Genomic DNA, 288358 nt, shown 5'->3' with positions numbered 1-288358 from the left:
GTTAGAACTCTTAGCCTTAATTTTTAGGTGTCATGTAAATAATGAACATTTCTCAGATTAGTAATACATTCAAAATTTTTAAGAGACACAGAAATTTCACTAGTTATACATATTTAAGCAATAAGGACAGATCAATTTACAGAAACCAGTTTCTACCTGAAATAATCGTACTTTAGAAATTGGATTACTGCTATCAGTTCCTTTTAAAGACTTTGCCATAACCTTTAATTGTCTTTAGTTTAAGGAAAGCAGGGTTTTCTAGATTTGAGATTAGCTTAAAAATAAATCCGAGAAGCAAGCACACTTGCAGCCCCATAAAACTCCGCCTTAAAGCTCCACCCCTGACTAAATCAGAGGGAGGGGCCTTTGCTGTTTCAAGATGGCGGCCCCCAGGGGAGCGGCAACCCATGCGGCCAACATGGCGGCTGCCAAGTCACACAGCTCAGAGTGGCTGTCTAAACTGTTCTCTGACGGAAAAGGTGATTCTTTATTCTCACAATAAACAAGGGAAGAGCAAACCAAAATCCCTAAAAGATACATGGCCAACATTATATTGTAGACAAACAGAAATTCATTAACTGTTTATACCTTTTACAATTATCTTAAAGAATATTAATTAAATTTAAACTGGTTTTTGTACTAAAAATTCAGTTGAGATGTTAAAATTTATCCTCTTTTTAATCAGACCAATGAGTACAAAAACAAGTTATACTGGCAGAAAGGTGATTTCAAAGGAGCCACCTTTTGGCCGCTTGACCTTTTCTGGGAAGGTTGGCTAGCAAAAGGTGTAGCCATTGAAATGCAAATTAACATTTCTAAAGATGGCTGCTGGCGGGAACCGGACCACCTGCATGCTAGGGGAAGGGCGTGTCTACCCTGCCCTCCACCAAAAGAGGGTGTAGCTTCAGACTTCCCAACGGTGAGAGAAAAAAGACCTTAAACTTTTAGCTGGCAAGTTAAATATTCAGCATTTGTCAATATTCAACCAATAGATTTAATTTTGTTCTTTAGATTTTTCATGAGGCAAATTAGAATAAACTACTTTTTTTACTTCCAAGCGGCTTTGGAAAACCACATTTGAGCCCTGAAACAGGTTCTGGCCTACCTGGTCTTTTCAGTTGTAAATTGACCACATTCTTTAAGATTTTGCTGCAGGCAGGAGGAGACTATCTCCTTCCTCCATTAAGAAAAGCTTTCTTAATTAAACAAGGGACCATCCTTTTTTCCCTTGGAAAAACTGTTGTCATGGAAATGCCAATCCTGCTGCTAGAATTTAGCTAGCATCTTTTTCTGTACATTTGCAAGGAGCTTCCAGCTTAAAATTCTATCCAAAATCGGATGGTGCACACATTAGTTCTAAGCCAGCTTTTCTTCTCACAGGTGCACAGAAATTTCAGACGCATTTACCTGGGGAGGGTGTGACCTGTTTTCATAGGACCTTACTCAGTTGCCCACCAGACCGAAATCCTGTAGCCACACAAAGGAGGGGAGAAGGCAGGCCCCCTCTCTCCACACTCACATACTTTCACCAGATATTCATTCAGAGTTTAAATAATCCATTCAATTTCTAACAACTTCCCAATTCCTGAGGGAGCTCTAAAGCCTCCCGCAATTTCCTTGAAATGATCAATCACAATACCCAAAGGAGCAGTCTGAGTTCATTCCATAACGTCCGTCCAGTAAGTTCACAGAAAGAAACATATAAACACAGAAAACTAAATGGGCCCGAAAATACAGCCTTCCAACTCCATGGAAGCGAAACCAAAACAATCTTCCAACTCCATGGAAGCAACTAGACGATGGCATTACGCCAAACCGGCGGGAGCGACCTACCTCATCTCAGATTGGGGTTTCTACAGACCTTCCGACTCCGAGGAAGCAAAATTACACCCCTACAGATGGAGGGCCGAGGCGTCCCCTGACTCCTCCCGCCCTTGATCCCCGTGCTTGCGTCCACTTAAGATCAATGAGGGCGAATACAGATTTCAGAAGTGAGCTCACACAGCACAGAAACAAACAGATACAAACATAAACGACACATACTGCGGTCAGCCAAGTCCTCCGAGCTGGGGATCCCTGGATGGGGTTTGAGGATCTCGGACGAGCCCCCAAATGTTATGCCCAGATTCCAAGATCCCCAAAGACCACACTAGGAGCCAGCCAGTTCGATGCAAAAGCAGAAGGTCCTTTTATTGGGGGCTAGCCAACCCGACTCCACTCCCGGCCAGCAGAGCGACCCGAAGCAGAGTGCCCCCGCCTGGGAAAAACCAGGTTTTAATAGGTGGGTAGAGCGAGGGGATTGTGGGCCCTGCTGATTGGCCAGGCACAAGCCAGGTCTTGTTACACAGGATGTGGTCATATCTACGACATGCACTTCCCTTGATTGTCATTGGTTAGTAAAATCCCGGGCGTGGCCAGCAGAGGCCTGGGCTTCTGGGAAGAAGGCCGCACGTGGCAACTGCCCCAACATGGAGGATACAGGCAAGATGGAGGGCATAGCCCTCGCCTTTTCAAAGAGAAGAAATATTTTATTTTATATTTATTCACTTAATATTTATGTATGTACATATGTATGTATGTATATATTTTTCCATTACCATTTATCCCCCATACATTTTTCCCAACTCCACTTCCCTACCAAGAGAATAAATCTTCAATGTTCTCACCACAAGAAATAAATGGTAATTATGTGATGTGTTGGAGATGGTAGCTAATGCTTTGGTGGTAATCATTTTGAAATATATAAATGTATCAAATCAACACGTTAAACACCTTAAACTTACACAATGTATATGTCAGTTATATCTGAATAAATGCGGGAGAAAAATACCATACTCAAACCCGAAAATTGGTTAGGCCTCATCAGTTTTCCCTTCAGACACGTGGGGAAAAAAATTGCACAGAAAAAATGACAAGCCTGGCTGATGTTGCTCAGTGGTTGAGTGTGTTGACCCATGAATCAAGAGATCACAGTTCGATTCCCCATCATGTGCCTGGGTTGTGGGCTGGATCCTCAGTGTGGAGTGTGCACCATTGATGTTTCTTTCTCTCTCTTCCTCTCCTGTCTTCTCTCTGAAATCAATAAAGACATATTTTAAAAAAAGGAAGGTGAAGAAGAAGAAAGGGAAGAGGAGAAGTGGGTAGGAGAGGAAAAGCGATATCCTGAGTCATTGGATAATTTGTAGAAATCAAATACAATTATGGGCCTAGATCAGTGCCTCTCAAATTTTTTTTTATAGAAGGTTTTTATTGTTGAGGTTTTATTTATTTATTTCATTTTTAATTGTTTTATTGCTTAAAGTATTACAAAGAGCATTACATATGTCTCCTCCTCCCCCCCCCCCCCCCCCGCCCTTGACAATCCCCTGAGTGCCTCTCAAATTTTTTTTTTAATTTTGCAATATTGGGGGACCAGGCAGGCAAGTCCCGAAGGACTTCCACCCATGCTCAGCCTGCTCCAATCTTTTATTGATTTGGAGTAGCCCTTAAGGTAAGGAGGTTTCAATGACACAAAGATCAGCAGATAATTTCCAGGAATAGACAAAGTATCTGATTAGCTCATCAATAGATAATTTCCAGGAATAGGCAGAGTATCTGATCAACAATAATCAACAAGGATCTACATAAGTAAGGAATTAAGTGAACTAAGGTGGGGATGATGCTTCAACTATTATTACCTAAATTAACTGGGTGGTTCCTAGATTAACTGGGTGGTGCACAGTTCTGACCTTTGCTAGGACTTCAAAGGTTACTAGCTTTTGGGGGTCTCTGTCTAAACCAGGGGTGGGCAAACTTTTTGACTCGAGGGCCTCAATGGGTTCTTAAACTGGACCAGAGGGCTGGAACAAAAGCATGGATGGAGTGTTTGTGTGAACTAATATAAATTCAAAGTAAACATCATTACATAAAAGGGTAAGGTCTTTTTTTTTTTTAGTTTTATTCATTTCAAACTGGCCGGATCCGGCCCGCAGGCCGTAGTTTGCCCACGGCTGGTCTAAACTCAGCTAGTGAAGACAATGAATGGACTCCGGCATCTCCCCCTTATTTTTTCTTTAAAAAAATCAAGTATCTGTAAACTAGAAATATAAAAACAAGTCCCAATTTCAATGTCCAACAGTTCTGATGTGCTAGGGTGAGGGACTGCGGCATGGAAGGGTTACAGAAGGTTACAGAATGTGCTAAGGGGAGGAAATAGGACATGAGAAATTGAATGTGCTCGGAGGAAGGGGGATGTATGAGGAAGAATTGTGTTGCCAGGATATGAGGATTGTGTATGTGCTGGGAGGAGGGACTGATGTATGGAGGGGGGTTGCAGGGTTAGGAACCATGAAAGAAAAATTGCTAGATTGTCTTAGACCAGTCAGGTGTGACTCTGTTTAACCCCCCCCCCCCCCCCCCCCGCCTTTGTGCTTATGAACTTTCTGTGAGCTTCTAAGGTAACACTGTTTTGCTATAAAAATCATAATGCACACTTGCTCTTTGCCACATGCTCCGAATCTCCCAGAAGGGGAGATAGGTGCTGTGGTCAGCTGGCCAGCTTAATAAAAGGCTTTCAAATTTAAATTCTGAGTCGGTGGTCTATCTCGTTGAGCCAACCCATAACACTGAGCCCAAGTTTCAATGTCTGACAGTTCATGTGTACATGCCAGCAATGAAATGTTGGTTCTGGATGGTGGAAAATGCAGGTCCGGTCCTTTCTGGTCTGGTCCTGGGCACCCTGCAGGGACGCACAGCTGCTGACGGCTAGCATGGCAAGGTGTCTTCACCATCTCCATCTCTGAACTGTCTCTTCTGTCTTTGTGGCTGGCTCTCTGGGATCCGTTGTTTCAGGAATCCACATGGTCTTGTAGCTGTTCTCTGAAATAATTGTTACCATATTTCACTTTACCATGCCCCAGATGGTCTCTTGGCTATTGTCTGGTTTGTGTCCTTCCTGCTCCTCATCTTCAGTGGACTGCTTGGAATCGCTGCTCTCTGTGGAAACCCCGGCTTCTGTAGTTGATCCTGGGCATCGTGCCTCTCAAATTTTAAGTTATCCTTACATTAGGAGGGGATTTGTTAAAGGGCAAATTTTGATTCAGCAGGTTTAGGATGCTGATGCTACCCCAGCCTCTTAAGTAGCAAGTACTTTCTGAGTAGCAAGGCTCACCACAGGCCACAGGGGAACAGTGCTCAAGGAGTAGGTCGTTCTGTAGGCCTTTAGCATCCATCTCTTCTCTGGGGCTATTGGGTTAGTCAGTGGTCGGCAAACTGCGGCTCGTGAGTCACATGCAGCTCTTTGGCCCCTTGAGTGTGGCTCTTCCACAAAATACCATGTGCAGGCGCACACGTACAGTGCGATTGAAACTTCGTGGCCCACGCACAGAAGTCGGTATTAGAAATCGGGGGAGGATGGGGGTTAATGGGGGGGATAAGGACACATTTGTAATACCTTAACTAATAAAGAATAAAAAAATAATATAAGTAGCCATGAGCAATGGCCCAGACATTTTTCCAACCTGTCTACACAAATAAAATTATTTCATTCTCTTAACAACAACAACAAAATAGCCGTAGTTACTGCACATGACTGAAAGGGCGAGGGCTAGGCCCTCCACCTTGCCCCAGGGTAAAGGCTACACCCTCCATCTTGCCCCAGGGTAAGGGCTACGTCCTCCATCTTACCTTGGCCACGTGCTTGGCAAGAAGGTTCTTCCCGGAAGTCTAAGACTCTGCTAGCCACACCCAGGAACAAGACATCGACTTGCGCCTGGCCAATCGGCAGAGCACAGTCCTTTCTCCTCCCCTTACTCCAACCCCCCCTTTAAAACCCGTCTCTAGGCGGGGTTCTGTTTCTCGGCCACTTGGTTTGCCGTTGTGTTGGTGAGTCTGGTGGACAGGGAGCTCAAGCTAGCTTGAAATACAGATTCTTATGCTTTTGCATCGGATTGGCTGGCTCCCTGATGTGGTTTCTTGGGAATCTTGAAATCTGGGCATAACAATGACCTGTTGCTGCAATCTTGGGTCTAAATTGCCTCCCCAGCAGGCAGAGACCAGCTGATAATCCACACCTTGCAGTTGTACAATTGCTTTTACGTAATGACTCATGAAAGCAAACCAAAAGTGAAGAAATATTTGCATAGAAGGTGAATGTCCAACATCAAGACTATATTCAACATTGGTTCCAATTGCATTTATCTTTTCCCACATCATATCTGTGGAGACCTGAGATAAATCACCTAGCTACGTATGCTATTGCGACAACTAGAAAGCAGAGAAAATCATATTTACAACCCTCCAAAGATATTGTGTAAAAGTGGGTTGGGTAATCTCGTTCCAAAAAAAAACATTTTTCTGTAAAAGCTGGATGCAGCAGTCACAAATACAGAGATAAAGCTACAGATTTCCCAAGTCAAGTAGAAGTTAGGCTGAACTAAATGATACCATGCCATTTTCACTTACACAAATGTTTCTTTTGAGCTTGCAGATCCCATACAACTTGTTCATTTGGGAAAAATGTCCTCCCATTTCCAATTTCAGTTGCTAAAAGGATAGTTATTTATATTAAATATGTATAATTATAGCTTAGAATTTAAACAATTGCAGTGTGAGGTATGTATTTGAAAATGTTATTGAGCAAACAAATGAAAAGACAATTAGGTGAAAGTTTATTTAAACAGTTCAAAACTTATAAAAATTCATTTTATTTAATAAGGATTTTACCTTCCAAAAATATTTATCTGCATTGTACTTGTTGCTATAAATATCTACCCATTTAATTTCAAGATGCAATCCTTTTAATAATAAGAGGATTGAAAGCTACTAACAAGAATCCCTATAGAAAAGACATATTGGTCCCTCTTTATTTTTTTTAAAATATGTTTTATTGATTTTAGAGAGGAAGGGAGAAGGAGAGAGATAGAAACATCAACAATGAAAGAGAATCATCAATCAGCTGCCTCTTCCTGCACGAACGGAGCGCTCCTGCAACCTGGGCATGTGCCCCGGAAATCAAACCGTGATCTTGTTGTAATGTACCCCGCGAATCACAGAAGGACGCTTCAAGAAGTCGAATTAAAGAGTCACATTTATTGCAATCTGGGACTATGAGGGGCCATTCCCCAAATCTCATAGTAATAAGATTTATATAGGCAAAAATCACAAAGGTATTGATTACATCCCAGGGTTTGGAATGAGGATTTGGGAAAATTCTGGTTTGCAAAAAGCAGTTAACAGAAGCAGAATTAAGCATGTTAATTACAGTTTTGGATCTCCAGATCACTGAGTTGACAGAAACACATTATCTGGGACCGCTGGGTTGACAGGAACACATTATCTAGAGCCCTTGGGTCTTGAGACCACTGAGTTGCCAGGAATTCATTATCTAGAGCCATCGAGGCAATTTAGAGTGATTGTGCTGTCCTGGTCTTGGGACCACTGAGTCAACTGGAACGCATTATCTGTGGCCACTAAGACAATTTAGGATAATTGTGCTGTCCTGTTTCCCAGGTACAGAAGAATGTGCTTTCTAAAACCAGTGAGATAACAATCAATGGGATAGTCATTCAATCGAATGGGATGATTTATACAATTCAAAGAATCAAAATAACTTTTCTATTGTTAAGCCAAACAACAGGATTGGAGTTAAACTACAGTTTCTACCTGAGATGGTTGCTATCATACTTCAATCTCCTGATTCATATAGGTCCACACTCAACCACTGAGTCATGCCGGTCAGGTCATATTGGTCTCTCTTTAAATGACAAAAACCACAATCCAAAACCCAGCTTTATAGGCGTATTCCTGTGTGCGTATTCCCCATCCACACCCAGTCAACACAGTCATGGGATGAAATCTTAGGCTCTATCTGTTTTTATTTTTCTCACTTTTGTTTTGCAAAATTGCAGCTACTTACCAGCCAGAATGGCTTCAGGCCTGTTTCAGTGGTTTGGAAGTGGTTGTTGTGGAGTTTGTAATATATCAAAAAATGTTGACCTGGCTTTTATAGATGCACCAGGCAATAAGCCTCACACTTTGTTCTCCAAGTAGAACAGCCTCAAAATGGGTGGTACATCCCATAGCACACCCCACACGGGAGATCGAGCCCACAATCCGGGCATATTCCCTGACCAGGAATCAAATTGTGATCTCCTAGTTCATAGGTGGATGCTCAACCGCTGAGCCATGTTGACAAGGCACTTAATGACTCTCTTAATGGCAGGCCCCTGTTTTCTGAAAATAAATTCCCTTATTTTTTTTTTTTAAATATATTTTTATTGCTATAGAGCAGCGGTTCTCAACCTGTGTGTCGTGACCCCTTTGGTGGTCGAACGACCCTTTCACAGGGGTCACCTAAAACCATCCTGCATATCAGATATTTACATTACGATTTATAACAGTAGCAACATTACAGTTATGAAGTAGCAACGAAAATAATTTTATGGTTGAGTCACAACATGAGGAACTGTATTTAAAGGGCCAGAAGGTTGAAAATCACTGCTATAGAAGAAGGGAGAGGAAGAGAGAGAAACATCAATGATGAGAGAGAATCATTGCTCGGCTATCTCCTGCATGACCCCTACTGGGGATTGAGCCTGCAACCTGGGCATGTGCCCTTGACTGGAATCAAACCCAGGACCTTTCAGTCCGCAGGCTGACACTCTATCCACTGAGCCAAACCAGCTAGCGCAAATTCCCTTATTCTTGACTAGTTAGTAGAAACCATTCACTTGATAAGCCTAAGGACAATCAGTTCTAAACCCCCTTCTCTAATTTCTTAAATGCCATCTTCTTGTCAACCTGAGGCTCATATTCATTAATCATCCTGCTTTTTCCTACCTCACTGGGAATAAGCATTTTTATTATGAAATGGTATACTTAACATTTGAATCTGAAGTATTTGCCATTGGAAGTCTTCACCAAAGTCAAGAGCTACCCCAAGAGCGAGGAGGTTGACCTGACAAACGAGAGTCATCAAAACGACCAAAGACAGTGATGGGAGGCATATTTCAGGTGGTTTTGGAAGCTTCCAGCTCTCTCTTTCAAGAAAACGTTAACAATTAGAGGATGTTGATGTTTCTTCTGTGGATGAAAATGAGAGAATCATTGATTGGCTGCCTCCTGTAGGCCCTACACTGGGGATCGAGCCTACAACCCGGGCACATGCCCTGACAAGGATGGACACCATGACCTCGTGGTGCATAGGTCATAGGGGTAGAAAGTCTTGAGAGCAGATAGTCCCTCACACATCTTGCCCAGGATAGGAGGTGAAGCAGAAGCGAGAATAATACAGACCAATTCCTCTTCTTTCAAAGTTATTCTTACACTCACAATAGAAACCCAGCTGCTCCTGACTTTAGAAGGTCATTTTCAATTTTTGGCTGAACTATAAGGGGAATATTTCTCCTGGATAAGTAATTGGTTTTATGAACATGGAAAGATATTTTCAGCTTCTAAGAAGAAATCAGGGTCACCTAAATGATATCTTTGTTCAGCAAGGACACAGGCTTTCAGGAAGTTTACTTTTGTCAATGTAATTAGTAGTTACTTTACAGGACAATAACGTCCAGGTTTCATGCTAGGATGAAAGGAGGTGATTTTCCGGTTAGTGCTAATTGAAAATTAAAGCAAAGAGAACTTTGCAATCAAAACAGGAAGGGAAACCAGACAGTAATATGACAAGACCTTAGGGTTTTGTTCTTTTACAGCAAGTAGGAAAGCAAAGTTTTTTAACCACTTTCATCAGAGCCAAATTACTTGGAAGAATGTTGTCTACATGCTGTCTCTACTTCTTCATCCCTCCCATGCCCCTTTCCCTCTGGCCTGGCTTTGCCCCCACCATTTCATCAAACCTGCTTTCATCATGGTTAACAACGACTTCCTTGTTGCCCAATCAGATGGACACTTTTTTGTTTTGTTTTTGTATTTGCTGATTTCTAAGCAGCACTGACCCAGTTGATTGCCCTATAAAATTTCTGGAAATATGCTCCTGATTTCTGAGATACCATTTTCTTTTCGTTTGCCATCTCTTTACCATTTATGTGAGTTCTTTCTCCACTATTCAACCTCTAAATGTTGGGGAATTCTGAGCAATTTATTTCATCTTTCTATGCTCTTTCTCATGATCTTATCCAATCCCATGGCTTTGATTCCATCTAGATGCCAACAATGTCAATATTAATATCATCATCCTTGATATCTTTCTGGACCTTAAGATTCCAACTACCTACTTGATATTCCCACTAAGGAATTTCACAATGTGTCTCCTGGTACATTTGGTTCCTCACCTCCCAAACCTGTTGCTCCACCCTTATTTGTCTTATAAATGGTACCACCTCTCTTTAGTTGCCCTGGTGAGAAATTCATTGTATCTTGATCATCCTTTCTCTCACTCCCTATATCCAATTCATCAGACATGCTGGTGATTTTATCTCGAAAGCCCATTTGAAACATGGCCTTACTACTCGATCACCTTGCCTTATCCAACCCATTCTCTACATAGAAAAGAGGTTGATCTTAGAATAAAAATCAGATGATGCCACAACCTACTTAATATCATGTAATGGCTTTCTACTATACTTAGAATTAAACATAAATTTTCAGTCCCTCTAAGCTACTGCAGGACCTATACATCTCCCTAAGCTCATTTTATACCACTCTCTCTTTGGCTTGCTATATCAGTCCTGTCCAGCCTCAAGGCCTTGGCACATCTGTTTCTTCTTCATAGACCCTCTTCCCATACTCTTGTTATGTGGGTTCATCCTTTTTCTTTGGATCTTAGCTTAATTATTGTTCACTCGAGAGGTATCTTCTGGCAAGTCCATCTGAAGTAATCCTCTTTGCTCCCCTTATTCTCTTCTTAGCTCCTTTCCATCATCAAGATTATTCCCATAGTTAAAATGCCAGCCCAATTTTTCCACAAATGAAGACATTGGGAGGCTTTTAAGAAACTTATTAGATTTGAAACAAATCAAAGGCAACAGACACAATGAACTACTTCTCTTCTAATTGGGGATTTTGATCTTACTGGGTGTGCCCAATCACACCCAATAGCATCCATATCTAAAAATAAAGACATTCTTTATATATATATTGATTTCAGAGAGGGAGAGAGAGAGAGATAGAACATCAATGATGAGAAAGAATCATTGATCAGTTGCCTCCTGCACACCCCCCCTCTGGGGATTGAGCCCGCAACCTGGGCATGCGCCCTTGGCCAGAATCAAACCCAGGACCCTTCAGTCCTCAGGCTGATGCTCTATCCACTGAACCAAACTGTCTAGGGCTAAAGACATTCTTGAGACCCCATCAGTGAAAAATGTTTAGCTAACCAGTTCCTGTTTTTCTGCGGTCTTGGCCTTTAATGACACAGCTACATTCAACTTAACATGCAGAGCCTGGAAGAACTTTCTCACAAGTCTCATTTCCTGTGTTTCTCATTGGGGTTTATTGTTGCTCTCTTTTTTTCCTCCTCTAAGACCAAAGTCCTGTGAGATAGACATTGTCTTGATAAAATAAGAGAAGAAGGTTTGAACTCAAATAGTTTTGTATGAATGAAACTCCAGATTAGATTCTGGTTTCTTAAAATTCACACACTGATAGAAAATAGCATTGAAAAAGTTATACCCTTTAAAGTCTAACTTTTCACTTTTGTGTTTATGGCAAGACTGTGTCATATACACTGAACTGACCACAAATGTCCTAATAATTTTGCACTTGAAGTTGTCATTTACTTGGTTAAAACATACTCAGGAATTTGAATTATGTTCTAATATATTAAACAGCTTCTCTCATGTTTTGTCAATAAATCACAGAATATTGGGTAAAATCACTAGCAAGTTTTCAATGGAATGTAACCCACTTTCTAACATTCATAAAAGCTATAAATCTCCTTTGTTGAGTTACAGATCCTGAAATCCTAGATCACAAAGCAGCCTAGGTTCTGTTAGGTGAATTAAATCAAATGCCCCCCTCCCCCCAACAAAAAATGTTTCAAGTGCTTCAAAATAAATCATAAAACAATTAGTGGATGCATAGAATTCTCTGGGGGGTGGGGGTGGGAGGGGGGATTCTATTTTGAAGGGAATAGGCCTGTATTAATAAATCCTCTTCAGACAACTAAAATGACTTTTGCACATAGAAAGTGAGTCACCAGATGCCACAAGGTCAAAGATCCCAGGCTCATTCGTCTCTGAGGAAACTTTGAGGAGGAAATGTGCCCAGTTGTTCACACTGGTTTCTGTGAGGAGGAAAGCTTATCTCAGGCTAAAATGCTTTTCTATTTTCTCCCGCCACTTTAACACAATCGTTGATCAGGATACAAATAAAAATTTAAAATGATACGGAGAGAAACATTTTTGCTTTGTTTTTTTGAACGCTAAGGATCAGATGCTTGAGCTAAGAGATTGTTCTAAACCATCTAAGCATGCTGTTTCTGTTAAGACCATTTTCTTGGCTGCTTCTAAAGGGAGTTGTTTATACTGAGTCCTGCACTGAGTTGCCCAGTTTAACTTCTATGTAGAAAGTTACATTACTTTGATCTCTAATTCACAGTGTCTGCTGAACCTCTGGAGGAAATTATAAGATGCCATGAGTTACAAAACACACAGCTCTCCTTTTATTTCTCAACAAATGCAGATAAGGTGTATTTCTGCTTTCAATGAATCAGCAAAATTGGTGCCTTCTGCCTTAATTGGGTCCTATGGGCCTCCTTCAGACACTCCACCCTCAGGAATTGAGGCATGACACACACTCAAAATATTACAAAACTGGAAAAGAGACCTAGGGATTATCTTCTCCAATGCTCTAATCTTTAAAAAAAAAATTTGTTCATCCTCACCTGAGGACATATTTTCCATTTATTTTTAGAGAGAGTGGAAGGGAGATAGGGAGAGAGAGAGGGAGAGAGAGAGAGAGAGAGAAACATTGATGTGAGAGAGACACATTGATTGGTTGGTTGCCTCCTGCACACACCTCATCCAGGGGGCTGGGATGGAGCCTGCAATGGAGGTACATGCCCTTGACTGTAATTGAACATGGGACCCTTCAGTCCGCAGGCTGACACTCTATCCACTGAACCAAACTGATGAGGGCTCTAATTTTTTTTCATCATTGACTAATCTTTGATTTTGGAGTTGATAAAACAGGGTAGAACTTTCTTACACTCTCAATATATAAATGAATTAATTTGAAAATAATCACAAGACATACATTTGAGAAAGGAGATCTGAAAGAAAGGAATTAGTTTTCCTACTCAGAGGTATACCTGTCAATCATACCACCACCCAGGGAGAAACTCAGGATGATGCTTTTTGTATTCTGGGAGTTCAATCAGCACTGCTAGTGGTTGTTTATAGTAAACCTTGACTCTTACTGTGGTGACACGTGTACAGATTCTACCACTCTCCTCCCTTGACAAGTGACATTGTGTCGCCTCCCCTTTCCATGCTCCTTAGCCACGTCCGTGGCCCCTTCCAGTCCTCCCATCAAAGCCTGTTCTTGAATAAATTCACTTTAGCACAAATGCCTGATTATGGTTTCTGACAACACTCTTGGATGAATGTGTATTTTAGCAGGAGGAAACACTTTAGGCCGAAAGAATGAACCTCTAATTGTGGGATTGGCGAACCTCTCACTTTAAAGAAGAGAGACTGAGACTATAAGAAGCCAAGGAGAAAGGCCTGCTGGCTAGTGGTGGGTTGAAACTGGAGCTCTTGGCTTCTCATCCCACACCAATCTCCTTTCCTGCTACCGGGATATCTTGCTATCAGACTTGATCTTGGGTCCGCATCATGTCCCTCCTTGAGTGGTACATGACTCTGAAGCTCTTTTTTTTTGTGGCCTGGATCAACACCTTGGGGGGTGTGGGTGTCAGGACACTTCTTGAAGGTTTTAGAATTTCAAATCCCTTCAAAGAGTCCAATGTGGACATGGATCCCTAAGTCCTAATCTTGAACTCCAAACCTCCCTACCAGTATAGTTGCAGATATAATTTTTAATGTCCTATTGCCCATCAGGGAACTGAAGACTCCTACACACACAAACACACACAGCCTCCCAAGCATAGAGATTAATTCTCAGACTGTGCTGGGGGAAGGAAAACACTTTCCTAACACACCCTATAATTTGCACAGTTATCTCTCCCCACTGAATATAAGTTTTTACATTTCTGTATAAGGTAGTATTCATGTCTTCCCTTACTCTGCCTTGCTCTCCCCTTTCCCTTTCAAGTTGTTTTCTCAGGCCTGTTTGGAATATGAAGAAGGTCTGTGACTGAGCTGCAGCCTTTCTCAACAACTGCTCTCAGCACAGAAAGACCAGCCAAAGCTCTGAAACAAATGTATTTGTGTGTGTGTGTGTGTGTGTGTGTGTGTGTGTGTGATTACGTTAGGCTAGTTGCAGTAACTATATTCTATTTCCTACTTAAAACACAAGTCTTGTGAGCCAAAAGTGCATTCAAAATATCCATTATCCACAGTAAATAAAGAGTCAAAATTGTCAATTTCCACATGGGATTCTCTGTATCCTGGTGAATGCATTGGAGAGGTTTCACAGAAACTATAATAGAGATAATAATAGTGCTTACCTCACATGGTGGTTGGGAGGTTTCAGTGAATTCACATATAACACAAGCACACACATATCTATAATAATAAAAGTGTAATATACTAATTAGACCAGATGTCCTTCTGGAACCATCCATATGAAGCCAGGGCTGCGAGGGAAGCCCGGGTCCTGGGTGCCAGAGGGAAGCTGGTGCTGGCAGCCGGGGGAAGGAAGGCCTACTTTTGCATGAATTTCGTGCATCAGGCCTCTAGTAACCTATAAGTAAAATGTTAAGCCTGGTACCTGGCATATAGCCATTGCCCTGAACATTTTTTATTATTATTATGAATACACACATCTTTGATTTTCACATAAAATTTCAGTTTTTAAAAATGCCACTGCTTAAATATTGATGATCTCCACTCTGGACTAAGCTTCATACTATGAATAGAAGGAAAGTCTAAGATGTTGTCCAATAAGGACCTCTGTACCTCTGAGGAACCCTGCTTGAAAGAAACGCATGGCCTTTCATTATATAAACCAGCCACAGGGGCCCTGGCCCTTGTGGATCAATTGGTTGGGCATTGTCCCATGCACTGAAACGTTTTGGGTTCGAGTCCCAGTCAGGTCACATGCCTGGGTTTTGGGCTCGATCCCCAGTGGGGGGCATGCAGAAGGTAGCCAATTGATGTTGATGTTTCTGTCTCATCGATATTTGTCTCTCTCTTTCTCTCTCCCTCTCCCTTCCTCTCTCTAAAAATCAATAAAAATATTTACAAAATAAATAAACAAATCAGCCATGAGGTTTGAAAACCACATGAATTGCTAACATCTGCAGGACACTTCCAATATGCTGGAAGAACTGATCATTTATTCTCCAAGACAGCCCATTGCAGGTTCCAGTATCACCAGTGCCATTGTACAGTTGAAGATCTTGCAGTTGACTTAGAAATTAAAGCGAATTTATTGGTTCACAGGTTGAGAAATCCAGAGGCAGGCTGGCTTCAGATGTGACTGGTACAGGTGTAGTTTGAGCCAGTGGCTCAAGCCAGTGGCTTCTCACCTCCACTTTCCTGTATTTGTTATAATTTCAGCAAACTTCTCTCATCATCTTACGGTGTCTGTCAACTACTCAAAGGCCACGTGATTCCTTGTTCACATCCAATGACAGAGAACATCTCTCTGGTTCATCTTTTGGAAAACTGGGAAAGCTTCTTTTTTCAGAACCTTCATCAGACCTCCTCTCATTGTCTCATTGCCCTAAATCCAAAATCACTGTGGCCTGGGGATGAAGGAGAGGATGGATTTGTCCAAATGCCACAAGCCTGAGGCTGAGTACAGAATAAATCACCCCCAAACTGCATTGCAAAAATAGGGGAGGCAACTTCTCAAAGCAAGTTCAGGGTTGTTGCAGATTTGTATCCTGGGAAGCAGATTCTGAGATGAGCATGCATGTACAGGTGTATTAGGGAGTGCCCTGTGAGCAGCACCCGTGGGAACGAGGGGGAAAGCAGCAAGGCTGAGCAGAGGGAGAAGCTAGACTGAAAAAAAGTCTCAACAAGCATTTGGCAACTCTGCAGGGGCCTCTGTGGGATGACCCTTCAGAGGTATCTTGAGTTGGAGTAAGATGGGTGGGTGGGAGTGAGGAGGCTGAGCCTTCATATCCTCCCTGCCCAAGAACTAGATAAGAGGCATGTGGTCCGGAGGGAGCTGCCTCTTTTATTTATTTATTTTAAGTATGTTTTTATTGATTTAGAAAGAGGAAAGGAGAGGGAGAGAGAGAGATAGAAACATCAATGAGAAACATCAACATTGATTGGCTGCCTCCTGCACGGCCTGTACTGGGGATTGAGCCTGCAACCCAAGCATATATCCTGACCTGGAATTGAACCAGTGACCTTTTGGTTCAACCACTGAGCCACACCAGATGGGCAAGCTGCCTCTTTATTTTATTTATTTTATTTAAAAAAATATATCTTTATTGATTTTTTTTTACAGAGAGGAAGGGAAAGGGATAGAGAGTTAGAAACATCGATGAGAGAGAAACATTAATCAGCTGGGTCCTGCACACCTCCTACTGGGGATGTGCCCTCAACCAAGGTACATGCACTTGGCTGGAATCGAACCTGGGACGCTCTATCCACTGAGCCAAACCGGTTAGGGCCAGCTGCCTCTTTTTAGAAGACAATTCCTAGAAAGGCAATGGGCTCTCCGCTGACAGAACTTTCAGCAGCTGGGAGACAAAGACCTTCTGGACGGAAGAGGAATCTGGGCCGTGCATCCCAGGAATCATGAAGCAGTCGTGGGAAAGAAAACGAGTCACCCAGCTTCTAAGAAGCAAAGCCCAGGTCTGCATGCAGGCCTTTAGATGGCATTGCCCCTCGTTGTCTACTGCTCAGTGTGTGCCAATTTCTACACACTGGCCACTGTAGAGAGTTTCTGGAAAGAATCCCAGACACACAATATCTCAGTGTCAGCTGCCCATCCCGTGTGTCGGGTGAATAACTAGAGGCTGAACGTGAGGAGGGAACCAGTGACGTTACCCTTCACTGAGTGGTTAGGGAGACAAAATGTCTGGCCAGACTCTAACCAGAGAACCGCCAGTTTCAACAAATGAGGAATAATGAAACACTTGGAAAGGTTACAAAGAAGTCACCACCATGATGAATGTTGTTCTGAATCAGCACAGTCAGGAAAGAGAAAAGACGGCAAACCGGGCTTTGGTGATTTCACAAAGTGAGATGATCCCTTCTACATTGGAATGCAAACTTCAGCGTGCACACACAAAAAAGTTATAGTTACAGCCTCCTTGGGGCAAGTATGCCAAATCATTTCATTCCTGACAAAATAGTCAAAATCCTACAAATATCAGGTTCGTGTTAGCCATTTTATCTCAGATTTTTTGGGTTTTCAGAGATAGTGAAATTAAAAACACACCTATGGGAAGAAAACATCCTGGCTGCGTTAGAACACCTGGCGTGAGGGTGAAGCCCTGACCTAGCTTTAGAATGTCAGTCCATGAAAGCTGCATTCAATACACTACTTGCTCATGTCTGGTTCCCATGGCAACAGCCACGGAAGCAGCTTCAGTGAATAAGAGTGAATGTGATCAACTGCCAACAGGGAAATATAAATCCTCCCCTATTCGGTTTTTCAGCATTTCTCTCTCCGACATGTTCTGTATTACAAAGCAGGACTTAGAATGCTGCCCGTATCCCCCTTCTCCTACACTCACAAATTTCACTGGCAAAGCCCCCCTCCACTGTGTTTTCAGTGTAGAACCCAGCAATGGGGGAGGGGACACTGCGCACCTTCTAAAAGACGAGGAAAGTAATTTCAGATAGTTCCCTACCCATCCATATCCCTCACTAAGAGCACCGGGTTTTTTGTGTTTTTTTTTTTCTTTCAGATGGTAATATCTTTTTTTTGTTGGAGTGAAATCAAAGCATATGGGTGTTTAGGAGCAAGACAGATTTCCTAAGTAACACAGAAGCTATTTTTAGAAGATCTCAGGAGGGGGAAGATCTTGGAATCCATCTAAGCTTAGATGTAGCTTTGGTACAGTATGTCTCACAGGGTGCGTGTGTCCTAACACTTTACTTAACTGATTATAGGCTTCCTCAGATGCCCTCAGCCGCTGTGCTGGATGGAGCCTGGGGCTGCCAATTGAGCATCACACATTCTCCCTCTTATTTTCCTTTAAAGCCCTTGGAGAATTCTACAGTGAGGTCAGCTTGTGCTGAAAATAACCAAATTGGTGGTATATATGGGCTGCCTATCAATACATTTGGTTGAGTTCTCATTGAGGGGACAATGTCAGTAGCAGCTTGCATCCCAAGTTTGTGGTCTGGGGTAAAAAGGGCAGACAAATGCTCTGTGGTCCAATCAGTGTGGTAAGGGATGTGCAGTGGGTAAATATTAAGTATAATAATACAGTGGACAATTTTAAGTAATGTTTTATAAAGTATGAACTCTGGATCTTGATTCAAACAAATAAACTCTTAAAATTATTTGGGGGATGATTAGAGAAATTTCACTACTGATGGAATATTTGATGATATCCCATCATCAACAAAGTTGAGTGGTGGGTGCATGGGGGTTCATGATATCTTCTCTCTACCAAGGCCTATACTGAACATGAAAGGCACATAACCAGCCCTGGTGGGGGTAATCTGAGGTTTTCTGGAGCAAGTGTCCTCTCAGCTGAGACCTGAAGGATGAGAGGAGCTAGCAGGCACAAAGCAAGGGTGAGAGAATGAAATGTAAGATGTTGGGTAGATAAGCCTTCCGGGTAGAAGGAACCACCTGGGCACAGGCCTGAAAGTGAAGGAGAGTCCTTCCTCTTTCTGCGCTGTAGATTCCATTATCCTTACCAGTTATTACTGCTTCATGAATTGCAGGTTATATGCTGGCTAAATTGAAAGTTCCATGAGACAAAGGAGGGGCTGCTTACTGTTTACTATGGATTGTGTCCCCCACAAATTCATATGTTGAAGCCCTAACTCCGAATGTGACTGCATTTGGAAATGGGGCTTTTAGGAGATGATCAAGGTTAAGTGAGGTCATAAGGACAGAGTCCTGATGTCAGAGACTCAGTGACTTTATAGGAAGAGGAAGGGAGCGAGATTGCTCTCTCCACACACAAGTACAGAGGAAAGGCCAGGTGAGCATACAGTGAGAAGGCAGCCATCTGCACGTCAGGAAGAGAGTTCTCACCAAAACCCAACCATGATGGTGTCCTGATCTCAGACTTCAAGAACTGTGCGAAACTAAACTTCTGTTGTTTAAGCCACTGAGTCTATGGTATTTTGTTATGGCAGCCCTAGTAGATTAAGACATTCTTCCAAGTTCCTCTCCATCGAGGTAAATCCTGAGCGGGGACAAATCTTAGACCTTTAAAAGCTCTTAATTGATTAATCATTAAAGATCATCAACATTATACTCCCATAAATAATCACAGCTTCATATTTACCTATAGAAATGTTTTTCTCAACTACCATGAAGCCAAGCTACTGTGTAAGGAGCTGGTTCTATTTCAGCAATAATTATGTATGATAATTCGATGTTGACATAATAATGGATCTCTCCAGTTTACCCTGATGGATAGGTTTGTGGGGTTTTCCCTTCCTGAAAACTCTGAGTTATTGTACCAACAAGCTATTCTAACTCCCAAGGTTGGGTGAGCTGCACATGATATTGAGGGCACATGTTTACAAGAAGATAGCCTTCATTTATATTGATGCAATACATGTTATCTTCCACAGACTGCCTTTCATAGAGAAGGCAACTATTCAAAACAAATTGCCTGGCAAATGATGGTCTTTGAAAATTTGAACGTGATGTTAAAGTTGATCTTGTCAGTGTCCTACATGACAGACTAGTGGCGTATGTTTCTAAGCCTTTAAGGCCAAGTAATTGAGCCTTTTTAAAAAAAAATATGTTTTATTGATTTTCTACAGAGAGGAAGGGATCAGGATAGAGAGTTAGGAACATCGATCAGCTGCCTCCTGCACGCCCCCCACTGGGGATGTGCCCGCAACGAAGGTACATGCCCGTGACCGGAATCAAACTTGGGACCCTTGAGTCTGCAGCCAACGCTCTATCCACCGAGCCAAACCGGTTCTGGCAGTAATTGAGCCTTTTAAAGAAACAGGGTTAGAAGCACCAGCCTCTCTGGTAAGGTCCCAGGGGAGCTAAGAGCCTGGTTGTTGTCGAAGAGTTTCCCCATCCCCGTTCTTGGTACCAAAACCACCTCCAGTTGTCCTTTCCTCTGGATATTACATCTTCTATAACAGCCCTCTATTAACATGATTTTACGTTCGTATATATAAATCTGTTCCATGAAAATCAAACCCAAGGACTGTCAACTTCCTATATATTCTTAAATGAAACTAAATTTGGTCCAACCTCTATTGGCTTTAGTAGTAGAGGAATCCAACCTTAGACTTTTGATGAAGAGTTTCCTCTCCACTCACTTAGATTTGTACCTTCACCCAGGGCTTACTCAGTCCACATATTTTGCCCTCTATTCCGTTGGAAGAAGTGGAGTTCCACAACCCCCCTCCATGGCCTCCACCCCTCAAGTTCAGGTAGGGGCTCTTTGCCAAGTCTCCTGAGAAGCATCTAGGGTCCCAAACCCTATTCATACTTGCAGCCAGCCTATTCGGAGGCCCTATCTCTGCAGATCTGCAAACATTCCTAGTCTTCAGGAAGACTAACACCCTCCAACCACACTATATCTTTCATCCTTGGACATCTAGTAGATGTAACTCTATCCTTCAACAAAAAGTTGCATTGCCACCACAATTAAGATAGGGAACATTTTCACCACCGCAAAATATTCGGACATGTCCTCTACCCCAACCCCAGGCCTCAATCAATCACTGACTGGTTTTATGTCTATACTGATTTGCCTTTTCTAGAATTTATAATAAATGGATTAATACTGTGTATACCCTATTACGTCTGGGCTTATTCCTAAAAGGCAACATGCATTTCCCCGCCACTTGATTTGATTTCAGCCATGTAACTTGGTAAGGACCTCCCGCAACCTGAGACTTGCTTTGGCTGAATGGAAGTGATGGCAGGACAGTTTTAAGCCTCGGCTTCAAGCAGCCTTGCAAGTTTCCACTTGCTGTCTCGCCTCTCTGCCGTCATCCTGAGAACTTGCCCAGACGAGCTCACTGGAGGCTGAGAAGCACAGGAGCAGAGCTGACCCGCTTCAGTCAACCAACCAGCTGGCCCCAGACATGGATAGGAAGCCCCTTAGGGGATCCCCAGTTAATCCCAGATGCATCATTGCTGAATGCCACTGAGGTTTTGTGGTTGTTTCTTAGGCATTCTCATGACGATGGATAACTGAGATAGGGAACAAGTTGGACGCAGGCAAATGTGGTAAGAGGTTATTACAGTAATTCAGGCAAGACATGAGGATAGCAGGAAGGTGGTGAGAAGTGGTAAGATGCTGGACATATCTTAAAGGTATAACTGACTGGATTTCCTCTCATATTGGATACAAAGTAGAGAAAAAGAGAGGCGTGAAGAAGGGTTTTGGCCTGAGCAGCTGGAAGGATGGGATTGCTGTTAGCTGAGATAGGAAGAAACTGTAGAGGAATAGGTTTGGGAGGATATCAGAGGACCAATTGGGGCATTTGGGATTCTTGGGAGAATTGACATATGTCTCCTATAACTTGGGGGTGCTCTTGAACTTAGAGATCAGCAGTGCTTTTTTAAAAAATATATATATATATTTTATTGATTTTTTACAGAGAGGAAGGGAGAGGGATAGAGAGTTAGAAACATCCATGAGAGAGAAACATCCATCAGCTGACTCCTGCACACCCCCTCCTGGGGATGTGCCCGCAACCAAGGTACGTGCCCTTGACCGGAATTGAACCTGGGACTCTTCAGTCCACAGGTCGACGCTCTAGCCACTGAGCCAAACTGGTCAGGGCAGCAGTGCTTTTTGAGTAAAAAATTCTGAAACAGGGAACCTGATGAAGCAGCCTGTACTAGATGAGCGTGCCCCAAGAGGAGAGGGTGGGCGAGCTTTTCCCTCACCCTGTTTCCTTAGGCAGATGGCATGAAAGAGAACCTCAAAAGATCCCCAGACTCCTTATGAAGGAGCAGAGAGTAAAGTACGGGCTGACAAGGAGTTGCACACGTTGTCCAGCAAGGAGATGGGCCTGGGGGCCTGGAGGCTGGCACAGCTGAGGGCAGACATGACTGCCCCTGCCTGAGGGGGTCTTCAGCAGAGCCCACCAACTCTGTGGGGACCACCAGCAGCAGGGCCAGCCTGAGGGAGCTCTCCTAGAAAGCCATTCACAGGAGGAGGTCAGAGGGGGAGAGTCTGGAGCATAAATTTCCAGAGTGTGTTTATTAACATTGTGAAGATCTTCTGTGTTAACCCATTGTTTGGTAGAATGTAACGTTATTTAAGCTAGTTTGAGAGAAAAGGGGAAGTTTATTACACCTATATTGGCATAACTCACAGACCAGGAAGCAGATGTTGGAGGGCTTCAGGAAGGGAGGGAGCCTACAACAGGAAGCCGTCTCTCAAGGTCTGATTCTTTCTCTCTCTCTCTCTCTCTCTCTCTCTCTCTCTCTATCTCTCGCTCTCTCTCTCTCTCATCTTCAGACTGGCTTTCTCTGCTTCTCCTACACATGTGATACATTATGACCTTGCAAAACCCCCAAGTTCAAGCCCTTGTCTCCTGCAGAAACTGACCAACATTCTGTCTGTTCCAATATGAAAATCTTGGAGAAAGAATCCAATTGGCATGTCCAGGTGCCCACACAGCTTGAGCAGTCCTGGGATGCTGAGATTGAACTGTATGAGCATTGTTTCAGGTTTCCCAAGAAGTAGAGCTTAAGACAAGGATGTGTATATAAGTGGTTTAAGAGATGATCCAAGGAAGTGCCTTCAGGGGAGTAGAGAAGCAACATAGGAAACGGAAGGAAGCCATGGATATGTTAGTAAAAAATGGGCAATTGGGTCAATCCCACTGCGACCTCTGGGAGAGTATGAGCACACCTCAGAATAGTCCTACCTGAGGAGTCAGGTACCTCGGCTATTTATCACCAATTCTCCTCAGTCATTGGTCGAGGGCTGCTCCCAGAGCTGTTATTTCTCCACTTGCCTTAGAGTTAGCTCAGGTGGGAATTCAAACACTTGCATTAAGAAGCATTTGGTGTGAATGCTGAGAACCAGATGGTCCAATGGCGTCTGCTATAGGTATCATTCAGAAACGGGAATGCTAGAAAGAGCATGGCTGAAAGTGTGATTAGAGAAAACAGAAATTTTAATACCCCTCTGCCTTAGACATCCCAATTAATTGACATACATGAATTAGACTGTGGGGGGCTCAATAGCTGGAGAGAGATCACGCGTGTAGACAGAAATGAACATACGCGGGTTGTAGCAGAAGTGCTTGTCACACATCAGTGACATTCATTAGGAGAGAATCTGCCTGTATTTTGATTCACTTTAGGTGAGAGGAAAGAAATTTAGCTGTTCTTTTACCTGCTTCTGTTGGAAGGCATTAAAAATGTGAAAACAGGTTATAATGGAGCAGCAAGTGATTGTGTTCATTCCTTCTATGTCAGCGGTTCTCAACCTGTGGGTCGCGACCCCTTTGGGGGTCGAACGACCTTTTCACAGGGGTCGCCTAAGACCATCGGAAAACACATATATAATTACATATTGTTTTGTGATTAATCACTATGCTTTAATTATGTTCAATTTGTAACAATGAAATTGGGGGTCACCACAACATGAGGAACTGTATTAAAGGGTCGCGGCATTAGGAAGGTTGAGAACCACTGTTCTATGTTATTATGATGGTGTTTGTGTAGTGATTGAACTTGAGAACTAAACATTAATGCTCCTAAAGTGGATTATTTTATTCCCACTGAAAAATTCCTCCATCTTTAAATTTAGGGTTTCGAAATCATATATGCTGGAGTCCATTCATTGTCTTCACTAGCTAAGTTTAGACAGAGACCCCCAAAAGCTAGTAACCTTTGAAGTCCTAGCAAAGGTCAGAACTGTGCACCACCCAGTTAATCTAGGAACCACCCAGTTAATTTAGGTAATAATAGTTGAAGCATCCCCACCTTAGTTCCCTTAATTCCTTAGATACTTATGTAGATCCTTGTTGATTATTGTTGATCAGATACTCTGCCTATTCCTGGAAATCTATCTATTGATGAGCTAATCAGATACTTTGTCTATTCCTGGAAATTGTCTGCTAATCCGTGTGTCATTGAAACCTCCTTACCCTAAGGGCTACTCCAGATCAATAAAAGATTGGAGTGGCCTGAGCATCGGTGGAAGTCCTTCAGGACTTGCCTGCCTGGTCCCCCAATATTGCAAAATTATCTCGTGTCTCTTTCTCTCATTTGTTGTTCGGCTCCTCTTTCAGATACCGAACCCTACTCCACGCAGAACGTGGAGGAAACACACTCGACAATATATTTTTCTTTCTTTTTAAAATACTCACCCTAGGATATTTTTCCATTGATTTTTAGATAGTGAAAGGAGGGTGGGGGTGGGGCAAGAGGAGAGAGAGAGAGAGAAAGAGAGAAGCATTTATGTGTGAGAGAGAGACACACATCAATCGAACCTGTAGACCAGGACCAGGGATCAAGCCTGAAACCATGTTACGTACATGCCCTTGACTGGGATCAAACCCAGAACCCTTCAGTCTGCGGGCTGATCGATCCTCTATCCATTAGCCAAACCAGCCTGGGCCATGTATTTTTCTAACAACCTCAGGAGCACTGTGAGTGCTAATCCCCTTTGAAAACAATGGAAACTTTGTGCCCAGCCTCTTTAGTGCCTGGAGCAAGACAACAAATGAGACCCATGAGAATTTGGAGCTCAGACAAAGTTCCAGATAACATTTGGGGGTTAAGTGCTCAGACGAGGGGGGGGGGCAGGGGGGCTGTGAAAAAGTCGGGGGGTGGGGGGGCGGAGAATTAGAGTCCAAGGTTATGGATTTACAACACAAGGAGTAACCGGAGTAGCCTGGGAGTAGAGAGTCCTAATTGGGGCAGAGGCATCGCCCTAACAAATGGGTCTGCCTGTGCTCTCTGGTACCTTCGTTGCACCTTGGAATCGAAGAGCAGAGACTACAACCTCTTGGAAATGTCCCCTTTACATTTCTCCAGCCCAAATGTGTCAGGACCCAGTGCTTTCCTTGGTATATGGTAATTACCCCACAGTCTTAGTGTCTTAGAATAGTACACTAGACTTTACATCAGATCTTTTAAAAAACTGACTCTTTTTCTTTTTTTAAAAAAGTAACTACAATTAACCCTTGAACAGCTTGGGTTTGAAATGCATAAGTCCAGTTATACATGAATTTTTTTCAATAAATACTATAAATGTATTTTTTCTTCCTTATGATTTTCTTAATATTTTATTTTCTCTAGTTTATTGTAAAAATAGAGTGTATAATACATATACAAAATATATATTAATCAACTGTTTATGATATCAGTAAGGCTTCTGGTCAACAGTAGACTATTAGTAGTTAAGTTTGTTTTTTTTAGAGTCAAACATTATATGTAAATTTTCAACTGTGGGGAGTGGTGGTCAGTGTCCCTAATCCCCACATTGTTGAAGGGAAAAATATATATGTGTTCTTATGTTTAAAATATTAAGAATAGCCCTGGCTGGTGGGCACAGTTGGTTGAGCGGTATCAGGTCACATGCCCCAGCTTCGGGTTCTATCCCAGGAAGGGGGGTCCATGCAGGAGGCAGCCAATTGATGTTCTGCTCTACATCAATGCTTCTCTTCCTTTCCCCTTCTCCCTTCCTTTTTCTTTAAAAATCAATAAAACTATATGTTAAAAAAACATTCAATACCTGACTATAATGTCAGGGGCACTGACCTCTTTAAAACAAGAAATCAAATGAAATGTTAAGAATAAATACCCAAAATATTAAGAATAAATTACCCCAAAGTAAGAATAAATACACAATTTTTGTTTGTATCTGGGGGATAGGATTGTGTCAACTTTTACTTTTAATTTTTATTTATTTGTAGTGCCTATGTTTTATATAATAACCATGTATTATATGCTTTTTATTTTTAAAAGTGAGGGATGAGAAAGATTCAACCTCAGAAACCAAAAAGAAGACTGATGAACTTGTCTTTATAAATATTAAATTCTTCTTGAGTCAAAGAAACCAAAAATAAACTTAAAAGAAAAGGGGTAGACTGAGAAAAAATAATTGCAATATGTAGAGTGGAAAAAGAAGTTTAATCATTATATACATACATCATACAAATCAATAAGAAAAACAATCCAATAAAAATTGGATCAAGGTAACAGCAATTTATGGAAGTTTAAATAATAATGTCCAATTAAGACTGGCTGGCATGGTTCTGTGGTTGAGCGTCGACCTTTGAACCAGAAGATCACAGTTTGATTCTTGGTAGGGCACATGCCCAGGTTGCAGGCTCGGTCTCCAGTGTAGGGCATGCATGAGGCAGCCAATCAATATTTCTGTCTCATCATTGATGTTTCTATCTCTCTCTCCCTCTCCTTTCCTCTCTGAAATCAATAAAAATATATTTAAAAAAATAATGTCCAATAAACATAAACAAATCTCAACCTTATTAAAAAAAACAAACAAACAAGGAAATAGAAGTTACAAGCAGTGATGAAAATTTTTTTTGCTTATCAGCTTAGGAAACATTTTCAAAAATGTTAATATATAAAGTTTGTGCAGTTGTGAATTCTCTTCACAAATGTAAAAGGCTAATAGTACCCAGTGTTTATGGGAACATGTACTATTGAAAATTGGGCAGAGCCCTTTCTAAGAATAATTTAGTAGTATAGGTCAACACTCTTAAATGTATATACCCTGCATTCCAATTTTAGGTATCTAGTCCAAACAAATAGTTACCCAAGTGCATGAAGGAATATGTATGAGAAGAGGCATGAGTCATGGTTATGTAAACTGTAGTTCATCCATTCTATTGAAAACCAGCCTGGACAGCATGGCTCAGTGGTTGAGCACCAACCTATGAACCAGGAGGTCACAGTCAGGGCACATGCTCAAGTTACTGGCTCAAACTCCAGTGTGGAGCGTGCAGGAGGCAGCCGGTCAATGATTCTCTCTCATCACTGATGTTTCTGTCTCTCTCCTTTCTCTTCGAAATCAATAAAAATATATTTTAAAAAAGAAAACCTGCAGCATCTAAAAAAATCTAGGAAGACTATATGTAGTGACATGACAAAGTCTTAAAGACAAGAATAATATAACACAGGAGGAACCAATGAGGGCTCTAGCACCAGCCTGTATGGATTCCAATCCTGGTGCTGGTACTTTCTGGCCATCCATGCTCAGATAAGCTTTCTATGCTTCTGCTTTCCCATTTTTAAAATGGGGTAAATAATAGTATGTACTTCCTAGGGTTTTCTTAATGAGTAATAATTTCACCTTCTCATAGAAAGGTATCAAGCATTGCTAGAGCACATATTAGACTAGAGGCCCGGTGCACAAAAATTTGTGCACTCGGGAGGTCCCTCAGCCCGGCCTGTGCCCTCTCGCAGTCTGGGGCCCCTCGGAGGATGTCCACCTGCTGGCTTAGGCCCGCTCCCCAGGGGATAGGGCCTAAGGTGGCAGTCAGACATCCCTCCTGCAGCCCGGGAGCCCTCAGGGGATGTCCACTTGCCAGTGGGGAGCAGGCCTAAGCTGCAGTCGGACCTCCTTAGTGCTGCTGAGGAGGCGGGAGAGGCTCTGCCCCCTGGTGGTCAGTGTGTGTCATAGTGACCAGTCATTCCCAGTCGTTCTGCTGTTAGGGTCAATTTACATATTATCCTTTTATTATATAGGATGAGAAAAGTAAGTTGTAGAACACCAAGAAGAGTATCAAAGCTTTAATATATATATATATTGTTGTTGTTGTTGTTGAGAATATTATGTATGTCCCCTTTTTTCCCCCATTGACCCTCTCAAGCCCACCTCCACTCCCTGCCCCAGGCCTTCAGCACCCGGTTGTCTGTGTCTATGGGTTATGCTTATATGCATACAAGGTCTCAAAGCTTTAATATTAAAGATAATATTCCCATATGCACATACCCACACAAGCATAGAAAATGGTCCAGGAGAACACACCTCATTAATAACAGTATTTACGTATTTCTGGGGAAGGAAGGAACTGGAACAGCCAAGGGGACTTGTCCTGGTAACTTTATACTTCGTACTGATTACTCGGCTGCTGAAATAAATGTAACTTGTGTAAATACCAGTGAAAGCAAAAAAATATTTAAAAACCTTAAACCCACAACCTCATGTACATGTGGACACACACACTGCTATACCTAAGGCAAGGCAATACAGGCTTTGATTCTAAGCTCCAAGATTTAGCGTAACACATGTTTCTCTCAAGCAAGTTGAATGACTGTGCAATTTTTGATCCTGGTTTGTGACACAAGCAGCTTCCTCAGTAACATGGAAACAAATGAGTTGAAGCCTTGGTTAACAATAATCTGTTCTGTTTATAGGCTGGCTGTCACCTACCATTGTGCCTCCCAGAATTGACGGGGGCCAGTTTTACCTCGCTTTCCTCAGGTGTCATAGTTCTAATTGCACTTCTGCATTTCCACACAACTTCCAAGTAAAGAAGGTGGAACGCCTCACCCAATTGTGCAGAAATACCTCAGGTCTTTGGAAGAAATTCTGGTGAAGAAAGGATCAGGGTGAGGGAGAAGCACTTTCATCAGATGCAATGTGTCTAGGGCTTCATGTGACACTCTTGTGTCATCCTGAATGAGGAGGAAATTCACTTTCTAAAGCTTGTTATTATAAGAAAATATTTCAAGAAATATTTCAACCCAAGCATTATACAACATCCATTATTAACCACCAGGTTTAATTGATTTAAACATTTTTACATAATAGCTTCTGTGATTTCAAAACTTTTATTTGAAAAACTTCTGCCCTAGCCTGTTTGGCTCAGTGGATAGAGCATCGGTCTGAGAACCGAAGAGTCCAGGGTTCAATTCCAGTCGAGGGCATGTACCTTGGTTGCAGGCTCCTCCCCGGCCCAGGCTCTGGTCAGGGCTCATACAGAAGGCAACCAATTGATATATTTCTCTCACATTGATGTTTCTTTCTATCTTTCTCTCTCTCTTTCACTCTCCCTAAAAAAATCAATGGAAAAAATATCCTCTGGTGAGGATTAACAAAAAATAAAATAAAAATAAAATAAAGAACCGTTGCAAATATAGCCAAAGCCTTCTCCTCCTCCTTCACCCCATCTGCAATTCTACTTCCTTTCACAATGATAACCAGTCTCCTGAACTGAGTGTATAACATTAGCAGACATAGTTTTAAACCTCCCCACATAAATATGTGCATCATTCAGAACCTTGGCAGGTAATTGAGGTCATTTATTAGAGGTTCTATTTGCAAAGGTGTAGACTGTGATAATGGAGCCCAGCAAGGGATGGTGAAGCGCCTGGGAGGTAGAAACTGAAGGGAACCATGGAGGGACACAGGGAAGTAATCGCTACAGACCCAGAAGGACCAGCCACCATAGGTGCAGGCTACCTGGCAGCAGCTATGGCCTTCAGTGAACAAACGCAGCCTCTGCAGGGGGTGGGGGTATGATACCCAGTTTCCCTCTCTCCGCCCCTCAGACTCCTACTGGTGCCTCCTATTAGATGAACCCAACTAAAGCCAGAGGGAAGAGAGTTGGAAGATGAAGTCCATAAAGTCCCCCAGGGCTAGAGTGGCATAGAGAAGGCTGGCAGGTGGAGCTGACCATTGGAAAATAAAACAAAGCATTGTTTGTATGTTTTACAAACGTACTTACTAAATGGTGTCGTATTTTTACATGTGCTTTTGCAGCTTGCTTTTGTTCATTTACCATTGTATTTTTGATATTTATCTATGCTGAAAAAAATGTAGCTCTAATTCATACATTTATTTTATGGCCCTGTAGTAGTCCATTTTACTATCATAGGAAATGCTGCATTGAACAAGCTTTGGTACACATGGCCGACTCATGTGCAAGAACCTTGCTTGGGTACGTAACATGGAAGTGTGCTTGCTGAGTTGAGATTATGTACATCTTAACTTTACTAAGTATTGCAAAATTGCTATCTGTTGTAATTATTCCAATTTTTCCTCCCACAGACCAAGTATGACAGATAGCAGTGAGTCTGTGCTGTGGTTCTCCACTCTCACCACAGGTGATGTTATCAGAATTTAAAACTCTGCTAAACTAATGGCTCTGAAATCATAGCTCATTGTTATCTGAATGTGCTAAAGAGTGCCCCTTTCTATGCCTCATAATCCCAAAGTGACACTGAAGCCATGAAACTGATTATTGTCATGAGGCACATGTTAATGCTGTTAATGTTCATGGTCAATGGCCATCACAACCTAGATCTTCAGCTGGTTTCTCACCATCTTGTATTGAGTTTCCAATACACATAGTTCATGAATGCCAGAGCACATGTTGGGTGCTTTCATAAGGACTGCTTGTTAATTTATTTTGCTAGTAAACAGTTCAAAACAATCTCGGTTTCCCATGTCACTTTAGAGGGATCCTGTTGAAAAGCAAATCACTTATAAAATGAGCTCTAAGATTTTTTCCACATGAAAAAGACAAGATGTGAAACAACAGATGTTAGAAAGTTGGCATTTGTTTAAAAAATTCAAAGGCCCCGCTGGCGTGGCTCAGTGGTTGAGCATCAACCTTATGAACCAGGAGGTCCTGGTTCGATTCCCGTTCAGGGTACATGCCAGGGTTGCAGGCTCAATCCTCAGTGTGGGGCGAGTGTAGGAGGCAACCAATCAATGTCTCTCTCACATCAATGTTTCTCTCTCTTTCTGTCTCCCCTTCCCTTCCACTATCTCTAAACATCAATGGAATAATATCCTCGGATGAGTATTAACAACAACAAAAAATTCAAATATATGAAAGGCTTAAGTATGCATGGACTGTTTTAGGGACAATAGTCTAGAAACAAGGAATGGTTGCCGTTGGGGAGGAAACTGAAAATTTCAGGCTTTGAGTGAGAAATAGATCCAGTTTCCATTATAGCACTATTGATATTCTTCGCTTTTCTTTGTTTTGCCTCCTCCACACCAACCAACCAGAGAATCTGATCTGATTAAAGTACAAATTTATGACTTTTTTTCATCACAAATAATTTTGTTTTCACCTGCTATTAAATGAATAATGAAATACAGAGCTAAATGAAAGGGAAGTTAACTCTCTAAAATTGTGAAACAGAAATGTCAACACTTTGACATATTTCTTCTTCACCATCAGAGATTTCCTTTTTCCTACAAACAATCCACATTATTTTTTCAGTTTAAAAGTTAGCCATGGATGGAGGCCAGTTTTTAACAGCCTGGAAAAGAACGGCAAACAGCTGTCAAGGTGTTGCAAAACTGCGTAGAAAACCTTAAGCCAATTTCATGTTTCCATTTCAGGAAAGCTGTGCAATTTACTTTTCCATCTAGCAGACAGATAGCAGTGAGTCTGTGCTATGGTTGAAACCTATTTCTATTTAAGAAAAAAATTCGTGGAACATTCCTTCCATATCTCTGACATGTTTACCTGCGTAGACAGCAGGTTGCCTTGTCAACCTGAGTATCTTCACTCCTGACTACTTTATCCTCTGCTGCTGTCCCAGCAGGACCCCCTCCCTGGTGGTGCTATTAGTGCTCGGCTCTGGGGGAGCCCTGGTGTCTGGAGAAGAGACATGCTTTCTGGATGAGTGACATTTTCCTTGGAGCAAAGCAACTATCCAGATCAATCAAATCTCAAATAAAGAATTCCTATATTCTGGCCTGGCCAGTGTGGCTGGGTGATTGATTGGGTTTGATTCCCAGTTGGGGCACATGCTCCGCTTGCAGGCTCAATCCCCAAGCGGGGGGTGTGCAGGAGGCAGCCTATCAACAATGCTCTCTCATCATTGATGTTTCTATCTCTCTACCTCTGTTTGTCTCTGAAATCAATAAAAATCTTTAAAACAAAACAACAACAAAAGATTTCCTGAGTTCTGAGTATTTTTAAAAATATTTTTTGATTAGTCAATACCTAAAGAAGTTGTTTTGTTTTGGGGGTAAGTTGTATGTTAGCTTGTTGGGTTTTTTTTTTTGGGGGGGGGTGATGTAAAAGGAATTATAACAGTAGATATGCTAATGATGATTACTTTATATACCATTTTAATATACATATAGACATAAATATTTAATATACTTATAGACATAAATATGCAGTTTTTAAATTTTAAAAGCAGTTTCATAGACTGCATAACAAGATCTTTTGGACTTTCAAGGATAATATTAAAAACAAAATCATGCAGAAAATGCTATTCATTTGCTCATTCTTTCATCTAATCATTTACTCAATGGTGAATATTGAGTGTACCCTGTGTGTTAGGCACCGGTTAGGTAATGAGAATAGAAAGAGCAAAAAGAAAAAAAACCTCATTACCTGCCCAATGGAATTTCACAATACAATAGAAGAGATATAGCCTAGTGCAATAAGCACTATAGGAGCTGTGAGAGTCAGCTGCATCCAACAGAGTGCCAGTTTGCTATTACTGTGTAACAAACAGCCCCAAACTCTCCATAGTATACAACACTAATTATTTATTTTGCTCATGAGTCTGAGAGTTGTCTCAGTGTCAGTTGATCTAGGCTGGCTCAGCTGGGGTGACTGTACTCTGCTCCACATATCTCTCATCCTCCTCTGGAATGAATAGGCCAGTCTGCACATTTTTTTTCTCATTCTGATGGCATAGAAACAAGCAAGAATTCACATGGCTTAAAGCCTAGACACAAATTGGCCACTGTCACTCTTCCCATATTCCATTGGCCAAAGTAAATCATGTGGCTGAACCCAAATTAAAGAGTTGAAAAATAGACTCCATCCATTTGTAGGGAAGAACTACAAATTTACTCAGGAAAAAATGATATGAATAAGGGAGGCATAGAATATTTGGGCTATTAATATAATCTATCAGAGAGGGGTACAGAGAGAAATAATTGGCTGTGATTCAAGCAAGAGACATGCAGAAAAGAGGTGAGGATCTATTTTTTGTTTTACCATCATGTATCTTATTTCATCAATTGTATTTTGATCTGTTGACATAGATTGTAAGTTATTTGTGAACAGGGCTATGTTCTGCATGTCTTCTGTGAACTCTGCCATGCTTTGGCTCATATTAGTTAGTTAACAAATTAACTGATTGTAATAATGGACTCAGGCTTGGCCATGGTGGCTCAGTGGTTGAGCATTGACCTATGAACCAGCAAGTCACAGTTTGATTTCCAGTCAGGGCATATGCCTGGGTTGCAGGCTTGATCCCCAGTGGGAGGTGTGCAGGAGGCAGCCAATCAAAGATTCTCTCTCATCATTGATGTTTCTATTTCTCCTTCTCCCTTCCTCTCTAAAATCAATAAAAAAATACTTTAAAAAATAATGGACTCAGGGAATAAGAACTATAAATAAGGTATGATACCATTCCTTTCAGAAATATCTGCTGCCTTCTATAATCACAGCAGGTAAAAACACGATCCCTAAGAAATAGTTGAAATTTGCCTGAAATAAGCTCCTCTTGATGTGTGGATTTATACTGTATTACAATTTTTATTCCCAATATCACTGTTTCTCTTACTGGTATTTCATGAATTCTAAGATGATGTGATTTGTGTGCTTTTAAAAAATATATATATATTATTGATTTCAGATAGGAAGGGAAAGGGAGAAAGAGAGAGAAACATCAGTGTTGATAGAAAATCATTGATCATCTTCCTCCTGCACGCCCCACACTGGTAATCAAGCCTGCAACCCGGGCATGCACCCTGATCAGGAATTGAACCGTGACCATAGGTCGCCGCTCAACCACTGAGCCATGCCAGCTGGGTGTGATTTGTTTTAGTTATTTCTCAAGAAGAAATAACTCAATGTCTGCATTGCCAAATATTGGGCTCTGCATCAAACTGAAAAATATTTCCTGAAACCAAAAAATAGTTACAGCATTAAATTAAAATTTCCTGAGAAGCTCATTGAAGACCTATGGTAAATATCCTCACGTGTGTGAACATCTTACCAAACTGCAGGGCTTTGGTGGCAATAAAAATAAATTTCCTACTTTCAGAAAGAAGAGTTAAAATCATGAGTTTTTATTTCTACGTTTCTACTGATCACATCTGTGAGGCTAATTGTCTCAAAACTGCTCCTCCCTTTTTTTTTTTTTTGCACATACATACATATTGGTTGATATGGGCTGAATTATGCTGTGGTTAAAACCCCAGAACCATTGTTTGAAACACCATGTCCATCATAGGTCAGCCAGGGGTCCATGCCACATCCTGTCAGCCTTCCTCCAGAACCCAGGCCAATGGGGCACCCACCAGCCGGTCATCATGATGGAGAGAAAAGAGCTCAGGAAGTGGCCCAGTGGCCTTTGCTTTACTCACTGGCCAGCATGAGTCACTCAGTTCACGTTTATTTGAGGACCTGAGCCTCAGCTTCCTCAACTGTAAAATAAAGATAATAGTAGAACCCGCCTTCCAGGGGTTGTGATGATTGAATAAGATGCACACGGAAGGACAGCATCGTCCAGGAGATTGTTCTGAGGTGATGGAAATGTTCTATATCTAACAGATAGGGTAGCCACTAGCCGCAGGTGGCAACTGAGTCCTTGGAATATAACTAGTGCGACTGAGGAACGGAATTATTAATTTTGTTTCATTGTAATTCATTTTCATTTACATAGCCCCATGTGGCTAGTAGCTATTGCATCAGACAATGCAGATTTAGAAAATCGTATACAAACTGCTCAGTTGTTTGGAGCATCATCCTGATATGCCAGGATTGTCGGTTCAATCCCTGGTCAGGGCACATACAAGAATCAACCAATGAATGCATAAATAAGTGGAACAAGAAATCAATGTCTGTCTGTCTCCCTTTGTTTGTCTCTGTAAAAAGTCAACCAATAAATAAAAAAAATGCATAACACATAGTAAACACCCAACAAGGGTTAGTTCTAGGTGTCAAATCATTATAGCCAAGTAGAGGAAAGGAGAATGAGCCCCAGGAATCAGGGAAAAAGAGAAAAGGCTTGGACTAGAGGGAATGTTCTCCATTAGAGAAATGTCCCTTCACTTTACCTTTGGGTAATGGCTTCATAGAGAAGATCTACAATCATTTAAAGGAGAAATTGGGAACCACAATTCTTTTTGTCACCTTTGCCTGGGTATAAAAGGTCATTCCTTACATAGAGACAACCACTTAGGCAACAGCCCATCAAGGAAGGCGTGTGAGCGAGCATTCACCTCAGCTTCCAGTCCTCTGTGACTCAGGATTTAAAAATAATTTTTTTTTTTTTAGCCCTAGCCAGTTTGGCTCAGCAGATAGAGCATCAGCCTGCAGACCAAAGGGTCCCGGATTTGATTCCAGTCAAGGGCATGTACTTTGGTTGCAGGCTCTTCCCTGGCCCAGGCCCTGGTTAGGGTTCATGCAGAAGGCAACCAATTGATGTGTTTCTCTCACATCGATATTTCTCTCTGTCTTTCCCTCTCTCTTCCACTCTCTCTAAAAATCAATGGCACCCTATCCAGTTTGGCTCAGTGGATAGAGCATCAGCCTGTGGAATGAAGGGTCCCAGGTTCGATTCTGGCCAAGGGCACATGCACGGGTTGCGGGCTTGATCCCCAGTAGAGGGGCTTGCAGGAGGCAGCCAATCAATGATTCTCTCTCATCATTGATGTTTCTATCTCTCTCTCCCTCTCCCTTCCTCTTTGAAATATATATATATATATATATATATATATATATATATATATATATATATAGTGTTTAAAAAATCAATGGAAAAATATCTTCCAGTTAATATTAACAAAAACAAAAAACAAAAAAAAATTTTTTTTAGCTTTAGCCAGTTTGTCTCAGTGGATAGAGCATTGGCCATGGCACTGAAGGGTCTTAGGTTTGATTCTGGTCAAGAGCACATACCTCAGTGGCAGGCTCACCAGGGCGTGTGTAGGAGGCAACATCACATCAATGTTTCTCTCTCTCTGTCTTTCCTTCTCACTTCCACGTTCTCTAAAACTCAATGGGGGAAAACATCCTCAGAGAGGAGTAACAAAAAAATAAATACAGTTTAAATTGATTTTTAGAGAGAAGAAGGTGGGGAGGGGAGAGGGGAGAGAGAGAGAGGGGGGAGAGAGGGAGAGAGAGAGAGAGAGAGAGAGAGGAGAAACATCTATCAGCTGCTTCCGGAAACCTAGGTATGTGCCCTGACTGGGAATCAAACCCACAAGTTTCTAGTGCACAGGGATGACGATCCAACCAACTTGAGTTACACCAGCCAGGGCTGTGACTCAGCATTTGTTCCCTTTTCATCCCTAGTTGCCCACTGTCCTTGTTCTGACATATCCTTGTCCTGCCTGGGGCTTGGTCCTCCCTTCCTACCAGATCTGTGTGCAGTCAATCACTGCATTAGCTTCCTAGGGCTGCTGTCATAGTCCCTTTGGGCAGCTATAACAAAATACCACAGACTGGCTGGCTTACAAACAATATATATATATATATATATATATATATATATATATATATATATTTCAGAGAGGAAGGGAGAGGGAGAGAGAGAGAGAGAGAGAGAGAGAGAGAGAGAAACATCAATGATGAGAGAGAATCCTTGATCAGCTGCTCCTGCACACCCCCTAGATTGAACCTGCAACCTGGGCATGTGCCCTGACCAGGAATGGAACCACGAGCTCCTGGTTCATAGGTCAATGCTCAACCACTGGGTCACACTGGGTGGGCACAAACAAACTTTATTTCTCATAGTTCTGGAGGCTGGCAAGTCTGAGATCAAGGTGCCAGCAGATTGGGTGTCTGGTGAGGGCCCTCTTTCTGGTTCATAGATGACTATCTTTTCTGTCCTCACATGGCAGAAAGGGCCAGGGAGCTTCCTCAGGCCTCTTTTATAAGGGCACCAATTGCATTCATGAGGGCTCCATCCTCATGACCTAATCACTTCCCAAGGCCTTCCTTCCATTACCTTGGGGTTAGAACTTCAATATATAAACTCTTGGGGGACACAAACATTCAGAGCAAAACTGCTGCCATAACAAAATATGACAATCTGTGTGAGATAAGCATTTGTTCTGTCATAGCTCTAAGGCTAGAAGTCCAACATCAAGATGTCAGCAGCGCCATGCTGTCTCTGAAACTCTAAGGGATAATCTGCTCCATGCCTTCCTTTCAGCTTCTGGAGTTGCCAGCAATCCTCGGAGGTCCTCGGTTTGTAGATGCATGGCTCCAACGTCTGTCTCCATCATTCTATGGCAGTGGTTCTCAAGCTTCTGGCCCTTTAAATACAGTTCCTCATGTTGTGACCCAACCATAAAATTATTTTCGTTGCTACTGTTATGAATCATAATGTAAATATCTGATATGCAGGATGGTCTTAGGCGACCCCTGTGAAAGGGTCGTTTGACCGCCAAAGGGGTCGCGACCCACAGGTTGAGAACCTCTGTTCTATGGCATTTCCCTGTGTGTCTGACTCCTCTCTTTCTAAAAGGACACCAGCCATGTTGAATGAGGCTCATCCTAATCCAGCATGACTTCATCTTAAATGGATCATATTTGCAAAGATCCTATTTCCAAATAAGTTCACAATTTAACACACAAGAGTCACATTCCCTCAGGGTCCTATGTTCTGCTGGGTGGCAGCTACTTTGTCACAGTATTGAGGAGGACATTTGTTCATCTTTGTGCTCAGCATCCCTCCCTTCTTCTGGGGATAGCTAGGTTGCTGCTAGCATATAAGTTGTTTTAGTGCAAAGTTTTTAAAAGGCATCTCATCTAGGTGGGCTAATTGCAAGATTTGTGCTCACTCTATGGATGAATTGCAATAAGTTTGCACTCTGCCCTACCTTCACAAGGAAGTGACATCCCCCCCCCCCCAATTCCCACTTTTGTAACTACATTGATTGGAGTTGGATTTTGTCACTTGCAACCAAAGAGTACTTACTGACATAGATATTACTGGGTGTCATGAACTAATGTGCTGCTTCCACATACAATTTCCTGGAGGTAATGTTAACCTAAATGAAGTTTCGCCAGGTGGTAAGTTGGGGCCCTGTGACCTCCAGAGTATGCTTATGGTTTTGGTACTTAGGGATCTAGATGCCCCTCAAAGTTCACAATTTCGTTTCCGTCCTATTACACCTGTGGTAGATGCTGTTGCTACTCACCCACATCCTCTCAATCTGACCCTTTATTTTTTTTAAAAAAATATTTTTTTATTGATATTTTACAGAGAGGAAGGGAGAGGGATAGAGAGTTAGAAACATCGATGAGAGAGAAACATCGACCAGCTGCCTCCTGCACACCTCCTACTGGGGATGTGCCTGCAACCAAGGTATATGCCCTTGACCGGTATCGAACCTGGGACCCTTGAGTCCGCAGGCCGACGCTCTATCCTCCGAGCCAAACCGGTTTTGGCTCAATCTGACTCTTTAGTGGGCAGGACCCACTTCTAGCTGCCAGGGCTTCCTCTTGCTGCCAGAGCCCACTTTGCCCAAACATGTGACAGGCCAGAGTGCTCAGGAATTGTCACCACCCTGGGAGTGGTCCTTGATGTCTGACAGGAGGTGGCATATTCAACACCCCAGCTCCCTCTCCCTGAAGTGGGGTGCTGTGAGGTGTGTTCTGCCATGGCTCCCAGGGGTTTCTGTGGACACAGATCCCTTTCTCTGAGTGGTAGCTCACTTGATAATTCACCTCTCTCTTCTCACGTCTCCACCTGCCAGCCTTCCTCCCACTGGTGTTTTCTTGGGATCATCGCCCACATTAGCTATGACTCTGAGTCAGCTTCTGTGGGTTTCCACATTAAGATGAGACTGATATGTAGGGTCACCCCAGGAATTGGTAGCTCTAGGAATTGGTGGCCTAGAGCCATACCATTAAATAACCTGATGGCCTCAGATAACCACTCTGGACCTCAGTTTATATCTGGAAAGGAGATAATTGGATAATTACTTTTAAAAAATAAACTCATTTTTATCTGACTATAAAAGTAAAACATGGTCATTATACAGTTTTGAAAACGATAGAAAAGTAGACAGAAAATTATTTAATTACCCATAATTCCACATCTCAAGAATATTTTCTTTGAAAGAATTGTGTGTGTTTTTTTTCCTCTTTTTTAAAAATTTTTTTTGTGTGTGTTTTTTCAATCCTTGTAATGAGAACTCTTAGGATCTGCTCTCTTAACTTTTATACTATATATACCATGCACTAGTGTTAACTATTGCCACTATGTTGTATACTACATGCCCGATACTTATAACTGGAAGTTTGTACCTTTTGACCGCCTTCATCCCCATCTCCCACTCTGGTAACCACAAATCTAATCTTTTTCTTTTTGATTCTTGGCTCCACTGATAAGTGAGAACATTCTGTATTTAGACACTAGCTATGCAGAAGGACTATGATCCTAAGATTTCTGCAATTATCCTATGCTGTCTATACGTGCAGCCCAATATAAACTGCTTGTACAGCACGAGGAGGAAACGTGACTGCTGGACCTTATGTAACAGATTCAGAGACTAAATGTAAACAGGACTTTCTTTGTCAAGGAACGGAAATTGGTTACCAACCAGTGCTTTTAAGTTCAGAGCAGGAGTTTAGGGGGAAAAATAGGAAGTTACAGAATGTAGTAGAGAAATGAGGAAATGAAAATCTATAGCCTCAGCATGAAGTTTATCCAGATAATTGGACTATTTTTCTCAAACTGTGAGGAAATAAAGGACTGGAGCAAGACAAATCTACTGGGAAAAATTGATTTCAGATCATAGGAAGACCTGGAGTGTGGACCAGCAAGTGAGGTGGAAGTGGGGTCTGGTTGTATTTTTAATAATAGTAGGAAACATTTTGCAAAGCTAACATACATTCAGATAGATTGGGACCACATAGAAACACCATAAGAAGACAATCCTAAAAATTAAATAATAATAACAAGGGAAATGTTAGATCTTTGATGGTAACAGCCTTCTGATAAAGACTTGGGTTCAAGCCCTTTCTTTGGGAGGCGATTACAGAAAGCCAGAGTGAGGAGGTGGGGAGGGTGAGACAGGGGAGAAGAGAGGGAAGCTTTCAGGCCTGGTTTTCTGTTGTAGGCAACTGAGGTTTGGTTCCTCTGGTGCCTCCAGCAGAAGGAATGCCAAGCTGAGCCCAGTCCCTACTGTGGAATCCTGAGGACACAAAAAGGTTGTTGGTTTAAGCCATTAAATTTTGGGGGTGTTTTCTTTACAAAGAAATAGGTAACTGATACAGTGGGGAAGATGAATGGTGTAAGCAAAATGGTCCCCAAAGATGTTCATTTCTCTTTTAAAAAATATTTTTATTGATTCCAGAGAGAAAGGGAGAGGAAGAGAGATAGAAACATCAATGATGAGAAAGAATTATTGATTGGCTACTTGTTACATGCCCCCTACTGGGGATCGATCCTGCAACCTGGGCATGTGCCTGACTGGGAATCAAACAGTGACCTCCTGGTTCATAGGTCGACGCTCAACCACTGAGCCACACCAGCCAGGTAAGATGTTTAGTTCTTAATCCCTGGAATCTGTAAGTATGTCATATTACATGATAAAAGGGGCTTTGCAAGTGGAATTAAGGTTAAGAACCTCAAAATAGGGAGATTATCCTGGATTATCTGGGCCCAATCTAATTACATAAGCCTTTATAAGCAGAAAACTTTTTCCAACTGGACCTGCTAGTGCTGGAGGGGGCCACTTGGAAAGCATGCGAAGTAGTGCAGGAAGTCTCGAAGGACTGGCCCTTGGTGGACAACCAAAAAATAAACCGAGACCTCAGTCCTACAACCACAGGAAGCTGAATTCAGCTGACAACCTAGATGGGCTTGGCAGCTGATCCATTCTCAGGCCCTCCAGAAAGGAGCAAAGCCTTGCCGTCACCTTGACTACAGCCTCATGAGACCTTAAGCAGAGCACTCAGCTCAACCAGGCTGTACCTGGACTTCTGACCCACAGAACTGTGAGATAATAAATGGGTGTTGTTTTAAGCTACCATGTGATAATTTGTTAGAAAACCTAACACCGACTTGTAAACTGACCCCTGCAAGGCAATGTCAGCCCATGTGATCTTCAAGGAGTGTGCCCAGCGATGAGCAGAGGATGAAAGTGGAAAAGACTTCCCGGAAAAGGAGTTTGAGCTGGGTGTGAAGGAGCAGTGTCTTAGGTCAGATTCCCCCAGAAGACAACCCCAAGACAAGAATTTGAAAGCAAGTAGTTAGTTGTTTTAGGTGGAAATCCCAGTAGGGGAGTGAGAAAGAGAGACAGGGAAAGGAAAGAAGTCAACATGAATGAATTATCAAGCAAGTTAACAATTATAAACAAATAGAGCTTAATCCTAGTGAGGGATGCTGGGAAACAGTGTAGACCATGCCTCAGAACTATCATATTCAAGGGACAAGAGTACAGGGGGATGACCACTCCTATCATCATTGGTTGAAAGTATCTCCTGGGGGGCATTAATTTTCTGGCACTTCTGGCCTGTCACATGTGCAGAGCAGGCACCAGCACTTCAGAAAGCTCTCAGGCAAAAAGTTGCAGGTGCTGGCGGTTGGAAGTCTGGCTGGCATGAACTAAACTGGTGGGGGCCAACAGGATATGGGTGGAACACCTACAGCACCTGCTGCAAGCGGTGAGGGTTTACCAGGCAGCGGAAAACAGGTGTCACACAGAGGCACAAAAATCATGAAAAGAATGTTGTGAAGGGGTTAGTGGAGTCAGATCTGCAGTCAGACAAACAGGGGTTTGAATCCTGATTTCACCTCCTCACTAGTTGTGTGTTTTTTTTGGCAAGTAACTTCAATGCTCCTTGTGTTATCGGTACATTGGGAGTTACATGTACCTACCGTACTGGGTTGTCACAGGATTAAATTAGATAATGTTTTAAAAGGTGGTGGACCCTTACCTAACACCAATACAAAAATTAACTCAAAATGAATAGAAGATCTAAACATAAGAGCTAAAACCACAACACTCTTCAAAGAAAACATAGAGCAAAAGCCTCATGACACTAGATTTGAGAATTATTTCTTGAAAGTGACACCAAAGGCATAGAAAACAAAAGCAAAAATAGACATATTGAACTCCATAAAAATTAAAAAATTTTGTGCATCTAGAACACTATCAACAAAGTAAAAGACAGCCTATGTAATGGGAGAAAATATTTGCAAATCATACATTTGATAAGGGATTAATATATAGAATGTATAAAGAGCTTTTAAACTTCAACAACAACAACAAACTATTCAAAAATGGGCACAGGATTTGAATAGACATTTCTCAAAGAATGGCCAACAAGCACATGAAAAGATGCTAATCACTAATCATCAGAGAAATGCAAATCAACACCGTAATGAGATGCCACTTCATGCCCACCCTGGCTGGTGTGGCTCAGTTGGTTGGGCATTGTTCTGTGCACCGAAAGGTTGCCAGTTCGATACCTGAGTCAGGGCACATGCCTGGGTTACAGGCTAGATCCCTGGTAGGCGGCATGCAGGAGGCAGCCAACCGATGTCTCACTCGCATCGGCGTTTCTCTCCTTTTCCCTTCCTCTGTCTCTAAAAAAAAAACAATAAAAAATATTAAGAAAGAAAAAGCTACAAGGTGGATGGTGGTGATGGTTGCACAATAATATGAATGTGCTTAATACCACTGAACTGAGCTTTTGTGAGCCAGAGCCAGGCTTCCTTGGAAACAGATTTCTATCTGGGGGGGCCAGGCTTCCTTGGAAACAGATTTCTATCTGGGGGGGCCAGGCTTCCTTGGAAACAGATTTCTATCTGGGGGGGGTGCATGTATGGGTGGAAAAAAGCCCCTCAGGGTTTCTGATAGTTGGCTTCCCTTCTTTCTTTCTTTTCTTTTTTTGTTTTTAAATATATTTTATTGATTTTTAACAGAGAGGAAGGGCGAGGGATAGAGAGCTAGAAACATTGATGAGAGAGAAACATCGATCAGCTGCCTCCTGCACACCCCCTACTGGGGATGTGCCCGCAACCAAGGTACATGCCCTTGACCGGAATCGAACCTGGGACCCTTCAGTCCGCAGGCCGACGCTCTATCCACTGAACCAAACCGGTTAGGGCGGCTTCCCTTCTTTCTATCTCAATAAACACTGGGAAACAAAAATATTGATATGCAATACTCTAAGGTCTAGGAGCTCAAGAGAAGGTGGTCATCATTTTTCACCTAAGTCCACACATACTTCTAGAAGAACATGACTTGTTATAAAGGATTAACAAAGAAAAAAGAAGAGAAGGTGGTCATCATGTGCTCTTTTTGTAAAAGTAGAATTTGAGCAGCGTTTTAACAAGTGATTTAAATAAGTGATTATGTTCATGGTGAATCTATTGGCGTGGATATAAATTCCAGTTAGATTAAAAAGGGAAGAATTTCACAGCCAAGCTTATGAGGCTGAAATGCCCAGCTGTTCTTGAAATCCTTTTCTTCCTCCTCCTGGGAACTATAAACCACATTTCCCAGCTGCCTTGAGTTGGGCAGAGCCAGGGGACTGGGTTCTGGTTAATGAAAGGTTAGTGGATAGGAAGTGTGTCACTTCCAGGTGAGGCCTTTGAAAACTCCCCACTTTCAAACCCAGTAACATCTAATTTATGCTGTCACCCTCCTGGTTCAAGTTTTTCTGTCTCCCTCTTGCACTTATGAGGGCCCTGATTACATTGGGCCCACCAGATAATCTAGGATAATCTCTCACATCAAGGTCATATGACCGATGATCTTAATTCCTTCTGAAAACTTAACTCCCCTTTGCCATGTAATGTGACATATTTTACAGGTTCTGGGTATTGTGGCATCTTTGGGGGGCTATATTATTTAGCACACCACATAGAACAAACACAATTATAGTGAGATGAGAATAATTGTGTTTCCACAAAGGAAGTCATGTTGGGAAGACAAAAAACATGTCCTCTACAATAATTTAAGATTTAAGAGGGTGTGTGCATCCATTTAGGTGCCTTTTATTTATATTTTAGTCAGCAGGCAGTTCGCACACTTTACCAGCATCCTTCATAAAGCACACATGGAAACAGCTCTCTGCTTTCTCTAAGGCAGCAGAAGATACCTTAACCAAATTCATGTAACTTGAAAGTAAAAGGGGCCCTGGCCGGGTAGCTCAGTTGCTTAAAGCGTTGTCCCTAAATGCCAAGGTTATAGGTTCAGTCCCCTGTCAGGGCACATACAAGAATCAATCAATGAATGAATAAATAAGTGGAACAACAAGTTGATTTTTCTCTCTTTCAACGCAATTAATAAAAAAATAAACGCTTATTATTAACACTAGAGGCTCGGTGCACGAATTCGTGCACAGGTGGGGCCCGAAGGGGGGGCAGGGCCCCACAGTGGTTGGCAGGCTGGCCCTGCCCCCTGGTCTAACTTGGTGGAACTCCCGGTCTAGGGGACATTTTGCATATTACCCTTTTATTATATAGGATTTTCTTTATAAAAAAACAGAAAAAGAAAGAAAGAAGGAAGGAAGGAAGGAAGGAAGGAAGGAAGGAAGGAAGGAAGGGCAAGGAAGTTAACACCCCCAGGAAGCGATATTCATCTAATGGGGGATGGGATCAGTGGTAAAATGCCCCAATCACCATCCTCTGGTGGAACACTTCTAATGTGCTTTCTCCATGGTTCTTCAGATTGTCCCAGCGGGATTGAGCCTCAGTTGCCTGCAGTGGTAACCAGCTCATTAGCATACCAGTGATGTCTTTTCTCTTCCATTCCCTCCCTTCTGCCTCCTGGGATCACCTACCAAATAGACTACCTGCACCCATGTCCTTCTCCCAGATTTTGCTTTTGAGGGGACCCAACTAAAACAGCACTTACCACTGATATTTTATGGCAAGTTAATGCTGCAGGTCCCTGCAGAGTAGAACTCTACCAGTACAGACCCATACAGCTTGTTCACAGGCATCTGCGCTGATTGGCTGGCAACCATTTGGTTGGTTGGTGCCCATGCCACACAGGTCATCTGCCACTAATGAAGTCTGTCAGCACCGAACAGAAATGGCTATCCCTGACATGTTCTTCTTGCTTGGTTACAAGGTTCTAGCTCAAGATATGTGGAAGAGAATATAAATATCTTAAGATGCAATCCCAGTGGGCCATGTGCTAAAAAGGTCTGTGTACCTAAAATGAAGAAAAAAGGTTATTTGAGGTTGTCCTTTTTTTTTTTTCCTTCAGTTCAGGCTGAGGTCAGGGTTGTTTATTTGAATTCTGGCAATAACCCTGGGAATTCATTTAGGTGCCAAGGGAAACATGAGGACAGTGGACTCCAGAAGAATGTGCTCCAAGGTACACACAACAGCAGGCGTGAACCCAAAGGAAGACACCAGGGCCTTGTTGTAGACCACAAATGTCTGGTGACTTTTGAGAGGGGTCATACATTGTTTGTCAGCCAATACGGACATCATTTAATCTATGTATTAGAGCAGTGGTTCTCAACCTTCCTAATGCCGCGACCCTTTAATACAGTTCCTCATGTTGTGGTGACCCCCAATCTCTTTGTTACAAATTGAACATAATTAAAGCATAGTGATTAATCACAAAAACAATATGTAATTATATATGTGTTTTTTGATGGTCTTAGGCAACCCCGGTGAAAGGGTCATGACCCACAGGTTGGGAACAGCTGCTTTAAGGCAAAAACACTAACCATAAACTAAAAATGGAGCTCCCATTTGACCCAGTGATCCCATTTCTAGGACTATATCTCAAGAAACTAGAAACACCAATCAGAAAGGACATATGCACCCCTATGTTCATAGCAGCACAATTTACCATAGCTACTGGTAAGATTTGGAAACAGCCTAAGTGCCCATCAGCAGAGGAGTGGATGAAAAAACTGTGGTACATCTACACAATGGAATACTACATTGCTGTAAAAAGGAAGGAACTCCTACCATTTGCAATAGCATGGATGGACCTGGAGAGCATTATGCTAAGCGAAATAAATCAGATGGAAAAAAGAAATATCACATGATCTCACTCATTTGTGGAATATAATGAACAACATAAACTGATGAACAAAAACAGATCCAGAGACAGAGAAGCATCAATCAGACCGTCAAAGCTCAGAGGGAAGGCAGGGGAGGGTGAGGAGAAAGGGGAGAGATCAACTAAAGGACTTGTATGCATGCATATAAGCCTAACCAATGGACACAGACAACAGGGGGGTGAGAGCATGAGTGGGGAGGTGGGGGGGGGGGCAATGGGGGCATAAGGTCATATATGTAATACCTTAATCAATAATAAAAATATATAAATATAAAGTAAAAAAAACTACAATGAGACAATAAAAAATCTCCAAAACAAACAAACAAAAAACACTGACCATAAAACTCTTAATTAAGCCTGGGCTGGTGTAGCTCAGCGGAGAAAGCATCGGCCCATGAACCGAAGGGTCATGGGTTTGATTCCCAGTCAAGGGCACATACCTAGATTGCAGGTGTGTTCCAGAGGCAACCAATTGATGTCTCTCTTTCACATGGATGTTTCTCTCTCGCTTGCTCTCTCTCTCTTTCTCCCCCTCCCTCCTTCCCTTCTACTTTCTCTGAAAGACCACTGGAAAAAACATCCTCAGGTGAGGATTAACAATAAATAAATACATAAACAAACAAGTAAATAATAAGAAGTTCAGATATAAACTTCAGACTGGCATGAGGTCTGGCAATTATGTCAGCCTGTGTTGTCCCTAAGAAATAGTTGTATTAGACCAGCCGTTCTGTCTTGGCAATGTCCCTGGGTATCAGTGCCACAGCCACCGCAGACACCCACAGCTTGGTCGCCAGAGTCCCCAACCTCATATTTCTTTTTAATCCACTGCATCAGGTCCTGGCATGACCCACCAGCTAGAAGAAGTTGTAGAGGAGCCAGAGAATGGGAGACACACCCCTGCTAATGTGATTGCTGACAAGGCAAACCGGGAGCAGGAGGCTGACCACCGGCAGAGGAAGAGGAAGAAGGTGATGGTGAGGGAGAGGATGGAGATAAAGGTGAGGAGGCTGAAACAGCTACAGGCAAACAGGATGATGTTATTTTCATTGCTGAGGATGACTCGGCAGCAGAAAAGGAAAAGTTGAGAGAGAGAGAGAGAGAGAGAGAGAGAGAGAGAAAGGCCACTTTGACCTACCTACCTATTCACCTTTCACTTGCGTCTCAGAATCTAAAGGTAGTCATCTTGGTGTAGATTCCCTCCTATCTGCCCACTGTGGGCAGGGCCCCACAGGTGACACTCGCTCTCTACCACCTAGTCAAAATCACAATGTGAATTTGCACCTATGGAAATAAAAAGAACCAAACGTTTCAAGGCCCTGCTTTTTTCCCCCTGAAAAGTACTTGGAAAAAGATGTGAGGGTTTTTCTGGTATTTGTTTTGTTAATCCTCACCCAAGAATATTTTTCTATTGATTTTTTTTTTTTTAAGAGAGAGTGGAAGGGAGAGGGAGAGACACAGAGAAAGAAACATCGATGTGAGATAGAAACATCAATTGGTTGCCTTCCGCTTAGCCCCAACAAGGGTTGGGGGATCGAGCCTGCAATGTTCCCTTGACCAGAATCAAACTTGGGACTCTTTAATCCATGGGCTGATGCTCTATCCACTGAGCCAAACCAGCTAGGGCTTTTCTGGTATTTTTTACACTTTATGTTTTTGATAGTCTTGCTTAATGATTTCGGGTGACCAAATATACCGTCAGAGCATTCTCTCTGCTACTTCTGACTTTACGTGTGTTGTGATCATGTTCCTTATAATCTCAAAAAAAAAAAAAAAATAGGGAAAAACCTTATAAAAATAAAAGCAAAAACAACAAATTTTATTCCAAGCATTCATTAACTCTGTGTGTGTTTGTGTGTGTACATTGTGGGGATCCACTTGGAATGCCTGAATTAGCATAAAGATGATTTTAAGCTGAAGGCATTTGAGACTCAACAGATACAGAAAAAAGCCTCCTCAGGCTTCCCTTATCTGAATAAAAGCAGCAACTTCTGAGACCTTGAATAAATCTTTGCCGTTTTAAATTCTAGCGAAGCCTCCTGATTCACTGATGCTCAGTCAACAATTTATTTATCCTCACAACTCTGTAATGTATGTAGGGGCAAAAATAGAGGTAAAGTAACTCAGCCAAGGCCACCAAGCCAGGAAGCACCTGCATGGCCCCCTGGGAAATTATGACTTTATCTAGAAGCAGCTTAGAATTAGCTCCAATGATGTTAGCCCTGGATTCTAACACTCAAGAAGCCCCTTCTCTTTTCATTGTGATCTTCCCAAATCACAGGTGGACAATCCTTTCTGTAGTTCCGGTTTTTTAAAAAAACATTTTCTAACTCTGGATTTAAGAAGAAAGCCCGTGTTCTCTTTCCTTTTCAATTCCAGGTTAATCCCTTGCTCTATAGAATTTTCTCACTTTCAGATGTCCTCATTCCTTGTTTTGCTCTTCTGTCTTTGTTTCTTTGTTATGCCTGTATCTCTTGCTCTAAGAGAGTTTTTGAGAGCAGCAATGCCTGAAGTGGGCCAGGGCACAGCTGCAGTGTCACTAGCTGGTTGGAGTTGAACTATTTTGTGCAGGTTGTAAACTGAACTGCATAAAGATGTGGGCATTGCTATATTTTTCTTTAACGTCTCCATCAAAGCACACGAGCTCAGCTGGCGTGGCTAAGGGGTTGAGCTTCAACCTATGGATCAGGAGGTCACAATTTGATTGGTTGTGGGCTGTATTCCCAATGCAGGGCATGCAGGAGGCAGCCAATCAATGATTCTCTCTCATCATTGATGTTTCTATCGCTCTCTCTCTCTCCCTTCCTCTCTGAAATCAATAAAAATACATTTTCCAAAAAGCACAGGAAATAAATCTTGTTGAATTGCACTGCAATGACTAAGCATGTGGGGAATGAAGTCACCAAAGCAGGGCTGGCTGTGGAGAGGCCTGGAGAAGCAGGTGTTAGGGCTCAGGTAGGGTAAGGCTCAGGTTTCACAGCTCTACCTTCATTGACATTCAGCAAGTGATCACTGAGCTCACTCAGGCTCTGCACTGGGCATTCAGCTACAACCTGGACTGATTCAAGAAAGATAAAGTATAAGCCTTATTTACTCAAGTACAGCTGTATCAAGTCAGTCAACTGGTCATTCCATTCAGTAAGCACGAAATACATTCTTTGTACCTGGAAGCACCTGGGATTTGGAGAAACAAAAATCAGTAAAGTTGGGGGCTTTACAGACAAAGAAGAAGAAGAAGAAGAAGAAGAAGAAGAAGAAGAAGAAGAAGAAGGAGGAGGAGGAGGAGGAGGAGGAGGAGGAGGAGGAGGAGGAGGAGGAGGAAGGTAAAGTAGCAGGTAGGAAGCGGATGCAATAATCCACATGAGAAATACCAAGAGCCTGAATCTTTTACAAGATCCAGGGAAGATTCAAAGTTAAATAAACCTTTATCCCCTCCTTTAAAGTGTTGACAATCTGTAGCTAGAAGTCTTGGCTAAGTGGCTGTGGGCATGTGAGTCGCCTCATACGCTCAGAGTGAAAAGGCAAAGGGAGGGAAAGAGTTGAAGCCACCTGTCCTAACACTGTGGAGGGAAGCTCTGGAAGCCTTGGGAACTGGAGAATTCTACTCTCTTATGTGGCGGAGCTACAAGAGTAACTCACTCTTTTCTTTACCGCAGTTACTCCCAGTCAGGTGATCGTTGCCTGGAATCAACTTAGTAGATTGAAAAAGGAAATGTGCAATCATTTTTAACTATAGCAGGTGCAAATTTGGGGGACGCTAGCATGTGTGGTGCATTGGTTGGTGCATAGCTGCCTTTCCCAAAACCAGAGGGGTCTTTTTGGCTTTTCTACTATATGCTGTAGGTGTCCTTTTGACAGTCTGTCCCATGGATGGAGCAGATAAATCAACAGGCCTGCTGTAAGCAAACCAATTATTCGATTCTGTATTAGCAAAAGAATGCAAGTCATTCAAGGTTAGCTTAAAATAGAGCACCCTAGTAATGTGATCAGCATGGAACAAAGACTCTGCATCAGAGAGGGGAGGACAGAGAGAAGAAGATACCGTTGGCTGGCAACCCTGCGGAGACTTCCAGGAATAAGCAAGCAGCTGGCTCAGAATGGCACTGAGAGCTGGTGTCAGCTCTCCCCAAAGGGCCAGCATGGCCTGTGACTTCTCTCCAGCATTCCACAGCTATCTCCTTTGTGATTGGTCTACACAAATAGTGGGGGTGGCAGCAAATAATGTTTTCAACTGCTTGAATGTTATGATCCTTCTCTCTTCTAGAGACATATGGGAATGGGTTTTTTTTATGAAGCCTAGCAAAATAACTGGGGGCCCAATGCAGAGATAAAAATACAGGAACCCTAGAATAGTACACATGACTTTTCTTTTTCTCTGATCCCCCCTCTTCTGGAAGTGGGCAGGGGTAACTTAGGTTAGCTCACAAACATAGGTACCATGTAGTATATACTCTCCCCCCCCTCCCCCAACTCCACCCTCATTGTGGTTTCCTGGGCTTTAATCTGCTCCAAAGCCTTTGATGCTTTGAAACTACTTCTGCTCCCTCTGTTGCTGCTGCTATTGTTGCCATGGCTAACACTAAGATCAAGTGATACCTGGAATACATTATACTTAAGGGAATTTCCTTCCTGCCCCAGCCAGGCCAAAGACACTACAACCTTTGAAGTTGCTGGTGCATTCATGCCCTTGGTGAAGAATTGATTTATGAGCCGAGGTTGCCAATACAGCAGGAAAACTTCCTTTCCCCCACCTTTGTCTTACTCTATTACACCTATTCAAGAGAAGTTTACAAATGAAAATCACAATGAGACACCCTGTCTACCTATTAGGCTGGCAAGATCAAAACGTCTGATAAATGTGTCAGAAAGAGAAACAGCCATTGCAGGTGAAATGCAAATTGATATAATCCTTTAGGAGAACCATTTGGTCATATCTATCATGATTTACATGCCCATCCCATTCGATTGATGCTTATCCCTAGTTGATGCTTCAACATGTCCAAAATGGCATTTGTACGACGATAGTCAATGCAGGAGTGTTTTTTGTAAGATGGGAAATAATGGCATCGCAGACACTGTAGAGATTTGCCAGATTCCCTTTGCTCACCTCTGAGTTCACCTGCAGGCAAGATGGAAAGTTCTGTATGTACTGGCACAGCTTCCCACCTCCAGCCACCTGCAATGCCCTCGAGGGCAATACTCAGTTACTGAGAATGAACTATAGTGAATAACTTAGCCTGCTTGGACTGTCAAAACAAAACACCACAGAAGGTATAGCTTAAAAAAAAACACAGAAAATAATTTTCTCACAATTCTGCATGCTAAAGTCCAAGAGCAAGGTTCTGGACGATTCAGTTTTTGGTTAGGGCTCTTTCTGACTTGCAGGTGGCTGCCTTTTCCATATGTCCTCACATGGCCTTTCTGAGGAAGTGTGCACAGAGGGAGAAGGAGAGAGAGTGTGACAGTGAGCTCCGATGTCTCTGCTTATAATGACACTAATCCTATCAAATCGGGGCCCCATCCTTATGACCTCATCTAGCCTTAATTACTTCCTTAAAGGCCCCATCTCCAAACACAGTCACACTCAGGATTTGGGCTTCAACATATGAACTGGGGGTAGAAGGGGGAGGGAGGGCACAGACTTTCAGTCCATAACAGTGCATAATGCCCCCAGCTTCCCCATCCCTCAGAGTGTTTCTGAGACAGTTTCTACACAGTTGCTCAGAGGGTGCCCAGTGTGACTGAGCCCAAGTTGCCCTAAATTGTGACTTGCTTATTAATCTATCTTATCATGGCTTTTCTCCATCCCCTCTCATGGAGCTTCCTGGAGCCACCTCCCAAATATATAACCTGCACCCTAGACTTTGTTTCAGGGTCTGCTTTGGGAGAACTCAAACTGAGACAATATTTTGAATAATCAGTGATTTGAACCTAAAGTTATGCCCACAGGTATTCAGACCTGCACGTTGTCCTTTATTCTTAGTACTATGGTAGCAGTTGTTATGTTCTGCTTCCTGGTTGTGCCAGTTCATACTGTGGCATGTGGTAAACTAGAGTTGGAGAGATCCTGGAAATTAGTTTTGCCCTAGAGAGGAGGCGAGGCAGGGAACAGAGGACAGACCCCTATCTGCAAGTCCCAGGAGTCCCAGAGGGAATACCATGTTCACCAAGCAGATCAGAGACAACAGGCAAGACTCCAGTCTCCCGTGGACCTCAGAGTGTCCCCATAGGTGAGTTGAATACAGTTGCTTTAAAGTCTTTGAAACAAGGCAGAGTTTGAAATTTCAAAGTATGTTCTCCCTGGTAAATTATTGGAAAGTTAGTGTTTGAGAGTTACAACCAAGGCTATTATAATTTTTATCAGCATTGATTAATTGTTCCTGTTCTTAAATTTTATATAAATGAAATAATTCTGTATATTGTATCATCATTTTGTACATGGCTTTTTTTGCTCAATATGATGCTTGTAAGATATACCCATGTTATTGCTGTCCTATGCATTGTAGGGTGTTTAGCAACAACCCATCCAGTTTTAACAACCAAAAATGTCTCCAGACCTCTAGACTTTTTTGATTGTCCCCTGAGAGCAAAACCACCTCTGGTTAAGAACCACTGCATTCATTTATTTAAGAAGTATTTAAGGAGCGTTCATCATGTGCAGATAACATGCCTTGGGGCATGTGAGATACCATGTGCCAATGGGATGTGGTACTTGCTTTCTCAAACCTGCTAGTCTGGTGAGGGAGGCCAACATTAAGCATGCAATTACATAATAGCTCACTCTTTTGGGAAAGTTACATTTCACAGAATATCTGAATGACCTTTCCAAGCAACTGCCAGTTCTAGAATAAAACCCGTAGACATGGAAATACCAGGCTGTCAGGAGAATTATTTTTATTAGCCTTTGACATTTTTTAAGTTTAGATTTTCTTATTCTTTGAATCTCCAAATATGACATGCTGAGAAACTGAAATTTGAATAACATCTGTAAAAATCAGAAAGTTATACTGGTAGGGTAAAATGGCTGTACTTTCTTTGCCACTCTTATAATCAAGAAGTTGAGTCTCAGCGGCTTGTATGGCTCAGTGGTTGAGTGTCGACCCATGAACCAAGAGATCACAGTCCGATTCCCAGTCAGGGCACATGCCCAGGTTGCGGGCTTGATCCCCATCAGGAGGCAGCTGATCTCTCTCTCTCTCTCTCTCTCTCTCTCTCTCTCCCTCTCTCTTTAAAAGTCAATAAAAACAGCCCTAACCGGTTTGGCTCAGTGGATAGAGCGTCGGCGTGCGGACTTAGAGGTCCCAGGTTCGATTCCGGTGAAGGGCATGTACCTTGGTTGCGGGCACATCCCCAGCAGGGCGGCGTGCAGGAGGCAGCTGATCAATGTTTCTCTCTCATTGATGTTTCTAACTCTCTATCCCTTTCCCTTCCTCTCTGTAAAAAATCAATAAAAAAAATATATTTAAAAAAATAAATAAATAAAAAAATAAAAGTCAATAAAAACATATTTAAAAAAAAAAGAAGTTGAGTCTCATTGCCTCTCCTAGATACTGGAATGACCTTGAGTCTGGCTTGCTCAAGAGAATGCAGAAAAAGTGATACTATAGGGTTTCCAAGCCTGAGTCATAAAGAGATGTAATCTCTGAGAACACGCTCATGGGAGCCCTGAGCCACCATATACGCCATCCTGTTAGAAAGAGAGGAACTATGGACAGGCCCTGGATGAGAAACTACCTTGTGGAGATAAAGGCCACGTGGAAGAGCCCTGAGATGCCAAATATGTCAGTAAAGAAGCCATTTTGGATGTTCCAGATAATTGAGCCTTTAGATGACTCTGCCCAGCCACCATCTGACTATAGTCACCTGGGAGTCCCCAAAGGAAACCAGCAGAAGAACCACTCAGCTTATTTAAGTTAACCAACAGATCCATGAGAGATAATAAAATGGTTGTTGCTTTCAGCAGCTAATTTTGGCATGATTTGTTTTATAACAATAGATAACCAAAATAGATTATGTCCTACTGAACATAAGAATAGAAATAGCAGTGATCTGTTTATTATATAAATAATAGTTATGTATACAAGTATTAATCAGGATTCTTTTGGGAGCTAGTGATAGAAACCTAACTCAAACTGCTTAGAGAAAGTGTGGACATTTTTGGCTCATGAAACCCTAGGAAGAGTTAACTCATCTAACTGTGGGAGTATCAGGGATGGGCCTCCATAGTCTTGCTTGTACCAATCATAGCTGACTGTACCCAAGTTGCACCCATCAGATTCTCTTTCTCTGGAATCTTGTATTAGAATAGAGAGGATGTTGATCAGAATGGTCATGTATATCAATGTATAGGAGAAGCCCAGAAAGCCAGTCTGAAGAACTGTGTGGGAGGATGGCGAGGAGACAGAGAGACACAGAGAGAGAGGCAGAGGAGAGGAGGTTGGGCCACAGAACCAGAGAAGAGAGATGGCCTCCTGTTCCAGGCTCCCTCCCTTCCTAAAGCCCTCCTACATCTGGCTCCTGGTCTGTGAAATATGCCAATATAGGTATAATATAGGTATACATTTCCCCTAATCCCTCAAGCTAGCTCAAGTAACTTCTATAACACACTATTAAAGAGTCAATTAATCCAGAAAAGCATAAAATTACACTCACACTCTCAAAAAGTTCTGCTCCACTACACTCCCTGTGAGAATTTCCTTCTCACAGCCCTAAAAGCACAATGATGATTTCCCCACAGGTGAATGAGCAAGTCTTCAGCTACCCCACGGCATTCACAGAACTTGGCCCGAGGACCTGGCTGTTACACAGAGCAATGTGTTTGTGGCCCAAGATAACCTGAAACGAACAATTTAATCCCTAATGACTCTAGCTGGAGTAGTGCAAGCTCACCAAACCGCCCCAGATTTAGAGATATGTGGCAGGAGGAGGGAGTCAGAGGAAGTCAAATATGCATGAGCAGGAACGGACTGTGACACCAATTCTGCAAGCTCCCCAACTCCTACTTGCTGCCTGCCAGGGTTCTGAATTCTCAGCTTCCCTGTCTATACTATTGGGCCACCGGAATGTGTGGGTGTTCATAGGCAGCTTCTCACGCAATGCTGTTGCACCCTGACCAAAAGTACCCTCTTTCTACCAGCCTGTCAAAATCCATAAAATTCTCATTATAGAGTTGTGCTTTTGGTTAAGATATAATTTCCAGAATCTAATGTTTTCTCCAACCTAATTCTGTTTATTGCTGGAATTCGAATTTGATCCAGAGATCCTCACTTTCCTATCATGCAAAGTCTTAATTACTTAGAATGGCTCCCAATGGTTTCTTGATCTGGCCCCTACTTGCCTCCCCATGATTCAGGAGGTCTAGGATGAGACTCAGAAAGTTGTATTTCTAATAAGCTCTCTGATGATGCTGATGCTCCCAACAGTGGGCAAAACCATGCTTTGAATAACATTGGTTCTTTTCCTTCAGAGCATTTGTCTCAGTTTGTAATGATAGATTTTTTCATTGCTTCATTTAGTGGTTCTCAAGCATTAGTCTGCATCAGAATCTTTTGGCGGGCTTGTTCACACACAGACGATGGCAGAGCCCAGTCAGTAATGACTGCTTCCAGTCTTTTTTCTGTACTTTTATAGCACATCTGTGCTTTAGCAGTGACATTTTGGAAATTATAGCTTAACCAAAAGCATAACTCAATAATGAGAATTTTATTATTTTTTCTTCTCCTTTTTTTTCCTCATTGATTTCAGAGAGGAAGTGAGAGGGAGAGAGAGAGAAACATCAATGATGAGAGAATCGTGGATCAACTGTCTCCTGCACCCCAGGCATGTGCCCTTGACTGGAATCAAATCCGGGACCCTCCAGTCCACAGGTCGATGCTCTATCCACTGAGCCAAACCGGCAAGGGCTCTTTTTTTTTTTTTTTAAATATGGAATACTTCATGAATTTACATGTCATCCTTGCACAGGGAGCATGCTAATCTTCTCTGTATCATTCCAAGTTTAGTATATGTGCTGCCGAAGTGAGCACAATAATCAGGATTTTATGAATTTAAGTACGCTGGTAGAAAGAGGATACTTTTGGCCAGAGTACTGCTGCTCCCCAATAACAGAGGCAGCAGGAATAGAATGAAGGAAGTACAGGTGAGAAAACCTTGAGAGAAACAGCATTTAGTATGTGATGGTTGATTGGCTTAGTGAATGAATATGTGTCAGAAATTCTTTTGACTGAAGTAATCAAAAAAAAAAAATCACAATTTAGAGTGGCTTAGACAAACAGTTTATTTTTCTTCGATAACAAGAAGTTTAATCTGAAACAACTGCTACCTTTGGTTCAGTGATTCAGCAATATCAAAGTTGATGTGTGTCTCTGTGATTCTCTTGGCCTTTACTTAAAATTTGTTACCTCAAGGTCACAAGATGGTTTGTGATCCTCCAGATATCTTGTTCAGGGACAGAAGGAAGAAACAAGAACACAGGGTCTATTCCTTTTAATAAGAAAGCAAACATTTTTGCTAAACCACTTAACAGACCTCTACTTATTGGCCAAAACTGTGTCACATGACTACTTATACAAAGTAGCGTGAGAAAGTACTTAGCATCAACATCTCCATAGTAGAGAAAGAGGTTGGGAATTGGTATTAAGCCTTCTAACTTGCAGTATCTGCAGGTGAGGAAGGAGCAAACTAGAATGACTCTGGCTTGAGTGAATGGGGGACACTGGCACCATTCCCTAAGTCAGAAAAGACATGAGAAGAAACAAGTGTGAATTGAGAAGAACGTTGTGGTAGGTTGTCTACTGCAATAATACCATCCATCATTGTATACATGCCTCTTTGCTGTGTGACTCTGCTGCTTCTGTCATCAAGCAATAGAATTAATTCCTCCACCCTTTGAATTGGGACTTGGCTCTGTGACTTCCTTTGGCCAGTGAGCTATTAGCAAGGGTGTCCCAGGGCAGAGCCCTGAAAAGCACTAACACACTTGAGGCTTGCTCTCTTTTGGCCAGAGTTGGAACACTGGAACAATGGTGTGCATAAGCCTGATGAGCTATACAAAGGAGGACTGTAGTGCCCCAGCCAAGAGCCAGCACCACCCATTAGATATGTGAGTGAGGCCATTTTAAACCGCTGAGCATCAGATGAGGCAGCAGGTGGCTGCAGCTGCAGGAGTGAACTACAGTGAGATCAGCAGAACTACCCACCTGAGTCCAGCCCAAATTGCTCCTCACAGAATTGTGAGCAAATCAACATCCTGGTGGAAATGTCCAGAAGCTAACTGATTTTTTTTTTTTATCTGAAGCTGGAGATAGAGATTTTGGAATTATTAGCACACAGGGAGTATTTGAAGTTGTGAAAAGGGACAAGATTGCCCCCGGGCAAGTTCAGGAACACCAATGAGGGGTAGAAAGTAAAATGAAAAGGAATAGGCATACAGCTCATCAGAATTTGCAGAAGAAGAAATCAACAGTGTCATGTGCTACGGAAGTGTTAGGAAAGATGGAGATGAAAAAGAGAACATTGGGTTTGGCAATTAGTAGGTCATCAGGGATCTGGCCAGAGCAATTTCAGTAGACAATGGGGGCCACAAGTCAGGATGCAATAGGATTGCAACGAGTTGAAGAGTAAGAGGAGGTAGGGAAGTATAACATTTTACCTAGAAGTTTGGGCTATTAGGCAAATATTGAGAGGAGGGTGGTAGCTAAATAAAAGCACATGGCCAAGGAGGAGCTGAACCTTCTTTTTCTTATGTATGTATGTATGTATGTAGGTATGTAGGTATGTATGTATATATGTGTTTATTAATTTTAGAGAGAGGAAGGAATTGGGATAGAGAGATAGAAACATCAATGAGAGAGAAACATCGATCGACTGCCTCCTGCACACCCCACACTGGGGATCGAGCCCACAACCCAAGCATGTGCCCTGACTGGGAATCAAACTGGGCACCTCTTGGCTCATGGGTTGACGCTCAACCACTGAACCACACCAACCTGGCTTCTATTTTTCTTTTAGGTGGGGGGAGGGTGGGGGGCTTGAAAATATTTAGAACATGTTGGGATAGAGCAGATATAGAAGTCATAATAATCATTGAGTCTTGGTTCCTGAAAAGCAGGATTTATCTTAACCAGGAGAAAGGGCTCCATAACACAAACAAATAAAACAAGCAACAACAAAATTGAGGATAGGTGTTGTGGGGGTAAATGATAGGGGAAAAAAAGCCCTGTAGATATTGGGATGGAAAGTTGAGGTACCTGTGCTTGAAACTGTCCATCTCTTCTGGGGTGTCAGAGGTCAGGGAGGCAGGAGGACTGTGGCTATAGAATAATGGTGAAGGTTTGGAACAGCCTCTATGGGAGTGGAGGAGGGAGCTGACCAGGCACCAGTGTGGATTAACTGGGGTGCTAAGGTCCACCCGAGGCTTGATGGTCACTCATTTGGCCACTACCTGTGCAGTGGCGTAGTGCCCAGCAGTCTGTGTGTAGGAATTAGAAATGTGAAAACTGGCTCAATCCACGATTTTCTCCAAATTTCATTCCCTGCAACACAAACTCCTTTCTCAATTCTTCTGACTAAATGGTAGGACAAAGACAGTAATTTGACCCCTGTTATTCATTCTCCATAACTTTTAAAAAATATATATATTTTATTGATTTTTTACAGAGAGGAAGGGAGAGAGATAGAGTTAGAAACATGGATGAGAGAGAAACATTGATCAGCTGGCCCCTGCACATCTCCCACTGGGGATGCGCCCGCAACCCAGGTACATGCCCTTGACTGGAATGGAACCTGGGACCCTTCAGTCCGCAGGCCGACGCTCTATCCACCAGCTCCGGCATTCTCCATGACTTTTAACTGGACATGTGGCTTCCCTAAGCAAAGATTACATTCCCAAGTTTCCCTTGCAGTTAGATGTGGCAATGGGACTAAGTTCTGACCAATGGCATATGAGTGCCAGTAAATGTTCTTAAAGGACTGGGTATGGCCATCTTTCTCTGTTCCTGCTTCTCCCTGGCTGGAATGCAGATACAATGGCTTGAACCTAAGCAATTATTTTAGATCATGAGAAAAAAGCCACACATTTCATTGTCAAAGCAACAAGGTCGAAGGTATCTTGGTTTCAGATGATCACGGAGCCAATATATCAACACTAGACCAGCTGCTTCTGGACTTTATTTACATAAAGAAAAACCTTCTATTATGTTTAAGTAAATTTTTTGTTATATCTAACTGAAGTTAATTCTAAAATTTCTGTACCCAATGCTGTCTTAGAGAGCCTTACCTGATTGATATGCTGTCGATTCCAGATGCCTAAGCCTTCCTTAACTGCCTGTTTACCGGTAAGCATTCTCTCACCTCTTTCTGAGCAACTATCTCATGGTTTGTCTGACATCAGCTCTGCTTGTTTATATCTCTGACAAAAGCCTTATCATATTTGGGCTACTTCTGCTTATATTATATTTCTGATTAAATAGCAGTAAAAAAATCCCCTCAATTCTTCCTCAACTATTTTTAATATTGCATTATTTTCACAGTGGCTAATAACTATACCATCATGTGTTACACATTTATTTGACATTGATTGAATTCCTTCTATGTACTTTGAAGTGGTGGACACCATGGAGACACAGAAGTCAGTAAAACATGGGGTATTCCATAAAAAATTTGACAATTCAGTGGAAAAGAGGAATACGAAAGCAACTATGATAATAAAAATAGAAGCAAGGCAGCTAAATTTTGCATGCTTGGGGAAGTATGCAATATTTAAAGCCTTTTTCTCAATTCACCACTGTTAATTTTTTTTACAGTAGTGATTTTTATTTATTTTTTAAAATAATTCTTTATTGTTGAAAGTATGACATGCATCCCCCTTTATCCCCCATTGACCCCCCTCCAGACCACCTCTGTCCCCCTGCCCCACCACTATAATTTTTAAGACTGGAATTAGAACTAAACTTTCCTGATTCCCAATATTCTAGTCATGATATCAGATTTTATACTTGGTTGCTATCCCATGTTTCATAAGCACATCTTCTTGAGAAACAAAATTGTATTTATTTGAAAGTTTAAAGTATAGAAAATTAGGACTTTGAAAGAAGAAGGAGATGATTTAAGTTTACTCATTTATTTACTTACTAGAGGCCTGGTGCATGAAATTCGTGCATGGGTAGGGTCCCTAGGCCTGGCCAGCTATCAGGGCTGATCAGGTTTTCTGCCTCCCCACCTCCCTGCCTTCTCCTTCCCTCGCTTCTTCAGTGTCCAGCAGCCACCACTGGTCACCCACCATGTTCCATGCCGCTCCCTGGTGGTCAGTGCACATCATAGTGATCAAACTGTTGTTCTCCCAGTGAAATTCCCAAGGGAACACTTTGCATATTACCCTTTTATGTATATAGATGTCATGCCCAGAGGCACATGTTGGGATAAATGGAAACAAATGACTGACATGGCCCTGTCCTTATAGATATTAAAAATAAATCTCCCATGTAACCCATGTAAATGCTAAATAAAATGCTAACTATGATTTTTAAATTTCCAAGGAGTGGTACATAGTACCCAGAGAGGATATAATGGGAACATTATTCCTAGTTAGAGAGAGCATGGATGGGGCTGGGCTGGGGGAGGAAAAAAGGGGGTAGCCTAGTAATAGGGGAGAATACCAGCGTCGCTCCAGGAACCAGGAGGTCACAGGATCCAATTCTGATCAGGGCACATGCCCAGATTGCAGGCTTGAGCCCCAGTAGGGGGCGTGCAGGAGGCAGCTGATTGATGATTCTCTCTTACCCTTGATGTTTATATATCTCCCTCCCTCTCCTTTCCTCTCTGAAATCAATAAAAATATATTTTTTAAAAAAACCTTCTGAGGGAACACATAGATGAGGCCTGAAAACTGCCCATGGCAATGACTCAAGCTCAAAATATTTTGATGGAATAATCAGAGTGAAAACCACATTGAAGGAAATTGAAGAGTAAATGGTAAGAAAATGGAAGCACAGAGTATATAGAACTCTTTTTGAAAAGTTGTGTAGGAGAGGGGAGAGTTAGAGCAAATGCTAGAAAAACATGTAGGATTTGATGGAGGGTTTTTTTTTTTAATGACAGACACACAAATAGAGCAAACAGGAAGTCCATAAATACATTCAACTACACATGGAAATTTAGAACATGATAAAGGTGGCACCTCAAATCTCTGGGGCTAAGACTTTTTAATAAGTGGTATTGAGATGCCTTACATAGCCATGGAGAAATTATGAAATTGGATTCATATCTCACATTATGTAAAAGAATAAATTCCAAGTGGATTGGATATCTAAATGTGAAAATGAAACCATATAAGTTCTATAAGAAAACAAGTGTGGATTCCTTTACTTCTTGAGGGTAGGAAAAGGTATTTCTAACGGAAAACCTAGATGCAATAAAAGATTGCATAAATGTGATTGTTTAAAAAGAAGAAACTTTTGCATGGCTAAAAACACAACAAGCAAACAAACAAACAAAAAAGTATAAACAAGGTTAAAAGTAAAATGACAAATTTGCAACATGTATTTTATTTTATTTTTAAAATATATTTTTATTGATTTCGGACAGGAAGGGAGAGGGAGAGATAGAAACATCGATGATGAGAAAGAATCATTGATTGGCTGCCTCCTGCATGCTCCCATGGGAATCGAGACTGCAACCAGGGCAGCATGTGTCCTTGACCAGAACTGAACCTGGACCCTTCAGTCTGCAGGTTGATGCTCTATCCACTGAGCCAAACTGGCTAGGTTTGTAACATGTATTTTGTATATTATTAGAGGCCTGTTGCACGAAGAGATTCGTGTAATAGGCCTTCCCTTCCCCTGGCTGCTGGCACCGGTTTTCCTCCGGCACCTGGGACTCAGGCCTTCGCTCTGGCTGGGGCCTTCATTCTTCACAGCTCCGGATGGAGCCTTCAGTCTTCTCTCCGCCGCTTCGTCCCTACGTATGCAAATTAACTGCCATCTTTGTTGGGTTAATGTGCATGCTCTCCTGATTGGCTGGTGAGTGTAGCGGAGGGACGGTTAATTTACATGTTTGTCTATTATTAGCTAAGATGTGTATAATAAGTAAGGACACGGACATATGGATGTAGATGTAAAGAACCAGTTGTGAGGGAACAATTAGCTGGAGAAGGGAAGGAAAGATCAATAGTGTGAGTGTTCTGTGAATGTGCTGGGACAGAGGACAGGGCATGGACAGGCACAGGAACTGTCAGCAACTTCTGTGTGAAATGGAGGGAAAGAGGCTCAGGTGGCCGGAATCTGGATGGGGTTGGATATTTGATAGCATTAGGAAGCAAGTGAGCTGCCAAGAGGGAGAGGAGGAAATGTGAAATAACCTTGATGGAGGAGAAAAGCTTGCACAGAGAAATGCCACTGAAAGACCAGAGCCTGTTGAGTGAGTGTAGTTGGTGAGGGTGAATTTACAAAGGAGCCATTGTGGCTCCATGGGTGACTTTTCCCTGGCAGTCCTTGAAAACTGAGTTACTTGACTTTCTATTGTCTTCTAATTTGACTCTATCTTTGTGGGAATCTTTTTCCTACGGATCTAAGAGGAGGGAGTAAATGAAGGAATGGTCAGCAAGAAGCAGTTGAATTTATATTAAAAATATTCTGTCCAACTCATTAAGTGTGTCAAGTAAAACAGTGGGCAATGTAAGGCACTGAATGAGACAAAGAAACTCAGATGATTTTGAGGAATTTTAGGAATAACTGTTAGAACAGCGGTTCTCAACCTGTGAGTCGCGACCCCTTTGGGGGTCGAATGACCCTTTCAGAGGAGTCGCTAAGACCATCGGAAAACACATATATAATTACATATTGTTTTTGTGATTAATCACTATGCTTTAATTATGTTCAATTTGTAACAATGAAAATACATCCTGCATATCAGATATTTACATTACGATTCATAACAGTAGCAAAATTACAGTTATGAAGTAGCAACGAAAATAATTTTATGGTTGGGGGTCACCACAACATGAGGAACTGTATTAAAGGGTCGTGGCATTAGGAAGGTTGAGAACCACTGTGTTAGAAGGCTAGCATGCCCTAACCAGTTTGGCTCAGTGGATAGAGCGTCGGCCTGCGGACTGAAAGGTCCCAGGTTCGATTCCGGTCAAGGGCATGTACCTTGGTTGGGGGCACATCCCCAGTGGGGAGTGTGCAGGAGGCAGCTTAATCGATGTTTCTCATCAATGTTTCTAGCTCTCTATCCCTCTCCCTTCCTCTCTGTGAAAAATCAATAAAATATATTTTTTTAAAAAGGAGGCTAGCATTACATTTATCTAATCACCTTAATTCAAAGCATACTCTCACTGCCTTTTGTAACCTGGTTGGGTGAGTAAACCCTTGCTCCAAGTTCAAAGTCCTACTGCTTCTGAATGCTATTAATCTCTGAGATGATTCTCTGAAGGCTGATAAATGGGTGTGTCTGCCTCTCAACTGATTGACTGTGGGTGTGTTAGACATCTAAGCATTTGCAATTTGCTGGTTCCTTCCTTGCCCTTCACCCTCTGCCCCATGCAGTTTGTAGATTAAATGTACATTAACAATTTTCTATTTGGAAACCTCTTAGTGTGCAGGGCTGATGGGAATGGCCCTTAGTTAGATGTTGGAGCATAGAGTACCATTGGAGCTTAGGTTACATGCTAAGAGAAAGAATGTGGATGTAGTGACTTATTTTCTCAAAGGGAAAAAGTGATTAGGACCTTGGGATCCTTAATCAGAGCAGAATACTGACTCATTCCCCATGGGAAAGGTTAGATAGTCTGTAATGACAAACTAATTTCAAAGAAAAAGCAAAAAAAGCCAGTCTTCTGGAGTTCAGATGAAGAAAAAGTCTCCTCGGTGAGGTGCCTGGAAAGCTCATGTCTGCATCTAAGTATCACCAGAGCCCAGCTGTGTGGGTCCATAGGGCCTCAAGCAAGAAGAGAGAAATGTTGCCCCGCAAGCTTTCAGTACACGGGACTGAAACCAGACAACCAATCGGTCCGGGCTGCCTGTCACTACTTGAGCCAATTCAGCTGAGACAGGATTGAATCATAGATGAGCGTTTATTCCAATAATGCCAGCAGTATGGAAGAGCAGCAGGTCATCCACTAAAACCTGCTCTTCAGCCCCCCATAAGACAACTGCTTATATAGGGTAGGACAAGGATTACATGGGGAAGCAGGGATTACGATTCCCAGATCCCAGATCCTGTGGAAATACAACTCTCGGTCAGGTTAGAATGTCCTTTCTTTAACCAACACAAGGCAATCATGGTTAACAGAGCATGATTACTACTTCTCATAACCATATCTAGTCCCCAATGTTCTATTTTTGCCCCTAACAGGACGATGTCCAACCAACTAAACCACACTGGCCAGGGCTGTAAAGAATTTTAATGAGTTTATTTGAGTTAAACAGAAGATACACCTGGAAGCAAGATCTCAGCAGACCAAGCAAAACGCTTCCCCAGAAATGACAGTTTGGAGTTTCTTTTGTCATTGGAATTAAGGAGGGGATGTAAGGAAGATTACATGACGGTGGGAGAAAGCAAGGCAGTGACTGGATTATGGGATAGTTAACAAGATTATGTGTTCTCTTGAGAGTGGTCAGCTTTAGAAGAGGGGGTCTGAAAAGGTGTGTTAATCCTGATGCACAAAAATGGTGGACAAGACTTGCTTACGGCAAAGATAAGCCTTTTACTAAATAAGTTATATGCCTGGGGAGGGATTATCCACCATGACCTGCCCAGTTAGGAATTTATTACCAGTAACCTTTCTATAGAACCCCATTTCCATCCACAAGAGGGAATTCAGCCAAAGCTTGAGGTTTCCTTGCAATTGGAAAGTAGGCTGTCAGCCTGGTTCTGTTTATGTGGGACATATTAACCAGGAAGTTCTAGAGCCCTCAGAGTCCTAGGATGGTCTGTGTCTCTCCTGGGCAATCCATTCACACCCCCTGACTCAAGGTGGATGGGGGTGTGCAGGCAGGGGCTTCTAAGCATTATTCCCAATGACCCAACTTTGAATTCACTGTACATATGGAAAGCGGATGTGAAGGTATTTTCATTCTGAAAGAAGACTCTAGTAAGGAGTGCATTTCTAATGGTGGAACTTCAAGTACTAAGCTTGACGAAGATCCCATTGTTGTAATGTACCCCGCAAATCACAAAAGGATGCCTCAAGAAGTCGAATTAAAGAGTCACATTTATTGCAATCCGGGACTATGAGGAGCCATTTCCCAAATCTCATAGTGATAAGTTGGTGGCAAAACCAGACTTATATAGGCAAAGATCACAAAGGTATTGATTACATCTCAAGGTTTGGAATGAGGAACCTGGTTTGCAAAAAAGTAGTTTACAGAAGCAGAAGCAGCATGTTAATTATAGTTTTTGGTCTCGGGGTCACTGAATTGACAGAAATACATTATCTAGAGCCCTCAGGTCTGGAATGAGGAACCTGGTTTGCAAAAAGCAGTTTACAGAAGCAGAAACAGCATGTTATAAACACATTATCTAGAGCCCTTGGGTAACCTGGGTTAAACTTAGGCATGTTATCTAAATGACAGTTTGGGGTCTAGAGCCCTTGGGTAGCCTGGGTTAAACTTAGGCATGTTATCTAAATTACAGTTTTGGGTCTAGAGTCCTCTGACCTTGGGATAACTGTGCTGTCCTTCCCAGGTGAAGGAAAAATGTGCTTTCTAAGACCAGTATGACCACAACCCATGGGATATTCACATTACAATCAACAAGGCATTTAATCGAATGGGATGATTTATATAATTCATAAAATCAAAATAACCTGTCTATTGTTAAACAAAGCAAATAAGTACATAAGCCTGTTATGCCCAGATTTCAGGATCCCCAAGAAACCACATCAGGGAGCCAGCCATGTCCGATGCAAAAGCATAAGAGTCTTTATTCGAGCTAGCTCGGCTCCCCCACCTTGCCGACACAGCAGCAGGAAGCAGAGAGAGAGATAACTCTGTGTGGAGATGGGTTTTATAGTGGGGGTTGGAGTAAGGGGAGGAGAAAGGACTGTGCTCTGCCGATTGGCCAGGAGCAAGTCGGTGTCTTGTTCCTGGGTGTGGCTAGCAGAGGCTTAGACTTCCGGGAAGAAGCTCCTTGCCAAGCACGTAGCCAAGGTAAGATGGAGCACTTACCCTGGGGCAAGGTGGAGGGCCTAGCCCTTACCCTGGGGCAAGGTGGAGGGCCTAGCCCTCGCCCTTTCAAAGCCAAACAGCAGGGTTAAAGTTAAACTATAATTTCTACCTTAGATGGTTGCTACCATATTTCACCATGGGGCAGGATGTTCTACCTTCTGTCATTCAAATGACCTAATAGGTAGCCTCCCACTTCACTGTCCTGAGAGGTTGGCTCTGCCCTTTGGATCTTCAGAAACATCTGGCTCATTGTTGTCCTTGGATCTCTTATGGATTTCAGTCAGCTCCAAGGACTTACTGATAATGGGTACTTATAACTTGACTTTATCAGTGGACCGTAGGCAATTGCTTCTCTCAGAGAACAGGGAGTGAGCTATGATAGTCACTGTGATAGCAAAGGCAAAGTATGTTCACACATGCTCGGGTGCTTGCGGGAGATGAGTTTTATTACCTCCTTTTTATAAAACAAGAACAGCAGGAAATGTGAGGCTGCTGACTCCTGGAGTGTCACCGCAGACATGCAGTGAGCACTCTACCTTCCTAATGAGTCTGTCAGGCCATCCACAACAAAGGAGGGAGCCGAATGGAAAATAATAAGCCCAATGAGAGGCATGTCTTCACATTTTCATTTTCTACATCAATCAGTTTGGAGCATTGGAGCTTTGTAGTTACACATTTCTCTTCGTGTATGCTTTTGTTAATAACTTTTCCCTCTCTAGGCCTTTAAACAAGCCACTTTAGCAACGAGGCACTCTGATGTGGAGTTTTTATGGCACACAGGAAGGATGCTTCTAAAACACAGAGAGTTGGGTCACAGATATCGAGTACAGGGCTGTGTCTGTTCTATTTTAATAATATTAAAAAAAAATAACTTATGACTTCAACGTTTTAAAATTAAAACTTATTTTCAATTTTTTAAAATTAAAACTTACCTTCAAATTATTTTCTAGTGCTAAGACTGTAACCAGATGGCGCCCAGGCCTGGAATGGGTCTGCCTTGGGCCCGGCAGCAGTGTGTGGGTTCTTGACTCTGTGCAGGAAAGATTTCAACACAAGTCCAGGTGATTTTGAGAGTACGTTTACTATAGCTGGGGACAATGAAATGAGGGAAGGGCTTAGAATAGAAAAATCAGCAGGAGACAGCTTAGGTGGGGCTGCTTTAGCTTTTTTAAAATGTTATAGGAAAGAAGTGGGCCACGTGGGCTGCATGAACTCACTGAGAAGTAATATCACAGCGACAGAAGTGAGCCAAGACGGGACTGCGGCTAGCTCACTTCAAAGTCAGAGAAAAAGGGCCCTGGGAGACAGGTTCAGGGGGTTAACCCAGGCTGAACTGCTACTGCTCACCGCTCCCCTGGTTGCAAGTCTTGTGTGTCCCTTAGAGTTTAGGAGAAAGAGAGCAGAGATACATGCCTAAAGGAGAAAGACGTGGGTGTGCTCTAGAAAGAGAGCCCCTGCCTCCTTTGTCTTGAGGATCTTTCTTTCATTAGCCAGTTGAAATCCTAGGGGAGGCCTCAAGGGAGGGTCTTAACAGAATATTCATTAGTTTTCCAGGTGTGTCCTTCAATATGTTGATTAATGTAAATGTGCATAAAGAGGGGTCAGGATTCTTTACTGGTTAGTTTTGTGTGTTTTTTAGAAACAGGAGCAATCAGGGTGTTGCAATGGTTAGTTTCATTTTTATTTTATTTACTTATTTACTTTAAATATGTTTTTATTGATTTTTAGAGAAAGAAGAAGGAGGGAGAGAGAGAGAGAGCGAGAGAGAGAAAGAGAGAAACATTAATATACCCCCTCCTTATGTGCACCCCAGGTATGTGCCCTGACCAGGAATCCAACCAGCGACCTTTCAGTGCATGGGGCGATGCTCAACCAACTGAGCCACACCTGCCAGGACTGGTTAGTTTCTTTCTTTCTTTTTTTAAAAAATATATTGTTATTGATTTTAGAGAGGAAGGGAGAAAGAGAGAAACATCAATGATGAGAGAGAATCATTGATCAGCTGCCTCCTGCACACCTCCTACTGGGGATGTGACTGCAACCAAAGTACATGCCCTTGACTGGAATTGAACCTGGGACCTTTCAGTCCACAGGCTAACGCTCTATCCACTGAGCCAAATTGGCTAGGGCAGTGGTCAGCAAACTGTGGCTCGGCAAACTGTGGCTCGCAAGTCACATGCGACTCTTTGGCCCCTTGAGTGTGGCTCTTCCACAAAATATCAGCTCTTCCACAAAATACCGACTTCTGCGCATGGGCCATGAAGTTTCAATCGCACTGTACGTGTGCACCCGCACGTGGTGTTTTGTGGAAGAGCCACACTCAAGGGGCCAAAGAACCGCATGTGGCTCGCGAGCCGCGGTTTGCCGACCACAGGGCTAGGGCAACAATTGATTTTTACATTTTTAAAAATATGTTTTTTAAAAGAAGAATAAGTGACAAAGACTGGATGTGGCCCACAAAGCTTAAAAAAATTTACTACCTGATCTTTTACAGAAATAAAGTTGCCACGCCAGCTCTGAGGAATCTAGGCACCTGCTATAAGGACATGCATATAGCCCTGTGGAGAGGCCAATATGGAGAGGAACTGAGGCCTCCCACCCACAGCCAACACAAACTTGCTAGCCAAGAGTGTGTCACTTTGAAAGTAGTCTCCCAACTCCCACCCAAGTCACCAGAGGATTGCAGCCTCAGCCAATATTAGCCTGTCTCCTCATGAAAGACACTGAGCCAGAACCATCCATCTAGCCAAGCCACTGCCCAATAACTGACCCACAGAAACTACAAAAGATAATGACTGACCCACAGATACAAAAAGATTATTGTTGTTTTAATAATTCTTCAAAGCAGTAGAATATCCTATATAATAAAAGGGTAATATGCAAATAGACTGAATGGCAGAACAAACTGAACAACCAATCAAAGCATAATATGCTAATGATATGCTAAGGCTGCTTAACCACTTGCTATGACTTGCACTGACCACCAGGGTTAGCTTGCTGCTGGGGTCTGGCCAATTGGGACTGAGCAAGATGGGCCAGATACGCTCTGGAGCCCTCTCTCAATCCCTCCCTGGCCAGATCGTGCACCAGTGGGGTCTCTCAGCCTGGCCTGAGCCCTCTCGAAATCTGGGACCTCTCAGGGGATGTCGGATAGTTGGTTTCAGCCCCATCCCGCAGGCCACTCCCTTTGGGAGGGTGCAAGACATAGGGCTCATGGCTGGCGAGCGCTGCTGTGGCAGTGCGAGCCTCTCAGATCAGGACAGATTGGGCATTAGCCCACAGCAGGCACAGTGGGGCCAGGATGAGAGGAAGTGGCAGGCAGGAGCTGCAGGTGGCCTTGGACTGCGGGTTTTGGCCTGACTCCTACAGGCCACCCAGAGGGACCCCACCCATGCACCAATTCGTGCACTGGACCTCTAGTAAGTATATAAAACTCTTCATTACCATATTGTACCTGCTGATTTCTAAGCTTTGTAGTAGTTCCCAGAAGATTCGAGGCATCACATTCCAATAAATTGGTAATAATCAAATGATTTTTTTAGTATTCAGAAGCATTATCAGTGTCTGTAGCTAGAGTCTTCACGTTGCATTTGTTTGCTGCTGACATGGAATACTTTCATTAAATCTAACATTCACATCCTAAATTTGTGAGAGAAGTGATTTTATGATTGCTGGCCACCAATCCATCACTTATTCCATCAAGCAGGGTTTTTTTAAGTAGTCCTGGAAGGCATTTATTGTTCCCTTTTTACAGATGAAAAAAATAAGGCTCACAGAGGTTAAAAGGCTACTCTCATAAAATTGATTAGTAAGAGAGCTGGGATTAAAGCTCACTCTCCTAACTCCATATTCAGAGCTGTTTGTTGATCCACCGTTGAGTACAGACAATCCAGAGTGGTTCTTAGTGACAAGTCAGGTATTCATCATATCATGAAAATAAGCTGGAGATACAGAAAATGGATGTTTTTCCCTAGTATTGAGGGATGTCCATCAAACCGTTTTTTGAAGGTCTTCACCATTTGCCTACCATTGTGCAAGTGTTGATTTCAGATACTAAGGTCCAAGTTTATGTTCATTATAAATACTCTGTATGAAAATATAATTAATCTAACCAAAAGTAACCTCACAAGATGATCTGATCATAAATTCCTAACTGGGCAAGTCAGGGTGGGTGGTCATACTCAGGCCTGTGAAAGGATTGTCTTCAGTTTAAGGAAGCCCTGTCCATTGTTTCTATGCATCTAAGTCAACACACCTTAGAAATGCCTCTTTCAGATCCATCCGAAGGGTAACCACCCTTGAGAGAGCACATAATCTTGTTAATTGTCCTGTAATCCAATCCCTGCCATGCTTGGGTGAGGTTTAAAAAAAACCAACATGTTAAACTATTTTCATTCTTTGTTAATTTCTCTCTACTTTAGTTTTTTAGTGCAGACATTCACATTTTTAAAATTTTTAAACAGTTTTTCTGTTCTCTGTAGTGTCCACCAAGCGCATTTTATTAATAAACCTTCTGTAGAAATTGCCCAAACTGGCCATGCGCCGCGGAAAGTTTGGGCGAATGCCCTTAGCCAAGATGGCCGCAGCTACCTTCCATTGCCCTTGCTTGCCCTCAGCAAAGATGGCCCCAGAGACTTCCTTTTAAACTCACTTTTCCCTTAACAAACATGGCTCTTCCGCTTCCGGATTCCAGCTTGCCGCTGCTGCCTGATGGTGAGTGTAATTGACGAATATTTTGGGCGGGTGTCTGGGTTGATTCAGAAGTGCCTTGGGACTGGGGGTAGAGAGGGGAGGGGGTGCCCACAATGCTTTAGATCGTTATCTCACAATTGGGAAGTTATGGCCGCTCCCCCTGGCACACTTCCAATTTCCTGCCATGCACCCCCTCCTCCACCCCAGGGTGCGGCCTCTGCAGCTTCAGCAGCCTTAGCTTTGGGGATCCCCGGAGTCTGCAGGCAGTGTGTCTGCATGAGCTTAGGTTTTTCTTCTTTAAAAAACAAAAAACACCAGCTTTGTTGAGCTATAATTCACATAAAATAAAATTCACGTTTTTAAAGGTTTGGTGACATGTGACTATAGAAAAGTTTTGTGAATTTATTTGAGCCTGTTGTCTTTTTTTTTTTTTTAACCACTAGCTTTTTAAAATTAATGTTTTCAAAGTTTGTCCTTGTAGCATGTGTCAGAACCTCATTCCTTTATTGCTGAAAAATATTCCAAGTATGCATATTCCAAATTTTATTTATCCATTCATCAGTTGATGGACATTTGGATTGTTTTCACTTTCTGTCTATTACGAATAAAGCTGCAATTAATATTTGTGAAGGTTTGTGTGAACACATGTTTTTATTTCTTGAGCATGTACCTACAAGTGAAATTGCCTGGACAAAGTGTAACTATTTATCCTTTGAGACACTGCCAAACTGTTTTCCAAAGTGCCTGCACCATTTTACTTTTTTTTTTTTTTTTAAATGTGACTATCCAGTTATCTCAGTGTTGAAATGTTGAAAGGCAGTCTTTTCCCTGTAGAACTGTCTTGGCACCCTGTGGAAAATCGTTGATGAATAGACATATTTCTATAGAAGAGATACAGATGGCTTCAGACACACGAAAAGATGCCCAACATCACTAATCATCAGGGAAATGCAAATCAAAACACAATCAGATATCAGCTCAGACCTGTTAGAGTAGCTATTATCAAAAAGACAATAGCCCTGACTGGTTTGGCTCAGTGGATAGAGTGCCGGCCTGTGGACTGAAGGGTCCCAGGTTTGATTCCAGTCAAGAGCATGTACCTTGGTTTCCGGAACATCCCCAGTAGGGGGTGTGCAGGAGGCAGCTGATCAATGTTTCTCTCTCATTGATGTTTCTAGCTCTCTATCCCTCTCCCTTCCTCTCTGTAAAAAATCAATAAAATATATAAAAATAAAAAAAGATAATAAATACCAAGTGTTGGTGAGGATGTGTAGAAAAGGGAACTCTCATGCACTGTTGGTGGGAATGTAAAGTGGTGTAGCCACTATGGAAAACAGTATGGAGGTTCCTCAAAAAAATGAACGATTCAGCCCTAGCTGTTAATGGCTCAGTGGATAGAATGTTGGCCTGTGGACCAAAAGGTCCCAGATTCCATTCCTGTCAAGGGCACATAGTTGCAGGCTCCTCCCCTGGCCTGGGCCCTGGTCAGAGCTCATGCAGGAGACAACCAATCGATGTATTTCTCTCTTCAATGTTTCTCTCTGTCTTTCCCTCTCTACCACTCTAAAAGATCAATGGAAAAATATCCTTGGGTGAGGATTAACAAAAAACAAACAACAAAAAATGAACAATTTAGCAATTTCACTTCTGGGTATTTATCCAAAGAAAACAAAAACACTAATTAAAATGATATACCCTATGTTTATTGAAGCATTATTTACAATTGTCAAGATACAAAAGCAACCTGTGTTCATCAATAGATAAATGGATAAAGAACATGTGGTATATTTACTATATAATAAAAGGCTAATATGCAAATCGACAGAACGACTGGTTGCTATGACGCACACTGACCACCAGGGGGCAGATGCTCAACACAGGAGCTGCCCCCTGGTGGTCAGTTCACTCCCACAGGGGGAGCACCGCTCAGCCAGAAGCCCTGAGCTGGGCTCATGGCTGGCAAGTGCAGCAGCAGTGGCAGGAGCCTCTCCCGCCTCCACAGCAATGCTAAGGATGTCCAACTGCCAACTTAGGCCCGCTCCCTGTAGGGAGCGGGCCTAAGCCATCAGTTGGACATTCCTCAAGGGCTCCCAGACTGCAAGAGAGCGCAGGCCGGGCTGAGGGACCCCCCCCCCCCGGAAGTGCACGAATTTCATGCACCGGGCCTCTAGTATATATAGAATGGACTATTACTCAGCCATAAAAAGAATTAAATCTTGGCCCAGCCAGCATGGCTCAGTGGTTGAGTATTGACCTATGAACAAAGAGGTCACGGTTTAATTCCTGGGCAGGGCACATGCCTGGGTTGTGGCTCGATCCCCAGTGTGGGGATTGCAGGAGGCAGTGATCAATGATTCTCATTGATGTTTCTATCTCTCTCTCCCTCTCCCTTCTTCTCTGAAACAATAAAAATATATTTTTTAAAAAAAGAATGAAATCTTGCCATTTGTGACAACATGGATGAATCTAGAGGGTATTATTCTAAATGAAATAAATCAGAAAAAAATACCATATTATTTCACTTATATGTGGAATCTAAAAAAGAAAGCAAAACAAGATAGAAATAGACTCATAGATACAGAGAACAAACTGATGACTGCCAAAGGTGAGGGGGCGTGGGAGGATTCGAAAATACGTAAAGCGCATTAATAGATACAAACTTTCAGTTATAAAATAAATAAGTCACCAGGATATAAGGTAAAGCACAGGGAATATAGTCAATAATATTGTAATTACTTTGTATGGTAATAGATGGTTATAAGACTTATTGTGGTGATAATTTCATAAGATATATAAATATTGAATCACTAAGTTGTACACCTGAAACTAATATAATATTGTATATCACCTATACTTCAATTTTAAAAAAAGAAAATCAATTGACCATAAATGTAAGATTTTACAACTGGACTCTCAATTCTATTCCATTGATCTATATGTTCAATCTTTTGCCAGTACTATACAATTTTGATTATTGTAGCTTTTCAGTAAGTTTTGAAATTGAAAAATATGAGTCTTCCAACTTTGTTCTTCTTTTTCATAATTGTTTTGGCCATTCTGGGTATTGCATTTCCATATGAATTTTTGAAAATTTTGTCAAATGTGTACAAAAAAGAAAGGCAACTGAGATTTTGATAAGAATTGCATTGATCTGTAGATCAATTTGGGCAATAAAATATTAAGTCTATGAACATAGGATGTCTTTCCATTCATTTAGATCTTCAGTCTCTTTCAACATTTATTTTGTAGTTTTCAGTGTATATGCCTTACGCATTTTTATTAAATATATTCCTAAATATTTTATTTTTTGATGCTATTGTAAATGGAATTCTGTTCTTTTAATTTCAATTTAATTATTTCTTGCTAATGTATATAAATATATGAGTTCCACCTGGCCAGTGTTGCTCAGTGGTTGAGCATCAACCTATGAACCAGGAGGTCACAGTTTGATTCCCAGTCAGGGCACATGCCTGGGTCGTGGGCTTGATCCCCAGTAGGGAGCGTGCAGAGGCAGCCGATCAAGTATTCTCTCATTGATATTTCTATCTCTTCCTCTCTCCCTTCCTCTCTGAAATCAATAAAGATATTTTTTAAAGTAAATAAATAAATAAGTTCTGCATCTCAACCTCTGTCTCCAATTGGACTTTCTTGAGGCTTAACCCCAGGTTCTCTCCTCTTCTTTACGTGTGTGTATACATATTTTTAGAACCATTTGAGAGTATGTTGTAGACATCATGTCCCCCTACCAATATATATTTGAGGGGCCTTTCTAAAGAATAAGTTCATTCCCTTATACACCAGGTTTTGTTGAAAACGGGAGGGAGCAATTTGGGCATGTTGAAAAGTCTAAGTGACAGTCCAGTGGAACAGAAGTGAGAGAAGGGATTGTTGTCCCTGAAGGCTATGGACAGATCCAAAGAGTGGCATCTATAGCCCAGGCTGGCCCCTTGTCATTCAGGCTCTTTTAAGAAAGGAAAATATGCAATTCTGGAGAAGGAAGTTGAACCACATATCAAAAATTTGGGGGCAGCCAGGCCAGAGTGGCTCAGTTGGTTGAGCGTCTTCCTATGCACCGAAGGGTTTCCAGGTCGATTCCCGGTCAGGGCACGTACTTGGGTTGTGGGTTTGGTCCCTGGCCGGGGCATGTGCAAAGGCATCTCTCCCTTCCTCTCTCTAAGCACATCCTTGGGTGAAGATTTAAAAAGTTTTGGGGCAAAAAATAATCATTGTATTTTACTTGCCAGCCTACATGGTTTCAGACTATAATGAGAAGCATCTCTTCTATACCTATTACTTGCTTTGTGCTTTACATGCACAAATTCTTATTTGTTCACATACCTAGTTTGGAATGTATTTGATGCTTAATGTAAGTGATTCTAAAAGAAAAGGTAGCTGTCACATCAGTGTACTATTTGTTTTCAAAAAGGATTTCTTTTGTTTTACATTGATAACAACACCTTCAGTTGATGGTTGATTTCAAGGCACCTTTGCAGGCAGGCATTCATTGACCTACCTATTTGATCCCTTCCAGAAGATTCCAGAGCAGTGTTTGGTAACACGAGGAGAGAAGGAGGAGCCACTGATAGCTTGCAGCAGAGGTGTTTGCTGAAACTTCAGGCCTGATTGGCTAATGTAGCACGTGTGAAAAGACAGGACGTTCTTGCTTCTTTGGGCACATTAATCATTCCACTCCTTTCAGAAGCAATCAGCTGATGTCTTGGCTCACTCTCTGCTAGAGCAAATGTTCACAACAGCATGTGACTTGATGTCTTCAAACAAGAAGGGTCTTGCCAGGTCTCTCTGTTGATTTGTTTCCATCCACCTCCTCCTATCTGTGCCTGCTTAGGTCACAGTATGGAGGCTGTGCAGACAGAGGAGACTGGGAGGTCTTGGTGCTGAGTTCATCCTAGCTTGGTACTTTCTAGATGGGTTTCCTTGGGCAAGTTACTCTACTTGTCTCTGTGTCTGGGTCTGACTGACTATAAATTAGGGTAATAATTGGATTACCTGTTTCATAGAGCAGTTGCAAATAAAGCTCAGCACAATACCTGGCATGCAATGAACACTTGATAAATATTCTTATTTTTTTAAAGATTTTTTATTGACTTTTAGAGAGAGAGGAAGGGAGAGGGAGAGGGAGAAGGAGAAGGAGAGGGAGAGGGAAAGGGGGAGAGAGAGAGAGAGAGAGAGAGAGAGAGAGAGAGAGAGAGAAATACTAATGTGAGAGCAAGACATTAATTGGCTGCCTCCTGCACACACCCCACCGGAGATCAAGCCCACAACCCAGGCATGTGCCCTGACTGGGAATTGAACCCCACAAACTTTAGGTGCAGAGGATGACACCCAACTAACTGAGCCACACCAGCCAGGGCACCTACTCTTATTATTATACTAAAGGCCCGATGCACGAAAATTCGTGCAAGAGTAGGCCTTCCTTCCCCTGGCTGCCGGCACTGACTTCCCTCCGGCACCCAGGACCTAGGCTGGCTTCCCTCTGGCCCCAACTTTGTCAGGAAGGACATCCGGAATGACGCACGGAAGATGTCTGGTCTAATTAGCATATTACCCGTTTATTATTATAGACTGTCCATGTTATTCTGAAATTGCTTCTTTCATTCAAACATACATCTTTGAGGTCTTTCAAGTTCTGACTATCATTTTAATAGTTGCATAATATTATATAACTTGGAATACTGCCTCCTCCCAAACCCCTTTCTTCTATCTTCTCTACCTCAGCTGATAATACAACCCAGGTGCCATTCCTCATTGGCTCTCTATTTCTCCTTAGTTCCTTTATTCATTCAGTTATTAAGTTCTATTCTCATTTTCCTTCCTAAATATGTTCTTAATCTGCCCCTGCTCCTGACTGGTAGTGCCCTGCCCTGGTTCACAAGCTCTTTGTCTCTCACCAGGACCACTGCAGGTGAATGAATTCCTGTTGTTTTTGAGATTGCCTGCCACTGGGCATAGGCCCTGCAGAGCCACCTGTTTCCCAGCTGCCATATCTGCAGATCTGACTGTGTAACTCCTCTGCAGAGTACATGGTGGCCATGGCAGTCATGATGCATGATGTCTAGAATAAGCTTTATTGATGACAACAACTTATGAGCCAGAGAATAGCAGAGGATCCAGGATCTCCCCAGGCCCATAGTTATTTTACAGAGAGATAGGCAGGGTTGGATGTACTGCAAGGAGATCCCCCTCCCCTCATTAGAGAACCCAACCTACAGGTGGATATAGACCCAGGAGGAGTAAGGAACATCTCATTTTTATTTATTTACTTTTTTCACAACTCATTTAAAAAAGATAATTCCTGTCTTTTAAAAAAATATGCCTTTATTGATTTTTAGAGGGAGAAGAACAGAGGGAGAGAGAGAGAAACATAGATTGGCTGCTTCCTCCACTCCCCCTACCAGGGATCTAGCCCAGAACCCTGGCATGTACCCTGACCAGGAATCAAACTGGCAACCTCTTGGTGCATGGGATGACACTCAACCAACTGAGTCACATTGGTCAGGGCGGGGAACAACTCATTTTTAACAAGAAATGTCCAAACACTGAACCTAATAAGCCACTTTCACAGTCCCCAGAGCTCAGCTAAAGAGTTTGTATATCTCCCTGGCTGGTGGCTCAGTGGTTGAGCATCAGTCCATGCACCAAGAGGTCACAGGTTCGATTCCCAGTCAGGGCACATGTCCAGGTTGTGGGCTTGATCTCCTCTTGCACGAACAGCAGGGGGTATGCGGAAGGCAGCCGACCGATGATTCTCATCATTGATGTTTCTATTTCTCTCTTCCTCTCCCTTTCACTCTGAAATTAATACAATACATTTTAAAAATTAATAAAGACATATTAAAAAAAGATTTTTGTGTATCCAAGTTGCTGACAGCAGCCAGCCTTGTTGTCCTCCCCAGACTTGGCACAGGAAGAGGAGAGGGTGCCAACTAAGACCACAGGGTTTGTCTCTCCAGTTACACAGGGCATGACTGTTCCTTGACTCTCACTTTAAACTCCTGACACCCCATGCCACTGTGGTTGCCCAAGCTGGCTCTTCTGGTGTTCACACTGTCCCCTGGCCATGGCCTGGCCTGCCTTATGCACGGGGATTGCCTCCTACCCCTTTCCAGGCTCCACTCTGTTTTGTCATTGTGTTGACATGGTATGTTTCTGTGTTTGGATCCCCCCAAACTGAGCAACTTGAAGGAAAAGCCTATCACGTTCATCTTTACATCCTCAGAGCCTGGCACCTGACCTGGCATGTCAAATAATTGGCTAAATGCATGTTTGAGTAGGCCACAGAGGAAAATGCAAATCGCCTATAATCTCACTACCCGGAAATTAAACCACTGGATTAGTTACCAGTAAAATTGATTTGGGATACACTCTTCAGGGTTTGGTTTTTCTAGCTAGAGGTCTATATATTTCACGTGCATGCATCTCACACATGACATTTTATTTTACAGAATCTGGATCAAATCCTATTGTTTTAAAATCCATTTTTATGGAATAGCTCATGAACAATTTCCCTTCTCATTAAATATTCTTGTAGTCCTTGAATGATTTCATCCTCATCAGGCACATGGGCTATTTTCCAGCTGGACTTGTTCGTGGTTTCTTTCATGATGAGAACATTTGTTTCTCATGAGGAAGAAAATACGGTAAACAAATACTGGGTCTAAAGGACAGACAAGGAAGTAAAGACAGATTATCCCGGTTCTACTGTGCTTTGGCCTTTACGATTCTGGGACTTCAGTCCTTCAAGTTGTGACTGTCTGAATGGAGGCTTCTCTTTGCAATGCCTTTTGTGATGATTGTTTTATTTTTCCCGTGGCAGGACTATGGCAACTCCGCAAGCCACTCCAGACAGCCAGTCAGAGGAGAGCAACTCTCTGGAGCTGCCGTCTGCTTGTGACATAAGAGATTACGTGCTGCGGGAACCCTGCCAGGAGGCCCACAGCGAGGCTGCTAGTTCTGCAGAAGGCCTTTCCGTTCTTTCCTCTTCTGAGGTGGATCCAGGTAAGGAGCAGAGTTTAAAACAAACTAACACTAAAAAAGACAACAACAAAAAACCAAAAAACCCTAACATATACAGGGATGCAGTAGTTTGTTTCTCTCTCTCTGTGAAAGGATTCAATGGCTCAGGTAGAAAAACGTCTCAACAAAACCAGGGAGACACTTCAAAGGACAGCCTCCCTGGTGTAACCACCACCAAAAGCTGTTTCCTGGAAGCTGTTTTGTTTTGTTTTGTCTGAGTCCCTTTCTGATCTCCATCCAAATGCATCAGAGGCAGGGAAACACTTGGTTCAACAGGGAGAGTGGGATTGTTTTTCGGTTTTGTTCTCTTAAAACTTCAGAAAATAGCAGTGTGGGCCAGTTATGTGTTATAGACAATAGCAATAAGGGCTTTAATATTCCTCATATGAAGGATACCCTGAATTTAGGTAACAACTTTTCTATAAGCTTCTCTGACTCAGTTTACCCAAAAGTCTGTTATTTAAGCTTAATGATAATTCCTTGACGTAGTGACCATCCCTGGTTGTAAAGCTCACGTCTTCCCCCCACTCATTGCCCAGTTCAGACCTGCAGGTCCACAGACCTGCATTCAGAGCCTGGCTCTGTTCCTCCAGAGAATTCAGTGTGGGCTCTGTTTTTAGTTTTTATTGACTTTTGGATGAATAAATCATAGGAAAGCAACTGTTATCATTTCCAATTTGGTTGACAGCTCTAAAAGAGAGAAGCATGTTGAAAGATTTATATTGGAGTATTTGTTAATAATCTAGACATTTCATGCAAAAAAAAAGAAAGAAAGAAAGGTTCTTTTAGAAGTCCTGAGAGAGGTCTAAACATGGGAAGGCGCACTCAAGTGCTGAGACAAACATTTTGCAGGAATCAGTGGCGTAGTGCTGGGTCCGACGGTCTGGCTTGAATTTGGGTTTTGCTTCTTCCTGTGGTTTAACCTTGGGCAAGTCACTTGGCCTCTGTTTTGGTTTCCTCATTTGTAAACTGGAGATAATAACACCTTCCTTGTTGTGGAGCGACATCATGAGAACGAATATGTGTGAGGCACGTGGTACTGGCACATGGTGGACTCTTGGAAATCCTACTCTTCATAACCTCACAGCATCTGGGCCACTCAACCCACTACCACACTGACCAGGCTCCCTTTACCTTTATGGCACCCACCTCCAGGGGACCCTTCGTGCTGCCGATCCATCACACACTGTTTTCCTAAAGTTCATTCTCCCACCTCCTAGATGACTGTTTTATATCTTCTCTTCTCTTTGCAAACCTCTGTGACCTCCTCCTTCAGCCTTTCTGACACCTGATTAGCTGATGATCTGGCGAGCTGATTTTTTTTTAAATATCTTTTTATTAATAATAATAAATATTTATTTATTTATTTTTATTGATTTCAGAGAGGAAGGGAGAGGGAGAGATAGAAACATCAATGATGAGAGAGAATCACCAATTGCCTGCCTCCTGCATGCCCCCTACTGGGGATCAAGCCACAACCTGGGCACGTGCCCTTGATCGGAGTCAAACCGGGACCCTTCAGTCCGCAGGCCGATGCTCCATTCACTGAGCCAAACCACCTAGGGCTGATTTTTGTTTTATCGAAAAAACAGAAACAATCAGAAGAGAATGACCACACACACTGCACATCCACCAGCTTCCTTTCCTCCTGTATCTGTGGCAGACCTATCCTGTTCTATCCTTCACTTCTGCACTAGATCCTGGCTTCTCTTGCTTACTCAAGGTCGTTGCTCTGGCAGTCTTCTGTGTCATCCGATCCCTCTACTGGTCATTCTCATGAAAACACGCTATCATATTTCCCATCTTTAAAAAACATCCACCCTAGCTCTCTCATCATTGATGTTTCCATCTCTCCCTCTCCCTTCCTCTCTGAAATAAAAATATACTTAAAACAACAACAACAACAACAACAAACCATCCACCCTAGATCTAAAATTTTCCTCTAGTTATAGACTTGTTTCTCTCTTCTTTACTACAGAAAAACTGCTTTCGCCCTAACCGGTTTGGCTTAGTGGATAGAGCGTCGGCCTGCGGACTGAAGGGTCCCAGGTTCGATTCTGGTCAAGGGCATGTACCTTGGTTGCGGGCACATCCCCAGTTGGGGGTGTGCAGGAGGCAGCTGATCGATGTTTCTCTCTCATCAATGTTTCTGACTGTCTATCCTTCTCCCTTCCTCTCTGTAAAAAATTAATAAAATATATTTTTTAAAAAAAGAAAGAAAAAGAAAAACTGCTTTCTCCAGTTCCTTCTGTCACTCTTGTCAAGGTCATTGATGACCTCCACATTGTTAAGTCCAATGGACACTCCTCAAACCTCATCCTTCTTGCTCTATCAGCAGCATTTAGGCAGTTGACCTTTTCCTTCTTGAATTCTTTCCTCAATGGGTTTTCTGGGAAGCAGCCTGTTATGGTTCTTTCCTTACTTTACTTTCAATTTGTTCTCAGTCTGCTTTGCTCTCCAGCCTTTTAATGTTGGAGAGCCCCAGGACTGAGTCATCAGATTTCTTCTCTATTATCACTCACTTCCTGAATGATCTTACCCAGTTTGGGGGTCTTAAACGCCCTCAGTACCCTGATCAATCTCAAATTTTTCTTTCTAGCTTGGATCTCTAGCTTGACCCTTAGACTATCTGTATATTTGACATCATCACCTAGATTTCCATTAGAGATCTTTTTTAAAAACTAATTTTTAATTACTCTGATTGCTTAAATTTGACACATCCTAAACCAAATTCCCAATACGTCTATGCCAAGCATGTCAAACGTGTGACCCAAGGCCTGCATACAGCCCACAATGAATATTTTTGTGGCCCAGCCAATATAATGGTATGTAAGAAACATTTTAATACAAATTTCGTAACTTAATTTTTACAATATCCTGTTATACATAATTATTAATAACGAACTACAATGTTCGCTAATGACTGAATACTATAATTGTGTTGCATTCATTTCCCTTATGTGCCTTACACACAATGCACCATTTCTCTCCACCAATACTAGCAGTGAATATTTTAGCAGCCGATTGCCACGTCACTAGTCTTGTACTGACCTGTTTGATGTGCACAACAGGAAATATTTTGCTTTCGGAGAACAAGAAAAATAGGTTTATTTGCATTATGCTTATTTGTGCAGTTATTCAGTGTCTGGTAAGTTGATGTTCAAGAAAAAATACTAATTTTTATTAAAATTATCTGTTATTTTATGTTAACGATTACTCATTTTTTCAGCCTTTTGTATTTAGCATGTCTCTATCGAGATAAATCTACATTTCTATGAAAATTGAAGCTTTTGTTTTTTTGCGGCCCACATAAACTTAAAGCTTGTTTATTTGGCCCATGTTAGCCTTTGAGTCTGACATGCTTCGTCTACACCTTCCTTAGTTCCTTCCCTCTCATATACACATACACACACCTGTTATTTGAGGCTTTCTCATCTCAAGAAAGCACTTCTATCCTTCTGTTTACTTAGACAAAAATCTAGGAGTCATCCTCAATTCCTCTTTCTCTTGAACCTCACATCCAGCTCATTGGCAAATCCTGTCAACCCTACCTTCAGATTAAATCTAGAATCTGAACAGTTTTTGCCATCTCCATTGCTACCACCCTGGTCCCAGCCACTATCATCTGTCTTCTGGATTACTGTCACAGTGTCCTAACTGGATTTTTCCACACCCACCCTTACCTTCCTACCATCCCTTCTCAACACAGCAACCGGAAGGATCCTTTTAAATCAGATCATGCTTGTCCTTGGTACAAAACTCCCCATGGCTTCTCATCATGGCTTCTCAGAGCAAGAGCCAAAGTCCTTACCATGCCCTTTGGGCCCTGGGCCTCTCTGATCTCACCTCCTACCATCCCCACCCCTAAACCCCTACTTGCAACAGGGCTAGGCCTCTGCCACACCAAATTTGTTCCTCTACCCTATAGTCTCACCCTTCAGGGAGGCCCACCCCTGCCTCCTGTGTCTAAGAGCCAGCTCATGCTGACGCTCCTTCCTCATATGCTTCCCCAGCTTTAATCTTCACCACAGATCTAGTGCCATCCAGCAGCCCATATATATGATGGTGGAGCAGGGACCCCTGCAAAAGCCAGGTTATAAGGCCATGGGCCCAGGCTTAAACCTAACTTTTATAAAGGACTAGAGGCCCAATGCACGATATTCGTGCAAGAGTAAGCCTTCCTTCCCCTGGCTGCCGGCACCAGCTTCCCTCTGGCATCTGGGACCTGGGCTACCCTCGCAGTCCCGGCTTCGTCTGGAAGGTCATCTTGTCTAATTAGCATATTACGCTTTTATTATTATAGACTACAGAACTGATGTACAAAATTTGTGCAAGAGCCTTGGCCCCGGCCTCCGCCCGCCGCTGCAGCCCCTGCCAGGGGATTCTGCTGCCTCTACCTCGGCCCCCAGCCACTGCAGCTTTGTCAGGAAGGAAGAATGTCCAGAAGGGTGTCTGGTCTAATTAGTTTATTATGCTTTTATTATTATAGATTCCCCATTTCACCTTGCAGTTGCCTCTGGCTATGGGCCTATTACTCTTCTGCTCTTCCCAGGCTTTTAAAAAAAAATTTAGTTTAACTTTATTATTAATATTTTTTAATCTTTATTGTTGAAAGTATTACAGCTGCCTCCTTTTTTTCACTTGTTGACCCCCTCCACCCTGCTCGCACCCCCTCCCCAGGCCTTCCCCACACTATTGATTGTCCATGGGCTGTACATATATGCTTGTAAGTTCTTTGGTGAATCTCTCCTGTCCCGCACCCCTCTGAAATGCGTCAGTCTATTGTAACTGCTGCATGTTTCAATTTCTCTGGATCTGTTTTGTTCATCAGTTTATTCTGTTCATTATATTCCACATATAAGTTGAGATCTCTGACTGGCTTATTTGCTTAGCATAATACTTTCCGGGATCCTCCATGCTGTCTCAAAGGGTAAGAGATCCTTCTTTTTTACAGCTGCATTCCATTGTGTAAATGAACCACAGTTTTATAATCCATTCATCTACTGTTGGGCACTTGGGCTGTTTCCATATCTTAGCTATTGTAAATAGCACTGCTATGAACATAGAGGTGCATATATTCTTCTGATTGGTGTTTCAGAAAGACTTCTTAGGATATATTTCTAATAGTGGGATCATTGGGTCAAATGGCAGTTCCATTTTTAATTTTTTGAGGAAACTCCACACTGTTTTCCATAATGGTTGTACCACTCTGCATTCCCTCCAGCAGTGTACTAGGATTCCTTTTTCTCCACATCCTCGCCAGCACTTGCTGTTTGTTGATTTATTGATCGTAGCCATTCTGGCAGGTGTGAGGTGGTACCTCATTGTCATTTTAATTTGCATTTCTCTGATAATTAGTGACATTGAGCATTTTTTCATATGTCTCTTGGCCTTTTGTATGTCCTCTTTGGAGAAGTATCTATTTAGGTCCTCTGCCCATTTTTTCAATTGGGTTGTTTGTCTTTCCTTTGTTGAGTTGTATGAGTACTTTATATATTTTGGAGATTAACCCTTTATAAGATGTACTGTTGGCAAAAATGTTCTCCCATGCAGTTGGTTCCCTTTTCAACTTGATGCTGGTTTGTTTTGCTATGCATAGCTTTTGAGGTTGATGTAGTCCCATTTGTTTTAGATGCTAAAATCCTCAACAAAATATTAGCAAATGGGATCCAACAATATATTAAAAAGATCATACACCATGATCAAATGGATATTTTTTCCAGGGATGCAAGGTTAGTACAATATTCGTAAATCAATAAATGTGATACATCACATAAACAAATTGAAAGACAAAAACCACATGATCATATCAATAGACACCAAAAAAGCATTCGACAAAATCCAACACCCATTTTTTTAAAAAAAATATTTTTTTATTGATTTCATAGAAGAAGGGAGAGGGAGAGAGAGAGAAACATCAATGATGAGAGAGAATCATTGATCGGTTGCCTCCTGCACACCCACTACTGGGAATCGAGTCCACAACCTAGGCATGTGCCCTTGACCAAATTGAACCTGAGACCCTTCAGCCCACAAGCCAACACTCTATCCACTGAGCAAAACCAGCTAGGGCCCAGCACCCATTTTTAAAAAAATATGTTTTTATTTGTGTTACGGAGAGGAATGGAGAAGGAGAGAGATAATCATTGATTGGCTGCCTCCTGCATACCCCCTACTGAGGATTGAGCCCCAAACCCAGGCATGTGCCCTGACTGGGAATCAAACTGTGACCTCCTGGTTCATGGGTTGGTGCTCAACTGCTGAGTAACATCGGCCAGGCCCAACACCCATTTTTAATTTAATTTATTATTTTATTTTATTTTATTATTTAATTATTTTATTTTATATTTTATTATTTTATTTATTTATTTAATTTTATTTATTTATTTAATTTTATTTACTTTACTTTATTTATTTCATTTCATTTCTAGAGGCCTGGTGCATGAGATTTGTGCAGTGGGGCGGGGGGAGGGGGAATTCCTTCAGCTCAGCCTGTGCCCTCTCGCAGTCCAGGACCCCTTGGGGCTCTCACAGTCTGGACCCCCTTGCTCCTTTCTGCCTGCCTGCAGCGGAGGCGGGAGAGGCTCCCACCACTGCCGCTGTGCTCACCAGCTGTGAGCCTGGCTTCTAGCTGAGCAGTGCTCCCCTTCTGGGAGCGCACTGACCACCAAGGGGCAGCTCCTGCATTGAGTGTCTGCCCCCTGGTGGTGAGTGTGCATCATAGTGACCAGTCATTCCGCCGTTCGGTCAATTTGCCTATTATGCTTTTATTATATAGGATTTTATTTATTTTTTATTTTATTTTTAAAATCCTCACCCAAGGGTATTTTTCCATTGATTTTCAGAGAGAGTGGAAGAGATAGGAAAAGACAGAAAGAAATATCAATGTGAGAGAAACACATCGATTGGTTGCCTTCTGCATGAACCCTAACCAGGGCCTGGGCCAGGGAAGAGCCTGCAACCAAGGTACATGTCCTTGACTGGAATCAAACCCGGGACCCTTTGGTCCATGGTCCAAGCTCTATCCACTGAGCCAAACCAACTAGGGCCCAACAACCATTTTTTATAAAAACTCTCAGCAAAGTGGGAATAGAGGGATCATCTATATATATAAAACCCTAATATGCAAATAGACTGAATGGCGGAACAATTGAACAACCGAACAACCGGTTGCTATGATGTGCGCTGACCACCAGGGGGCACGCATGGACCATGGCAGGCGTTGGCAGCAGGCGCAGAGCGTGGAACATGGCGGGCATCGGCCACAGCGGGAGCGCAGGGGTAGAGCAGGGGAGCGGGGACGCCAGACCAAGGCAGGGCGCTGGTTGCTGTCATCGGGGCGAGCCTCTGGTGGTTACTGAAAATTCTTTGCTCCCATGCGCTGCACCTGCTGCCGACTCCGGCCCCACTAGTACCCACTGCTGGCGCTGGAGCCAGCCCTGATTGCCCCTCATGGCTTCTCCACCTCCCCCTGCTTCTGAGGGGCGATTGAGGCCAGCAACCACCTCTCGGACCCACTGCTGGTGATGGCCCCGCTCGCACCTGCTGCTGGTGACAAAGCCGACACTCGCACCCACTGCCGGCGCCTGGTGCTGGTCCCAATTGCTCAGCGCCATCGCCCCTGAGGACTTCTCCACCTTCCCCTGCTCCTAGAGGGCAATTGGGGCAGCAGCTGCCGCTCGCACCCGCTGATGGCACTGGCCCTACTCGCACCCGCTGCTGGCGCTGGCGCCAATCTCTCCGCGCCATCAGCAGGTGTGAGCAGGGCTGGTACCATCAGTGCGTGGGAGCATGGTGGCAGGAGCAGGGCTGCTGGCAGACAGGGGACCATGGCAGGAGGGGCCAGGCGAGGGCACGGAGGATGGGCCAAGACCCACTGCTGTGCTCACCACAGCCTTGCCACCCACAGTTCCTTCCAAGGTGCATGAATTCGTGCACTGGGCCCCTAGTACATAATAAAGGCCATGTATGACAAACCTACAGCCAACATCATACTCAATGGGCAAAACTAAAAGCATTCCCCCTAAGAACAGCAATAAGACAGGGATGTGCACTTCCACCACTCTTATTCACTATAGTACTGGAAGTCCTAGCCACAGAGATCAGACAAGAAGAAAAAATAAAAGGCATACAAGTTGGAAAGGAGGAAGTAAAACTGTCATTATTTACAGATGACATGATATTGTACATAGAAAACCCTAAAGACTCCAGGCAGGATTTTTTTTTTTTTTTTAATATATTGATTTCAGAGGGGAAGGGAAAGGGAGAGAGAGACAGAAACATCAATGATGAGAGAGAATCGTTGATTGGTTGCCTCCCGCACACCCCACACTGGGGATTGATCCTGAAACCTGGGCATGTGTCCTGACCAGAATCCAATCATGACCTTCTGGTTCATAGGTCGACGTTCAACTGCTGAGCCATGCCGGCAGGGCCAGGCAGTCTTTTTGAAGGAGTTGCCTACACTTCTTCATTCTATTTCATCTTATGATTGTTCCTCATTCCTGGGCACGTGACCTCCATCCCCAGTACCCACTAGACCAGTGGTTCTCAACCTTCCTAATGCCGTGACCCTTTAATACAGTTCTTCATGTTGTGGTGACCCCCAATTTCATTGTTACAAATTGAACATAATTAAAGCATAGTGATTAATCACAAAAAAATATGTAATTATATACGTGTTTTCTGATGGTCTTAGGCGACCCCTGTGAAAGGGTCGCTCGACCCCCAAAGGGGTCATGACCCACAGGTTGAGAACCACTGCACTAAACTAAGCCTTCTCTTGCTCAGATGCCAGTGACCTTCACCAGAAGCCACACCTAATGGACACTTTTCTGCCCTTATCTGTATGCTCACTGCCACATTACTGTTCATGCCCTGGAGGAGGACATTAATGGCAAGGGACACGAGACTTAATAGCACTTTCTAAGAAACTAGTGGGTTGATAAGAACCTGGAAGTATTAGTCAGAAAAAGCTCAGAAGCCTTAGTCATTTGTCATTTCAGCCTCAGTCCCCAAAGGTAGGCGAGGCCGGGTTATATTTGTTTAAGTAAATAGAGCTCAGCTGTCCTTAAATGACCAACAAGCCACTTCTCATGACGTGCTGATGCAGTAAACAGCCTGTCACCTAAGCCAGGCACAGGATTACGAAACTCCCTCCCTCTGTCCATCCTGCTGAGATAAGGCAAACGCCCCACACCCCAAGGTCTTCCTGAAACTCCGTTTCCATCCCTTTCCCCTCAGTGCCTTTGAGATTTCATCATCTACCTCCACTTTCCTGCCAACTCCAGTCAAAGCTCCTGCGCCTCCTTGTCAGGACTCTGTTATCTGGTGTCAAGGGTGTTTGTTCAAAATATTTAACAAGCAGTTCGGCAGCACTGCAATATTTTAACAAGTGGCAGGGCTGTACAGGTGCACGCCAGCTGAGCAGAGGACCCTGCTGTTGTCTAACTACTCATTAACACAGGCCTGCCACTCCTGTTGGGCCTGTTTTTATGCTGACTCAGACCTCAATGCCACAGCTGAGCGGCATTGTTCTCCAACTTGGAATGCGCCCCTTTCTCCCTCGTCTACTCCAGTCCACTCCAGAGACTGCTGAATCGAACCCATCAATTAGTCCTGAGTACGTCGCTGTTGATGTACTTGAACTCCTGCCTCTACAACACTTCTCTCCTTCCTCTTTGTTACCGGGCAGAAGGAAAGCATAGAGTAAACAGAATGGAAGCCTCATGTGAAATGGCAAATGGTCTTGGATGAACCTCTCAAAAGCCAGGTCACAAAGGTTTCCTGGAGGGCAGTCCTGTGTGCATTACGACAGCTTGACAAACTCCGGGTGGCTCACATGGCGTATCTCATCGGGGCCTTCTGAAACCTTTGTCCTGGAAAGCACCCAAGATTACATACTAACACAGGACAAAGGGTTTCTCTGAAGTTGTGCTCCAACATTACAATACGAGGTGGAAAATCTCAGGCCTTTCCTCCAACCTGAACTTCTAAGGTCAGTTGTTGGAGAAATTGGTTGCATGTGCACAGCAAGTTGAATGTTAAACCCAATTAAGTCTTTGATGATTAAAGGCTCTTGCTGATAGACAGCTATAGTCTAAAGTAAATAGGATTTTAATGCCTCTTTATTCTTCTTAGGGAATCTGTCAACATCCCAATCTTCAAAGGCCATTTTATAACCTGTGTATTTAGGCATTTCACCCAAGAAATTTGATACTTAAAAGTAGAGTGAATATGCCTTATTTTTTTTTAATGATCATATGGTATCTATTTGTAATTCTAGAAAATTTTATTTTCATATGAAATAATAAGCTCTTAAATCCAGAATCTCAAAATAGAATTTGTACAATTCTGGATGTGTTGTTGTCATTTTGAATAGGTGGCAGGATATATTTTAGATAGGGAAATAATGTTAAAGACATTTGTTTTTTTTAGAAGAAGAAGAAAAAAGAAATAGTTCAATAAAAATATATTTATATGAGCATTCAAAATCCAAGTATTTACAATAAGAAACTTTTAAAATAAAGGTGCCAAAATACAATGTGGTAAACAAGAAGTAATACCTATAGTACATAAAAACTTGGATAATAAAAGTACAACAAAAATACTTACCAATATATAAAATATCCTGTTATATCTTAAATCATAATTACATTTAAATCTCCTTATATTTTTTAGCACTAGAAATAAATTTTAAGATAGGGAGGAGAAAATGACTCAGAGGAAAGAAAAGAGTGAAATAAAACAGGTAGAAAATTATTCATTTTAATAATATTTTTAAGTGATTCTTTGAAGATACAAAATAAATTTGTGAATGCACATGGCAGGCAAGCCCTTTGAAAGAATACTTTCTCATTGTAATGGACTGATTCCCTTCTTTAATGAAAAGAGCAATGCTAGTTTTAGGTACAAAGATTAACTTTTTCTCCTCGGGTTTTACTGACTTCTAAAATATGGATAAGTTTAAAAGTGAAATAAAATGAAAATAAAACCTCATAAAACAGACAAATTTCATATTAAAGTTTCTTTTACATTGAATTAAAATACATTTTTATAGGCACATTAAAAGATATCCAACCTAGTGGCTCATGACCCAGCACCTTCTAACCTGGACCTGAGATCCTGAGGAAGGGAAGGGAGGGTGAGGACCCACATCTCTGAGAAATCATACAGCAGAGCCTGGTACTCCCTGTCATGGATCAGGTTGATGGGTTTTTGTTCTGTCTTGTTTTTTGGAAAGTCTGAGTATTTTGTAGGACAGTGCATCTCTGCATTTGTTTCCCCTTTCCGGATTGAGTTACGTGGATTCGGCCACCTAGACTTAATTTTCAGGTCCCAAATGGGATTTTGAACTCTGTGCTTGCTACTGTTGGAAGGCAGCAATGTGTCCTAATTGTGTGGCTCCAGTAGTGACGGATAAGCCATTAAGTGTATCTGATGAAGGCCCATAGAGTTAGTGAATGGCATAGCTTCTGGGCCAGGGGTTTTCAAACTGTACTGCAGGCAGCCGTTTAGGGACTACAGGGTTAGGATTGGGAGGAAGTACTGAACTTATGGGGGCCCTGGACTCTCCACTGTTGCTCATCCATGTCAGCTTATTTACTGTGTGAGCTTCCAGATAAGCATTCACTGAAAGAAAGGATGTCAGGGCCAAAAAGAGTTTGAAAACCACCCACCTCACCTAGTTGTCTCATTTTCCGCAAAGGGAAGTTGAAGCCCAGGATAATGAAGAAAGTCATCAAGGTCACAGAATAACCCGGCAACTCCTGTTTCTTACGTGACCCTCTGTACAGACTTCTAACTGTGACTTTTCTGTCCCTTTTAAAATATACAGATATTTCTCTATTTAGGCTGCTAAATTGTAGATAACAGGAAACAGTCACTAGAGATGGTAATAGTTTAAGAGAATTCTTTTTAAAGGCTCAAGAATGATATTTGCCAACCGTGACGTCTCTCGTCTCTCCTCACTTTTGAGTTTCAAGGACATGTGCTGTGGGAAAAGAGACTTGTTTACGTCTGTACTTCGCTGCAGTCACAGTTTTAAAAAGAAATCCCAGCTGAGTTGAAAAGCAGGCCGTGTTCCTGCTGAGAGCCACACCTCCAGGCATTTATCTTCCCAGTTCAGGTGTCCAGCAATGCCCGCTGGTCTGACCCAATAGCTCCTCAAGGGCTTCCCCAAGTGAACATTCACTCATGACTTGCCACTCAACTGTGTCTTCTTAAAATATGAGAAAACAGCTTGATTAAAGTCGGTAAATACACACCGTCAGTAGTATCATTCACTGTTATATATTTACTAGAGGCCCGGTGCACAAAAATTTGTGCACTCGGGGGGGGCGGGGGGAGGGGGGGTCCCCCAGCCCGGCCTGTGCCCTTTCGCAGTCTGGGACCCCTCGGGAGATAATGACCTGCTGGCTTAGGCCTGCTCCCGGGTGGCAGAGGGCAGGCCCAATCCCTAAGTGCAGCCCCTGGTCAGGCTCAGAGCAGGGCCGATTGGGGAGTTGGGGCGCCGCCCGGTCATGCACAGAGCAGGGCGGATCGGGAGGTTGTGATGCCACCCTCAGTCACGCTCAGGGTAGGGCCGATTGGGGGGTTGGGGCACTGCCCCCTGTCACACTCAAGGCAGGGTCGATGGGGAGGTTGTGGCACCAACCCCGGTCACACACAGAGCAGGGCTGATCAGGGGGTTGGGGCGCTGCCCCCTGTCACTCACAGAGCAGGGCCAATCAGGGGGTTGGGGCGCTGCCCCCTGTCACTCACAGAGCAGGGCCCACCAGGGGGGTTGGGGGTCCGTACCATGTCACTCACAGAGCAGGGTCAATCAGGGGGTTGGGGAGCTCCCCCCTGTCACTCACAGAGTAGGGCCGATAGGGGAGTTGGGGCACCGCCCCCTGTCACACACAGAGCAGGGCGGATCAGGGGATTGGGGCACTGCACCCTGTCACACTCAGGGCAGGGCCAATGGGGAGGTTATGGCTCTACCCTGTCACACACAGAGCAAGGCCTGTGGAGGGGGGTTGGGGCGCCACCCTCTATCACCCACAGAGCAGGGCCGATCAGGGGGTTGGGGCACCACCACTGTCACACTCGGGGCAGGGCCGATGGAGAGGTTATGGCTCTACCCTGTCACACACAGAGCAGGGCCCGTGGGGGGGGGGGGGGGGTTGGGGCGCCGCATCCTGTCACACACAGAGCAGGGCCGATCAGGGGGTTGATGTGCTGCACCCTGTCAAACACAGAGCCGCAGGGCAATCAGGGGATTGGGGAGCTCCCCCCTATCAGGCACAGAGCAGGGCTGATCAGGGGGTTGAGGCACCTTCCCCTGTCATGAACAGAGCAGGGCGGATAGGGAGGTTGTGGCTCCGCCCCCTGTCACACACAGAGCCACAGGGCGATCAGGGGGTTTCAGCGATGCCCCCTGTCACGCTGATCCCGGTGCTGGGAGGCCTCACTGCTCTGCTGATCCCAGTACTGGGAGGCATATTACCCTTTTACTATATAGGATAGAGGCCTGGTGCATGGGTGTGGGCTGGCTGGTTTGCCCTGAAGGGTGTCCTGGATCAGGGTGGGGGTCCCCACTGGGGTGCCTGGCCAGTCTGGGTGAGGGGCTGAGGGCTGTTTTTCGGAAGCGAGTGACTGAAGCTTCCAACCGCTCCTTGTTTTCTTTTTTTTTTGTTTTTATTCTGGGCCAGCTTTAGCTCTGAGGCCTCGCTGCTGAAAACATTGATACAAAGTTCCGGTCCGCTGGCTTTCAGTCTGGCTGGTTTCTGGTGTTTTGTTTATCTTCTTATTTGCAACATAGTACATAGTTGCTTAGAGTTGCAGCTGAGAGGCCGGCAAGTGAGGCGGGGAACATTGGAGTCCGCAGCAAGCAAGCCTCATGCTCGCTTCAGTGCCTGGCTGCCGGCCGCCATCTTGGCTGACAGTTAATTTGCATATACTCACTGATTAGCCAATGAAAAGGGTAGCGGTCGTACGCTAATTACCATGTTTCTCTTTTATTAGTGTAGATAGGACAAACAAGACAGACATTGCGCTATGAATTTTATATATATACACTGTTCCTTCTAATTCTCACCTCTGCCCTCAAGAAATAAATACTATTGTAATCACCATGTTACCTATAAGGAAATAGAGCTTTAGAGTGAGGTGAGGTATTAATGTGTTACCTAAGGAATGGTGGAATGTTGAGGCTCAAATCTGGGTCAGGCTGACTTCAAAGGCAGAACTTGAAAGAAATTGCAAACATCCAGGAATGAGTAAGTACTATGCAGTATTAAGTCTTAAATATTTACAGCTACCTCCTTCAGTCTCTGCGAGCTTCTTTCTACTCACTCAGAATACCTTCAATATCAGCACCCTCTCAGGGGTGACCAGGCCTCGGGTTCATTTGACCAGCGTTGTGTCCACTGTCCACTGTGTTTCCCTTACAACCTCTCCTCTTCCCATTGTTGAAGACACTCTACCTACCTGCAGACTAGTCAGAGAGAAGGCATTGCCTTCTCAGTTAAATATTTCACACCAGCTTCTTATGTTAAACCAAAGGGGAAAAAACCCACAAAAACAAGGGAAGAAAACAAGTTGGGAATTTTAACTCTGTTTGCTGGAATGAATGAAACCCTTGATAACTTTTTCTATCCAGAAGAAATGTTCCCATCTGGCCTGGGAACTCTTCTTATTCTTGGCTCTTTGCCCTTTGAAGTTGTAAATCATGCTTTTTGTCTGTTGAGTGGCTGCCCGTTACAGACCAGCAAGCTCCCTGAAATTTTTGACAGAGCTGGGTTTTGCTAACATGCTTGATGTTAGAAAAACCCAGGTTATTGAAGCATACCTTTAAAAATATATATATTTTTATTGATTTCAGAGAGGAAAGGAGAGGGAGAGAGAGTTAGAAACCTCAGTGATGAGAGAGAATCATTGATTGGCTGCCTTCTACATGCCCCACACTGGGAATCGAGCTTGGGCACGTGCCCCGACCGGGAATCGAACCTCGACCTCCCAGTTCGTAGGTCGATGCTCAACCACTGAGCCACACTGGCTGGGTGAAGCATAACTTTTAAGGGTAAATGCTTTTTAATTAATTCCTCTTTGCCTGTCAGGGTTGGTGTTTTGTTCTCTGTCTTGTCTAATCACAATGTCTGCAGCTGCTGCCTTCTAAACCTAGACCCTCACATGTGAGTAGAGAATAAGGGTACAGTGCCTGGCACATAGTAGGTGCTCAGTAAAGGCTGGTTGAATGAATAAATAAAAAACACATATTGGTGAAATTGTGATTTTAAAATATACATAAGGTATCACAGTACCTTGATTGCCAGTTTATAACTTTGTCATATTTAAGCTATGATTGATCTTATGTGTATTATAGGATGAGAAAGTTTCTAAGTTAAATAGAATATACTCTTACATAAGCCCTGCAGATTTGTTCAACTCAATGGCAAAGTCTTCAGGCTGGCTTGAACTGGTCTCTCTAAAGCCCCCTTATTAAAGTACGTAAGTAAGTAAATAAATGACCAGCAGAGAAATGAACATCTGTGATGAGACAAAATGCCACTGAGAGTTGAAAATTGTCACTACATTTCTCCATCATGAAGAAAGCATGTTACTAGTGGAGATGCTTCTTTAATTTATTTAGTCAGCAAACATCTCTCTAATTACAGTGTGAGAGCTTATGGCTGTAAGGATACCTAAGACTTCTTTTTTTAAAGCAATTTTCTTAAGAAAACTGTATTCCTATCACATTCTATAGCGTACAAGATTTTTTCTGCTTACAAAATAATGCAATTGAGTGGAACATTTAAATAAATTTTAAAAACAAACAACCACAGGTACTGAGTCCCATCCTATCTAATAAAAGACTAATATGCAAATCGACCGAACAGTGGAATGACTGGTTGCTATGATGCGCACTGACCACCAGGGGGAAGACACTCAACACAGGAGCTGCCCCCAGCCCGCAGGCCCCAGGCCAGCCAAAGTGGGTGCCAGTGGGGGCCCCCCAATTGCACCGCCGGTTGACCCACAGATTGGCCCTGATCACTGGCCAGGCCTAGGGACCTTACCCGTGCATGATTTTGTGCACCGGGCCTCTAGTTTCTTTATAATATATTTAGTAATTATGTCCAGAATTTTTTTTTTTACAAAGAACTCTTAGAAAATACTAGGGAATACTAGGAATTAATTATCTAGCAGTGCCAGATAAACCACACAGACCAATTAAAAAATGGGGAAGTTACCCATGAGCCAATGACATGTTAGAAATAGAGTTTGGGGGAAAATGGGTTAAAACAATATCCCATGTTTTTAGGTAGTACCTACGCAGCTGCTCTGGGTCTAGAGCTGAGTCTGTGCCTGGCAATCTCTTGCTATTGGGCAGAGTGTGAGTCTACTGCCCTCTAGTGGCTACTTTTTAAAACATATTCTTGAGCCTTACCAAGAAAAAGAATTTAAATGTAACATGTCTTAAGTCTTTGTAATTCATTCTTTGCAGATTTTTGTGCCTACTAGGAATCAGACTAAAAGTTATTGGAGCTTATTTTACTCTTTTGAAATCTGAGAAGCTAACTTGTCTTGAGGCCAGCAATGTTAGGTCTACTTACTGGACATGCATTCCGTAACCTGAGGACACCTTTTCATTTATCAGGCTAGATTGATTGCAGGCTAATGCAGACATAAAGAACGATGTCTGGTTTTTCTCTGCCCACTTGCCAAGTAAAAGTTGTGCTTTTTAAAAAATAAACAAAACAAGGATAAGGCCAAAGGGTTTAAATTTACTTTATCTGATAAAATTATAGTAGCTTTAAAGGGTAATGAAAATTTTAAAATCTTTTGGGATTTCTAATCTGACAAGATGGAGTAGCCCTATTTCTCTCTGCTTCTCCCTGCTAAGTACAACTGTAAGCCCCGGAAACACAACAGGCAACTAAATGGGAACATTTTGCAGGGGTAAGAAGATGAGTTGGTTTGGAGCCCCAGACTGAAGGAACAACATCAATGGAATAAGGTGCCCAGGATCTCATGCATCCCGACCTGAAATCTAGCAACAAGAAGGGGCCCAGGAAGGAGTCATTTCTTCCCAGGATTGACCTGTTGTCCATCCAACATCACGAGGCTAGCTTAGCACCCAGAAAGAGGGAATTGATAAAAGACCCACCACAGGAAGTGGCCACAGGAAGTGGCCTGAGACTTACATCCCCTGCTAAGCCAGACTTTGGCAGCCAGAAGGCACAAGCAAGGGGATTCTGCCAATGCATGAACAGTGACCTGGTCTGGAAAGTGCCTTTATGCTGGTGGTCCTGCGACTGCCCTCCCCCACGCACATTCTCTGGGGACACTGAAAAGGGGATCCCACCTAAATAAACAGCTCAGCCTGGGAAGACTCCTCCCCCTCCCCCCCTAGGAGGTCTGAGCTCTCCCTCCTCCACCACGAGACACCCATGGGCCAGGCCAGTCCTCAGGCAGCCCCAGCATGGGCCTGTGGGAGCCTCAGCAGTGCCAGATAAACCACGCAGACCAAAATAAATAGCAAAGACTCTGAAAATTACACTGTCATTGGAACCACAGCCCACAAAACTAGGCCACAGACTGCATGCTAAACCTAAAGAGGGTATTTGGGTGTGGAACTAAAAGACCAAAATTCTCCAAATGTAATATTCTCTAAACATAATAGACAAAATGCTCAGGATACAATCAAAGATCACCTATCTTGACACTAAGACCTGAAGATCACAACACAAATGAAAAAGCAGTCATGATGAATCAAATGTTGGAATCATCTGACAAGTACTTTAAAGCAACCACCATGAAAATGTTTCAGCAATCAATTCCAAATTCTCTTGAAACAAGTGAAAAAATGGAAAAACCTCAGCGAAGAAATACAACTTATAAAAAGAAACAAATGGAAATGATAGAATTAAAAATTTGATAAATGTTAAATTATTCTTCAGGTTAAATTCCTACTCATACTCATTGCCTAGAACTATTTTTTTTTTTACTATTCTTTTAAATTTCTTTTTGTTATGCTCACCTGAGGATATTTTTTCATTGATTTTTATTTATTTTTTATTTTTAAAATCTTTATTGTTGAAAATATTTCATATGCCCCTCTTTTCCTCCCGTTGACCCCTTCTAGTCCCTCCCTGCCTGTACCCACCCCCGCCCCACCCCAGGCCTTCACCACCCTATTGTCTATGTCCATGGGTTATGCATATGTGCAAACAAGTTCTTTGGTTGATCTCTTGATCTCTTCCCACTCACCTCCCTGCCCAGAACTATTTAATGGCCCCATTTCCACAGTGCAGCCAGGAGGTGCAATCCTGTCAGTGGCCTGGAGAGGGGACAATTGGAAATAGTTCTCAGATAGCTTTACTGATTCCTCAAAGGCCTGGTTACAGGGGATCTGATGGAATGAAAAGGGATCTGATGGAAGGAAAAAGCCACAGCTTGAAGTGAGCACAGGGAAGAACTGTGGAGGGTGGGAGCTGCTGCTGGAGATAAGGAGAACAGGAGGGATGCTGTTCAAAAAACAGTTATTTAGCCTGGTCCTTGTGGCTCAGTGGTTGAGTGTCTACCCATGAATCAAAAGGTCACTGGTTTGATTCCTGGCCAGGGAACATGACTGGTGATTGATGTTTCTAGCTCTCTATCCCTCTCCCTTCTTCTCTCTCTAAAAAAATCAATAAAAACATATTTAAAAAAATAAAAATATAATGTTCTGGAGAATAAAAGTTAAAAAACAACGAAAAACCAACAACAGTAATTTATTAGAGTACTGTAATAGGAATAGCCTGGTAAATTGACACCCAGGTATATCCCAGATATGGAAGAATTAGAAGTGCTCTATTTTAAAATTTAGAAATTTTTGATGTTTAAAAAATTGTTAATGTGCTGTGAAAATTATATAAATTCTTCCCTATAAAGTCTTGTGTTCGAAATCATTGTGCCTACTACAGTGCCTGTTACATATGTGCTCAGTAAATACTCACTAAATTGAATGATAGCTCTAATCTTACTGTGGGAAAAAGCAAACACTTTTTTTAAAAATGATCATCATTATCGCCCTGATCGGTTTGGCTCAGTGGATAGGGCGTCGGCCTGGGGACTCAAGGGTCCCAGGTTCGGTTCTGGTCAGGGGCATGTACCTTGGTTGCGGGCACATATCCAGTAGGGGGTGTGCAGGAGGCAGCTGATCGATGTTTCTAACTATCCCTCTCCCTTCCTCTCTGTAAAAAATCAATAAAATATATTTTTTTAAAAAAATTATCATCATTATCATCATCAATCTGTTATCCTATTTCAGAGTTAAGATTGGTTTTGGGCCGAGACCGGTTTGGCTCAGTGGATAGAGCGTCGGCCTGTGGACTGGGGGGTCCCGGGTTCGATTCCGGTCAAGGGCATGTGCCTGGGTTGCAGGCACATCCCCAGTGGGAGATGTGCAGGAGGCGGCTGATCGATGTTTCTCTCTCATCGATGTTTCTAACTCTCTATCTCTCTCCCTTCCTCTCTGTAAAAAATCAATAAAATATATTTAAAAAAAAAAAAAAAAAAAGATTGGTTTTGGAAACAGATCGGTGTCCTGACCCCTTGTGAGGTCACTTTAAAGAAGTTTTCTGCCAAGCAAGCTGGTGAAATCCAAATAAAAGGCTTGGGAATTATTTCATGATTTTCTGATTTTTAGCGGAGTCCTCATTTTCCTTTGCAACTTCCTTGACCCACACCCACCATCCTGCCCCTCTCACCTTCTTAGCTTTGTGAAAAGATGTCCCTGCTCCTCCAGACCCAGCTTTCCTGTCCTATCGGGACTCTGCAGATACTAGAAGTGAGGAGCGGGCTCTGGAGTCAGACCCATCTGAGTTAAAATCTGTCATGTACTTCTTCTATCACTTTGTGCAAGTTACTTCATCTTTTTGGGCCTCGTTTTCCTCATTTGCAAAATTTGAATAATGCTGGTACCTACATCATAAGGCACGGTGGTGAGCATTAAATGAAGTGATGCTTGGAACATTCTTAGGATGGTGCGGGCACTTTGTGAGTACCTGATCCATGGTATGAGTTGTACTGTTGCCATCAGCACCACCAGCCCTCCAATCTCCAACCACACCCAGCTCCACGACTTCTCCCAGGAGGAGTCTCCATGTCTCTGCCCAGCTTTGCTGACCAGGATGGTGGTCTCTTTGACATTAGTTTGTTTTGTCATTTCCCAATACTCCAGAGTCCCAGGATGCCATTTTTAGGACTGGCTTAGTCTCAGATTATTTCTAGCTTTTAACCCAAATAGCTTCAAACAGTCATTTACTAGCTCCGTGCCCTGGTTTCTTTCTCTGTGAAACAGGAATAATACCTTTTTCTTCCTAATTCCCAGGGATTTGGGGGTTTTTTCTTCCTTGTTTTTCTTCCTTGATTTTATCTTTTTTTATGCTGTCTCATCAACTTTTATGTGCCCTTAAAGTCACCCTCAGTCCTTGATGGGGAAAGATAGAGCTATAAATAAATAAATACATCCTATATAATAAAAGCCTAATATGCAAATTAACCAAATGGTGGAACAACCAGTGGAACAACTGGTCGCTATGATGCGCACTGACCACCAGGTGGCATATGCTCAATGCAGGAGCTGCCCCAAGCCCACAGGCCCCAAGCAAGCCAAGGCGGATGCCAGTGGCCCCCCCCCCCCAACTGTCCCACCAGTTGCCCCACAGAGGGAGGCAACTGGTGGGGGGGCAGCAGGGCCACTGGCAAGTGAGTGGCAGAAAGGGGCGGGGGCTGGACAGTAAGCGGGCCAGTGCTGCCCCCCGATTTCCCTGCCGGTTGCCCCACAGATCAGCCCTGATCGCCAGCCAGGCCTAGGGACCCTATCCATGCACGAATTTTGTGCATCGGGCCTCTAGTAAGTAAAATAAAGAGTAGCTGTGTAAGAAGTTCAAAGCATCATACATACAAAAGACATTTTTAGCTGTGTGTTATCAGTAGCAGATATTGGAAAGTCCCCTCTGTCATTATGTCTGTTGAGTTTAGAAATGTTCAAATTATCGTAGACTTTGTGTGATATCTCCAGAAAGTGGGATATAAGAAAAATATGAAGGAGATAAACTTGTGTGGATCCTTTGAAGAGAGAAGTTCTGAAATAGCTAAGCAGCAAAGATAAGAATATACTTTTAACACATGTGGCCACAAGTTCTTAAATGCAAGAATTAGCATAGAAGTCATAATACATCTTTCAGCCTCAGCAAATGTCACACACAAAAGTGGTTACAAAGGGAGTAGGGAGTCATTTACAAATTAGCTGATATTTACTGAATGTTTACTTGGCCTTTCTCCAGGTAATCCTTGAATAAACATAGGGAGACATTCTGTATTATCCCCATTTTACAGCAGAGAAAACAGGCCCAGCGAGGTTATTTAAGCAAGGTTACGGTGGAACTAGACCAGTGGTTGGCAAACCACGGCTCGCGAGCCACATGCGGCTCTTTGGCCCCTTGAGTGTGGCTCTTCCACAAAATACCATGTGTGGGCACGCACGTACAGTGCAAAGTTAACTTAAAACTTTAAGTTTATTAAGTTAATTTTAGGGAACGTGGAGTGAAAGAAGATGTAGTATCGAGGATTGAGAAAGGTATGTTGAGATGGTTTGGACATATAGAGAGGATGAACGAAAGGAGATAGACGAAACAAGTATACAAGACGAGTGTGGATGGGAGAGTTGGAAGGGGTCGACCTCAGCGAACGTACCTCAATCAGATTGAGGATGTTTTTAGCAAAGGCTAGCTTAGGAGTACCCTAATTAAGTTAATAACAATGTACCTACCTATATAGTTTAAGTTTAAAAAATTTGGCTCTCAAAAGAAATTTCAATCATTGTACTTTTGATATTTGGCTCTGTTGACTAATGAGTTTGCCGACCACTGAACTAGACAGTCTAACTCCAGGGCTTTGTCAGCGGCCACCGTAGTCGATACTGCGCCTTAACCCAGTGGGTCCTTCCAGCCACAGCCTGGTAATGGCCACTGCTTCCCCAGGTTTCTCCTAATGCTTACACCATGGGATTCTCTGTCACACACTACAGGGCCAGGACCAGGGCCAGGACAAAGCAATAGGGGTTACATTTAGCTCTGGCTCCTATCTGGCTTGTTTGCTAGCCCTGGCCTTCCCTTATCGCTGTCCTGGGTTTATTCTCACCCTCCTTGGCATACACCTGATTAGCCCACAACACTCAAAACTCAAGAGGGACTGTATTTCAATAGGTCATTGTTTAAGGGGTGGGAAGTATTGGTGATGGTCCCTTTTTTTAACTAAGATAATATTGGTCAATAACATGTAAATTTCAGGTATACATCATTGTAAGTTGATATCTGTATAAGCCCTTGTGTTCTCACCACCCAAAGTCTAGTTTCCTTTGTCAACTTATATTTGAACCCCATTTGCCCTCCCCCATCCTTTTCCTTCTGGTAATCACCATTCTGATGTCTGTACCTTTGAGTTTGTTTGTTTTGTTTTGTCAATTTGTTACTTTTTTGTTTTATATTCCATGCTAGTATATGAGTGAAATCATATGATTTTTGTCCTTTCTGTCTGACTTCACTTAACATGATACCATCAAGATAATGAATGTTTACATTGTCGCAAAAGGCAGTATTTCATCTTTTTGTGTGGCTGTTTCAATAGGACATTCCTGAAGGCTCAAAGGCATTTGTTCACCTTGTTTGATTGCAGATCCCTTTGAGAATCTGATAGAGAGAATGAAAACTGTCCCCAGAAAAAAAGGGGAAGGTGTAAATATAGTGTGAGGTTTCAGGGACACCCTCCCCCTGTATCCTAGACCTGAATTTAACATTTGAAGGAATAAAGCAAGAGCGACAAGAGGAGGTGGTAGTGGGCTTGCTCTTTAGGGGTTGGGCACCTGTCTCCTACCTCCTTATCAAAAGAGGAAGCGGCCTGCTCCTATAGCTGGATCTTCAAACTAATGCCAAACAGTATAGAGCAAGAAACAAAGAATCTCGCTACCACCCCGTCTCCTGTATGTTTCTTATGTGACTTTAACCTGCAGGCCAGTTTTGTTGGTTCAGTGTCTGCCACATCCTTTCATCTTTCACTATCTTAGAGTGATCTGTGACTGTGCAAAGACACTTCAATTATGGCCAAGGTGTACCCCAGGAATTCCATGCAGAAGCTGCACTTGCTGCAGGCGTCCATCAGCTGTTTCTGTCACCTAATGGTGTATCCCAGTGCCACTTGACATTCTGTGACTGGCACAGAAATATGTGCTGGTGCATCAGACAGGGCCTGGCGTACCGAAGCAGGATCTTGTTGCATGCGATGTTTTCTATTGACTCAGAAACTTGATGTGTTTGAAGGCAGAGGTAGAAAAAACAACCTGAGAAATTCTATGTATTCAGGCTCCTTGGCAGTTTGTTTACTGAGAAGCGGGCTGTGTGCTGCTGGGGGTGAACTAAAGCCTTTGCCCTGCCCAGGAAATCTTGGTGGCGTCCAGGCAGCAGGAAGCCTGGCAACCTTCCACAGTGATCAGCTGCGGGAAAACAAAATTCCTTGCCGGGAGCCAGTCCATCCTTGCTGTTTCAAGGGACCTGGCATATATGGCATACTGTTCTTAATATGTTTGCTCACCTTCTTGGCGCTATGTGTTTTAACCAAGGTCACCTCTCTGAGAAAGGTTGTTTCCCCAGGTAGGGATTTTTCCCTGAGGTTAGGGAGGGGATACAACCCCTTAATTAAGTGTCAGGCGGGTAGTTAAGCTACATAATCTTTACTCCCTGGAATGGAGATAAGAAACGCCCTAACCTTTGTAATAGAAATTGACAGGATTAAAATCGGCTGGTATAAATATGGATGTAACAAGACAATAATCATCAGATCCTCGTCAGCTCCTCGTCAGCTCCTCGTCAGCTCCTCATCAGTTCCTAACCAGAACTCCAACCAGAACTTTGGCTGGAGATCCTGGCTATAGGTCCTGACTAGGCTGCTGATCAACTGAAGGCTGTCTTCGTGTCATTCCTTCTTTGCCAACTCCGTCCACACCTTTGGGGACCCCTGGACCTGCTGGGATTGGACCCCAGCAATTCCTCTCCCCAAATGCCCCTTTCCCTCCCAGAAGATAGTATTGTCTTGACCTAGGAAAGCTGCACCTTAATGCCCAGCTCTTGGTCTAGCACTGATGAAGCCGCAGTAATATCACTTGGATTGCGGGAAACGAGTTAAGTCGGCTCGCGTGAATTGCGCGTACTCCGCCGTCTTAACTCCGTTCATATAGATTTGCGGTGGAGTGCGGGAAACGTGTAAACTCGGGCCGATTGTAACTGCGTATTACCAAATATTTGTTTGTTTGCCGTTCACAAAGATACCTACCTGCGTATGCGAACCGCCATCTTATATTTTGGCGGGAAATTCACCCGACACCGTAGTGATATGACTGTGTTTCTATTTCTCCGTCTCCTTTATCAGTCGGTTCTCCAATCTCCCCTTTGGTTTCTCTCACTTAAGAAATTAGACCTTTGTACAAGTGGTACATTTTTCAATTTCTTAGAAAGGGTAAAAGGTAGATATTATGGAGCAGACAGCAAACTAGGAATGTAAATGCTTGAACTGTACTACATTTGTGATCAGACAGAAGTGGGCCCAACGTGACAGGGCTGAGGGCTGGGCCAGGCAGAAAGTACAGCCTTTGGGGCTTGAGGGGTTTCATCACTTTCTACTTAGTCTCCTTAGACGTGTTAAAGAACTTCTCTGAGCCTCATTATTTTTCATCTGTTTTATGGGGATAATAATGGAATTGGATAGACAATAGGTGTCACAAATGACAGTCTCCACCCCAACACTGTTTAACCACCAGGCTCAATGAGCCATAATGTATGGGTTTATGCATTGTACCTTTCTTCCTCCCTGTTGAAAATGAGAACATTTGCTTATCTCTTTTCTTCTATCATATATCAGATACCTTGTGAAGGTTACGAAGCACTGAACATTTTCCTGTATTGCTGTGAGGAAGCGGATTATCTGCAGTAAATGCCCTGTGTCCATTTCCACACTTCGCAGTCAGGCATGCGGTTTTGATAAACTACTTCCCAAGTTCTGGAGGGATTAGGTTTAGGCCTAAAAGAAGCCATGGTGTTGTCTCGGGAGCTGGAGAGGTTCCTGGCATCTGCTTCTGGCCCTTGGCAAAGTCAACGTCACCATATCACTGCAGAGGGAGGGAAAGTTGGCTTTCCTGGCCATCTTGCCGGCCCATGGTATGCTGATCAGTTAAGATCCCAACGTTCCTTGTTTACACGCGTGTTTTCGTTTCTGTGCGCCTGGGGGATGTGAACTGAGTATCCTGGCGTGGGGGAAGGTGCAGAGTGGAGGCAGTGATAGTTGCCAGCCCTCTGTCACCACCTTCTCTACTAGAATGACATGCATTGTGTCTTTCCACTGAGAAGACTTTGCTTTTAGCACCTGAAAGTGAGTGAGTGGCCTGGTAACCATTGCCTGTAATTTTCTGCCTGAGATTTTCATTTTGTTCATGAACACACTGGCTTAGAAATCAGTTGGCTAGCAGCCGAGGGCCAAGACAGTGCCCTCAGCACGCAGCGGGAGCCTTGCAGAGCTGTGTCTCTTCTCGGTCGGCCTTTGCTTTGTGTCCCTTGTCCGTGCTGGGCCAAGGGCAGCTCTTGCCTACATTTGACTGTGCTTGAATTGTGACTCAGAATTGGCACAGTGATTTCACTTCGGTTAAAAAAAAAAAAAATCCAGAAATACAATCTAAACTACCAACTTCTGAAAATAGTGCTCAAACTAGTTATTCAAAGCAGTTTCAAAGTTACAGAGTCTTATTTCTGTGGAATGTTCTGATTTGGCGAGTTGCAAACCCTAGAGTTATTTTAACTTTGCTGAAAAAGAGGTACTCCTTAGATTTCCTTTTTGAGGACATAGCCTTTCTTTGCTAAGCCTCAGGATTCATGCTCCCTAGAATTCATTGGTGATTTCAGGCAACGAGCTATAGAGAACAACCCAAAGTATATCTTTGTTCTTTATGTAGATTTACCACAACTCCACTTTGGTATAATGTATGATAGTTATGGTACTTGTGATAAAGGCATTAGTCACTTTTTTTCTTAAAAAAAAAAAAAAATAACTAGAAAGGTATGAAGTGAAAAGCAAAGGCCTTGTCTCCATAGTGCTTCTCCCTAGAGGTAATCAGTGTAAATAACTTCTGTGTATCTTTCCACATATTTTTTCTACACAATTGTAAACATATACATACATACAGGTATATATACATACATATATGCATGCACATATTACACACACATAAACAGCACATATATCTATTTTTTAGAAATACAAATGGAATTTTACCATATATACCAATTTTTTTTATCTTGCTCTTTTCACTTAATGCTATATCAAGGCATCTTGCCAAGCTAGTACATGTAGATCTCTCGTATTTTTAGTGGCTGCATAGTATTCCATTTTATCATTGAACCATAATTTATTTAGCATGATGTCTGTTTAGGTTGTTGCCACTTTTTCTTTCTCAATCTTGTGGCTCTCTTTGTACATATCTTACCCAATGCATTTGGTGAGTGAATATTCGCACTAGTTGAATTATGTCTTGAGAATTATATTGCTGTATTTTAAATATTAGTTAATATTGCCCTGGCTGAGTGGCTCAGTTGGTTGGAGTATCGTCCCATGCACCAGAAGGTGGTAAGGTTCAATTCCTGGTCAGAACGCACATGGGTGCATACGGGAGACAACCAATTGATGTGTCTCTTTCTCTCTTTCCCTTCCCCTCTAAAAATCAATAAAAACATGTCCTCATGTGAGGATTACATATTAGTTAATATTTATGATGAAGCCTAATGATTAAGTAACAAAAGATTTTCTTTAAAATGTGCAAGAAATATTTACAGATGGTGGAAGTGTTATAGATATCAGTTTGAGTTAAGTTAATCTTATTACTTGCTAAGAATTAATTCATGGTAAAATATTTGTTTTAAAATATCAAATTTATATACCATAAAGGAATTTATGGGGGTGGCCTTTTTAATGAGTTGCCATAGTCGCAGATTCAGAGCTGTGACACGTACATCATTGGAGTGTGCTTCCAGAGGTGGAACTAAAAATAATAATTTATCCTAAGAGGAGGTGAGAAATGTTGGGGGTGTATTTTTCTTTCTAAAACTGTTCATAAGTGATTAAATGACGGCTTTAAAAAAATCACTAAAGAACTAGATGTCTGACTAAACAGTAGAAAGCATCTGAACGTACATGTTTGCACAATATTAGACAATGAATAATTACTGTTTAGAGTAAATCTTGATAGCATTCATAGATAAGGCTCTCTTTAAATAAACCCATACAATCAGATTCATTTGCTCTGAGTACACAGCTAAATCTCTATTTTCCCTTTATGGGCACATTCCCAAGGTCATGTGTCTGATTAGCGGCATCCATGTAGGAAAAAGCTGTCTGTCTTGCCCTGGCCAGGGTGGTTCAGTTGGTTGAGCACTCAGGCATCCAGAGGTGGCAGGTTTAATTCCCAGTCAGGGCTCGATCCCCAGTAGGGGGCATGAGGCAGCCAATCAATGTTTTTCTCTCTGTTTCTCTTTCTCCCTCCCTCTCTCTTCCTCAAAGCAATAAAAACATTAAAAAAAAAAAAGCTGTCTGCCTCGTATGAGATGGGCTCCAGTGTCACAGCCCAGCCTGCTCCCGAGGGAACGGCCACCCTGCCCAAAGAATGGCCCAGTGCATTTGGCCTTGGCAGGTCCTGCTCCAGCCCAGGACAAGTTTTCTTCTGACTACTGATATCCTATATCTTGTAACAACTGCCTCCATCCTTCCTCATTTGTGTCGGTAACTTCAGCATTTACTCTACAACGGTGGTTCTCAACCAGGGATGAACTATGCCCCCCCCTCCCCTCCCCCCCTCCCCCGGGGACATCTGGCAATGTTTGGAGGCATGTTTGGTTGTCACAGCTATGGATGTGCTACTGGCCTCAAGGAGGCGGAGGCCAGGCATGCCATTAAACACCTTACTCTGCACAGAACTGCCCCCCTGTCCCTCTGCCAGTTCCTGGAGCTCTTTCTCTGTGAGCTCCCTCTCCTCCAGCACTCTGCCCCACAGGTTCCAGGCACCTCAGGCTCCAGTCTCTGTCTCCCCAGGAAGGAGACCGCTGTCCTCTGCTTGGCTTCTTCCTCCGAGCACTGCAGACCAGAAAGTACCCCTAGGCAGAACGTTGGGGCAATCAGACATCTTACTGTTCCCCTTCTCTCAGGGAGCAAAGTCCTATACTACCTGTGTCTAGTACCTGAAAACAGTTGTTGCATACATTTTGTCCGGTTTTCTTATTGCTCACAGCAGGAGGGCAAGTTGGACACCAGTTACTTTGTCATTGCCAGAGGCTATTTACTCAGATTTTTTTCTCTCTTGGTATTTTTCTGCAGTAAGTAGAGGCAGGGATCCTGTCCCCACTTTATAGATGAGATGGCACATAGTTGTCAAGAGTGAATAAGAGGCTTGAAATCACAAACTGAGTTTCAGGATGGCAGGAACCATGCATCACGTGACCTGGTCCTCGCCTCATTAAACTAGATCCCACCTGCAGAGCTGAGCACACCAGTGGGTGTTACTGGTAACCCTGGCAGAGACAAAAGCAGTGGAGCAAAGGAGAAGACGGTAAAAAAGGTGGTAAAGGAATGCAGTAGGAGAAGGCTCTACAGCTTCATATTAGGAGAGAAATTTGGGACAGCTATAATAATCCCAAGACTGCATCAGATGTCACTGTCTGTCACCTAATAAGATATTGAAATAATAGCCACTGTTTACTCTCCCTTACGACTGTGCTGAGAGCCTTCGATGTATTATCTCATTTAGTCTTCATTCTCTACCTAAAGAAGAAACTATGACCCTTGTTGTACAGATCAGGAAACGGGGCAAAGTTAACTGCCCAGAGAGACAGCTAATGTGCTGCCGTGCTGAGACTTGGCCAGATCTGCAGGCTCCAAAGCTTGTGCTCCTCCATTGTGGGTTCCCACAGGGGTTGCCTCTTCCTGACTCGTTTTTGTTGACTTGCCTAATATTTTCCCTACGTTATTCCACCTCTTCGGGTGCACCATTTATTTTCTTCTGGCTTTAAAAACCAATACATACTAATTGTAGGAGAATTTGAAAATACAGAACATTAGAAGGGAAAAAAATCACTTATAATCTTTCTTATCCTTATCTGTTATTTCCAGTCCCAAACTTTGCTTACTGTAATGCTCACCTTTATAACTGCTTTGCCTTCGTCACATGTGGTAAGTACTCAGTGAATGCTTATTAATTTCAGGCACCACAGGAACTACATAGAATATTTAAAACATCACACTGTCTGGAACACTTACACCTTTGTGTTTAGGCCTAAAGAACAACTGGAGCCCTAACCGGTTTGGCTCAGTGGATAGAGCGTCGGCCTGCGTACTGAAGGGTCCCAGGTTCGATTCTGGTCAAGGGCATGTACCTTGGTTGCGGGCACATCCCCAGTAGGGGGTGTGCAGGAGGCAGCTGGTCGATGTTTCTCTCTCATCAATGTTTCTAACTCTCTATCCATCTCCTTTCCTCTCTGTAAAAAATCAATAAAATATATTTTTTTTAGAAAAGAACTACTGGATTCCAGTGGATACACAGTGAGGACTTGATTGTCTTTCTAAGTGCATCAGGCATATGCCAAGTTAAGTTTCATGGCCCTTACATAGCTCCTTGCACCATGCTATACACATAGGCACTCAACAAGATACTTTGAGTGATTGATGGACCTTTAGAGATGAAAAGTCAATTCAATGCATTTGTTCATCAGATGTTCACTGAGCACCTATGACTAGTATGTGCCAGGCACTGTGCTAGCTCCTGGGGTGAAGTGAGAGCTAGATGCAGTCTCTGCTCTCTTGGGATTTACCTCCCAGTGATAGAAAACCCTAGAAACTGGCCTCTGAAGTGTTCAGAATAGAAGACTTCATACTCCCACAGTGAGAGTTGTTTGTCATGAGCAGGTTTAAAAAAGAATAGCCGTGAAAGACCAGGTAGAGTTCCTGAAATAAAGAAGGGGAAATGATACTTCGGGCTGATGTTAGCTGATAGGTTGGCCAGCTGCCATACTGTCTCACAGGAGGAAGGTTTTATCTGTCTCCTTTGGTCTCGTCTCCTTTTCATCTCCAGGTTTGCTGTCTGAGCTCTAGCCTGGGCCTTTGATTTACAGTGTGCTGGAGAAAGAGGCCAGGGATGACAAAGCCAGCCAGGCCGTCCCGGAGAGCCTGACGTGTTGTCCTAGATCCGGAGCTGACTTAGAGCCACACGGAGGGTTTCAGCAGATTGCACAGGGAGAACCTGCTGGGAAGGCAGCTCCCCTGCAGCCCCATAAAATAGGTTCCCATTTCTTCTTTGGATGAGTTGTCCCTGCTTCTGTTTAAGGCTGACTCCTCCCCTCATATGTAATCCCCAGCTCCTCTCCTAGTCACGGACATCACACCTCCAATTATCTCCTTTCTCCTGATTTTATTGATTTCTCCCTCTTGACTGGCTCATTTTTAGTGACAACATGCTGTAATATCTCCCATCTGAAAAAAGAAAGAAAAAATAAAGAAATCCTCCCTTGATTCCATATTGCTCTTCCGTATGCTCTACTTCCCCATTTCTCTCTTCCTTTTTATTAGTATAGCAAAGGGCTGTGAAAGATGAATCTAATTCGTCGATACTCACTTTCTCCATTCTTCCCTTCCCAGTTTCTCTCCAACACACTCCAGCCTTTTTCCTCTCCTCCCACCCCTCCACACTCCACCACTGCTGTTGTTATGGCCTTATTCATATGGCCACACTTGGTAGCCAGGGAAGTGGGCAAATGCCACCCACCTGGGAGCTCATGGAAAGGGAAGTCAGATTTGGGAGCAGATAGGGTGATGTGAAGGAGAAAAGGGGACTCTTTCAGAGCTGCTACTTGTAGCCAAACAGAACAGGAAGCAATGCTCCCTCTCCTCCGTGTCAACCAGAACTGAAGAATTTCCAGAACCAGAGGCGATTCCGAATAATGCAGGCCCTGCCCACAGGTGTGGGGCTCCCCTTTGTGTAGTCAGAGCTGGAGGAATAGACCAGAATGCTTGCTTCCTGCGGCAGCCGGCCCCCAACCTTGACTTTAGAAGATGGAGGTTGCTTTTTTAGAAATTTATCTCATGTAAAGGATTAAATTCTTTATTAGTGATATCCATGAATGTTGCTATCCAGGAAGGTAATTTTCTTCTATATCATTGGTTAGTGTTTTTTTTTTAATAAATAAGAACTTGAATTCTATTGCATGAAAAGGTACAAATATATATTTGTTAACCAAGATATATATGCATTTGTTAACACAGATATTTTGCTTTATAACTTGCACCTAAGATACCGGTACATGTAGCTGGTTCATTAGTTGTAATGAGGTTGCATTTTCAAGGGGAAAATGCACCCATGGAACAATTTTATGACAAAATCTCCAATTTTCTACAATGTAGATTGAAGTTTGAGTCTTCCTAATTTCATGTGAAGATCCTAAATTTAGATTGCCTTTCCAAATCCTAATGTTCAGATTGCATTTTTCAAATCTAAAGTCATGGATCAGTTACACGCTGTGGTCCATATACAGACCTTGGCCTTTATGGTCATCGGAGGCCTTAGTTTCCTTTTAGAAACCACTGGATGGCTTAGCGTGTTGTAAATGGGGATTAAGTCCCCCCCTCGCCGGGTCTTTAAGGATGATTTCAACACAACTGCAGAAATTTTACTTGGAGAGGCATGTGAAATGAAAGGATTTACTGTACTCACAGATCCTAGAGGAGGAAGGCACATGGGAGGAGCACCCCAGAAGCAGACCCAACCAAGCAGGAAGGGAGCTGAGAGTGAATACCCATGGACAGGTGCCTCTATTGGAGTCAGGTACAATCCCTACACAAGCAAAAGGCATGAGGGGATTTTATTGGTGTATTTAAATGTCACTCGGTCACAGGGGAGGGTGATAAGAGGAACAAACTATAGCAGGAACCAGCCTATGACACCAAATGGACCTAGTCACTTGGCAGGTACACACACCTTATTTATGGGGATGTTGAGTCATCAGGAAAATCTGAAGTTTTCAACATTGACAATACACTTAGCTAAACCAAAATACTTTATGAGATCTCTCTTGTTATACCCAAAGAAAGAGTGTACGCTTCTTTTTTTTAATCATCACCCAGGAATAAGTCTATTGATTTTTATTTCTTTAGAGATATAGGAAGGGAGAGAGAAAGGGAGAAACATTGATTGGTTACCCCCCATATGAACCCGAAACCTAGGTACATGCCCTGACCCCCTGACCAGGAATCGAAACCACAAACTTTTTGTTGTTGTACGGGATGATGCTCCAACCAACTGAGCCACCCAACCAGGGTGAGGATGTACGCTTTTAAAACAAATTAGCAGTTTGAACCTGAAAGGATATTCACACTAGTGTCAGCTTTTCTTGGCTCCTGTTAATATAAATGTATGGAACATCACTGATTGATAAGCACCATCTGCTGGCTGCCCCCTCTTGCACAGAAAACCAGCGTGTGCCTATGATCGTGGCAACCTGCTTTTGGTGTTGAGTGAACAACTGCAGAAATGGACCAGTCTCCGTAGTCCCATCTTTACCTGTGCGTGGGACCCGGCCTGAGGAGATGAGCAGAATAAGGCAGAGGCAGGTCAGCACCATCAGAAGCTATTATCACACTCGCACTGTGTGCCTGCAGGCCCCCGGCCGCTGCGTCTAGAACTCGATATTGGAGTCCTCATTACAGCCTCAGCTGGGCTGGCACGCTTGGCAACCCACAGTGCAAATGGAAAATGTGAGTCTGACTAGGGAGCGTTTTCCCTTTCTCTTTCCTTAAAGAAAGTGATTGCTGTGGACATTATTTCTGATGTTAATAGGAACATGTTGTCATGGCTCTGCCGGCCAAAGGAAGATAGCCTGAGCTAATAGAGTGAGATGCCATTTAAAGTAAGTCACAGTAAGGGAGATGCCCCTAGCACCCCTCATTTTCCCGAGCACTGTTGTTTTCATGGTCTTATCTGCTGCAAGAGACCTGGTTATTATGCCCTTGACCATGTGGGAAGCACAATTTGCATTTTCTGGACCGCTGTGGGTTGTGATGTGAGCACCATCGGAGGGAGCCCTGGGCCAGGCGGAAGGAAGCGGCCGCCCGCAGAGGCCAGCTGACGCCAAGGGTTTTTTTCTTTACCGTCAGTGGATATGAGCTTGGCTGCAGGTTATATTTCTGTGCCGTTCAAGCCATTTAGTATTTTTAGATGGTAACAAAATATAATTCAACTCTTTTAGATGCTAACAAAATACAATACAATATGTAAGCTCCTACAGGAAAAATAATCTAGTCTTATGGACTCTGTGACCACAATCCTTCTTTTCCCATATTGAAATAACTCTGTGATATGTTCTTGATAATACGAGGTTTTGTAGAAATGTAATTATGGTTTCACAGCAGACACTCATTTATTTGGACAGTCATTTTTTAAGGATTTCTGCCATTCTGATACCCGCACAGAGCTCTGCATTGTCACCGAGGTAGAGTTTGTATAAGGTAACAAGGTTTTCTCCAAGTAGCCTTACTTCAGCAATCTATGCACATGGCTTCCCCAAGAGGCGTCATCACCAGTGCCTGCCACCTGCAAGGTCTTGAATTCTGAAGGCTCCTTTCCTGCCCCCGCCAGAGAGTCAGTCTGGCACAGAGGCTGAGAACATGACTCTGGTACTAGACTTCCCTGGATTCGAATCTGAGCTTCACCACTTACTAGCTTGGGACTTTGAGAAAGTCACTAGATCTCTCTGTGTCTCTGTTTCCTCATCTGTTAAATGGGCTGCCTTGACATGATTGATGTTAAAGCCTGTGGATAGTGCCTGGCACATGGTAGGTTTCACATAAATGCTGTGGTCTGGCTAGTCTGTGATTCCACCTCCCCCATCACCCTGCTCTTCACTGTCATGACCTTTCACCCTCTCCCACCCCCTGCCCCTTCCTTCTCCCACAGGCATCTCCCTGTCTGCATTTGCCTCTAATGCCTTCATCAGCCACCCTGATTTCCTTGCTGCATGACTGTATCAGTTCAGGTTCTGGTGGGGAACAGATAACACAGTCTAACCAGGTAATTTGAGGGAAGCTTAATAAATAGAATATGTACAGAGGTCTGAGCAGCTGGGAGGAAACCGCAGGGGAAGCACAGGACCTGGGCCTAGAAACCCGGAGCGGGTGCGCCCACAAGAGCTGTGTTGCGTGGGCTGCCTGACCAGAGCCGTGAGCTTGTGGAGGGATGCAGCCACCATATGGCAATTTCCCAGGAAAGGAGCCAGGGAAGTAAATAGTCCATCACCTTTCTCCTTCCTTGCATCTCCTGCCAGGCCTCCCCGTGGTTCCCAACTCCAAGACAGAGGGCAAGGGCACCCGGCCATGTTTCTGCCCTCTGGTCTCCTCCCCCGCCACTCAGCCAGTCTACAGGCTGCCCATCCAACACGTCTTGACATTTGCATCTCTTTTCAACTTTTTGTGACCATTCCCTTTCTCTAGAGTCCCCTTCTCTCCTTCTTGGCCTAGAGAATGCTACCTATTCATATGATCCAGCCCCAAATGCCCTGCCTCCTGTTAGTTTCCTGACAGCTGACTCTACATGTACTTCATTAGGCTGCATTGCGTGTTGTGGTCTGGGGGCCTATTTGTGGGACTGTAGGCCAGACCATTCACTGCTGAGGACGGACCACACCATACTCATCTTGGCATGTATGTATGTATGTATGTATGTATTTATGACCGAAGAGGTGATGTGTTGTACACATTACATTCAGCCACCACTGTTATTGAGGCATTCTTTTGTGGCACCTTCAAGTGGCTGAAATAAATACGAGTGCTGAAAAAAATTAGTTGTATTGAAATGACTAATGGAAAGATGTGATAAATGTCACTCACCTGGCTAAAGATGGTGCTAGTTATGATCATGAATTCAGCATATTTAACACTGGTTAACTTTACCACATGTTGTGCATATCCAGGTCACTCCCTGACACCCTCCCCTCTCATCCAGATTTACTTGCTGTCCATTCACTGTGGGGGCACCCTACATGAGACTTACTAGAATTTATCTGTGTAGTTATTTATTCCTTGTTTTACCTTCTCTTCCAAATCTTCATCTGCATGAGAATAGAGTCTATATCTGTGATATTCATCACAGAGGCTCCAGACCTTAGAACAGTGTATGGCACATAATAGATCCTTCAGAAATATCTGTTGAACGAATAAATGTATTGGTCACAATACTCTGTGGCATGTCACAACCTCAGGAGGACAGCAGAGTGGAGATTTTAGATGCCATGGAAGGAGCCATGAAGTTCCTTTCCATGCCCAAGTCACTCATTGCTGCTCAAAGGAGTCATTTCTTCATGACCCCGCTCGCCCATCATCAGAGCAGCCACCCTTTCCACGTGTATGGGAGTAGGACGTGGACCAAGAACAAACTCCCTTTTCCTTCAGTCATCAGAGGGAATATAATATTTGGGGAATTATTTATCTGAAATTATTCTACTTCTCATTTCTCTTTCCCAAATGCTGCCAACCAAAATATATTTGATTGTTATTTGGACCATTTCAAACTTATTCAGTAATTCTGAAAATGTATAATAGGCATTGTTGGGACTGTAATTGAAAATTGGCATCATTTTATATTACTCACTATTGTGATAGTCTAACCAGATTTTATTATGAATTAATGACTTCAGGGAGTTCTTTTTAAAGGTCACAAATGATGTTTAATATCCTCAAAAAAGATTTTACTTTTTAGAAACAGGAAGTAGCAACACAGCCTGGAAGCCTTAATTTATTTAAGCCCTACCATTGCGCAATCATCTTTTCATCTGCCATTTTTCTGAGGTTTAATATTTTGGGGGGAAAAATGTTCTGAAAAGAAAATCAAACTTGGTATTTGAGATAACAGGGCTCTTATGAATCTTATATAATGAAGATTAAAAAAGATCCTGACAAAAAAACAACAACAACCCAAACAACAAAAAGCAATTAATTTGGAAGGACTAAGAAGGATTGTCTAAAATGAAAACATGACAAAATTGGACAGATGGACTTCAGAAACTTGCAGAATATTAACTCTGGGCCCATGTTGTAACAGGTTTTCACTGACACGTCTGTTGCAAACTAATTGCCTCTTTTCTGCCTGATAACTGAAGTTGAAATTTGGGGGTTTTGCAATAGAAGCAATTAAAAGCTCAACACTGTCATATTTTTCATTAATTTACCAGTGAGGGGTTGGATTTATATGGATAATTTGATTTATTTTGAGGATAATTATAATTATAAGTGTGTTTTACTAGACAGCTTGTCCTTTGTAATATCATTTGCCTTAACTACAGCACAATTTCTTCTGCCCTTCTGGTTTACAACCTCTTCGTTAGGAAAAAAACACACACAAGCATAGACAATATCTATGAAGAAAATATTTTTAAGGTAGATGAGAATGGAATGGTTTGGGGGCTCTCAATCATGGGTGATAGAAGATGAGATTTGGACCTGCTATGGTATAGGACACCATCATTAGAGCTAGGAACAGGCAAAAACAGAAATGGGTCCTTAATCCTCAGATGAGCTATTATACCTATACATACTTACAGTGTCTCTAAAAGCTGAACATTTGTATACCCTGCAACCCAGCAGCTCCATTCCCAGGTACAGCCCTGAGAGAAATGCATCCATATTTTCATGGAAAGGCACATACTAAGATAGTCATAGCAGCACCACTTATAGCAGCCATAACTAGAAACTACCCAAATGCTCATCACCAGCAGAATGGACAAATAAGTGGTTATGTGTTCATACAATGGAATTCTGTATTTCACTGCAAATGAATAAACTGCAGCTCTACACAACAAAATGATGCTTCTCATAAGGTTGAGTGAAGGAAGCCAGATACCAAAGAGTACCTGCTGTAATTCCACTTGTTTTCAGCATAAAAATGACAAAGCAATCTAGGTGACCCAGGCACTTTCATATATGGTTATTATAATTTTCCAAAGAGTTTAAAATATATCCATTTAAAAACAGGACCTCGCTATAATTTTCAAGCAGACTCATTAGAAAAGGCAGAATTTTACATTGACACTTTGACTGAAGGTTAAAAGGCACACAAGTACTGCACTGTCTTTTCTTTTGTTCATCCTCGCTCGAGGATATTTTTTCCATTGATTTTTAGAGAGAGGGAAAGGGAGGGGAGAGATAGAGAAATATCAGTGTGGGAGAGACACATTGATTGGTTGCCTCCTGCATGCACCCAGGCCAGGATATTGAGCCTGCAACCGAGGTACATACCCTTGACCAGAATCGAACCTGGGACCCTTCAATCCTTGGGCCGATGCTCTATCCACTGAGCCAAACTGGCCAGGGCAGCACTACACTGTCTTTAAGCAACCCATGTTATCTACCAACAGAAACTACTGAGACACTTCAACTCAGCTGTGATCTTTTTGTGAAGGACCATGGGAGCTCATCCAACCCCCATCTCCCTTAGGGGTCAGCTCTTTCTCCGGTTCAGTGAAACCTTCATGGCACTCTGACCTCTGTGCTCCACAAGCTCTGATTATAGCCACTTTGAAAACAAAAACAGAAACAACATGTTTTAGCAGTTGATAGTGCTCTAGGGGTTTTATTTCTTTGGATTCTTTCTTGACTGCAAGTTGATCAAGGCCAACAGCCCCCCCTTTCATTTCTCCATCCAGGGTCAGGCATTTGATGGACATTTAATATATATTTGACAAATGGCTGTTGCCCTTGAAGGAATAGGAAAGAACAGAGGCTCTGCCTGAGGCAGAACAAGCATTTGCTTTTAAGTGGCAATAGTTGTGTTGGTTCCTTTGAGTTGTCTGTATTTGATTTTTCTAATTCCTTTGATCTCCGCTTCTCTCTGAAATTTCTCTTGTAGAAGATTGGGAAATATGAAAAGGCACAAAGAAGTAGAAGATAAACACCCATAATCCTTCCACTCAGACAGCACCACTTTGATTATTTTGCTGTATTTTCCCAGAATGCCACTGTTTTCATGCTCCCTGTCCTCCTCTCCCACTCTCCTGTTTCTTGTTTTTATTTTATTTCTTAAGAATGATGGAAGTGAGTCTAGGGGAGAAACTTCTCCAAATTTTTAAAGGATGTTTTGGTAGAGTAGAAAACGTATGTGTTACTGCCTCAGTTTTCTTTACTCTCCATACGTGAAGGTGTAAGTTAGATTAAGAGTTGGATTTTCATGCCTTGCTATAGAATAATATAACGTGACATGATCCAAGAGTTCCTCTAGGATAGACCATTGTGTTGACTACTATTATTGCCCTCAATCACATCCTGAAAGCAGGTGAGATCTTTCAGATTCTTAGATGTTACCTGTTTTAGACCTTAAAATCCCATTAATCCTATTTCTCTGCCTGAGAATTTTAACAGAAGATTTGCCTCTCTGGGCTGAGATTTCTGGGTGGTTGCACAAGGCTGTGCTGTTCTTGATGTTTCTGGAACTGCACAGTAACTACCTACACCAGTGCTGTGTGCTGCCATGGCTGTCTTCCTTGTTATGACCTGGAGCTCCCAGTCTGTCATGCTCCTGGTACATGGAGTGAACTTGACACGGGTGAACATACCATACAGTGTTTGTATTCTTGCTTTCCTCCTAAAATAGTCTTAAAACAGACTCCTGTTTTTCCTTGACCTGTTTCAGGTTTTCTCCCAGATTACTTTGAGCTTTGTCCCTAGTTTCTCTTTAGACTCCTTAAGAATTTACATGACATTCATTTAAATGAGATTATTCATTGGTAAGAAGAAAAATCTCCCCTGTAAGCACTGACATACTATTTCTCTTGACCTTTAAAATACCTTAATGGGCGCATTGTTTTGTTTGTTCAACTCCACTCTGGTTGGGGGCCATGTGACCTTTGCATTATCTCTAGGCCTCTGCTTAACCATGTTGCTATAAATGGTTGTTTGTCCTGAACAGAGTCTGTCTAAAGTGAGTACCCTACTGTGTGTGTGTGTGTGTGTGTGTGTGTGTGTGTGTGTGTGAGAGAGAGAGAGAGAGAGAGAGAATAGTTGTTAGAGAGAGAGAGAGAGAGAGAGAGAGAGAATAGTTGTTCAGAAAAGAGGAAGAGATATATAGCTTGGACTCACATCTTCATCATTTCCATTTTGTCTAATTTGGCCTGTGCTCAGTTACCCGAAGTGGCCCTATACTCCTCTCTCCTGGAACCCATTCATCTAGGAGGCACCTGCTGTGTTTTGATTCCCTTCAACATTGTGACCTTAGAATATAGGTATCTGCTTATGGGTAAGTTTATTGATGTGATATTTATGTTATCATTATCAGGAAGGCAGTGCTCAGTTCTTGGGAAAGCCACCATTCACGTCCGAGCCTTCTGGAGGCCTCTGGGCGAATGGTTCTCCTATCCCGTGAGTCCTTTCCTTCCAATGCTAGTATAACTTTCCAAAGTAACAAACAAACAAACAAACCTGTTGGAGAAATTAACAATGTGTAACTTTATGCAGAGGAAGAACTAGGAAAGGGATTGTTTCTATAATAATAGAGGGAAATGAATATTACAGTTTCATCCAGCTGGGTTGCATTCTAATTTGACTAATTCCTTTAGTAAAACAGCTTTTTTTAATTCTCAGTAATCGGCAGTCTGTGAGATCCATGAGAATCTATGAGAAAAACTTGCAGAGTGTAGATGGGTGAGAAGGGTAACAATAAGGAAACAGCAGCTAGCATTTCTCAAGCACTCAGCAGAACTTCACTGCATCATTCATTCCATCCTCCTCCAGTTCTGTGGGTGAGATATTACCGTGCAAAGGCCTATGGGAAAAAGGCCTGGTTAATGTCTTTAACCCCGCCATCTTGAACTTATTGGACAACCAAATCCCCCTTTACATGGAACACCTGCTACCTTCTGCAGGACACAAATGGTATTCTGCAGACAGTTTGGAAAATGAGAGAGGTTTAGTCATCTCACAGCCTCCCAGGGCCTGAGCTGGGACCAGACACACTTGCCTCCCTCAACCCACAGCCAGCTTTCCAGATTCTTCCTCCTAATTGTGCTGGCGATGTCTTAGGATTGTCCTTTAGCATTAAAAGCTAGAGCAGTGCATTAATTCATTCTTTCTCATTCACTAAAACCAGTTACATCAGCACTGTACCCCTCCTGGTGTCCCACCATAGACGAGACAGGGCTACTGCTTCTAGGAATTCACAATTGGATAAGAAAACAGCCACACACAAATTTTCGGGATGGACATGGCCCTGAATACTGTGTACTGAGTGCAGGACCTGTGTAGGGGACAGCCAGCTCCACCTGGAAGATTGAGGAGGCCTCACAGAGTAGGGGCATGACACTGGGTCCCCAAGGAGCAGTAGAATCTCCAGGTAGAGAAAGCCAGGAAGGGGAGGGTCAAGAACGAGTTTGGCAAATGGCATGGCTTTTAGCAGGGTGCTAGTGGAGGAGCACAGATGGTGTTTAAAGTCAGCTCTGAGTCACTATGAAATGATAGAAATTCAAGGAGAAGGGTTTGGAAACCCTCCAGCAAATTATTTGACCTTCTAATCTCTCGGTAACCATTTCCTGTCTAGCTCATAAATGGAAGTTCTCTGTAAAAGTGTTACACAGGAAAAGTTGCAGAATAAAGAAAAATGGTTCTGATGCCTTAGCCTGCAGAGGGTTTACTTTCACCCTCTTGCAGGGCTTTTTACTAGCGAGTTGCCCCATGGCCCAGCGCTGACAAAGGCCCCTGTGCTGTGGATTCTCGATTCTTGCCCTATCTCCAGAAATGACTGAGTGGAGGTTAAATACAACTTCTGAAGCAGGCCCAGAAGACACTCAGCTTCTGAATGTGATAGTGCTTGAGGTGGAAACTCTATTTTCTGTCTAATTTTTTTCTTGTTGCCTTGGCAACTAGTGATTTTTTCCAAACTTTTGATTTTTCTCAACAACATGAGCTGCTTCCTTTTGATCTAGCTTAGAAGTGTGTGGATCTGATTCAGAGAGTCTCTAGTGTGATTATGTTTATAGATTTTTTAATTTTTAGAGTCTTCACAGGGTTGAACGGAGATAGATAATTGCACATTACTGTTAGCCTGCCTGACTCTCCAAACAAAGGCAAGTAGTAGTGATTTTTTTGGTCTGATGTCAAATACTATAGAAATGATTCAGATTCACTTTTTAAAAATGGTTTTATTTGGGAAACGTGCTTGTTAAAAATGACCAGCGTGGCTCAGTGGTTGAGCATCCACCTATGAACCAGGAGGTCACTGTTCAATTCCTGGTCAGGGCACATGCCCAGGTTGTGGGCTCAATCCCCAGTGTAGGGTGTGCAAGAGGCAGCCAACTAATGTCTCTCTCTCTCCCCCCCCCCCCCTCCCACTGATGTTTCTATTTCTCTCCCTCTCCCTTTCTCTCTAAACTCAATTTAAAAAAATATTTTTTAAAAAGGGCAGCTGTAAAACACAGAGACCTCTGTAATGACAACTTGTATTTTCTTAAAGTGAAAGAATGAGTGGTATCCAAGGAATCAAAGAGGTAGTTGAACAACACAGGAGCATCACCAAGTAATTTTCAGGAAATGGAGCAACAGAACTCAAAGCTAGAAGTTCCGATCAAGGAATTCTTCTAATAACTGGTCTCATGGATGACCACCCCTCCCTGGTTAAGTGGGAAAGCATGACTTATTACTGCAAGCCAGTGACCCCACTACAAGTAACACCTTAGAACATAGTTTTATTCGATTTACTTTTATAAACTACGTGTAAATATTGTAATGTTTGGCTTTTTAATGTCTCTGACAAGGCCTGTGTGGAAATTGTTTCCATAAATGATAAATGCACAGGCTCCTTCCATCTCCCCCTTGCTTACTCTGCTGTAGCCGCAGTGGCCTTCTGGCTGGTCCTCATCCTCACTAAATCTGTTCCCATCCCCGTGTGTAGTGCTGATGTAAATAAGGCTGACTCCAACTTTGTACCTCCTTGATTTCTTTAAGTTTTCATGCTGTGAACTCAGACTACCCCAACTATTCTCAGCAAGCATACCGAAGCCTTATGGTTAATGATTAGCTGTGTGCTGTAAGCTTACAGTGTCACCATAGAGATTCCTGTCAGTAACAGCCAGAATGGCGCAGCAACTGAGATAAATATCAAACTAGGTGTTAGTGTCAATTGTAAGCAATTACCCATCACAAGACCACCGGGAGGTATGGTTCCTGGCTCGTACTGCATTCTTTGTCTCGCTGTCTTGTCAATCACTTCATGCTTTAGCTATACTATAAAGCATTTAGCAGAGATTAGCTGCATTGCCTGTTCCCTCCAATCCCTTGTAGGTTAACTTACCTCACAATACATTCCGTGATAATTTATGGCATTGCCTGCATTGTTTTCCGGTCTCAGGATACTCCACATCAGACACTCAGGGACTCTGCATTCGCCATTTCTTCTCTCTGGAACCTGGCTGCCCCAGATATTTGCATCACTTTTCCCCTCATTGCATTCAGGGCTCCAGTTAAATGCCACCTCATCAAAGAGGACTTTCTGCACTTTCCTTGTCTAAAACAGCACCCGTATCCATCCTTCTCTGGCCAGTGCAGAGATGAGAGGAGCCACATCTGGAAAAGCTGAATGATTATCAGTCACCCTATATGAAATCCACCAGTCCATAAGCCCTACCCATGGCAAGGGCTTCCAAATTAGCTTTTTAATGCCTCACCCTTCAATTATGCACTCACAGACAATGATCACCAGATATTTGTGGAAATCCTACATCAGAAAATATAGAGACCAAGTCTAATAAAAACTAAAGAAACTGAGATGGACCACAAGAAATCTGGAAGGAAGGAAGGAAGGAAGGAAGAAAGGAAGGAAGGAAGGAAGGAAGGAAAGAAGGAAGGAAGGAAAGAAGGAAGGAAGGAAGATTGGAGCTGGAGAGCGAGAGAGAGAGAAAATGGGGCAGAGGAATCATCATAGAAATAATACAAGAAATTTAGTAGAGCAACAGATGGAAGACCCGGGTCAACAGCTGTGGAGCAGGCCTGGAGAGCAACCTGGAGAAGAGGCTGGAGGGCTCTCAGAGGGACGTGACCAGGACAGCTGGGGACTTGAGAGATTATCCTGTCATTCTGGCATGTAGAAAACTATACTGAGAGGCTCTTGGAGTGTGTGGATGCAGTTAAAGAAAGTTACAAAGCAGCCCTAGCCGGTTTTGCTCAGTGGATAGAGCTTCGGCCTGTGGACTGAGGGGTCCCAGGTTCAATTCCAGCAGGGGGCACATGCCCAGATTGCAGGCTTGATCCCTCCCCCGCCCCCCATAGGGGTGTGCAGGAGGCAGCCAATCAATGATTCTCTCTCATCATTGATGTTTCTATCTCTCTATCTCTCTTCCTTCCTCTCTGAAATCAATTAAAAAAAATTTTTTTAAAGAAAGTTACAAAGCAAGCAGAAAAAAATAACTATTCATCACAGAAACAATAATATTTTACAATAAAGGAAACATTCTTAGTATGTTTAGCAGTGATCAATTTTATATAGTTACAATGATAGAAACACTGAATGTTGACTTAATAAAAAAAAAATTGACATAACCGTAGAGAATAGGTGAAGGTGCCTGTGCATATATAAGGCCTAGGGATGTCAACATATGTGATATAAGTTATCATATGTGATTATATCAATTAGATGGATAAGATTTAAAAAACCAGAAGGAACGTCAAGTTGAAATGTAGACTTAGAAATGGGAAAGAGGATGGAGGAGGCTGGGCACCATCGTTCATTGTAAGACTTTTAGCCTCATCTGACTTTAGAAAGCTATGAGCATATATTACTTTGATAAACAAACATTAGTAAGAATTAAAATGTAAGTGTTCAGCAGCCCTTCTTCTGTGCACATGTCGCTGATACAATTTGATGTACATTTGAAACGTAGTCCAGCATAAGACTGATGTCCTTGGCTGGCAGGCTCATTTGTCTAACCAAATCCATTTTCACTTGCACGTGGAGTAATTAAGTCAGACTCTTTTTATCGGAAGTCCTGCTGAAGACATTTATCATTTCTTCTACGCCATGGAAATAGATTGGACTATGGCTCCTGGCTGTTGAGACTGTATGCTCATTAAAAATGGAGAGGTGCATGCAATACTAAATTGAGCTTTTTAATTACTTTAGATTTAATGATGTACCTTTGCCATGTACTTAATCTTCAGCAAATATTTACCCTTCCCAAACTGGCAGATTTGCAATTCATAACTTGCCGTGTCAAATGACGCATTTTCTCTTCCCTCTGCCCCCAGAAGGATCTCTGATCAAAATTATGGTCTTTTAAAAATAGCTGACACATTCTCCTTTGTGGAGAACTTTTAACATTTCCATCCAGACTGTCAAACCTCAGAGGGAAAGTAGGGGAGGGTGGGGGTAAGGGGGAGAGATCAACCAAAGGACTTGTATGCATGCATATAAGCCCAACCAATGGACACAGACAACAGGGATGAAAGCATGAGTGGGGGCGGAGGGGGGGGGGGGGTTATGGGGGAATGAGGTCACATATGTAATACCTTAATCAATAAAGAAATTAAAAATTGGGAAAAAAATAGCTGACACATTCTCCTTTGTGGGGAACTTTTAATATTTCCATCCTTTGATTTGGAACTGACCCTTCTCACTCATATCAACCTTAGTCTGTACTTATTGATATATTCATTTTGGATACAGTTAATGTTCTTATTCTGCTATCTGGGTCATTCTCATAGAGAGATGGGTGGGTGGGTGGATGGATAAATGGAGATGATAGATAGATAGATAGATAGATAGATAGATAGAAAGATAGATAGATAGATAGACAAAACTACACTAAGAGTGTGTAGAAATACAGTTCAGATAACAGAGGATACATCAAGCTTTGGTCTCACAGTTTCCAGTCCACAAGAGCTGTGTAATGGTCATCTTCCCAAGCAGAGGTTAAACAGACATCATTCTAATGCATCTAACACAGTTTCCAAAACCTGTTGATGAAAGTAGAATCAGGAAGATGTTCCATTAGAAAGTCCTGAAGTAACTTCAGGATACTTTTGAATGTCCTTTTAATTTATACAGTGGAAGTAATGTGAGGAGTTGGAGCTGAGGTGGTTATTGAAGCCTGGGTATGGGCATCTTCAGTGACTATTTAGTGATAGAATCTTTTTTGATCCCCCCCTCATCCAAAAACACTTGCAAACACTTTCTAGACCAAAAATAAAATAGTCAAGTAAGTTAATGATACATTTTTGAAATTTGAAGCTGAGAAACTATGAGATGAGACTTAAAATTCTAGCGGTGATGTTAGGATTTTTGAGTAAAATAAATTGGAAGTTGTTATTTGTGAGCACAAAAATTTGTACGTCAGGACTGCAGGCCTCACACCCATGAGCTTGCCTGTGCACTGTCTTATTATTCTCTAATATGCTTTATGAGTCCTTGGGGCATACTTCCTGAGTTTGCATCCTGACCCTGGCACTTCTAGCAGTGTGTCTTTCACCAAGTTTCTTAACCTCTGTGCCTCAGTTTCATTATCTGCGAGTTTATTGATTAGCCCACACAATGCCTATTCCAACCTCGTCGTACCATGATTTCTTGTCTTACAGAGGGTGGAAATTCCATTTCCAGAATCTCTTGCACAGCCAGTGTTCTGGATGTAAGTTAGCTCTGTTAATCAAATGCATTCCCATGAACCTTTGAATTTAGACCTAGATTGTGTGGGAAGAGAGAAATGGGGCCAGTACATTCATTTTTAGCTGGTGTGTCTAATGGCAGAGGCATATGATTCTGGAACTAGCAACTGTAGCAATAGCTTCCTGATTCAGCAGGCAGCTTCCTATTGAGAAGCTTCCAGATGTAGCAGAAACTGTGTTACTTTGGTGCAGCCTTTGTAGCAGCAGCTTCCTAATTCTTTGGGTTCCTAATAGTGATAGAGAAGTAGTCCCTTTGGCTGTTTATTGGAGTAGCAATTCCTAAAAGCTCAGCCTAGAGTGGGTTTCTGCAACCCTCCCAACAATAATGTGAACTGTGTTATACTTTTTAATACTGCTCTTTCTGCTTAAAGCAGCCAAAATGATTTATGTTGGCTGCAACTGAAGACCATGAACAGTCAACTTACCTCATAGAATTGTTGTGAGGGTTCATTAGAGAATGCATTTACAGTACTTACAACATTATCTGGCATACTTTTTAAAAAATAAATTTTTAGGGCTTTTTCTGGTCCAAGTCAATGGTATACCTACAACCATAAATAATATAGCTATTTATTAGTTTGTTGATTTGATCATTCATTCATTCATTCAAACAAATATTTGCTGAATGTCTATTCTAATGAAGACAAGTTCTAATTGCCTTAGGGTAGTGGTTACCAACCTAACTGAACATTAGAACCTTCAGGAATCTTTTTTTAAAAACTTAATTTCTATGCCACATCCAAGACTTAGTGAAGACAGGAAGTGTGTGTATGTGTGTAGATATTTTTAAAATTGAGATACAATTTTTATATAAAGTACACAAATCTTACGTGTTAAATACAGCTTGGTAGATTATATGTACATACCTGGTTAACCACTGTTCAGATAAAGAGACAGAAAAAAAGAAATGTGCATGAAAGATTTACTGTGTGCATGGGTTTTTAAGGGCTCCTTTTAGGAGCTAAAGTTACAAATGCATTTGAAGTTTTGCCACTCAGAGGTCAAAAAAATGTAGTCATCTGGAATAACCAGTATAATTAGGTCATCTTTCTCTTTTTTCTTCTTCATAATACCCTACAAATTTGTATTCCTTTCTAGGCAATAAGGCAGTTTTATTTATATGTGAAATAAAATGAATTTAAGGAGGACCTTATGTAACAGAAAATTCTAAAATACCAATAAGGTAGTAAATGTTACCAGTAATAACTTTGTGAGTAATAATCTTTGACTCTGTTTATCTTCTCATGATTGGCTTGGTTTATTTGCTAAAAGAGATTTAGCTACCTTCTTAATACTAAGCTATAAGGTTTCTTTTGTGTGATCTCTTCAAAGAGAGTGACTATCATGAGAGAGTAAAAATAATTATTTTCTCTTTTTTCCAAAAGAGTGTTTGGAGCAGATATCTTGTTATGTGGGCCATTGGCTGCACAATTAATATTGTAATTCTGAGGCTACCAGAGAAGCAGGCATAAACTGAGTTAGGAAGATAAAGTTTGTAATTAATTGAAAAGTAAGTAGAAATAGTTGGTTACAGAGAAAGAAAATATCCTGCAAAACATTAAAAGCATCTGCATTTTTTTTTAAATAAAACCAATTAGAACAACTTTGATTTTTGAATGATTTTGTTTAATTGGCTATTTATGGAATAAAACTTTCAGAAGCAAAATACAGGGTGGACATGAACTATTCTTTTAAGATGATCACATGTGATTTGGGATCAAAGTCTAATACTGGAATACATTTTCAAAGATAGCTGGGCCATATTAATAAATTAAACCAACTCGTGTCATCAAAGGGATAGAAAACACGAAAATTCATTTCTCTGTCTTCAAGCAAAATCTCCATAAATCAACCTACGTGATATGAATATTGTCTATTTTAAGTTCTTAGAGGATGAACTTTAGACTTTATTTACTTTATTCCAGCTCAGTCATGCATTTTAAAAGACCTTAAAAAATATTTTACCCAGCATTTTAAAAATATTTGGTACAGGGAGGATTTGATATGAAGGCAATCTGGCCCTGACATTTATCATTTTGTTGATCTGGCCAGTTAGGAGACTGCTATCTTAATTTCCTCGCCCACCATTTCCTACATGGCCCTAGGTTGGCCATTCTTTTCGATTAGAACTTTAAAGATATTATTCCACTGCCTTCCTGCTTACATTGCTGCTATTGAGATAGCAGCCAACTTAATCATCATTCATTTATAGATAATCTGTATTTTCCTATTGGGTGGTTGTAGAATTTTTATTCTTGCCTTTGATGATCTGCAGTTTTATCTTGTGCCTAGCTATAGAGTCCTTTTTATTTATCCTGCTTTTAAAACATTGTGATTGCTAAATTTGAGAACTCATGCTTTCATTAATTCTAGGAAATTCTTACCCATTAATTCATTGTGTGTTGCCTTGCCCCTATTCTCTGTTATTTCTCTGAGAAATTCAAGTTAGATGCATAGTAGAGCACCTCACTTTGACTTGTTATTTTTTCTGTTTTGTTTTCTCCATCTCCTTGTCTCTCTGTGATAAATTCTAAGTAACATCTTTAAATTTTATTTCTATTTTCGATTTTTTTAGCAGTGTCTAACCTTGTTTTACCATTATGATTTGTCATTTCTCTAGTTATTTTTATTTCTTTTTCTAATTTACCTGTTCACTTTTTTCTAATTTACCTGTTCACTTAAACTTCCTATTTCCTGTTGTATATTTTAACATATTAAGCACATTTGTTTTATGTTCTCTGTCCATTAACTCCAATATTTGATGTTCTGCAAGTCTTCTTTTGGTGCTGATTCTTTTTGTTTTCTCACTCTCAATAAAGGAGACCTGTCCTGTTCAGTGTGTATTCTGTGAGTCATGTCCAATGGAACTTGATGTGTAGGGCTTCTTTTGAAGTTTGGGTTGAGAGTACACTTCTCTAAAGAGGATTTGCATTTGGTTTCTCTAAACACAGGAGGGCTCATCAATCTGGAACCATATAAAAAAAAATACCTGGCTTTGAGGTTTGTAGACCACAAAAATAGTCCCAACTGAGACTACAAACATAAGTGAGGTCTGGCTTATGGTTAAATCTTAGGAGAGATGTGTTCTCCCTCTCTCTCTTTCTCTCTCTCCCCCCCCCCCCCCACCTGAGGATATGTTTTTCTTGATTTGAGAGAGAGAGAGAGACAGAGAGAGAGAGAGACATCGATGTGAAAGAGAAACATCGATGGATTGCCTTCCATATGCACTTCAACTGAGGGATCAAACCCCAAACCTTTTGATGCACGGGATGACACTCCTACCAATTGAGCCAAAGCCAAGACAAACACGTTTTCTTACTGTGACCCTTTGCAAGGCATAAGTATTTTTTTCTAGTTCATCTTTTCTCAGAGGGCTCTCAGATTTATACAGTGATCTTTCAAGCACCTCATCCTACCATGATGCTAGACTTTGTGTCCCGACCCCTGTGTGGCCATTAAAGCTGGTGTGCTAGGTCTCCTAGATGCACTTGCCTCTTGGAATGCCTACTCTCATTTTGCTTTTGGTCTCTAAGGACTTTATTTACTTTATTCCAGCTCAGTCATGCATTTTACAAGATTTTAAAAATAATATTTTACCCAGCATTTTTAGATGTTTGGTAACAGTGACGATTTTCAAAGTATCTTGTAAACCATGTTCTTTCGTCAAAAATATACAGCTATCTCTGCAATCCTACTAGAAGTATCCTTGTAAAGGTGGAAATTCAATTCCATGTTTGCACCCACTTCTAGCCTTCATAATGAACCCATGTTAGAAACACTTTCAATACCAGTTTGTCCTAAATCCCTCATGTCCCGTGTTTTCTGTCGTTCAGCCAGTCCCAGCTTCCACTTCTCTGCTGGTTATAGGCCTTTCTGCATAGGCTGCATCATATTATGCTATTTTAAATTTTGCTTGTGGAGTTTTCCATGTTCTCTGAAGATTTGGGACCAGGAGAGAAAGCTCAAAGCTTTGCCTTCCTTCAGATTCAGCTGTAAATGGGGGAAGAGAGCAAGAGGAAAGACCAAAACTTATCTCCTAGAACTGTTCTCATTTGATTGCCAGGCTCATATCACCTTTTTAAGTTTAACTCAGCACTGCAATTCTGACTCAGCCAGCGGTCATCTTGTGACCCTAGACCTTTTCTGTCTATTTTCCCAACTTTTTTTTTTTTTTAATGCAGCCTATTTCTTCTTCTTCAATATATTTACTCACCCAAACTTTTCCTAAGGCTCTTTGCTTGATTTATAGTTTCCTTCAATTTCCAAAACCCAGCAGGCTCCCTGGAGATTGAGTCATTTCAGTCCCACCTACACTCCGGTGCTGGTCGGGGGACAGCTGGAGGGCCCTGCAGCCTGGGCTTCTGTGTTTGATGCTCCCACACACGGAGCCACCTGCTGTTTCCACCCACACTGGGACCATGTTTGCTTTGCAGAGCGTGCACTTGGGACCTCTCTGTAGTCATAGTCCTACTGCTGTGAGATGGGTAATGCTCACTGTGACTCATCCCATCAGCTCTGATGCCAGGATGGGGCAGTAGCTTTTGGCAAAGTGATGTTCCTTCTAGTCAGGAACGGATGCTTGTTCATCTAGACTTTCCTTATCATAGGCATCTATCACTGAATAGTGGACATAGAGGAGCATTTGCAATCCACTCTTAAAAATCCCAGATGTTGCCCTGACTGGTTTGGCTCTGTGGATAGAGCATCGGCCTGCGGACTCAAGGGTCCCAGGTTCGATTCCAGTCAAGGGCATGTACCTTGGTTGCGGGCACGTCCCCAGTAGGGAGTGTGCAGGAGGCAGCTGATTGATCTTTCTCTCTCATCGATGTTTCTAACTCTCTATCCCTCTCCCTTCCTCTCTGTAAAAAATCAATAAAATATATTTTTTAAAAATCCCAGATGTTAAATGACAAAAGACCTACTTCACCTGTGACAACTCTGCTGCTGATACTACTCTTGTCACAATGGTAATGATTTTAAGTAGATTTTATTTATTTACTATGTGCTGGGCTTTATACCAACAAATCATTTAATTCTAACAACAGTCCTATGAAGTAGGAGCTGTTATTATCCCCAGTTCACAGGTGAGGACCTGGAAATTCAGCGATATTAAGTAACTTGCCCAAGGTCACATAGCCAGTGAGTGGTCAAGCTGGGACTCAAGCTCAAGCCTTTAAATGCAAAGTCAATGCTCACACGCATCTCCTCTGTCAGGACAGAAGCATTCGGCGTTCTGATTGATGGCTATGAGCCCTTTACAAAGGCCAGAACTTAAACCCATGTCAGGTCTGTCCTTTACGGTAACACATCTGAAAGTAGATACACATCGAAACCATGCTGCCTGCCCTAGCACAGAGCTGGTTTGGGAACTGCTTTGTGGGAAATGCTTTTGGAACCAACTTTTAAAATATAAGAAAAGCAACTTTTGGAGATAAACCTTGATTTTATATATTTTTTCTTTTCAAATATCTTTTTATTTTTCAATCACAGTTGACATACAATATTATATTAGTTTCAGGTGAACAGCATAGCGATTAGACATTCATATTCCCAACCTTGCTTTCTAGCCCATGCTTGATCACCTCCATTATTTGTCAGATTTCACTCCTAATGCCTCTTGGCAGTTTCCAAAAAGGTAACTCTGCCCCCTGAGGATGGCGATTTGCCACCAATGAGGACAACCAGCAGACGGACACTGACAGAGGGGATGAAGTCACTTCCTAAGAGACGCCAATGTGCGCTCAGCAATGGCAGTGGCTTTAAAATAAGAGTCCCTCCTCCCCCAATATTTTGAAGAGGGAGCAGTCAGCTATATTTTTACATTCTGGCGTCGGTATACAATTCAATCTGTTACTTCATAGGTGTACTTATCGTCAATTTGATGTGGAGTGAAATCTGTTTACACAAATATGCATCTAACAAAAATTCTGTGTCTGGAAAAAACATCTTACTGCTGAGGTCAACGTTGGATAGTAGTTCTGCTCCATTCCCCTTTAAATCTTAAAAGAAAGAAATATTGATGTGTGGATGTGGTCAGATTGTGAGGTTTCTGCTTTCCCAGCAAAGGAGAATGAGCTCCCTGCTGTATGTTTCCAGCAACACTCCAAGCAGCATTTTTAACGTGCTTATTTTTTCTGATATTGAAGGTTAAGGTCAAAGTTTCCAGCATCATCTTAATTAGCTGCTCACGTTTAACTTAACTCTGCTGAAGTAAACAGTGGCATTCAAAACAAACAAACAAAAAAAAAACAATGTTGCTATAGAAACCTAGATCTGAATCATTTGCTTTGCCTTTCTATTCCCAAGCGTTCCTTACTATCTAGGCCAGGATATGAAACAAATTTGCTGAGACCTCCCATGTAAAATGAAATGTAAAAAAAACCATTTTGGGGGAAACATTTTAAGTGATTACTTTAGGGGTTATGGCGAAGCTCCTAATTTCAAATGGCTGCTGAGGAGGATGGTCTATCGGGTTCCCTTCTCTGTCGGCCTCGCCTGCCTCATTCATTGTCCCCTCTCAGGGCTTGATGGGGTCAGCAGGGATCGTTATTCTTGCTCCCGCTCCAGCTGTAAGGTTCTGTTCCAGAAAGTGAGTAGGAGCAAATCATTCCCAATGGCTTTCCTAGCTGTAAAGGGCTCAGATTCTGATCCTTTAACTGGTTCTTGCTTAACAAAGTGCAAAACGAAGCTGTTTTAAATTCAGCCTCAGGCAAAGCCTCAATCTCACAGCAAAGAAAAGAATTGTTAAGCATTTTTAGGATCCATGAAGAGCAGCTCAGACATAGTACAAGGAATCAAGGAAATGAGAACCCAGATGAGAAGATACTATTTGAAACTTATTATCTGAATGGGCTAGGGAGGCTCTGAGCATCCCTGCCTGGCTCATCACCACCAACATGCAAATCTATGGCTGTCCTAATTATGGCAAATGATAACCAGATGGAGATAATTTTAACTACGATAAGAAAATTAATAAGATTAGCCTTTTCCGGTTCTATTTGCCAATCCCTTCATCAAATGATTCTGGATACTTGGCCTTTGTCTCAGTTTTCTTGTCTGGATGAGACCAGGATGCTCCCCGCTTCACCTCACCCCCCCTTCCACCCCCTCAACCCCCCACACACCCATACACAGTATCACATTTTGGAAGTGATACGCTAACACTTTTTTGCTTGAGATTTGCCATTAAACCAAAACCAAAACAAACCTTGAGGCTTCTCATGAAGTCTTTTTTTTCACTCTCACATTCTTTTTAATCCCCTTCAGACTGAGGTAAAGCAAAGTCAAAGATACAGCTTTCTTTGTAATTCATTTTGCATGCCATTAAAAAGGAGAGAGAAAAGAGACAAAACCCAATAAGAAAATGGTAAAGAATATGAGTAGACAGTTCACAGTATCAGAATCCCAAATGGCCAACACGTGTATGAAAAGCAGCTCAGACATACAAGGAATCAAGGAAATGAGAACCCAGATGAGAAGATACCATTTGAAATGTCTGACAGTATCAGGGTTTGGCAAAGTGGTGGAGAAACAGGAAAACCCAGACTCTGTTGGGGAGGGTGAGGTGGGCGCGGGGGGGACGGGGGGTGGTAAATGCTATAGCCACTTTGGATGAGGTAAAGTTGGATCCTAGTGAAATTGATAAGATTCCCTTCCACTCAGCAATTCTGCTTCTGGCTGTGTTTCCACGGAAAGTCTCACACACATGCACCAGGAGGCAGGCACCAGGGGCTCACTGAGGCCTTGTCTGTGATAATAAAAAATTAGACACAAGCTCTATACCCATCAGCACGGGAATGGATGAAAAGATAATACAGTATGTTCCTATATTAGAATACTATATAAGGCAGATTCATATATATCAACATTAGCTAGAAGTAAAGTCATACCGTTGAGTGAAAAAAGCAAAAGCTTGTTCATTGAACCTAAAATTAAAATGACCATCACACACATAAAGCAACAATTCTATTGCTTATGGAGACATATATATGTAAGGTATAAAAATGGGCTGGAAGGAACAAATTTCTGTAGAAGTGGTCAACTTTAGTTGAAAAGTTTAATTCTTTAATAAGAAAAAAAAAGGCAAATATATCTTAATTGCCGATTTGGGGTGGTATAAACTTGGATATTAGGGTTCCCTGTAAATTTCAGAGCATTTCCATTTCTGAAGAAAAGTATAATATGCCAAGGTAAACATAAGCTAGCTTACAGATCAGACAGTGGAAACTGGCCTTATATAACTGGCCGAGGCACCTAATTTTAGGGCTGTCGCACATACCTTTGTTTTTTTCCCCAGCATTCATTTTGTTTCTCAGCAGTTGCATTTTGCAGGACCCTGTCCTCTGCCCATTGCATCTGTTAGTCATTAGGATGAAGGTGACAGCATATGCCACCGCCCCTCGGGTGATTCATTCAGATTTAGCTTCAGAGGTAAACAAGTACAAAGACTATGGTTTCAAAAGCATCTGACCAGATCTCCCATCCTTTTAAGGTGTTAAATTGGATTAAATGTCTTCATATCCACACCCTTGCCCTTCCCCCTTCCCCCTTCCCCCTTCCCCCTTTGTAAGTATATTGATTTTATCCTTTAAAGGAACAGTTGCACATTCTAAAATGTAGAAACCAGCAGGGTTACTATCAGGCAAAAGGTAGCTTAAGCTTATTGATTTTATTTTTATTTTTTGGTCATTAGTTTTATGCTATTAATAACATAGGAAGCAGAATATCTTAACACTCCAATGCAGGAGCTTCAACATACACCTTCTTCCTATAGGAGAATTTTTCTTCCTCATTCTTTTGTAATCAGGCTTGGCCACATGACTTAACATTGGCCGGTGATAGGTAAACAGAGTGACACAGTTTTCCCAGTCACTGCCTCCTTTACCACACTCTTTTCCCTCTGTTGTAGTTGAGACCCTACCCTGGCTGCCCCATCAGCTTGGGTTCCAGGATAAGGACAAAGATGATGCAGATCTACTTGTATGACACTGAGCTGGAAGATGAGAGGGAAAAAAAATCCTTTGTTGTTTTATGCCCCTGAGATTTGGGGCTTGCTTGCTATGTGTCATAACCTAGCCCAGTGGTCGGCAAACTGCGGCTCCGTGAGTGTGGCTCTTCCACAAAATACCACGTGCGGGTGCGCACATACAGTGCGATTGAAACTTCGTGGCCACACTCAAGGGGCCAAAGAGCCGCAGTTTGCCGACCACTGACCTAGCCCATCCTGGCCTCACTGAGAAGGTAACATCTAAGCAGAGACCTGAAGGAGGAGAGGAGACCAGCCATGCAGATACGTGGAGAAAGCACGTTCCACTCAGAGAACAGCAAGTGCAAAGGTTCCAAAGAGGGAGCTTGCTTTTTTTTTTTTTAAATAAGCAAAAGTTTATTTAGAAAGTCACAGAGGTGGAAGAAATGGGTTCAGGAAACAAGTTACAGAGGCAAAAGAAAGGCCCTTGGAGCTTAGAAGAAAGAGAAAGGTAAAGGTACACAGCCTGGGGGGAAGCAGCCGGGGACTGGAAAGGCTGGGGCAGTTTCCATGCTAAGAGCTTTTAAGGGTGGGGATTTGAGGGGGGGATCTTAATAGAATAGTCATCAGCTTTTCAGGTACATCTTTTCAGAGTCATGGTCTCTACTGGTAGGTAGGCACCAGCACAGGGGGTGTTTAGTCAATGCAGCTGGTCCTGAGGCAGCCATGGCATCACTTGTCTGATGTTGCTGCTTTTCTGGGCCTGGAGCTGAAACACAACTGAGGCCTAGATGTATTTGATGTGGGTCAGAACCTATTGTACTGGAGGCTTAATGCTTAAGGACTATTCTCCGGTTCCCTTGTTTGTTCCCCCTCTAAGGGGTCTAACTGGCATGAGTGGCAACATGCCAGGGGAGGCAAGGTCAGGGAGGTCTGAACCTCGTGACCTGATATGCTAGGGGAGGGAAGGTTACCCTTGGGCGAGGTCCTTGTTTTCCTTGTTTTGTGCGTTGCTAGGCACCCGGGAAGTTCTGCCCTGGTGACCTTGTGCACCTGACCTATCTGCTCTGCTCATGTCTGTCTGACTCCTACCACATTCCCCCATGAAGGGAGGGAGCTCTCTTGATGCATTCAAGGACTGGAAGGAAGCCAGATTTTTCAAGGCAATGACGCCAAAGTGTGAGCAACCAGTCAGACTTTCACGCAGCCTGTAGGGCTGGAAATAGGGCTTAATCTTGTTGATCCTGTTCACTCCTCTATGGAGTGGGAAGGTCGGAGTGAGAGAAATAGAAGAGTGGATGAAAGAAAAGAAAGTGAGATCTGGAGCAGGCAGATGCAGACTGGGAGAGCAGGACCCCCAGATCCACGGGCCACAGCCCCTCATGTACTAACCTGGTAGAGAACTTGTGAGGCCTCTGAAGTTTGACCACTGCCATAAAGAAAGTGAGTCCTTGCATCCAAAGAGCGCTAACAAGTGGCCATTGATAACCAGAACATCCCTCTCCCCCATTCACCTTGTTCTTCTCATGCCCATGAATTTTTCTTAAAGCCACACAGAACCTAGGCAACCTCCAACAGACAAACCAAGGCAGCAGGGTTTGTCTTAGAAGTGTGCTGGGCAGTGCCCAGCAAAAGGGGCAGCTTCCCCTCTGAGCAACATAGGAGACTGTGCATGCCACATATTACTTCTTTCCTTAAGTCCTGATAATTCTCCATGTTTTAAAATTAAGGCTCTGTGCAGACTTAAAACCACAGACCCTCCGAATTAGCAGTTGTTAGTAAAAGAAACGCTGGGCAAATAAGGCTGAGTGGGCAGTGATTGATGCTGATGCAAGAAGGAGACAGAATTCTAAATATCAAATTTATGCAGAGGAAACTTGATAGAGTTGCAGAGGTAAAATCCTGCTGTGTGTATCAGCCACAGAAATAGCCAGGAAGATTCTCTGGAAGAAACCCCTGTTAACCACTTGGGTTTCTAAAAGCTAATGGCGTCTCTCGCAGAACACAACCATTAATCTCAAATGCTCCATGCTAATTGGTTATCTCAGATTACTGAACTCAAATTAGCATCTGTAACTCCTAAAGATATAAAAATAGGTCTATAAGAATCTCAAATATCTGTATGTTTTCTCTCTTTGGTCAAAAGAAAAGTTAACACCCTGGCCAATGTGGCTCAGTTGGTTGGAGTATTGTCCTGTACACAAAGGCTAACACGGGCCAAATAAACAAGGTTTAAGATTATGTGGGCCACAAAAAAAACAAAAGCTTCAATTTTTATAGAAACGTAGGTTTATTTCGATAGAGACATGCTGAATACAAAGGGCTGAGTAATCGTTAACATAAAATAATAGAACATTTTAGTCCTATCTGGTTTGGCTCAATAGATAGAGCGTCAGCCTGCAGACTGAAGAGTCCCAGGTTCGATTCTGGCCAAGGGCACATGCCTGGGTTGCTGGCTCGATCCTCAGTAGGGGGCATGCAGGAGGCAGCCAATCAATAATTCTCTCTCATCATTGATGTTTCTATCTCTCTCTCCCTCTCCCTTCCTCTCTAAAATCAATAAAATATATTTTTTAAAAATAGAACATTTTAATAAAAATTAATGTTTTTTCTTGAACATTAACTTACCAGACACTGAATAACTGCACAAATTAATAAGCATAACACAAATAAACTTATTTTTCTTGTTCTCCTAAAGCGAAATACTTTCTATTGCGCACACCAAACAAGTCAGTCCTAGACTAATGACATGGCAATTGGCTGCTAAAATATTCGCTGTTAGTATTAGTGGAAAGAAATGGTGTGCCTGCGCTTAAGGTGCCTAAGGGAAATGAATGCAACACGATTATAGTAATCAGTCATTAGCGAACGTTGTAGTTCATTATTAATAATTATGTATAACAGGGTATTGTAAAAGTTAAGTTATGAGATATTTATTAAAACATTTCTCACATACCGTTATATTGGCTGGGCCACAAAAATATTTATTGTGGGCCACATGCAGCCTACAGGCCTTGGGTTTGACATACACTGAAGGGTGGGGGTTCAGTCCCCAGAAGGAGGACGTGCAGGAGGCAGCCAATCAATGTTTCACGCTCACATCGATGTTTCTCTCTCTCTCTCCCTCTCCCCTACTATCTCTCTAAAATCAATAAAAGCATGTCCTTGGGTGAGAATTACAAAAAAGAAGAGTTAAGAAACAGATGTTCTGGTAGATAGATGGCCTTAACACAGTGCATGCAAAAGCATTGTCATAGAAAGCCCTGTCTTCCTTTTCTTCTTATTAATTCCTAAAGAAACTTTATTTGTAATTGAAAGCCTATTGAAATGAAAAGGGAAGTTCCGTCCAATTTAAGTAATGCCAGAATTAGGATTGGTGGTTAGGCCCTTGCTTAGGGAAAAAACAACACAAAAAACTCAAGGTCTGAGAAGGCAGGAATGCATAATTCGAATGGGTACCAGCAAGAAATCCATTGTGCAAGAATCAACAGCAAAGGCGAGCTCAGGGCGAATCAATATATTGCGATGCAGTAGCTTTCAGACTTCACTTCCCACTCCTTCCACAATCCATCCTTGAGCCAGAGTTCCTGAGAGAGTAAGGGGCACTACTGGAATTTGGGGACATTATGGTTCTTGGTTTATGGAATTATCCTCTACATCAGTGATTTTCAACCTTTTCATCCCCTGGCACACATAAACTAATAACTAAAATTCTGCAGCACACCAAGAAATATATTTTTTGCCAATCTGACCAAAAAATGGTATAATTTTGATTCATTCACACCAGTCAACTATTGCTATGTTGACTGTTGTCATTTTTATATTTGACAATCTCAGGGGAAAGAGGTCAGTGCTCCTGACTAAATAGTCAGGTATTGCATGTTTTTTTGTTTGTTGTTGTTTTTTAATATATTTTATTGATCTTTTTTTACAGAGAGGAAGGGAGAGGGATAGAGAGTTAGAAACATCGATGAGAGAGAAACATCGATCAGCTGCCTCCTGTACACCCCTTCCTGGGGATGTGCCTGCAACCAAGGTACATGCCCTTGACCAGAATCGAACCTGGGATCCTTGAGTCCACAGGCCGACACTCTATCCACTGAGCCAAACCGGTTAGGGCTGGTATTGCATGTTTTAACAATTCTCCTAGCATGCCGGTTGAAAATCACTATTCTAACTTGTAAGATATTTACATCCTTGACCCCATCACTAAATGCAAGTAGCATTTTCCAATCACTGGCACAAACACACCCCTAGTCTCTCCCTAGAGTAGACATTATAGTCCCAAGCTGAGAGGCCTATAAGTCAGGGCTATATCAACAGGTAGAATATGGTGGGGCTTGAACATAGCTGCGAGAATGCAACATTGAGCAGCAATTGACCAAGTTATCAAAGATCCATCCTTCTGTCTACATTTAGTGCATTAGGAAAAGAGAAACAATTAGCTTTATTTGCTGGTGAAGAAGCAGTGATGTCCAAAAGGCCACACCAGACACATGATTAAAGAGATGGCTTTGTAGTTGGCAGTAATGCAAATTTTAAAAGGAAATCAAAGACTGAAATGAGCTGGAGGCAGGTTCAAAAGAACTGACTGAAGCAGTGACTGATTCAACCCATATTGTTATTGCTCTTTGGAAAGAGATTGGGGGGAGCTGGGTGTCTTTGAAGATGAATTGCAGTCTGCTTGACATTTGCAAGAAAAAATAGAGAAAACAGGCTAAATTTTTTTGGATTCTTTTGGACACTGAGTTTAGGACACCTAATTTCAAAAATTAAGTATAATAATGAAACTCCGATGAAAACTTAAAATCCTGCATATCAAAGTTGTTGACCAGTTAATAAGCACATGCTATGCTCCTTGGAATGTTCTGGATAGATGCTGCCTCGGGTGGGCAGTTTCAGGAACTCTCCACCTTCCCCAGTGTTACTATGGAGCATCTCCTTCTCTCTTTCATTCTTCCCACTGACAACTAAACACAACACATGATTCTCAACCAGACCTTTTTGCTACAAAGAACATGATCAGGACCGCTTGATGGGGGCTAGGATTAGATGGCAGTAAGGTTGTCCCTGTTAATTTCCTGATTTTGATGGTTGCGTTGGGGTTATGTGGAAGAATGTCCTTGCTGGTAGGAAAATCAGGGTGGGCATCAGGTTGGCAAATAATTAATGAGAAATAGTTGTTTGCATTGTACTTGCAAGTTTCCTATGAGTTTGAGATCATTTCAAGAAAAAAATTAAAACAAACCTCTGGAGAGTAATTGTAAAACTTCTTTCGGTGGCCTACTTTATTATTAAAACAAACAAACAAAAGACTTAGCCCAGGGCTTGGCAAATAGTACTCGCCTAATGAATGGTACTGCTGTTCGAGAGTCAAGGGAAGGGGCGAAGGGGTCCTGCAGTAGCAGGGTGAGGGGTCCCTACCCATTGCTTCCCCACAGATGATCGGTCCGGGGGCCATAAGGCAGGACAACAGGGGCTGAGAGATTGAACCTGCAACCCAAGTACGTGCCCTTGACTGGGAATCGGACCCAAGACCCTTTGGTGTGTGGGCCATCACTCTACCTGAGCCACACCGGCCAGGATACCGATATTTTTAGTATAACGACTAATTGAGTAAGTGGATGGGGAGTGGGTGTGTAGAATTAAAGCTAGTAATTAATTATAGCATATATTAGAGCAAAAAAGGGAAAATATATTATTTTGATTTAAAGTATAACAGTTTAAAGCATAAAGCTGGTGGCTGTATAAGGAATTCAGCAACTTACAAATTATTTGTGCAAAATTTTTTCTAGAAAAAAATGATATGAAAGTTCTTTGTTTCAAAAGAACTTTGTTAAGAATTAGGGTGCCCAGAGAGGTACAGAAAGTTAGGTCAAGAACTAGGATTTGGCTCCAATTCTGGTTTCTTACTGTCTATTATTAAATCTCTTAGTTTATTTGTTACTCTTCCTTTAAAAAACAAAAAGGTGGTTTTAATTTAGAGATAAAGAGTCTATAGGATTATGTAGGGCGTAAAGAAAGAAATATCTGAGCTGTGTAAATGCCCAGAACTGTCTGCATTGGGGTCTGCACTGTGTCTGTGCAGTGCATCCCTTTGGCATCTGGTGGAGCCCATGAACGCAGAATAAAGTTTTTAACTACATGAAGTAAAACATATAGACCTACCAAGGGAAAACACTAAAACGTAGCTATTAAAATACGTAAAGAACAAAATGTGTGATATTGTAATGAATATATGTTTTTTAAATTAATGTTTAAATAATAAGATCTAGCGTCAGGACCAATAACTGTGGTGATTTCATAGTGGTTGTCTTAGTCTACTTGGGCTGCCATAACAAAATACCATAAACTGAATGGCTTAAACAAAAGAAATTATTTTCTCACAGTTCTGGACACTGGAAGTCCGAGGCAGGGAATCAGCATGGTCAGGTGTGGTGAGGCCTCTCTCCCTGGCTTGGAGAAGGCCTCCTTCTTGTTGTGTCCTCAATGGCCTTTCCTCAGTTCCTTCACATGACGAGAGAGGAGGGGAGAGAGAAAGAAAAATGGGAGAGTTCTTCCTCTTCTTAGAAAGCCACCAATCTTATCTGATTGAGGCCCCACCTTTATGACCTCATTTAATCTTAGTAACCTCTTGAAAGGCCCATCTCCTTTAAGGATTAGGACTTTAACATATGAATTTTGGAGAAACACAGTTCAGTCCATAGCATAGTGATGGGCATACGTGATATTTCAAAACATGTTCAACAAACTATAATGTGATATAAAAATAGCTGTGATCTACGGGTGATAAAGTCACACGTATTGCTGCTAATGGGTTTATTGCCTACATTCATCACGGAAGGAAATGCGTGATTTTAGGTAGAGGTTAGTGAAAATAAAGATATGATATTTTTCCCATCCAAGTTCACAGCCACTCTGAACTTCTTTACAAGGACCTCAGGTTAGGAACCCCTGAAACATGTTCTTGTTTTGTGCAAACAAGTGGCATACCCCCAGGACGGTGGGAACAGATTCAGAAATCATCTGATTCTGCCCATTGCCCATTACCCAGGAGCAGTAAGTGTGTTGCGTTAAAAAGAGACATCACCTGCTTTGGGCTGGCTTTCTGATATTTCTGATATTTCTGATTGTGTTTGAGTATTGGGATGTGTTTGTCTTACAGACAACGGTCACCTAAATACTACACAACATGACTCCTGGGCCTCTGAGAACTTCTGGCTCGACCCTTCTGCGAATGGCCAACCAGAGACCAAGGCAGAGGATGAGGAACTTCGGAAATCCCTGGATAGACTCTATGAGATGTTTGGCCACCCACCACCAGCCTCTCGAAACCCACTCTCTGCATCTGTCTGCCAGTGCCTGTCTCAGAAAATCGACGAACTGCAGGGCCAGGAGAGCCAGAAGTACGCCCTCCGCAGTTTTCAAATGGCCCGCGTCATTTTCAACCGGGATGGCTGCTCCCTGTTACAGAGGTATTCCAGGGACGCCCGATTCTACCCGCTGGGAGAAGGAAGTCAGTCTCTGGATGACGAGAAGCCGACCCCAGGACTTTCCAAAGACATTGTTCGTTTCCTCTTGCAGCAGAATGTGATGGAAGACCCATAACTGGTGCCTGGTAGCCAGAGCAGGCCACTGTCAGTGCACCACCCAGGTCCCCGCCGGTCTGTCTTGCCAGCTGTGTGCCCCGCCCCCAGCTAAGTGCTCTGCAGCCAACAGCTGGCATCTGTGACCAAGTATTAGAGGCTGGTCAGCCCAGATAGATGGCCATCGGTGCCTGGGAATTTTACAGCCCCCGTGGCCACATGCCCTCCTACCTTCCCCTTTGGCCTGAGGCCAGTGATGGACTGGTTTGGGAGTTCAAAAAGCCCAGCTTCCTTGTCTCAAAGGAAGACATGCTCTGTGGCATAATTTACTCTTTGGAGCTCCAGGCCGATGCTGTCTTTCCATTCATTCACCTATTGGCGCCACCTGTGAGCCTTTCCTCAATAAATCGCTTGTACTTGAATCCTTGACTCAGAGTCCACTTCTGGGAGAACCAGACCTAAGGGAACAGGCTTCCATCAGATGGATTTTTTGAAGGGAATAAAACTATGCTGAATCAAGTAAAGAACTATACCATGTCGTAAAACTGTGACCACGCGATTGAGAGCGTCTGTCCCAGAAGAATACAAAGATTTCAATACGCTTCCAAAAAAGTGCTTCGCATCTTAGGCCCTTGCCTCTCCAAATCCAGAACTGCCTATTTTACAATACCACCTGGGAGTGGAGGGGACATGTGGGCCTCCTAAAATAACAGCTAGGCTTCGCAAATTAAAGAAAAAATAAAGTCTCTTCGTCTCCGCCAGATTGCAAATGTGAAAGGTGAGGAGAAAATAAAGGTGCTCCACACACCCAAGGACACGCAAGCTCAGGGTGAGGGGCTGGGCGGGCCAGTGGCCTCGTCAGCTTGTGGTGGGAGAGAGAGAGGAGTCCTTTGCCCAGGTGCACTCCTTCCTCTGGTGGTTTCTGCCTTCTGCCTGCCGCCAGCACCTCTGCCACCTTCTGAATGGTTGACCCCCTCACCCCTGCCCTGTCTCCTGACTTCACCTGGGAGTGACTTTACCTGTTCTTTTTAGATTATTTTTTAAATTTATCTCTTAGTTATAGTTAAAAAATACAATATAATATTATATTATTTCAGGCATATAACAGTGATTAGACATTTATGTACCTTTTTAAAAAATATGTTTTTATTGATTTCAGAGAGGGAGAGAGAGATAGAAACATCAATAATGAGAGGGAGTCATTGATTGGCTGACTCCTGCATGTCCCTTACTGGGGAATGGAGCTCACAACCCAGGCATGTGCCGTTGACCAAAATCGAACCCAGGACCCTTCAATCTGCAGGCCGACGCTCCATCCACTGAGCCAAACCAGTTAGGGTGACATTTATGTACATTATGAAGTGATCCCCCAATAAGTGTGATATCCATCTGACATCATACAATATTATTGACTATATTCCTTGTGGCTTTAAATCGCCGATGCAGGCTTGTGCTGGCAGGTGCTCTGCTCCACAACCATGTCCTGAACCCCCATTTGAGACTCAGTTGGTAGATGACATCACCTGGGACCAAGTTCTCTGCAACTGTCATTGGAAGCCTCGCAGTAGTCCTTACCCAGACAGTTCTCCAAACAAACTGCATTGACAGGAAAGGGTTATATCAATTGTTTCTGGGGGGGGGAACAAGAAGAGAAACTGGCAATGCTGTGCAGTTAGATTTGGAGCAACTTCTGGTGAAATTTAATTGGCATAAGATCCCCTAAGCTTTTCAGAAACCATATTAGGCAAGTAGATCAGCCTAACCGTGACCATTCAGAGTGAATGTGTCCTCGCAGGCAGGTTCCTTGGGGACTCTTGGATGGAGACAGAAGCCTTTTAAAGGTCAGGAAGGTCAGACGTAAGAAACATTTCAGACGTAAGACACAGTTCCACACTGACGTGCAGAGGCACCACTGGAAGGAGACCTAAGTGGTAGGAAACAGGAAATGAACAGGCCTCTGAGAGACTTGAGAAAACAAGCATCCCAACGTTCCTCCGACCAGCAGTCTTCCCCCATGGGCCTCTCCTATTCAACTGGCCCCACATAGTCGGAAACCAATGGGACTTATAATAGAAAATCTACCGGTTGAATTTGAAGGTCAACCTAGTTTTATTGTTTTTTAATGTGAAGCAAATTAATAGATGCCCTTGAAGAATGTTGTAGTTCTTAGTATCGTGCAGTCACTGAAATATTGGAGATTAGTTTCCATGGCTACCAACAAAAAAGAAACTGACTTATTTTATACTGTTCTTTTTTTTTTTTTCTTTCTTAGCTGGGATTTTATTGTTTGTCTTGAGGATCAGTACACAGACATATCAATTTGTACACAATTCTTAGCATACGTACCAAAAATGTAAAGTCATGTAGTTGTGATTCTTTTCTAAACAGTTATTCCAGTGACTTTCCAGCTTAAAATGTAGAGGCTAACTTTCCTTAATAGAGTATCAAGTACCAATACCTTCAAATGTTGATATGTTGTTACATCAAAGTCCCACTAATTCACAATTTAATAGCATATATACTACATAATCAAATTTTCAATCTTTCACAGCACACTGACTAAGTTACTAGGAAAACTGGACTACCACCAAAGATGTTACAGATGCACAGAATTCTGACAGGGAGAGCCAAGATCAAGGAGTGGTTTTCTTTAGGAAACAATGCTACCAAAAAACATGTGAATAGAAGTAATTTAAAATGTTCAAGACATAGCAAATGCATGACTGACTCCAAATTGCCAGTTAGTATGCTTTGTATTATAGGATATAAAAACTACCCCCATCAATGGGATGTTAAGCTGACACCCAAGACAATCAAAGTCTCCCATATTCAATATCCCACTATTTTCTGGTTGTACCAAAAAATAAACAACCAGCAAATGATTTCACCTCTTAAAAAAAAGCATTTACACTTAAAAAAATGGGATGAGGTGGAATTCCTTCCTTCTTAAAAATGTTTCTAGTGCTACTAAAAAACTTGCATTTACAAAATAGTTGATAAAAATATTCCTCTGGATTGTATAAGAAGGGAGACAGGGAGCACTAATAAGACATGGTATGTGACATTAATCAGACTTGGCTTCTTTTTCTCCTGCTTCATCTGAGGTTGGACTCTCCTCGTTTTTACTAGTCATTTTTACTAGTAGTTTCTCCATTTTCCGCAGGTAGATCTTTAGGTTCCTGGTCAGCCACTTGGGCCTGCTTTCCCTTTACTCTCCTTTCCCCTTTGGTTTGCACTTTTTTGTCTGCAGATTTATCCTTTCCTGCTGCCTTTTTGGGCTTCGTTTCCACTTTTGCAGGAGCAGGCTTGGCTGACAACCTGGCCACCCTCCTCATGGGCTCCTCCTTGGCCGCCCCCTCCGCAGAGCTGACCTTTCTCTTGGGCATCGTGGAGGCGGGCTGGGCACGTGCTGGGTGCCTGAGGGCCTGGGCGCCTAGTGTCTGGGCAAACCTGGGCTGCCAGGCCGCTGCCCGGTCTCCTGCCACCCAAGCTGCTCTTTTATACTGTTTTTAAAGGACAAAAGATATAAGCTATTTGACTCTCCATGCCCAGAGGCAGCAGCTTCTCTTGGGCAGTGAGATTTTAGTGTCAATAATTTTGTTAACTTCATCAGTGCTATGGGCTCTCAGCCAGCGGTTAGACTCCAAAAGCAGAGAATTAACAAGTCTAAAAGCCAGAAGCACCTGATGGTAAAAAAAAGGAGTGTGGCCTGTTCTTGTTTGTATCTGAGTAAGTGCTTGTGACAGGTCAGAACAAGATATCTGATTCCCTGCAATCTCGTGCCTTAATTTGATCTCCGTGGGTCAGGATGGCATTTTCCATTTATCTCTGTTTACCTTCAATAAAGACTAAGAGGAAACGACATTGAGGCTCTGACCCTTGGCATTGTTAGTTAATTCTGCCCTACACATCACTCACTGACATATTACCATCCTACCAAGGTTCTGACTGGCCTGTGATACCACCTGTGGTCCTTTGGTCTTGGGGAAGATGGATCTGCTTCCAGGAACGCCAAAGAAGAGAACTGCTGCCATGTTTTAACTTCATGAAACTATTATTCACTTCATTAGTCTATTTCTTTGCTTGACCTATGTAAGGGCACATGTAATGGATTTTTTTTTAATTACGTTTTTATTGATTTGAGAGAGGCAGGGAGAGGGATAGAGAGATAGAAACATCAATGATGAGAGAGAATTATTGATCAACTGCCTCCTGCATGCCTCCCACTAGGGATTCAGCCCAAAATCCCTGTATGTGTCCTGACCAGGAATCAAACCATAACCTCCAGGTTCATGGGTCCACACTCAACCACTGAGCCATACCAGCCGGGCCACATGTAATAGATCTTATTAACACAAAACAACACAGTAATACTTTCAAAACTTTAAAGCTTAGTTAGAAAACTTTTTATTGGGTTACAATAATCTTGTAGAAAGTATTTATAAGTAAACATCTTGATGATTTTCATAGACTGAACCCACCTATGCAATCGACAGCTGTGAGCAGCTAGTCCCTGTGGCTCCTTCTGAGTGGAAATTTTCATCTGGAAAACTGAGGAGACTGGTTTGCTCAGACCAGTGTTTCTCAAACTGCTGGTAGTACACAAAACAATGTCTATGCACAAACAATGTTTATTTTCATTGTTGTCTATTCAGTTTAATATATTAGAGAAATATAACTACTATGTCTAATCTATGCTTCTACAGATATTACATAGGATAAGCCTAATATAAATATTTAAAATATAAAAGTGAATTGAACTATTGAAAGTGTTAAATTAATAATAGCTCAGGTGACATATAGGTGTGTCAAAAATTATAAAAGTGGTATACTGGAAATGACTGAAATTCAGAATACAGTGGGTTAGGTAAGCTATTCTATGTCTCCCGCCATCTCTCTCCTGGAATGCTGTGAGAAACTCCCATCAGATGAACCCACATCTAGCTTTGCCTCTCGTTACCTTGCACCCACAGTGCAAATCTTTTTTAAAAGCAAAGTATGCATGAATGGCCAGAAGATTAAAAAGCAGGGTCTAGCGCCTTATCAAATATGAAAACATTTTAACTCTACAATAATTAAAGCAGCAATAAAACAGAAAAGAAAAGGAGTTCAGTCTGTAAATAGATATGAATGCAAGAGGAAACAGTATATGATGAAGCTAGCATTTCAAATGCATAATGAAAAGATTAAGTTTTTTAGCAAATGGTCTCTTTTCTTTTCTCTTTCAAATGGTCTTAGAGTAACTGGCTTCCCACACTGGAAGGGGAGAGTGAAAAAGCCTGACTCCTCACCTCACTCCTGATATCAAAATGAATTCTAGATGCTCTGGGGTCACCAAGGATGAGGTGGTTAGTGCCTGGGTGGGCGCTTTAGGCTGGGTGGTCCGAGAGAGACTGAAGAAGTAGCCTTTGAGCCGAGAGCTGCAGGATTCACAAGAACCAGCTGCACAAAGGCTGGCGTGGAGCATCGGGAAGAGGAAGGAGCATTTGCAGAGCTGGTGCGAAACTCAGCCTGAAATGAGCTCAAGCTGGACAGAAGGAAGTCCCGTGTTTGGAGCATAGCATACAGGGGCAGAATAGCAGGTGAATTTCAGAAGGAGGTGAGGGCCTTTTAAGCCAGGGCAAGGAATTTGAATTTTATTCTAAAGGCCATAGGAAATGATTTCTGGATTTTAAGCAAGAGAGTAAGAAAATATTCATGGAAATTTAGTATGTGTTAAGGGTAACATTTCAAAATACTCTTAAAGTTTGAATTTCTAAATATCCAATCAACAGATCCTCACATCACACTATACACAAACACAGATTCCAGATGGATTAAAGATCTAACTGTAAAAAATAAGACTATAAAAGTTGCAGATGACACTATTGGTATTTTAATCATCTTTTCCTCCCTCTATTTCCATTCTCTCAGGTCACGTTGCAATGGCGCCTCCCTCCACTTTCTTCTCCACGGGAACATCACTCTCCCTATGGGTCAGAGAACTCAATGTTCCCAACAAGTTCAAGTTCAGAGAAAGAACATGCTATGGTGATCCAAACGACAGCCCTTTGGGAGAAATGATTCTTTAGTCCAAGAAGCTGGTGGACCAGACTCAGGCATGTTTGCCTGTTTGCAATCCACTGGCCTTATTCTCTCATTGCTTTTTGAGAAACATTGGCCAGAGCAAACCATTTTTACATCTGCCGTTTTCTTCCTCTTGCCATTGCTGTCACCTGCTCCAGGCTTTCATCTCCGGAAAGCCCTCCTCAAGGTTCTCCCTGCTGCCAGCCTCTCTCACACACTCGTCTTCCTAAATCCAGTCAGTACTGGATCCCATCCCGTCCCCCACAGAAGCCTCCCAAGCTCCTTAACACCCACAGGGTGAAGCACAGACCCAGGTCCACACTATCCTAACCTGGCTGTCCTGCCCCCTCCTCAGTCCTAGAACCTTATATCCAAGTTCAATGGCAGTGGTTCTCAACCTTCCTAATGCCGCGACCCTTTAATACAGTTCCTCATGTTGTGGTGACCCCCAATTTCATTGTTACAAATAGAACATAATTAAGGCATAGTGATTAATCACAAAAACAATATGTAATTATATATGTGTTTTCCGATGGTCTTAGGCAACCCCTGTGAAAGGGTCATTCGATCCCCAAAGGGGTCACGACCCACAGGTTGAGAACCGCTGCTCTATGGCCTCCAAAACATTCCATCCTTTCTCCAGCCCCCACGGCTCTGCTCTACTGATTTATGCTTTAATCCTACACAGCAGGACCATCCTCTATTAACATGTGTCCATCTTCCTTCCAATGGACAGAGCGCTTAACTTCCCCAGGCTCAGCACAGAACAGTGCTGGGCAAACACTGATCATGAGATTGTTCTGCAGTCATGTCTCCTGTTCAGCCTCCTGGTGGAGCCAGCTTGACAAATTCTTTCTCTTTCCTGTAACTGAAGCCATGAATTTTAAGCCAGGAGCAAGGGGTGGGGGTGGGAGATGGAATTGTACCTTCTGAGAGACATCATGGCAAAAGCAAGAGTCCAAGTGTAGGCGTCAGAGGCAACAACTCGGCCATTAACAAGTGGGATGTTCAGTGAGGCTCATATGATCCCTCTGGGCCTCATTTCCTTCTGCAAAATGAGGACATTAGCAAAGCTCCAAGTCTCCCTCAGGCTCAAACATTCTGTGCAAATCTCCATGAGGGTGGATTCAGGAAACTGATTTTCCAATTGATTGAGCGGTGTGGCGTTATTGCATGGAGAATGAAACTACTGTTCATCACAATTCATTTCCTGAGTGTAGCCCATCAGCCAATGTTTATTAAGTACCATTTACTCTGCAGTACCCTGGATTAAGTGCTGTGGAGACACAGAAGTGGTATCTCACAGGATCCTTGGCCTCAAAGAGTTTATTACATAAGCAGAATTTATTATATAATAAAAGCTCACCGAGCTCATGATCCAGGAAGTTATTTTCTGTTTGTTTACCCACCTAAGACTTCTGTAAAGTTTTACTTGAAGCATTACATAAAATCCCTGTGTGAACTATGTATTCTATGTATCATTTCTATATTATTTTATTCGACACACACACACATGCATATGCTTTATGTTTAGCTATAAATATATGCATTGAAAAATGTGTATATTTAAAATATCTCCATGGACAGGCTGAGTTTTTTTTTGTTTGTTTGCTTTTACTTTTTAATAAACCAAAGGATGTGGATTTTAAAACCTTCATAAAAGTAGAGAGAATTGTGCTACCTGCCCATTACCTGGGTTCAATAGCAATCAGCTTTCTGCCATTCTTTTTATTGTTCCCCTCACTCTCCTTTGTGTGTGTGTGTGTGTGTGTGTGTGTGTGTGTGTGTGCTAAAGCATTGCTTCTTCAGTGATCAGTAGTGAAGGACCCTTATTTAGTTTCCAATCAGTTATGGACCAATGCAAACACACAACTCAGCATGCAAGTTCAACAATGCCCATTAACAAATAAGGTTGATTGATGAATGAATAGATGGTGGGTAGATGGATATTCAAGAGCTAATGGTAGATGTTAATGGTAAAATCTGGTAGGTATGCAGGTCTTACTTGTAAATTTTTATCAAGTTTTCTGCATATTTGACATTTTTTATAATAAAATGTTGGGGAAATATATGCAAGATAGGTTTTAAGTGTATTAAATATCTACCCACATTCATTTATAACTTGAAATTTTAAATTACCACAAACATTCCTAAGACAATCTCTTTTCTTAATAGAAAACATACTTGAAATACAAAAGACAATTTTATTGGCTCTTAAGAGGTAGAACTAATTAAATAACCAACAGATCATTAAAGAATACTTCCAAATTGCTCTGGGAGATATGACTATAGAGTCATGGTTCCTACCTTCAAAGAACTTAAATTTAAGTTGAGAAAATTATTTTCATATTGATCTATCTAGATACCTATTTCATAACCAATACCTAATCTATGTCATCTGCATCGTTAACATCTACAGTTTCCTGCCCAGATCATAAAACTGACATTTATACCATCTATATTACCTGTATCAAGTATGTCATCGATATCTATGTTTAGAGCTATGATTGTATGTACTCTTTAATCATCTACACCTGAACATTGGCAACATCCAGAAACATTTTTTTATTGTCACAACTTGTGGTGCAGAGTGTGCCCTTGGCATATAGAAAAATGCACAGGACAGCCCCTGACAGCAAAGAATGATCTAGCCCAAATGATCAATAGTGCTGAAGTTGAGAAACCCTAATCAATATCATCCACACCATCTGCATCCATGTTTACAACTATGCCATGCACATCTGCATCTATATTGATATCTACTTACATCTGTATTTAGATCTACTGTGCCACGCCAGCACGACCAAGGGTGATCCCGAGTGGGGGGGTGAAAGGATTGAGGAAAGACAGACAAGAGAATGAAAGCTGGGTCTCGGTGGGACGCTGCTCCCTGATGAGGAGACAGCGCCCACAAGCCGTGTCTTTATTTTATAGCAGATGCCACGAGGCAAAGTAGGGTCATGATCACGTTGTTTACAGCATTCTCGTGAGTTCCAACCCTACTCAACTACATGCACCTGAACTCTAGCACAAGGCACGTGGGGCCACGTGTTTGGACCATAGGTTCAAGCTTACAACCATAGCCGTTGGCTATGATTGTGCTGGGGGGGCCCTGCCCTCCAACTGGGACTTGCACGTGGCAATGAGAGGACCCTGTCCTTTCATTAGTCCGAGGCTTGAACCTGGCCAAAACACTGTAGCCGCGCCCCACAATCTACATCATCCACATTTGCCTTTACATCTGTGTCACCAACAGCCACAGCTACAGCATACACAGGGTCTATATCAACCACATCACCTACTTCACCATGTCCATCATCTACATTTACATCTACATCTAATTAGCAGCTCAGAGCATGTTTGTGACATCAAAATGAGTGGTCTGTTTAATATAAAATTAAATTTCAATTTTAATTCTTCCCTCATCTGACTGTAACAATTCTGATCACCCAATTCTAGTGTATTTGGGGGGGTGGGAGAGTGGTCCCCTCACCACCAAACAATTCTTAGACATCAGCTGGGTGTCCTACAATTCAACTCAATTCTGACACTATCTACCTGGAGATAGCATCAGATCCTGTAGGTAGAGGGCTCAGTCCATCACCTCCTCTGCCCTCCACTTCAGAAATCAATCCCAAATCCAGGTTGTTACCTTTGCCTCTGACCAACTGGCTATAAATCAAAGGTTCGCACAATTCCTTCGTAGGTTTGATTAATGTGCTGGAGTGACTCACAAAACTCAGGGGACCGTTTATTCACTAGATTACCAATTTATTACAAAGGATATGAATCAACAGCCAGAAGAAGAGATACATATCTCGAGGTACCAAACAAAGGAGATTCTGTCTTCATGGAGCCTGGGCCCCAGCACGGTGTGGCAAGTGGATGCATTCTGGTTCATCAGCCTGGAAGCTCTCCAAACGCCCTCCTCTTGGGTGTATAGGGAGGCTCCATTACATAGGCGTGGCTGATTAAATCAACCATTTTCAACTGATGTGCCACAAGAAATTTTGAAACATGCAATAACTGACTATTTAGTCAGGGGCACTGACCTCTTTTCCCTTAGATTGTCAGATAAAAAAAATGACAACAGCCAACACAAGAGCTGTCAGTGTGAATGAATCAAGATTATACCTATTTTTTGGTGTGCCAAAGAATTTTAGTAATTAGTTTGTGTGCCGTAAGATAAAAAATGCTGAAAATCGCTGGATTAAATCATTGGCCATTGGTGATTTATTCAACCTCCATGCCCTCTCCCCTCCCCAGAGGTCAGGTGGATGGGACTAAAAGTTCCAAACCTCCAATCATATGGTTGGTTTCTCTGGCAACCAGCCCCCATTTTTGGTGCTTTCTAAAAGTCACCTACTTAACATAATAAATTCAGGTGTGATTAAAAAGGGTCTGTTGTGAATATCAAGACACCTTTATCGCTCTTAAGACATTTGAAGGGTTTTAGGAGCTCTGTGCTAGAAACAGGGACAAAGACCAAATACATATTTGTTATAAATCATAACATCACAAGCTACATACAAAAATGCTTGTTACATCAGAATGAGTAGTACATTTAATCTAAAATGAATATTTAATTTTAATTCTCTCCTCCTCTGGCCACATACACAAATGTGAGTGGAACAGAGATTGACCACTGTTAATCACACTCCCTAAAGTGTAAGAGGATGAGCCTTTTCGTTCTGACTTCAAAGGGCATGAATTGAAGTGAGAAGTTAAGCCTGTGCCTGATGAATTTCATTCATGCCCTGTCTTTGCTGGCCAGCCTCCCAGAACCAGAAAGCAGGCTCAATTATCTCTGATATGGTGATAAAAATAATGTATTCTCAGAGAAGCAATCACTGTACTTTGAGAACTTGCTGTGTTTGATCACATCTTGTTCCATCTGAACTGGGCTGGGCTGGAAAACATGCAGTTGACACGTGCGGCTGTGATTTCGCCCTGGGTTCTTTGGGCCTCACAGTAGTTAACAAGACCTGTGATTCCAGACCAAACAGCAGCTCAGGTTGCCACATTCATTGAAGCCTCCTTAAGCATATGAGCTGACTTCTCGGCCAAGACAATGATTCTTGATGAAATTGAGAACATGGGAGATAAGACAAAATAAGAGCAAATCCCTGTGGCTTCTTTAGCCTGGGACATTAACTAAGTAACTTTGCTTCCCTGTAGGAACTGTGCCTCTTAGAGACCAGTATTTTTCCTGCAGGAAAAAGACTGACCCTAGGCAAAGTTTCAAAACAGACTCTCATTCATTGTGGTGTTTCTGAATTCTCAAAAAATATGAATCTTTGGGACTTGGAAGTGAAACATCAGAAATTCTTTACTTGTTATTATGGATTTATTAAAATATTTTCAATAAATAAGAAATAACAATTTAGTAGTCTATATAAAGGACTGTAGTCTATAGCAGATATCCAAATGTTGTAAAATTCCATGATTTTGAATAATTTAACATTCAAATCTAACCCAGCAAGTTTAACAGCATTACACACAAAAAAATCACAATTCAAAATCACCAGTTGATGAAGATATTTTGCTTCCAAAAGTTATTTCTTGGAACACCACGCTTAGGATCTGCATAAAGTATAAAGTATGTCATAAGAAGTTATAAAGTTATTGATATTTATTTTGGTTGGGAGAATGCCTCACTATACAGGACCATGAACACATCCTTACAACATGGCAACAGCTACAAGCCACACAGACCAATCCCTGTGTGACATCTGTGACCGGCTCCTGTCCTGCTCCCAGAAACCTTCCCTCACCCTTCAACCCTGCTGCTAGCCTTTCCTGGTCTTGCTTATTAATGGATCCCTCGGCGGAGCCATTTCTTTTTTAAATTTTTATTATTTGTTGTTGTTGTTCATCCTCGCCCAAGGAAATTTTTTTTCATTGATTTTTAGAGAGAGTGGAAGGGAGGGAGAGAGCAGAGAATAGGTACGTGTGTGTATGCCACTCTGCCTCTTATACACTCTTTGTTTCCTTTCTCCCTGTACATCCCCACTGTCAAAACAGTGTTCAGAGGACCACAATTAAGCGCTGAATAATTATGCAAACAAATTGCTCCAGCTTTTGGAGATGTTGTCTATCCATTTCACGGAGTCCTTTGGTGAATTCAGGAATGGGGGTAATTCAGGTTTACTTTTCAGTGACTAAACCGTTTCCCTTTAGGCAACTCCCCATCACCCCCGGCTGCTCTGAGCTTTCTTTAATCTCTCTCTGGGCTATAGACTCAGTGGGGTTTTTTGGATGCTCCTTTACTTCGTCTACCTCTAAGCTAGAAGCTGCCCCTTATTCCAGTAGACTCGAGCCTAATGAATTCTGAGGTTTCTGCTTTAGCCTTCAGGGCGTGAGGTACCACATTGCCCGTTGGGTCATATTCTTGCAAAGGCACTTTCCCATTTCCTAAGTTAGCTATGAATTCTGCATCCACTGTACTTACAGGAAGAAGTACCAAATCTACTAAGTTTTCCAATATCTCTCTTTATACCTGAGAGAATACCAGGTTTGTCTGCTAAAAAACAAAAATATTTGAGTTGAGACTGTCTCATCCATTGGTAATTTACAATTTAAACAGTACCATGTTGCCCGACCGATGTTGCTCAGTGGTTGAGCATGGACCCAGGAGGTCACAGTTTGATTCATGGTCAGTGCACATACCCAGGCTGCAGGCTCAATCCCCAGTGTAGGGCATACAGGATGCAGCTGATCAATGATTCTCTCTCATCATTGATGTTTCTATCTTTCTCTCCCTCTCCCTTCCTCTCTGAAATCAATAAAAATATATTTTAAAAAATAAACAGTACCATGTTTATCTAGCAATATTATATTAGTTGGTTCTCTTTTCTCAGCTTTGCGAGTGAATGTAAAAGAAAGGAAAGGCAGCAAGGGGAGATGGAGAAAGACACAGAGAGCAATCCATTAATAAATTGATGAGAAGTGGCCTACTTGCATATACATCTTTGTTACCCACATCAAAAATATGGGCCATGACGTCTTGGGAGGTTTCAGACTAGGCATATTTACTTAACAATAATGGCTCCTCCAGGACCATTATGAATTATTGGGAAATAAAATATTCATACTGTAAAACTGAAATTAGCCTACACAGAGTTTTCCTGGCGTTTACATCTACAGAATACATTTTTGTTGAGGAGAGGCCTGCCTGGAAGTTATGCTCTAATGTTCTCCTAAATAATTAAAAAGTCAGCAGCAGCAGAATACCTCCTCCCAGAGAAAAGGGAGCTTACTGTCCATCAGCTCTTTCAGAATCACAGAGGCAGAACCAAGTTACATTTCATTACTCCCAAGGATGACACACAGAGAAAGGCCAGGGGAGTTCAGCGAGCAGAACACAGGACGGAGATCTCAAAACAACCAGCAATGCACTGCTTCTGACTCCCAGTATCAGCCATATTGATCTGAACATGCTGTGATTTCAAGGTCATGACCACAGTTTCTGGCTCGGTGCTGGAAATCCCACAAATTAAAATACATATTTTGGAATGAGACCAAATTTCAAAAGTTTCTATGAAGAGCACCATCAAGAGAAGGCTGAAAAAGGAGAAAGAGGCTGTGGGTACCAAAGCATCAGAGATGGAGAAAAGTTACTACTAAGAGATGAAAGGAACCCAGCAGAACAGGATGCAGGTCCCAACATCTCTGCTACCCACTGCTTGGCACAAGTGCTGAAGAAGGGGAGGGCCGCACCACTGTGTGCCTCTGCCAGGTACCACCCAAAGTCCTCAACAGTCACCCCCAGGTTCCCTTCTGCTTCTGGGCTTGGAGGAATCCCGAAGCCCCTCCAATCTTTGTCATTGGTCCTATTGTATGGGTTGTGATTCTTCTCCTTCAATCTGAAACCATCTGCTTTCACCCTTTGAGGATTCCTTATGATTTCTGTCCTAGAGCATTCCCTCTCATATTGCAGCACTCATATATGTAAGCATTTTTCTTTTTTTTTAAAATTTTTAGTGAGAGGAAGGAGGGAAGAGAGAGAGAGAGAGAGAGAGAGAGAGAGAGAGAGAGAGAGAGAGAGAGAAATATGGACAAGAGAGTAAAACATTGATCAGGTGCCTCCTGCACATGCCCTGACCGGGATTGAACGTGCAACCTGGGTATGTGCCCTGACTGGGAATCAAACCCACCACCTTTTGGTGCATGGGACGATGCTCCAACCAACTGTGCCACACCGGGCAGGGCTGCAGGCATTTTCCAATCCTATAGTACACATACGCCAGTTGAACATGCTGAACTTGGAAGGTAACACTCAGGAGACAACTTCATCTTCTCTCATAACTGCTTTCCAGAATGTTCTGACAAATCTCCAATCCTTGAACAGTATCTGAAGCAGAGATGCCAGCTTTTTATTCACTCTGGACCATTACAACAGTTTACACTTTTATTTTTCACCCAATTCAAAGCTCCTCCAGCTCCCAGCTGCTGTCTGACCTCGAACCAGTCATGGGGAAGATGGAAGGGGTCCCATTCTGCCCATTCTTTTGCTGCCTTGTTTCTTTCTTACCTACCTACCCCCCCCGCCCCCCGCCTGCACCCCCAGCTCCTCCTAGTTTGGAACAAGGTCAAAGATCAGAGAAGACAGAGGAGGGATCAGAGGTCATCACTGCCAGTGTCCTCTGCAGCCCTCTCCTGAATAGCATATGCTCTCTGCCAGGCACACCTCTAGGTTCTGGCTTGCCCTTCCACAGGAGACCTTTGCCAGTTCTTCAGAGTTCTCCATGACAACCTCCTCACCCCACCAATCCCTGACAAGGGTGATGCTGTCTGGTCTCTCACAAAGCCGCTCAGCTACCATCGTCAGTACATCCCAGGGGTCCACTTGCTCCATCAAGAAGGGACCTTTTTGGATAACTTGAGACTAGTAACATTCCATGGAGTCCACTTGGCCAAGGGGAAAACTCTGGATGTGGGGACACTCCAGCTGCTGTCCTCTCTGCTCATTGCTGGCTGCTCCAGCTGACCTCCCACCCACCTCCGCCTTCTTCACTTAACCCTCCAACGCTTGGGAATACTAATTAAGTTGCCCATGGTCTCCTTCCTACTTTCCTCTAGTAGAATTACAGGGGTCTTTGAATTTCTGCAACTCAGCAAGCACCCAGCCAGGAAATGGGACATCAGTCTTCTTTCCTGCAGACAACCCCATTTTTTATGAGCTGTTCTCTTGCCGCTCACTTGGCAGTTAGAAAGAAGTATCAGGAGCCCTGCCCAGTTTGGCTCAGTGGATAGCACGTCAGTCTGCGGACAAAAGGGTCCCGAGTTCGATTCCAGTCAAAGGCACGTGCCTTGGGTTGCAGGTTCTTCCCGGGTCCAAATCCTGGTCAGGGCTCATGCAGGAGGCAACCAATCGATGTGTTTCTCTCACATCAATGTTTCTCTCTGTCTTTCCCTCTCTATTCCACACTCCCTAAAATTCAATGGAAAAATATCCTCGGGTGAAGATTAGTGGGGGGAAAGAAAGAAAAGAAAGAAGCAGCATCATGAAACAATACAGAGCTCCCTACAAATTCCCTTCAAATAAATTCTTTCTCTAATTTGACCCTTTGCATTGGCCAGTTCAGCCCCATGTTGATAAGTCTTGTAGAGATTGGCTTTTCTGTTTGGAACAGTTGGGCACTTAAAACCATGTTCTCCAGCTCTGAGGCCTCAGCCAAAACTCAGACGTAATAAGAAAAATTCTATTTAACAGCCTGTTATAGGTTTGTGAATCTATGTGTCATAGTTTAATTTCTCCCAGAAGCAGACCCCGAGGCAAAGATTTGACTGCAAGTAATTTATTTTGGGCATAATTCCAAGAAATAGCAACAGAGAGTGGAGAAATGATTTGGGGAAGGAAAGGGCAGCCATAAAGAGCTTGCTATCAAGAAAGTTTCCACTGTGGGTAACTAAAGTTCAGTGCCACTGGGAAACTCTCAGAGCCTAGGCAGAACACACATCCCAGAGGACTCTGGGAATCCAGAATATTTAAATATTTTTGAACTGATTTTTGAGGTAGAGGGAGAGAAACATCTATGTGAGAGAGGAACATCTAACTGCTGCCTCTTGCATGCCCCCAACCAGGGATCGAGCCTGAAACCCAGGCATGTGCCCTGACCTGGAATCAAATCAGTGACCTCTCAGTGCACAGGAAATGCCCAACCAACTGAGCTACATCAGCCATGGCGGATCTGGGGTATTTACACACCAACTCTTGGCAATCTTTGAGTGAGGGCCTCTCCTGAGGGCCTTACTTTCTCAGCACTTCTGGCATAGCTCTGGTGACCAGAGAAAGCCATCGGACAAAGATATGTTGGTCTTGATCACTGTAAATCAAACCAGTGTGCTCCAAAGTGGTAAGAATGAGGGAAATGAGCAGAAAACCAGCAGCATTTACTGCAGTGGGGGAGGAGGCTGGGGAGGGGGAGAAGGAGGAGGGACATATGAGAGATCGGGAGGCATTCTTCATCCATTCTAGATCTTTACCATGTGACATGTTGCTAACTAGAATAGATTTGTCAAAACTGGTCTTATCAACTCATCAGACCCAACCGTAGTTATCCCATGTAGTTCAAAATCCATTCTTTGCTTTATCTCCAATATATAAACAAATAATTGAATCTGTTTATCTATCACATCCAATTTTCTGCAAACTCTGAAATGAAAAGGAGTAGCCCCTGCTTTGTCAAACCTAAATGGTTGTGGCTCTATCTTTTGACTTCTTTTGAGCAATGTTAATTTTTATTTATTTTAAATTATTTGTTTATTATACTTTAACATGTATTTTTATTGTTGACAGTATTACAGATGTCCCCCATGTCCTCCACCTTTTGACCACCGCTATCCAGCCCCTGCCCCACTAATATGTATCTACCTGCAAGCTACAAGTAGTTACATTACCTATAGTTTAATGGATTAAAAAATTGCTTCTATCTTCTCTTAAGATGAGGATTTTATTGTGATTTCTTAATTCTGTCAAAGTGTATTAGGAATCTGACCTGACATAAGAAACCAGGTACTAAATATATTCTAGGACCAAACTACTAAGGAAATTACTTGTTGACTTGGTCCTATTTATTAGGGGGAAAAAACACCTTGAAGTCCCAAGCAATACATAATTGTCTTATTGGCTTCAAACACAGATAATTCTGTCAATATATGTTTGGAGGGCAGTAGTTTGCACAGTCATGCCATTGTCCTGGCACGCTATGCTCTCTCACCCTCCTCTGTAGACCTGGAGTCTACCCCACACCTCTCCCACCTTTACTCCCTGACTGGCTGGCGAACTCTGCTAGAACAGGCAGAGTATGTTTCCTTTCATCATTAATATTGGGATTGACCATGTGACTTGTCTACCACAGTGCTTGACACATAGTGAGCATTTACATATGCAAATAAAAGTAATTTTGAGAGAAAAATCTAAATTCAGTACCTATACTGCTAAGTAGTTTTGATTTATGTGCCATTCATCTCTCTGTTTGCTTTCTGGTGATTCCTTCCTTCCTCTGTTCTGTGTCACTGGCGGGACTGGCCTTTGCAAATGCTATTTCCCAGGCTTCCCTGTCAGTCGTTTCCAGGTATATTCAGCCACTAAGAGGCACTGGCACTAAAGAAAGGAAGAAGCCAGTGAAAGGAAGAAGTCTCCCTTTCTCTTCTTGGAAGGATAGGCTACATCTCTAGCAGTGGCTGCTTCTCTTCCATGGTCCCAGCTCCGACCAAATAGACCTTCTCCCAAAGCTGCCCCCAAATCCCACCTTCCTAGCGGCAGAGTTTTACACTCCTAGCAAGTGGCCCACATTTCTGGGTTTCAGTAAGGACACATTCTTCTTTTACCTCTCCATTCCCAGGGGTGCAGCAGTTGCCTGCGGTTACTAATGTCTGGGTTTCCTCATTTGCCCCTATTTTAACTTTTCTAATCCCTGGACATTATTTCCTGTGTTAAATTCCTTCTAGTGGTTTCATTTTTTCCTGGCCAGACCCTGATGGATAATCTACTCAGGAGTCTTATACAAAATCATGGTTAATCTCCTAGAGGAGATATGTTTTCCTCCTCAATTCTTTGAGAGCATTCCTGAGACATTCTCTTTCCTATGGCTTTTTGTCTTTTCCTGTGGTAATGGAATTTTGTGCTACTTGAGATAAGATTATATCCAGAGTATTATCAGCAATCAAAAAGCCAAGTTTGCTCAATCTTGTAAAGATGTCATCTTTTCCCGAATTGATCTACAGATTAAAGCTGTCACCTGTTCTCAAATTAATCTATAGATTTGATGTAATTCCTATCAAAATCCTAACGGGTTTTTTTTCATGGAAATTGACAACTAATTTTAAAATTTACATGAAAATGCAAAGGACCAAGAATGACCAATACCCTCATGAAGAAAAATAAGATGTGAAGACCTTTTCCATCAGATATTAAGACATCAAAAAGTTATGGTGATAGAGAAAGTGTGGTAGTGCTCCAAGGATAAACAAATAGACCAATGAAATGGAATGAATCAATATTCTGGAAGAGTCCAGAAACATACCCATACACATGTGGACTAGATTTTTTTCAAAGTGACATGGCAGAGCAGGTGGCAAAGGATAGTCACTTCAATTTTTTTTAAAAAATTCCAAGGTAATTAAGTGGTGATATGGTAAAAAAAAATTTTTTTTAACCTGACTATATCCTTATCTCATACCATATTTTTTCTAAACCCTGGTTCCTAAGAAAAATACTGGTTTTCCTCCATCATCCTGGTTTGATAAAATTCCTGAGAAAAGCTCCTCCCCAAAGCCCTTTTCCTTCTGGTACATGGAAAACTAAATGTGAAGGCAAAATAATAAAAAGGTTATTAAATAATAAGAAAAAAGAAAGGTAAGTCTGAATATAGGAAATGGCTGTGGGCCAACTGACAATAATGAAAAGACTTTTCTTGATGAGTAATTAATTCAGAGCAAGTTCAGTCTGAGAAGCCACAGATGACGTTAACATTTTAAACCCTGTGTTTTTCAAGGCAACAAGGGAAATCCCATTAGAAAACTGGAATGCAGATGCTCCTGGAAGATGACAATTTCAAAGCCCTCCTGGCAATCAGTGCATTTAAAAGAGCAGTTGGGCCCAGTCAGTGTGGCTCAGTGGTTGAGCATTAACCCATGAACCAGGAGGTCAAGGTTCCATTCTCAGTCAGGGTACATGCCAGGGTTGCAGGCTCGATCCCCAGTAGGGGGTGTGCAGGAGGCAGCCAATCACTGATTAACTCTCATCATTGATTTTCTATCTCTCTCTCCCCCTTTCTTCCTCTCTCTGAAATCAATAAAAACGTATTTGAAAAAAGAGAGCAGTTGGAACCTTTATATAATTTCAACAGTAGAGGAAGAAATTATCCCAGATCAGTACCTAAGGAGGGGCCTTAATGCAACACCTTCATTTTCTGAACCCACTGCTTTCAGAGATTTTTAAACAGATTCTTTCATGCCAGGAACATTTTTTTTTTGTTTTAAAATAATATCAGATTTTGGAAAAATGCAAAAGCAGTATTAAAATTTTTCATACACTTTTCCCAAATGTTATCATGTTGTCCTGCTCACCTTAGTACTCTTTCTTTAGTATTTTCTTCACCTTAGTATTCTTCCCCTAACTCTACCATTACATTTTTTCTAAAACATTTTAGAATCAATTGTACATGTGGCACCCTTTTATCTCTAGATACTTGAAAATGTATTTTCTAAAAACAAATTTTCTTACATAATCACAGTACAATTCTCAAGATCAGATAATTAACACTGATACAACATTTATTATGTAATCTATAGGTCTTATTCAAATTTTTCTAATTATTCCACTAATATCCTTTATAAGAGTCTTCTTTTAAATATTCTGTGGCTGTGGTCTTGGTGAACTAATTCTCGGCCTTTGTAGGAAGATGTAGCCATGCACTCAGCACATGCAAAATAATTTAAGCCTCATTGATTTTCAGGAAAAGGACACTGAAGCCTCCTTTTAGCTGTGCATGCAGACATCTGTCTTCCCGGAAAAGGACCCCAAATGAAGCCTCGCTCTATTCTCCGAAGCCTTTGTTATCATCGGAGAAGTTTCTGAATTGTTTCTCTTTTGTGCAGGGCATTTGCCTGCTGCTTTCCTGATTCCTCATTAGACTGAGAGAACTGAAATAAAAAATATCCTGGAAGATGTTTTCGCTTTCCTCTCACACATTACAACAAAGTAATTTCCCATTTCAATTTTAAATCAAGAGATGATGCACGTGGCTTGTGGGATGCACTAGTTCCTACAAGCAGGTTATTCCATTCCCAGCCCCTGAGACTATGGCTCTGCTATAAAGGAGCAATGAGGCCAAAGGATAACAACCTAAATAAATGCCCATCAGAAAGGGGACTAAGGAAATTCTAGTGCATACAATTAATGTCATACTGTGCAACCATTCAAATGAAGATGCACCTGTGTATGGTCCCCAAGTAAATCAAGCCTAACGACAGAAAGTGGTTAAGTCATTTTGACTCTGCAGAGGGGATCTGGGGAACTTGGCGAATTAGAGGTGGAGGAGAAACATTTATAGTAAACCCTTTTGTAGCATCTGCTTTTTTCATTTTTACCATATGTATATGTAATGTGTTGGGAGAATCGTAGATAGATGATTAGATAGATAGATAGCTGATAGATAGAATGAATCATGGGTAAGTAGATTTAAGACCAAAAGTTTGAAAAACACACACACACAAAAAAAACAGCAGGTTCCATATTCTCCAGCTGCACCTTTTGTTTTTAAAGCCATCACTCCTTTTTCCATTTTCACCACGGTTTAGTTCTCTCTTGTTAGCAGGAATCTTATCCTTCCTTCCTTAGGTAGTGGAGACACAAAACAGACTTAGTCATTCATAGACAAACTCTGAACAGAACCGCACACCATACACAGCCTCCAACACACTTTTTTAGACTTGGAAGTGCAGGGGGCGGGGGAAGATGAGGAGCAATCTTGGGCGAACTAAGTGGGACCTCGCCTCTCCCTGGTCTCAGATTGGCATTACTTGCCCTCACCCTTCTATTCCTTCATCTGGCTTTCTCTCCACCCCCGCTCCAGACCCAGAGCATCCAGGCGTCTGGGCTGGTGCAAATTGCCGCCCACTTGTGCCACCGCCCACGGGGCTGCCTCGTGACGTCAGGGCTGAGCGAGGGGGCGCCGCCTCCTAGGTGCCCGCCCCCCGGGCCCTGCAACCGGACTTGCCCTTTAAAAGAGCGGGGGCCTGCGCCACACCGCGGGCATCACCGACACACGACTGCTTTCTGGAGCATCTTCATCTCTTCTTCGGTCCGCATCTCGCTCCACTGGACCAGCTGCCCATCTTCTCCGCGCAGATTCGGGCGAGCCCGGCCATGCAGCCGGCTGTGCTTCTTGGCCTCCTGGGAGCCACGATGGTGGCCGGTGAGTGGGCGCGGCGGGCTGTTCAGCACCGCGGACAGCGCCAGGCTCTTGTCTTCCCCGTGGCCCGGCATCTTAGCTGGATGCTCCTGGGAGAGAAAGAGGGTTCAGTGGAAGGGTTCTCCCTCTTGCTTGAGGTTCTTAATTTCTTCTCTTCCCTGGGTGATTCCCTTCAACTCCCCGCTCCACCGTCTGACTTGGAAAAAGCCAGAGGGCTTCCTAGCCCAACCAGAGGAGTCTCCGTCTTTTCATATCTGGGTTTCCCTGCCATAGGGAGAAAAGGTGCCCATGCCTCCAGGGCACACTGTGCTCGGGTCTAAATTGTCAGGCCCTCTCTACCGGCCGAGAGAGACGCTGTTATGGTCTTATGCTGTATCTGATTTAAGTATTTGTTTGGCTTTTTTAAAAACTAGATAACCAAGGAGTGACAGGAATTCATGTAATATGATATAATTGGCACCTGCATATTTCGCTTTGTTATTATTGTTATTATATTAACATGATGAGATAAACGTCTCATATGTCTATAAGATATCATATCTTTTTATTATCGTGTTCATATATAATGTATACGTGTGGGTGTTCATGTATGTGTGTGCACAGGGCTAATGTAATATTTTTCTGTATTTTGTATTTCCGTCACTGGAGAAAGGTAATTTCACACTCAAGTTAATATATTTTTAAGTTGTGAATGGAAACTTCAGCAGACAATTTTATTTTTGTATTCCAGAAAAGCAATATAATAGAAAGTGTCTACAAAAATATCCTCAGGAGTAATAAAAAATTGTTTTAGTCAATTTGGGAGGATAAGCTTTTTCTATTTTTTTAAATTGAGGTATAATTGACATATAACAGGGTGAAATATTTGAGTCTCTCTCTCTTTTTTTAAAAATCCTCACCTGAGAATATTTTTCCATTGATTTTTAGAGAGAAGAGAAGGGAGAGAGGAAGGGAAGACACACAGAGAGAGAAACATTGATGTGAGAGAGACAGATAATCGGTTGTCTTCCACATAAGCCCTGACCTGGGCCAGGGATCCAGCCTGCAACTGAGGTACATGCCCTTGACCAGGAATAGAACCTGTGACCCTTAGGTCCTCAGGCCAACGCTCTAACCACTGAGCAAAACAGACTAGGGTGACAGTTTCTCTTGATGTGGGTAAAAATGTGGGATTAATCTTTCAAACTAGCTCTGGAGATTTTTAAAAAGTGTGTGTGTGTGTGTGTGTGTGTGTGTGTGTGTTTTTTGAAGTAAAGTCATTGGGAATATTGAGACCATTAAGAAGTAAATAGATCACCAGATGAAACTGGAGGTTTTCTTTGGCTGTTTTAATGACCTCATAGAAAATTTTTTTATCTGAGATTGAGATTCTAACTAGAATTGAGGTGTTGCCATTCATGAATATGAAGCTTTTATTGACAACAATTACCGGATCCAAAATGTAAAGAGACAAAAGGAAAGCCAGTGGTCATTTATTTTATTGCAAGCTACATACATTTAGAATTTTCTAAAATGCTTGCATTCTTACAAATTGCCTATAAGTGTTCTCAGTTTAATTAAAGAAATCCAAATGAATAATCTGGAATCTTTCTGGTCAAAAATATCTTCAGAAAGGAATTGCTTAAGAGGCCAAAGCTGTGCTATGCATTGTACTGTGCATCACAATAACAGTGACATTTGTGAAGCTTATTTAACAATAGTGGTAAAATTCTTACAGCTCTCTTATAGAAGAGAATATTTTAAGAAGGGTTCATATTTTAATATGAGCTAAAATGGAGACATTGTATTTAAAATTTATATTAGCTATAATTCACCCACCCTTTAAAGTGCCTAATTTAGTGATATTTAGTATATTCACAGATTGTATAACCACTATCAAATTTCAGAACACTTTCATTGCCCAGAAAGAAACCCCATATCCATTAACAGCTATTTTCCAATCCCACCTCCCCCAGTACCTGGAAATGAGATGTGATAACCTTCAAGCAGAATTTGTTATTTAGCAAAATCTCAAGGCTGGGAAGAAACCTCAGGAAACCATATGGCTCATTTTCTACCCTTCAGAGCTTCTGGAGGAAGGGCTACACATTTTTACAGTAGCTACTGTGCACTCTATAAATTAACATGAGAGAAGTGGCAGTATGATAACCATATTATACCAAGTTAGATGGTTTCTGCATTCAAAGGGCTGGCTTAACTTGTTATTGTATAGCTTTATGTTCAATCTTGGATCAAACCTTGATACTCTTATGAGATATTAATACTTTGGGTGTTATTCTCAGATTTATTATACAATATTATTTGACATTTTTCTACCATTTACTACTTTATTTTAACACCATAACTGGCTTTTCTTTTGTGCCTCCTGAATCTTTATTCAAAAACAAGAAAGGTAACTACTTTAGGGAAATCAAGATGTTTTGATTATTACTTTGTTGTCATGGATTCTGTTGGAAGAAATACAATCGTACTTATATGTCTCACCAAGATGTGCAATGTACTTTCACAAGGAGACCTTAGTTCCTTCCCATCAAAAAGATTTCTGAAGAGCTTCAAACAGAGAAACAATACTGTTTTGTAATAATAAACATGAGCTGAAAATTGTTTAGAGCAACAAAAGAAAAATATTTCTCTCCCCCCAAATCTGATTACTGTTAATACTTTGGCAATATCAGTAGTTATTTAAAACACCTACTTTACATTTGTCACGGGGAAAAGAGGGAAGTATAAGCAAGAAGCTACAATACCAAAGAAATATAATAAAGCTAGGTTTTTAAAGGCACCTTCTAGTTTATAAGAGGAGGAATTATCTTAGTTATTTTTTTTCTAGAGGATTTTACAGATTTCATGTGGGAAGAGTAAGTGCCAAAGTGAGAATGTTCCCAAATAGCACTGATTAGGGGGCAGGAGAGGGGGGGATAATGGCTCAGCATAGTGGAGCCTGGGTGCCAAAGGTGGGTCATCTGGATCTTGTCCGAACTACATTTCAGGAAGAATATAAGGTCTTCATACCTTGTTAGCCACTTCTTAAACATTTCACAAATGATTTTAATATGCTGGATATCTTTGGGCCTCTGGAAACTATTGAAATAGATCCCAGGTCATACTTTGAAGAGGAAAATTCAGTAAGGTGAGTAAATGAAATAGTGTTGTATTTCTAGGTTGAGCCCTATGATATGTAGGTGATTGGATGGAAGTGGTTAAAGAGGCTTGGGGAGCAAACACTTAGGAGGGAAAGGTCAGGTTGCTGATTATAAATAACTGCATTTGAGTAGCTTACATCTCCGATGTCTGCGAGTTTTGCTCTAGCTCTTCTCTTGTTTGAGGGACCTAGAAGAACTTTCTGCACTGAGCTTCTCCTCCAGGAAGTGCCAGGAGAACTGAGGAAATGGGCTTCTATGTACATAAATGCTTTGAGCTTGTCCAATGGAAAAGGCTTAGACAACACAAAGTCAAAGTGAAACATAAACGTATCAAAACAGCTTTGAGAGAAAAAAAGAAGGCACTGGAAAATTAAAATCATCTGAAGCATTTCCCAAGAAGACAAACATACTTCAATCTGGTTTAAAATAAGCAGAATCTCATGAAATTTAATTTAAATGAGTTAAAAATTATCCATTTAAACTGCCTTCATACATAGTTGTTAAACTGAAATATCCTCATAAGTAGTTATTAAACACTTACTTGCATAGTATGTTATGGACTTGATGCTCTATTAGTTAGAATTAGATACCTCCATGTTCTTTGCATGGCTGCAGACAATGGGGATTCTATACAGCATGGACTGATACAGATGCATAAGCAAGCCTATTCAGCCAGAGAGCTTCTGGCAGGTAAAATGAGGTAATTGATTATGTGAGATAGTCACAACCATGTTTCTGTAAAGGAAGTGAATTTTGGGGAGGATATTTTTTTGGAGGGGAGGACAGGCATAGGTATAGGAAAGCACAAATCTTTACCCTTTAGAATGGGCAGAAGGGTGGAGGAGGGCATGCTGGTTTCATCTAAACTAGGTTTATTTTAAACTTTTTATTGAAGTGTAATGGCAGATTGAAAACTGCACAGATCATAAGTATACAGCTTAGTGAATTTTTCATGCATTGAGCACACCAGTGTCATCAGCACCAAGATCAAGAAACAGAATATTAGCCCTAGCCGGCTTGGCTCAGTGGATAGAGCATCAGCCTGCGACTGAAGAGTCCCAGGTTCGATTCCGGCCAAGGGCACATGCCTGGGTTGCGGGCTCGTTCCCCAGTGGGAGCTGTGCAGGAGGCAGCCAATCAATGATTCTCTCTCATCATTGATGTTTCTATCTCTCTCTCTTTCTCTCTTCCTCTCTGAAATCAATAAAGAAATATATTTTTTAAAAAGAAACAGAACATTACCAGTACCCCCAAATCTCCCCTTGTCTGTGCTTTGAATTTGATTTATACTGGGTATAAGATAGCATTAATTTCCAAATCATGTTTAAGACATTGCTAGGGAACACAGCTCTCTCTCTCTCTCTCTCTCTCTTTCTCTCTCTCTCTCTTTCTCTCGTCTGTGTGTGTTTGTGTGTGTGTGTGTGTGTGTGTGTGTGCGCGCGCGCGCACGCGCGTAGTTACTAGCCAATCATACCCAACTATCTCCGCTCTGTTCAGCTCTAATTTTGACCCTGTCTCCAAGTATTGCATGTGTGAGGTGGGACAATTCCGTGTTTGGATTCACACCACTTTCAAAATTAACTCAAGTCATTTCCCATTCTTTTTCTCTTTCAAAGCTGTCAGTTCTATGCCAGTGGACAACAGGAACAACAATGAAGAAATGGTAAGTTGAAATATAAGTCCAGAATCTAGACTTATATCTATATTGTAGATTCTCCCACTTCTTATTACACCAAACCAAACAAAATAAACAAAAACGAACAACAACAAAAAACACAACATAGTCTTACAAAACCAGGTTTTCATCCCTGAGAGAATGAGGGCAAAGGATGTCCCTCCTGCCCTGGACTTGCACCTCCTTCCTGGATGTTTTAGTGCCTCTGAGGATAACTGTCTCATCCCACCATCTTCCTCCCAACTTGTTCAGAAATGGGTATTTATTTCTCTTCTCAGGGTGGTCTTGGCCCAATGCCATCTTGCATTGCTCTGTGGAGAGGCCTGGGAGGTTTCATTAGTCCTGTAAATCTACATTCCTACCCCAAGGATTCTGCATCAGTACAGCTCACAGAGCCAAGCCTTTCTGGGCATCCGCTCTGGGTTGAATAGTCTGTCATCCCATTGGTACCAGCTTTTGCCAACCTGCTTTTGGGTTTCCCCCAGGTGACTCGCTGCATCATCGAGGTTCTCTCAAATGCCTTGTCGAAGTCCAATGCTCCACCCATCACCCCTGAGTGCCGACAAGCCCTGAAGAAGAGTAAGTTTCCCTCCAGTGATCCTTGTTCCTGCTCCCTCTAGTTCACCTGCCACTTTACCTCCAAATGAACCAGGAACATAGTGCAGTGGGGGGGAGTATAGACTAGACTGGTATCAGGGGAAGCAGAAGACATGGCTTCTAGGCTCTACTCTGCCACTTGATAGCTACGTGACCATGGGAGTTTCCTGCACTGCATCCCTTGCCCCTTTGGGCTTATTCCTCAAAGTAAAATGAGGGGGTTGGACTCAATGATTGTCTTTGAGGTGTCTATCAGTTCTTAAATTCCTTGGTTCCAGAGTTTGGATTTTCATTTGGGTGCAGGAAGATGTGGGGAGTGCTTGTTTGTGATTGGAGAAGGGAGGATTGAGCGTTCTGGGAATGTTGGAAGATGGAAGATTAGAAGAGTACCATATTCTCTTCTTCGCCTTCTACTCTTGACAGTGATGATCTTCCAAGTTATAAGCTGGGAAAGGTGACTTGGAAACGTGTGGCCTGTTTACATGACAGATTGGTTAAGCCATTTTAATGCAGAGATTATTCCAAGAAAGGTACTACCGCCGAAGCCGGTTTGGCTCAGTGCATAGAGCGTCAGCCTGTGGACTGAAAGGTCCCAGGTTTGATTCCGGTCAAGGGCATGTACCTGGGTTGCAGGCACATCCCCAGGAGGAGATGTGCAGGAGGCGGCTGATCGATGTTTCTAACTCTCTCTCTCTCTCCCTTCCTCTCTATAAAAAATCAATAAAATATATTATAAAAAAAAAAAAGAAAGAAAAGAAAGGTACTACCAAATGGTACCAGGAATTCCGGGCCTGAGAACTGGAAAGGGCGAGGGTAGAAACAGAGCATCCAATAAGTCAGAGCAATAACCTTCTGAATCTAGATGGGATGTTTTCTCTACACAAATCAGCTTCTGTTGAAAACAAAACCTGAGTAGTGATGCAAGCAGTATCCATTGGGAGTTGACGTTAAGAGATCAATGTTGTAAAACTATGCAGTCTCTCTTATGAATGAAGTCAAACTGATTTAAAAAAATCCAAAAACACTGTTCCCTCCAACACCTCTTTATGCTTTTAAATTTTTAGTCAGGCTGGGAACAGTGGACTTTTTCTTTTTCTTTTCACCTTCAAAATTTCTCATTGCACTTAAATGCATCGCCCATGGACACAGACAATAGTGCAGTGAAGGCCAAGGATGGGGCAGGAGCCAGGCAGAGGGGGGCAGAGGGGAAGAATGGGGAACATCTGTTATACCCTCAACAAGAAAAATAAATTTTCTAAAATTTCTCATTGCAATATATTACTCTCTCTTGCTATTGCTGCACGTGAAACCTCAAGCATAAAATGGCAAAAACAAATATTAGCAATTGACCAAAAGAATTGCCTGGGGGACTCAATCCACCATTGGGAGTTTCAGGGTAACGATAGTAGGTATATGAATCTCTTCCACTGGGTTGACCTGGTCATCCTTGCAACATTATAGAGATGGAACGCGCAAGTTCCCCTTTTCACTTGAAAGAGTGAGCTTCACGCCTTGGTTTTACAGATGGACGGTGACTGTGCTGCTAATCACAGCCCTCCTCTGATCTCACCTGCGGGGGCTTAAAGCTAAATTTAGGAGGAAGTGCTAAGCTTCAGGCACAAGCTGCTATTGGCAGCACACGTTTAACTGGGGAAGAATAAAAATACTCTGTTCCTGACCAGCAGGCAGTAGGAAGGGGCCACACGGTCTCTGCCCCGGGAAGCTGAGATCCTGCCTGATCATGGCATTATTGCAGCCGACTCTCAGAATGACATAGGTATCTGGCCAAAGCCTCCCTGCTTACCTGAGCCTACCTGGCCAGCCCCACCAGCCTCAGTGTTGCACATCCCACCACTGGCTCTCAAAAGGCAAAGGGACTGGTGAGGGGCCAGCCCTCAGGTGTCTGGGTGTGAAAGGTCAGAGACATTTCAACTGTCTCATAAAACATGAGAATGTTATCATGGCAGGCTGGGCAGTAAGCAGAGGGATACAGACCTTCCACTGTTTTTTGGACATTTTTGCAGAACAGACCAATTCTTTTCTATTTTGCAAATGTCAGTTCAACATGACTCATCAGAGCCATGAAAATGAAAATATAATGTGAACCACAAATATAATTTCAAATTTTCTAGTAGCCACATTAAAAAGATAAAAAGACAAGTGAAATCAATTTTAATAATATATTTAATTTTATCTAATATATTTTATTTACTATATAATTTGTATACATCCAATATATTTATGATATATAGTATCCAAAACATTCAAAATATTGTCATTCCAACATATAATCAATATGAAAAATTAAGATGTTTTACAATTTTTATATGAAGTTTTCAAAGTCTGCGCTTATAGCACGCCTTCAGTTTGGACCAGTCACATTTCAAGTGCTAAATAGCCAGAGAGCTGGTGGGCCCTACAATGCAGAGCTCAGATGTAGACCCAGAGCTGTGAGTGTCATTGGCTGCAGGCATTCTATCTGAACTCAGTGATAGAAGTTGAAATCCAAACCTCCCAGCTAACAAGTCAGACAGTGTTAACTGCATATCTCCTTTCATGGGATGTCCTTGAGTTAAGGAGGGTTTAGTACAGGAGCTGTCAACATTTGAAAAAGATGGGAGAGAACAGCATTCAATTAAAATATTTGGGTATACCATCTACTGTTGACTCTTGGAAATACAAAGAAAACTCAGTATACTGATCTTCATCCTCAACATTTGAGAGCATGTTGGGCAGATGGGACTGAGCGAAGGAAGAAATGGCCTTTCCACCCTTCTTCTCACCAAAACTGTTATATTGTCATGACTGCTAGGTTTAATTTAGATAGTTGATTGGAATAAAAGTCAGATAAACTAAAAATTTAAAATGTTTCAATTTTTCTTTTTCTTTTTTATTTTGGCTATTTAACTTTATTTAGCTGGATTCTAGGTAGAGCCATTAATACAATGGGAACTTTTCAATCCCTGCTTAGAGCAAAGATGGAAAGAATAGTCCCAAATCATACTTCTCTTACTCTCAAGGTCTTAGTCTGCAAAAAGAGGCATTAGACAAATTCTAAGGTTTCTTCTGGTTCTAAATTCTAATATTTCATAAATCTATACTTAGATTTCAGTGTGATCATAGATAGGACCAATGAGAGATGCTGGTTGGGTGTTATGAAAACATAAAAATAGAGAATTTATTATTAGATTGAAACAGCCAAGGAGTTTTCATACCATTTGCTTTTAAAAGGAATCTAAATATATTCTTTATTAACGTAAACATTTTTCAAGTGATTGTTCAGCATCCTTACGATTTGTAGTGATCACTGAGATTGGTGCTTGTTGAACCACAAGCAATTCTGAATTATACTTACTCTTTTAAATGTTTCATTACAGGTGGAAAAGAGGTTAAAGATGAAGAGAAAAGTGAAAATGAAAAAACAAGATTCGAAGTAAGATTGTTAAGAGACCAAGCTGACGCCTCAGAAGCCCACAGGCCCTCCAGCAGGGAGGACACAGGAGACCCAGAGGAGGCGGGCATCCAAGGCCCGTCAGTGGCCAACACAGAGGGAGGTGGGCACAGCCGAGAGGGAGCAGGCGAGCCCCAAGGGAGCCTCGATCCCTCTGAGAGTCAGGTCTCCAAAGAAGCAAAGACATACCATCCTGAGAAGAGTGAAGGAGAGGACGGTGAGGAAGAGGAAGGAGAGAAATACCCGAAAAGGGAGCATGGGGAAGGTGGCAGTGAAGAGAAACACCTGGAAGAGCCAGGCGAGACACAAAATGCCTTTCTTGACAAAAGAAACCCGGCTGCAGCTAAGAAAAAAGAGGAGATAGTGTCCAGATACAATACACACTCTGCCAGGCTCCCCGAGGAGAAGACACACAGCAGGGAGAGGAGTAGCCAAGAGAGTAGAGAAGAGACAAGGAACCCGGAGAAACACTCCCACGAGTCTAAAAGCCAATCTGGGAGCCAGGAAGACTCTGAGGAAAGTGAGGAAGATGCCAGCCATGAGATGGACAAACGACACTGGAGGCCGAGACATCACCACGGGCGGAGAAGGCCTGACAGATCCTCTCAAGAAAGGAATCTTCCCTCAGAGGAAAGGGGACAACTCCATGCGGAATCTGAAGAGCCCAATGTGGGCATGGCCAGCTTAGGGGACAAGAGGGACCGTTATCCAACCCACTACAGGGCTTCAGAGGAAGAACCCGAATATGGGGAAGTCGTGAGGAGTTATATAGGGGTCCCGGCTCCTGAGAACCTGGCGGGGGGGCGTTATGGGGCCAGAGGAAATGAGAAGTACGGGGCTCCAAGGCCTCCCAGTGATGCGAGCCAGGAAGAGGACAGGCGAACTCCCCCCAACGCAGAGCTTGACAACATGGCATATGGATACGGTGAGGAAAGTGAGGAGGAGAGGGGCCCTGAGTGGGGATACCGCCACAGAGCCAGGGTCGGGGAGCCTGGGGCCTATGCCAGTCCAGACAAAGAAGAGAAACGATTTTTGGGTGAAGGACACTACCGTGTTCAAGACAACCAGATGGACAAGACAAGGAGGCACCCGCAGGGCGAGTGGAAAGAGCAGGACAGAAATGACCTCAACTATGGTGAGGAAAACGGTGAGGAGGGGGCCCAGGGGAAGTGGCAGCGGCAGGAGGACCTGCAAGGCACTAAGGAGAACAGGGAGGAAGCCCGGCTTCCAGGCAAGCAGTATGCTCCCTACCACACCACGGAGAAGAGGAGGAGGTTAGGGGAGCTGCTGAACCCTTACTACGCCCCTTCCCAGGTGAAGAGCGGCCATTTTGAGAGAAAAGATGACATAGATGACAATCTTCTGGAGGGTGAAGATGAAAATGGCCTGACCTTGAATGAGAAGAATTTCTTCCCAGAATACACCTATGACTGGTGGGAGAGAAAGCCCTTTGAGGAGGATGTGAACTGGGGATATGAGAAGAGAAACCTGGTCCCCAAACTGGATCTGAAAAGACAGTACGACCGTGTGGCCCAACTGGACCAGCTCCTGCACTTCAGGAAGAAGTCGGCTGAATTTCCGGATTTCTATGACCCCGGGGAGCCGCTGAGCCCACACCACGCAGCGGAAGGTGAAAAGGACAGGGCTGGCCCCGGAGTTCTGACCGAGGAAGAGGTACAGTGTGGGGATTTTGTTTAAAATTAACTTAAGACGGTTAATGTTAATATGCTCAAGACTATCTGGTATTAATGGGGAGAAACTGGGAATTAATCACCATGATAATGCACCCCTAGTTAACGGAGTGGAGACAACTTCTGTTTGATAATGCCCCCCGCCCCCCCCCCCCCCCCCCCCACCGATATCTTGCCACTGTCAGCATCCCTGCCCACCTGCTGCTCAAACTTGACTTCACACTGCAATCCCCTGGAGAGCTTGCAGAATTAGTGATGCCTGGGACTCACCCAGAGATTCTGTTTGGTACTGGGTGCTACCTGGGCATCAGACTTTTTTAAAGCTCCCAGGTGGTTTCAGTATTCAGCCAAGGTTGACAACCAACCACTGCTCTGGTGTCTTCCCTTGCTTATTTGGCGCTGCATCACTATTTCCCAAGGAAGAACAGATGATAGAGAAATTAGTTGTTTTGGTCTTTCCTTGCCAGCACGTGGCCGGTAATAATCAGAAATTTACACCTGGGAGAGGTAACATGATCAGGGCTGTCCCCTTTTCCTCATATTGATCACATAGGTGCTTCTCAAACCTGACTGTGCATCAGCATTTGGAATTCAGTAAGTCCCAGGTGGAGTCCAAGAATCTGCATTTCTGAGGAGTTCCTCAGTGACGCCGCTGCCTGGGGGCTACACTTTAAGAACCACTGATGTAGGGTGTCTCATATAACCTCTAACCTATCAACAATTCCCCTTTCTGTACCTGCTGCCTTAAACTACAATGAAATAAATTGATCTGGGACCTCATGCTTCTATTTTTCTGTGTTTTTTAGGAAAAAGAACTTGAAAACTTGGCTGCAATGGATTTGGAACTACAGAAAATAGCTGAGAAGTTCAGTGGTAATCGAAGGGGCTGAGGGTCGATGGAGCCAAGGGCCATTTTAAGAAGCAGCCTTCACATTATCTATTTCCCACCACCATTTATTTAGCCAAAGGCAGAAAATAGAATTTACTATTCATTAAGTGCTTGAAGCAATCAGGAATGTCTTTAATTTTTGCCAGAATGCTATTGAAAATAAGAATAGCATGACTTGTAGCATATTCTCTCGCAAAACCAACATATTAACATGCTTGTGACAATGACTGTGCTACCATCCTTGAAAAAAATATGTTTGTATCCGTTTAAAATAATAAAAGATTCATCTGAAACCTAAAGTTTCATGTTCTCAGCTTCCTTTGGGCTAATATGGAGGAGTGTGATTTCCAAGTCCATTCTTTAAAGTGAATTCTAAAGACAGCACTAGGATTTATTGGTCTTGGATTTACAATAGGAAAACAATGCAAACCTTTCAAGGTTATAAAGAGAGATCAGGAAAAGACATTTGCTCCTGCAGGCTGGAGAAAGATTAAATAGGCTTGAAGAACCTGTTTGGAAAAAATAAATAGAAAGAGCTAAGACATTACTTTAAAAATCCTCTCATCTGGAGAGCTCTGGGAATATCTGGCCCATGGTCAGTTTTCAGGGCTGAGGAGAAAGCCTGGATAATGGGAAGAACTCAGGATTGGGAATCACATCTGGTCCAGAAAGATCGCTGGACCATCCGGGCCTGATTTCTACTCTGTAAGGCAGGGATGGGGAACCTTTTTTCTGCCAAGGGCCATTTGGATATTTATAACATCATTCTCGGGCCATACAAAATTATCAACTTAAAAATTAGCCTGCTATATTTGGTCGAACATTTAATTAATCCACTCCTAATGCTTTGGCAGGGTAGGAGGTTAGTTGGTTGAGCATCGACCCATGAACCAGGAGGTCACAGTTCGATTGCCGGGTTGCAGGCTCGATCCCCATAGCAGGTATGCAAGAGGCAACTGATTGATGATTCTCTCTCATCATTGATATTTCTATCTCTCTCTCCCTCTCCATTCCTCTCTTTGAATCAATAAAAACATACTTAAAAACATAGAACTCAAGGATTGCCCAGGGCCACCAACTTCTTTTAATTACAATAATATATGTTTAAGGTGAAAACAGCAAGTTAATGACGAGAACACTCTGGCTGCTGGGTTGAGATAAGGCAGTGGGGAAGTGAGGGCGGAGATGCAGAAGCCAGTCAGGAGGCCACTGCAATAATCCTGGTGGGTCATCGTGATGGCTGGGACCAGGGTGAAGGCCCTGATGGTGGGAGTAGTCACCCTCTGACCTATTTGAGAGAGACATGACAGGTAGGGCTATTGGATTTGGTGTGGCATGAGAAAGAGGCGTCACAGATGATACCAAGGTTTTAGGCCTGAAGAACAGAGGTGGGAAGACTGCAGGAGGGACTGGTCTTGGGAGGGGAGGTATGAGGAGCGCAGGTTGGGGTATGTTGAGTTTGATATGTGACCGGACACCAAGTTGAAATGTTGAGTTGGGTATATGGGCCTGGAGCTTAAGGAAAGGTCTGTGCTAAAGACATACTGTGGGAGTCATCATCATAGAGATGGTATTTAAAGCCTTAAAACTGGTGTGCTAGGGTGAGGGACTGCGGCATGGAAGGGTTACAGAATGTTACAGAATGTGCTAAGGGGAGGAAATGAGACATGAGAAATTGAATGTGCTCGGAGGGAGGGGGATGTATGAGGAAGGATTGTGTTGTCAGGATATGGAGAAGGATTGTGTATGTGCTGGGAGGGGGGACTGACCTATGGAGAGGGATTGCAGGGTTAGGAACGATGGAAGAAAAATTGCTAGATTGTCTTGGAGAAAAACAATGTGTTATGATACGCTCCAGCCAGGTGTGACTCTGTTTACCCCCCCCTTTGTTCTTATGAACTTTCTGTGAACTTCTAAGGTAACACTGTTTTGCTATAAAGGATCATACTGCACCCTTGATCTCTGCCACATGCCGCGAGGCTTCCCAGAAGGGGAAGGTACGGGCTGTGGTCAGCTGGCCAGCTTAATAAAGGCTATTAAACTTAAATTCTGAATCGGTGGTCTATCTCGTTGAGCCAACCCATAACACTGGGCGAGATCACCTCCTTTTTTATAAATGAGCCAAAGACAGCCTCTGTGCATTAGCCCTGTAGGTTATTTCTTTACTGTAGGCTGAGAAGTATTAGTTCAAAACCTGCCAGGGCCAGATACAAATATTACATATCCATTTATTTTTAAACATCATCCAAATGAGCAAATGTTTAGACATTTAGGACCCACCTGCCTACCTCTGCCAAAGTACACCTGGCATCTGCTGGCCATTGATAAGATAGTCTTGTGCTTATAAAACCCCAAGCCTTATAGGTTATGGCATTTTTTTTTTTTGCCCCTCAGAGCTCTCAGACCCAGCAACTCCCTGCCACACTGCTGAGCAACATTGAGACAAAAGGCACCTCTCTGACTCCCCTCTCTTGTCCCGCTTCCCATTTGAGTAGCAACTCCAAGGTATAGCTTCTGGACAGATTTCTGCTGTGAGGGTCATCTCCCTTCCACCTTCAAAACCTGTCAGGTGTCACCCATTACACAATAAAACATGTGGGTGCTACTGCCACCTCATGGTCATATCTTTTTCTTTCATCATTTCTCAAATCCCTCCATCTAGGGAGTGAGTGTAGACAAAAGTAGACAAAAAAGTGAAGAGGTGCAATCTTTTCCTAAACATTCATCTCAGCGGTGATGAGGAACCAGCGGATGGAGGAAGAAAGGCCGAAAGGCAGGAGGGAAACCAGGAGAGTGCTGTCCTAGAAGCCACGGGAGGAAAATTGTAGCAAGCAGAGGGGTCAACCATGCCAGATGCTGCCAGCAGGTTTGGGGGTGCCCAGAAGGATCATTTAAATCCATGGTCAGCACACTTTCTTCCCTTTTTAAAAAATATATTTTTATTGATTTCAGAGAGGAAGGGAGAGAGAAACATCAATGATGAGAATCATTGATAGGCTGCCCCCTGCACACCCCCTACTAGGGACTGAGCCTGAAACCCAGACATGTGACCAGGAATCCAACCATGACCTCCTGATTCATGGATTGACACTCAATCACTGAGCCACACCAGCTAGGCAGCACACTTTTTCTTAAAGAGCCAGATGGCACACTTTAGGCTTTAAGGGCCATATGGTCTCTGTCACAACTGTTGGCTTCTGCCACAGAATGAAAGCAGCCAGGAACCATATATATACACAAATTAACATGGCTGTGCTCTACTAAAACTTAATTTATGGGCACTGCAATTTGAATGCTATGTAATTTTTGCAAGTCACGAGACTATTCTTCTTTTGCTTTCCCCCTCAACCATTTAAAAATGGAAAAGTCATTTTTAGCTTGCAGGTCATACTGGCAATGAGCAAGATTAGACTTATGGGCTATATTTTGGTGACCCTAATTTAAATCAATCACATTTTTTCTTTTTTGTCTCCTCTCTTCCTTGAGTCTGTCACTGTATGTTTAGACAGGTTTTCAAACCACAAATCACCAGTCCTCAAAGTAAACTATATTGAGAGGAAAATAACTTTCAAAGGTTAGGGTTAACTTGCTGCTAGTGCATAAGATCAATCCACAAGTCAACCCCAGGGGCAGCTCGGTGGGCACACAGTAGTGCAGAGCAACAGACTGAATGGATAGAATGGAACTTGGGAATGGGCTGAGTCCCAAGGAGGCGATGGTTCTAACAGTCACCAGTGGAGACCAGCCACTACTGAATGAGTCTATGCACCGTTCCCCTTGACCAAACTTAACTGGTTGTACCTGGGTGACACCTGCAAGGATTGTTTGCAAAGACAAGTCTAGTGAGGTGCCACTCAGGACATGTTTTCTTACAGACCATGTGTCACAATCGGCCAAAAGCCAGTGAATGCAGTGTCACAGACAGCATCATTAATGTCAGTACAACAGATCCCAGTAGAAAACACTTTTATTCTTTGAAAGCAATTGTTTTAAGAAAAAAGAATCAGAACTGTACCTGGTAATCACACTGGCCATTATTAAAATAGTGCATGCTATTAGGAAAAGCTTTTTTTTCTGAGATGCTCCTGGCTGATGATTTGCATCTGTACTCTAACGATGTGAACAATAGGTACACACAATGAGCGTATTTAAGTGAGCAAGACTCGTGGACAAGAGCCTTGGCTGACTTGAAATACTTTTCTTGGCTGCAGCAGATGCCCAAATAATGTGATTATATTTTCTCAGAGCTTAAAAAGACTAACCAAATAATCATGCCAGAGCTCAACAAACCAGCATTAATAATCACCAAAAAGGCACTTTAAAATACATTTGACAAGGAGTGACACTAATGCAATGAGAACTGGTCTAAGCCCTGTGCTAAACTTTGTCAGAGTCATAGGAATAGTGCATCCTGTCTCTGTGTGTATGTATATATATATATATATATATATATATATATATATATATAAATATCTATATATATGAATATATACCAACATCCATATATAGCAGGTCCTCGGATAACATCGGTTCATTCAGTGTAATTTCATTATAACATTGATGAGATGCCATAAAAACTTAACTCTTGTTTCTATGAACTAGCCTATGGTAAAATTGGTTTCAGTATACACTGTTTTTGCTTCAAGTCACAGAATCTACTGACAACGTTAAATGAGGACTCACTGTACATATATTTGTGTATACAATTATGTATCTCCATAAGTCTCTGGGGAGGGGAAAAACCCTTTGTTTCCTTTAATTGAATAGTACTCCAAAATTCTAGTCACTTTATTTAGAATAAAGAATGAGGAGATTGGTAAATTAATACAAAAAAGCACCCTACTACACCTTTCTATCAACAAAAAAAGCAATAAAATAAATACTTGACTTTCCTAGGTTGTCAACTATTAAAATAACACATCTGGCATTTTAAAAGTTCCTTCCACTGCAGGGAAGAGGGTGGACATTTTTGGTACTGTAAATCTAACACACACATCAGTATTGCTTAGGTTGCAGAGTGGAACAGGGAAGTTTTTCCACAAATTCCTTCCTTAAAGTACCCACCAAGTTTTAACTATGCTGTTATTCTGCTTAACACATAAACAAAGTCTTGTATAAATATATCTTTAGGATGTCTAAATTCTCAAGATATCTGCATGGAGTACTAAAAGTACTTAGTGTATTGCTGTGAAATAAACAGAATTGGCCATATCTCAGCCCACTGCATACCCAGGCCTGGGTATTTTGGCTCAAGGTTTTGACAGACCAGATCCATCTGTCAGAGGTGAACGAAAGGCTTACTTATCTTTCTCAGGAACAAGTGTACAGACATCATCTTATTCTTAGGACATTTAAAGTTTACTTGCTAACTGTATAACACCTAAGAACAAAAATCAAAGCAGCTTTCGAAAGGTTAAGAGTCAGACTCGGGGCATTTCCGTTTTTTAGCTGCTGGTTCTTCAGTCTTGTGTAATTCTAAAGTGCTTGAGTTGGGTTTGAGACCAGGGTCTGCTTTAAGGTTGTCCATGGTGACAGTGAAGCCTGAGAGAAGGTACCCCCCACCTCCACTCATCAGCAGTTTGGGATGACTTCGATCTGGTAAAACCTAATCAAGACAGAAAGAGAGACACTCATGTTTTCCTAAGCAGGTGAAGTACATGCTAACAATATACATGCCAGAAACCAGAATTTAAATGACATAGATTCTCTTGAACATTTAAATGAGCCAATTCCTAAGGAGCTCCACCCCTTAAATGATTGTTAATAAAAGTACCGAAAGTGATTTAAGTGATTTTCTTGTGAAAAATAAAACTGAACCTGCTTCTCTTCACCCTGAAGCAAGTTTCTGGTGGCAAATGGTTTGTGCAGTGCTCTGGGTCTGGATGCATCATGGCCAATGGTGGGGCTTGGGTCCATGGAGATGTAGCTACTGGACATATGCCAGTCTCTCTTTCCTATGCCCTGTTGACTCTGACAAGACTTCTCTCCTGCTACCACAGCTAAATACGATGGCTGCCCTGAAGTGCAGGACGGCCAGGGCAGTAGCATCTTGTAAGACAAGCAAGATGTCCAAGCAGCAGGGCAGAGCCTGTGGCAGCATGGAGGTGTTCCCTCAGCTCTTTCAAGAGGGAACTGGTTGTGAGGATTTCAAGCAGCATAAAGCTTCTAGCAGCTGCTCCTTTGGGGTCTGCTGGAGCCTTCACTCCCATGGAGGCCATGGCTGCTCAAAGTTGATAACTGGGTATGGCTACCAGGACTGCACCATTTCTGCCCAACACAGGGCTCCTTTAGTGGGAAGTCTTTGCTCTGGGGCTCCCCATGATCCTGGCTGGCACTTTCTCAGAGCAGCACTCAGGTCCTTCTTCCCCTACCCCTTTGCCCCCCTCTTTTCATAGGCACCAGACCTGCATCATGGTCTGACGACTCTCCCTACCTAATCCTGTTCCCTCTCCCCTTATCTTTCAGAGGCATTTTCCCTGAAAAAAAAAATCTCTTACACTTCTAATTCCATCTTGACATACACCTTCCAGAGGACCTGAACTGACACGGAGCCCACTAATAATCCTGAAACTTGCTGCAAAAATATCTGAGCAGAGATGGGAAGGTCACTTTCTTGGCTTGGGGATTTTGCTATTGTCAGTTGTTTCCTCCACAGTGATCTTGAGGCCTTGAGTAAACACAACCAGAATGCTTTGCATATTAAATGTTCCTAGAGTTACACAGTAACAGACCCTGACACGAAAGGAGAAAGAAAGGATCAGGAAAGATCAGGGACCTTTCTCTGAGTCACAGGTGTGAGAACAGTGTCATCTCTATAGACAGAAATGGGGATATCTGTATTTGACAATTTCCGGCACTACTGCAAGGAGCCAGAGACTCCGGCGAGCAGCTCCTGGGACTGGCCGTAAGAACACATACCTGGTAATTTCTGAGCCAGGTTTCAGACAGCCTGAGGTTGATGACCCCTCCTCTTTCCCGCAGTTTTGTGTAGCATTCCAACAAAGGCTGAAGGCATAGAGAAAGTTCTGTTAAGAATTACTTCTAGGACCACACAATTTGAGAATCAATATTCGGATACAAGAATTCCCCTCCGTTCTGTTTTAGTATTACCTCTTTATACTGGCAGTAGACCACGAATGGCCTTGAAGGGGCCACGAAGTCCAGCAACGATAGCAGCAGTGGAGTGGGATGGAAACGACTGGCTACAATTAAACTGCAAGAAAGATGTTGGATATGTTCCTCTCTATGCTCCCATGATGGAGCATACATTTTTAAAATACATCTAAAATGATCATGTATTTGCATGTCTTGCACAAAGAGGAGCTTTATATACATTCCAGAAACTCCAAATAAAATTATGAGCTATTAATTTCTGGAAAACAAACTGAATTATAAGCTCTCATGGTGCCTGGCAACTCTAAGTAGCACTTAACATTCTTGATTTTTTTAAAAATCATCTAGAAACAAATCCAACATCATGATGCTGGCTTTGCAGGCAACTGAATCTCTCTCTCTCTCTTTGGCAGGTCTCCCTAGCCCTCGCATTAGCCAATTTCAAATCAATCTGAATGCCCCACCATCCGCAGCCCCAGCAGATGCACCATCATTGGAGAAATTTCAAGTATCTTTAAAAACTCTGAAACCAGTCCAATTTCCCACTTCCACCAGATGCAGCCTCCTTTCTTTAAAAACCCAAGACACAATTATTATCTCTGCCCCGACTAGAATCAAAGCAGACAGAGAATGCTGATCTGTTTGAGGCAGAGTCCACGTGCAGCAAGGTGTTGCCCGAATTCTTTCATCAACGCACCCATCTGCGTTCCTTTCACTCAGCAGAGCAGCAGCCTCTAACTGTCTTCTCCTCTGCTCTTCTTGTCTCCTCTGCTTTTCCTGAATCTTCAAGAAAAAAATGAGAAACCAATGTACTGAGGTCATTCAGTCAGGCTTATGGAAATGCTGGTTTGCCAAAACATTTTAACAATATTTATCGCCTTGGACTAAAACAGTGGTTCTCAACCTTCTGGCCCTTTAAATACAGTTCCTCATGTTGTGACCCAACCATAAAATTATTTTCATTGCTACTTCATAACTGTAATGTTGCTACTGTTATGAATCGTAATGTAAATATCTGATATGCAGGATGGTCTTAGGCGACCCCTGTGAAGGGGTCGTTCGACCACCAAAGGGGTCGCGACTCACAGGTTGAGAACCACTGGACTAAAGCAACAGGAGGTCATTGCTAAGGAAGCTGAAAACACACAAGACAGCCTATTGTGTTATTAAGCCATTGTTAAACTACTATATACAACATTTCTGTATAATCAAACTCCATCTCAAAGATTATATCACACACGTGTGCACCCACACATACACTCTTTCTCCATCTGTTGTGTGTGATATTTATTATTTTGGGAGCTGATGCTGCAAAGCCAAATCAAATCTCAGTGCTTAAACAAAATTAACTGAGGTCCTGAGGGGAATATTATGAGGGCAGTGGGGACTCTAACGTTCTTACATAATCCTTTTTGCTTCCTCTCTCTTTAGGATCCTTATACTCTGGGTCTTGAGAGACAATTTCCATGGTTTCTTGTTCTTTGGGGGGAGTGCTCTCTGGGGCCTCTGCCATGCTGTCTTCGTTCTCTTGTTCTGGAGTCTGTTTTTCCTCCGGTGTGCCATTACTTTCTTCCACTGAAGCACTGTCTTTTAGCTCTGAAGATAACATCTCGGCAGAAAATGTTCCTTTTAGGAGACTGTCCACTTTGTTGAGTGGGAATTCATAAAGACCACTGAGGAATGATTTTGGAAATCCAAAACATGTTGTTGCTGCCCGAACTGGGCCACCTCCAGGGTACAGCTGAATAATGGAACCAAAACCTGAACAGACAAAAGAAACAAACATCTCTTGAAGAAAGTGACTCTAGATCAGCGGTTCTCAAGCTGTGGGTCCCGACCCCTTTGGGGGTCGAATGATCCTTTCACAGAAGTCGCCTAAGACCATCGGAAAACACATATATAATTACATACTGTTTTTATGATTAATCACTATGCTTTAATTATGTTCAATTTGTAACAATGAAAATACATCCTGCATATCAGATATATACATTACGATTCATCACAGTAGCAAAATTACAGTTATGAAGTAGCAACGAAAATAATTTTATAGTTGGGGGTCACCACAACATGAGGAACTGTATTAAAGGGTCGCGGCATTAGGAAGCTTGAGAACCACTGCTCTAGATTTTGCAAATCCTCATGGTCCTCCACAGTAAGAAGACTCAAGTTCTCTCTACTTGACTCTGCTCAGAGGCTGACAGATGATGGGAGTTTGGAGTCTATGAGTACTCTCAATGGATGTAATATAATTCCCAAACAGATAAACAGGGAGTTTAAACAAGCTTACCCCCACTTGATACTATCGTAAAACCCCGTGATTGTGTAAATTTGGATATCACATGATTGGTGACTGGTTCTCAGCTTCCCCCCAGCCCAGTGTCATTACTTTCAATCAAGGTGGTTGAATTTTTTTTTTCTTTTTTAAAATATATTTGTATTAATTTCAGAGAGGAAGGGAGAGGGAGAGATAGAAACATCAATGATGAGAGAATCATTGATCAGCTGCCTCCTGCACACCCCCCATTGGGGACTGAGCCTACAACCCAAGCAGGTGCTCTGACTGGGAATTGAACTGTGACCTCGTGGTTCATAGGTTGATGCTCAACCACTGGGCCACACGGGCCCGGCAAAAGTTCTTATCTTCTATGGGTCAGAGAAAGAAAAGGCAAATCAGCCTGTGTTATATCTTCCAGGAGAGAATATATCCTTATTATTATCCCCACTCAATTCACACCAGTAAGATGAGCACCAGCTATCTGAGTTTACTGAAAGCATTGCCCTGGAGGTCTTAGCCAGCCACAGGCTTGAAAACCATCCCCACTGCTCCTGAAGCTGGGAAGGACAACTGCCATCTGTGGGTGCCAACACAGCACAGGCTGGGAGATGTGGGCTGTGCAGCATGGTCCTGGGGGCTGGAGCTGTGCAAGCCCAAGTCATTTCAATAACCTCCCAGTAATTCAACCCCACTTTCCATGAGATTATGTTTTTTATTTTTTAGACTCCTCTACTCAAACCATGAACTTGAAAATGTTAAAACTTACCTCCCATTCGTTCCATCATAGCACCCAGCACTAAGCCTGCACACGTTTCCATCACAATCATTTTATTGCCAGCACGAATGTTTCCCAGTGTCAACATCTGGGCTAGTGTATCATATCTCATGTGGCTAAAATAAAATAAATTAAAAAAGAATAATTCACTCATTTTAGCTAAGCAAGTCCCATTATTTTAATCATCATTTTTCAAGATTTGTTTCATTAAAAGTATGTTGATAAGATTATCAAAGCAATAGTACAAAGAACTTACAATTTCTGAGGTAGAATACTTTATTCAGGTGAGCAAGTTTTTCACTTTACTTAAAATCATGACTTTCTTAAAGATAAATTTTCCCCCAATTATACTTTTGAAAGAAACAAAGCGTACTTAATTTTTCCAGGTTCTCTGGCATAATACATAATTGAAAGGATGCGGGTAGTTGGTTTCACAACAGTAACAATGGCTTCATATCTGGGGGAAGAAAAAAACAGAGCGCCAAGTTTAAAAAACTGGTTTAAAATGTTTTATTTTTAATAACGTGTTTTTTAAAGCTACAAAAATGTTTAATGTTTCCTTTTCAAACAAATACTTACTTCTTTTTCTTCTTTTTTATATATTTATCTTGAGCAAATTCTGTCTTGTCTCGGAATGTTGTGCTATTTTCTATTAACTGCTGAACTATTTCCTATAAGAAAAGAAGCAGGCAGATTTCCTGATATTTTATTTTAGGTTTCTTACCCCAGAATGTAGACAAATGTCTGATCCTCCAGTCCCTTTTCCATAGAAGTCCACATGGATGAACTTTGTAGTTTTTTACTCTATCTAGAATTTGTACTCAAATACAAGTACTTTATAACTCCATTTAAACCAAGATAAAAGAACAGAGATATACAGTAAAAACACAAGAGAGGGCAAGGCAACTGTCATTCTCGAAGACACTAGCTGAAAACATTGCTGAAAATAAAGTTAAGCTCTAACAGGCACTAAGTTATTAAATGAAATTTTTGATATACTGAATTGCATGTACATTCCAAGCTATTTCTAACAAGTATGCAGTATTTTTACATTTTACCTTGGGTAAATTCTGCTTTAAAAACCAAGCAATTCCCTAAATACCAAACAAAAACAAAACACAGTATCCTTTGAATATTACCTCTCCTTTAATGCCCTTGTCCTTTAAAGCTTTTATGTCATCTTGAGTAAGTTTCTGAGATTTCCCATCATCAACTATATTTCGATTATCAGTGCCCGCTTCTTTGGTCTCTAAGGAAGGAAATTGCTTTATGACATTTATGATCTGAAATTATTTTAAAATCTTCCTTCTTCTAAGTTCATATCCACAACCAGCCCATCAGTCACTCAAATTTGCCTTCCAGTTCCACTGGAATGTACATGCAAATTTTGCCTTCCAGTTCCACCATCCTATCTTGCCATGACTACTCCAATTCTCTAACTCACCTTCCTGCTTCCACTCTTGCCCTGTTACAATACACCTGACACCAGAGTTCTCTAAAATGCAAACTGGCTTATTTATTCTGATGCACAAAACCACAGAGGCTTCCTCTAGCAATTAGAATACAATCCAAAGATGACCTGCAAAGTTGTGTATGATCTGGCTCCTGGCTATCTTCTTTTGGCCTCTTTTTTTTGACCCCCATACTCAACTACATTGCCCTTCTTTCTGTTCCTAAGCCCCTAAGCATGGTCTCAGAGCGGGGCGTTGGTACTTGCTGCTCTCTCTGCCTGCAATGCTCTTATGACAGATGTGAGTGGCTGGATCCTTTCCATCACTCAGGGCTCAGCTCTATCATCTCAGCCAAGTCTCAGCTCATCCAATCAGCCTCCATACACCTCCCTGCTTTGTCATCTTCATAGCACACATCACCATCTGGTTTGCTTACCTACCAGATTATTTTTGGTGTTTCCCACTAATAAATTTTATGGCATGATCCATCTCATGAATTGCTATAATCGCAATGACTAATCATTTCTGGAACATATCTGGTACTTAACAAAAATACGGATGTTAATTAAAAAATATTTAATGAACTGGTTTGATCCAGAACTTGAATAGTATTTTAATCATTTACTTTTAAAATTACTTAAGAATATTTATTTTATTAATAAAATATTTTAAGTACATCTTTTTTTAACAAATATTAAGTATTGCATTTTAATTAATAATAACAGCTAAAATTATGGGGCCTTTACTATAAGCAAGGTACTATTAAGAACTTTCTATATGTCATGTGACTGAATGCTCACTATTATCCTTGGCATTAAATGTTTATAGCCCCATTTTACAGATAAGGATATAAGACTTAGAGAAATCAATTAACTTGCCCAAGGTTACAAGGCAAGTAATAGAGCTGAAACTTCAACCTAATGAGCCAGACCTCTTAACCTCCACCCTATTCGTAAACTACCTCAAAGCTTTACTCAGCTTCTGGGCAATGAAAAGGCTCTGCATCTGCGCTTACACAGAAAGAGCAAGGACTCATGGAATTAAATGCCTGGCCCAAGGTCAGAGAGTGAGTTAACAATGGGCTGGTGGGGGGTAGGGGAAGCCGGGGTATTGTCAAGGGGGGGGGGGGGGAGGACACATATGTAATACCCTTTGTAATGCTTTAAGCAATAAAAAAAAAAAAACAATGGGCTGGAGGCAGAATCCAAGTATCTCGAAGCCAAAGGCAGACCTTGCTTCATTCCACCAAGCTATAGTTCTTAGATTATGAGTTTAGACTTCTTTAGAGATTGGCTGGACTAGCACTTTAGAACGAATTGGGGGTGACAGATTTCTGACTAGCCAGATCAAGAACACCTATTTCATACACCCAAAGTAGTGCACCTGAAGTAGGCTCTTCCTTTTTCTTCGTAGGCTGAAGACTTCCTCCACTGGTCACTTCAAATGTGGTTCCATAACTATGGCCAATGACGTTATCCAGATAGAACCACTGTTTTTCAAAAGTTACTTTTCTGGGGAAGAAAATGCAATCATTAGCTACATCTCATTTGCATTCTGAATAGAAAAGATATGTCTGATCTAGTTTACTTTAAAACTGGTCTTCACAAAGGATGATCTACAGCATTATCTCTGAACACGAACTGACAAATGAACTAGAGCGAATCGGGTTGTGGCAGAGACATATCATTAATGAAGAAGCCACAGAAACATTTATTTTGGAATGAGAAACAAGGACAAGACATTCCTCTTCTGAGGCAGTGGTGTGACTCCAATTAGCACTGTCAACAGGATGTCCAAACTCACAGCCTTGCAGACTTCCTAAGTAGCATAAAGGGTTGCCAAGATTGCCAGGCCGCTGGACACAAACTGATACCTCTTGCAACTTACATAAGAAAATCTCAAAACTAAGCAATCATTGAGGTGATGGGGATTTAACTAATTCCCTAGCTCAGTGGTCGGCAAACTCATTAGTCAACAGAGCCAAATATCAACAGTACAATGATTGAAATTTCTTTTGAGAGCCAAATTTTTTAAACTTAAACTATATAGGTAGGTACACTGTTATTAACTTAATTAGGGTACTCCTAAGGCTTAGGAAGAGCCACACTCAAGGGGCCAAAGAACCGCATGTGGCTCACGAGCCACAGTTTGCCGACCACGGCCCTAGCCTAAGTGGCCATTTTCTTTGAAACTTACCTAGTAAAAGCAAATTACATTTACAAATATACCATCCAGATTTCTTTTTTTCAGTGAGAATAACATTTATTGAGAATGGCTGACAGCAAACAAAATCCCATTACCCAGATTTTTATCTTATTACAATTTTATTTTATTTATTTTTAATTCTCACCCAAGGATATTTTTCCATTGATTTTTCAAGAGTGGAAGAGAGAGGGAAAGACAGAGAAATATCGATGTGAGAGAAACACATTGGTTGATGGCCTCATGCATGCACCCCGACCAGGGCCCGGGCCGGAGAGGAACCTGCAACCTAGGTACGTGCTCTTGACCAGAATGGAACCCAGGACCCTTTGGTCCACAGGCCGAGGCTCTATCCCCTGAGCAAAACGGCTAGGGCTCTTATTACAACTTTAAAGAGAAGCTCCACAAAAACAAAAATCTTTCCTTTCTTAAGAAGAAAACTAACATCCGCTGAATGTCAATCAGGGGCTAGGCAGTATATGCTAGCTGTTTCATACTTTTTTATTTAATTCTAGCAGTAATCCCGGGGCACCATATTTCCAGATGAGCAATCTGAGGCTCAGGGAAACGTGTCTTGTCCAAGATTCACAGTTAAAAAGTGGAAGCAGGTATTCAAATCCAAGTCTGCCTGCCCCCAAAGCCTGGTTCTTTCCACTATGCAACACAGTCCACCCAACAAAGGCCAATGCATCTCAGGATGCTCAGGACATGGCACACATTGAGAGAACTCTGAATCCAGGAAAGCACGGCCCAGTCAGAGGGGTGTGGGGCCAAGGCTTCACTGGAAAAGAGTGGGATTTGCAAGTCTCCTTCTAGATACCCAGGATTGCTTCTGCCCAACCAGATGAGGGTAGCACTAAGGGAAGGGAGAATCTGGCCTAAGATTTAGAGGGTCATTTTCTAAATAAAATGTAAACTAATGCTGTGGCTTCTGGTAAGGAAAATGATGAAAAGTGTTTGCAAATTTTTAAAAAATCCTAAAGAGTACTTTTTAGAAATAAAGATGTTGCTGACTGTCTCCTCGTTAATAAAAAAAGTTCTTGTCTAAAAGGGAACATTATTAAGAAGCACACTCAAACAACCACATTTCAAAATTAGGCAACTTAAAAGGACAGTATGGAAAAAAGAAGTTTCACTTGCACGGTCATTATACAGTTGTATAACCTTGAGATCATTCATTGAACTTACAACCTAAGAAAGTTGCTGCTCTATTAAACTTCAACGAAAAGTTTAAATAATTATTATTGGCACTTTCCAAAACTTATGTACTTGGGAGCAAGCACACATTTCTAATCAGATATTCTGGGGGGGGGGGGGGCGGGGGGGGGGAGTACTGGTTTCAAGAATACAGAAGTACAGTAGTGATGAGGGATATGTTATAAAATTTCTCTAATTTCAACCACCAAAATGAGTATTTTATTAACAGAAAAGTTTAAAAATGTCTAAAAGCTGGTATAGCTATTACATTTCTGGACTAAAATCCCTCCCCACTTGTATTTCTTTTCTTTAGCGGATTGGTGCTTGTGCAAAAAGCTCAGTTGTCACCATTTGGTGCTTTCAGGACTATTATTAGATTATTTTCTTACGCTATTTGTTTCACGTTCGATACCAGTTTCAAAGAAGTAAAGTAATTCATCTGAACTGAGCACTCACCAGAAATTCTAAGTCTCCCAATCCCTAGACTCACGGCCTGCTAGCTGTTCTCTTGACACTGCATGGAACTTACTGCTGGGTCAAAAGTTGTATAACAACCCAACTCAAAAGAAAGCGTGGCTGTACTTTTCAGATAATTAACCAATAACCAAAACACCCCAGTACATTTCCACCATTAATAAGCAACTGGGACTTAACAACCTCACCACCCCTGCTAAAAGTTATGCAAAATCCCCACTTTTCTAATACTAAATCAGAGTGGTTAATTAATCTGCAGGTTCACAAACCAAACCTAATTTCAAGTTCTGAGACCTTGAGCAAACTAAACTGCCTCTGGGCAATTTAACTTTTCCAAGCCACGCATCCCCCCGATGTAAAATTTGGAATCCTGGAGGGATCCCACACTCCACAGTAAGTTATTCAGTGTAGACAGGCAGTCCCTGTAGACGGAGAGAAGAGCCCAGAAGACCACCGAAGGTCGGAGAGGTTTCATTTTTGTGGGAGTGATCCTGGCTGGGGGATTAGGGAGGAACAAGGGCCTAGGGGAGAAGGGGAGTTGGGGGGTTGGGGGGAGGATGGGCTGAGAGGCAAGGATGAGATCGGAGGGTGAACAGTGAGTTCTGTGAGAAAACAGGAGAGAAGATCTTAAGGACCTAGGGGGGAGAACCCCAGGACAGGGAGTGGGATGAGCATGCTGGTGGAAAAGGCACTTCTGTGCAAAGACTGAGAAGGATGCTGAAGGCAGAGGGCCGGGTATGCGACCACAGAAGGCGGACTCTGCAGAAAGACTGGAGGGAATAGGAAAACATTGAGAGCCAAGGATGGCATCCTGGGTGGCGGTGGGGAGGACATCACTAGAGAGGACGTTGGGGATGCAGAGAGCCAAGAATGGGACCCCGATGGGAGGGTACGTGGCGTGGGAAGACCTGGAGGTAGGGGGTATCTAAAGGATGGGGCATTGGGCCCCTAAGGTCAGCGACGGCACTCACTTTCTTCTCTGCACTTGCACTGCTTTGAACACATCTTCCCGTTTCAGCACCACGAAGTCGCCGTCGCCGATGCGGTGGTCCCCGGGCTGCGGTGGCTGTGGGCCCGGCTGCTCCCCTGAGCCCTCCATGGCGCTCGGCGGGTCTCCCGACCCCGCAGCCTCCCTCCAGGCCCCCGCACCCCGTCCCTGGAGCTCAGCGCCCGCCGCGGCCAGCTTCCCTTCCCAGGAACCAAGAGAACGCAGAACCCTCCACCGACACGGCCCCCACGTGCTGAGCGCCGCTTCCTCTTTCCGGTCAGACCCTCGGGGCAGCTTCCGGGAGCCTCGGGTTTTCCGTTTGGCCGAACTCCTTGATTGGCTGCACTACGTCCCGCCCCTCCCGTCTCGCCGCTCCTTGGGCGGAAGTTGCGTCACGGCAGCGCCAAAAAAAAACAACTTGGAAGACGGCTGGACCGCAGCTGGAGTGATGCGCGTCTCTCCGTGAGCCCTCCGGGCCGTAGTGGAGACACAGGTCCCTGAGCTGCTCCGACGGATGAGGCTCGGCCCCGCGCGGGGACGGTAGGGGAGCTGCCGCTGAAGGGAGCCGCGGAGCGTGGGCCGGGGTCGCCCGAGGACTCGGAGTCTCCTCGTGGCCCCGCCGTGCTTCTCCCCGAGCGGAAGGGAGAGCCGGCCGGGCGTGAAGGAGGAAAGCTTTCGGGTCCCTGTTCTTTGCCACTAAGGACTTAGCCTGAGGAGGCCTAAGCGAAGGAGGGCACTTAACGAAGCACAGCGGGCCCACGATGGCTGGCACCTTTGCTTATTTTCTAGCCCTACTTCTTGCGTTTGTGTTGGAATTTTTCCCAGTTTTGTTCACCCCCACGATCTCATTGAGGAAGGTAGGACTCCAGCTGGCGAGTCTGAGACGAGGCTTTGAGCCCAGTACTGCCACCAAACAACTTTGATCTGGATCAGTTCCTCTGGGCTTTACTTTCTTAGCGTGTTCTGTGGTCTAGACAGTTATCGAAGCCCTGCCTTGCCCTAACATCATGAACTTGTTTAGTTATTAACTCCCTTACTTAAATCCCTTTAAAGAAAGATCCGGATACACGCTCTTATATCAGGTATACTATGCTGTATACGGATGTATTATTTTTATATTTAGGATATGAATTGTTTTTTTCTTAAGACTATTATTTAAAACCGTTTTAGGTTTACAGAAAAATTGCACAAAGTACAAAGCGTTCCCATACACATCTCTACCCCTCCTCCCATACCTTCCTGTTAGCATCCTGCATTAGCTACAAATTTGTTGAAGTTGATGGGCCAGATTCATTACATTATTATTAGCTAAGGTCCATAGTTTACATCAGGGTTCTCTCTTTGTGTTGTACAGTTCCATGAGTTTTGACAAATGCATAATGTCACATACCCATTACAGTATCATACCGAATGGTTTCACTGCCCTAAAAATGCCCTGTGTTCCACCTATATGAATTATTTTAAAACCCATTTTTAAAGGTCAGTTATATTTCAATTTGTTGATACTCGGCTAGGAACTAAATGGGTTTAAGTTTAATTAAAATGAGTATCTTGCTATGTACAAAATAGAAAAAATATGAGGGCTAATTAGCAAAAAAGATTATAACATTAATAAGTATGGCTATGCTTTCCAAGAAAACTTGCATTTCAACAAATTTATCTAAAAACTGTAAATAATCCATCTAATCAATATTGACCTAGAAATAAACTTGCTTCCATTGTCTTTTAAGACAGTAATGGAAGTTTCCTGGAAAATTAACATCTTTCACATTTGGGCCCCTATGGAAATAGAAAGGTTGAAACATGTGTGTATGTACCCTGTCCCACTCCTGTGTTTCCCCAGAAAGTTCTATCTCTAATGCCTATGTAAGAGTATCCTTGCATCTCTGATAAAAAGTGTGTATGACACTGCAGGACAGGCTGTATAGAAGGAGCTAAGAGCATATATTCCTAGCATCCCACAGGTCAGGATTATGTTCAGCCAGTGCTGCCCTATAATCAGTCTCAAAACACTGCAAACCAGTTATCTTAGAGCAGTGATGGCGAACCTATGACACGCGTGTCACAGGTGACACGCGAACTCATTTTTTTGGTTGATTTCTCTTGGTTAAATGGCATTTAAATATATGAAATAAATATCAAAAATATACGTCTTTGTTTTACTATGGTTGCAAATATCAAAAAATTTCTAAATGTGACACGGCACCAGAGTTAAGTTAGGGTTTTTCAAAATGCCGACACGCCGAGCTCAAAAGGTTCGCCATCACTGTCTTAGAGTTAATTGCCTATCTGGTTTTCATTTCTATTGTGGGAGCTCCTTAAAAACAGGTACAGTACTGCCATAGCTGGTTTTGCCCAGTGGATAGAGCAGACTGAAGGGTCCTGGGTTCGATTCTGGCCAAGGGCACATGCCTGGGTTGCGGGTCTATTCCCAGTAGGGGACATGCAGGAGGGAGCCAGTCAGTGATTCTCATCATTGATGTTTCTATCTCTCGCCCTTTCGCTTCCTCTCTGAAATCAATAAAAATATATTGAAAACAAAAAGAAAACAGGTACAGTACCTTTTCTTATTTCTATCTCATGAGCATCCAGTATATTTGGTTAAACATCTGTATATACCTTAAAAAGAGATGGGGATTAAAAGAGTAACTGCAGATTAGAAGAGGAAGGAATTTATATCAGGTATACTATGCTGCAAGCCTGTTGACTAGTGTCAAACTAGAATGTATTATTTTTCACTTATTTACTAGTTAATGCATTCTTAGGAGCACTATTTCCCCTATCATTTTGATGACTTTCCTAACTTCTGTCTTTTAGGAGACATGAATGGAGAGTATAGAGGCAGAGGATTTGGACGAGGAAGATTTCAAAGCTGGAAAAGAGGAAGAGGTGGTGGGAGCTTTTCAGGAAAATGGAGAGAAAGAGAACACAGACCTGACCTGAATAAACCCACAGGAAAACATGGTTCTGGTAGGGGCTGCAATGATTATTCAATTTTTAAATTTTTTCATGAAGGAATCTATTCATGCCTGGCATTCAAAACACTTTAACCTCAAATTTCAGTGTGTCTTTTATTGATGTTAGCCTTTTAAGGTAGTATTTGAATGTTAATATCCAAAATTATTATTATTATTTTTTTTCACAAGACCAAGAAAGAGCCCTAGTAGGAAATACTTTATTTTTCTTAGGAAAAAAAAATTTCCAGGCGTGAACAGTTGACATTTCAACAACAAAGTACTGGTTGAGAGAGGTTTCAAGGAGCTGGGGATTCTACAATATGAAGAAAAGTTGGTAACCTGCTTCACTAGAGATGGGAGACTTCTGGCTACTAAGTCAGCATAAGAATTCAGTGGGATGACATTTACTTCCGTGGTTTATTTTTATTTTCTTTCCTGTCTCCCCCAGCCCTCAGAAATGCCACCATATAGAGCCCAGGAGCAGTTAGCTCAGGCTCCAATCTTCCCCTTGGGAAAGAAAGGGTGGAGAGAAGGGAGTCACTCCTGAGCCTCCATGCTTTCCTCCTCCTCTCCTTGAGGTGGTTCTTCTGTATTCTCCTCCTCTCCCTCCCCTTCCTTCTTCTCTGGTGGCTTCTCATAAGCCTTTTGTGAAGGTGTCACTATCACTCCATCCCAGGTAGATATTTCAGAAGCAAGATAGCTGGCATCACCCTCCTGGCCAAGGATCTTCCTAAAGCCACCATGAAAGGATAGAGGCCTGTTCAGAATTAGGAGCAAGGTCCTGATTTTTCAGCAATGCCTCACTGAAGGAAGATTCATCAGGTGCTGGCTTAACCCGAGGGAAGGCCATTTCACACAAGTAGAAATTAGATGGGATGTGGGGCACCAAGGGCCTGAACCCTCCTCCCGGGCCTCCTCGGGAACCAAAGTGCCCGCCACGACCTCGGCCTCTGTCCCCCTCATGGCGCCCCAGGTCCTGAACAGCGGAAGCCACACCAACCGCCCCTCTCCTCCAAGCTGCCAATGGGCGCAGAGGCGGCTTGCTGGTATGCCAACAAACCACAGCGCCATGGGCTCCCGCCTCGCTCCTCCGCTTATGCCTATTGGGGCTTGTAAACCAATTAAAAATCCCTGCTGCATCAGGAACTAGCCAATCAGATTAGACTAGACAGTAATGACGATTTCTTTTTTTAACCAGACCTTAGACGGCGCTGTGTAAAGAGATTAGGACAGAGATTACATAGGAAACTTTATAGGAATCAGGAGGCATTTATATCCGCGGAAGCAGAGTGGCGCAGCGGAAGCGTGCTGGGCCCATAACCCAGAGATCGATGGATCGAAACCATCCTCTGCTAGCAGTACTTTTTTCTTTTTTCCCTCACTAGAATAAAAAAGAATGTTTACTTTTTCATCCTTCTACTTTTTCCTTCCTCGAAAAATGCAATCTTTTGAAGCTGTTTTTGCCATTAGCGGTGAAATGAGGGAATAGGAAGGGACTTTAAGCAGCAATGGACACTACTCAGAAGAAGCGGCTCTGAGAAAAGGAGGCGTGTGTGGATTGAATCAGAGGGGGGAAAGCACTGATGATGAGGGACTAGAAGGGAGACTGAGGCTGCCTCGGAAGGAGATTTCAGAGAAAGCGAGCAAGGGAAGAAGCAAGGAGAGAAGGACCCGGCCCATCCCCGTGGCAGTTTCCCTGCACTTCTTTTCTTTCCTCACTCCACAAACGGACGGAGTTTTCAATATCCAAAATTCTTACTGAAGCCTGTAATTTAGATATTCTTTTTTTTTTTAAATTTTTTAAAAGCTCTTTTATTTTTATTTTTTTTTAAATATATTTTATTGATTTTTCACAGAGAGGAAGGGAGAGAGACAGAGAGTCAGAAACATCAATGAGAGAGAAACATCGACCAGCTGCCTCCTGCACATCTCCCACTGGGGATGTGCCCGCAACCCAGGTACATGCCCTTGACCAGAATCGAACCCGGGACCCTTGAGTCCGCAGGCCGATGCTCTATCCACTGAGCCAAACCGGTTTCGGCTAGATATCCTATTAATATGTCAGTTTTTCATTGTTGGTAGGAGAAGCAAATTGGAAAAAAATGTTTGCTCTGTCTCTACTAACCTAGTTTTCTGTTTTGTTTTGTTTTCAGAACAAAACTCACAGTCTTTGCTACTACAGTCAACATTGGATCAGTTCATACCATATAAAGGCTGGAAGCTTTATCTCTCTGAAGGTAGAATTAATAGTGTGAAAAGTGCCATCTATCTATAATCTATAATAATAAAAGGGTAATATGCTAATTAGACTGGAAGTCCTTCCAGGGCTGCTGCTGCAAGGGTTGGGGCAGCAGCCAGGGCTGCCACCTTGGCCCACAGAGCCCCTTGCACGAATTTCGTGCATTGGGCCTGTAGGCTATAATAATAAAAGTGTAATATGCTAATTAGACCAGACAACCTTCCAGAGGCTGCGATGGAAGCCTGGGTCCCGGGTGCCTGCCAGTGGTGGGAGAGAAGCCCGGATCCCAAGTGCCAGAGGGAAGCCGATGTTGGCAGCCAGGGGAAGGAAGGCCTACTCTTGCATGAATTTCGTGCATTGGGCCTCTAATAAATTATATTTTCTTAACTTGTCTTTGGATGCTACATCTCAAATAATTCATTTGTTTACTGATATATAGCCCTTCTTTAATATTAATTCATCCAAACAGTGAAATCATGTTTATGTTATAAGAACATTATGTTAATATAGGGAGATTGGTTATAAAGATGAAAGACTTAAAAGGGTACATTGAGATAAGCTTCCAGATAGTAGTAACTTTAGGGAGCAGCAACTGTCCTTATACATGAGGAATAAAAGATAAGAAGTTCTGAGGTTACCAGAATCTAAGAATTCCAAGGAGGGCCTCTGAGGTATATCCTAAAAAATTGTTGTTAAACAACTGAGGTGAATTAAATGGGTTGCTCCTGGTAACTCTGGTGGAAGGATGGCACAGTAGGTGCTAGAAGTGGGAACTGTAGCTAACCTCTGCAGCTGGAGAGATGCTGAAAAGAATTGAAAATAAGAATAAATTATTTTCTTCTTTCCTCCCGTCTTCTAGTCCAGCCGTGGGCAAACTACGGCCCGCGAGCCAGATCCGGCCCGTTTGAAATGAATAAAACTAAAAAAAAAAAAAAAGACCGTACCCTTTTATGTAATGATGTTTACTTTGAATTTATATTAGTTCACACAAACACTCCATCCATGCTTTTGTTCCGGCCCTCCGGTCCAGTTTAAGAACCCATTGTGGCCCTCGAGTCAAAAAGTTTGCCCACCCCTGTTCTAGTCTCTTATAGTGCCTCCAATTGGCAGAACCTAAGTGGTCTGGGAAACTCAGTGTGCAGATCTTGATCATAAGATCACAAAACAGAAACTAGAAGGGTAGGCTTGGAGCCAAGAGCTGATAACCAATACAGGTTTCTATAGAAACACAGTTAAGGAATCTCCCTTTTATCTTATTTTTATTTTTTAAATGTATTTTTTATGGATTTCAGAGAGGAAGGGAGGGGGAGAGAGGGAGAAACATCAATGATGAGAGAGAATCATCGATTGGCTGCCTCTTGCATGCCCCCTACTGGGGATTGAGCCTGCAACCAGGGCATGGGCCTTGACCAGGAATTGAACCGTGACCTACTGGCCACTGAGCCATGCTGGCCAGGCAGGAATCTCCCTTTTATAATCAAGAATGTCATACATCTGTCCATACAGGTTTGGAGAATTGTCTTTTCTGTGCTTTTATAGAATATATATGCTTGTTATGTCTCTTATGAAAAAGAAAGACAGATAGATAAAAGATAGATCAATGGTCTTTCCTACTAGACAGAAATTTTCAACCGATGTTCTGTGGCACACTGGTACACTGCAAGAATTTTTAAAACATGCAATACCTGACTATTTAGTTAGGGGAATTGGCCTCTTTTCCCTTGGATTGTCAAATAAATAAATGACAATAGCCAACACAACAAAAGCCATCTGGTGTGAATGAATCAAAATTATACCTATTTTTTGTTAAATTGCAGAATTTTAGTAATTTATGTGTGCCAGAAGATGAAAAGGGTTGAAAATCACTACACCGGCCTGTGCAATGCTTAACGGCAATGATCTCGCTCCATAACAGGAACTCACTATTTATTTTGTGAATGAATAAAGTACTTTACAAATATTTTCTGTATTGAGTTTGTTTTTTCTATTATATACACAGATATGTTTCATACTACTTCATTGTACTGTTGTGTACTTTTTAAAAATTGATTTTAGAGAGAGGACGGGAGAGAGGGGAGGAAAGAAGAAAGAGAAACATCAGTTTTGTTGTTTCACTTATTTATGCATTCATTGGTTGATGCTTGTATGTGCCCTGACTGGGATCAAACCACAACCTTGGCCTACTGAGACGATGCTCTAACCAACTGAACTACCTGGCCAGGCTTCATTGTACTGTTTCTGTGTGGGAGACCAGTTCACAAATGTTATAGAACTTTAGAGTGTAAAAGATAGCTTTACAGGTTCGAAACCAGAGTTAAGTGTCTCTTCCCTTATCTCAGGAAGGGATTTGGCAGGTGGCTATTTGGACTAGTAAAATTTACTTTGTAGAGACTGTCTTTAGCTCTGTTTCAGAATAAGAGTTTAGTTCATGTGTCTACCTTTGGCTTTATTAGTTTTTGTTTTGCTTTATTATGTAACCTATTTGAACTAACAGGTTCTATTATGTGTCAAAATTTTAATACAAAGATGCCCAGATATTGGTGCTTTTAGTTTTTTTAAATAATATATTTTTTTAAAATATTTTATTGATATTTTACAGAGATGAAGGGAGAGGGATAGAGAGTTAGAAATATCGATGAGAGAGAAACATCAATGAGCTGCCTCCTGCACACCCCCTACTGGGGATGTGCCCGCAACCAATGTACATGCCCTTGACTGGAATCGAACCTGGGACCTTTGAGTCCGCAGGCCAACGCTCTATCCACTGAGCCAAACGGGTCAGGGCTTAAATAATATTTTTATTTTTTAATGACAGTTGACACATTAGTTTCAGGTGTACAACATAATGATTTGACATTTATATAACTTACGAAATGCTCACCCTATAAGTCTAGTATACATCTGACATAAATGTTGGTGCTTTTAAAGAGTCACTTCCTGTCTGCATTTCAGATTATGTAAACCTAAATTTGTTTTAGAATCTTAAGTACATATTCCATACCACTTCTTATCTAAATGTAATCAGAAGGCAAAGCAGTTGGAAAAAGTCATTTACTGTGTGTCTAGTGTTTCTTCTGTCATGAAAATTATGCTTGTCTGTGATTATTAGTGCTAATGCCATATTTGATTAGTTTACAGTGATAGCTCTCCTTTTATTGAGAAGATTCAAGCATTTGAAAATTTTTTCACAAGGCGTATTGATTTATATGATAAGGTAAGATTTCTACACAACAAAAAACTACTAATCCCAATTTTTGTGTCATCTAACTGAACAATGTATTCGAGGTGCTGGGTGACCATAGACACTGGAGCCAGACTGCTTTGATCCAGCCCTGCCACTTACCTGCAATGTGACTTTGTTGAATTAGTCACCTTCTCTGTACCTCAATTGTTTCATCTATCAAATGAGGATAATAGAATTATTAATACCTACCACAAGGGTTAAGAGGCATAAATAATAGGCTTATATATTAAAAGTATTAGAAACATACTTGGACACAAAATTTATAGTACTTATTTTCACCATATAAACATTATATGCTTTTGCAAAGTGGGTAATTGGATGCTCTGAAAAAGCAATTACTGTTTTTATTCCTAAATATTTTATAGGACGAAATAGAAAGAAAGGGAAGTATTTTGGTGGATTTTAAAGAATTGACAAAAGACGATGAAATAACTAAATTGATACCAAATATAGCAAATGAATTAAGGGATGCACCTGAGAAAACCTTGGCTTGCATGGGTCTGGCAATACATCAGGTAAGTATTTGTTTTGTGAAACTTTTATCAAAATTTTAAAGGAACTTCACAGTAATAGAACCTTCTCTAAAAGATACTTAGTTTTTACCAACAGACATTAGCTAGAATGAAAAGGTTGCTGTACTATCCTGAATTATACCATTCATTCTAATACAACTGCTTACTTTAAATATAACATTTACTTCTAATTTATTTCAATTAGTTTGATCTTATTAAAGATTATGAGGAAATTAAGCCTTGTTTCAAGGAGCTATATAAGCTCATAGGGAAGATAAGACCAGGCACCATGGTGATATCAGTTAGTAATTTGGAACAAAAAGACCAACCTCAGATTTTAGTTCAATTTAATCTCCCTGGGTATCCCCATATATAAATTGAAAATAGCAATACCTGCTGTGCCTAATGAGTTTTTCTCAGGGTCTGATGGCACAACATACATAAAAGCACTTTTTAGACTGGCAAACACATAAATGCTTCAAGGCAAAGTAATAAATCTCAGGACTGACAGAGAAAGTGCTGGGAACGTTCAGATACAGAGATAAGATTCTCGTCTGTTGTGGAGGAATGGGGAAAGCTCAGGAAGAGTCTGTAGAGGTGATGTGGTTTATGATGGATCTTAAAGGGGTATTTTGCAGGGGAGGTAAGGGATCCAGACAAAGGAACAGTTCATTACAAAGATGTGTACCCTGCTAGTAACCCAAGTCTGGGAACCGTGGCTGCTGTCTTCAGACTCCTGTTGCTCCTTAGTTCTCAGTATCCAAGTCACTACAGCCTTTCATTTCTATTTCTGAAATATCTCTTAACTCCAGCTCTTTTCCATTCTACTGCTTCTGTCTTAAGCCTTAATTATTTTTCCTGAATTGTTGCCATACAGGGTAAACATGATTTGTCCTTGGAAACTGGTGACATTTCTATCAAATGAAGTCCACATCCTTTAAATGGCATTAAAAGCTTTCCATGAGCTGGTTCAACTTTCTTTCCTCTTAATTCTCCTTCATTCACTACCATCCAGCTAAACTGAGTTCTTTCTGGGATTTTCTAAATAACTTCTACCTCTTGCATGTGCTGTCCATTCAGCATAGAATGCCCCTTTTTTTTCCTTTTCTCTTTTTAATTATCTTTATTATTTTTTTAATATGTTTTATTGATTTTTTTACAGAGAGGAAGGGAGAGGGATAGAGTTAGAAACATCAATGAGAGAGAAACATCGATCAGCTGCCTCCTGCACACCTCCCACTGAGGATGTTCCCGCAACCAAGGTACATGCCCTTGACCAGAATCGAACCTGGGACCTTTCAGTCCGCAGGCCGATGCTCTATCCACTGAGCCAAACCGGTCAGGGCCCCCTTTTCTTGCATATCCAAATTTTTAGGGCCTAACTGAATCATCTCTCTGTGAAACCTTTCTAATGACCCCTTCTCAAAACTCTCATGATATTTCTACATGTTATTCGTGGTCCTTGTAACAATTATAGTTGTATAAGTGTGTCTCATTTTTTCTCTTAGATCAGCATACTGCTTACAATTATAGTTGTATATGTGTGTCTCATTTTTTCTCTTAGATCAGCATACTGCTTATATGCATGCAAATAGACATTAAGTATTTATTTTATTGTCAAATGCCAAGGGAATGGGTATTGGGTATTTCAAAAGTCATGTTTATTTTCTCTGTCTTTTTTTAAATCCTCAAGGATATGTTTTTCATTGATTCTAGAGAATACGGAAGGGAGAAGGAGAGAGAGGAGGGTGAGGAGGAGGAGGCGGGGGAGAAACATTGATTGGTTGCCTCCCATATGTGCCCCATCTGGGATCAAACCTGAGACCCTTTGGTACACGGGACGATGCTCTAACCAACTGAGCAGGGCTGTTTTCTCTATCAGTGAATATGGAGAAGAAAAAGAATATTTTTTCATCATAAGCCATCTAGGACGTAATAGTTTGGGGGGCAACCATGAGGACTTTTAAGATTAGCTTTAGTTGGGACAAAAGGTAGCAGACAGGGATGCTGGTGTTTTCCAATCCATGGACAACAAAATCCCAGATAAAACATGATTCAGTATAAAAGAAGTCATAATTAAATATCAGGTTTTAAGGGACTATTATAGAGTCCTGTTGGTGTTCTGTTCTGACCTGTTCATAAACTTTATATTTTCTATAAAAGTGTTCTGCTTCAAGATGATATTTTATTTTCCAACTTTTGAATAAATGTCTGCCCTGTTTAGGTATTAACAAAGGATCTCGAAAGGCATGCAGCTGAATTACAAGCCCAAGAAGGATTGTCTAGAGATGGAGAAACAATGGTAAATGTGCCACATATTCATGCAAGGTAAGGAATTTGCTGGTTTTACAGTTATTTAGAATTAAGCACTGAAGACTGTTTAAGAATGAGAACCTCATTTTATAAATAAAAAAAATCAGTACAATAAATATGGTCATCACAGCCAAGTAAATCCACTGAGAATTCTTCAAGGAGAACATGACAGAAATAAACCTTTTCTGCCCAAATAAGTTGATTACCCAACCTCCAGATTTTTGTAAATGTTGAATTTGGATGTGTACTTATCCAAACCCTACTGTTTAAATTTAATAATCCATGTAATACACCAAGTGGTATGATTATATTTTGTTAAAATTATGTTGCTACCAGACACAGAACAAATGAAATTTTGTTTTTCTTTAATTCATCTTTATTGTATTTTAAGATTTAATTTCTCATTAAAAGAGATTAATAAGGTAATCATCAGGGGTTTGTTTTTCTTTTCCAGAATTTATAGAAGACACTTCCTAATAGTTCTCAAAAAAGAAGTTAGAAACTCAAAATTTGCTGAATCTGTAGACTTTCCTTTTGACATGATTTTTTTTCCTTTTTCACTAGAGAACAGCCAGGGGGACCAGAAGAAAAGGGAACATTTAGCATTTTTTATTTTTGGAATGATTTAATTTTCATGAAGTTTCTGATATTTATAGGGATGATATGGTTTGAGAATTCCATATTTGCTCCTAAAAGGATCTATAGACAGCCTCAATTTTCTTTTTTTTTAAATATGTTTTTATTGATTTCGGAGAGGAAGGGAGAGGGAGAGAGAGCGATAGAAACATCAATGATGATAGAGAATTGTTGATTGACTGCCTCCTGCATGCCCCCTACTGGGGATCACGCCTGCAATCCAGGCATGTGCCCTTGGCCGGAATCGAACCTGGGACCCTTCAGTCCACAGGCCGATGCTCAATCCACTGAGCCAAACCATCCAGGGCGACAGTCTCAATTTTCTGTCCATTGTAAATTCATGGATAAATATGTTCCTATTTTTCATTTTAGGATATACAACTATGAGCCCTTGACACAGCTCAAGAATGTCCGAGCAAATTACTATGGAAAATACGTTGCTCTGAGAGGGACAGTGGTTCGCGTCAGTAACATAAAGCCTCTTTGCACCAAGATGGCTTTTCTTTGTGCTGCATGTGGAGAAGTTCAGAGTCTTTCTCTTCCAGATGGAAAGTATAATCTCCCCACAAAGGTGACATCATGTTCTTCATTTATCTTAGTAAAGAAGGCAATTCGATTTACAGAAAACAGTTACTGATGTTTCTGAACACAGAGCTTACTGTATTTTTAGTTTACAAATATTGAAATACAGGGAACAGAAAATAAAGAAGTAAACATTCCTCTGTCCACTGCTTAAAATTTACATTTTGCCCTAACCCAGTGATTCTCAATCTTCCTAATGCCGCGACCCTTTAATACAGTTCCTCATGTTGTGGTGACCCCCAATTTCATTGTTACAAATTGAACATAATTAAAGCATAGTGATTAATCACAAAAACAATATGTAATTATATATGTGTTTTCCGATGGTCTTAGGCGACCCCTGTGAAAGGGTCGTTCGAACCCCAAAGGGATCGCGACCCACAGGTTGAGAACCGCTGCCTCAGCCGGTTTGGCTCAGTGGATAGAGCGTCAGCCTGCGGACTGAAGGGTCCCGGGTTCGATTCTGGTCAAGGGCATGTACCTAGGTTGCGGGCACATCCCCAGTAGGGGGTGTGCAGGAGGCAGCTCATTGATGTTTCTCTCTCATTGATGTTTCTAACTCTTTATCCCTTTCCCTTCTTCTCTGTAAAAAATCAAAATATATTTTCAAAAAAATTTACATTTTGCCAGCTCCAGATATATTTTTAAAGATATAAAGCATTATTGATAAAAATTAGTGTCTATTTTGCCCCTTGCATGGGCTGTTCCCAGTGACCATAATTATCCTGAGTTAATGTGTATCCTTTCCATTCACATTTTTATATTTTGACTTAATAGGTACACACATCAAGTTTTCTTTATTCTGCTGTTTGAAAGTGTTCCCTTTTTCTTAACACTTTTTTTAAACTAGATTTTTAAAACCATAAAAAAGTACTTTTTAAAACCAAGAAAATAGTGTAACCAACATCTGTATACCCATTATGAGTTGGCAAATATTAATATTTTATGGTTTTAGCTATTTTTTTAAACAAGAATAGTATTACAGTTAAAGTAGAAGTCCCTCTGTTCCTCTCTCCAGTTCCATCCACTTTGTTCCATTCTTAGAGGCAGCCACTTTCTGATATTGGCATGTAGTCTTCAAGTCTGCATTTCCTTTTCTTTATTTTAAAATTGATTTTAGAGAGAGAAAAATATCAATTTGTTGTTCCACTTATTTGTGCAATCATTGGTTGATTCTTGTATGTGCTTGACTGACAATCAGACCTGCAACCTTGGCATATCAGGACGTGCTCTAACCAACTGAGCTACCCAACCAGGGCCAAGTCTACATTTTCATACTTGCCTATACATGTAGGGTTTGTTTTCTTGTGTGTATTCACATAAATGGTATACTGAATATCACATTCTGTAACTTTTTTGTTCATGTGCTTTGGAGTTCTACTTATCTTTTTTTTGAGGGGGGTGTTAATCCTCACCTAAGGATATTTTTTCCATTGCTTTTCAGAGAGAGTAGAAGGGAGGGAGAGAGAAACATCAGTTGGTTGCCTCCTGCACGTGCTCAGGGAGCAAACCAGCAACCGGGGTACATACCCTTGAACCAGAATCAAACCTGTGACCTTTAGGTTCACAGGCCAACGCTCTAACCATTAGCAACACCAGCCAGGTCAGTTGTGCCTTTCTTGATACACATCTAATTCTTTCATTTTTACTGTTGTGGATTATTCCATTAAATGAATAGCTACTAATTATCTATTCTTCCAGTGAACATTTGTGTTGTCTCCATGCTGTAGAGAACATGTCTCCTTAACAAAGAAATTTCTCAGTTATAGGATATGCTTATTTTTAACTTTATTAGATGTTGCCAAATTACTTTCCAGAGTGTTGGTCTTAACTTACATCCCTACTTGGTAATGTTAAGCACTTGGCATTTTCTCATGTTTTCATTAACACTTGGTGTTGCTAGGCTTTTTAATGTTTGCCAATCTGATGGGTGTGAAATAGAATTTCATTTTTAATATGAATTGCTATGATTTTTGTTACAGTTGAGTATCTTTTCACATCTTTATTGGCCATTCATCTGTATTTTTTTTCTTTAAGATTAAAAAAAAATTATTTTTAGAGAGAGGGGTCTGGGTAGAGAGAAACATTGATTGGCTGCCTCCTACATGCCCCCTACGGGCGATTGAGCCCTCAACCCGGGCATGTGCTCCGACCAGGAATTGTACTGGCAACCTTCGGTGTACGTGATGATGCCCAGCCAACTGAGCCACACTGGCCAGGACTCATTTTTATTATTTACTGAATTTTATGTTTATATCTTCTATTCATTTTTCTGTTTATACATTAGTTCCCCTCTTATCTGCAGGAGATACATTCCAAGACCCCCATGGACGCCTGAAACGGCATTTAGTACTGAACCCTATATATAATATGTTTTTTCCTACACGTACATAACCTTTCACGTAAAGGAAACACTTTACGTCTTCTCGGGAATTGCCAGCATCACTGCTCTTGTACTTTGGAGCCATAATTAAGTAAAATAAGGGTTACTTGAACATAAGCACTGTGATACTGGGACAGTTGATCTGATAACCCAGCCAGTACTAAGTGACTAAAAGGTGGGGAGTGTATGCAGCATGGATATGTTGGACAAAGGGGTGATTCATGTTCTGGGAGGGAGAGAGTGGGATGGGGCGAGATTTTATGGTGCTACTCAGATCAGCACACAATTTGAAACATAAAAATTGTTTATTTCTGGAATTTAAACCTTGTTTTTCATATTTAGATCTTTCATCCATCCAGAATTTAATTTTGTCAGTGGCAAAAAGCTAAGGTTCTAATATTCTTTCAGGTGAAAAGTCAGTTGTCAACAATGATTAATTAAGCCCACTATTTATTACTGCTGACATATAATGCTTCTTCTGTAGTACACCATGTTCCTATAGACATGCGATTCTGTTTTGTTTCACTGGTCCTGTGTCAACTCTTTATGATCTTATTTACATTGATCTTATTAAAACTTTTGGTAAGGTAGTTAGATTTTCCATATTCTTCTTTTCCAGAGTTGCCTTTACCATCCTTGGACTTTAATAAATTTTTTATTATACATTTACTCAAATTGGAATTCCTAAGGCCTATTTCTCTCTCTTTTTTTAAAAAAATATATTTTATTGATTTTTTACAGAGAGGAAGGGAGAAGGATAGAGAGTTAGAAACATCAATCAGCTGCCTCCTGCACACTCCCCACTGGGGATATGCCCGTAACCAAGGTACAGGCCCTTGACCAGAATCGAACCTGGGACCCTGGAGTCCGCAGACCGACGCTCTATCCGCTGAGCCAAACCGGTTAGGGCAGGCCTATTTCTCTTACAGGAAGAACAGTATGTGTTAGATTCAGCCATTGGTTCTGAATAATCAGCAGTGTTGATAAATTGGTGTCATCCACTGTTTGGGCTTAAGTTTCAGGCAGTGCCTTAGCTCAGAGGCCAGAAATTAAATCCTCATTTAACATATTTTTATTGATGTCAGAGTGGAAGGGAGAGGGAGAGAGAGATAGAAACATCAGTGCTGACAGAGAATCATTGATCAGCTGCCTCTTGCACGCCCCACACTGGGGATCAAGCCCACAACCTGGGCATGTGCCCTGACTGGGAATCTAACTGTGATTTCCTGGTTCATGGGTCGATGCTCAACCACTGAGCCACACCAGCCAGGCTAAATCCTTTTTAAATCAGGTATTTTTTTTTTTTGGTAAACTGTGTTTGGTCAGGATATTTTCGTGCCCTCTAACATAGTGGGTCATAACACTGATTCATAAGATGAGTAATTCATAAAATGAGTGTGAAGAGGTCCTGCGTGTGTGTCTAAAATTCAGTTAACTGAAATGACTAGAAAGATGGTTGTTTCAAGCAATCTCTTCCAGTCACTGTTGCTGCCTAACAGATCATCCTAAAATGTGGTGGTTCAAAATAACAACAATCATTATTTCTTCTGGATTCTGTGGGTCAGGGGTTTGGAAGAACTGCTTGGCTGGGTAGTTCTGGCTCTAGATCTCTCATGTAGCTGTAGTCAAATGGTGGCTGGAGCTGGAATAGCAAGGGCTAGAGTGGCTGGGGGCTGGCCAGTCATCTCTCCTCCATATGGCTTTTCTGTGTGGGCTGATTTTGGCTTCTCATACACCAGTGATGGCGAACCTTTTGAGCTCAGCGTGTCAGCATTTTGAAAAACCCTAACTTAACTCTGGTGCCGTGTCACATAGAAATTTTTTGATATTTGCAACCATAGTAAAACAAAGACTTATATTTTTGATATTTATTTTATATATTTAAATGCCATTTAACAAAGAAAAATCAACCAAAAAAATGAGTTTGCATGTCACCTCTGACACGCGTGTCATAGGTTCGCCATCACTGTCATACACAGTATGACAACTCAGGACACGTAGGCTGTTCATATGGCTGCTGATTGCTTTAAGAAGTCCAGCTGATAGGCAGAAATGGCTTTGTCTCTTTTGAGCTAGCCTCAGAAGTCAGGTGGCATCAATTCTCTCATATTCCATTGGTTACAAGGTGAGTCACAAGCCTGTCCAGATTCCAAAAAGGGGAGATTAGGCTCCATTTCTTGATGGGGGAGTGGCAAGGTTGTATAAAGGCTTATGGGGAGATAGTGTTACAACCATATTTGGAAAATACAGTCTGCCACAGTCTCTGAATTTATAAATGCACCTTAAAGTCCACTCAGCAAACAAGTGATTTATGAAAACTTGAACACAACTTATTCATTTGTTATTTATCATAGCACACAGGTATGTATGTTATGATAAACAGTACAAAAGGAGGCTAAATGGGAAAGCTGGTGATTAAAGAAGACCCAGGAAAGGCTTTTGAAAAGGGAAAGATTGAAGTTGAGTATGTGGGACCATATGCGAGAGGCCATTCAGGATCAGGAGATTGCCTGGGCACAAAGGTATGAATAGAGCTTAGGGTGAGAGGCACCTTAGGGTGAGGAGCCTTGCATATCCCCAGCAGAAGAAGTAAAAGCAGTGATCAAGAGGGACCAGCTGAAAAAGTGGCTAGTCCCTCAAAAGCTTGTGATACAGAATCAGTGCAGAAGGAAATTGGAAAACATTGCAGCTCTTACTGCATTTTCCATTCTGAGAATTTTTTTTTTAATCCTCACCCGAGGATATATTTTTATTGATTTTAGATAGGGAGTAAGGGAAAGAGAGAAACATCAATGTGAGAGAGGGACACTGATCTATTGATTGAAACCCAGGTATGTGCCCTGATCCGGAATTGAACTCACAACCTTTTGGTGTATGGGACAATGCTCCAACCTACTTACCCACCTGGCCAGGAGCGACAGCACTTTTAAAACAATATTAAATAAAGCAGAAACTTGAAATGTGATTGTGCTTTATCAAAATCTGAATGTGAATCTTGTTGCAGTGTCCTGTGCCTACATGTCGAGGGAAGTCATTTACTGCTCTCCCTAGCTCTCCTCTCACAGTGACGATGGACTGGCAGTCAATCAAGTAAGCAATCACACTATTTCACTACTTAATAAAAGGCAGGTGTAAGATACTTCAACTGCAAAGAAAATCTATAATTTTCCTATATTATACTATGGTTCTTATTTGTATACATTGGTAAAGTGTATAATAAAAGGCTTGATTAGGAGTTTATGTGTTGAAATGATAATTGTCTTTATTCAAAATCTCTTCTCTATCGGATACCAGAAAGGATTTGATGTGCAAATATTATGTCCTTTTGCTACTGAGAAATAGTTCATGGTATTTCTCACTTATGTGACTCATTGAACTGGATGTAGACCATAAACAAAACTATATCTATATTATAAAAGGCCAGTGGCCAGAACGACCAAATGACCAGTCACCAGGAGGTGCATGGAGCACCTCTCGATCCCTCCGCCGCCACCCATGAGCCGCTTGTGGCAGCAGAGCAGGGCTCGCACACGGCGGGTCTGGGGTCCTGCTGACACGGCAGGTCTTGGTCTCGCACGATTTTGCGCGCTGGGGCTCTAGTAATTTCCATAATGAGTTATGATAAAAATAATACTGTTTTGAAAGCTTAAAATAAAGAATTTCTTACAAATGGGCATGTTTCATTTTATGTTCTCATGATCCATGAGGCATTTTACTGTAGATTTTTTTTTAAAAAGCTATTTTTTAAAACAAGTCAAATTGTGTGTGTGTGTTTAATCTAACAATTTATTTAATTTTTCTAGCTATAGTTCCGTAACTACATCCTAAATATAAAATAATAGGTAGTTTTGAAGTTAGAATGCTCTCTAGGAAAACCTGGCTAAAACGAGATGGTCTTAAATACTAGAATCTAGGGGAAAAGTGAGGTAGATTGCTTCCACGCTCTACCTTTACCCACTTCTGCACTGTAAAAACCAAGATCAACGTATGTAATAATTGTTCTCTATGCTGAGGTATTTACAAATACTCTATTTTATAAAAGAGGAAATGTTTAAGACTCCTCCTGAGTGTGATTGTGTCTCTGGTGAGTGGGGGAGCCTGGTCCAGCCCACGTTTACAGTACTTTCACCACTGAAGGGTGTAATGAGGGCTTCAGAGGTGCTAAAAGGGCCACAATAGAATATATGCATAGAAGATCCAGGGTAATTTAATTATTTGAACAAAGTCTCTTTATTTTCAGGTAAAAATAGCAGAAAGAAAATGAGCTTAAATATTTTAATTGGATTTTTTTTCTCACTTAAAAAAAATTTTTCAATTATAACTGACATACAATATTGTATTAGTTTTAGGTGTACAACATAGTGACTAGACATTTATATAACTTATGAAGTGCTCACCCGAGTAAGTCCAGTACCCATTTGACACCAATATTTTAAATGAATTTGAACAGTGACCTCCTGATATTAGGAAATCACACCTAGGGGTATAAAACATTCCACTTTTCTGTATCTTATTCCTGTATATGTTGTGGACATCATTTTGTTTTGTCCATCAATACTTTCCCATTTACTGTTTTCTAAAATTTAGTATCTCTTGTTCAATGCACACCCTAAAATTTCTCTTTACTCTTTTAGTAAGTGTAATTTTGGGTGGACATTTTGGAGGGAGACAAATGCACATGCTCATCCTGCCATCCCATCTTTAACTGCAAACTGCTGAAGTGATTTTAGATACATCATTGAACGTTTTAAACTAATTTTAAAAAACTAATTGGTCCTTTATATAGCTTAGCACTATGTGGACCCTGACTAGTTAATATGTAGAAGAAATAACCCAAAGTCAGTATGCGTACTCACTGAAAATTGCTCACCTATTTAGAATCCAGGAGCTGATGTCTGACGATCAGCGAGAAGCAGGTCGGATTCCACGAACGATAGAATGTGAGCTTGTTCATGATCTTGTGGATAGCTGCGTTCCAGGAGACACAGTGACTATTACTGGAATTGTCAAAGTCTCAAATGCTGAAGAAGGTGTGGTACAACTCTTCCCTCATTTGGATTGTTCCTCAGTAATTTGTCTACATTTGTCTTTTTTAAAGATACTTCTGAATCTCCATTAATTTAAAGAGCTCCTTGTTCTTATTTCTTACACTAGAGGCCCGATGCACAAAATTCATGCAAGGGGCTCAGCCCTCATGGCCCCCCCGCCCCCCGTCATTCAAGAAGGTCATTCCGCTGTCCGGTCTTATTAGCATATTAGCTCTTTATTATATAGGAGAGGTGACACGTTCCCTCTGAAAGAAAGGTTTATTTGTAGTTCATTGTGCCTTTCTTGTACATTCTACTTGAATCTTTGTAGGGAAAATGAAAATACCAATTATTGCATTTCACACTTTGAATTTACAGGTTCTCGGAATAAGAATGACAAATGTATGTTCCTTTTATACATTGAAGCAAATTCTGTTAGCAATAGCAAAGGACAGAAACCAAACGCTTCCGAGGAGGGGTGTAAACATGGAGCATTGCTGGAGTTCTCACTTAAAGACCTTTACGCCATCCAAGAGATTCAAGCTGAAGAGAACCTGTTCAAACTCATTGTCAAGTATGTATGACCCTACCTGAAATTTTATTATGTATGTGCATGTTGGGTTGTTATTGGCTGCAAGTAACAAGAAATTAGTCAAAATGGTTGCAAAATAGAGTTCACCAGCTAACTGCCCATTTTTGTTTGACCCATGAGCTAAAAATGGTTTTTACTTTTTTTAAAGATTTTTAAAATTCATTTTTAGAGAGAGAGAGGGAGGAACATTGATGAGAGAGAGAAACATCTATCAGCTGCTTCCTGCACACCACCTACTTGGGATCAAGCCCGCAATCCCGGGCATGTGCCCTGACCCAGAATGGAACCCAGCAACCTTCGGTACTCGGAATGATACCCAACCACTGAGTCACACCAGCCAGAGCAGTTTTTACATTTTTTGATGGCTGAAAAAGAATGAAAAGGAGGCTATCTCATGACATGCAAAATTATATGAAATTCAGATTTTGCTGCTTATAAATAAATTTTTATTGGAATACAGCCACACTCATTCAGAAGAATTCAGAGTGAGACAGAGAACAAATGGCTCACAAATGCTTACTGTCTAGTCCCCTACCGAAAAGTTTGCTAACTTCTGTAAGCACTAAGGAAAAGTTACTCAGCAGAAGAGTAATTGTACAGTGAATTCCAGAGTTATTGCAGTTAGTTGCATGTAGGGTTTTCTTGTTTTTCTTTTAGAACTAAGAGATTGACATAGAAGTTACTTACAGTGGATTATTTCCTTGTTTTTGCCATACAATAGAGAAGAAGTAAAAGGAAGGCATCCTGTTTCAGCCAACTATTTCTGGTGTGGTCTGGGGCATGTTACCTAATTTTTCCTTCATTTTTATGGAGATAATACTTGTCTCAGAAGGTTGTTCTGGAGGTTAAATGAAATTTTGTGTTACCTAACAATGCTGTTGTTTTGAGACTTTTTTGACAATTTTTTGGATAGTTTTGAAGAAATAGGGGGAAATGGGGCAGAATAATACATATGTCTAAGAGAGATAAAGAACTGAGGTTTTGAAGTGCATTATATTAGAAAATTGATCTAGACTTTGCGCTCTAGGAGAATTTGACACTTTTTCTGCCTTTAATATGTTAATTAGCTAAGTAAGAAAAGTATGGAGTTCCTCAAGGGTTCTTTGTTCTTAACCTCTCAGAGACTTCCCAACTTCCCTGAGGGAGCGCTAGGGTTGAGGGTTTGATCAGGTGAGAAGTGAAGGTGTGAGTTTGAGGATTTGATCTGGTGAGAAGTGAAGGTGTGAGTGGTCTCTAACGGGATCTGAGGAGCTACCTGGTTGAGGATCAGAACACTTCTTTTTGGTTTCTCTCATCAGTTATAAATAAAAATGAACATATGACCCTAGCCTGTTTGGCTTAGTGGATAGAGTGTAGGCCTGCAGACTGAAGGGTCCTGAGTTTGATTCTGGTCAAGAGCACATGCCTGAGTTGCGGGCTTGATCCCCAGTGGGGGGCCATGCAGAAGGCAACCAATCAGTGATTCTCTCTCATTGTTGTTTCTATCTCTCCCCGTCTCCCTCCCTCTCTGAAATCTATAAAAATATATTAAAAAGAAAATGAACATATGTAGTGGTCCTTCTTCTATAGTGTGTTTACAAAAGATAAAGTATATGAAAAACAAGCGTTTTCACCCTGGCTGGTTTCACTCAGTGGTTAGAGTGTCAGCCCGCAGACTGAAGGGTCTTGGGTTCGATTCCTAGTCAAGGGCACATACCTTGGTTGTAGGTTCCTTAGCCCCAGTAGGGGTGAGTGCGGGAGGCAGCCAAACTCTCTTTCTCTCTCTCTCTCTCTTTCTCTCCCTCTCTTCCTTCCACACACTCTAGAAATCATTGGAAAAAATATCTTCGGGTGAGGATTAAAAAAACAACACACCAACAAACAAAAAACTAGCATTTTCTTACCATGATTTACTTTTTTTTTTTTACCTTTTAGTTCTAAGTTTGTGATTTTAGCATTAAAACTAAATTTTTTTAATTTTTTAAATTTTATTTTTTTAAATATATTTTTATTGATTTCAGAGAGAAGAGATGGAAACATCAGTGATGAGAGAGACTCATTGATTGATTACCTCCTGCATGCCCCATACTAGGGATCAAGCCCGCAATCCGGGCATGTGCCCCTGACCGGGAATCAAACCCAGGACCTCTTGGTCCATGGGATGATGCTCAAACCACTGAGCCACTACCACCAGGCTAAATTTTTTTTTGTTGTTAATCTTGCAAGGGTTGGCCAAACAGGCAGAGAAAACTCGTTTTGTATATAAAGTTTTATTAGAACACAACCCCACCCACTCATTTACAAATTGTTGATGGTTGTTTCACACAAGTTAATAGTTGTGTCCAAGATAGTAGAACTGAAAATATTTACTTTCTGGCCCTTTAAGAAAAAGTTTGTTGACCCTTGCCAGATTAACAAATGGAGGACCATGAAAGGAGAATGGAAAGACAGTAGAAGATTGTTTAATTTAGGTTTCTTTAGAAGCAGTGATATTATTTGGGAAGCAGTTTATTTGGGAGGTGGTCCCCAAATATACTGGTGGGATGGGAAGTGAGGCAGAGAAAGGATGGCAGTCAGTATATGGTTCTGTGCCTCAATGAACAAATTATTTGAACAGATTATTACTAGCATCCAGGGCTTATTCCTCCTGAGGCTTCTGGGGTGCTAGACTGTAGAACTCAGTATTTTTCCATGCAAGGTTCTGGGTTTGGCGCTCCTGGGAATATTAGGTAACCCAGCACTCTAGCCTGCCCAGCCTGTCTGCAGCCAGAGAAAGCCCTTCGACAGACAGGTGCAGGTGTGTGGTAGGAAGCCAGCAGTGATTATGCAGGAACATGCTGACCAGTAGTGCCAAGGGATATGGCAGGACACCGACATCATGTTTACATATAATAAAAGGGATAATGATTCACAGTTTACTCTTGAGTATATCTCTTCCACCTGGTCTATTTTTTGTTTGTTTCTTCTTTGTACAATAGGTAAGTATAAATATACTTCTTTATATTCAGATATGATTTCACTTGTTATGATCATTTGACTTGAACTGAAAAAATGAAATTTTATCTAGTCTTAAAATGTGTATGCAGTTCACTTTTTTGTCTCCTTTCAGTGACTTGGCTGCACAAGTCTAAAGATGTCTGTTCACATAAAATACAATATAACTTTATATCCTAAAGTGCAAGACCATGATTATGGTGCATTTTAAAGGCTAGTAATGTAAAATGATCAACAGTATATTTGGTTACTTTAAAATACTTTACAAGTATCCTGTCTTCCTTACTCTGGCACAATATTAAGCATTTTCCCCTTTATAGATTAATCAAGGATTTTGAGAAAATTATTGAATATCAGAATAAAATGTATTGAGTTGTTTGGGAGGGGGTGTACATTTTTTATTTTTATCTTTTTTTAAATAAAATGTGTAGTAAGTTAAGCAAACTTCAAAGTAGATCTTATAATAGATTAATGAAGGGGATGTTAGAATTTATGAGTTGTATTCTGTTTTTCAGCTCACTTTGCCCTGTCATTTTTGGCCATGAAGTAAGTATTTTACTTCATCTTTGCTAAAAAATATATAAAGTTGGCAAAAATCTTATATAATAAAGAGCTAATATGCTAACTAGACCAGATGGTGAATGACCTTCCAGAACGACCAGTGGGTGGGGCCGCTGTGAAGGCCAAGCCCCTTGCACAAATTTTGTGCATTGGGCCTCTAGTAAAATATAAAGACTTTATTAAAAAAAATAGCTCATTTCTGGCCAGTTAGTTGCTCATATTTTAATATGAGTCATTATTCTCCATAAATGAATGTCGTGATGGGAAAACTACAGCCCCTTGTAGGAAAAAGCTGCTTACCAATTAGAGTTAATAGGATGCGCTTCCTTTAAACTGACTCCAAGTATTTCTTAGTTTTGTGGCATGGATTCATGCCTTGCAAGGTAGGTCTTCACTTAGGAACTTTTAAGATACTGCTCTGATTTTATATGCTTTCTAGTTTTTGCTTTTTTAATCATATACATTATAATAGTTCATATTAGACTTGCTCTTCTTAGGAAAAAAGTTCAATCATGTTTTAAAAGAAAATCCCTAAACAAATAAATGTAAACTTAAGAGGAGTAGTGCCCCTTTTGCTAGTCATCTTGATGTTCTTACTTATTTTTTTCCTTCTATCACATTTGAGCTTGTTAAAGCAGGATTGGCATTAGCACTCTTTGGAGGAAGCCAGAAATACGCAGATGACAAAAACAGAATTCCAATTCGGGGAGATCCACATGTCCTTATTGTTGGAGATCCAGGCTTGGGAAAGAGTCAGATGCTACAGGTAGGATTATATGTAGGATGCTACAAGTAATCACTTAATATTTGACCTTTTGCTTAGTATACACATGAATAATTCACAAATGAATTTGCTCAAAGCATGTTGTGTTTGTGTTCCAGAGGATATAGTTTGTCTGGTGATATAAGTGAATTGGGGTTTGTGTGAGTAATCTGTAACTTGTATCTGACCATCTTTTCAAATTGAGCCAGTCTTCTGTCTCATTGGCTGCATAGGCATGCTGGTTTGTTGAGATGTCAACTATTGTAAAACGTAAGCCATTTCCAAACCCCTTTTTTGTATTCAGCATTGCTTTGCTAGTTTTTATTGTGAAGGGTCACCCATTCTCTCTTTACAGAGCTATATAAACAGTATATTGGGCTTTAAGAATAGTCAGGTGCCATTGCTGCCCTGATTGCAAGGCTGGTGGGGTACCTTAGAGTTTAGGAAATGCAGGCCTGCTCCTGGGAGGGAGAGCACATGCTGGGTCCTTTGCCTTGAGGCTTTTATCTCTCTTGCAGGTGTCAATTTTAGGGGAGGACTCAGGGGAGGGTTTCAACAGAACATTCATCAGTTTTCTAGGTATGCTCTTTCAGGATTTTGGTCTTCACTGATTGGTCAGCAATAGGCAGTGGAAGTTCATCCCAGGCAAACCCGCTGAACCTGTCCGCAAAGCCCCCTTTTCTCTGACTCTTAGCCAAAGCAGACCAGCCTACGCTCATTTTCCTAGCCTTCCCTTGTTTCACTGTTCCCAGCTTTAATAAACATCCTCTAAAATAAAATAAAAAATTTAAAAAAGAATAATCAGATAAAGGTAAGAGTTCTTTGGAATACATTTTAACTACTTCTGAATCCAAAGGAAATCAGCTCCTGTGGTCAGTCTGTTGGTCCTCAAGAAATTTCTGCTACTGTCAGTCAGTCAAGCTGTCCTCCCTTCAAGGACTTATGATGGCCCTAGAAGGTGCTGCTTGGTGGAATGTTTGTGGTTTTCTTGGAGTGACACCTGGTAAGCCAGCCATAATATCCTTTCTAAGCATGCTCATGTCATCCATCCCATACCCCTCCCCCCATGTGGAAAAATTCGACCAGACCAGGGGCTCTCTGGCTTTTTGGTAAATTGTAGTCCTATGACTACTGAATCATGTTTGGAGCTCTTTGAAAATATTGTGGCCTTCCCAGGCCAATTGAATTGAGTCTCTGGGTTAGGGTCCCATTATCTGTACATAAATGATTCTGATGTGCAGGGAGTATTGAGAACTGCTTTTATCTTGTCATTACACTGTAAACCCATTGTCCTTCATATCAGATGATTCTTTATTTCTTGTGGTTAAGTGTAAAACCAGTCATTTAAATTTTTAATCTGACATTTTATCCATGTTTCAATATTTTTTTGCTTTTGACTAACTGGGCATATATATATTTAATTTTATACTGAATCCTTGCTACAAGCCTGGCACGGAGCACAGAGTACCTAGCCAGAATTTGGATATAAAAGGTAGACTTGGGGATCCAAATTGTTGTACTTTCTTTTCTGTCTTTTGTAGCATTGTGTGTGTATGATTTTTTAGTTAGCGTATTATAGGTGGAAGCCTGGTTTAACCTCCACAGTGTCTGATTATCTCTACAGATCATTTAATTTCTGCATTTTGTTTACAGTATATAAAATGTCATTTTTCTCTTTTTTTTAAAATATATCTTTATTAATTTCAGAGAGGAAGGGAGAGGGATAGAGAGTTAGAAACATCGATGATGAGACAGAAACATCGATCAGCTGCCTCCTGCACACCCCCTCCTGGGGATGTGCCCACAACCAAGGTACATGCCCTTGACCGGAATCGAACCTGGGACCCTTCAGTCTGCAGGCCAACACTCTATCCACTGAACTAAACCTGTTAGGGCATTTTTCTCTTTTTTATTGATAAAATATGTCTTGACAGATAGAGTATGGTTCCAAAATACATTAAATGGCACTGAAAATGTTTTCATATCAAGAAATGACACTGAACATTTTTTATGTTTTTTGGACCTGAGAATAATGCCTTTAAAACCCCTAGCTCAATTTAAAAATAAAAGCTGTATGCCCTAACTGGTTTGGCTCAGTGGATAGAGCATCGGCCTGCGGACAGAAAGGTCCCAAGTTCGATTCCGGTCAAGGGCATGTACCTTGGTTGTGGGCACATCCCCAGTTTGAGGTGTGCAGGAGGCAGCTGATCGATGTTTCTCTCTCATCGATGTTTCTAACTCTATATCCCCCTCCTTTCTTCTCTAAAAAATCAATAAAATATATTTTAAAAAATAAATAAATAAATAAAAATAAAAGCTGTAATATTAGTGGAAATAAGGTGTTGTAGATAATGGAGGGTATTGTATATAAGTCTGCTAGTTCCACTAAGCCAGGGTTTTTAAAAATTAGGCTATTTCCTCAAAAAATTAAAAATGAAACTCCCATTTGACCCAATAATCCCACTTCTAGGAATATATCCCAAGAAATCAGAAACACCAATCAGAAAGGATATATGCAGTCCTGTGTTCATAGCAGCACAATTCACCATAGCTAAGATTTGGAAACAGCTTAAGTGCCCATCAGCAGATGAGTGGATTACAAAACTGTGGTACATCTACATAATGGAATACTACGCTGCAGGAAAAAACAGGAACTCTTACCATTATGGAACTGGAGAGCATCATGCTAAGCAAAATAAGCCAATCAGAGAAAGATAAATATCACATGATCTCACTCATTTATGGAATATAATGAACAACATAAACTGATGAACAAAAATAGAGCCAGAGGGGGAAAAATATTCTAGAATATAATAGAAGTAGTCCTGTGTTTTGCAGATTTTTAATATTTCCTACAACTTTTGTGATCATAATATGTCAGTACAGTTTTGGTAATGTTATCATACTTAAAATCCTTTTATTCTTGAAATATTAATATTTATTGCATGTAATATATGTGAGATCATTTTTCTTGAATAATTGGTGTTAATTGCATGTAACATCATTTAAAATTGTTTTTTCTTGAGATATTAATGTTTATTGCATGTAACATTATTTAAGATCGTTTTTCTTGAAATATTAAGGTTTATTGCATGTAATATTATTTTATTTAAAATCATTTTTCTTGAAATAAAAAAAACTGGGGAAAAACACTAACAGTTATGAGTCAGTTACTTTGTATTTTTAATCCCCTTTTCCTCTAACCATTTAGTGAACTGTCCTATTCAGACTAACAAATAAGGAATTACAAGTAATAAACATAATTATAACTGCTGTTTATAAGCTGGGCCCCATAGGTATTGGGTCGTGTCCTGCCAAGCCCAGATCACACTGACATCGGTCTCCTGGAGTTGCACAGTGCAGAGCCATGTAAAGCGGCCTTGAATTGGGCACTTACTATGTGCCAGGTACCAGGTTAAGTGCCTTAACATACATGATCTCATTTATTCCTCAGGACAGTATGTGATAAAACCTAAGGAAGCTGAAGCTCCGAGAAGTTTTAGAGCCACACAGCCGATACATGGTAGAGTCAGGATTAAAACGGGACTGCCTGACTGAAGGTCCATGCTTTTAACTGTAATGCTATTTGACTACTTTTTTGAACTGCCATAGATTGTTTACTCAGAAGGCAGGCATTCTTGAGCCATTTTATTACCTGATGTTTAAAGAAGCATTGGATACTTGGGAATTAAAATTGGTACTCAAGTTTTTGCTATTTGAACTTGAAAATGAAGCATAAAATGGAATGTGTATTCACATGACCACAGACATCAGAATCAGGCTGCTTGGGTTTGATTGACTCCTGACTTCACACCTTCATGGCTGTGTGAGTTACTTTCTCTGCAGACGTGGGTTTCTGCATCAATATATGGGGATGCAGTAATACCTTCCTCTTACCATGGTGGTAAAAATTGTATGGTAAAGCTCTTAGGAGAATATCTGGCATATAACTAACATTTGTGAGCAATTACTGTTAGCTTTTCCTTTTTACTTTAGCTGATTCTCTTAAACTTTTTGTTTCCTCAGGCAGTATGCAGCGTTGCTCCACGTGGTGTGTATGTTTGTGGTAATACCACGACCACCTCTGGTTTGACTGTAACTCTTTCAAAAGACAGTTCCTCAGGAGATTTTGCTTTGGAAGCTGGTGCCCTGGTACTTGGTGATCAAGGTGAGAAACCAAAGATTAATAATAATTCTGGGTTTGTTTGGGGTTTTTTTTAAGCCTTTTCCTTTTAGTCAATTTCTTTTTTTCTTTTTTCTTTTTTTCTTTATTTTTTTTATTTTTTGTGATGGTGTTAGTTTTGAAAGACATCTTTAGTAAATAAATAAAGGGTCAAGGTAAAATACTGTGGCTTGCTTGGCGAATCTTAATTGCGAAATTTCTTCTTTTGGAACTTCTTTCCTGCTGCATTTGCTGTTCTTTCAGCCATGATCTCTGAGTACTTCCTTCGGTTATATCTTTTTCTTCTTCCTCTTGTTAAAGGATACCTTTCAGCATTTCATATAATACTGGTTTGGCGGTGATGAACTCCTTTAGTTTTTCCTTATCTGTGAAGCTCTTTATCTGGCCTTCAATTCTGAATGATAGCTTTGCTGGATAAAGTAGTCTTGGTTGTAGGTTCTTGGTATTCAGCACTTTGAATATTTCTTGCCATTCCCTTCTGGCCTGCAAAGTTTCTGTTGAGAAATCAGCTGACAGTCATATGGGTACTCCCTTGTAGGTAACTGACTTTCTTTCTCTTGCTGCTTTTAGGATTCTCTCTTTGTCTTTTGCTCTTGGCATTTTAATGATGATGTGTCTTGGTGTGGTACTCTTTGGATTCCTTTTGTTTGGGGTTCTCTGCGCTTCCTGGACTTGGAAGTCTATTCCTTTCACCAGGTAGGGGAAGTTTTCTGTCATTATTTCTTCAAATAGGTTTTCAATATCTTGCTCTCTCTCATCTTCTGGCACCCCTATAATTCGGATGTTGGTACGCTTGAAGCTGTCCCAGAGGCTCCTTACACTATCTTCGTATTTTTGGATTCTTTTTTCATTTTGCTTTTCCGGTTGGGTGTTTTTTGCTTCTTAGTATTTCAAATCTTTGACTTGATTCTTGTGATCCTCTGGTCTGCTGTTGGGAGTTTGTATAATATTCTTTATTTCAGTCAGTATGCTTAATTTCTAGTTGGTCCTTTATCACAACATCAAGGGTCTCACTAGATTTCTTGAGGATCTCACTACATTTATCAGCGGTTTCTAGAAAATTCTTGAAAAACCTAAAAAGTGTGGTTTTGAACTCTATATCCAGTAGTTTGCTTTCCTCCATTTCTGTCATTTGTGTCCTGTTTCTTTGTCTCGGCATTTTTTATGTTTCGCTGTGTAGATAGAGTGGCTTTCTGTGCTAAGTGTCCCAGTTACTTGAGGTAGACACTCTTGGTGTACCCCCTTGTGGGCTTTGTGCACAGTCTTGTTGTAGTTAAGCCTTGATTGTTATAGGTAACACTGGGAGGATTTGACCTCCAGGCCAATTGGCTGTGAGAATCAGCTGTGTCTACGGTGGGAGAAGTTCTGTGCTGAAGACACCCTTATGGAGCAAGACTTGCTTCAGTGGGGCTTTGGTGCTCACTGAGTCTGCCCCCTGCATGTGTCCCTTATAGATCTGAGGAGTTGTAATTGGATAGTCCCACTCTGACCACTGGGTACACTGGCTCTTGGATCTAAGGAGGTGCTAATCTAGCCTTTGCCTGAGGCTACCCAGCAGAAGCCAGCTGTAAAGCAATGCAAGTTGCCCTGGGGCCTTGGGGCAGCTGCAGTTTGTTAAGTTATTTTCAGATTACAAAGGGCAGGGCCTTTCATATGCAAAAGCCTCCGTGCACTGCTTGGGCGGGGCGGGATCCCAGGGTATCAACAAGGCGGGCGGAGCGAGCAGTATGGCTGCTCTCAGTCCTGCCTTCAGAGGTCCTGGCAATCACTGCGAGTGCCTCCGAGGGAAAGCTGCCCTCGAGTTCCGACCGATGCCAGACAGTCCCGTTTCTCCCGTATGAGTCTGGGTCCCCAGAGACTCGCCCGGAACTGGAGCTCAGAGCCTGAGACTCCCTCCCAATTGAAAAAGACAATCGTGTCCTCAGCCGCCAGCCCTCTCTGCATGCACCTCCACACCTTTGTATTTTACTTCTGCACCGCACCTCCTCTGAGTCTCAGTATGCTTTTCTCTTTCCTTCTAGTTGTAGAATTTCCACTCAGCCAGCCTTCCTGTGGTTCTGGATGATGTCCGTTCCGTCTTTTAGTTGTATTTTTGAAGTGGTTGTGCGAGGCAGCAATCTACGGTGTTTACCTATGCCGCCATCTTGGTTTCTCCTGACATCATCTAGTCAATTTTTTTATATTCTGTTCAAGAGGCATTTGGACCGCACAGACCCAATCAGGGTGTTGAGGATGAGTGCCAGAAAGATTTGACTGATAGTTTATAAAAAATCCAATTAGAGGGCTAGAGCAAGAACGAATCTTCAGTTGAGCTTTGTTACTTAAATTTCTCTTTGTGATGCTTTAACCTGTTGGAAAAACATGTTCCTATGAATTTGTCAGGCTCTGCCCAGATTCCAGTCCAGTGAAAGTCATTTATTCCTTCCAGTTTGCCGGTGACCTCCACATTTCTAAATCCAGCACCCATGAGCCATGTTTGGCACAGCTGATCACTGCCCCCTCCAGGAAATGCTTTATCTGATGGTTTCCAGGACACTGCACTCTTCTGGTTTTCTTTCTTCATTTACCTTTCCTTCTCGGTCTTTACCTGTTCTTCATCTCTCTAACCTCTTAGCTGGTTGGCACCTCAGAGTGCTTAGCTTTTGTTCCTTTTTTCTTGGTCTATACTTAGCTTCCTGGTGACTTATTCTAGTCTATGGCTTTACTTATCTATATGCTGAAAATTTCCACATTTATATTTCTTCTCCCCTGAACTCCAGGCACATATTATCGCCTATGCAATATTTCTACAACTCTCTCAGTCTACACATGTCTAAAACCAAGATCCTGCTCTTCCTCTTCAAATCTATTCTTCTTACAGTCTTCACTTCAGTAAGTGACAATTCCATTCTTTAGATTGCTCAAAAGCCCTGGCTGATGTGGCTCAGTTGGTTGGAGCATTGTCTGTGCACCCGAAGGTTGTAGATTGCTCAAATCAGAAGAGCATCTTTGACTTTTCTCATACCCACATCCAATCTGTCAGCAAATCCTGTTGGCTCTATCTTCCAAATACAGCTGACCCTTGAATAACATGGTTTGAACTGCATGGGTCCACTTATATGTGATTTTCCCCCCAATAAATACATACATTACTGTAAACGTATTTTCCTTATGATTTTCTTAAATAACTTTTCCTTTTCTTTCATTTTATTGTAAGAATACAGTACAGTGGGGCCTTGACTTACGAGTGTCCTGACTAACGAGTTTTTTGAGATACCAGCTGTCTCTCCACCGATTTTTTGCATTGAGTTGCTAGAGTAATTTGAGTTAACGAGATCCTTAACGAGCTCTGTCTTGGAACGAATTAAACTCGTAAGTCAAGGCCCCACTGTATATAATATGTATAATACACAAAATATGTTAATCAACTATTTATGCTATCAGTTAGGCTTCTGGTCAACAGTAGGCTATTAGTAGTTAAATTTGGGGAGAGTCAAAAATTATATGCGGATTTCTGACTGCACGGGGGTCCAGTGCCCCTACCCGTGTTGTTCAAGGATCAACTATATATTAAATATCCAGCCTTTTCTCCATCGCTACTACCCTGATCTAAGGCACCATCATCTCTCACATGGATTACTGTGATCTCTCAGCATGCCTATGACTACCCTTGCCCTTCCTATTTTTAATAAGGCAGGGAAACCCTATTAAAACTTAGATCACGGCCGAAACCGGTTTGGCTCAGTGGATAGAGCGTCGGCCTGCGGACAGAAAGGTCCCAGGTTTGATTCCGGTCAGGGGCATGTACCTGGGTTGCGGGCACATCCCCAGTGGGAGATGTGCAGGAGGCAGCTGGTTGATGTTTCTCTCTCATCGATGTTTCTAGCTCTCTATCTCTCTCCCTTCCTCTCTGTAAAAAATCAATAAAATATATTTTTAAAAAAAACTTAGATCACTTTATTCTTTTGTTCAAAACTATCTAGTGACTCCCTGTCTCATTTAGTGAAAGCCCAAGTATTGATAGTGTTCTAGGGTCATTCACATTCTGGCCTTTCACCACATCTTTTGCCTCATTACCTTCTACTTCCCTCTTACTTCCTCTTTTCCAGCTACACTGGCCTTTTTGATATACCATGGTCACCACCAGTACAGCAAGCACATCACAGTCCTGCATCAGGACCTTTGTGTTTGCCCCTCTCTTTGTATGAAACATTCTTACACCAGATATATCTGCAAAGCTTGTTCCCTTTCTTCCCTCAATTATTTCCTCAAATGTTCTGATCCCAGCAAGGCCTTCCCTATATACCAGTGATGGCGAACCTCTTGACACACGTATAATACACAAAATATGTTAATCAACTATTTATGCTATCAGTTAGGCTTCTGGTCAACAGTAGGCTATTAGTAGTTAAATTTGGGGAGAGTCAAAAATTATATGCGGATTTGTGACTGCACGGGGGTCCAGCGCCCCTACCCCTGTGTTAAATGGCATTTACATATATAAAATAAATATCAAAAATAAAAGTCTTTGTTTTACTATGGTTGCAAATATCAAAAAATGTCTATATGTGACATGGCACCAGAGTTAAGTTAGGGTTTTTCAAAATGCTGACACGCCGAACTCAAAAGGTTCGCCATCACTGCTTTATACCATATTTTAAATTCTAATCCCCACTGCCATCATCAGGTCTTATTTTCTTTACCCTACTCTACCTTTTCTTTCTGTAGGACTTACTACCTTCTAATATGCTATAGAGTTTACTTTTTTATAATCTGGCTCCCTACATCAATGATTGTAAGCTTTACATGGGCAAATAATTTTGTCTTTTTAGTGCTATATCTCACATGCCTAGAACATAATAAGATATATAGAAGGGATTTATAAATATTTGTTCATTAGAAGTGACAGTATTTTTACCAGTCACCAGGTGAAGAAAATAATAAATAAGAAAAGGATACTCATTGTGAAACTGCCAAACTTTCCATTAGAAGTTGAAGGTGACCTTCCCATTTATTTGCTGCTATAGTCTTTTCAATGGTATGAGCAGTTACACGCATGGGATAAAATAACATTAGACCATTGTCAATTGAGATGGAGTAACCATTTCATCTCTTCTACATGCATGGTCTAGACAAATGTCCTTATGGAAGCAGGATTTAATCAAAGTGCTTAAAATAAATGTCTATACAGATTTCTTTTATAAAAGTGTTGCTTTAAGAATTTCTCTTCCAGCCTAACCGGTTTGGCTCAGTGGATAGAGCGTCGGCCTGCGGACTGAAGGGTCCCAGGTTCGATTCCAGTCAAGGGCATGTACCTTGGTTGCGGGCACATCCCCAGTAGGGGGTATGCAGGAGGCAGCTGATCGATGTTTCTCTCTCATCGATGCTTCTAACTCTCTATCCCTCTCCCTTCCTCTCTGTAAAAAATCAATAAAATATATTAAAAAAAAAAAAAAAAAAAAGAAGTTGAAGATGATACGGGATTTAGCTATACAGATAGCCAATCTGATTTAAGATGTGGAATGGTAAGAGCTGCCTCTTCTTTCAAATATAGGTAGAGAAGCCAAACACTATGATGGTAAATGTAGCACTGTTGCCCCTGGCGGGGGTAGTTCAGTTGGGTTTGAGCATTGTCCCGATTTGCCAAGATTGCAGGTTTGATCCCCAGTCATGGGATATAAGAATCATCCCATGGATGGGTAAAACAACAAATCCATTTTCTCTCTCTCTCTCTCTCTCTCTCTCTCTCCCTCCCTCCCTCCCTCTCTCTCTCTCTCTCTCGTTCTCCCCCCCCTTTCCCCTCCCCCCTCTCCCTGCCTCCCATCCTCCCTCTCACCCTTCTCTCTTTCTCTCTCTAAAATCAGTAAATTAAAAAGTAGCATTGTTAAAATACAAAGGAATATTAGTCAGCAGAGTTCAGATCTAAAAACAAACACAACTAACATCTTTACTGAACACTTACAGGGAAAAAAAGGAGAAGGATGTTTTGTAATATTTTCCTTTTTCAATATCTAATGAAATAGATCATTTCTTTAAAAGCAACAAGATTTAATAATTGTAGCCAAAGAAAAGAGAAAGTATAAAATTTTCAAAGTTAAATGCTTTAAAACCAGGGATCAGTGAATTTTAATCCACAGGTCAACCTAGCCTTTACCCTGTTTTAGTATAGTCTATATCTAAAAATGGGTGTTCTACTTTTAAAGGATTGTAAAGAACAACCAAAAAACCCCAAGAATATGTAACAGGCTCATAAAATGTAAAATATTTACATCTGCCCCGTTACAGAAAAAGTTTGCCAACTCATGCTTTCAAACTTTGAAAAGTGGCAAAGTAGCAGCTTGACTTTGTTTCTGCACTGTCCCCTCTCCTGAGGCACTGTGCTAGTAATATTGAGAATATCCAGTAATACCTTCAATTCCAGAGAGGCATGGACTGACCTCTGAGCTGGCATGCTTACTTGGTTGTAAGTAAGGGGGTTAACCACAGCAACACCCTCTGGATGTCCACCTAACAGGATGCTCAGGGTATGGGCAAGAAGGGAGGAAAAATATTACAAGGTAATGTTTGAGGGTCTCCAGTAACATATGGATCAGCTATAATATACCTGGCACATAAAATGCCTTCAGTCAGTGGTAGGTCTTCATATTTTGTTTAAAGAGGTTAAGTCGCCAAAACCGGTTTGGCTCAGTGGATAGAGCGTCGGCCTGCGGACTGAGGGGTCCCGGGTTCGATTCCGGTCAAGGGCAATGTGCCTGGGTTGCGGGCACGTCCCCAGTGGGGGGTGTGTAGGGGGCAGCTGATCGATGTTTCTCTCTCATCGATGTTTCTAACTCTCTATCTCTCTCCCTTCCTCTCTGTGGAAAATCAATAAAAAAAATATATTTAAAAAAAAAAAAAAGAGGTTAAGTGATTTCCTTATTGCTGAGAACTACATTAGGACTTCTGACTTTATTATGCATTTCTTTCCAAATTATGCTGCTGTACTATTCCCAAAAAACCCAGCTAAAAAATCACTTTTTTCTTAAAAACTTTCCAGATATCCCTTCCTCTTTTAACCTCCTGCCACCCCCAAAAGAACTAGCGGCCGTCACATCCGAAACAACCGAACAGACTGCGTGGGGCGACCAGGCCGGCAGGGGGCTTAGTGAGGGACGACCAAACGACTGAGCAGGAGGCTGCGTGGGGCGACTAGGCCAGCAGGGAGGGCAGTGAGGGACGACCAAACAACTGAGCAGCTGGCTGCGTGGGGCGACCAGGCTGGCAGGGGGTTAGTGAGGGACAACCAAGTGACTGAGCAGCAGGCCACATGGGGCAACCAGGCCAGCAGAGGGGGCAGTGAGGGGCGACTAGGCCAGCAGAGGGAGGCAGTGAGGGCCAACCAGGCCAGCAGGGGGGGCAGTTGGAGGCGACCAGGATAGCAGAGGGGGCAGTTGGGAGCAACCAGGCCGGCAGGGGGGCAGTGAGGGGCGACCAGGCCGGCGGGGGGGGGGGGGGGGGGGCAGTTAGGGGCAATCAGGTCAGTGGGCAGAGGTGGTTAGGGTGATCAGGTTGGCAGGGGGGTCAGTTAGCAGTGATCAGGCAGGCAGGTGAGCAGTTAAGAGCCAGTGGTCCTGGATTGTGAGAGGGATCCTGGATTGGAGAGGGTGCAGGCTGGGTTTAGGGGACCCCCCCCACCCCCGCATGAATTTCATGCACCGGGCCTCTAGTCTTGTATAATTATGCATACCTTTTATAGTTATTGAAGTATACTATCTTGAATATGTATATATCTTAAAAGTCTCACCTGTTGGATTTAAGTCTTTAAACTTTTTGAGGGTCACTCTCATATGTTCTTCATTTTTGTAACCCTCATAAAATAGTGCTTTCCCTATGGAAAATGCCAAATGAGTAAATGTTACATAAGAGTAAGTTAAATAAGACATTTTATTTCCTGTAAAAAAAAATCAGGAATTCGCCCTGACCGGTTTGGCTCAGTGGATAGAGCATTGTCCTGCAGACTCAAGGGTCCCGGGTTCGATTCCGGTCAGGGGCATGTACCTTGGTTGCGGGCACTTACCCAGTGGGGGGCGTGCAGGAGGCAGCTGATTGATGTTTCTCTCTCTTCGATGTTTCTAACTCTCTATCCCGCTCCCTTCCTCTGTGTAAAAAATCAATAAAATATATTTTTAAAAAATCAGGAATTCTTTATTGTATGACACTTGATCATTTTAACTGCTGGAAACAGTGGAGATATTTTTTATTGTGGGATAATTTCTATTACAATTTACAACTTGACCAAAGAACACTTTTTCCTGTATTTTTTTACTGTGATTATAGGTATTTGTGGAATAGATGAATTTGATAAGATGGGGAATCAACATCAAGCCTTGTTAGAAGCCATGGAACAGCAAAGTATCAGTCTTGCTAAGGCTGGCATGGTTTGTAGCCTCCCTGCAAGAACCTCCATTATTGCTGCTGCAAATCCAGTTGGAGGACATTATAATAAAGCCAAAACAGTCTCTGAGAACTTAAAGTAAGTCTCTTCAAATATTTATACCTTTAATATATTGAATCCCTACAAATCAATATGGAAAAGATAATTGAATGTATATTGGATAGTTCATAGACATTACAAATTTTCAGTAAATGATTGTGGCTCACTTGTCCGATGCACCGTAAGGTTGCTGGTTTGATTCCCAGTCAGCACAAGCCAGAGTTGCTGGCTCGATCCCCAGCATGCAGGAGGCAGCCGATCGATGTTCCATTCTCACATCAATGTTTCTCTTTCTCCCTCTCCCTCCATCAATAAAAGTATATTTAATAAAAATATGTCTTTGAACACGTAATTAAAACAGTGAAGTACTATTGATATCTTCCAGATTGGCAAACATTTCAAATATTAATAATCATTATTGGCAAGGAGATGGAGAATTTAGCATTTTGAAGGACAACTTGGCATGTTTATCACTATTGTAAATGTACACATTGTTTGTTCCTGCCAATTCTTTTCAGAATTATACTCACAAAAATAGTGACTCAAGTGCACAAAGATATGTGGATGTTATAGCGTTGTTTAACACTGCCAAAGATTGGAAACAACTTAAAATGCTCATTGATAGGGAAGTAATTAAACTATATAGTAAGACTGTACAGTGTCTTATGAGAATGAAAGGAGCTTTCTAAGTACTGATAGGGAAATACATCTGTGCTTTACTGTTAAGTGAAAAGAGCACATTATATACTCACTAGAGGCCTAATGCACCAAAATTAGTGCAAGAGTAGGCCTTCCCCCAGCTGCCGGCACCAGCTTCCCTCCAGCACCCTGGCTTCCCTCCGGCCTCGGCTTTGTCAGGAATGACATCCAGAAGATGTCTGGTCTAATTAGCATATTACCCTTTTATTATTATAGATATATGTAGTATGATCCCACTTTATTCCAAAAACAATGTTTATATTTGTGTGCACATATGCTTTCTCTTCTGATTTGTACAGGTTGAACAAAACATACAGGAAGGGGAAAATAGACTGAAGTGATGCAAAAGGGAGAAAAAGACAAAAGAATGCCTCATGAAAAACTGGAACCTTAAATTCTTGTGGGGGGAAAAAGGCTAATTTTCTAATGTTTATTAATGTAATTATTACCTTTAATATAGAAATGGTACACAGTAAAATACATAATTGTACTTTGAGGTTCTAGGTATTTTTTTTTTTTTAAATATATTTTATTGATTTTTTACAGAGAGGAAGGGAGAGGGATAGAGAGTTAGAAACATCGATGAGAGAGAGACATCGATCAGCTGCCTCCTGCACACCCCCTACTGGGGATGTGCCCGCAACCCAGGTACATGCCCTTGACCGGAATCGAACCTGGGAACCTTCAGTCCGCAGGCCGACGCTCCATCCACTGAGCCAAACCGGTTTCGGCGAGGTTCTAGGTATTTTTATATCACCACCACCAAGAAAGTCAATTTATTAGTTTTTCTTAATAAAATAGCAAAGTGCTATATTGGAAAGATCAGAAGGATCCAGTTGAACAAGGTTCCAGGTTTAGACCTAGATTCTAGGTTTTAAGGTACCACAAACCTGCTTTGGGATGTCGGTGAAATTTGTTAATCACTCTGGAATTCAGTTTTTTATCTCAGAGGAGTTATCTCATTGGTGGGTTCAGAGAAGGTGATTAAGTAGTTTGCAGCATTTATATTGTAATGACTAATTAGGTACTTATTTAAGGAAAAATGGGCTTGCCCTGGCCGGGTAGCTCAGTTGGTTAGAGTGTTGTCCCGATATGAGAAGATTGTGGGTTCGATCTCTGGTCGTGGCACATAAAAGAAGCAACCAGTGAATGCATAAATAAGTAGAACAGATTGATGTTTCTCTCTCTCTGTCTCTAAAAATCAATTAAAAAAGAAAAGAAAAAAAATGGGCTTTTTGTTTCTAAATGTGCATAGGTATACTTTGAGTGACTTAATGGGTTGGTGAAGCAACAGATAATAAAAGATTAAGAACTCCTTAACTAGATACCTCTAATGTGTCATTTACATCATTTTAACATAAAAATCCAAAGGTCCTAGATCATGGGTAATAATATAGAACATACAGAATTCAGTGGTTTGGCTGGTGTGAGAAGGCCGTGTGCTCAACCTACCAGAGGGCAGTACATGCAAAACGATGCACATAGTGAAGGGCACATGGCCGGTGTCTCTGGAGTTGGCAGCTGTGTTATCCAAAAGCTATTGCTTGTTTCTATAATCTAAAACCTTGTTTAAGTTCTACATGGAACTTGAGTAATAAACAAGTTTTCTAGGTTGTCAGCTTGTTTTTGTTTCAATCATTGTTTCTTCTGTCTTTCATGCCTTTTTAGAATGGGGAGTGCCCTGCTATCCAGATTTGATTTGGTCTTTATCCTATTGGACACTCCAAATGAAGATCATGATCACTTACTCTCTGAACATGTAATTGCAATAAGAGCTGGAAAGCAGAGAACTGTTAGTAGTGCCACAGTAGCTCGTCTGAATAGTCAAGATTCAAATACTTCTGTACTTGAAGTGGTTTCTGATAAACCATTATCAGAAAGACTGAAGGTACAAATGCTTCTTAATCATTCAGTTCACTTCTGTTTGAATGTCAAAGTTCAGTGTGTTACTGTAGAGCAGTAGTATATAAATTTTCATATTATAAACTTATATTTTATATTATAATACTAGGGTTTATGTAAACTTTACTAGAAATAATCTATATTAACTAGACCAAGAGCTAGAACTACCGTGTGTTTGGCTTACTTGAAGAGTCTTCTTAAATTTTATATTTATCTAAACAAGTTACTTTAATTGAAAGATTTTAGTTGCTACTTGTCCTTGTAATTTGGGCTTTTTTATCATGTGTTAGGTGGTTGCTGGAGAAACAATAGATCCAATTCCCCACCAACTATTGAGAAAGTACATTGGTTACGCTCGTCAGTATGTCTATCCAAGGCTATCCACAGAAGCTGCTCAGATCCTTCAAGATTTCTACCTTGAGCTCCGGAAACAGAGCCAGCGGTTAAATAGCTCACCAATCACTACTAGACAGCTGGAATCTCTGATTCGATTAACAGAGGTTTGTTTAAGCTGTTATTTTCTTAAGAAGGGAGATAGGAGTAATATGGTTTCTCTCAATTTTCTGCATGATTGACTTGGTTTTTCTTTTTACAGGGAGATATTAAAAATAGATAAGTTTTTTTAAAAAAAATATCTTTCATTGATCCGCAGTGGGGATTGAGCCCGCAGCCCCAGCATGTGCCCTGCCTGGGAATCGAACTGTGACCTCCTGCTTTACAGGTCAACACTCAACCGTTGAGCCACACCAGCCAAGCATGCAACTTTTTTTTTTTTAATGACACTTAGGAAACTCCTATAGTGTGAAGAGTGGTTAGGTTAACTAAGGATGTTGGGATTTAAGGTTGAATATTTGAGAACATGGAATGTGTCAAATACCTTGAGTATTTATTTGGTTTGATACATGACAGGCCCATAGGATAATGCCCATTTTTCTAGTATTAATAACATCTATTCACAGCTATGGAATGCTAAGAGGGCTGTGGAAGTTAAAATTAGCTGGGTCAGGGTTTGGGCTTTTTGCTTCTAAAATCTTACTCCTCTTTTTTGTTTTAACAGATTGGTTAGGTATGACTTTCTGAAAGTAAAAGGCAAGGAAAAACCAAGTATATTTCATAATCAAATCTTCTGAAATGAACACTCAGAAAGATATGTTAGTAGATAAAAATAAATTTTAATCCATATTTTAGTATATATACTGCCAAAGTGAGCACTAATCCATATTTTAAATGAGTGATTATTTTCATACTTGTTTTCAAATCACTTTTTTAAAATTCTGACTTTCATATCATAGTTCCCTTCCCCAAAAGTCAATTTTTGTATAAAATAAATAAACAAAATCTTAAACATACTATACCTGTTCAAACAATGTTAAATATACAGGGTGTCCCCCAAAAATGTATACACACTTTGAATGATTATAAAATCAGTATTTATTAACATACAGTTGATTTTCAGAGTTTAAAAGAATTTACAGAAATGAATTCTTTTTTTTTTGTTTTGTTTTGTTTTGTTTTGGTCAATGCCTGTTTTCAAACTGACAACCGTTCTGGTTCAGGCTCTGTTGATAATGGGAACCAATGGAATCGCAAACATCAATCAAGAATCATTTTGTTCGGTATTTGTGTGTATGCATTTCCTGCATTTCCTCAACTCTTGCCAGTTTTGTACCATAAACTTTATTTTTTATCCCCATAAAGAAAAAAATCTAGTGGCACTTCAGGATAAATTTTCTTTGTTCAAAGCTTATACTGGTTTCACCCATTATTTCAAATCAGTTAAACCTGAAAAGGAGTGAAAGTTAAGTGTTATCAGCTGTTAAAGTGCATATGCATTTTTTGGGTGGGACACCCTATATTTATATTTCGTTATCTGAAAATGGTTCACAGGCACGAGCAAGGTTGGAATTGAGAGAGCAAGCAACCAAAGAAGATGCTGAAGATATAGTAGAAATTATGAAATACAGGTAAGATTAAAATTTTTAATGTTTTAAATGAAGTACCAGTCATCTTTCCATCTTAAGTATAGATTTTATTTAGGCCAAGCAAAATTGTCTTTATTTAGCCCATTGGATCACATTTTTCTCTGAAGAAACTATACTTTCTTAGTTTAAAATTTGTGTAAATACTCTTGACACTAAAAAATTTTTTGAATGGGTAATACATTCACATAGTTCTAAAATCATTTCAAAATTACATATTTAGAGAAGACTTGCTCCCATCCTATTTACTGTCCACCCATCCTTCACCAAAACACCCATTACTTTTTTGTAAATAGCATGAGTTATACTGTTCTTTACTTTTTTAAAAAAAAATTGACATTATATCTCGAGATCTTTTCCTATTAGGACATAGAGAATTCTTCTTTTTATAGCTAAATAGTATTCTATTATTTAGATACTAGAGGCCCGTTGCAGGAAGATTCCTGCAAGAATAGGGCTTCCTGCTGGAGCAAAGCAGAGAAGGGAGCGAAACCCGCTGAGGTGGGCTTTGCTCCCACTCCCAGCCGCTGCGGCTAGGTTTGCCCTCCCGCCTCCCCAGCCTTGGCTCCATTCCTGTCTCCACTGCCTCTACTTAGCTCCCTTCTGTAGCGCTTCGCTTCCATGTTGTCTTCAGTCTTCGCTCCCAGCCGGTATATGCAAATTAATCGCCATCTTTGTTGGCGGTTAATTTGCATACCGTGCTGATTAGCCAATGGGAGGCATAGCAAAGGTACGGTCAATTACCATGTTTGTCTATTATTAGATAGGATATCATAGTTTAAGTAGTCCCCCATTGCTAGATACATGAATATCTTCCATTCTTTTCCTTTTACAAACAATTTTACAAAGAGTAATCTCTATAAGATACTTCATACGTGGGTAAGTGTATACCTGTATGAGAAATTCTCAGAAATGATATTTCTGGGTTCAAATATAAATAAATACTTTAGGATGTTAACAAATATTGTTAAACTAGTGGCCCGGTGCATGAAATTTGTACACTGGGGGGGGGAGGGGGGCGTCCCCAGCCTGGCCTGTGCCCTATCATGGTGTGGGAGCCCCATGATCCATCACCCCAAAGAGGTAAGCCTCCACGAGCCTCACGTCCCTGGGGCCAGCGCCTGGGCGAGGACGCAAGCCTCACGCAAGTCCCCAATGCTGCAAGTCCCCGCCCACCCGCGCTGGCTGCGCACACAGCCTCCTGCTGATCGGTTGTTACACGTGAGAGTGTCACGACCATTTGCATATTATCTCTTTATTATATAGATTGTAAGCTTTGTATTTTATATCATTTGGTAGATCATGATTCCTACAAGGTAAAAAAGAAAAAAAATTATATTTTAACCAATAGTATGTCTACCTTAGATTTTTTTTAAAAATATGTTTTTATTGATTTCAGAAAGGAAGGGAGAGGGAGAGATAGAAACATCAATGATGAGAATCATTGATCAGCTGCCTCCTCCAAGTCTCAAACTGGGGATTGAGCCTACAGCTGGGCATGTACCCTGACTGGGAATCGAACTGTGACCTCCTGGTTCATAGGTTGACGCTCAACCACAGCCATGTCAGCTGGGCAGACATAGATTACTAGAGGCCCAGTGCACAAAATTAGTGCACGGGTAGGGTCCCTAGACCTGGCTGGTGATCAGGGCTGATTGGTGCCTTCCGGCTGCAGGCCAGGGCCTTCATTCCATGCTGCCCCCTGATGGTTAGTACACATCATAGCGAGCGAGCAAACTGCCAATATCCCAAACTCCTGAGGGGACACTTTGCATATTCGCCTTTTATATATGTGGATTTTTACTCAATAAAAGCAAAAGCTTATTTTAGGGTGTTTTTTTTCTTTTTTTCAGGCAAATTTTTTTTTAATATATTTTATTAATTTTTTTACAGAGAGGAAGGGAGAGGGATAGAGAGAAACATCAATGAGAGAGAAACATCGATCAGCTGCCTCCTGCACACTCCCCACTGGGGATGTGCCCGCAACCAAGGTACATGCCCTTGACCGGAATCGAACCTGGGAGCCTTGAGTCTGCAGGCTGACGCTCTATCCACTGAGCCAAACCAGTCAGGGCTTCAGGTAAATTTTTAATAGGTTCACACATTCATATGCTTCAAAATTCCAAAGTTCAAAAAGCATACAGTGGAAAAAGTTTGCTCCTACTCTGTTTACTAGTTACCTAGTTCTTCCTTCTCTTGCCCCAGTGGCGGCGACATATCTTTTGTGTTGTGACTTTCAGATATAAAATACCTATCAGAACTCTGTATCTGTGTATTCTTTTTCCCTCTTTATGGAGAAATGGTAGCATGCCACACACATTTATACCTTGCTTTTTTCATTCACAGTGCATCTTGGAGTTCATTCCATATTAGTGCCTAAAGAACTTCCTTTTATTTTTTTGCAACTGCATAATATCCCCTTCTGTGAGTGTATAATAATTTAGAAATTATTCTTTTTAATATGCTCTCATAGCAATTAATATATAAATCTGTTAAGAATCTACTTTTCCACCCTAACCGGTTTGGCTCAGTGGATAGAGCGTCGGCCTGCGGACTGAAGGGTCCCAGGTTCGATTCCAGTCAAGGGCATGTACCTTGGTTGCGGGCACATCCCCAGTAGTGGGTGTGCAAGAGGCAGCTGAATTGATGTTTCTTTCTCAATGATGTTTCTAACTCTCTATCCCTCTCCCTTCCTGTCTGTAAAAAATCAATAAAATATATTTTTTAAAAAATCTACTTTTCCAATGCTAAAAATATATTAAAGATGAAATCATTGTGTTAAGTAATTTCTATTTGAAAGTAAATGGATTATTCCCCCCCTCCTCCCCAAGAGCCCCTGCTCTAGGGCTTGTTTGGCGTCAGAACCAAGTGACATTGCCTCGCTGTCCCCCTGGCTCTAAGTGAAAGTGGTACAGCATTGCTGGAAGAGCATGAGCTTTAGAGTCTGACCTGGAACTACACAGTTAAGCTCTGCTTCTCAGTCCCCTTTTTTGTAAACACACCACGAACAGTGGTGCTGAGGTAGCATGCAGTGAGGCTATAATAAAGTGACAAATGTGGTTCTGGCACATTAGTGGACACTGGTAACTAACACTGTACTTATGACCATTAGCACTAGCTTTGACGATATTAAGATGAGACTGAGCGGATCTCCCTTTCTCTGACCTATATCACACACTAAAGGCTTCAAAAACTGGCAGATCTCACATTATAGTCTTTTATGCCTTCCATCTAAATTTTCTGTTAGCTCTAAGCTGCAGATCCTTTTCTTCCTTTCCTCGTAGGGAGAGAGTTTACCTGGTTGTCTCTTCATTCCTCAGCTGGTATTGGCCTGTCCGTGGAGGCCACTCTGTTCCCTCTGCTGCCACTAGAAGCATGCTGTATGAGTAGAAGGGCACCCATGCCACCTCCTGAAGGTCTAAGCCTTAACCTGTAGTTTGTTTCTTGCCCTATAGGCAAGAAGTTCTTAAAAATGGTAACTGTCCAAAATATTTTTAGCCCCAGCCAATACCATAGTGAATTTCATAGTGGCCACTCAATAGATACATGTTTAAATCTCTGCTACGTGAGGCCTTATGATAATTCCACATTTTTCTTCTTATAATCTGGAGGCCTGGGATGAAAATTTCTATAGCCATGCCACCTTGGGTAACTTTGTTTTTCTTCCTCTCCCATTAAGCATGCTGGGAACTTACTCTGATGAATTTGGGAACCTAGATTTTGAGCGATCCCAGCACGGTTCTGGAATGAGCAATAGGTCAACAGCAAAAAGATTTATTTCTGCTCTCAACAACATTGCTGAAAGAACTTATAACAATTTATTTCAATTTCATCAACTTCGGCAGATTGCCAGAGAACTAAACATTCAGGTATGATAAACCAAATACTTAAGTCTTTTTTATAATGTCAGCAGGAATTTATTAATGTATAACAGAACTTTTAAATATCAAAATATTTGGGTTAAAAGAATGGAATAGGCACCCTGACCAGTTGGTCAGTGGTTAGAGCATCAGCCCTCAGACTGAAGGGTTGCAGGCTCAATTCCTGGTCAAAGGCACATACCTTGGTTGCAGGTTCAATCCAACCAGCTGATGTGTCTCTCACATCTATGATCTATGTCTCTGTCTCTGTCTCTGTCTCTCTCTCTCTCCCCCCCCCCCTTCCCCTTTCCACTCTCCCCTCTCTCCTCTCGCCTCTCTCCTCTCCTCTCCTCCTTTTCATTCTCTCTAAAAATCAATGGAAAAAATGGGCAAGAATTAAAAAAGAAAAAAGAATGGAATAGGTATTTTGAAAAACAAAAACAAACTTGTTTTCTTAAGTTATGAAACTAGCTGTGTATAGCTTTAAAGAAAGTTTTTATCTTTACCTTACTCTTTTCAAAGGTTTCTCAATATCATGATAGTTACGGGGAAATCCCTTGTGGACAAGTCATCTTAATATCGTTGAACCTCAGTTTCTTCATTTGTTAAATGGACATGGTTCCACCTGTTCTACCAAAAGAAAAGTTTAGTGAAAAAGGATGTAATAAGATATTTTTGTTTATTATTTTATTTAGTTTTGTTCATTTTCACCTGAGGATATTTTTTCCATTGCTTTTTCTTAGAGTGGAGGGGAGGAAGGAGAGGGAGAGAGAAACATCGATGTGAGAGAGACACATCAATTGGTTGCCTCCCACCCAACCAAGGCTGGCCTACTTTCTAACCACTGAGCAACACTGCTAGGGCTATTTATGTTTTAAATTTATTTCTGATTACAGATGACATATTATATTCATTCAATATTTATATACCTTACAAAGTGACCAGCACAATAAATCTAGTAACCATCTGTCACCATACAGAGTTATTATCTTATTAACTCTATTCCCTGTGCTATACATTACATCCCTATGACTTATTTTATAACTGGAAGTTTGTGCTTCTTAATCTCCTTCCCCTTTTCTTCCATGTAATACAATTTATATGGAAAATTGCCCACTTAATTTCAAAAGTTAGTCAAAATTTTTTAGACGCAAAGCTAAAACAAATATAAAAGATTCCCTGCATTATAGAATCCAAAGTTCATATGTAGAGTTTTCTGTGTAAGTACAAATAATTTTATTTTCCCAAGAAACTTGACAATCGTACATTTGTTTTTGAGAGATTTTAAAAAATCGTATGTTGCAGATTACTTAGTGGTCTCTTTTTGTTTTGTTTGGGCTAACTCTTGATGTTTTCTTCCAGGTTGCTGATTTTGAAAATTTTATTGGATCACTAAATGAGCAAGGTTACCTCTTGAAAAAAGGTCCCAAGGTTTACCAACTTCAAACTGTGTAAAAGGACTATCAAGCTAGGCCCTCCTGGGTTAATTAGCATTTTAAAGCCATCTCAAGAATGAAGGATATGCAGAAAAAAATAACTATTCTGAAAAATGACATCCCAAAAGTAATATTATAAGAAAAGAGTGTTTAACTAATTTAAAAAGTGATAGTCATTTGTTAATTTTCACAATTTCTTCTGTAAGTTAAAAAAAAATGTTTTTAATCTGAATGATGTAATTATAAATTATAGTTTTGTTTTTTACCTGTCTTTGGTTCTTTTTTTAAATTAAATTTATTGGCATGACATTGGCTTCTTTTAGTCCTGTATTTCATAGTTGTTTTTTTGTGAGGGTTTTTTGTTGTTGTTACTCCTCACCCAAGGGTATTTTTCTCATGGATTTGAGTGGAAAGGAGGGAAGGAGGGAGAGAGAGAGAAACATTGATGAGAGACACATCTATTGGATGCCTCCCAATTGGGCCAGGGATTGAATCTGCAACCCAGACATGTGCCCTTGACTGGGAATCGAACCCGGGACTCTTCAGTGCTAGGGCCAATGATCTAACCACTGAACAACACCAGGGCATTGCATACCAAATGTCCACTTGGGGAAACATTCACAGAGTTACTTTTTTAAATCCCGCCACCTCCTCCCACTTGAGCACACCGTGTGCACTGTAAGTTAAACTTTTTTTCCAAGTTTGGTATTATTTTTATTCTATTTTTTGTATAACTTTAAGTAGATAAAGGTTTATTTCTACAGGCCTCAGGAAATGGGTAGAAGTCATAGGACAATCTCTCTTCTCACCAAAAAAAAGTTGCATATATTTTGATATGTTTGTCCTAGAGGGGAAAACTGAAATTTACATTAGCAATGCTGTTCAAGATCCTTACATTAGACTGAAAATCAGGCTGCAGTAGAGATTTTAGTCCTTTGTTCAGGTGCCTGGACAGAAACCAAAAGCTGTTGAGCATTAATGAAGATGGAGGACAGGCACCTGGCATGGAAGGAGGAAGGAATGCAATCTCTTAGAATGGTGTGGTGGTTTTCTTTTTAAGTCATCTCTGTAGGAAGGTGCTGGGCAGGGATCCCAGAGAAAGGGTCCAAGACTCTTTAAATCGGCCTGAGTGCAGGCACTGCCACAGCAGCTGGTACAGGCGAACCTACTATTTCAGGTTCAGGCGGAGCCAGGATGGAATGCAGAATCAAGGGAATACTTAGAGGAAACAATTTTGCTTGGAATGCTAGATGGCCAAGGGAACTCATTAAAGTGCCCGTCTTCTGAAGGAATGAGGACATGCATCTCAGAAGATTTGGCACTGTATCTCACAATCCAGGGAATTCTCACTCAAGTAAATGTGGCAGCCATCTGTTTTGTTGATGGAAATGGTTGGCACTTTACCCATTACCTGGACTTCGATATCTCTATTATCTCCACAGTGCCCAGCATACCATCAAATACCAGACTGAGTTTCTTATAGTTAGCTACTGTCACGGAGTTAATTTTGCCCTTGATTTGCAAAGTCGTGTTGACACACTTGTCTATGTAGCCATCTGTTTCAGCTCTGTCATCAATCACCTGCTTTTGGAGCACTGTCTCCATACCCACAGTGCATGTCAGAGGCATGGGATACTGCCTTCAGGTGGCCCACCGCCCTCTCCCATCTTTCTACCAGATTTGGCATGTCAGCCATAACGCACTACCTCAGGATTGCCAACAGCCGCTCTCCACTTCCCCACAGTTACTTTTTAATGTTTAAATAGTTCTGACACAAAAAATGAATTTACATCTTTCAGAAATAAACTGAAACTAAGTTTCAATTTATTTAGCTTAACATTTTAGTTACTGGTAAATTTTTAAGATGTATTATTTTTATTACTAAAGATAAACATGTTCCTATCTATAATAATCTATAATGATAAAAAAGTAATATGCTAATTAGACCAGACAGCTGGATGACCTTCCAGAACGACCAGTGGGCAGGGGGAGGAGGGGCCAGCGAGCCTGCTCTGCCAGGCCAGCCATGGCAGTCCCGGTCCAGTGCTGCAGCCCCTCCTCCCACAGAGACAGCGGGAGAGGCCGTGGCACTGCAGTCCCAGAGCCTCCGCAGAGGCTGGACAGGGTGCCACCGCAGTGCCTCAACCTCCCCCAGCCAGCCTGGCCCCAGATCGCCCCACCACCACCAGTGGGCAGGGGGCGGGGCCAGCGCTAAGAAGCAGTGAATCGGGCTTCTGGTTGAGCCCCACTCTCCCCACCCCCACCACTGCTCAGTCAGAAGCCAGGCTCACGACTGGCGAGCACAGTGGAGGTGGCATGAGCTTCTCTTGCCTCCACAGCAGGTGGGTGATTGCCGGAAGCTGGTCCATCCTTGCTGCTTGACACAGTTGCTGCAGGGAAGAAACATCTGCACAGCATATGTTTCAAGGGACCTGGCGTATATGGCATACTGTTCTTAATATGTTTGCTCACCTTCTTGGCGCTATGTGTTTTAACCAAGGTCACCTCTCCGAGAAAGGGTGTTTCCCCAGGTAGGGATTTTCCCCTGAAGTTAGGGAGGGAATAAAACCCCTTAACTAAATGCCAGGTGGGTAGTTTATCACTTTAACTACGAACAATCACCCTTAAGCTACATAATCTTTACTCCCTGGAATGGAGATAAGAAATGCCCTAACCTTTGGAATAGAAATTGACAGGATTAAAATCAACTGGTATAAATACAGATGTAACAAGACAATAAAAGACAGAACTTGGCTGGAGATCCTGGTTAGAGAACCTGGCTAGGCTGCTGATCAACTGACCGCTATCTCGTGTCATTCCTTCTTCTCCGACTTTGTCCACACCATGGGGAACCCCTGGACCTGGTGGGGCTGGACCCCAACAGGTGATAAGGAGCAAGGGGTCCTGGACTGCGAGAGGGATGTCTGAGTTCCAGCTTAGGCCTGATCCCCGGGGTGTCCTGGACTGTGAGAGAGCACAGGCCAGGCTGAGGGCCCCACCCCCACCCCCGTGCACGAATTTCATGCACCGGACCTCTATACTAATAAAAGGGTAATATGCTAACTAGACCAGATAGACCAGATAGACCAGATGTCTTCCAGAAGTCCTTCCTGACAAAGCTGAGGCCCGGGTGCCTGTGGCCGGGGGCCCAGGCGAAGCTGGACCGGGGTCCCGGGTGCCTGCGGCCGGCCAGAAGGAGGGAAGCCTGGGTCCCAGTTGCCTGCGGGTGGCCGGAGGAGGGAAGCCTGGGTCCCGGGTGCCAGAGGAAAACTGGTGCCAGCAGCTGGGGGAAGGAAGGCCTACTCTTACACAAATTTTCATGCATCGGGCCTCTAATTTTAAATAAATAGCTATGCAAGGCTTATATTAAAACCTATACTTCTATATTCCCTAGTTTTCTGCTGAATTTCAACTGTGATCCTATTTAACTCCATTTTTCTAAAGACATGCTAGTATTGCTAATTCTTAAAGTTTTCAGTTTTAAAAATTATTAACTTTCGACTACAGAATGTTGTTAAATCCTTTTTTGTACATATTATATACTTGCCAATTTCCAATTTTGTAGTGCATCACAATTTTTAGTTAAATCTATATTCAGCCTTTGCCTTATGACAAATATTCATTTCCTTGTACTTTTTGTTTTCTCTAGAATTAATAATTTGTTTTTTAATTACTTAATTTTCTGTGAACCTCCCACTAATTTGACATAAGGCGCCACTGGAAGTCTAAGTCTCTTCTTAGAACATACAACAAATCGAGTACTGTGGTCTATTTTAACTTCTTGGAAACCTCTCTCCTGGAATTCTTTGGCCTTTTCCAGTCAGAACCACACAGCTGTCATCTTGGGACTTCTCATTTCCTCTCCTATTTCCTGGCTCCTGTGTCTTCTTTCTTGTTTTACTCCCTCTTTTTGGTAGAACCCATCTTTTTTTCTCTTTTATTTTAGTTTCTTAAAGAGAGAGAGAAGGAAAGAGAAACAGAAGCATCAATTTGTTGTTCTACTTATTTATGCATTCATTGGTTGTTTCTTTGTATGTGCCCTGACCAGATAATCCAATCCGCAATCGGGACTGTGTTCTAACCAACTGAGCTACCTGACCAGGTGGGAAGCTATCTTCTAAGTAGCTTCCTGAGAAAGAGCTCATAAAGCAAATTCTACCCTCACCCCTGGATTGATAGTTTGGGCACAAAATTTTAGTTTGGAAATCATTTTCACCCAGAATTTTAAATATTGCTCTGTTGTGTTTAGTTTTCCAGTGTTGCTGTTTAGATATCCAAAGCCAGTTTCATGTTTATTCTTGGTGTGTAACCCTTTTTTTTCCTATTGGCACCTCCCTTTCTCCCATGATGTTCTGAAATTTTAACTCTATCATGCTGGTTTCTCATGCCAAAAAGGTTGGGGTTATCTCTGTCTCTTCTTTCTCTTATCCCTGTATCCATCAAAACAAATCTTTCAGCACTATCTTCAAACTATCTGGAATCTAATTACTCTTAATTATTTCCAATTCCACTATTCTGGCCAACCCATCATCTCTTGTCTAACTTCCTAAAGACAAAGACTGCTTTATTCACTGCTGTTGCCATAGCAGGTAGAACAGGTTTTAATCACTTGCCACCTTTCCTGTCCCCCAAGACACTTTATCTTTACCCTTCTCTCTCCTGAGCTCCAAGGGCCTTTCTTTTGCCTCTGTAACTTACTTCCTGAGCCCATTCCTTCTATAGCTCACTTCTTCCACCTGTGACTTTCTAAATACACTTTTTCTTATAGTTTGAGTCTTGGCTCTGAATTCTTAGCCAGAAATCAAGTACTGAAGTTGCTGAACCAAGGTCTAATCGCAGGTAACATTCTGGTGCTATTTTCCCCACCACCAGCAAATGTATCAGATCACCCTGTGATGTTACTTTCAGTTACTGAACTTGTACATACCCTCTTTTTTGTCCATATAACAAGCAATACAAGAGACATAGACAAAACAATGAAAAAAAACAAAAATTCATAGGCTCAAGAAGCTATCTTCACAAATATTTTCTCCTGCTTACCACTTCTACTTCCACTGAACTTTGCAGACAGAGATCAGAGAGACTGTCAGGTGTTACGGCCAAAGGTGATCCTGAGTGAGGGGGTGAAAGGATTGAGAAAAGACAGACAAGAGAATGAAAGCTGGGTCTCGGTGGGACGCTGCCTCCCTGATGAGGAGGCAACGCCAGTGCCCACAAGCTGTGTCTTTATTTTATAGCAGATGCCACGAGGCAAAGTAGGGGCGTGACCACGTTGTATACAGCATTCTCGTGAGTTTCAACCCTACTCAACTACATGCACCTGAACTCTAGCACATGGCACGTGGGGCTATGTGTTTGGACCATAGGTTCAAGCTTACAACCACAGCCATTGGCTATAATTGTGTTGGGAGGGCCCTGCCCTCCAGCTGGGACTTGCACGTGTCAATGAGAGGACCCTGTCCTTTCATGAGTCCAAGGCTTGAACCTGGCCAAAACACCGTAACCGCGCCCCACAGCCAGGGTACGAAGCTTACCTCTTGCTGGCTTTTTGTCACAGATCTCGCAGGTGTAGCAGTCCTAGCTAGGAGCAAGCAGTGTTCCAGCCAGTGAGTTCTGGCTGGCTCTCCAAAACTGTGGGGGAGGAAAAATAATTTTCCTTCCATCCTTCTAGGTTGTTCTGCCTGATCTAAGAATCAAATTGACGTGAAAACAGATTAGCAGAATGTGGGGAAAGGGGCCACATACTAAACCTGATAAGCTCAGGGGAGGACTGCATGGTGGCCTTACAAACTCAGAGACCGAAAGGAATCACGATAGGATGGTCGGAATATAACTAAAAGCTGGTCATGGCAGGTAATCATGTCCTAGGCCTGTATCTTCCTTGACAAAGGTCAATCTTTACCTTAAGTGAGCCTGTCTATTGTCTTCTTTGTATCTAAGATAATTTTTGCATCTAAGATTACTTTGAAATGTCAGAGTAATTTTCTTTTCCAGACCCTTCAAGGCCCAACTGCCAACTCTAGAGAATGAAGCCACAGAAACCCTCATTGTTATCTTGTTTCCTGCAGTCATCTCTATGTGCTACAAATGGTATTAACTGTCCTGTACCCACCAATGAGAAAGAAGTGTTTCTCCGTTTTGCTTTTTATCCAATCAGAGATTTCCTTGCTTTGCCTTCTCCCACCCTCTTAATCTACCACCGATTTCATGTAACCCTCTTTACTTCTCCTCCTTTTATCCTAATGTATAAAACAGTGATGGCGAACCTATGACACGTGTGTCAGAGGTGACATGCGAACTCATTTTTTTGGTTGATTTTTCTTTGTTAAGTGGCATTTAAATATATAAAATAAATATCAAAAATATGTCTTTGTTTTACTATGGTTGTAAATATCAAAAAATTTCTATATGTGACACGGCACCAGAGTTAAGTTAGGGTTTTTCAAAATGCTGACACACCGAGCTCAAAAGGTTTGCCATCACTGGTATAAAATAAGCTGAAAAACTGTCATTCTCCAGAACATTTTTGTTACCAGACTAAAGAGGTCCATTTCCCTGCACACATCAAAGCCCAATAAGATGTGAACTCGAGTTGGCAGCAAAGAAAGTAAAGATTTTAAGGAAATGGTGCCAAACTCAGAGTCACAGGTAAGCAAGCACTCTAAAACCTCGTTCCCCAATGGCCCACGCAGGAACAGATTATATACAGGAAAAATTAATCATGGTGATTAAGGGACCTGGGGTTGTGGGCTTTACTGCTTGGCTGGGACCAGGGTAGGGAGTAGCTGATCATTATATCAGGTCCTGATGTTAACCACGATGTCATTCTGTTTAGTTCTATGAGTGTGTGCTAACACAACTGAGGTGTTGTTACCTTTTGTTTGATCAAAACTGTTTCTGTGGCCAATAGACCTGAGCCTTTCTTATTCCTTAGACCAGTGGTTCTCAACCTTCCTCATGCAACCCTTTAATACAGTTCCTCATGTTGTGGTGACCCCCAATTTCATTGTTACAAATTGAACATAATTAAAGCATAGTGATTAATCACAAAAACAATATGTAATTATATATGTGTTTTCTGATGGTCTTAGGCAACCCCTGTGAAAGGATCATTCGACCCCCAAAGGGGTCTCGACCCACAGGTTGAGAACCGCTGTCCTAAAGTGTTGGGGTCCATCCCCAGCAGATCCAGGGGTTCCCAAAGGTGTGGACGGAGTCGGCGAAGAAGGAAGGACACGGAGACAGCAATCAGTTGATTAGCATAGTTGGGTTCTCCCTTTATTGTCCTTTACATCTGTATTTATACCATTTGATCCTATAAGCATGCCTCTATAACAGCCGTGGGCAAACTATGGCCCGCCGTTTGAAATGAATAAAACTAAAAAAAAAAAAGACCGTACCCTTTTATGTAATGATGTTTACTTTGAATTTATATTAGTTCACACAAACACTCCATCCATGCTTTTGTTCTGGCCCTCCAGTCCAGTTTAAGAACCCATTGTGGCCCTCGAGTCAAAAAGTTTGCCCACCCCTGCTCTATAATCACATCATGGTATGTTTTGGGTAACCTTCTACAGTTCCTTCCTTGTTTCATTTCCATAGTTTCTTATCTTTGCCAAAAATCCTGTCTCTATCTAGTTCTATTGATTTTAATCTTGTCTAGGTTAATCTCTGTGTTCCATTATAAGGGCTATTCCAAGGTCGCTGCTCTACTGATAAGCTACAAGGAAGTGACTGAAGGAGATTATCCTACACAGTAAAGGTTATGTCCTCCCAGCCTCGCTGCTTGCCTTCCCTGGGATTGCCCTGTGTCAGTGGGTCTCCAGGGGTATAGGCTTTGGTGCTTTCCCTGGTGGGCAGACCCCTGGGGATGTGGGCCCAACAAGTCCCAAATTTATTGCCAACAGTCTTAGTCCAAGTACTTCATAAGTAGTACATGGTATTTCTGTAACACTGATTCATTTCCTTCCTTAGTCCTTTTAATTCCTAACTCCAGGGAAAAATCCCTACCTGGGGAAACAACCTTTCTCGGGGAGGTGGTCCTGGCTAAAACACATAGCGCTAAGAGGGGGAGCAAACATATGCCATATATGCCAGGTCCCTCGAAACATAAGCTGTGCAGATGTTTCTTCCCTGCAGCGACTGTGTCAAACAGCAAGGGTGGATCGGCTTCCGGCACTAAGGGCTTAATGATAAAGGAAAGTGGATAGACAGGGAGAAAGGGTCATGTTAAAGAAATGGAGTTTATGTGCAATTTCGTTGTCTCGATCCATTGAGATTTTATTTCCCAGCAATTGCCATCAGTTTGGCTCAAACTCCTAAAAGTTCTGTACAGATTTAGATGTTTCTTAGATTGACAAGGAGAAAAGCAAAATGTAATTTGATAAGATATATCCTAGTACCTTATGTATATATGGGAAGGACCCAAGAACACCAAGTAATTTGCCCAAATGGGAGAAGCCATTACCTTAAATACCACTTTTTTCTAAAGACAAAAAAAGATGTTGGAGGTAGAGTCAGTTATGAGAGTTTACCAGGAAATGCACTGTAAGCAAGAGTAAGATTGTTATATACAATTAAATCCATGCCTTCTCTACTGATAATGAAGGCAGTCATGGCATAGTGAGGGAAACATGCTTAAAAATGGGGATTTCCCTTATAAAAGCAAATATCCTTTCGGAAAGAGTAACTTCTATTTGGTCTTCAGAGCTTCTCCCATGTCTGCTGTTTCTTAAAAGGACCCAGCCTAGAATTATAGCCCAAAGAGGCACATTTGGGGGAGGCAAACAGCTCCCCATCAGCAGCAAAAAAATATTCCATTTCATTCAGAACTGAATATGAAAACAATTCTGCAACATTGCAATATTATTGAATATTAATATCAATAAGTATAATGTATGACATACTATATTAATCATTAATGTATAATATGAATCAGTTAATTAACTGATTATTAATTTGGATATTTCTGTAATAAGTGTCCTAAGCAAGCTAAGTCTAGGTTTCCTTAGCTGTAAAAATGTGTGGATGAAAAGGGGCCACATGCTAACCTGATTAGCTCAGGGAAGACCTGCATGGTCTGCAATGAAAACATATTTTTTTTATCCTCACCTGAGGATATTTTTCCATTGATTATTTTTTTTTAGAGCGAGGGAAAGACAGTAAGAAATAGCAATGTGAGAGAAATACATTGATAGGTTGCCTCCTGCACAGGCCCTGACCAGGGCCTGGGCTGGGGAGGAGTCTGCAGCTGAGGTACGTGCCCTTGATGGGAATTGAACCCGGGACCCTTTCGTCCACAGGCCGACCCTCTATCCACTGAGCCAAACCGGCTAGGGCTGAAATTGAAACTTAAAATTAAAAAGCAGTTTATGGCAGGTAGTCATATTCTAGGCCAGTATCTTCTGACAAAGGTCAATCTTTACCTTAACTGAGCCTATTGTCTTTTTGCATCTATAACATATCTTTGGAATGTCAAAATAATTTTCCTTTTTCTGGACCCCTCAAAGCACAGGCACCACTCTGCGTAGACCACAAATCCCCTCCTTGTTAATGAGTTAGTTGTTGACTGTTAACTAGAATATAGTTACTATACTGCACCCACCTCAGTACCAGTAAAAGAAGTATGGATCTATCATTTAACTTTTATCCAATCCCCCCACACACTTTGCTTTCTCCTGCCTCCCTAATCTATCACCAATGGATTTCATGTAACCCACTTATGTCGCCTCTTTTTATTGTAATTTATAAAACAAGGTGCAAAACTGCCATTTTCCATAGCATTATCTCAATCCGTTGAGATTCTGCTTCCCTGCAACTGTCAACAGTTTGGGCTCGAGTAAATTAACAAAAATTCTTTCTAGGTTTAAATGTTTCTTACATTAATAAATGTAAAGTTAATAATGAACCCTACCTTAGAGTTTTTGGGAGCATCAAATGGGATAATGCACTTTCTACACACACACACACACACACGTATGTGTACACATACACACACATCTTGGCTATAATGAACACCCTTTTCAGGTAAACAGTAATTATTATTGACATTTTCTAAAACCTGCATTTTTGGCATATGCAACGCTCAAAAGAGGAAGAAGAGCTGTAAGTTAGCACCGATTACTTCTTCTGGACCACTTTATCCATCTTTAAACCTAAAAGAGCGGAGAACGCCGCGCACACCTGCAGGGGATCCTGCAGGCCACGGATTTGGGAGATTCTCAGGCTGCGGCCTGAGAAGGCTGCGTCCTCTCCCGCCACGTGGACCACGCGGTCACCCCGCCCGACGTGTTCCCCCTAGTCCCTCCCCACCGCCTTCGGTCCGGCTCAGAACCCAGGGACACGCACAGCGCACGGCGCGCCACCCGAAGGCGCAGGAGCTCAGCCGCACGCGCCTCCCGCTGCCGCCGGGGGCGCAGGGAAGCTCAGCGGCGACGGTGTCGCAAAAGTGTCGCGAAGGCGCCCTTCCGCCCTTGGCGGCCGCCGGCCATGTATAAGAGGAGTGCGCTGGGGTTTGAAAAGAAGTATGGAAGTGTCCGAGGTGTCGGGAGGTAGTGGGCGCTCGGTGGGGAAGCGGCTCGTCGGTGCCCCGGGCTGCTAAGCTCCCGCTGCCTGCCTTCCCGCAGCGCGGCCGCAGGGCCATGCTGGCTTCGCGCGTGGCGCGGGGCTCGTGGGGTGCCCTGCGCGGGGCCACATGGGCGTGTGGGGCGCGACCGGGCAAGGGGCGCGCCCTCGGGGCCCTGCTGCCGCCCGCACCCATCTGCCTGGGCTGCCTGTCGGAGCGCTGGTGGCTGCGCCCGGCCGCGCTCGGCCTGGGGCTGCCTGGGGCCGGCCCGCGGGGCCACTGCTCGGGCGCGGGGAAGGCGACCCCGGGGCCCCCAGCCGGAGAGGGGGACCCAGCGAGTGCCGCCAGCCTGGTACGTACCGAGGGGAAGGGGCCACCTGGGTCGGGGTCGCGGGCCCTTCGGGCTCGGACCTGGATGCGAATAGCGTGCTTTGACCGGTGCGGGTCGGGCGGTTCCGTGGCAGAACTTTTCAGCCGCTTCCTGGGGAGAAGTGACGGGCGGGTTATCCGGGTCGGATGGATGTGAGAGGTCCCGACCGTGTCCCCCTTCCGTCTTGGTGGTTACGGCCCAGAGATCAGGATTTAAAAAAGATTCCCAGGCGATTCTAATGCGCAGCCAAGGTTGAGAACCACTGGGTTACTAGTAAGTTAGAATTCCCCCCTCCACCTCTTCTATCCGCACGGGTTGCTGGACCGGCCTCGGTGTTGCATTGGTAAAAATAGCCTTCGCTGGTCTAATGAAAGTCTATTTTTAATTTAATGAAGGACGGGAATCCCCAGTGTTTAGGGAAAGTCCGCGGGGATCATCCGAAAGATGGACGGGCCGCTCCGTCTGCTTGTGCAGGTTTGGTTCACTATGACTTGACCTTTGGCGGTCTTCCCTGTTATAAGATGAAGGGTAGATAACTTACGTCGCAGTTGAAAGATTTCTAAAGCGGTTCAATTACAAAGGATGGTTAAAGTTCTCCCGAGGTGCCGGAGGGAGATATTTTGTCTACTTACCTAATGAAATCCTGCCCGAGTAGAAGACACCAGAGCATGGATGTGGGGAGAGCTTTTGATGTCATGTTAGCAAGACTCATGCAATTATTACATCTTCAATTGTTAGGTGTTCAGCGGGCCCCTGTGCTGCCCGCATAAGCTGTGCAGCATGGGTTGAGGTGGCCGCATCCTGCAGGGGCCTCACCTCCGCGTGCTGGATGCTCGGAGGTGGCCATATGCTGGCTGCAGCCCTTCCCAGAACGGCAGTCGTCGGTCGAGTATGCCGCGGGTTTGGGGTTGGGGAAGATTAGATTGCTCCCTCTTAATTTTAATGTAGAAATGTACAGATGTCATGGTGATAGATTAACGAGGCCATTTGGACCGACATCGTTGATGTGGCGTTAAAAAGAAACCCTTTTCTCTGCCTTCAACCTGGTTTATTAACTCACCCAATGAAACGATCTGGCTGTTTTGCAACTGTGTCTTTAGTTTTGCCCCCACGAATATCTGAGATGAATTCTGGGCCTCTTTATTCTGACCTTTTGCTTTGCTACTCATTTTTCTCAATCAGAAAGTCCCCCCCCCCCCCCCCCCCCCTTCTGTGAGTTTAACATTGAATCCGTGTTTGACTTATTTTGTTCCACAGTATGGTCAACAGACTTACTATTTTTTTCCCTCTGGACTCTGAAACACGCTGACCATTGAACTTGAGTTTGGAATATACTCCAAGAATGTTTTCCTTTAATGATATAATGTGGTCTGTTTTCAAGAAAAGGTCCTTGGGTAGAGGTTTGTATTGTTTTTCTTTCCGCGATGGTTTCCTGGAGAATCTGAAGTTTTTCTGTAGCTTTCAGAGAGTGTTCTGCCAACCTGATGCTAATAACTAATAACCCCATTATCTTGCCTTGCTGAGGTCTTATTTAAAAACAGAAACTTAGTATCTTTAGGGAACTCTTCTTTTCTTACTGGATGGTCCATGGAATCTTTAAAATATGTCTTTAGAACTGGAATTGATCACTTCAAAAAAAATCAAGATTAAGGTTCAGACAAGTTGATTACTAATTAAGAAAGAGGTTAACTAGGGTTAGTCTTGTGAGATAGTCACATGAGCTAGAATTGGCAGCCTTAGACTCACTGGGGTAAAAATCCAGGCTTTAGGGAGAGACATTTTCTTGGTATTATTTCTGTACCCCATTGTACAGGGTGTCTTAGCACCACTGGGCTGAGGCTTTTAAAATTCGAATATTGTTTGGCAAGGAAGGAATGTTCTTCAGAGCAGCTGCCAAGAAGCCCTTTTGTTAGTGCCAACTTCAAACACCTTGGCTTGAAATGAATTTTCAAGGAATCATAAGGCTCCCACAGGGGAGCTGTGAAAGCTCTTAGTTTCTAGTTGGGGATCTTAACATTTCCGTGGCTATTTTGAACAGTTTTTCAAATTTCTCTTTATTTCCTAAGAATTTTAATTCCTATTCCTAGTTCCATTTTCTTTTGGCAGTTCTCCAACTTAGTAGTGAAGTTCTGTAATTCAGTGTTTTTCCCCCTCTTCATTCCAATTAATCAACACTGTGTATCATTTAGTATTCTTTTGATGGGTATGTGTAGAGAAGCGAGGGAGATTATTTGCAATAAATATTTGTAAGCCAGAATGTCTGGAGTTGATAATTTGTTCTTTTTTCCTAGACTGTCTACTTGAAGTATAAGAGCTTCTTAAAGTTTGACTTTTAAAAGCAGTGGTGAGGTCATATATTAAAGGCTTGACATATATGGTAGATAATACATGTTTGTTCCTTCTCTCTTTAGGAAGAAACCTATGTGTAGTAGACACTTTAGTCTACCTTTGGGTACATGGCACATCTTCATCTTCTGTATTCTTGACAGTTTTAGAATGATGTCTGTAAAAACAGAAAGAATTTAAAAACTCAATTTAAAATACTAAATTTAAAGTGTATTTTTCTCATGCATATATTTATTTAAAGCATAAATTTAATTTAAATTTTGTTGTCTTTTTGTTTCAGTATGAAAACCCATGGACAATACCAAATATGTTGTCAATGACGAGAATTGGCTTGGCTCCAGTTTTGGGCTATTTGATCATTGAAGAAGATTTTAACGTGGCACTAGGAGTTTTTGCTTTAGCTGGGCTAACTGATTTGGTAAGTTATACAGTCATTTCCTCTATTTTGCTCCCCTTCCACATCCCAGGGTCTCCACGGCATGGAAACAGCACAGCTTTAGTCTGCTTTTTCTTGGAAGGAAATCCTCAAGTTGAATTTCACCTGGCACTTTATTTAAGGCCTTGTCTTTAGCACCTGTGTGGAACTCCATTATTCTAAGGGAGGTAGTGGAGGTTGTATGGAGGCACAGGAGAGGGACTTTTTTTACTCTTGCTTTTTATTTATTTACTTATTTTTAAATATATTTTATTGATTTTTTACAGAGAGGAAGGGAGAGAGATAGAGAGTTAGAAACATTGATGAGAGAGAAACATCAATCAGCTGCCTCCTGCACATCTCCTACTGGGGATGTGCCCGAAACCCAGATACATGCCCTTGTCCGGAATCGAACCTGGGACCTTTCAGTCCGCAGGCCGACGCTCTATCCACCGAGCCAAACCGGTTTCGGCCTTTTATTTATTTTTTTAAAAAATAAGTTTTTATTGATTTTTAGAGAGAGGGGGAGGGAGAGGGATAGAAAGGTAGAAGCATCCATGATTGGCTGCCTCCTGCATGCCCATCTTTGAGGTTCGTAGAAACAAAAAAAACAAAGAAATTTCACCTGCCCAGTAGCTCTGGTGAGCAATATGGTATTGGCTGAAGATTTTTCAGGATAAACAAAGGAGGGCATTTGCGTTGTTACATAGCATTTCCAAATATGCATCAAATATAGTTGCAAAATGGCTGCCACTTCTGTTTTTCAGAGTTTAGGTCCTGTTTGTCATAACTTCTCCCCATTCTCACAATCTCTCTTTTATTCCTGCTTTTATCTCTGAAGTCTGTGAAGGCATCCACTCATTAATATGGTCTCCAAATCTGTCCAAGGTTATTTATACTGATAATGGAATTTTGTTTTTTCATAACAGACAAGATCTTTTTCAGCTACTTGAGTTGATCTTTTTTTGATGGTAGGTTGTTTTTTCTTTTTTTTCTTTCTTTCTTTCTTTTTTTTTTTTAGCTGCCACATGAGATTGTAATATTCACTGAATAGGAGGGGGGTCTCATTTACATTTTTCTAAGTATATAAGACATTGTGTGTGGAAACGAGTTAACTGACACCATATTTCACATTTATTCCATGGAGGTTTTGATGCCTCTAGAATGGCTTCTGGGCAGATGGCTGGACTCATGGGAGCATTAAGCAGGGGAATGACAGGCCTGATTTATGTTGTGTATGGGAAATGGATTAAAAAAAGGTGGAAGCAGAGAGGCTGGTTAGGAGGCTTACAATAATCTAGGTGGGTTGGTAGTTTGGACTAGGGTGGGAGTTTGGGGGAGAAATGAATGGGTTTGAGATATGTTTTGAAGATAGAGTTGACACATTGGATTGAATGTGTGAGGTGAGAAAAAGGAGTTAAATATGGCTTTTTAACAAGCAGGTATATTGAGGTTATCATTTTCTGTGGTTAACAACACTTAGAGTAGGGTAGGGTTTGTGGAAAAGTACCAAGAACTATTATGCCTTTTCACATAGTTATCATTTGGGTAGTTGAATGTAGTTAGTGTGGAGATGGAGGAAGTCAGTGATTAGAGATAGATTTGGGAGTTATCTGCATGTAGATGGTCTGGGAAAGTCATCGAAGCTGTCTTGGGATCAGAGAAATGAGCAATTAAGTACAGCAATGGAAAGGGAATGAGTAAATGACACCAAAAAGGAATAGCTGGCAAGAAGGAAAACATTAGGCAATAGGGCGTGTCACAGAAGTTAGGTGAGGAAGGTGCTTCAATTTGTGTTGTGGTCAAGGAAGCTAAAAATAGAGACTTTATTGGTGACCTTTATGAGTACCATCTGTTAGAGAGAGGGGACAATCAGAGTGGGCTGGTGGTCAAATGTAGGGTGATAATGACAATAGACATCACTTTGAGGAAGTTTTGCTTTATAGGGAAATAAAGAAATAGGGTCAAAGAAGGGCAATTTTAAAGATTTTTTATTTTTATATATATATATATACACATATATATATACACACACACATATATATATATACACACATATACACACACACACACACATACGCACACACACATACATACATACATACTGGAGAAATTTTTCTTCTTAATAAACTAATTAGGTAGGAAGGGAGAGATTGAGGATGCAAGGAAGGAGAATGGCAACTCACAGAAGTTGAGACGGCCTGGGATCAGGTCTCAGGGAAGGTAAAGAGAATGAATGGATGCCAGTAAGTGGTGGATTTAGAGGTGGGAATATGAAGGAGTGCTGAGAGTCTGTTTCTACTTTTCATGGAAAATGTAGATATGGTAATGAGCTAGAGTGAGAGGCTTTAGGAAGTATGGAGTTAGTTTGAGGTGAGAGCAGACAGTGTGAAAAGAGAAGGTAAGCAGATATAGGGTTGCCAGGCAGTATTGAGTGCCCACGGGAGATTTGTGGTCATAAATTTGAAGAGAGATCAGTCAGGCCGACGCCCTATCCACTGAGCCAAACCGGCTAGGGCTATGTGTTTTTCTTGATCAGTGTTCAGCTGCTTGGGTGCAGGCCTGGCTGGAGGACATGGATAGTTGTGTTTAAGCAGGATTGAGGGAAAGTGGAGTAGGAGTTACAGGTGTTTGCAGAGCAGTGATGATGTTGATGACCTTGGAACCTAATGTGGGTAGAGTAGCAGTGAGGGTAAGAGGTGATGATGGTGAAAAACTGGGAGGTTAATGTCCCTGAGATCAGAAACTAAACTAAAAGCTGAATCTTCCAAGGCCCCTACTCCCAGTTCTAGGCACTTCCTGTTAGTTTTACATCTAGTCTACCTCAGAAGAAAATAGATTCTTTCAGTTGTGGTAGTAATATCTAATAACTACTTTTTGGGGGGATTTACTAAATGTTGATTACTGAAGACAACCAAGCCTTTGAGGTAGGTAATACTGTCTCTGTTTTCCAGATGAGGAAACTGAGGCTTAGAGGGGCCAAATAATTTGCCCGAGGTCACACAGTAAGTGGGAGAGCCAGAACTTGAATCACTTATGTTCTGTTGCAAACAGCAAGTTCTTTTCTTTTCTTTTAATCTTTTAAAATTACGTTTTTATTTTAGAGAGGAAGGGAGAGGGAGAGAGAGTTAGAAACATCAATGATGAGAGAGAATCATTGATCGGCTGCCTCCTGCACACCCTACATTGGGGATCGAGCCTGTAACCCAGGCATGTGCTCTGGCCAAATATTGAACTGTGACCTTCTAGTTCATAGGTCGACGCTCAGCCATGCCTGCTGCCAAACAGCAAGTTATTAACCATTGTCCTGTGCTACTGCTGTCTCCTCTAACTCATTGGAATATTTGAGATATGGAGGACTTATTTATCCTATAAAGATGTAACATGTTAAATTACATCTAAATTAATTTGATATTTTTTTTCCCTTGGAAATAGAACTAGAAAATTCAAATATTTTTGAAGCTTAAAGTTAAATTAAGTGAGTAAAAGCCAGGTAGGGATTTGGAAAACCAGAAAATATCTGCCTTGCTTAATGAGGATAGGCAATACTTGGTTCAATCTATTTTGTGACCCCAGAGTGGGCCTGGAGATGTGGATTTTTGTGGTAAGACTTTGAATATGTAAATATTGGCAACTAATTTATATTTTTGAAAGCTCTGGCAGGTCATACAAAGCCAGCCTGTAGGCCCCATTTGGCCCTCTGGCAAGCAGGTATGACCTCTGCTTTAAAATATCACTTATTTGCAAGAATATTAAATAAGTAATTTTTGTATCAAAAATTTTAAGTAGGCCAGGCATAGAGGATTGAGTTTTTTATTCAAATATAGGTCATGCAAATGCAGTCAGATGTGGAATTAACAGTGGCACTAAATTTAAAAAAATTGAAAATAATAACTTAAAACTGAGGGAGTTGGATGGTAGAAGAGTAGGTAGGAATGAGTCTCACAGTTTAAGGGAAGTCCTTGCAAGTAAAAGCAGCTTCAGCCCAATGCTCAAGAGAGGGGCCTCCTAGTCCATGCCCTGTCACGCATGCTTTCTGTGAGTTTTGGGGAGATTTCTGCATCTCTAAATTTATGTCTGAGTTCATCCCACAGAGGGGCATTGTGGAAACATTGAGAAATACCAGAAGGCCTTGAGAAAGAAAAGTACTGGAAACAAGTGAAATTATTTTCAGACCAGTTTGTAATTTAAAAGCTAAACATATACCAGTGAAAGAATGAGAAGGTTTGGGGATAAGAAACAGAAGAGATTTTACATTTTATGAAAATATAGTTGTTATCCCAGTATCTCTTCAAGATAACTACTCTGTGCCTATTATGACATTTATTTAAAAAACAACAACTTCTATTTTCAGTTGGATGGATTTATTGCTCGAAACTGGGCCAGTCAAAAATCAGCTTTGGGAAGTGCTCTTGATCCACTTGCTGATAAAATACTTATCAGTATCTTATATGTTAGCTTGACCTATGCAGATCTTATTCCAGGTAAGAACACTGTCATGCGCACTTTTTATAGCCTAGGGAAGAAGGACATTCATCAGCTTAGGATTTCTCTTGATAGACAATTTTTGTCCCCAAAATATCTTTTTAAAATTTTAAACTGTTTCCTTAATTCTAAACTATTGAACTGTTTGGTTTGTCAAATTATTTGTTTTACTTTAGAATTTATGTCCTTATTATAGTAGTACAATTCATTTAGTTAAGATTGCTTAAAGTTAAAATTGAGCAAATATTTCATAGTGCCAATTCCCATTACTCTAGAATGTCTTATAACCATGTTATATATTCTTATAAGGCGCCTAGCTTTTTGAAAACAATTTAAAGTTTTCCTTAGTACAATTTAATCATAATAAATGAGAGGTCTGAAACCCTGAAGATGTCTAAAATTTCACATTATTTTTACTTAGATACTATTACGCAATTTCAAATCATGCATGTTTGTACAACACATTATCTGAATGCTCTTTCTAACAAAATGTTATGATCTTTTGCCTTGTGTTTTGCATGTGCGTTTCTGGTTGTTCATTTTTTACTTTACCTGTATTTCTTAGTTTTTCTCCCTTGGTTCAGTTTAAACTATTTCCAAGAGTTCGGAATAGAATCTGAAAATAAAGAAGCTGCCACATGGTCCTTTAATAAATAGCATGTATTATTAACATTTGAGAGGAAGAAGTTTCAGACTGGTATAGAATCCTCTATCTAGACATTGTTTTTCTCCTCTACCTTACGGCTTTTAAATTCCCATACCAAATTAAAAAATGAATTGGACTAGTGGTTATATTTATGTGCTTCTTTGAAAGTCAGAATTGTGTTAGTATGTGATTGGTGGTATTGAAGGGGCGGGAGTAGTCTCAAATAAATACAAATACTTTGTAGGGAAAAAGAGCTAAGGAGCATTCTGTTGACATTATTAAAAATTGAAATGATCTTGTGTACTTTTGTGCCTCCCATTTTTCAAAGTTATTTTTTAATATTTTGTTTTATTTACAAAAGTTAGCCAGGTATTTCCCTATTAAACTTAGCATTGTTTCCAGGTTTTGTTGCTCTGAGCTTTACCTAAATAATTGGTGTAGGTCAGTGGTCGGCAAACTGCGGCTCGTGAGCCACATTTGGCTCTTTGGCCCCTTGATTGTGGCTCTTCCACAAAATACTGACTTCTGCGCATGGGCCACGAAGTTTCAATTGCACTGTACATGTGCGCCCGCACGTGGTATTTTGTGGAAGAGCCACACTCAAGGGGCCAAAGAGCCGCATGTGGCTCGTGAGCCGCAATTTGCCGACCACTGGTGTAGGTTGTTTTCCAAACTGAGACTTTGTTTCACTATCATTCTGGAAATTTCCATGTTCTCTCTTCTGTGTTGAGTTGGTTTTTCCAGGCTCCCGTGGCTTCCTTGTAAGGTCCTTCTGTTGATGGAGGGCCCCGTTTCCTGTGTAAAGATGCAGTGTGGCAGCCACATTATTAGAGCTCTAAAATGTCTTTATTCTAAGACATAAAAAATGTCATCTAAAAGACATCTGAAATGTTGTTATTCTATTCTTCCTACTTGATTGAGGTTTGAACTGGGCATAATTTTCAATTGCAGATTATTTTCGCTACATAAATTAAGTCATTTATTATAGGCTAGCAAGATTTCAAATTGTGGAGCTCCTACTGGTCTTTCAGTTCCTAAAGTCTTCTGATCGCAGACTTGACTGTGATGGCAGAAGTGGTATTATAGGTCCAGGCACCATCAGCTACTGTTTTCATGCAGAAACTGCAGTGCCAGATCCCCAAGCTTGTCTCTCTTCATCTGGATTTTGCCACAGGAGGAGCAAGTCTATTTGGCATGCTGGCTGATCTCAGTTTTCTTCACCACTTTCCTGAGGGAGGCGTCATAACGGGTTCCATATTGACCAGCGATTCCTACCTTCTTGGTGCATTTAGCCATGTTGTTGCAAACCAAAGTCAAAACCCAGAGAGCTGGCTCAGTTTTGAAGACACTGTTCTATAGACTTCCAGATACCATCTTGCTGTTGACTAGTCTCATGGCATTCTGATACTTTTCCTTTACATGTGTTTATGTTTTATATTGAAAAGCTTTTAAGTGTCCTTTTTACATTTTCCCAGTTGATGTTTTAAAAAGAGATACCGTTCTTAAAAATTAATTTTATTTCTATGGATACCAAATTATCCCAGGACGTTTTGTTGAAAAGTCTGTACTTTCTCCAGGTTTACTTCAATGACCATATGTACATGGGTTCATTTCTGGGTTGCTTAGATTTTTCCCCATTGATTTGTCTGTCTTTGTATCAGTACCATTCTTAATTATTATTAATTTGCTAAATGTCTTGATATCTGGTAGAGCAAGTCCTTCTACTTTTGGTATTCTTACCCATTTCCGTTTGTGAATTTTAGGATCAGTTTTTCAAGTTCCCCCCAGAAAATCCTGATGGGATTTTAATTGGAATTGCATTGAATTTATAGATTTGGAAGAATTGGCATCTTTACAACTTGAGTTTTCCAGTCCACAAATATATCTGCTCTATTTGGGGCTTTTGAAAATGTCAAAATGTTAGTTTTCTCTAGAGCGGTCATAATTTTTTATTAGATTTATTTCTAGGTACTTGATAGTTCTTGATGCTTTTGTAATTGGTAGCTTTTTTATATTTCATTTTGAAATAACTTTGTTAATAGATGAAAGTTAGTTCTATTTCTAATGTTGATTTTTGTGTCTGGTAACACTTGTTAAACTCTTATTCTAATGATAAAAATGTAAATGAAGTCTTGGGTTTTCTGTATCCTCAATTATGTATTGTCTATAATTAATGACAGTATATGTTTTCTTTTCCAGTTCTTTTGCCTTTTCTTTTACTTGCCTTACTCCACTGCTCAGTACAGTGTTGAATAGGAGTGGTATCTGTGTCTTAGTCCCAATCTCAAAGGAAAGCTTTCAACATTTCACTATTAAATATGACATTTCCTGTAGGGTTTTGTAGATATCCTTTTTCAGGTTAAGGGGTTTGCTCAGAGTTTCTATTGCAATCAAATGTTAAATTTGATCATGTTTTTCTCGTGTATTATAGCAGTCATATTTTTTCCCTTTAAGCTGTTTATGTGTGGTGGAATTGCATTCTTGATTTTCTGATGTTACACCATTCTGAAGTTTCTAACTTTGTTGTTATATATTATGAAGATATTGCTGGATTTGGTTTGCTTGTATTTTGTTGATGATTTCATATAGATCCATGAGATTGGCTTAGAATTCTTTTCTCCAGATAGGAAGGAGGTAAACACGAGTGCGTCCATTTGGCAGTTGTTATTCCGGATGTTTATTGCTTGACCTTGAGCTGAAGTTTAGCAACAGGTTTAGCAATTTACTAGCAGCTCTGAGAACTGAAAGATATGTATAGTCCTCACTTCCTTACTAGCCTCCTAACTCTGTTTTAAGTGAATCTCTTAGCAGTGTTTATTCTATTTTACTATTTTTCATTATAATCACCATGTTGTATATCATTATGTCTTAGTCATCTTAAAACTGAAAGTTTGTCCCATTGCCACCCTTTTCCTATTTCTCCCATCCTGCAGTCTCTGGAAACTACTTTATTACTGTGTCTGAATTCAGTATTTTTTAAGATTCCACATATAAGTGGTGCCATGTAGTATTTGTCTTTTTCTGTCTGATTAACTTTTTTCTTGAAGATATTTTTGCTGAGTATACAGTTCTGTGTTGGTAGTTATTTTCTCTGAGCACACTTAATTTTAGAGAGTAAGGGTAAGGAAGAGAGAGATAGGAACATCAATGATGAGAGAGAATCATTGATCGGCTGCCTCTTGCATGCCTCCCCCCTGCCCCCCAGTTGGAGATTGAGCCCGCAATCTGGGTACATGCCCTGACCAGGAATTGAACAGTGACCTCCTGGTTCATAGTTTGATGCTCAACCACTGAGCCACACCAGCCAAGCAATCCATGTCTTTTTTTAAGGAAATCTTTTTACTTTGAATGCTTTTAAGATTTCTTCTTTGTCTTTGGTTTTCCACAGTTTCACAATAATATTTGTGAATATGAGTTTCTTTTTTATTTATCTTGTTTAAGACTTGTTGGGCTTTGTAATCTGTGGATTGACATCGTTAATCAGTTCTGGAAAATTCTTAGCCTTAATCTCCAGATATTGCTATTGCCTATTTTTCTCCTCTCTTGGGAACTTAGTGTACCTATGTAGACCGTTTCACAGTATCTTTTAGTTGTCTTAGCCTCTTTTCTGTATGTTACCTTATTTTATTTTTCTGGGCTCCATTTTGGGTGCTTACTAATGTACTTGCTCATTCAGTTCCCCAGTTCTCTCTTCAGTTGTGCCAAGTTTATTTAATTATTTTATTGTGTTTTCCAGTTAAAGAATTTCTATTTTCTTCAAACTTACTAAATTGTCTTTCATAGTTTTCAGTTCTCAGTTGAAATCTTTGTTTTTATATCCCTTTGAAAACAGTAAATTCAGTTATTTAATAGACTCTTATAATTCTAAAATTTTGCCCAGCTGCTTTGGCTCAAGGATTGATTGTCGACCAATGCACCAAGAGATTGCCAGTTAGATTGCTGGTCAGGGCACATGCCAGGGTTGCAGTTTTGATCCCCATTAGGGGGCCTGCAGGAGGCAATCAATCAATGTTGATGTTTCTCTCTCATCAATATTTTTCTCTCTCTCCCTCTCTCCCATCCTTTCTCTCTAAAATCAATAAAAACATATTTAAATAAAATTCATGTCTTTTGAGGGCGGGTTTCTTTCATTTGTTGTTTCTGTTGATTCTTACACATGGTATCTTGTGAGTTTGGTTATTTTTGACTGTTTAGTCATTATATTAATGTTTGAAAAATAATTTAGAGGAATATTTTTATGTTTAGGATGATGGCATTATTCTCTACGGAAGATTTTTTTGTTCAGTCCTGCTAGGTGCTTAGGCATGCTAAGAGGCTAGGACCCCCTAGATCAGGGGTGGGGAACATCCAGTCCGCAGGCTGTATAAGGCCCGTGAAATCATTTGTTCTGGGCCTGCCAAGGCACTAGGGGTGACTTAATTAAATGTTTGAGCAAGAATAGCAGGCTAATTTTTTAAAAATATATTTTATTGATTTTTTTACAGAGAGGAAGGGAGAGGGATAGAGAGTTAGAAACATCGATGGGAGAGAAACATTGATCAGCTGCCTCCTGCACACACCCTACTGGGGATGTGCCCACAACCAAGGTACATGCCCTTGACCGGAATCGAACCTGGGGCCCCTCAGTCCACAGGCCAACAACGCTCTATCCACTGAGCCACACTGGTTAGGGCAGCAGGCTAATTTTTAAGCTGATGATCTTGTATGGCCCAAGAATGTTGTTATAAATATCCAAATGGCCCTTGGCAGAAAAAAGGTTCCCACCCCTGTCCTATGTTGTCCGATGGTGAGACATTTAGTACCGTCTCCTCTCACAGTCCTGGGGGATAGTCCTTCAGCCCCCAGCTCAGAGCTCTGAGGTGGTTTATCAAACCCCAGCCTCGAGGGTTTGCACAGGCATTAGCCTGACACTTTCTTAGCATCTTGTAAGCAGCTTTCAGGATTTTTGTTGTTGTTGTTCTTGTCCTTTAGTTATATTAGCAGGAGGATTGTTCTGAATTATCTAGTCAGATATTAATGGAAGCTGAGTCCCAGGATCTTTTCATTGTCCTTGTAGTTCTGAAATTTTACAGTGGTATATGCTCTAGATCAGCGGTTCTCAACCTGTGGGTCGCGACCCCTTTGGGGGTCGCACGACCCTTTCACAGGGGTCGCCTAAGACCATCGGAAAACATATATATAATTACATATTGTTTTTATGATTTTTTTTGTGTGTGTGTTATTTTATTCTTTATTTTTTCAGTTTTATTGAGGTATAATTGACATAAAATTCATATATGTAGTGTACAATGTGATAAATTTTGTCATATGCGTGCATCCATGATATCAAGATAAACATAACCATCAGTCCAAAAGTTTCCTTCTTAGTTTCTAATCCCTAATCCCTCACCACCAGGCATCTGCTTTCTGTCAGTATAGATTAGTTTGCCTTTTCTTGAGTTTCATAAAAATGGATTTATACAGTATGCACTCTTTATAGTCTGGCTTCCTTTACTTGCATTAGTGTTGTTGCATGCATCAGTAGTTCCTTTTTGTTGCTGAGTAGTATTCCATTGTATGGCTATACCACAGTTCTTTATCCATTTATGTGTTGGTGGGCATTTGGGTTATTTCAAGTTTTTGGCTATTGTGACTAATGGTGCTATACACATTCCTGTACAAGTTTTTGAGTGGGAGTGTATTTTCCTTTCTCTTGGTTATATACCTAAGAATGGAGTTGCTGGGTCATGTGCTAACTCTATGGTTAACATTTTGAGGAACTGCCGAACTGTTTTCTAAGGTAGTTCTACCATTTTACATTCTCACCAGCAGTGTGTGAGTCTCAGTTTCTTCTCATCTATATTGATGGTCTCCTTAGTCTTTTTTTTTTTTTTTTTAATTAAATCTTTATTGTTCAGATTATTACATTAGTTACTCTTTTTTCCCACCATAACTCCCCTCCACCCAGTTCCAACCCCACCCTCTGCCCTCACTCCCCACCCACTGTCCTCATCCATAGGTGCACGATTGTTGTCTAATCTCTTCACTCACCCCCACACCCCTTGCTCCCCTCCCCCCCCAAGAATAGTCAGTCCATTCCCTTTCTATGTCCCTGATTCTATTACAATCACCAGTTCATCAGATTATTTATTCACTTGATTTTTAGATTCACTTGTTGATAGATGTGTATTTGTTGTTCATAATTTGTATCTTTACCTTTTTCTTCTTCTTTCTCTTCTTACAGGATACCTTTCAGCATTTCATATAATACTGGTTTGGTGGTGATGAACTCCTTTAGCTTTTTCTTATCTGTGAAGCTCTTTATCTGGCCTTCACTTCTGAATGATAGCTTTGCTGGATAAAGTAGTCTTGGTTGTAGGTTCTTGGTATTCATCACTTTGAATATTTCTTGCCATTCCCTTCTGGCCTGCAAAGTTTCTGTTGAGAAATCAGCTGACAGTCGTATGGGTACTCCCTTGAAGGTAACTGACTTTCTTTCTCTTGCTGCTTTTAGGATTCTCTCTTTGTCTTTTGCTCTTGGCATTTTAATTATGATGTGTCTTGGTGTGGTCCTCTTTGGATTCCTTTTGTTTGGGGTTCTCTGCGCTTCCTGGACTTGGAAGTCTATTCCTTTCACCAGGTAGGGGAAGTTTTCTGTCATTATTTCTTCAAATAGGTTTTCAATATCTTGCTCTCTCTCATCTTCTGGCACCCCTATAATTCGGATGTTGGTACGCTTGAAGCTGTCCCAGAGGCTCCTTACACTATCTTCATATTTTCGGATTCTTTTTTCATTTTGCTTTTCTGGTTGGGTGTTTTTTGCTTCTTCGTATTTCAAATCTTTGACTTGGTCCTTGCGACCCTCTGGTCTGCTGTTGGGAGTCTGTATAATATTCTTTATTTCAGTCAGTGTATGCTTAATTTCTAGTTGGTCCTTTATCACAACATCGAGGGTCTCATTAGATTTCTTGAGGATCTCACTACATTTATCGGCGGTCTTACCAGTCTTTTCGAGGGCTTCTAAACAGTTCTTTAAAGACCTTAAAAGTGTGGTTTTGAACTCTATATCCAACAGTTTGCTTTCCTCCAATTCTGTCGTTTGTGTCCTGTTTCTTTGTCTCGGCATTTTTTTATGCTTTGCTGTGTCGATAGAGTGCCTTTCTGTGCTAAGTGTCCCAATTACCTAAGGTAGACACTCTTGGTGCACCCCCTTGTGGGCTTTGTGCACAGTCTTGTTGTGGTTAAGCCTTGATTGTTGTAGTTATCACTGTGAGGAATTGACCTCCAGGTCAATTGGCTGTGAGAATCAGCTGTGTCTGCGGTGGGAGAACTTCTGTGCTGGAGACACCCCTCTGGGGCTAGACTTGCTTCGATGGGGCTTTGGTGCTCACTGAGTCTGCCTCCTGAGTGTGTCTTTTATGGTTCCATGGAGCTTAAAGCTGGATGGTCCCACTCTGACCTCTGGGCTTCCTGGCTCCTGGATCTCTAGGGAGGTGCTAATCTAGCCTTTGCCTGAGGCTATCCAGCAAAAGCCTCCCTGCAGGGCTTGGGCGGGGCGGGTCCCACGGGATCAACAGGGCGGGGTTAGCAATTATGGCTGCTCTCAGTCTTGCCCTCAGAGGCTCTGCTTCTCAGTGTCCCAGTAGTCGCTGCAAGCCCCACGGAGAGAAAGCTGCCCTAGGGTTCTGAGCGATGCCAGACAGTCCCGCTTCTCCCATATGAGTCTGGGTCCTTAGAGACTCGCCCGGAACTGGAGCTCAGAGCCTGAGACTCCCTCCCGATTGAAAACAACCGCGCCCTCAGCCTCCAGCCCGCTCCACATGCACTCCGAACCTTAGTATTTTACTTCAGCACTGTGCCTCCTCTGAGCCTCGGTATGCTTTTCTCTTTCCTCCTAGTTGTAGAACATCCACTCAGCCAGCTTTCCTGTGGTTCTGGATGATGTCCGTTCCGTCTTTTAGTTGTATTTTTGAAGTGGTTGTTCGAGGCAGCAAACTCCCGTGTTTACCTATGCCGCCATCTTGGTTTCTCTGTTTTTATGATTAATCACTATGCTTTAATTATGTTCAATTTGTAACAATGAAAATACATCCTGCATATCAGATATCTACATTACGATTCATAACAGTAGCAAAATTATAGTTATAAAGTAGCAATGAAAATAATTTTATGGTTGGGCGTCACCACAACATGAGGAACTGTACTAAAGGGTCGCGGCATTAGGAAGGTTGAGAACCGCTGCTCTAGATCCTACTCAAATTTGGTGTGAGTCTTTCATTGTGCTGGGTTTTAAGGAGTCCCCTTCAGTCTGAAAACTCCAATTCTAAAAATTGTTTATGTCTTCGATAATTTTCTATCCTATGTTTTCTTGGTTCTCTTCTTTCTGATATTCTTAATAATATGTAAGAAATATTTAAAACAATGCTTAATAAATTACAATTTTGGTAGTTAATAGAACTGGGACCTGAGTCTTTTTATATATATATATATATATTTTTTTTTTCTTTATTGAGTAAGATATTACAAATGTGTCCTTATCCCCCCCAATGTCCCCTCATCCCCCCAATCCTGCCCTCACCCCGTGTTGTCCACATCCATCACTTATGCTTATATGCATGCATACAAGTCCTTTGGTTGATCTTTCCCCCTCACCCCCACCCTCCCCTGCTTGGACCTGAGTCTTTGCAGTGTATCTCCTCTCCTGCTGAAATCTCTTATTTAGGATTAAGGCATACTCCTTTTTCCCCCATGGTGATGAAATACATTACCAGGTACTTAATCTTGTTTGATGTTATGTTTAGGAGATTTATTATATGTAATTTGCCTGAGTTTGCTGCATTTTAAAATCTGATTGCTATTAGGTGGTGCTAGCTAATTATTGCTATGAAAAGGTTGTTGTACAGTCACAAAAATGTCCCTAAAAATCATGGCAGGTTGGCTTTTGTTACTTGGTTCATATAACTGTATCATCTGTGTGTTCCAAGTGCCATGAGTTCCGTGGAGAACCACTTTCTCTTTGGAGAAATCTAGTCATCCAGGACTAGGCCAAGGATCAACACTTACATCATAGCTGTGACCAGCAGAGATTTAAAATTTAAATCTGTAATTCTTTAGTCAGATTTTTCTCAAGTTGCAAAATCAACAGAATGTCAAAGCTAGAAAGGACCATAAGTATAGCCTCAAAAGTAATTCACAAAAGAGCTGTTTGAAAGTATTATGGAAAGGGGGATGTACAGTGATTCTTTATTTTAGTAATTGAAGCATTTTGAACTGTGTTTTAGCCTCAGGATTTTTTCTCCTTTAAAAAAATAATAATTTTCCCCTTATGAAATTGATACATGTTGATGGTTAAGACGTCTTGCAGCACAGAAGGATATAAAGTGAAACAAGTCCTCTGCCCTCCCATTCTCATTCCACAAGGGAGTAGTAGGGGCTTCTTGGCATCCATCTAAAATATCCATCTGCTGGCTCTGCCTCTGGGGTCATGCTGTAGAATCTAAGGAATAATGAGAAAGTATTGACAAGTTGAATTCATGTTTAGTTAGAATTCACTGAATGAATGGGGCAGGAGAAAAAATAGCAATTGTTGGGGTAGGAACCGGTCCAGACAAGAATGAGAACATTTTGTTTCTTCACAAGTGGTACATATAGCAAATTTTATTGTTTATAAAGTTGCCTAAAATGCAGAAGCAAGTAGTCAAAGGGCCTGAGATGCCAATATGATTCGAACCCTGACATCCTTTCCAACCTCTTTACTATTTTATCCCATGTACTTATAGTGGGCGTGGTGATCTTTCCCCCCAAACTTACAAAGCTGAGAAATAACAGAAGTGGTTAGAGCTAGTAAAGCTGACACTGATAACTAACTGCAGCTTAAAACATGTGCAAGAAAAACAAAACAAAAGGAGGCCTAGAAGGTCAACATTCTGAAAGGCAAACTTAGACTTTGAAAGCCATAGTTTCTTTTCACTTTGTTTTGAGTGCATGTAAAAAAAGATAAAAATAAGTGGTTCACTTTAAGGATCCTAAACTTTCAATAGATGTTTATAAAAAAATGAAAATTTTTACTTATGAAAAAACCCGTTTATTAAGGCTTATCAGAAACACCAGTTTATGGTAAGGCTTCACTGTATGTGTAATATCTTAGTAATTTTAAAAATCCCAACCAAAATTATTTTATTTTTGATTTTCAGTTCCACTTACTTATATGATAATTTCAAGAGATATAATGTTGATTCTTGCTGTTTTTTATGTCAGATATCGAACTCTTCCAGAACCGGTGAGTTTATTTCAAAGAAAATGTTCTTTTATTATTAGTTAGCACTTAAGGGGAAAAAAAATAATCACTGTTGTATACCAAGTTTCACTTTATGGGGATAATTTATGGCAGTTATTTTTTAGAAATCTATTTGCTAAGAATTTTTTAAAAAACACACATTAACTGTCATCTTGCTTTGGTAGTTTTCAGTGAACACAGAATAATCAATTTAAAACAGACATGCTTTTGTTTTAAGTCCAAATCCTTTCAGTTGATAGCACATAACTAACTGCAGCTTAAAACCCAGACCAGCTACCCCCATCTAAGCTCTATTAGGAGTGCTTGCCATTTCCAGGTGAGAAGCCCTTTTTGCTGTCTAATTGAGCCCCTACTATGGCTTGTCTAGAGCTGATTTTTAAAATCACAGCTGTATGGGCATGGGATGGTTAATTTGTATATTTGTTTATTGGTTTTACAAATATTTGAGCACATAAGCATAGCATAATGACCTCATCTTTTGGCTCCCAACTCAGTTAACATAGCAATATTTTATTTTGTGTTTTTAGTCTATAAAAGAAAATAGTAATAAGGGAAGTTTATTGAATTTTTTAGTAGAAAGAGATAGACAGATTTTATGATAGTTATCGTGTTAGTTTTATAGGAATTGACAAATCTATGGGTTTTTAAAATCTATTTTCAGTAACCCATGTATAATTTATAAAGAACGGAGATAATGCTCATTTAGGAAAATAGAAAGTGCAGATAAAGGGCTTATTGTAGCATAGAGCCAGGTAAGCATTGAGTAACTGTTACCTACATATATTAACAAAATGTTTATTTGAAATTGAATGCTAAATTGAGTAAATTTTTATCTTTTGTTCTCTGCCAGCGAACACTTTCTAAGTATTTCAACCCTTGCTATGCTACTGCTAGGTTAAAACCAACCTTCATCAGCAAGGTAAGAGACACACAGCGTCCTTTTAAGCTTATTACAATGAATATAAACCTCAGTCTGGAGCAGCTGAAAATGAGACAAACTTAAATGCATTGGCTGTAGTAGATAGAGAGTGGGGTCATTAACCCAAAATTTTTGTTCTCAAAGCTTTTGTAATTTTTAGTATATGTGTTGTGTTTTGTGGTGGTGGTCTGAGAATGTAAGAGGAGGTAATAGGGCCACCATTTAGGAAAAGTAGACACAAAGAGGTTATGAAGGTTCCTTTCTGGTTTCACCACCCACCTCCCTTTGGTGAAAACAATTTATAAAAGGTTGTTTCCTTTTCAAGTTCGATTGTTACATGCAAAGGGATAGGAGAAAGTTTATTGACAATTTAATAAACAACTGCTTTTCTAAGTCTCCATCCCGTTTTCTGAGCCACTGCAGGATTATAGCTGTGTGCCGATCTTTGCACACAGCGAGGACACTGTTAATGGCTCCCAAGGCACATGTATTTTTCTATTGGCCTTGATAAGTTTGCTCTACTCATTCTGTGTCCCATCCTTTGTAGTGGCAGTTTATTAGACTGGCGATGCCTGTCATCTTTGGAACAGAGGGGTGATGACTTTTACTTATTTATTATTTTTTAAATTTATTTAATAAATATTTTTATTGAATTTTAGAGTGAGAGGAAGGGAGAGGGAGGGAGAGAGAGAGAGAAACATTGATGTTAGAGTAAAACATCTATTGGCTGCCTCCCATATGCCCCCTACCGGGGATCAATCCTGAAACCGGGGCATGTGCCCTGACTGAGAAGCAGCCTTTGCTTGCACAAGACGACCCCTAACCAACTGAGCCACACCAGCCAGGGGGCTGATTACTTTCTTTTTTTTTTTTTTTTTTTTTTTTTTTTAAATATATTTTATTGATTTTTTACAGAGAGGAAGGGAGAGAGATAGAGAGTTAGAAACATCGATGAGAGAGAAACATCGATCAGCTGCCTCCTGCACATCTCCCACTGGGGATGTGCCCGCAACCCAGGTACATGCCCTTGACCGGAATCGAACCTGGGACCTTTCAGTCCGCAGGCCGACGCTCTATTCACTGAGCCAAACCGGTTTCGGCAAGGGCTGATTACTTTTTTTTTTTTTTTTTTTTAAGATATTTTATTGATTTTTTACAGAGAGGAAGGGAGAGAGATAGAGAGTTAGAAACATCGATGAGAGAGAAACATCGATCAGCTGCCTCCTGCACATCTCCCACTGGGGATGTGCCCGCAACCCAGGTACATGCCCTTGACCGGAATCGAACCTGGGACCTTTCAGTCCGCAGGCCGACGCTCTATTCACTGAGCCAAACCGGTTTCGGCAAGGGCTGATTACTTTCTTTTTTTTTTTTTTTTTTTAATATATTTTATTGATTTTTTACAGAGAGGAAGGGAGAGAGATAGAGAGTTAGAAACATCGATGAGAGAGAAACATCGATCAGCTGCCTCCTGCACATCTCCTACTGGGGATGTGCCCGCAACCCAGGTACATGCCCTTGACCGGAATCGAACCTGGGACCTTTCAGTCCGCAGGCCGACGCTCTATCCACTGAGCCAAACTGGTTTTGGCAAGGGCTGATTACTTTCAAACCAGAAATTCCCTGGGTGGAACTTTATATGTGGGTTTTTATTTTATTTTTTAAATTCAGGTGACTTATATTTGTGTCACAGTAATTTGATACAGATAGGAAGTGGTTTAAAGAAGTGGAGGGACAAATACCTCAAATCCTTGGTCTTGCAAGAAGTTCTCCAGGCAGTTTTTATTATTTATTTTTAAAACAAATTGGAATTCTTGTAATTTGGCTGCAAAATGGATGATAGAACATAGGTGCTTCTCTAGGCACACCACCCGCTGATTCACTGTCACCCACTCTTCCCCAGGCACTTTGCAGGATGAGTAGAGGGAGTCTTCAGTGTCTTTCTGGTTCTGTTTCTTCCTTTGTCCTCCATGCTGTCTTTTAGGGTAGGGAATCCTCATTTCCTCCAGAGAGCCTCTCATGGAGATGAGTGCATTTCAGTGTTCTAACCTCATGAGTTTGACAGGCAGGCAAGCGATAGCACTGAATGAAGTGCTGGGAAATCTGGGTTCTAGGTTCAGATATGTAACCTGCTGTGATTAATGGCAGGTCACTTTACTAATTGCATTACCTTTTCATCTATAAAATTATTTCCGTAGTCACAGGGCTGTTTTAATGACTGAAATAAAAGGCAAAGAACTTGGCAACATTTTGAATTGCTATGGAAATGCAAGATAGTGGTATTTTCTGACAGTTTGCTGCTCTTCTCTTTGCTGTGAAGAGCAGCAGTGCAGACAAATGGGCCAGCTGGTGAAGTTCACCCCTTTGTATGAATGCCAGCTTCTTTGGCAGGAATATTAGAACATTAAACATGTGAGGGTATGTTGTGTTTCTCTGTCTTGTAAGCTTGAAACAGGATCTGGTTGGCACTGTTCATGGATGACTTTTTTTTTTTAGGTAAACACAGCAGTCCAGTTAATCTTGGTAGCAGCTTCTTTGGGAGCTCCGGTTTTCAATTATGCTCACGGCTTTTATCTTCCGATACTCTGGTAAGCCAAATTTAGTATTATCCTATGAGAATGTCAACAAAATGGCTTATTGTGGTAGTCCTAGAATTACTTGGTTCTTATAGTGTTGATTGAGCACCAACCAGGTAAAGCTATAGGTTGTATTTTATGGTTGATATTATTCTTAAGAGGCTTACTATCAAATATGGGGTGTAGAAGTTGCATTTGAGGAGTTTTCATGCAAGTTAAAGGGGATGAGACGTACAGATGATACGTTGGGATTTCAGGGGAAGGAAGCCATTTCCAGGTGGGAAGAAGAGGGACAGTTTCAGGGATGAAGTGGCATTTGAACCATGAGGTCTGGGTGGATTTTATATAGGGAGAGACTGAGGGGAGGCCATTTTGGTGAAGGACAGACCCTGTGCAAAGTCAAGTGTAGTAGAGTGGGCAGGGAAGTGTGTCCAGCCTAGCGAAAGGGCTGTTGTGGAGGGAAACTTGGAGACAGGGTTTTGAATTTTATTTTATTGTGCTTATTATAGCCTTTAAATATGTCAAATTCAAACTCTCAGAGTTTGGATGTGTCACACTGATATTGAAGCACTGCATCTTAGTATACTTTTAACTCTATAATTAAAACCTTCTTGCTTGATGCAGTCTGAGCCAGAAAATGGTTGGTTAACCAGTCAGTTAAGCTAAAGAAGCTTTAGAAATTATGCACACACTAAACCTTTTCTAAAATACTAGAGGCCCGATGCACAAAATTGGTGCATGGGTGGGGGGGGCTGGGGAGTGTCCCTCAGCCCAGCCTGCACCCTCTCCAATCTGGGACCCCTTGGGGGATGTCTGACTGCCAGTTTAGGCCCGACCCCTGTGGGGATCAGACATCCCTCTCACAAGCTGGGACTGCTGGATCCTAACTGCTCTCCTACCTGCCTGCCTGATTGCCCCTAACCACTTTTGCCTGCCAGCCTGATCGCCCCCTAACCGCTTCCCTGCTGGCCTGATTGATGCCTAACTGCTCCCCTCCCAGCCTGATCACCCCCAACTGCCCTCCCCTGCCAGCCTGATCGCCCCCAACTGCCTTCCCCTGCCGACCTGATCTTGCCCACAACTGCCTTCCCCTGCAGGCCTGGTCCCCCCAATTGCCCTCCCCTGCAGGGCCTGGTCACCCCCAACTGCCCTCCCCTGCTAGCCTGTTGGCCCCAAACTGCCCTCCCTGCCAGCCTGATCGCCCACAACTGCCCTCCCCTGCTGGCCATCTTGTGACAACGTGAGGGTGGCGATCTTGTGGCGTCCATCTTGTGATGATGTCACACAAGGGCGTGATGCCACCTAGGCTTTTATTATATAGGATATGTAAGTGTACATTGATTCTTATTCATTCTACATCTTCTGAATAAGACCAACACCTTTTCTTTGAATACATATCTGATTTTCATGTTCTGCTTATTTTAAAGTGATGTAAGACTTTAAGACATTTACAAAGCAATCTGAATATAAACTTTCTAGATTTTGTAACATTTTCTCTAGTATTTTAACAGCCACATTACCTGCTTACTTTATAGTATTTTTTAGCAACTTGGCTGGTTATCAAATCTTTCCAAAGCATCCACTTAGTTCTCAGAAACAGCAGCTTTTCCTACATGTATTTTTCATTGGCTTATGTGTGAATTTAGAATATTTAACTGGCATGAACAGCTTTGGGATCGAATAAAAATAGTCTGGATGGTCCTACACCTCACCTGGTGGAGCAGAAGTGCACGACGCACTAAGAAGTACCCTGTTGGCTGTGAGCATTCAGCAAGCCATGAGCACCACTGATCTAACTTCCAGGAGAAAGTCGGGTCAGTCTGGCAGTTCGCTTAAGGAAGAATCAGAAAAGAAAACTGAAATTTATTTTAAATGACTCAGATTTCAAGAAATAGAGTCTAAGACTCTCAGCAGCATGGAGTAGTAGAAAGGGCACACGGCTCCAGAGTTGAAGCCAGGCCAGGCTATGGTGTGGTTCCGTGGCCCTGACCAACTTCTCTGTTGCAAAAATAATATCTATATATATAAAAAGCCCAATATGCAAAGTGTCCCCTCAGGAGTTCGACCGACCAGGACTTTGATCACTTGCTATGACGTGCACTGACCACCAGGGGCGGAACGAAGGGAGGCATCAGCCGGCAGCTGGGGAAGGGAGGCCCCGGCTGGCCGCCAGCAGCCGCTAGGGACCCTACCCATGCACGATTTCAAGCACTGGACCTCTAGTGAGAATATAAGACACCTAGAGTAATGTCTGGGTAAAAATGACAGTTGCTAGGATTATCATTATGTTCTTGGGCTCAGGAACTAGATTTGTTTGACGTTACTAATTCTAATGAGGTCTTAAAGAAAAGCAGTGTATTTAAATTTTTGTAGTTAAAAATAATTTTATACCACACAGCCTTTTTTACTTTTTAAATAATTTTAAGTGTATTTTTTTATCACTCTCACAGTTACTGACCTTTACTTGACAACTAAATTTTCTTTTTTTCCATTAAAGGTGTTTTACAGCTTTCACCACAGTTGCATCAGCTTACAGTTATTATCGTTACGGTCGGAAAACTGTTCAGGTGATAAATGGCAGATGAAGGTCATCCGCCATCATTAGCAGGGAAGCAATATACATCGTTGGCAGCAGGGCCAGTGGAAATGTACAGGAGTCTCCCTACTTTGAAAAAGGACTTGTCAGATCAAACCATGTCATCAGTATTTAATGTGCATTGAAAATAAGCTTGATCATGGGCATATGCAGAATTTCCAATGTATTTTTAAATACAAATAAAACTATCGTTTAGAATTTTTTACCTTAGGTTTCTTGATTAACTTATAAGGAATCAATTCCAATTATTGTCAGTCATTTTTACATTTTTTTTTAAAAAAGTAGTGTCCAGAGCATGGAAACTGGAGAATTGCCACTTCTTTTTAATAGAACTTAGATCGCTCACAATGCATTGGGGAATTTCCTAGGTTTAAATATATGTAGCCTACACAAGGTGGCTATACAACTTTAAGTTTAATTTGATCAGTATGTATATTAACAGTTAATGTGGTTAATAGTTGATCATTTAGGCTAATGACAATAAAGGTACCTTAGTTGTAGATGAAGTAAACTTGTAAAGAGATTATAAAGATCAAAATAGAAGGTATTGAAGTTCATGTTCAGTAGTCTTCCAACCTCTCAGGTGCCTAATAGTTTTTCAGGATAACAAGTAACAGAAGTAGTTGGAATAATAAAACATATCCACGAGCCTACACCCTCCAAGAGGCAGTGAATTATAGCATGCCTTCCCACTGTATTTCTAACATGGCAGTGTTTGTATGATATTGGAATCTGTACTCATATGTATATAATATAAAACTGTATTTTTTAAACTTTGGGGAATATTCTTTTGTTAAGATGTTAAAAGAATAAAAAAGCTGGAAAACAGTATACCTTCAATCTTGTGTTGTTTGTATAGCATATTATAGTTCTTGGTTGTGTAAGTTTTCTGATTCATAACGTTCATTCCGATACATCACTTGCACTTGCATTGTAAAAATAATTGGTTTGGGACCATCTGACTTAAAAGCCCTTATTCTCACTACACCGCATGTTTAGGAGAATGGGAGAAAGGGTCAGTGCTGTGCTTTCTCTTATCAGTGGAGGCCTGTTGCTGCATGTTGTTCCAGGTTCTAATTTCAAGTGTAATGTGGAATTATTTAGATAATGTGATTATCTAAACAGCCTGTTGAGCTGTGTTAAAATGGGCAGCTACAAGCAAAATTCATGCCTCTTGGTGGTATCCTTGTATCAGTGTGCCCCTCTGTTGCCTGCTGGCCCTGGCTTCCTTGTTCCCAAGCTAGCTGCTCAGCCACCATTGGCTTGGAGCACACTGAAGCTTGGGACACTGCCACTGAATCGATGGAGGGCCTTGAGAGGGAAGAGAAGGGTGCTGTGTGACTGGTTCTTTCCTTCTGGAACCTCCTGTATAGTCTTAGTCTGGGAGGAGGTGAGGCTGAAGGCAGAAGTCTGTACCACCCAAGAGGCACACTGAGCATGTCTCGGCACTAGCAAAATGTGAGCACACTAAAAAGGTATTCCAGAAAAAGAACTCGAAATGAAGTAGTTCTGGAAAAACTAGGATTTGCACTTCACTCTGCTTATTTACAGTTGAGTGTCGATGCTATTTGAAGTGACTTATGGGTTGCCCTCATGGTCTCTAGAACTAAGGCCTTATTGGGTGTGGTTAACTCATTGCAGACGGGTCACTTGAATTCTCGTGTTTTCTGTTCTAAAGCTTGTGGCCAATCACCCGAATTCTCGGCTTTTCATTGTCATTTAGAGAGAAATTGTAATGGAAAACACATTTGCTGAAGTTAAAAATTACAAAAGGAATTAAAAGTGATTAGTCTCTTGTCGTTAGTAATAAAAATAACTTTTTTATATCAATTTGGTATTTTTAAAGTGTTCAGTAACCATGGATAGTGATGAAGAACATGATAAAAATCTGGATAGATTTGCTGACAAATTATCAGATATTTCAAGTGAAAGTGATGAAAGCTTTGATAGTGGCAGTGGTATAGTTATTCCTTCAAAAAGGAGAAAATTAGTAATTTCAAGTGATTCTGAACCTGAAAATTTGAACAATTCCACATGATTTTGAGCGTAATTTGCATCTTGGTTGCCGAGATAATGATTGCTCAAAAGAGGACTTTCAACCTAATTTGGAAAAATTTGAAGGTAATTCTGGGGTTACAGTTATACCGTCTGATTCTAAGAACATCATTGAAGTCACCAACTTGATTTTTGATGATGATCTGTTTGAACTATTTTGTCATCAATTGAACATATAACCAAAATTTGGGAAAGCACAAAATTTAGAAAGCAATAAAGTGGTCTCCTGTTACTCCAACAGATATGAAAAATTTTTTAGGACTTATAGTGCTAATGGAGCATACTCGAAAGGATACTTGGAAAGAATATTGGTCTACAAATCCAGTTCTAGCTGTTCCAATATTTCCTGAGACAATGAGTCAAAATCATTTTGAACAAATCTGGACTTATTGGCATTTCAATGACAATGCAAACATGACTAAATCTTCATCAAGGCTATTTAAAATTCAATCTGTACTCCACCACTTTATTAGTAAATTTCAAACAATATATAAAACTATGCTAGAATTATCATTAGATGAAGGCCATGATTCCCCGGAGGGGAGATCTTCTATTTCGAACTTAACAACCCAGCTAAAATTATTAAATATGGTTTATTGTAAGAATGGTATGTGAGAGCAAGACGGTATATTTGCAATATGGAAATTTACACAGGTGAAGGAAAAAAATTAAATGACTCTATTCTGTCACGACTTTGGGCATATCTGGAATTGGGGCATCACATATACCAAGATAACTATTATAATAGCATTTCAATTGCAGAAACTATATATAAAAAATATCCTACTAAAGTTTGCAAAGTATGCAAAAGTAACGGTAAGAGAAGAGAAACGCATTACATTTGCCAGCTTTGTTTCGTTCCACTTCTATTACATAGTGTTTTACAAAGTATCATACTTTAAAAAGATATTAGCTTCATCTATACGATGGAATACTATGCTGCTGTAAAAAAAGAAGGAATCCTTACCATTTGCAACAGCATGGATGGAACTGGAGAACATTATGCTAAGTGAAATAAGCCAGTCAATGAAAGAAAAATACCACATGATCTCACTCATTTATGGATAATAAAGACCATTGTAAACTGATGAGCAAAAAATAGATACAGAGGCAGAGCAGCATCGAACAGACTGTCAAACTACAGCAGGAAGGCTGGGGAAGGTTGGGGGGGTGGGAAAGGGGGGTAAGAGATCAACCGAAGGACTTATATGCATGCATATAAGCATAACCAATGGTCATAAGACACTGGCGGGTAGGGGAGCCCGGGGGAATGTCAAGGGGAGAAAAAGGAGACCTATGTAATACTCTTTGTAATACTTTAAGCAATAAAAAAAAATGTGTATCAGAGAAAAAAATAAAAAGATATTAGCTTGTAAGAACATGTAATAAATAACTTCAAAATGCAATGGGTATTTAATTTTAAAGTGTGCCTTTAACATTTATGTAAAAAGTTTTTTGTACTCGTTCAATAGAAACTTATCTGGCCACTGGGTAAAGCTAGCAATAAAACTACTGGTCCACAATGTTAATATACCTTGGCCACCTCAACCCTCAGAAAAATAGTCCAACTCTCCTCAGGTTTTTCATACTGAGCTGTTATAAAACATGTAAATTCTATGAGTGTCGAACACATTGGAATTGTATTAGGCATGTTTGTGTGAATATTCATACAAACAGACTCAAAACAGCTGAAATTCATGTTGGTGCCTCCACATAACAGACTCAATTTTGGTAATAAGCTTAAAAAGACATTGGGATAACAGCATCTCTGAAAATTTTATGCTAATTATATTTTTAAAAATTTTGCTGTGCATTTTTTTTTTTTTACTTTTAAATTTTTAATCAGGAACTGGTAGATATCTTTTAAATCACTAAGTCCAGTTCTCTTGATTACATATGTGATGAACCTAGTGATACATCTTAGAATTTGGGGGAGCTTTTTAAAACTTCAAACATCTAGAAATAGTAATATATAGTACAGTTCAGTTATTCAGGTCAAACTTGAATATGCTCAGTTTCTGCAGCAGGGCTTTTGTACTGCAGCACACTTTGGAAACAAAAGACAAATGAGAACCAAACTGGATTTTTTTTTTTTTATGGTAGAAATAAATGCTATTGTGGGTTTAATTGTGTCTCCCAAAAAGGTATGTTCCAGCTCTAACCCCTGGCTCCTGTGAATGTGACCTTATTTGGCAATAGTGTCTTCACAGATGTAATCAAGTTAGGTAGGATGAGGTCATACTGAATTTGGTCAGCCTTAATCCAGTGTCTCCTGTCCTTGAAAGAAGAAGGAAATTTGACTTCTGGGTATTTATCTGAAGGAAATGAAAGCACCATCTTTTTTTTTTTTTTTTAATATTTTATTGATTTCTTACAGAGAGGAAGGGAGAGGGATAGAGAGTTAGAAACATCGATGAGAGAGAAACATCGATCAGCTGCCTCCTGCACACCTCCCACTGGGGATGTGTCCGCAACCCAGGTACATGCCCTTGACCGGAATCGAACCTGGGACCTTTCAGTCCGCAGGCTGACGCCCTATCCACTGAGCCAAACCGGTTTTGGCTGAAAGCACCATCTTGAAGAGAAATCTGAACCCCTATGTTTGTTGCAGCATTTTTGCAAAAGACAACCGAAGTTGTCTGTCAGTGGATGAATGGAGACAGAAAACATGGAACGTTATTCAACCACAGAAAGGAAATCCTGCCTTGTGCAATAACATGGAACTTCAGGGCATTGTACTAAGTGAAATAAGCCAGAGAAAGACAAGTTCTGTATGATCTCCCTTATATGTGGAATCTAAAAAATGTTTTATAGAAACAGGTGGGTGGTTCCCAGGGTGGGGGAGGTGGGGGAATGTGTGAAGCTGGTCAAAGTATACAACCTTCCAGTTATAAGATGAATAAGATCGGGGAATCTAATGATTCCCAGAAGACAGCATGATGACTATAGTTAATACTGCATTATACACATATATCAAATCACATCATACACTTCAGTGTTTTGTGCCATGTCTCTCAAAGCAGGAGGCAAATAATAGAGAAAAGGGCGCTTTGGACACACACAATGTCGTGAGACAACAGAGGCATGTATAGGTTGGAGTGATAGATCTTCAAGCCAAGGGACACCAAGAATTGCCAGCAGCCACCAGGAGAGGGGCATGGAACAATTCTCCAGGTCTCTGGAAGGAGCCAACCCTGCTGACCCCTTCACTACTGATTTCTGGCTTGAACTATAATAATAAATTTCTGTTATTTTAAGACACTCGGTTTGTGGTAATTTGTTAGGATAGCCGCAGGAAGCGACCAAATGTTAATGTAGAGAATTAAAATCTAGAAATATGACCCCCGTTATAATTTTTTTTAATGTATTTTATTGATTTTTTTACAGAGAGGAAGGGAGAGGGATAGAGAGTTAGAAACATCGTTGAGAGAGAAGCATTGACCAGCTGCCTCCTGCACACCCCCTACTGGGGATGTGCCCGCAACCAAGGTACATGCCCCTTGACTGGAATCGAACCTGGGACCCCTCAGTCCCCAGGCCGATGCTCTATCCAGTGAGCCAAACCGGCTAGGGCCCCCCGTTATAATTTTATAAAATCACTTTCCCCCCTAAGATTGTATAAAAGTAAAAAGGGGTGTAGTAAGGCATATCCCACACACAGATACAAATCATGAAGGCATTGTTTAATGCAATCGGAAGGAGAGAAATGCTTTGGCCTCTAGCTAGAGCCCTGAGGTTTTCTGTTGCTCTTTTTCTTTTGGGTTAAAAAATATGCTTTTTAAGTGCAAAAAAAAAAAAAAAAAAAGAAAGAAACTAAACCACCTTCTTAACACCATACCCAAGAATAAACTCAAAATGGATAAAAGACTTAAATATAAGTCACGAAACCATAAAAATCCTAGAGGAAAACATAGGCAGTAATATCCCAGACATTTCTCATAGCAATAGTTTCCCCTGTTGAGCAAGGGGAAAAAAATAAACAATTGGGCTATATCAAACTCAAGAGTTTTTGCACAGCAAGGGAAAAAAATCAGCAAAATGAAAAGACAGCCACTGAATAGGAGAACATATTCACCAGTGATAAATTTGATATTTTTAATATTCAAAATTTATAAAGAACATATAAAACTCAACACCAAACAAACAAACAATGCAATTAAAAATGAGCAAAGGGCCTGAAAAGACTGAGCTTTTAACTATCAAGCTAGGAGCACGTTTTCCATATCCTGAAATGCAACAAAGAAACTCAGAGAGGCCTCAGGAAACAGCCAGTGCACTTCTCCCTCAGATGAAGAACCCCGCTGGGGTTGGTTCCTTGAATAACAAACACGTGCCCTGCCTCAGCTTGACCAGGGGGGGACTTATTTCACTTAGTATAATGCCCTCAACTTCCTAAAACGGCTTGAGGATGTCATTTCTAATACAGTATATAGGAGGCTGGAATATAGCTTTTATCTTTTCCTACTTCCACACACAATTCTGGACACTGAGGAGCACTGCTTGCTACTAAAAAACACCACCACACAAGAATGCCCAGCCCCAAGAGGGGTGGTTTGATGTGGGCCATCACGTTTCTGGAAACAGACCCAGTGGAGTAGCAGGGAGAGAAGTTCCTTGGACTGAAAAACTCAACCTGGCCAATTTCTGTGTGTGGTGGAGCAGTAATTCCAGCTTCTCTGGAATGACAGATGCTCAGAACGGACGGGGCCGTGTTGGACCCTCGGTCTCTTCTTCTCTGCACGCCGGCAGCCAGCTCCTCAGCTCGAGTTCGCTTGAGGAGGGGACGCTGAGCTAAGTGAAGGTCTGCAGCTTCAGCGGGTAGTCGAAGGCCGGGTTCTTGTAGGCCACCAGGTGCGCGTGGGAGCACTGCCTCCGGCCCCGCCGGCAGAGGCACGCGGACAGCACCAGGGTGCTGACCAGCAGGAGGCCTCCGGCGGCGCACAGCCCCGCGAAGATGAGCACGAAGCTGGGCTTGGTGGTGAAGGAGGCGCACGGCCCCCGGCGGCCCGAGGCCTGCGGCCGGCTCAGCCCGGCCCTGTTGGCCGCCTGCACGCACACGCGGTACGTGGTGCCCGGCGACAGCCCGTACAGCGGGTGCTGCCGGGCCGTGGCGTAGATGTCCCCCACCGCGGACTGGTTCCCGGGCCAGTCCTCCGCAGAGTAGCGCACCTGGTAGCTGCGCACCACCGAGTTGGGGGCGCACCAGCGGACAAGCGCGGACGTGTCTGTGATCTCCGACACCCCCTGCAGCTTGGGAGCGTCTGGGACGGCGTCTTCCTGGCTGAAGCCTGGGCACTGGCACTTCAAGCGCCTCTGCAGCTCCGCGCACGGGGTCTGGAGGTGCTTACAAGGGTGGTAATCGCAGGCCACGCCCTGGGGAGGCGCGCTCACCTTCTCCCTCTTCCCCTCCTCTTCCTCCTCCTCCTCCTCCTCACTGGAGTCGTCCAAAACCAAGACTGGAATTCCATCCTCGGAAGGACTTGGGTGGGGAGCCTGCGGGGTGGCCTGTGTCGTCCGGTAGTGCCGGGGGTTGCTCAGCGGGTTCCGGGAGGCAGGGAGGAGACCACGATGTTTGCTGGTGGTGGGTGGGAGGGAGGCAGCTGAAATATTAGGGTCCAGGACATGCGAGGCAGTAGGTTCGTGCTCTGTCCAGGCCGGGCTTGCAGCGCTGGAGTTCCTGGGACCTGCTGTAGAGACGGTAGTGGAGGCAGCGGCCCCCGCCCCGCCAGCTCGTGAGGGGGCGCTCACAGGGTGGGAGGGGGCCTTGGTGACAGCTTGAGAGGAGGGGGCTGTGCTCAGCAGCGGGGTGAAGGGACCGGGGGTGGAAGGCGCGTGGGTGGAGCCCGCAGAGGAGGGTGGGCTGGAATCACGGAGGGTGGTGCTTTGGTCCCGGGGGCACACACTGGGCAGCTGGGACAGCGCCAGGGGGGCGGGGAAGGCCCCGGGGGACCCTTCGGCTGGTGCGCACACGGTGTCCGCTGCCCTAGGGGAGAGGTCAACCGGTTAGAACAGTGGTTCTCAACCTTCCTAATGCCGAGACCCTTTAATACAGTCCCTCATGTTGTGGTGACCGCCAACCATAAAAATATTTTCGTTGCTACTTCATAACTAATTTTGCTACTGTTATGAATCGTAATGTAGATATCTGATATGCAGGATGTATTTTCATTGTTACAAATTGAACATAATTAAAGCATAGTGATTAATCATAAAAACAATATGTAATTATATGTGTGTTTTCCAATGGTCTTAGGCGACCCCTGTGAAAGGGTCGTTCGACCCCTGTGAAAGGGTCGTGCGACCCTCAAAAGGGTCGCGACCCACAGGTTGAGAAACGCTGGGTTAGCAGGTACTTGGCATTAAGGCCGCTTTCTGCGCTGGCCTTTGAGTACTCAGTGAAGACAATCCCTCTTGCTTAGCCTTGTCAACAGGAACCCCATGGGACGGGGTAGACGCGCATCACCTCACTGACCTCAGGGTGACCTGGGGAGGAGGCTCCCATGAAGCAGAAGAGGAAAGGGAAGCTCAGGTTAGCAGGGCCAGCAAATGGCAGAGCCTAACCGCGGGCGAGCACCGCGAAGAGCAGTCCAGATTCTCTGAGTGTTCTCACCTGGCTGCCTCCTGACCACCAGGACTAGTCACAACACTCAGACTGGCTAGCGTTTTCTGAGTGCTTGCCACGTGCCAGGGACTATGCTTAGTACCTTACTGTATCAGTGAATTCAATCTGCACCACCTCATGAGGCAGGCACTGTTATCCCCATTTTACAGATGAGGAGGGAGAGGCCCAGACAGGTTAAGTAATGCAGCCAAAATGAACAGTGCTAAGTGGGGCGAAGAGCCTGCACGCTCAGCCTCTTCATTAATACCAAGTGAGACCCTTTGCCGCAAAGGGCCTGGGTGCTTGTCTTTGGAATCAACATGAAGGGGAGAAGAGGACAGACTGTGCCTCACTTGTTTCCAGGCTTGGGTTGGAGGTGAGAAAAGAATCCCCGCAGGATGGGGGGATGTCCCCCAAGGTGAGCTGATGGAGCTGGTTTGGGGGAGGTGTTCCCAACCCACATCCTTTTCTGGTGGCCGACCTGGGCATGGCTCCCACTGCAGACAGCTCTTCCAGCTAAGAGCCAACGAGAAGTCTTTGTAGAACTTCTGTCTGTTCCACAGGAGCTCTGTGAGCCCGCTGGCCTTGGACTGAGCGATGGAGGAGGCCAGACTCCATTTGGGGGGATTCAGAGGAACCCAGAGGTTAAGAGCACAGTTTTGGATGAAGATAGATTCTGTTTCCTCCACCCAGAAGTTGCATGAATCTAAGCAAGTAGCTCCCCTCCTTGGGCCCCAACCAGCTCATCTGTAAAATGGGACAATGACAACACTGCTTTGGCAAAGACAAGCCTATGTTCATTTAGCCCATTTCTTTTTCCTACGTGGCATACAGCTAGACTACATTTTCCCAGCCTCCTTTGCAGTTAAGCGTGGATGTGAATGGAAGTGATGAGCCCTACCTCCTGATCTGGCCCATTAAAACCTCCCATGTCTGTTCCTCCATGCTCCCTGCCCCTCTACGTCCCTGGATGTGACTGCCTGGGGGCTATCCGCCCTGCCCTACATTGCCAACCTGCCCAGCCTGCTCTTGTGAGCCAGACTTCAGCTCTGGGAGGCTGACCCTCACCCCTCAGTCACCGATTTTGTAAATGTGTTACCTGCTTAGGATAGTCCTGTTTACATCCATGAGGAGCCAGGACAACTCACAGCTGCAAGTGAGGGGGTTGCCAAAGAGGTTGATGGATAGAACCTGGGAGGAATGCAGGGTCCAAGGAGGGAAGGAACTCAAGTTGCAGCTGAAATACACAGAAAATAAATTAGGGCAGGCTTTTGCAATCAGGTCAAAACTATTCCGAGTCATAGTGGTGTATGGAAACCCATTCTGTCAGGGATTAGGTGATCTCACTTTGGGCAAAACTCTTAAGGACCTTGGACTTTCTTTTTGTCCTTTCACAGATGAGGAAACTGATCTATAAAGATGTTAAGTAACTTGCCCCAACTCACACAGCTAGTAAGTGGTGGAGTCAGGATTTGAGCCCAGGCAGTTTGGCTCCACATCTTATGCCTTATACACAATGTTGCATCCGTCAAAAGCTCAAAAGGAGATCTGAGACAGAGTTATCACTCATCAACATATCACCACGACCAACATTATTATCACCAGTAGAGGCCCGGTGCACAACATTTGTGCACTGGGGGCAGCGGGAGAGGTGTGTGTGTGTGTCCCTCAGCCCAGTCTGCAGCCTTTTGCAGTCTGGGAGCGCTCAGGGGATGTCACTGCTGCAGAGGTTCCCACCACCACTGCTGCGCTCGCTGGCCAAGCCGTCAGCCCGGCTTCTGCATTGAGCGTCTGCCCCCTGGTGTCAGTGCACGTCATAGCGACCCGTCATTCCACCATTTAGTCTATTTGCATATTACCCTTTTATTATATAGGATTACCATCACTGTCACCAATATATCACATTATCAGCATCATCACAATCACCATTGCCACCATCACCAGCACTTCCATCATTACCATCGCCTTTATCACAACCACCATCATCTGCACTAATGTTATAGAGCACACACCGTGTGCCGGGCACAAAGTGCTCTGCATATTCTATCTCCTGTCCCTTTTGACAAGCCCCGAAGTGAAGTACTCTGGTTGGGTTTAAAGCTAGCAGAGAAAAGAGAGAAGTGGTTAGGCTGAGAGTGATGATGGGGAAAAGTGCCCACTTCCCATGTTCCAGTATGGGTTCCCAGGAAAGGAGGTGGCCTGGGATCATCATCACAGGGACACTGTCCTTCCTGTTAGGAGTCAGGAAGGAGGTGGATATAGTGACACTTCGGACATCAACAGGCCAGAAGACACCAGCCTTGGGTCCTGACCACTAGTAGGACCTTTCTACCCTCTCATCTTTCTTTCTTAGATCCCTGGAAGGGCTGACTCCCCACATGGAGAAGCAGATGGATGGAGAAATAGAGAAGAACCTAATGCCCTCATCCCCTCTTCCATTGCATAGGTTTCTTATCCAGGCTTAAAGGAAACCTTACATGCATGAGAGTTTGGGGTTTCAGTATTACTCTGGACAGCACTGAGTTGCATGGTTTTCAGGCTGGATGGACTATCTGGGACCTGCCCAAGATACCATCTAAAGGATGAGAAGAACAAAACCCCAGAGAGGACACGAAGGAGCCACAGGAAGAAAATTAAAGTCTGGTAAACTCTATAAGACAGTTACTCTGATTCAACATAGGGGAACAGGCAAAATCCATCCATGTGACTCAGAAGCACTTACTTCTGCAGCAGAAGGAGCTGTAGGCGAGGAGTGTCTTGGAAGATGCATGTCTGGACGGAGGTGAGTGCTAGGGAATCTTGACAATCCAGTTGTTGCAGGTCAGAGGTCATCTTGAAAATGTCCCCCTCCAGGCTCCTCAGCATGGGCATCTTCCTCAGGTAGAGGGACGTGAGCTTGGGCAGGTCTCCCATCCACCTCGGCTGAACTGAAACACAGAAGGGAATGGCCCACTACCCAGGAAGCCACCAACCTAGGAGGCCGGCAGGGTAGTACGGAAACACCAAGAGTGACAAAGTGAGTTGTGAAGACCATTGCTGAGTATGGACACAGTTGGAAGCTTTAGGAAGCTCAGAACTATGGGCTGTATCACCTGAAAGACCAGTCCTTCCGTCCTTTTTAGCTGAGGCGACTGAGGCCAGAGAGGAGAATGATTAGTCCAAGGACACACAGCTGGGAAAGGACAGGGCCAGAACTTGAACCTAGGACACTGTCTCCAACTGTGCCGCTGCCCTGCCCTCTTGCTAAACTCCACACAGAAATACCCCAAACTTCACCCCGATGGCTACCAGGAGTGGGGAAATATTTGAGAAAGGTAAGGAAGGAGGAGAGAAGGGCAAGGTGGAGGAGGCCCAGAAACCTAATTGTGTGGCTCTCCTAATACTACATGGAGAACGTGCCCCTTCCCCTCTGTGTCCAGTTCTCGCTCTTGTCTTCCTTTGTCTATGGCGGGACAGGCGATTACAGATACATGAAGGGTTTTTAAACATAACAAAACCAACCTTGTGAGCCAGAGTCAGAACACACCAAGGACAGAACTGGTACTCTCACCTCCCTCCTGTGTCTTGTTTGAAGGGTCAATAAACTGCAGCAGCATTTTAGCCAACCAAGTAGCAGAGTCCCTGAATTCATCCCCAGAGCACACGCTGCTTCACGGAACTGCCTGTTTGATTCTGATCAGCCCAGCAATGCATCCACTCCCCCATTCTACCAGCATCCCCTCACTCTGCTGGGTCGCAGTAGAACCGCGTGGCTGAAGGTTTGGGCTCTGGACTCAGAATGCTTGCGTTTAAATTTGGAGGCACCGCTTAATGAGCTGTGAGACCTCGGGCCAGTCATTCACCTTTCTGGGCCTTGGTTTCCTCATAGGCAGCACCGAGATAATATTAGTAGTTCCCTCCTCTTGGGTCTCAAGGAATTAATCCCGTATGGCCCTTGCAACAGGGTGCACGTGGCTCAGGCAATCTAGGCGGGGTTCTTTATGAGCAGCCCTGTGAGCGACCCCTCCAAGAAACTGGTCCCGGGAGCACCTGTACAGCCGCCTCTGAAAACTCGGGGCGCCCAGGACTCACCCTGCTTGAGGAGCGTGCCGCTGAGGTCCAGGACCTCTAGGGAGGCCAGGGGCGCGAAGACGGCGTCGGCGATGTCCCCCTGGCCCAGCGCGGTGCTGGAGAGGTTGAGCAGACGCAGCGCGGGGAAGCAGGCGAAGGCCCCGGGCGGCAGCGCCGGCAGGGGGTTCCCGGCCAGCTCCAGCGCGCGGAGGCTGTCCAGCGCGGGCCGGGCGCACGGGGGCAGGGCGGCCAGCTGGTTGTAGCTGAGGTCCAGCGTGTGCAGACCCGCCGGCCAGCCGGGGTCCCAGCGCAGCGCGCCGATGCGGTTGTGGCGCAGCGTGAGCACCTGCAGCTGCGGCAGGTGGCCCAGCTCCGATGCGCTCAGGGCGCTCAGCAGGTTGTGGCTGCCGTCCAGGCTGCGCAGCGCGCGGGGCAGGCAGCCCGGCAGGTGCTCCAGGCTGCGGTTCGCCAGATTCAAGGTCGTGGTCCCCGTGGCGAAGAGCCCCTGGCAGGGCGAGCCCGTGGTGTCGTTGGCCCCACTTCCCCAAGAGCCCAGCTGAATGAGTCGGAAAAGAGGGACCCTCTCCTGGGGAGGCTCTGCCAGGCTCAGGCGCAGCGCTGTGGGCAGCAGCAGCAGCAGGGCCAACCACATGGTGCGTGGCTGGGGAGAGAATAACGTGACAGCACGTTAAATCCAGAAGAAACACCCCGAAAGAAGGGTAAATGTGCCCCGGGCTTGGAGGAGGAGCACAAGTCCTGGGCGGTCCCCAGCATTACCAGGTGTGTGTGACTTTGCCCCTGTCATCTCCCCCATGTGCGCCGTGGCACCTCCTGCTCTTCCTTCTCCCAGCCATGCTCTTCCCTCTAATCTCCACTCATTCTGTGGATGCTCACCCACAGAGACCTCCTGCAGAAGGCCTCCCTCATCCGCCCCATCTGGGCCTGAACCCCCCAGGAACCCTATAACCCCATCCTGTGAGCTTCCGGAGGGAAGGGAACTTGCCCCTTATCGCTGTAAACACCCCAGGTGCACAGACGCTGCTACAAAAATGCCTGTTAATGATGAGCATGGGACTTGAGGAAGATTTTGTCAGTCCTAACAGAACTCAGCTGCACCCATTTTCCCCTTAGATCTGCCCAGCCTCAGAGGTGAGTCCTGCTTTGCATGTGACCCGGTTTGCAGGTCACATTTTAAAATAAGTTTTAGGGTCTCTTTCTTGGGAGGGGCCCTCAGGGTTGCCGTCAGGGAAGCAAGGAGCCCCCAGACAGCTGCGATACTTGGAACCTGAATCAAGCCTTTCCTGGTCCCTCCTTGGTCCCCACAAAAGCCAAGGCTCCTGAGGTCAGCCATGCCCGGGAAGGGGGGGGGGGGGGGAGGTTGAGGGAGGCGGGGGGATGACTGAGAGTCACCAGCTGTGGAGTTTCTGGGGTACCCAGGATTGCACAGGGCAACTGGGAGATCAGGTAGGGGGTACATCAAGCAAATTTACTTCCAATCAAGCCTTGGCCTTGACGTCATTCCTTGATATTCCCCCATTTCTGTAGCTGCGTGTTCCTGCCCCAGCTACTCTGCTGACCACTAGGTCTCTAGGCAACCGTCCAGACCTCCCTCTTGCTATGTTGGAGTTCAAGCAGCGAGAAAGAGCCGGAAACTGAGGCCAGTAATCCCTGCCTCCAGCAGGGTGTCCTACTCACCGGAAGCTGTCCTTTTGGAGTGTGGCACTTGCCCTTTTGTAGTCTTCACTGTTGTCTTATAGATCCCAGGAGCCAGTGACTTACATAGCAGCTCAACTCTGAATTCCCGAGGGAGGCCTGTTTCCCAGCTGCCCCTGCCCGTGCCCCCACCTGCCCCAGGCACTGAGAGGGCCTGAGATAGCTCGGTCCCTGCACGCCTCTCCTTCCTCACTTTGTGGTCTTTGGCCAACACCCTAAGTGCCTGTCTCCTCCTCCCACTCTGGGGCCGGACCTGCCCCTTTCCTGGCCTGGTTCCTCCTCCTAGCCCTCCCCCATCTTCCTCTCACCTTACACTGCCTTCCCAGGCCTGAGAAACAGAGGAAGTCAGCTCTCCCTGCCAAGGTGAGGGCTGAGGGCTGATGGGCAGTGAGGCAGAGGTGACCCTGTCACCTCCCAGGAATCTGATCCTCCCGATAGGTGGTTTCCACTTCCTGGGATGCCTGGAGGATGAATGGCGAGCTGCTATGAAGAGGAAGCCCCGTGGCCCAAAGGAGGAAGGTACTCTAGTCCATAGGAAGGCCTGCCGAGATTCACAGGGGAAAGTGGCCAGAGAGGGGCCTTCCGAGGAGTCTGGGAGCCGGGGCAGGCTCAAACCGGATCCAGGCGTCTCCAAGCAGAGTTAGTTTGGTTTCTAGGGGGCCCAGTTCAGTGACAGCAGAGAGGTTT

General features: G+C 42.1%; 6 protein-coding genes, 3 non-coding genes and 2 pseudogenes across 15 annotated transcripts; 6 read left to right on the top strand and 5 right to left on the bottom strand.

Moving 5' to 3' along the window:
* Positions 1 to 56038: 56038 nt before the first annotated feature.
* Positions 56039 to 56145, bottom strand: LOC139014699 (U6 spliceosomal RNA). Its single transcript, XR_011472265.1, has one exon. It is a non-coding gene; the product is annotated as a U6 spliceosomal RNA (small nuclear RNA).
* A 22670-nt stretch (positions 56146 to 78815) lies between these two features.
* SHLD1 (shieldin complex subunit 1) lies at positions 78816 to 148889 on the top strand. 3 transcript variants are annotated; one of them, XM_070419945.1, is made up of 4 exons: positions 78816 to 78993; positions 140934 to 142132; positions 142801 to 146936; positions 147268 to 148889. In XM_070419945.1, exons 1-2 carry the CDS (start codon positions 78816 to 78818, stop codon positions 141374 to 141376), a joined length of 621 nt encoding a protein of 206 aa, XP_070276046.1. In that variant the 3' UTR covers positions 141377 to 142132; positions 142801 to 146936; positions 147268 to 148889. The 3 variants fall into 3 exon arrangements, with proteins under 3 accessions (XP_070276046.1, XP_070276047.1, XP_070276045.1); XM_070419946.1 differs by lacking the exon at positions 142801 to 146936; XM_070419944.1 differs by having other exon boundaries at positions 142801 to 148889.
* On the bottom strand, positions 144125 to 144740 carry LOC139013712 (non-histone chromosomal protein HMG-14 pseudogene; annotated as a pseudogene).
* A 13748-nt stretch (positions 148890 to 162637) lies between the features above and the next one.
* On the top strand, positions 162638 to 174587 carry CHGB (chromogranin B). The gene is made up of 5 exons (XM_070419943.1): positions 162638 to 162845; positions 167602 to 167648; positions 168146 to 168239; positions 171635 to 173382; positions 174206 to 174587. The coding sequence occupies exons 1-5, from the start codon at positions 162797 to 162799 to the stop codon at positions 174287 to 174289; spliced, it is 2022 nt and encodes a 673-aa protein (XP_070276044.1). The 5' UTR covers positions 162638 to 162796; the 3' UTR covers positions 174290 to 174587.
* Positions 174588 to 178237: 3650 nt separating this feature from the next.
* On the bottom strand, positions 178238 to 191021 carry TRMT6 (tRNA methyltransferase 6 non-catalytic subunit). 2 transcript variants are annotated; one of them, XM_070419941.1, is made up of 11 exons: positions 190750 to 191021; positions 187289 to 187416; positions 185594 to 185703; positions 185034 to 185125; positions 184828 to 184911; positions 184446 to 184570; positions 182804 to 183162; positions 182099 to 182184; positions 181399 to 181501; positions 181207 to 181293; positions 178238 to 179893 (listed from the first exon to the last, which is right to left on the bottom strand). In XM_070419941.1, exons 1-11 carry the CDS (start codon positions 190875 to 190877, stop codon positions 179702 to 179704), a joined length of 1494 nt encoding a protein of 497 aa, XP_070276042.1. In that variant the 5' UTR covers positions 190878 to 191021; the 3' UTR covers positions 178238 to 179701. The 2 variants fall into 2 exon arrangements, with proteins under 2 accessions (XP_070276042.1, XP_070276043.1); XM_070419942.1 differs by lacking the exons at positions 185594 to 185703; positions 190750 to 191021 and having other exon boundaries at positions 187289 to 187376.
* A 156-nt stretch (positions 191022 to 191177) lies between these two features.
* Positions 191178 to 238366, top strand: MCM8 (minichromosome maintenance 8 homologous recombination repair factor). Of its 3 annotated transcripts, XM_070419938.1 has the most exons (19): positions 191178 to 191306; positions 193584 to 193736; positions 195877 to 195960; positions 199094 to 199176; positions 199572 to 199721; positions 201943 to 202046; positions 203040 to 203238; positions 208637 to 208722; positions 210511 to 210662; positions 211038 to 211233; positions 214740 to 214770; positions 215411 to 215551; positions 219575 to 219716; positions 228027 to 228222; positions 230551 to 230770; positions 231075 to 231284; positions 232672 to 232748; positions 236443 to 236632; positions 237986 to 238366. In XM_070419938.1, the coding sequence occupies exons 2-19, from the start codon at positions 193589 to 193591 to the stop codon at positions 238076 to 238078; spliced, it is 2502 nt and encodes an 833-aa protein (XP_070276039.1). In that variant the 5' UTR covers positions 191178 to 191306; positions 193584 to 193588; the 3' UTR covers positions 238079 to 238366. The 3 variants fall into 3 exon arrangements, with proteins under 3 accessions (XP_070276039.1, XP_070276040.1, XP_070276041.1); XM_070419939.1 differs by lacking the exon at positions 215411 to 215551; XM_070419940.1 differs by lacking the exon at positions 231075 to 231284.
* Positions 195007 to 195078, top strand: TRNAM-CAU (transfer RNA methionine (anticodon CAU)). Its single transcript has one exon. It is a non-coding gene; the product is annotated as a tRNA-Met (tRNA).
* Positions 224714 to 224848, top strand: LOC139014761 (small nucleolar RNA SNORA20). The gene has a single exon (XR_011472315.1). It is a non-coding gene; the product is annotated as a small nucleolar RNA SNORA20 (small nucleolar RNA).
* Positions 238367 to 248532: 10166 nt separating the features above from the next.
* On the top strand, positions 248533 to 274083 carry CRLS1 (cardiolipin synthase 1). 2 transcript variants are annotated; one of them, XM_070419936.1, is made up of 7 exons: positions 248533 to 248582; positions 251620 to 251757; positions 256109 to 256238; positions 267058 to 267143; positions 268012 to 268080; positions 270577 to 270668; positions 273154 to 274083. In XM_070419936.1, the coding sequence occupies exons 2-7, from the start codon at positions 251647 to 251649 to the stop codon at positions 273239 to 273241; spliced, it is 576 nt and encodes a 191-aa protein (XP_070276037.1). In that variant the 5' UTR covers positions 248533 to 248582; positions 251620 to 251646; the 3' UTR covers positions 273242 to 274083. The 2 variants fall into 2 exon arrangements, with proteins under 2 accessions (XP_070276037.1, XP_070276036.1); XM_070419935.1 differs by having other exon boundaries at positions 248539 to 248975.
* LOC139014487 (large ribosomal subunit protein eL43-like) lies at positions 257902 to 258181 on the bottom strand (annotated as a pseudogene).
* Positions 274084 to 277235: 3152 nt separating the features above from the next.
* LRRN4 (leucine rich repeat neuronal 4) lies at positions 277236 to 287945 on the bottom strand. Its single transcript, XM_070419934.1, has 5 exons — positions 287654 to 287945; positions 285980 to 286619; positions 284631 to 284835; positions 283008 to 283145; positions 277236 to 281290 (listed from the first exon to the last, which is right to left on the bottom strand). The coding sequence occupies exons 2-5, from the start codon at positions 286608 to 286610 to the stop codon at positions 280099 to 280101; spliced, it is 2166 nt and encodes a 721-aa protein (XP_070276035.1). The 5' UTR covers positions 286611 to 286619; positions 287654 to 287945; the 3' UTR covers positions 277236 to 280098.
* Between the last annotated feature and the right edge of the window lie 413 nt (positions 287946 to 288358).

Source organism: Myotis yumanensis, unplaced genomic scaffold (assembly GCF_028538775.1).
Source record: "Myotis yumanensis isolate MYYU_CA2020_CCGP unplaced genomic scaffold, mMyoYum1.0.hap1 SCAF_7, whole genome shotgun sequence".
In the NCBI taxonomy this organism is placed as follows: Eukaryota; Metazoa; Chordata; class Mammalia; order Chiroptera; family Vespertilionidae; genus Myotis; species Myotis yumanensis.
This window is presented reverse-complemented; position numbering and strand designations above follow the sequence as displayed.

Bases quoted from the DNA above. Each gene is read 5' to 3' on its own strand.
- MCM8 (XM_070419938.1), top strand. From the start codon at position 193,589: ATGAATGGAGAGTATAGAGGCAGAGGATTTGGACGAGGAAGATTTCAA. The intron at 193,737-195,876 runs GTAGGGGCTGCA...TTTTGTTTTCAG, and splicing joins CACAGGAAAACATGGTTCTG to AACAAAACTCACAGTCTTTG. The intron at 214,771-215,410 runs GTAAGTATTTTA...ATCACATTTGAG, and splicing joins CTGTCATTTTTGGCCATGAA to CTTGTTAAAGCAGGATTGGC.
- SHLD1 (XM_070419946.1), top strand. From the start codon at position 78,816: ATGGCAACTCCGCAAGCCACTCCAGACAGCCAGTCAGAGGAGAGCAAC. The intron at 78,994-140,933 runs GTAAGGAGCAGA...TTTGTCTTACAG, and splicing joins CTCTTCTGAGGTGGATCCAG to ACAACGGTCACCTAAATACT.
- CRLS1 (XM_070419935.1), top strand. From the start codon at position 248,700: ATGCTGGCTTCGCGCGTGGCGCGGGGCTCGTGGGGTGCCCTGCGCGGG. The intron at 256,239-267,057 runs GTAAGAACACTG...TTTGATTTTCAG, and splicing joins CTATGCAGATCTTATTCCAG to TTCCACTTACTTATATGATA. The intron at 267,144-268,011 runs GTGAGTTTATTT...GTTCTCTGCCAG, and splicing joins ATCGAACTCTTCCAGAACCG to CGAACACTTTCTAAGTATTT.
- LRRN4 (XM_070419934.1), bottom strand. From the start codon at position 286,610: ATGTGGTTGGCCCTGCTGCTGCTGCTGCCCACAGCGCTGCGCCTGAGC. The intron at 283,146-284,630 runs GTAAGTGCTTCT...TGTGTATTTCAG, and splicing joins CAGCTCCTTCTGCTGCAGAA to CTGCAACTTGAGTTCCTTCC. The intron at 281,291-283,007 runs GTAACACATTTA...CCTCTCCCCTAG, and splicing joins AACAGGACTATCCTAAGCAG to GGCAGCGGACACCGTGTGCG.
- TRMT6 (XM_070419941.1), bottom strand. From the start codon at position 190,877: ATGGAGGGCTCAGGGGAGCAGCCGGGCCCACAGCCACCGCAGCCCGGG. The intron at 184,571-184,827 runs GTACGCTTTGTT...ATTTTATTTTAG, and splicing joins AGAGAACCTGGAAAAATTAA to CCACATGAGATATGATACAC. The intron at 182,185-182,803 runs GTAAGAACGTTA...TTTTTCTTGAAG, and splicing joins GAGGAAGCAAAAAGGATTAT to ATTCAGGAAAAGCAGAGGAG.
- CHGB (XM_070419943.1), top strand. From the start codon at position 162,797: ATGCAGCCGGCTGTGCTTCTTGGCCTCCTGGGAGCCACGATGGTGGCC. The intron at 162,846-167,601 runs GTGAGTGGGCGC...TCTCTTTCAAAG, and splicing joins GGGAGCCACGATGGTGGCCG to CTGTCAGTTCTATGCCAGTG. The intron at 173,383-174,205 runs GTACAGTGTGGG...TGTGTTTTTTAG, and splicing joins GAGTTCTGACCGAGGAAGAG to GAAAAAGAACTTGAAAACTT.